Raw genomic sequence first — 288,358 nt, 5'->3', positions numbered from 1 at the left:
TATGGAAGAGTTGTTTCATTGCAGGGTTTAGACATCACATAGCTGCAGTTGCCCTTGAAGCTGTAGCTTTGTTTGTCAAAGGAGGTGTAGTGAGGATCACCATATGCTGTACACGTAGATGTGTCTAAGGGCACATGAAACAAGAAACTCTATATTAGCTGTTATTTGGTACAAATGTTTTTCTCATCTCAGAACCAATTCCCCTACCCCTAACCAACTTCACGAATAATCCGAAGGACGAAAAAACAGGAAAAATTCAATGAATAGTAAGATACAAAGACAAAAGAAAAACACAAAAACAAAACTATTTGAGTTACGTACCAATTTTAACTAACTGGTGGGAATTTTCACTTATCTGAGAACAATTTCAAAATCTTACAGTACCATCTTTGTCCAAACTAGATTGTTCTGAGCTGCTAGTGTAAGTACTTTTACAAATTCTTTGACAAGTGATCAAACATTATTACCTTTGAGATAACATCTTGGACCACCATTTACCTCTAGACACTCTTCCGTGGGGCGACAGTACTTATCGGCTACACATTCAATTGTGTAGTTGCCTTCACAGCGACACTGCTTTGTGCAGCTGTTAGATACATTCTGTCCAGGCTGTAGGAAAGTTGAACAAATGAGCAACAGTGTGCACAATATATCATTAAAGCTATTTATTCTTTATTGTCTTGTAATATCTATGTACTAAGCAGGAATTTCTACATGTGGTAATACTAACCTCATAATAGTTATTCTGGTCATCCAGACAGCCACATCGCTCCAGAGGCACACACCGATGTCCGTTGAAAACAAATCCGGGTTTGCACAAGCAGCCACTAATACAGAGGCCAGAACAGTTTGTGTGGGGTTCCTTACAAGTCGGGATACAGGTTGAACCACAGTCTATATAAACTGCATCAGGAGGACATCTTTCTGTAGAGATCATTCAGAAAATGATGGGAGAGTAAATAGAAGAGAAAATTAAAGAATGAAATCAAAATCAACTCCTCCTAGCCTGTTCATCCAATTCTCGCCAAACTTGGCATGTATCATTTATGGACAAAGACAATGAAAAGTTCTCAAATGAACTTTAGCAGGGTTATCAATTACAAATGGATCATTAATTTTTACAGCGTTGCACAATATAACTCCAAAGCTAATATTTTGTGAAGTATATATATCATTGATTATTATCAATGATATGAATCAACATTCATATCATTGATAATAATATGACTCTGTACAAGCACCCCAACTTTTGTGACCCTTGGTCTTTAGGAGGCACTACTGGTGACTTGTGCCTCTGCGTCCAGCTCAGGGACGACTACGCCATGGCATGGACCCCTTTATGATCGCTTGTGATCATCTAGTTTACATTGACTTTGTTGCAGAACTATTTTTTTTAAATAATTATTGCTTTAATAGACTTGCTCAAAAGAAAAATTAGGATAACTCAAGTAAAACTGTCAGTTTTCACTCCTGCTCTACTTGTCAACAGTGGTAAATGCCTGAGGGCCGAGCTTTACTTTTTGATACTGACTTTGTTTCAGGACTCATTTTTAGGGGTCAATGCAAACGAAGTTGCAGGATCCCTATTGATTTTGTCCGATTTTTATTCGGGCTATAGGGGGCGCTACAACCACTACATGTTTATATCTCACAAACCAGCACAGTCACCTGCTTGAAATTTGACAATTATAAGCTGTGAATGACTCCTTGCCTTTGGCCTTTGCAGTTTGTCCTGAGCAGACAGTTTTAGGTAAAAAGAAAAAACCGAAGGTGAAGGCGAAGAAGAACAATAAAAATCGCAACAAAATCAATAAGGATCCTGCAACTCCCCTAATAACAGTGCTGTTCTCTGCTGCTTTTGACTTTCACTGATACTTAATCAGTTTGGGATCTAGTGAATTTGGAGGCCAGCTCAACACCTTGTGCTGTTCTTCATGTTTTTTGAGTTGTTCCTAACAGGCTGCATCCTGCTAGGGATGGCTGCTGCCATCAAGGAGTGTCATTGCTATGGGGTTGGGGTGCCTGGTCTGGTTTAGGTGGTACAAGTAACACCCACACAAATGCCATGTCCAAACATTTCCTAGCAGAACATTGCATTGTCAAAGTGATTATTATTTTGATTGTGCAGGGGAAATGTTTATTTAGTTTGAATCAGATAATAAAGCATCTTTGGCAAATGTGTACTAATGAGAGGTATGCTGCTATGTGTGTATAATTCACATCCAGTTCAGTTGCCACTAGACTTGTACTGCCTTTGATGTAAACCTACCAGTGTAAACCTACCATAGCAGCCCAGGACTCCATTCTGGACTTTACACTCGTGCAGTGGGGGGCACTCAGAGTCCACACACGTGACAGAGTGATTTTCACACCTACATTTCATCTTACAGTCCTCCACATAAAACTCCTTTCCAGGCTGAGACACACAAATGACAACTGTCAAAATGTGTAGAGGACAAGCACAGTTTTCCCTTATCCATATCTAGGGTCTAAGTAAGAGAGTGTGCAAGTTGGATCATTTCCAGCTGGCTGTTAGACCCATTTCACTGTACCTCATAATATTGACCGTTGGTGTGTTTGCAGCCACAAGAAGTGTTCTTGACGCAGATGCCATTACTTAGGACATAGTTAGGGTCACACACACAGTCCTCAGAGCAGGGCCCACCACAGGATGGAGGTTTTCCAGCACACGTCTCTTGACAGGGGTTTGCACAGGACTCATAGTGGCTGTTGGGGGGGCATTTTAGGGCTAGAGAGAGGACAAGAGGTTAAAATTAGTGAAATGGCTCTGATAGAAGCGCGTACCTTACCTTATTTTACCATTTAGGAGTCTTCCTAACATTATATTACCTGACATTAAAGGTTTCTAGGCAAGTACTTCAAGTGGAGATGGTTAGGGACTGTTTTACTTAGGTAATGAGAACGAACTAAGAAACGTTTCAGGTCAAATTTGTTGCTGCAGATGACATCATCGCTCATGAACTGCATGCTTTATTGATAACTGGCCAGATTTCAGCGAATGTGAAATGAAGATTAACCAGTATATTAGATAGATGAATTTGTTACATACAAGAAAGTAAGATGCTGTAGTTCCACTGAACTCTGCAGTTATCCGCTAAATCTATTTAATCCAGTATCCTATGATACTGATTTGTGTAAAGTTCTTGATGACCTGATTTAAACTTATTCTAGGTGTCCCTTGAATATGTTATGCTTTCTCTGTTGCTGCTCCCAAATTATAGAACGATCTACCACTGCACGTCAGACAAGCCCCCCTCACTGTCCACTTTTTAAAACTTGTCTTAAAATGCATTTTCATTCATTGGCTTTCAACCCAGCATGAGACCCTGCTCTTGTTTAGTGCTTTTAGTGTTTTCTGTTTTATAAAACAATATTCCAAAAATAAAAACCTGTGGTCAGTTAATGGGTCTCACATAATGGCTTTGGTCGTTACAGACAAACAAGGGATTTATGTATGCCAGTTGAGCATAATATACATACGTACGTATAAAAAGCACATCAGTGCATTTCTACAGTTTTCATTTCAGCCAAGCTATTTTCAGCACTTTGTCGTACCATTGACTGGTTTAGAAACATCAGGTACCATAGTCACTGATGAACAGAATAAAAGAAAAACCCAGCAATGTCCCCTTGAAGAAGCACTGCACCTTGTACTGCCTTTGATGTAAACCTACCAGTGTAAACCTACCATAGCAGCCCAGGACTCCATTCTGGACTTTACACTCGTGCAGTGGGGGGCACTCAGAGTCCACACACGTGACAGAGTGATTTTCACACCTACATTTCATCTTACAGTCCTCCACATAAAACTCCTCTCCAGGCTGAGACACACAAAGCACAACTCAGTTCAGTTAAATAGCATGCTGGGCACAGTGTTTTTCCTGTGCAAATTTACATTATAAGGATTCAAAACGCCCTGCAAAATGTGTAGAGGACAAGCACGGTTTTCCCTTATCCATATCTAGGGTCTAAGTAAGAGAGTGTGCAAGGTGGATCATTTCCAGCTGGCTGTTAGACCCATTTCACCGTACCTCATAATATTGCCCGTTGGTGTGTTTGCAGCCACAAGAAGTGTTCTTGACACAGCTGCCATCACTTAGGACATAGTCAGGGTCACACACACAGGCCTCAGAGCAGAGCCAATCACAGGATGGAGGTTTTCCAGAACACGTCTCTTGACAGGGGTCTGCACATAACTCATAGTGGCTGTTGGGGGGGCATTCTAGGTCTAGAGGGAGGACAAGAGGTTAAAATTAGTGAAATGGTTCAGATAGAAGCATGTACCTTACCTTATTTTACCATTTAGGAGTCTTCCTAACATTATATTACCTGACATTAAAGGTTTCTAGGCAAGTAATTCAAGTGGAGATTTTTAGGGACTGTTTTACTTAGGTAATGAGAACGAACTAAGAAACGTTTCAGGTCAAATTTGTTGCAGCGGATGACATCATCGCTCATGAACTGAATGCTTTATTGATAACTGGCCAGATTTCAGCGAATGTGAAATGAAGATTAACAGTATATTAGATAGATAGATTCGTTACATACAAGAAAGTAAGACGCCATAGTTCCACTGAACTCTGCACTTATCCACTCCTACCTGAATGCATAAACCTATTTAATCCAGTATCCTATGATGCTGATTTGTGTAAAGTTCTTGATGACCTGATTTAAACTTATTCTAGGTGTCCCTTGAATATGTTATGCTTTCTCTGTTGCTGCTCCCAAATTATAGAACGATCTACCACTGCACGTCAGACAAGCCCCCCTCACTGTTCATTTTTAAAACTTGTCTTAAAACGCATTTTCATTCATTGGCTTTCAACCCAGCATGAGACCCTACTCTTGTTTAGTGCTTTTAGGGTTTTTAGTGTTTTTTTGTTTCATAAAAAAGTATTCCAAAAATAAAAACATGTGGTCAATTAACGGATCTCACATAATGGCTGTGGTCTTTACAGACAAACAAGGGATTTATGTATGCCAGTTGAGCATAATATACATACATGTATCAACAGCACATCAGTGCATTTCTACAGTTTTCATTTCAGCCAAGCTATTTTCAGCACTTTGTCGTACCAGTGACTGGTTTAGAAACATCAGGTACCATAGTCACTGATGAACAGAAAAAAATAAAAACCCAACAATGCCCCCTTGAAGAAGCACTGCTTGATGGTGAGGAGAAAAAAAAATGTCCTTCTTTAATCCCTTATGGCTGTTGTTGGCAGATGTTTCACAAAAACAGCAAGTTTAAGAAATGAGGGGTTATGGTCTACATACCATACTACTGCTAGAAGGTTTTTCAGTTTGAAACTGTCACAAAAAGGTTTGACTTTGTATTAAGAGCACAAGTCATTAATCAATATTACAGGCTGTGTACTAAACTAAATATGACAGACTATTATTGTAGTGAGAAAAGAGAAGGAATTAGAAATACAAACCTACATCTGATCTGAGGCAAATAAGAAAAAGATTGGTCATTAGGACTACTCCGGTGTATGAGGGAATACGGTGTATTACACATGCACACATCTGCACAACTCTGTGTGCTGCAGCTGCACCACTGGACTTTGTCATGTCAAAAGGTGCGATCTTGAGAGCCACCTCTTTTTCTGCTTCTGTCTTTTCCACCCCATCGTTCTCGTGGTATTATTTCTCTATTCATTCATTCACCCAACACTCACGGCAGAAAGTTTCATTCCTCCATGATCCAACGATGACCCCACGGCCCTGGCATTCATTGTTGTAGGCTTCAATGGCTTCACACAGAATGATCTTGGCTCCACCCATCTCACATAAGTCAAAGACGCAATTGCTGAAGAATTGCTGCAGACATACAGTTAATATGTTAAGTCAATATGCATCCTCTCCCTCTTTTTGCCCTCTTTCATGTTACTCATTCCTCTCATCTACAAACCACCTATTAAGGTTCTGTACCCATATCTAACTTGTCTAGTTACAAGGAAATTTTTACAAAGTTTTTTGCAGGAGAATCCTTTTTGTGTGTGTGTGTGCGTGAATGTGCATATATGTACATTGGGGGTGATTTCTGGGTGGCACGCAGCAAAAGGACCATTTTTATCCAGAAGGATGCCACAGTATCCAGAGCTCTGATACAGTTCCGTGTCATCTTCATCACACTGAGGGATAGTGGTGTTGGGGTTATAATTACACCTGTCAAGACAAACATTCATTCAAAGAAGCTTTGTGTTACTAAGGTAGTGTCCCTGGTAACTATCCTCATTAAAAATCTTGTTTAAAATACATATAGATAAATAACAATATGTAAAAACTTTTAAAGAAGAATTGTATTGTCTTTGTTTTCTGTGAATTTTTCTTCTGCAATTAACCCATCTATGACAACATGAGTTTAAATTTGAAACATAAATAGTGATAAAAATCTTTTAATTTATGTTGTTTTTTCCAAAAGGTTTATTCATTCTTGCACAGTATACATGCAATACTCACTCTGGATCAATGTTCCAGCTGTGCCCAAACTCATTAATATTGCTCGTCAAGGTTCCATCTGGTTTAAGGAAGTCATTGGCAGCGTTTCCATCATAGTCTCCACACAGTCCACACAGTATGTTCTGATAGCTGCACATTACAAGAAAATGAGAAATAGTTTTGCAGAAGGGAGAACAACAGTTGAGCCTGAGCTACATTTTGCTATTCTCTGCCACACCACCATGTCCAAGAGTTGGCGACTTGCTGTTATTCTTACAAAGCACTATTTCTCAGTGTAGTATTTTGACAAAACCTTCACCAAAAAGGAGTTTCTATGAGGTGGGGTGAGGACAATTGAGGTGACAGGCTGTATTTGGTCTTGACTTACTCTTTGATTATTTTGATATCCATGAAGTGATTTCCATCATAGCGAACAGTTACACCAAATTTCATGGACACAGTGTACTGCCTTCCTGCCCGGAACAAAGATACATCAGGATCCAGAGTCAGTGGCAGGTTGATGTTGATCCCATTCACCTGTAGAGTGCAAATAACATGAGTGATGAGTGATTACTGAGGACGTAGACTGTATAGTGTTCTTGCCAATTATCTGAGTGTGTTGTAGTTCCTCCCCTTATTTCTTACCTGCACAGTGCCACCTCTGAGAATGGAGATCTTCTTCATGTTCACATATACATGTACTGCTTTCACATAAGAGACGTTGGGATTGTCATACCGATATTCATTCTCGGCATAGACTTCAAAATATGGAAGAGCTGTTTCATAGCAGGGTTTAGACATCAAATAGCCGCAGTTGCCCTTGAAGCTGTAGCTTTGTTTGTCAAAGGAGGTGTAGTGAGGATCACTAGATGCTGTACACGTTGATGTATCTGAGGGCACATGAAACAAGAAACTCTATATTAGCTGTTATTTGGTACAAATGTTTTTCTTGTCTCAGAACCAATTCCCCTACCCCAAACCCACTTCACGAATAATCCGAAGGACGAAAAAATTAGAAAAATTCAATGACTAGTAAGATACAAAGACAAAAGAAAAACACAAAAAGAAAACTATTTGAGTTACGTACCAATTTTATGTCAAACTAACTGGTGGGAATTTTCACTTATCTGAGAACAACTTCAAAATCTTACAGTACCATCTTTGTCCAAACTAGATTGTTCTGAGCTGCTAGTGTAAGTACTTTTACAAATTCTTTGACAAGTGATCAAACATTATTACCTTTAGGATGACATCTTTCATCACCATTTACTTCTCGACACTCTTCAGTGGGGCCACAGGACTTATCGACACATTTAAATGTGTAGTTGCCTTCACAGCGACACAGCTTTGTGCAGCTGTCAGATACATTCTGTCCAGGCTGTAGGAAAGTTGAACAAATGAGCAACAGTGTGCACAATATATCATTAAAGCTATTTATTCTTTATTGTCTTGTAATATCTATGTACTAAACAGGAATTTCTGCATGCGGTAATACTAACATAATAATACTTATTCTGGTCATCCAGACAGCCACATTGCTCCAGAGGCACACACTGATGTCCGTTGAAAACAAACCCGGGTTTGCACAAGCAGCCACTAATACAGAAGCCAGAACAGTTTGTGTGGGGTTCCCAACAAGTCGGGATACAGGCTGAACCACAGTCTACATAAACTGCATCAGGAGGACATATTTCTGTAGAGATCATTCAGAAAATGATGGGAGAGTAAATGGCAGAGAAAATTAAAGAATGAAATCAAAATCAACTCCTCCTAGCCCGTTCATCCAATTCTCACCAAACTTGGCATGTATCATTGATGGACAAAGACAATGAAAAGCTCTCAAATGAACTTTAGCAGGTTATTGATTTCAAAGTTAATGGCTTGTTAATTTTTACAGCATTGCACAGTATAACTCCAGAGCTAATATTTTGTGAAGTATATACCCAACCTTAATCAAACTTCATATGATTGATAGTAATATGATTCTGTACAAGCACCCCTACTTTTGTGACCCTTGGTCTCGAGAGGGCACTACAGAAGTATCATTTCAATATCTCAAAAACTGCAATAGCTAACTTCATGAAATTTGGCATACACAATCTGTACCATATTGTGTAGATGCCCATCAAGTGGCAAAACATCACATCTACGGGGGGGGGGGGGGGGCAAATACAGTCATGGCAAGTTTGGTGAAATTCGGGCTATAGGGGGCGCTACAACCACTACATGTTTATATCTCACAAACCAGCACAGTCACCTGCTTGAAATTTGACAATAATAATCTGTGGATGACTCCTTGCCTTTGGCCTTTGCAGTTTGTCCTGAGCAGACAGTTTTAGGGAAAAAGAAAAAACCGAAGGCGAAGAAGAAGAATAAAAATCGCTACAAAATCAATAAGGATCCTGCAACTCCCCTAATAACAGTGCTGTTCTCTGCTGCTTTTGACGTTCACTGATACTTGATCAGTTTGGGATCTAGTGAATTTGGAGGCCAGCTCAACACCTTGTGCTGTTCTTCATGTTTTTTGAGCTGTTCCTAAAGCGCTTTTGTGTGTGTGTCTCTGTCAGGTTGCATCCTGCTGGGGATGGCTGCTGCCATCAAGGAGTGTCATTGCTATGGGGTGGGGGTGCCTGGTCTGGTTTAGGTGGTACAAGTAACACCCACACAAATGCCATGTCCAAACATTTCCTAGCAGAACATTGCATTGTCAAAGTGATTATTATTTTGATTGTGCAGGGAAAATGTTTATTTAGTTTGAATCAGATAATACAACATCTTTGGCAAATGTGTACTAATGAGAGGTATGCTGCTATGTGTGTATAATTCATATCCACTTCAGTTGCCACTCGACTTGTACTGCCTTTGATGTAAACCGACCAGTTTAAACCTACCATAGCAGCCCCGGACTCCATTCTGGACTGTACACTCGTGCAGTGGGGGGCACTCAGAGTCCACACATGTGACAGAGTGATTTTCACACCTACATTTCATCTTACAGTCCTCCACATAAAACTCCTCTCCAGGCTGAGACACACAAAGCACAACTCAGTTCAGTTAAATAGCATGCTGGGCACAGTGTTTTTCCTGTGCAAATTTACATTATAAAGATTCAAAATGCCCTGCAAAATGTGTAGAGGACAAGTACATTTTTCCCTTATCCATATCTAGGGTCTAAGTAAGAGAGTGTGCAAGGTGGATCATTTCCAGCTGGCTGTTAGACCCATTTCACTGTACCTCATAATATTGACCGTTGGTGTGTTTGCAGCCACAAGAAGTGTTCTTGACGCAGATGCCATTACTTAGGACATAGTCAGGGTCACACACACAGTCCTCAGAGCAGAGCCAATCACAGGATGGAGGTTTTCCAGCACACGTCTCTTGACAGGGGTTTGCACAGGACTCATAGTGGCTGTTGGGGGGGCATTCTAGGGCTAGAGAGAGGACAAGAGGTTAAAATTAGTGAAATGGCTCAGATAGAAGCGCGTACCTTACCTTATTTTACCATTTAGGAGTGTTCCTAACATTATATTACCTGATATTAAAGGTTTCTAGGCAAGTAATTCAAGTGGAGATGGTTAGGGACTGTTTTACTTAGGTAATGAGAACGAACTAAGAAACGTTTCAGGTCAAATTTGTTGCTGCGGATGACATCATCGCTCATGAACTGCATGTTTTATTGATAACCGGCCAGATTTCAGCGAATGTGAAATGAAGATTAACAGTATATTAGATAGATGGATTCGTTACATACAAGAAAGTAAGACGCCATAGTTCCACTGAACTCTGCACTTATCCACTCCTACCTGAATGCATAAACCTATTTAATCCAGTATCCTATGATACTGATTTGTGTAAAGTTCTTGATGACCTGATTTAAACTTATTCTAGGTGTTCCTTGAATATGTTATACTTTATACTTTCTAACGAGTCTCACCTAATGGCTGTGGTTGTTACAGACAAACAAGGGATTTATGTATGCCAGTTGAGCATAATATACATACGTATATAAACAGCACATCAGTGCATTTCTACAGTTTTCATTTCAGCCAAGCTATTTTCAGCACTTTGTTGTACCAGTGACTGGTTTAGAAACATCAGGTACCATAGTCACTGATGAACAGAAAAAAATAAAAACCCAACAATGCCCCCTTGAAGAAGCACTGCTTGATGGTGAGGAGAACAAAAAAAATGTCCTTCTTTAATCCCTTATGGCTGTTGTTGCTGGCAGATGTTTCACAAAAACAGCAAGTTTAAGAAATGAGGGGTTATGGTCTACATACCATACTACTGCTAGAAGGTTTTTCAGTTTGAAACTGTTAGAAAAAGGTTTGACTTTGTATTAAGAGCACAAGTCATTAATCAATATTACAGGCTGTGTACTAAACTAAATATGACAGACTATTATTATAGTGAGAAAAGAGAAGGAATTAGAAATACAAACCTACATCTGATCTGAGGCAAATAAGAAAAAGACTGGTCATTAGGACTAGTCTGGTGTATGAGGGAATACGGTGTATTACACATGCACACGTCTGCACAACTCTGTGTGCTGCACCACTGGACTTTGTCATGCCAAAAGGCACGATCTTGAGAGCCACCTCTTTTTCTGCTTCTGTCTTTTCCACCCCACCGTTCTCGTGGTATTATTTCTCTATTCATTCATTCACCCAACACTCACGGCAGAAAGTTTCACTCCTCCATGATCCAACGAAGACCCCATAGCCCCAGCATTCACTGATATAGGCTTCAATGGCTTCACACAGAATGGGCATGGCTCCATCCTTCTCACATAAGTCAGAGACGCAATCCCTGAAGAATTGCTGCAGACAAACAGTTAATATGTTGAGTCAATATGCATCCTCTCCCTCTTTTTGCCCTCTTTTATGTTACTCATTCCTCTTATCTACAAACCACCTATTGAGGTTCTTTACCCATATTTAACTTTATGCAGGAGCATGATTTTTGTGTGTGTGTGTGTGTGTGTGTGTGTGTGCGTGAATGTGCATATATGTACTTTGGGGTAGACTTTGGGGTGGCACACAGCAAAAGGACCATTTTTATCCAGAAGGATGCCACAGTATCCAGAGCTCTGATACAGTTCCGTGTCATCTTCATCACACTCAGAGATGGTGGTGTTGGGGTTATAATTACACCTGTCAAGACAAACATTCATTCAAAGAAGCTTTGTGTTACTAAGGTAGTGCCCCTGGTAACTATCCTTATTAAAAAATCTTGTTTAAAATGCATATAGATAAATAACAATATGTAAAAACTTTGAAAGAAGAATTGTATTGTCTTTGTTTTCTGGGAATTTGTCTTCCGCGATTAACCCATCTATAACAACATGACGTTAAATTTGAAACATAAATAGTGATAAAAATCTTTTAATGTATGTTGTTTTTTCCAAAAGGTTTATTCATTCTTGCACAGTATACATGCAATACTCACTCTGGATCAGTGTTCCAGCTGTGCCCAAACTCATTAATATTGCTAGTCAAAATTCCATCTGGTTTACGGAAGTCATCGTTAGCGTTTCCATCATAGTCTCCACACAGTCCACACAGTATGTTCTGATAGCTGCACATTACAAGAAAGTGGGAAATAGTTTTGCAGAAGGGAGAACAACAGTTGAGCCTGAGCTACATTTTGCTATTCTCTGCCACACCACCATGTCCAAGAGTTGGTGACTTGCTGTTATTCTTACAAAGCACTATTTCTCAGTGTAGTATTTTGACAAAAGCTTCACCAAAAAGGAGTTTCTGTGGGGTGGGGTGAGGACAATTGAGGTGACAGGCTGTATTTGGTCTTGACTTACTCTTTTATCATTCTGATATCCATGAAGTGGTTTCCATCATAGCGAACAGTTACACCAAATGTCATGGACACAGTGTAATGCATTCCTGACCGGAACAAAGATACATCAGAATCCAGAGTCAGTGGCAGGTTGATGTTGGTCCCATTCACCTGTAAAGTGCAAATAACATGAGTGATGAGTGATTACTGAGGACGTAGACTGTATAGTGTTCTTAACAATTATCTGAGTGTGTTGCAGTCCCTTCTCTTATTTCTTACCTGCACAGTGCCACCTCTGAGAATGGAGATCTTCTTCATGTTCACGTATACATGTACTGCTTTCAAATAAGAGATGGTGTGATTGTCATACCGATATTCATTCTCGGCATGGACTTCAAAATATGGAAGAGTTGTTTCACTGCAGGGTTTAGACATCACATAGCTGCAGTTGCCCTTGAAGCTGTAGCTTTGTTTGTCAAAGGAGGTGTAGTGAGGATCACCATATGCTGTACACGTAGATGTGGCTAAGGGCACATGAAACAAGAAACTCTATGTTAGCTGTTATTTGGTACAAATGTTTTTCTCGTCTCAGAACCAATTCCCCTACCCCTAACCCACTTCACGAATAATCTGAAGGACGAAAAAATAAGAAAAATTCAATTCAGTAAGATACAAAGACAAAAGAAAAACACAAAAAGAAAACTATTTGAGTTACGTACCAATTTTATGTCAAACTAACTGGTGAGAATTTTCACTTATCGAAGAACAATTTCAAAATCTTACAGTACCATCTTTGTCCAAACTAGATTGTTCTGAGCTGATAGTGAAAGTACTTTTACAAATTCTTTGATAAGTGATCAAACATTATTACCTTTGGGATAACATCTTGCATCACCATTTACCTCTAGACACTCTTCATTGGGGTCACAGAACTTATCAGCTACACATTCAATTGTGTAGTTGCCTTCACAGCGACACAGCTTTGTGCAGTTGCGAGATACAACCTGTCCAGGCTGTAGGAAAGTTGAACAAATGAGCAACAGTGTGCACAATATATCATTAAAGCTATTTATTCTTTATTGTCTTGTAATATCTATGTACTAAACAGGAATTTCTGCATACGGTAATACTAACATAATAATACTTATTCTGGTCGTCCAGACAGCCACATTGCTCCAGAGGCACACACTGATGTCCGTGGAAAACAAATCCGGGTTTGCACAAGCAGCCACTAATACAGAGGCCAGAACAGTTTGTGTGGGGTTCCCTACAAGTCGGGATACAGGCTGAACCACAGTCTATATAAACTGCATCAGGAGGACATCTTTCTGTAGAGATCATTCAGAAAATGATGGGAGAGTAAATAGAAGAGAAAATTAAAAAATGAAATCAAAATCAACTCCTCCTAGTCCGTTCATCCAATTCTCGCCAAACTTGGCATGTATCATTTATGGACTAAGATAATGAAAAGCTCTCAAAAGAAGTTTAGCAGGGTTATTGATTTCAAAGTAAATGGTTAGTTAAGTTTTACAGCGTTGCACAATATAACTCCAAAGCTAATATTTTGTGAAGTATATACCCAACCTTAATCAAACTTCATATCATTGATAATAATATGATTCTGTACAAGCACCCCTACTTTTGTGACTCTTGGTCTCCAGGGGGCGCTACACAAGCAACATTTCAATATTTCAAAAACTGCAATAGGTAACTTCATGAAATTTGGCATACACAATCAGTAACATATTGTGTAGACGCCCATCAAGTTGCGTGACATTATGTCAACAGGGGGCAAAACTTAGCGACCGTCATTGTAACATGTTTGCGTACAGTCATGTCAAGGATCGTGAAATTCGGGCTGTAGGGGGAGATACAACGACTACATGTTTATATCTCACAAACCACCACACTAAACTGCTTGAAATAATAATCTGTGGATCACTCTTTACAAGCCCGCCAAGTTTCGTGCAATAAGGTCTATAGGGGGAGCTACTGGTGACCTATACCTCTGCTTGGGGAGCGACTTTGCCACAGCGTGGACCCCTTTATGATCGCTTGTGATCATCTAGTTTACATTGACTTTGTTTCAGAACTAGTTTTTTAAAATCATTTTCATTTTCATACATTTGGTCAAACAAATATTTAAATACCTGTGGTTGTAGGGGGCGGTGTTGTTCCGGGGGAAGCTGAGAAAAAAAAATAAAAAAATCAAGAAAACAGAAGCAAAACTGTCAGTTTTCACTCCTGCTGTAATTCTCAACAGACGTAAAGGCCTGGGGGCAGAGCTTTACTTTTATACATTGACTTTGTTGCTACTGTTTTTTTTAACTCATTTTTGTTTTTATATACTTAGTAAAACAAATATTTAAATACCAGTGGTTCCAGTGGCCAGTGTTGTTGTTCTTGGGGCAGCTGAAAGAAAAATCAGGAAAAAAAACTAAAACTGTCAGTTTTCACTCTTGCTCTGCTTGTCAACAGTGGTAAAGACCTGAGAGCTCAAGTTTACTTTTTTACAATGACTTTGTTGCAGAACTAGTTTTTTAAAATAATTTTTATTGCAATAGATTTGGTCAAACAAATATTTAAATACCTGTGGTTGTAGGTACCGGTGTTGTTGTCCAAGGGGAAGCTGAAAAAAAATAAATAAATTATTAAAACATAAATCAAAGTGTTTTCACTCATGCTCTACTTGTCAACAGTGATAAACACCCGAGATCTGAACTTTACTTTTTTACAATGGCTTTGTTTCAGAACTATTTTTTATTTCTTTTTTATTTTTTAATTAGTTTAGTACGGGGCCTACGGAGCCCCTAAAGGGACATGGTAAAAAAAAAAAAAAATGAAACGTTTCTCGTGAGCACGCGAAAGTATCTCGTGCGCACGCGAAAGTATCTCGTGAGCACGAGAAAGTATCTCGTGAGCACGAGAAACCTTAGATTAAGCACAGGTAGTTGTGCTTCCTGTGCTTATGCCTCTCGGCTCATAATGAGCCGAGAGCACAACTGCCTGTGCTTAATCTAAGGTTTCGCGTGCGCACGAGATACTTTCTCGTGAGCACGAGATACTTTCTCGTGCGCACGAGAAACGTTTCATTTTTTTTTTTTTTACCATGTCCCTTTAGGGGCTCCGTAGTTTAGCTTTAATAAACATGGTCAAGAAAATGTTGTTGTCAGGCATCATGTAAGAAAAATCAGGAAAACAGAAATAAAATTGTTATTTTTCACTCCTGCTCTACTTGTCACAGTCATAAATATCAGAGGGGTTAACTTTTTTACATGAACTTTGTTGCAGAACGTCTTTTTTAAAATAAATGCTGCTTTAATAGACTTGGTCAAACAAATATTTAAATACTTGTGGTTGTAGGGGGCCATGTAGATGTTGTTGTTGGGGCAGCTGTATGAAAAATCAGGATAACAGAAGTAAAACTGTCAATTTTCAGTCCTAGTCTACTTGTCAACAGTGGTAAAGACCTGAGGAGTTTACTTTTTTACATTGATTTGTTGCAGAACCAACTTTTTAAAAATCACTTTTGCTTTAACAGACTTGGTCAAAAAAGTATTTAAATACCTGTTGTTGTAGGGGGCCATGTAGATGTTGTTGTTGGGGCAGCTGAAAGAAAAATCAGGATAACAGAAGTAAAACTGTCAATTTTCAGTCCTAGTCTACTTGGTACAGTGGTAAAGACCTGAGGGGTTTACTTTTTTACATGGACTTTGTTGCAGAACTATTTTTTTTTTTTAAAAGTCATGTTTGCTTTAATAGACTTGGTCCAAAAAATATTTAAATACGTGTTGTTGTAAGAGGCGGTGTTGTTGTCGGGGCAGCTGAAAGAAAAATCAGGATAACAGAAGTAAAACTGTCAATTTTCAGTCCTAGTCTACTTGTCAACAGTGGTAAAGACCTGCGGGCTGAGCTTTACTTTTATACATTGATTTGTTGCAGAATCAACTTTTTAAAAATCACTTTTGCTTTAACAGACTTGGTCAAACAAGTATTTAAATACCTGTTGTCGTAGGGGCTAGTGTTGTCGTTGGGGCAGCTGAAAGAAAAATCAGGATAACAGAAGTAAAACTGTCAATTTTCAGTCCTGGTCTACTTGGTACAGTGGTAAAGACCTGAGGGGTTTACTTTTTTACATGGACTTTGTTGCAGAACTATTTCTTTTTTAAAGTCATGTTTGCTTTAATAGACTTGGTCCAAAAAATATTTAAATACCTGTTGTTGCAGGAGGCGGTGTTGTTGTCGGGGCAGCTGAAAGAAAAATCAGGATAACAGAAGTAAAACTGTCAATTTTCAGTCCGAGTCTACTTGTCAACAGTGGTAAATACCTGAGTGCTGAGCTTTACTTTAATACATTGATTTGTTGCAGAACAAACTTTTTTAAAATAATTTTTGCTTTAATAGACTTGGTCAAACAAATTTTTAAATACTTGTAGTTGTAGGGGGCCATGGAGTTGTTGTTGGGGCAGCTGAAAGAAAAATCAGGAAAACAGAAGTAAAACTGTCAGTTTTCACTCCTGCTCTACTTGTAAAATGTGGTAATGTTCCGAGAGCTGAGCTTTACTTTTTTACATGGACTTTGTTGCAAAAGTATTTTTTTTAAATCAGTTTTGCTTTAATAGACTTGGTCAAACAAGTATTTAAATACCTGTGGTTGTAGTGGCCGGTGTTGTTGTCGGGGCGGCTGAAAGAAAAATCAGGAAAACATAAGTAAAACTGTCAGTTTTCCCTTGTTGCAGAAGTATTTTTTTTAAATCAGTTTAGCTTTAATAGACTTGGTCAAACAAGTATTTAAATACCTGTGGTTGTACTGGCCGGTGTTGTTGTTGTCGGGAAAGCTGAAAGAAAAATCAGGACAACAGAAATAAAACTGTCAGTTTTCACTCCTGCTCTACTTGTCAACAGTGGTAAAGACCTGAAGGCTGAACTTTACTTTTTTACATGGACTTTGTTGCAGAACTATTTTTTTTAAAGTCATTTTTGCTTTAATAGACTTGGTCAAACAAATATTTAAATACTTGTAGTTGTAGGGGGCCATGGAGTTGTTGTTGTCGGGGCAGCTGAAAGAAAAATCAGGAAAACAGAAGTAAAACTATCAGTTATCACTCTTGCTCTACTTGTCACAGCTATAAATACCTCAAGGGTTTACTTTTTTACGTGGACTTTGTTGCAAAACTTGTTTTTTTAAACAATTGCTGCTTTAACAGACTTGGTCAAACAAGCATTTAAATAAGTGCTTTTGTGTTCGGGAAAGCTGAAAGAAAAATCAGGACAACAGAAGTAAATCTGTTAGTTTTCACTCCTGCTCTTCTTGTCAACAGTGGTACAGACCTGAGGGCTGAGCTTTACTTTTATACATTGATTTGTTGCAGAACCAACTTTGGCTTTAACAGACTTGGTCAAACAAGTATTTAAATACCTGTGGCTGTAGGGGGCGGTGTTGTTGTTGTTGCAGCTGAAAGAAAAATCAGGAAAACAGAAGTAAAACTGTCAGTTTTCACTCCTGCTCTACTTGTTAGAGTTGTAAATACCTGAGTGCTGAGCTTTACTTTCATACATTGATTTGTTGCAGAACAAACTTTTTTAAAATAATTTTTGCTTTAATAGACGTGGTCAAACAAGTATTTAAATACCTGTGGTTGTAGTGGCCGGTGCTGTCGTTGCTGCAACTGAAAGAAAAATCAGGAAAACAGAAGGAAAACTGTCAGTAAAGACCTGAGGAGTTTACTTTTTTACATGGACTTTATTGCAGAACTATTTTTTTAAAATCATTTTTGTTTCAATAGACTTGGTCAAAAAGATATTTAAATACCTGTGGTTGTATGGGGCCATGTAGTTGTTGTTGTCGGGGCAGCTGAAAGAAAAATGAGGAAAACAGACGTGAAACTGTCACTTTTCACTCCTGCTCTACTTGTCAACAGTGGTAAAGACCTGACGGCTGAACTTTACTTTTTTACATGGACTTTATTGCAGAACTATTTTTTTAAAATCATTTTTGTTTCAATAGACTTGGTCAAACAAATATTTAAATACTTGTAGTTGTAGGGGGCCATGGAGTTGTTGTTGTCGGGGCAGCTGAAAGAAAAATCAGGAAAACAGAAGTAAAACTATCAGTTATCATTCTTGCTCTACTTGTCACAGTTATAAATACCTCAAGGGTTTACTTTTTTACGTGGACTTTGTTGCAAAACTTATTTTTTAAAACAATTGCTGCTTCAATAGACTTGGTCAAACAAGCATTTAAATAAGTGTTTTTGTGTTCGGGAAAGCTGAAAGAAAAATCAGGAAAACACAAGTAAATTTGTTAGTTTTCACTGCTGCTCTTCTTGTCAACAGTGGTACAGACCTGAGGGCTGAGCTTTACTTTCATACATTGATTTGTTGCAGAACAAACTTTTTTAAAATCACTTTGGCTTTAACAGACTTGGTCAAACAAGTATTTAAATACCTGTGGTTGTAGTGGCCGGTGTTGTTGTCGGGGCAGCTGAAAGAAAAATCAGGAAAACAGAAGTAAAACTGTCAGTTTTCACTCTTGGTCTACCTGTCAACAGTGGTAAAGACCTGAGGAGTTTACTTTTTTACATGGATGTTATTGCAGAACTATTTTTTTAAAATCATTTTTGTTTCAATAGACTTGGTCAAATTTTTTTTTAAATACTTGTAGTTGTAGGGGGCCATGGAGTTGTTGTTGGGGCAGCTGAAAGAAAAATCAGGAAAACAGAAGTAAAACTGTCAGTTTTCACTCCTGCTCTACTTGTAAAATGTGGTAATGTTCCGAGAGCTGAGCTTTACTTTTTTACATGGACTTTGTTGGTAAAAGTATTTTTTTTAAATCAGTTTTGCTTTAATAGACTTGGTCAAACAAGTATTTAAATACCTGTGGTTGGAGTGGCCGGTGTTGTTGTCGGGGCGGCTGAAAGAAAAATCAGGAAAACAGAAGTAAAACTGTCAGTTTTCCCTTGTTGCAGAAGTATTTTTTTTAAATCAGTTTAGCTTTAATAGACTTGGTTAAACAAGTATTTAAATACCTGTGGTTGTACTGGCCGGTGTTGTTGTTGTCGGGAAAGCTGAAAGAAAAATCAGGACAACAGAAATAAAACTGTCAGTTTTCACTCCTGCTCTACTTGTCAACAGTGGTAAAGACCTGAAGGCTGAACTTTACTTTTTTACATGGACTTTGTTGCAGAACTATTTTTTTTAAAGTCATTTTTGCTTTAATAGACTTGGTCAAACAAATATTTAAATACTTGTAGTTGTAGGGGGCCATGGAGTTGTTGTTGTCGGGGCAGCTGAAAGAAAAATCAGGAAAACAGAAGTAAAACTATCAGTTATCACTCTTGCTCTACTTGTCACAGCTATAAATACCTCAAGGGTTTACTTTTTTACGTGGACTTTGTTGCAAAACTTGTTTTTTTAAACAATTGCTGCTTTAACAGACTTGGTCAAACAAGCATTTAAATAAGTGCTTTTGTGTTCGGGAAAGCTGAAAGAAAAATCAGGACAACAGAAGTAAATCTGTTAGTTTTCACTCCTGCTCTTCTTGTCAACAGTGGTACAGACCTGAGGGCTGAGCTTTACTTTTATACATTGATTTGTTGCAGAACCAACTTTGGCTTTAACAGACTTGGTCAAACAAGTATTTAAATACCTGTGGCTGTAGGGGGCGGTGTTGTTGTTGTTGCAGCTGAAAGAAAAATCAGGAAAACAGAAGTAAAACTGTCAGTTTTCACTCCTGCTCTACTTGTTAGAGTTGTAAATACCTGAGTGCTGAGCTTTACTTTCATACATTGATTTGTTGCAGAACAAACTTTTTTAAAATAATTTTTGCTTTAATAGACGTGGTCAAACAAGTATTTAAATACCTGTGGTTGTAGTGGCCGGTGCTGTCGTTGCTGCAACTGAAAGAAAAATCAGGAAAACAGAAGGAAAACTGTCAGTAAAGACCTGAGGAGTTTACTTTTTTACATGGACTTTATTGCAGAACTATTTTTTTAAAATCATTTTTGTTTCAATAGACTTGGTCAAAAAGATATTTAAATACCTGTGGTTGTATGGGGCCATGTAGTTGTTGTTGTCGGGGCAGCTGAAAGAAAAATGAGGAAAACAGACGTGAAACTGTCACTTTTCACTCCTGCTCTACTTGTCAACAGTGGTAAAGACCTGACGGCTGAACTTTACTTTTTTACATGGACTTTATTGCAGAACTATTTTTTTAAAATCATTTTTGTTTCAATAGACTTGGTCAAACAAATATTTAAATACTTGTAGTTGTAGGGGGCCATGGAGTTGTTGTTGTCGGGGCAGCTGAAAGAAAAATCAGGAAAACAGAAGTAAAACTATCAGTTATCATTCTTGCTCTACTTGTCACAGTTATAAATACCTCAAGGGTTTACTTTTTTACGTGGACTTTGTTGCAAAACTTATTTTTTAAAACAATTGCTGCTTCAATAGACTTGGTCAAACAAGCATTTAAATAAGTGTTTTTGTGTTCGGGAAAGCTGAAAGAAAAATCAGGAAAACACAAGTAAATTTGTTAGTTTTCACTGCTGCTCTTCTTGTCAACAGTGGTACAGACCTGAGGGCTGAGCTTTACTTTCATACATTGATTTGTTGCAGAACAAACTTTTTTAAAATCACTTTGGCTTTAACAGACTTGGTCAAACAAGTATTTAAATACCTGTGGTTGTAGTGGCCGGTGTTGTTGTCGGGGCAGCTGAAAGAAAAATCAGGAAAACAGAAGTAAAACTGTCAGTTTTCACTCTTGGTCTACCTGTCAACAGTGGTAAAGACCTGAGGAGTTTACTTTTTTACATGGATGTTATTGCAGAACTATTTTTTTAAAATCATTTTTGTTTCAATAGACTTGGTCAAATTTTTTTTTAAATACTTGTAGTTGTAGGGGGCCATGGAGTTGTTGTTGGGGCAGCTGAAAGAAAAATCAGGAAAACAGAAGTAAAACTGTCAGTTTTCACTCCTGCTCTACTTGTAAAATGTGGTAATGTTCCGAGAGCTGAGCTTTACTTTTTTACATGGACTTTGTTGGTAAAAGTATTTTTTTTAAATCAGTTTTGCTTTAATAGACTTGGTCAAACAAGTATTTAAATACCTGTGGTTGGAGTGGCCGGTGTTGTTGTCGGGGCGGCTGAAAGAAAAATCAGGAAAACAGAAGTAAAACTGTCAGTTTTCCCTTGTTGCAGAAGTATTTTTTTTAAATCAGTTTAGCTTTAATAGACTTGGTTAAACAAGTATTTAAATACCTGTGGTTGTACTGGCCGGTGTTGTTGTTGTCGGGAAAGCTGAAAGAAAAATCAGGACAACAGAAATAAAACTGTCAGTTTTCACTCCTGCTCTACTTGTCAACAGTGGTAAAGACCTGAAGGCTGAACTTTACTTTTTTACATGGACTTTGTTGCAGAACTATTTTTTTTAAAGTCATTTTTGCTTTAATAGACTTGGTCAAACAAATATTTAAATACTTGTAGTTGTAGGGGGCCATGGAGTTGTTGTTGTCGGGGCAGCTGAAAGAAAAATCAGGAAAACAGAAGTAAAACTATCAGTTATCACTCTTGCTCTACTTGTCACAGCTATAAATACCTCAAGGGTTTACTTTTTTACGTGGACTTTGTTGCAAAACTTGTTTTTTTAAACAATTGCTGCTTTAACAGACTTGGTCAAACAAGCATTTAAATAAGTGCTTTTGTGTTCGGGAAAGCTGAAAGAAAAATCAGGACAACAGAAGTAAATCTGTTAGTTTTCACTCCTGCTCTTCTTGTCAACAGTGGTACAGACCTGAGGGCTGAGCTTTACTTTTATACATTGATTTGTTGCAGAACCAACTTTGGCTTTAACAGACTTGGTCAAACAAGTATTTAAATACCTGTGGCTGTAGGGGGCGGTGTTGTTGTTGTTGCAGCTGAAAGAAAAATCAGGAAAACAGAAGTAAAACTGTCAGTTTTCACTCCTGCTCTACTTGTTAGAGTTGTAAATACCTGAGTGCTGAGCTTTACTTTCATACATTGATTTGTTGCAGAACAAACTTTTTTAAAATAATTTTTGCTTTAATAGACGTGGTCAAACAAGTATTTAAATACCTGTGGTTGTAGTGGCCGGTGCTGTCGTTGCTGCAACTGAAAGAAAAATCAGGAAAACAGAAGGAAAACTGTCAGTAAAGACCTGAGGAGTTTACTTTTTTACATGGACTTTATTGCAGAACTATTTTTTTAAAATCATTTTTGTTTCAATAGACTTGGTCAAAAAAATATTTAAATACCTGTGGTTGTATGGGGCCATGTAGTTGTTGTTGTCGGGGCAGCTGAAAGAAAAATGAGGAAAACAGACGTGAAACTGTCACTTTTCACTCCTGCTCTACTTGTCAACAGTGGTAAAGACCTGACGGCTGAACTTTACTTTTTTACATGGACTTTATTGCAGAACTATTTTTTTAAAATCATTTTTGTTTCAATAGACTTGGTCAAACAAATATTTAAATACTTGTAGTTGTAGGGGGCCATGGAGTTGTTGTTGTCGGGGCAGCTGAAAGAAAAATCAGGAAAACAGAAGTAAAACTATCAGTTATCATTCTTGCTCTACTTGTCACAGTTATAAATACCTCAAGGGTTTACTTTTTTACGTGGACTTTGTTGCACAACTTATTTTTTAAAACAATTGCTGCTTTAACAGACTTGGTCAAACAAGCATTTAAATAAGTGTTTTTGTGTTCGGGAAAGCTGAAAGAAAAATCAGGAAAACACAAGTAAATTTGTTAGTTTTCACTGCTGCTCTTCTTGTCAACAGTGGTACAGACCTGAGGGCTGAGCTTTACTTTCATACATTGATTTGTTGCAGAACAAACTTTTTTAAAATCACTTTGGCTTTAACAGACTTGGTCAAACAAGTATTTAAATACCTGTGGTTGTAGTGGCCGGTGTTGTTGTCGGGGCAGCTGAAAGAAAAATCAGGAAAACAGAAGTAAAACTGTCAGTTTTCACTCTTGGTCTACCTGTCAACAGTGGTAAAGACCTGAGGAGTTTACTTTTTTACATGGATGTTATTGCAGAACTATTTTTTTAAAATCATTTTTGTTTCAATAGACTTGGTCAAATTTTTTTTTAAATACTTGTAGTTGTAGGGGGCCATGGAGTTGTTGTTGGGGCAGCTGAAAGAAAAATCAGGAAAACAGAAGTAAAACTGTCAGTTTTCACTCCTGCTCTACTTGTAAAATGTGGTAATGTTCCGAGAGCTGAGCTTTACTTTTTTACATGGACTTTGTTGGTAAAAGTATTTTTTTTAAATCAGTTTTGCTTTAATAGACTTGGTCAAACAAGTATTTAAATACCTGTGGTTGGAGTGGCCGGTGTTGTTGTCGGGGCGGCTGAAAGAAAAATCAGGAAAACAGAAGTAAAACTGTCAGTTTTCCCTTGTTGCAGAAGTATTTTTTTTAAATCAGTTTAGCTTTAATAGACTTGGTCAAACAAGTATTTAAATACCTGTGGTTGTACTGGCCGGTGTTGTTGTTGTCGGGAAAGCTGAAAGAAAAATCAGGACAACAGAAATAAAACTGTCAGTTTTCACTCCTGCTCTACTTGTCAACAGTGGTAAAGACCTGAAGGCTGAACTTTACTTTTTTACATGGACTTTGTTGCAGAACTATTTTTTTTAAAGTCATTTTTGCTTTAATAGACTTGGTCAAACAAATATTTAAATACTTGTAGTTGTAGGGGGCCATGGAGTTGTTGTTGTCGGGGCAGCTGAAAGAAAAATCAGGAAAACAGAAGTAAAACTATCAGTTATCACTCTTGCTCTACTTGTCACAGCTATAAATACCTCAAGGGTTTACTTTTTTACGTGGACTTTGTTGCAAAACTTGTTTTTTTAAACAATTGCTGCTTTAACAGACTTGGTCAAACAAGCATTTAAATAAGTGCTTTTGTGTTCGGGAAAGCTGAAAGAAAAATCAGGACAACAGAAGTAAATCTGTTAGTTTTCACTCCTGCTCTTCTTGTCAACAGTGGTACAGACCTGAGGGCTGAGCTTTACTTTTATACATTGATTTGTTGCAGAACCAACTTTGGCTTTAACAGACTTGGTCAAACAAGTATTTAAATACCTGTGGCTGTAGGGGGCGGTGTTGTTGTTGTTGCAGCTGAAAGAAAAATCAGGAAAACAGAAGTAAAACTGTCAGTTTTCACTCCTGCTCTACTTGTTAGAGTTGTAAATACCTGAGTGCTGAGCTTTACTTTCATACATTGATTTGTTGCAGAACAAACTTTTTTAAAATAATTTTTGCTTTAATAGACGTGGTCAAACAAGTATTTAAATACCTGTGGTTGTAGTGGCCGGTGCTGTCGTTGCTGCAACTGAAAGAAAAATCAGGAAAACAGAAGGAAAACTGTCAGTAAAGACCTGAGGAGTTTACTTTTTTACATGGACTTTATTGCAGAACTATTTTTTTAAAATCATTTTTGTTTCAATAGACTTGGTCAAAAAAATATTTAAATACCTGTGGTTGTACGGGGCCATGTAGTTGTTGTTGTCGGGGCAGCTGAAAGAAAAATGAGGAAAACAGACGTGAAACTGTCACTTTTCACTCCTGCTCTACTTGTCAACAGTGGTAAAGACCTGACGGCTGAACTTTACTTTTTTACATGGACTTTATTGCAGAACTATTTTTTTAAAATCATTTTTGTTTCAATAGACTTGGTCAAACAAATATTTAAATACTTGTAGTTGTAGGGGGCCATGGAGTTGTTGTTGTCGGGGCAGCTGAAAGAAAAATCAGGAAAACAGAAGTAAAACTATCAGTTATCATTCTTGCTCTACTTGTCACAGTTATAAATACCTCAAGGGTTTACTTTTTTACGTGGACTTTGTTGCACAACTTATTTTTTAAAACAATTGCTGCTTTAACAGACTTGGTCAAACAAGCATTTAAATAAGTGTTTTTGTGTTCGGGAAAGCTGAAAGAAAAATCAGGAAAACACAAGTAAATTTGTTAGTTTTCACTGCTGCTCTTCTTGTCAACAGTGGTACAGACCTGAGGGCTGAGCTTTACTTTCATACATTGATTTGTTGCAGAACAAACTTTTTTAAAATCACTTTGGCTTTAACAGACTTGGTCAAACAAGTATTTAAATACCTGTGGTTGTAGTGGCCGGTGTTGTTGTCGGGGCAGCTGAAAGAAAAATCAGGAAAACAGAAGTAAAACTGTCAGTTTTCACTCTTGGTCTACCTGTCAACAGTGGTAAAGACCTGAGGAGTTTACTTTTTTACATGGATGTTATTGCAGAACTATTTTTTTAAAATCATTTTTGTTTCAATAGACTTGGTCAAAAAATTTTTTAAATACTTGTAGTTGTAGGGGGCCATGGAGTTGTTGTTGGGGCAGCTGAAAGAAAAATCAGGAAAACAGAAGTAAAACTGTCAGTTTTCACTCCTGCTCTACTTGTAAAATGTGGTAATGTTCCGAGAGCTGAGCTTTACTTTTTTACATGGACTTTGTTGGTAAAAGTATTTTTTTTAAATCAGTTTTGCTTTAATAGACTTGGTCAAACAAGTATTTAAATACCTGTGGTTGGAGTGGCCGGTGTTGTTGTCGGGGCGGCTGAAAGAAAAATCAGGAAAACAGAAGTAAAACTGTCAGTTTTCCCTTGTTGCAGAAGTATTTTTTTTAAATCAGTTTAGCTTTAATAGACTTGGTCAAACAAGTATTTAAATACCTGTGGTTGTACTGGCCGGTGTTGTTGTTGTCGGGAAAGCTGAAAGAAAAATCAGGACAACAGAAATAAAACTGTCAGTTTTCACTCCTGCTCTACTTGTCAACAGTGGTAAAGACCTGAAGGCTGAACTTTACTTTTTTACATGGACTTTGTTGCAGAACTATTTTTTTTAAAGTCATTTTTGCTTTAATAGACTTGGTCAAACAAATATTTAAATACTTGTAGTTGTAGGGGGCCATGGAGTTGTTGTTGTCGGGGCAGCTGAAAGAAAAATCAGGAAAACAGAAGTAAAACTATCAGTTATCACTCTTGCTCTACTTGTCACAGCTATAAATACCTCAAGGGTTTACTTTTTTACGTGGACTTTGTTGCAAAACTTGTTTTTTTAAACAATTGCTGCTTTAACAGACTTGGTCAAACAAGCATTTAAATAAGTGCTTTTGTGTTCGGGAAAGCTGAAAGAAAAATCAGGACAACAGAAGTAAATCTGTTAGTTTTCACTCCTGCTCTTCTTGTCAACAGTGGTACAGACCTGAGGGCTGAGCTTTACTTTTATACATTGATTTGTTGCAGAACCAACTTTGGCTTTAACAGACTTGGTCAAACAAGTATTTAAATACCTGTGGCTGTAGGGGGCGGTGTTGTTGTTGTTGCAGCTGAAAGAAAAATCAGGAAAACAGAAGTAAAACTGTCAGTTTTCACTCCTGCTCTACTTGTTAGAGTTGTAAATACCTGAGTGCTGAGCTTTACTTTCATACATTGATTTGTTGCAGAACAAACTTTTTTAAAATAATTTTTGCTTTAATAGACGTGGTCAAACAAGTATTTAAATACCTGTGGTTGTAGTGGCCGGTGCTGTCGTTGCTGCAACTGAAAGAAAAATCAGGAAAACAGAAGGAAAACTGTCAGTAAAGACCTGAGGAGTTTACTTTTTTACATGGACTTTATTGCAGAACTATTTTTTTAAAATCATTTTTGTTTCAATAGACTTGGTCAAAAAAATATTTAAATACCTGTGGTTGTACGGGGCCATGTAGTTGTTGTTGTCGGGGCAGCTGAAAGAAAAATGAGGAAAACAGACGTGAAACTGTCACTTTTCACTCCTGCTCTACTTGTCAACAGTGGTAAAGACCTGACGGCTGAACTTTACTTTTTTACATGGACTTTATTGCAGAACTATTTTTTTAAAATCATTTTTGTTTCAATAGACTTGGTCAAACAAATATTTAAATACTTGTAGTTGTAGGGGGCCATGGAGTTGTTGTTGTCGGGGCAGCTGAAAGAAAAATCAGGAAAACAGAAGTAAAACTATCAGTTATCATTCTTGCTCTACTTGTCACAGTTATAAATACCTCAAGGGTTTACTTTTTTACGTGGACTTTGTTGCACAACTTATTTTTTAAAACAATTGCTGCTTTAACAGACTTGGTCAAACAAGCATTTAAATAAGTGTTTTTGTGTTCGGGAAAGCTGAAAGAAAAATCAGGAAAACACAAGTAAATTTGTTAGTTTTCACTGCTGCTCTTCTTGTCAACAGTGGTACAGACCTGAGGGCTGAGCTTTACTTTCATACATTGATTTGTTGCAGAACAAACTTTTTTAAAATCACTTTGGCTTTAACAGACTTGGTCAAACAAGTATTTAAATACCTGTGGTTGTAGTGGCCGGTGTTGTTGTCGGGGCAGCTGAAAGAAAAATCAGGAAAACAGAAGTAAAACTGTCAGTTTTCACTCTTGGTCTACCTGTCAACAGTGGTAAAGACCTGAGGAGTTTACTTTTTTACATGGATGTTATTGCAGAACTATTTTTTTAAAATCATTTTTGTTTCAATAGACTTGGTCAAAAAATTTTTTAAATACTTGTAGTTGTAGGGGGCCATGGAGTTGTTGTTGGGGCAGCTGAAAGAAAAATCAGGAAAACAGAAGTAAAACTGTCAGTTTTCACTCCTGCTCTACTTGTAAAATGTGGTAATGTTCCGAGAGCTGAGCTTTACTTTTTTACATGGACTTTGTTGGTAAAAGTATTTTTTTTAAATCAGTTTTGCTTTAATAGACTTGGTCAAACAAGTATTTAAATACCTGTGGTTGGAGTGGCCGGTGTTGTTGTCGGGGCGGCTGAAAGAAAAATCAGGAAAACAGAAGTAAAACTGTCAGTTTTCCCTTGTTGCAGAAGTATTTTTTTTAAATCAGTTTAGCTTTAATAGACTTGGTCAAACAAGTATTTAAATACCTGTGGTTGTACTGGCCGGTGTTGTTGTTGTCGGGAAAGCTGAAAGAAAAATCAGGACAACAGAAATAAAACTGTCAGTTTTCACTCCTGCTCTACTTGTCAACAGTGGTAAAGACCTGAAGGCTGAACTTTACTTTTTTACATGGACTTTGTTGCAGAAGTATTTTTTTTAAAGTCATTTTTGCTTTAATAGACTTGGTCAAACAAATATTTAAATACTTGTAGTTGTAGGGGGCCATGGAGTTGTTGTTGTCGGGGCAGCTGAAAGAAAAATCAGGAAAACAGAAGTAAAACTATCAGTTATCACTCTTGCTCTACTTGTCACAGCTATAAATACCTCAAGGGTTTACTTTTTTACGTGGACTTTGTTGCAAAACTTGTTTTTTTAAACAATTGCTGCTTTAACAGACTTGGTCAAACAAGCATTTAAATAAGTGCTTTTGTGTTCGGGAAAGCTGAAAGAAAAATCAGGACAACAGAAGTAAATCTGTTAGTTTTCACTCCTGCTCTTCTTGTCAACAGTGGTACAGACCTGAGGGCTGAGCTTTACTTTTATACATTGATTTGTTGCAGAACCAACTTTGGCTTTAACAGACTTGGTCAAACAAGTATTTAAATACCTGTGGCTGTAGGGGGCGGTGTTGTTGTTGTTGCAGCTGAAAGAAAAATCAGGAAAACAGAAGTAAAACTGTCAGTTTTCACTCCTGCTCTACTTGTTAGAGTTGTAAATACCTGAGTGCTGAGCTTTACTTTCATACATTGATTTGTTGCAGAACAAACTTTTTTAAAATAATTTTTGCTTTAATAGACGTGGTCAAACAAGTATTTAAATACCTGTGGTTGTAGTGGCCGGTGCTGTCGTTGCTGCAACTGAAAGAAAAATCAGGAAAACAGAAGGAAAACTGTCAGTAAAGACCTGAGGAGTTTACTTTTTTACATGGACTTTATTGCAGAACTATTTTTTTAAAATCATTTTTGTTTCAATAGACTTGGTCAAAAAGATATTTAAATACCTGTGGTTGTATGGGGCCATGTAGTTGTTGTTGTCGGGGCAGCTGAAAGAAAAATGAGGAAAACAGACGTGAAACTGTCACTTTTCACTCCTGCTCTACTTGTCAACAGTGGTAAAGACCTGACGGCTGAACTTTACTTTTTTACATGGACTTTATTGCAGAACTATTTTTTTAAAATCATTTTTGTTTCAATAGACTTGGTCAAACAAATATTTAAATACTTGTAGTTGTAGGGGGCCATGGAGTTGTTGTTGTCGGGGCAGCTGAAAGAAAAATCAGGAAAACAGAAGTAAAACTATCAGTTATCATTCTTGCTCTACTTGTCACAGTTATAAATACCTCAAGGGTTTACTTTTTTACGTGGACTTTGTTGCAAAACTTATTTTTTAAAACAATTGCTGCTTCAATAGACTTGGTCAAACAAGCATTTAAATAAGTGTTTTTGTGTTCGGGAAAGCTGAAAGAAAAATCAGGAAAACACAAGTAAATTTGTTAGTTTTCACTGCTGCTCTTCTTGTCAACAGTGGTACAGACCTGAGGGCTGAGCTTTACTTTCATACATTGATTTGTTGCAGAACAAACTTTTTTAAAATCACTTTGGCTTTAACAGACTTGGTCAAACAAGTATTTAAATACCTGTGGTTGTAGTGGCCGGTGTTGTTGTCGGGGCAGCTGAAAGAAAAATCAGGAAAACAGAAGTAAAACTGTCAGTTTTCACTCTTGGTCTACCTGTCAACAGTGGTAAAGACCTGAGGAGTTTACTTTTTTACATGGATGTTATTGCAGAACTATTTTTTTAAAATCATTTTTGTTTCAATAGACTTGGTCAAAAATTTTTTTAAATACTTGTAGTTGTAGGGGGCCATGGAGTTGTTGTTGGGGCAGCTGAAAGAAAAATCAGGAAAACAGAAGTAAAACTGTCAGTTTTCACTCCTGCTCTACTTGTAAAATGTGGTAATGTTCCGAGAGCTGAGCTTTACTTTTTTACATGGACTTTGTTGGTAAAAGTATTTTTTTTAAATCAGTTTTGCTTTAATAGACTTGGTCAAACAAGTATTTAAATACCTGTGGTTGGAGTGGCCGGTGTTGTTGTCGGGGCGGCTGAAAGAAAAATCAGGAAAACAGAAGTAAAACTGTCAGTTTTCCCTTGTTGCAGAAGTATTTTTTTTAAATCAGTTTAGCTTTAATAGACTTGGTTAAACAAGTATTTAAATACCTGTGGTTGTACTGGCCGGTGTTGTTGTTGTCGGGAAAGCTGAAAGAAAAATCAGGACAACAGAAATAAAACTGTCAGTTTTCACTCCTGCTCTACTTGTCAACAGTGGTAAAGACCTGAAGGCTGAACTTTACTTTTTTACATGGACTTTGTTGCAGAACTATTTTTTTTAAAGTCATTTTTGCTTTAATAGACTTGGTCAAACAAATATTTAAATACTTGTAGTTGTAGGGGGCCATGGAGTTGTTGTTGTCGGGGCAGCTGAAAGAAAAATCAGGAAAACAGAAGTAAAACTATCAGTTATCACTCTTGCTCTACTTGTCACAGCTATAAATACCTCAAGGGTTTACTTTTTTACGTGGACTTTGTTGCAAAACTTGTTTTTTTAAACAATTGCTGCTTTAACAGACTTGGTCAAACAAGCATTTAAATAAGTGCTTTTGTGTTCGGGAAAGCTGAAAGAAAAATCAGGACAACAGAAGTAAATCTGTTAGTTTTCACTCCTGCTCTTCTTGTCAACAGTGGTACAGACCTGAGGGCTGAGCTTTACTTTTATACATTGATTTGTTGCAGAACCAACTTTGGCTTTAACAGACTTGGTCAAACAAGTATTTAAATACCTGTGGCTGTAGGGGGCGGTGTTGTTGTTGTTGCAGCTGAAAGAAAAATCAGGAAAACAGAAGTAAAACTGTCAGTTTTCACTCCTGCTCTACTTGTTAGAGTTGTAAATACCTGAGTGCTGAGCTTTACTTTCATACATTGATTTGTTGCAGAACAAACTTTTTTAAAATAATTTTTGCTTTAATAGACGTGGTCAAACAAGTATTTAAATACCTGTGGTTGTAGTGGCCGGTGCTGTCGTTGCTGCAACTGAAAGAAAAATCAGGAAAACAGAAGGAAAACTGTCAGTAAAGACCTGAGGAGTTTACTTTTTTACATGGACTTTATTGCAGAACTATTTTTTTAAAATCATTTTTGTTTCAATAGACTTGGTCAAAAAAATATTTAAATACCTGTGGTTGTACGGGGCCATGTAGTTGTTGTTGTCGGGGCAGCTGAAAGAAAAATGAGGAAAACAGACGTGAAACTGTCACTTTTCACTCCTGCTCTACTTGTCAACAGTGGTAAAGACCTGACGGCTGAACTTTACTTTTTTACATGGACTTTATTGCAGAACTATTTTTTTAAAATCATTTTTGTTTCAATAGACTTGGTCAAACAAATATTTAAATACTTGTAGTTGTAGGGGGCCATGGAGTTGTTGTTGTCGGGGCAGCTGAAAGAAAAATCAGGAAAACAGAAGTAAAACTATCAGTTATCATTCTTGCTCTACTTGTCACAGTTATAAATACCTCAAGGGTTTACTTTTTTACGTGGACTTTGTTGCACAACTTATTTTTTAAAACAATTGCTGCTTTAACAGACTTGGTCAAACAAGCATTTAAATAAGTGTTTTTGTGTTCGGGAAAGCTGAAAGAAAAATCAGGAAAACACAAGTAAATTTGTTAGTTTTCACTGCTGCTCTTCTTGTCAACAGTGGTACAGACCTGAGGGCTGAGCTTTACTTTCATACATTGATTTGTTGCAGAACAAACTTTTTTAAAATCACTTTGGCTTTAACAGACTTGGTCAAACAAGTATTTAAATACCTGTGGTTGTAGTGGCCGGTGTTGTTGTCGGGGCAGCTGAAAGAAAAATCAGGAAAACAGAAGTAAAACTGTCAGTTTTCACTCTTGGTCTACCTGTCAACAGTGGTAAAGACCTGAGGAGTTTACTTTTTTACATGGATGTTATTGCAGAACTATTTTTTTAAAATCATTTTTGTTTCAATAGACTTGGTCAAAAAATTTTTTAAATACTTGTAGTTGTAGGGGGCCATGGAGTTGTTGTTGGGGCAGCTGAAAGAAAAATCAGGAAAACAGAAGTAAAACTGTCAGTTTTCACTCCTGCTCTACTTGTAAAATGTGGTAATGTTCCGAGAGCTGAGCTTTACTTTTTTACATGGACTTTGTTGGTAAAAGTATTTTTTTTAAATCAGTTTTGCTTTAATAGACTTGGTCAAACAAGTATTTAAATACCTGTGGTTGGAGTGGCCGGTGTTGTTGTCGGGGCGGCTGAAAGAAAAATCAGGAAAACAGAAGTAAAACTGTCAGTTTTCCCTTGTTGCAGAAGTATTTTTTTTAAATCAGTTTAGCTTTAATAGACTTGGTCAAACAAGTATTTAAATACCTGTGGTTGTACTGGCCGGTGTTGTTGTTGTCGGGAAAGCTGAAAGAAAAATCAGGACAACAGAAATAAAACTGTCAGTTTTCACTCCTGCTCTACTTGTCAACAGTGGTAAAGACCTGAAGGCTGAACTTTACTTTTTTACATGGACTTTGTTGCAGAAGTATTTTTTTTAAAGTCATTTTTGCTTTAATAGACTTGGTCAAACAAATATTTAAATACTTGTAGTTGTAGGGGGCCATGGAGTTGTTGTTGTCGGGGCAGCTGAAAGAAAAATCAGGAAAACAGAAGTAAAACTATCAGTTATCACTCTTGCTCTACTTGTCACAGCTATAAATACCTCAAGGGTTTACTTTTTTACGTGGACTTTGTTGCAAAACTTGTTTTTTTAAACAATTGCTGCTTTAACAGACTTGGTCAAACAAGCATTTAAATAAGTGCTTTTGTGTTCGGGAAAGCTGAAAGAAAAATCAGGACAACAGAAGTAAATCTGTTAGTTTTCACTCCTGCTCTTCTTGTCAACAGTGGTACAGACCTGAGGGCTGAGCTTTACTTTTATACATTGATTTGTTGCAGAACCAACTTTGGCTTTAACAGACTTGGTCAAACAAGTATTTAAATACCTGTGGCTGTAGGGGGCGGTGTTGTTGTTGTTGCAGCTGAAAGAAAAATCAGGAAAACAGAAGTAAAACTGTCAGTTTTCACTCCTGCTCTACTTGTTAGAGTTGTAAATACCTGAGTGCTGAGCTTTACTTTCATACATTGATTTGTTGCAGAACAAACTTTTTTAAAATAATTTTTGCTTTAATAGACGTGGTCAAACAAGTATTTAAATACCTGTGGTTGTAGTGGCCGGTGCTGTCGTTGCTGCAACTGAAAGAAAAATCAGGAAAACAGAAGGAAAACTGTCAGTAAAGACCTGAGGAGTTTACTTTTTTACATGGACTTTATTGCAGAACTATTTTTTTAAAATCATTTTTGTTTCAATAGACTTGGTCAAAAAGATATTTAAATACCTGTGGTTGTATGGGGCCATGTAGTTGTTGTTGTCGGGGCAGCTGAAAGAAAAATGAGGAAAACAGACGTGAAACTGTCACTTTTCACTCCTGCTCTACTTGTCAACAGTGGTAAAGACCTGACGGCTGAACTTTACTTTTTTACATGGACTTTATTGCAGAACTATTTTTTTAAAATCATTTTTGTTTCAATAGACTTGGTCAAACAAATATTTAAATACTTGTAGTTGTAGGGGGCCATGGAGTTGTTGTTGTCGGGGCAGCTGAAAGAAAAATCAGGAAAACAGAAGTAAAACTATCAGTTATCATTCTTGCTCTACTTGTCACAGTTATAAATACCTCAAGGGTTTACTTTTTTACGTGGACTTTGTTGCAAAACTTATTTTTTAAAACAATTGCTGCTTCAATAGACTTGGTCAAACAAGCATTTAAATAAGTGTTTTTGTGTTCGGGAAAGCTGAAAGAAAAATCAGGAAAACACAAGTAAATTTGTTAGTTTTCACTGCTGCTCTTCTTGTCAACAGTGGTACAGACCTGAGGGCTGAGCTTTACTTTCATACATTGATTTGTTGCAGAACAAACTTTTTTAAAATCACTTTGGCTTTAACAGACTTGGTCAAACAAGTATTTAAATACCTGTGGTTGTAGTGGCCGGTGTTGTTGTCGGGGCAGCTGAAAGAAAAATCAGGAAAACAGAAGTAAAACTGTCAGTTTTCACTCTTGGTCTACCTGTCAACAGTGGTAAAGACCTGAGGAGTTTACTTTTTTACATGGATGTTATTGCAGAACTATTTTTTTAAAATCATTTTTGTTTCAATAGACTTGGTCAAATTTTTTTTTAAATACTTGTAGTTGTAGGGGGCCATGGAGTTGTTGTTGGGGCAGCTGAAAGAAAAATCAGGAAAACAGAAGTAAAACTGTCAGTTTTCACTCCTGCTCTACTTGTAAAATGTGGTAATGTTCCGAGAGCTGAGCTTTACTTTTTTACATGGACTTTGTTGGTAAAAGTATTTTTTTTAAATCAGTTTTGCTTTAATAGACTTGGTCAAACAAGTATTTAAATACCTGTGGTTGGAGTGGCCGGTGTTGTTGTCGGGGCGGCTGAAAGAAAAATCAGGAAAACAGAAGTAAAACTGTCAGTTTTCCCTTGTTGCAGAAGTATTTTTTTTAAATCAGTTTAGCTTTAATAGACTTGGTTAAACAAGTATTTAAATACCTGTGGTTGTACTGGCCGGTGTTGTTGTTGTCGGGAAAGCTGAAAGAAAAATCAGGACAACAGAAATAAAACTGTCAGTTTTCACTCCTGCTCTACTTGTCAACAGTGGTAAAGACCTGAAGGCTGAACTTTACTTTTTTACATGGACTTTGTTGCAGAACTATTTTTTTTAAAGTCATTTTTGCTTTAATAGACTTGGTCAAACAAATATTTAAATACTTGTAGTTGTAGGGGGCCATGGAGTTGTTGTTGTCGGGGCAGCTGAAAGAAAAATCAGGAAAACAGAAGTAAAACTATCAGTTATCACTCTTGCTCTACTTGTCACAGCTATAAATACCTCAAGGGTTTACTTTTTTACGTGGACTTTGTTGCAAAACTTGTTTTTTTAAACAATTGCTGCTTTAACAGACTTGGTCAAACAAGCATTTAAATAAGTGCTTTTGTGTTCGGGAAAGCTGAAAGAAAAATCAGGACAACAGAAGTAAATCTGTTAGTTTTCACTCCTGCTCTTCTTGTCAACAGTGGTACAGACCTGAGGGCTGAGCTTTACTTTTATACATTGATTTGTTGCAGAACCAACTTTGGCTTTAACAGACTTGGTCAAACAAGTATTTAAATACCTGTGGCTGTAGGGGGCGGTGTTGTTGTTGTTGCAGCTGAAAGAAAAATCAGGAAAACAGAAGTAAAACTGTCAGTTTTCACTCCTGCCCTACTTGTTAGCGTTGTAAATACCTGAGTGCTGAGCTTTACTTTCATACATTGATTTGTTGCAGAACAAACTTTTTTAAAATAATTTTTGCTTTAATAGACGTGGTCAAACAAGTATTTAAATACCTGTGGTTGTAGTGGCCGGTGCTGTCGTTGCTGCAACTGAAAGAAAAATCAGGAAAACAGAAGGAAAACTGTCAGTAAAGACCTGAGGAGTTTACTTTTTTACATGGACTTTATTGCAGAACTATTTTTTTAAAATCATTTTTGTTTCAATAGACTTGGTCAAAAAAATATTTAAATACCTGTGGTTGTATGGGGCCATGTAGTTGTTGTTGTCGGGGCAGCTGAAAGAAAAATGAGGAAAACAGACGTGAAACTGTCACTTTTCACTCCTGCTCTACTTGTCAACAGTGGTAAAGACCTGACGGCTGAACTTTACTTTTTTACATGGACTTTATTGCAGAACTATTTTTTTAAAATCATTTTTGTTTCAATAGACTTGGTCAAACAAATATTTAAATACTTGTAGTTGTAGGGGGCCATGGAGTTGTTGTTGTCGGGGCAGCTGAAAGAAAAATCAGGAAAGCAGAAGTAAAACTATCAGTTATCATTCTTGCTCCACTTGTCACAGTTATAAATACCTCAAGGGTTTACTTTTTTACGTGGACTTTGTTGCACAACTTATTTTTTAAAACAATTGCTGCTTTAACAGACTTGGTCAAACAAGCATTTAAATAAGTGTTTTTGTGTTCGGGAAAGCTGAAAGAAAAATCAGGAAAACACAAGTAAATTTGTTAGTTTTCACTGCTGCTCTTCTTGTCAACAGTGGTACAGACCTGAGGGCTGAGCTTTACTTTCATACATTGATTTGTTGCAGAACAAACTTTTTTAAAATCACTTTGGCTTTAACAGACTTGGTCAAACAAGTATTTAAATACCTGTGGTTGTAGTGGCCGGTGTTGTTGTCGGGGCAGCTGAAAGAAAAATCAGGAAAACAGAAGTAAAACTGTCAGTTTTCACTCTTGGTCTACCTGTCAACAGTGGTAAAGACCTGAGGAGTTTACTTTTTTACATGGATGTTATTGCAGAACTATTTTTTTAAAATCATTTTTGTTTCAATAGACTTGGTCAAAAAATTTTTTAAATACTTGTAGTTGTAGGGGGCCATGGAGTTGTTGTTGGGGCAGCTGAAAGAAAAATCAGGAAAACAGAAGTAAAACTGTCAGTTTTCACTCCTGCTCTACTTGTAAAATGTGGTAATGTTCCGAGAGCTGAGCTTTACTTTTTTACATGGACTTTGTTGGTAAAAGTATTTTTTTTAAATCAGTTTTGCTTTAATAGACTTGGTCAAACAAGTATTTAAATACCTGTGGTTGGAGTGGCCGGTGTTGTTGTCGGGGCGGCTGAAAGAAAAATCAGGAAAACAGAAGTAAAACTGTCAGTTTTCCCTTGTTGCAGAAGTATTTTTTTTAAATCAGTTTAGCTTTAATAGACTTGGTCAAACAAGTATTTAAATACCTGTGGTTGTACTGGCCGGTGTTGTTGTTGTCGGGAAAGCTGAAAGAAAAATCAGGACAACAGAAATAAAACTGTCAGTTTTCACTCCTGCTCTACTTGTCAACAGTGGTAAAGACCTGAAGGCTGAACTTTACTTTTTTACATGGACTTTGTTGCAGAACTATTTTTTTTAAAGTCATTTTTGCTTTAATAGACTTGGTCAAACAAATATTTAAATACTTGTAGTTGTAGGGGGCCATGGAGTTGTTGTTGTCGGGGCAGCTGAAAGAAAAATCAGGAAAACAGAAGTAAAACTATCAGTTATCACTCTTGCTCTACTTGTCACAGCTATAAATACCTCAAAGGTTTACTTTTTTACGTGGACTTTGTTGCAAAACTTGTTTTTTTAAACAATTGCTGCTTTAACAGACTTGGTCAAACAAGCATTTAAATAAGTGCTTTTGTGTTCGGGAAAGCTGAAAGAAAAATCAGGACAACAGAAGTAAATCTGTTAGTTTTCACTCCTGCTCTTCTTGTCAACAGTGGTACAGACCTGAGGGCTGAGCTTTACTTTTATACATTGATTTGTTGCAGAACCAACTTTGGCTTTAACAGACTTGGTCAAACAAGTATTTAAATACCTGTGGCTGTAGGGGGCGGTGTTGTTGTTGTTGCAGCTGAAAGAAAAATCAGGAAAACAGAAGTAAAACTGTCAGTTTTCACTCCTGCTCTACTTGTTAGAGTTGTAAATACCTGAGTGCTGAGCTTTACTTTCATACATTGATTTGTTGCAGAACAAACTTTTTTAAAATAATTTTTGCTTTAATAGACGTGGTCAAACAAGTATTTAAATACCTGTGGTTGTAGTGGCCGGTGCTGTCGTTGCTGCAACTGAAAGAAAAATCAGGAAAACAGAAGGAAAACTGTCAGTAAAGACCTGAGGAGTTTACTTTTTTACATGGACTTTATTGCAGAACTATTTTTTTAAAATCATTTTTGTTTCAATAGACTTGGTCAAAAAAATATTTAAATACCTGTGGTTGTATGGGGCCATGTAGTTGTTGTTGTCGGGGCAGCTGAAAGAAAAATGAGGAAAACAGACGTGAAACTGTCACTTTTCACTCCTGCTCTACTTGTCAACAGTGGTAAAGACCTGACGGCTGAACTTTACTTTTTTACATGGACTTTATTGCAGAACTATTTTTTTAAAATCATTTTTGTTTCAATAGACTTGGTCAAACAAATATTTAAATACTTGTAGTTGTAGGGGGCCATGGAGTTGTTGTTGTCGGGGCAGCTGAAAGAAAAATCAGGAAAGCAGAAGTAAAACTATCAGTTATCATTCTTGCTCCACTTGTCACAGTTATAAATACCTCAAGGGTTTACTTTTTTACGTGGACTTTGTTGCACAACTTATTTTTTAAAACAATTGCTGCTTTAACAGACTTGGTCAAACAAGCATTTAAATAAGTGTTTTTGTGTTCGGGAAAGCTGAAAGAAAAATCAGGAAAACACAAGTAAATTTGTTAGTTTTCACTGCTGCTCTTCTTGTCAACAGTGGTACAGACCTGAGGGCTGAGCTTTACTTTCATACATTGATTTGTTGCAGAACAAACTTTTTTAAAATCACTTTGGCTTTAACAGACTTGGTCAAACAAGTATTTAAATACCTGTGGTTGTAGTGGCCGGTGTTGTTGTCGGGGCAGCTGAAAGAAAAATCAGGAAAACAGAAGTAAAACTGTCAGTTTTCACTCTTGGTCTACCTGTCAACAGTGGTAAAGACCTGAGGAGTTTACTTTTTTACATGGATGTTATTGCAGAACTATTTTTTTAAAATCATTTTTGTTTCAATAGACTTGGTCAAAAATTTTTTTAAATACTTGTAGTTGTAGGGGGCCATGGAGTTGTTGTTGGGGCAGCTGAAAGAAAAATTAGGAAAACAGAAGTAAAACTGTCAGTTTTCACTCCTGCTCTACTTGTAAAATGTGGTAATGTTCCGAGAGCTGAGCTTTACTTTTTTACATGGACTTTGTTGGTAAAAGTATTTTTTTTAAATCAGTTTTGCTTTAATAGACTTGGTCAAACAAGTATTTAAATACCTGTGGTTGGAGTGGCCGGTGTTGTTGTCGGGGCGGCTGAAAGAAAAATCAGGAAAACAGAAGTAAAACTGTCAGTTTTCCCTTGTTGCAGAAGTATTTTTTTTAAATCAGTTTAGCTTTAATAGACTTGGTCAAACAAGTATTTAAATACCTGTGGTTGTACTGGCCGGTGTTGTTGTTGTCGGGAAAGCTGAAAGAAAAATCAGGACAACAGAAATAAAACTGTCAGTTTTCACTCCTGCTCTACTTGTCAACAGTGGTAAAGACCTGAAGGCTGAACTTTACTTTTTTACATGTACTTTGTTGCAGAACTATTTTTTTTAAAGTCATTTTTGCTTTAATAGACTTGGTCAAACAAATATTTAAATACTTGTAGTTGTAGGGGGCCATGGAGTTGTTGTTGTCGGGGCAGCTGAAAGAAAAATCAGGAAAACAGAAGTAAAACTATCAGTTATCACTCTTGCTCTACTTGTCACAGCTATAAATACCTCAAGGGTTTACTTTTTTACGTGGACTTTGTTGCAAAACTTGTTTTTTTAAACAATTGCTGCTTTAACAGACTTGGTCAAACAAGCATTTAAATAAGTGCTTTTGTGTTCGGGAAAGCTGAAAGAAAAATCAGGACAACAGAAGTAAATCTGTTAGTTTTCACTCCTGCTCTTCTTGTCAACAGTGGTACAGACCTGAGGGCTGAGCTTTACTTTTATACATTGATTTGTTGCAGAACCAACTTTGGCTTTAACAGACTTGGTCAAACAAGTATTTAAATACCTGTGGCTGTAGGGGGCGGTGTTGTTGTTGTTGCAGCTGAAAGAAAAATAAGGAAAACAGAAGTAAAACTGTCAGTTTTCACTCCTGCCCTACTTGTTAGAGTTGTAAATACCTGAGTGCTGAGCTTTACTTTCATACATTGATTTGTTGCAGAACAAACTTTTTTAAAATAATTTTTGCTTTAATAGACGTGGTCAAACAAGTATTTAAATACCTGTGGTTGTAGTGGCCGGTGCTGTCGTTGCTGCAACTGAAAGAAAAATCAGGAAAACAGAAGGAAAACTGTCAGTAAAGACCTGAGGAGTTTACTTTTTTACATGGACTTTATTGCAGAACTATTTTTTTAAAATCATTTTTGTTTCAATAGACTTGGTCAAAAAAATATTTAAATACCTGTGGTTGTATGGGGCCATGTAGTTGTTGTTGTCGGGGCAGCTGAAAGAAAAATGAGGAAAACAGACGTGAAACTGTCACTTTTCACTCCTGCTCTACTTGTCAACAGTGGTAAAGACCTGAAGGGTGAACTTTACTTTTTTACATGGACTTTATTGCAGAACTATTTTTTTAAAATCATTTTTGTTTCAATAGACTTGGTCAAACAAATATTTAAATACTTGTAGTTGTAGGGGGCCATGGAGTTGTTGTTGTCGGGGCAGCTGAAAGAAAAATCAGGAAAGCAGAAGTAAAACTATCAGTTATCATTCTTGCTCCACTTGTCACAGTTATAAATACCTCAAGGGTTTACTTTTTTACGTGGACTTTGTTGCACAACTTATTTTTTAAAACAATTGCTGCTTTAACAGACTTGGTCAAACAAGCATTTAAATAAGTGTTTTTGTGTTCGGGAAAGCTGAAAGAAAAATCAGGAAAACACAAGTAAATTTGTTAGTTTTCACTGCTGCTCTTCTTGTCAACAGTGGTACAGACCTGAGGGCTGAGCTTTACTTTCATACATTGATTTGTTGCAGAACAAACTTTTTTAAAATCACTTTGGCTTTAACAGACTTGGTCAAACAAGTATTTAAATACCTGTGGTTGTAGTGGCCGGTGTTGTTGTCGGGGCAGCTGAAAGAAAAATCAGGAAAACAGAAGTAAAACTGTCAGTTTTCACTCTTGGTCTACCTGTCAACAGTGGTAAAGACCTGAGGAGTTTACTTTTTTACATGGATGTTATTGCAGAACTATTTTTTTAAAATCATTTTTGTTTCAATAGACTTGGTCAAAAATTTTTTTAAATACTTGTAGTTGTAGGGGGCCATGGAGTTGTTGTTGGGGCAGCTGAAAGAAAAATCAGGAAAACAGAAGTAAAACTGTCAGTTTTCACTCCTGCTCTACTTGTAAAATGTGGTAATGTTCCGAGAGCTGAGCTTTACTTTTTTACATGGACTTTGTTGGTAAAAGTATTTTTTTTAAATCAGTTTTGCTTTAATAGACTTGGTCAAACAAGTATTTAAATACCTGTGGTTGGAGTGGCCGGTGTTGTTGTCGGGGCGGCTGAAAGAAAAATCAGGAAAACAGAAGTAAAACTGTCAGTTTTCCCTTGTTGCAGAAGTATTTTTTTTAAATCAGTTTAGCTTTAATAGACTTGGTCAAACAAGTATTTAAATACCTGTGGTTGTACTGGCCGGTGTTGTTGTTGTCGGGAAAGCTGAAAGAAAAATCAGGACAACAGAAATAAAACTGTCAGTTTTCACTCCTGCTCTACTTGTCAACAGTGGTAAAGACCTGAAGGCTGAACTTTACTTTTTTACATGGACTTTGTTGCAGAAGTATTTTTTTTAAAGTCATTTTTGCTTTAATAGACTTGGTCAAACAAATATTTAAATACTTGTAGTTGTAGGGGGCCATGGAGTTGTTGTTGTCGGGGCAGCTGAAAGAAAAATCAGGAAAACAGAAGTAAAACTATCAGTTATCACTCTTGCTCTACTTGTCACAGCTATAAATACCTCAAGGGTTTACTTTTTTACGTGGACTTTGTTGCAAAACTTGTTTTTTTAAACAATTGCTGCTTTAACAGACTTGGTCAAACAAGCATTTAAATAAGTGCTTTTGTGTTCGGGAAAGCTGAAAGAAAAATCAGGACAACAGAAGTAAATCTGTTAGTTTTCACTCCTGCTCTTCTTGTCAACAGTGGTACAGACCTGAGGGCTGAGCTTTACTTTTATACATTGATTTGTTGCAGAACCAACTTTGGCTTTAACAGACTTGGTCAAACAAGTATTTAAATACCTGTGGCTGTAGGGGGCGGTGTTGTTGTTGTTGCAGCTGAAAGAAAAATCAGGAAAACAGAAGTAAAACTGTCAGTTTTCACTCCTGCCCTACTTGTTAGCGTTGTAAATACCTGAGTGCTGAGCTTTACTTTCATACATTGATTTGTTGCAGAACAAACTTTTTTAAAATAATTTTTGCTTTAATAGACGTGGTCAAACAAGTATTTAAATACCTGTGGTTGTAGTGGCCGGTGCTGTCGTTGCTGCAACTGAAAGAAAAATCAGGAAAACAGAAGGAAAACTGTCAGTAAAGACCTGAGGAGTTTACTTTTTTACATGGACTTTATTGCAGAACTATTTTTTTAAAATCATTTTTGTTTCAATAGACTTGGTCAAAAAAATATTTAAATACCTGTGGTTGTATGGGGCCATGTAGTTGTTGTTGTCGGGGCAGCTGAAAGAAAAATGAGGAAAACAGACGTGAAACTGTCACTTTTCACTCCTGCTCTACTTGTCAACAGTGGTAAAGACCTGACGGCTGAACTTTACTTTTTACATGGACTTTATTGCAGAACTATTTTTTTAAAATCATTTTTGCTTTAATAGACTTGGTCAAACAAATATTTAAATACTTGTAGTTGTAGGGGGCCATGGAGTTGTTGTTGTCGGGGCAGCTGAAAGAAAAATCAGGAAAACAGAAGTAAAACTATCAGTTATCACTCTTGCTCTACTTGTCACAGCTATAAATACCTCAAGGGTTTACTTTTTTACGTGGACTTTGTTGCAAAACTTGTTTTTTTAAACAATTGCTGCTTTAACAGACTTGGTCAAACAAGCATTTAAATAAGTGCTTTTGTGTTCGGGAAAGCTGAAAGAAAAATCAGGACAACAGAAGTAAATCTGTTAGTTTTCACTCCTGCTCTTCTTGTCAACAGTGGTACAGACCTGAGGGCTGAGCTTTACTTTTATACATTGATTTGTTGCAGAACCAACTTTGGCTTTAACAGACTTGGTCAAACAAGTATTTAAATACCTGTGGCTGTAGGGGGCGGTGTTGTTGTTGTTGCAGCTGAAAGAAAAATAAGGAAAACAGAAGTAAAACTGTCAGTTTTCACTCCTGCCCTACTTGTTAGAGTTGTAAATACCTGAGTGCTGAGCTTTACTTTCATACATTGATTTGTTGCAGAACAAACTTTTTTAAAATAATTTTTGCTTTAATAGACGTGGTCAAACAAGTATTTAAATACCTGTGGTTGTAGTGGCCGGTGCTGTCGTTGCTGCAACTGAAAGAAAAATCAGGAAAACAGAAGGAAAACTGTCAGTAAAGACCTGAGGAGTTTACTTTTTTACATGGACTTTATTGCAGAACTATTTTTTTAAAATCATTTTTGTTTCAATAGACTTGGTCAAAAAAATATTTAAATACCTGTGGTTGTATGGGGCCATGTAGTTGTTGTTGTCGGGGCAGCTGAAAGAAAAATGAGGAAAACAGACGTGAAACTGTCACTTTTCACTCCTGCTCTACTTGTCAACAGTGGTAAAGACCTGAAGGGTGAACTTTACTTTTTTACATGGACTTTATTGCAGAACTATTTTTTTAAAATCATTTTTGTTTCAATAGACTTGGTCAAACAAATATTTAAATACTTGTAGTTGTAGGGGGCCATGGAGTTGTTGTTGTCGGGGCAGCTGAAAGAAAAATCAGGAAAGCAGAAGTAAAACTATCAGTTATCATTCTTGCTCCACTTGTCACAGTTATAAATACCTCAAGGGTTTACTTTTTTACGTGGACTTTGTTGCACAACTTATTTTTTAAAACAATTGCTGCTTTAACAGACTTGGTCAAACAAGCATTTAAATAAGTGTTTTTGTGTTCGGGAAAGCTGAAAGAAAAATCAGGAAAACACAAGTAAATTTGTTAGTTTTCACTGCTGCTCTTCTTGTCAACAGTGGTACAGACCTGAGGGCTGAGCTTTACTTTCATACATTGATTTGTTGCAGAACAAACTTTTTTAAAATCACTTTGGCTTTAACAGACTTGGTCAAACAAGTATTTAAATACCTGTGGTTGTAGTGGCCGGTGTTGTTGTCGGGGCAGCTGAAAGAAAAATCAGGAAAACAGAAGTAAAACTGTCAGTTTTCACTCTTGGTCTACCTGTCAACAGTGGTAAAGACCTGAGGAGTTTACTTTTTTACATGGATGTTATTGCAGAACTATTTTTTTAAAATCATTTTTGTTTCAATAGACTTGGTCAAAAAATGTTTTAAATACTTGTAGTTGTAGGGGGCCATGGAGTTGTTGTTGGGGCAGCTGAAAGAAAAATCAGGAAAACAGAAGTAAAACTGTCAGTTTTCACTCCTGCTCTACTTGTAAAATGTGGTAATGTTCCGAGAGCTGAGCTTTACTTTTTTACATGGACTTTGTTGGTAAAAGTATTTTTTTTAAATCAGTTTTGCTTTAATAGACTTGGTCAAACAAGTATTTAAATACCTGTGGTTGGAGTGGCCGGTGTTGTTGTTGGGGCGGCTGAAAGAAAAATCAGGAAAACAGAAGTAAAACTGTCAGTTTTCCCTTGTTGCAGAAGTATTTTTTTTAAATCAGTTTAGCTTTAATAGACTTGGTCAAACAAGTATTTAAATACCTGTGGTTGTACTGGCCGGTGTTGTTGTTGTCGGGAAAGCTGAAAGAAAAATCAGGACAACAGAAATAAAACTGTCAGTTTTCACTCCTGCTCTACTTGTCAACAGTGGTAAAGACCTGAAGGCTGAACTTTACTTTTTTACATGGACTTTGTTGCAGAACTATTTTTTTTTAAAGTCATTTTTGCTTTAATAGACTTGGTCAAACAAATATTTAAATACTTGTAGTTGTAGGGGGCCATGGAGTTGTTGTTGGGGCAGCTGAAAGAAAAATCAGGAAAACAGAAGTAAAACTGTCAGTTTTCACTCCTGCTCTACTTGTAAAATGTGGTAATGTTCCGAGAGCTGAGCTTTACTTTTTTACATGGACTTTGTTGGTAAAAGTATTTTTTTTAAATCAGTTTTGCTTTAATAGACTTGGTCAAACAAGTATTTAAATACCTGTGGTTGGAGTGGCCGGTGTTGTTGTCGGGGCGGCTGAAAGAAAAATCAGGAAAACAGAAGTAAAACTGTCAGTTTTCCCTTGTTGCAGAAGTATTTTTTTTAAATCAGTTTAGCTTTAATAGACTTGGTCAAACAAGTATTTAAATACCTGTGGTTGTACTGGCCGGTGTTGTTGTTGTCGGGAAAGCTGAAAGAAAAATCAGGACAACAGAAATAAAACTGTCAGTTTTCACTCCTGCTCTACTTGTCAACAGTGGTAAAGACCTGAAGGCTGAACTTTACTTTTTTACATGGACTTTGTTGCAGAACTATTTTTTTTAAAGTCATTTTTGCTTTAATAGACTTGGTCAAACAAATATTTAAATACTTGTAGTTGTAGGGGGCCATGGAGTTGTTGTTGTCGGGGCAGCTGAAAGAAAAATCAGGAAAACAGAAGTAAAACTATCAGTTATCACTCTTGCTCTACTTGTCACAGCTATAAATACCTCAAGGGTTTACTTTTTTACGTGGACTTTGTTGCAAAACTTGTTTTTTTAAACAATTGCTGCTTTAACAGACTTGGTCAAACAAGCATTTAAATAAGTGCTTTTGTGTTCGGGAAAGCTGAAAGAAAAATCAGGACAACAGAAGTAAATCTGTTAGTTTTCACTCCTGCTCTTCTTGTCAACAGTGGTACAGACCTGAGGGCTGAGCTTTACTTTTATACATTGATTTGTTGCAGAACCAACTTTGGCTTTAACAGACTTGGTCAAACAAGTATTTAAATACCTGTGGCTGTAGGGGGCGGTGTTGTTGTTGTTGCAGCTGAAAGAAAAATAAGGAAAACAGAAGTAAAACTGTCAGTTTTCACTCCTGCTCTACTTGTAAAATGTGGTAATGTTCCGAGAGCTGAGCTTTACTTTTTTACATGGACTTTGTTGGTAAAAGTATTTTTTTTAAATCAGTTTTGCTTTAATAGACTTGGTCAAACAAGTATTTAAATACCTGTGGTTGGAGTGGCCGGTGTTGTTGTTGGGGCGGCTGAAAGAAAAATCAGGAAAACAGAAGTAAAACTGTCAGTTTTCCCTTGTTGCAGAAGTATTTTTTTTAAATCAGTTTAGCTTTAATAGACTTGGTCAAACAAGTATTTAAATACCTGTGGTTGTACTGGCCGGTGTTGTTGTTGTCGGGAAAGCTGAAAGAAAAATCAGGACAACAGAAATAAAACTGTCAGTTTTCACTCCTGCTCTACTTGTCAACAGTGGTAAAGACCTGAAGGCTGAACTTTACTTTTTTACATGGACTTTGTTGCAGAACTATTTTTTTTTAAAGTCATTTTTGCTTTAATAGACTTGGTCAAACAAATATTTAAATACTTGTAGTTGTAGGGGGCCATGGAGTTGTTGTTGGGGCAGCTGAAAGAAAAATCAGGAAAACAGAAGTAAAACTGTCAGTTTTCACTCCTGCTCTACTTGTAAAATGTGGTAATGTTCCGAGAGCTGAGCTTTACTTTTTTACATGGACTTTGTTGGTAAAAGTATTTTTTTTAAATCAGTTTTGCTTTAATAGACTTGGTCAAACAAGTATTTAAATACCTGTGGTTGGAGTGGCCGGTGTTGTTGTCGGGGCGGCTGAAAGAAAAATCAGGAAAACAGAAGTAAAACTGTCAGTTTTCCCTTGTTGCAGAAGTATTTTTTTTAAATCAGTTTAGCTTTAATAGACTTGGTCAAACAAGTATTTAAATACCTGTGGTTGTACTGGCCGGTGTTGTTGTTGTCGGGAAAGCTGAAAGAAAAATCAGGACAACAGAAATAAAACTGTCAGTTTTCACTCCTGCTCTACTTGTCAACAGTGGTAAAGACCTGAAGGCTGAACTTTACTTTTTTACATGGACTTTGTTGCAGAAGTATTTTTTTTAAAGTCATTTTTGCTTTAATAGACTTGGTCAAACAAATATTTAAATACTTGTAGTTGTAGGGGGCCATGGAGTTGTTGTTGTCGGGGCAGCTGAAAGAAAAATCAGGAAAACAGAAGTAAAACTATCAGTTATCACTCTTGCTCTACTTGTCACAGCTATAAATACCTCAAGGGTTTACTTTTTTACGTGGACTTTGTTGCAAAACTTGTTTTTTTAAACAATTGCTGCTTTAACAGACTTGGTCAAACAAGCATTTAAATAAGTGCTTTTGTGTTCGGGAAAGCTGAAAGAAAAATCAGGACAACAGAAGTAAATCTGTTAGTTTTCACTCCTGCTCTTCTTGTCAACAGTGGTACAGACCTGAGGGCTGAGCTTTACTTTTATACATTGATTTGTTGCAGAACCAACTTTGGCTTTAACAGACTTGGTCAAACAAGTATTTAAATACCTGTGGCTGTAGGGGGCGGTGTTGTTGTTGTTGCAGCTGAAAGAAAAATCAGGAAAACAGAAGTAAAACTGTCAGTTTTCACTCCTGCCCTACTTGTTAGCGTTGTAAATACCTGAGTGCTGAGCTTTACTTTCATACATTGATTTGTTGCAGAACAAACTTTTTTAAAATAATTTTTGCTTTAATAGACGTGGTCAAACAAGTATTTAAATACCTGTGGTTGTAGTGGCCGGTGCTGTCGTTGCTGCAACTGAAAGAAAAATCAGGAAAACAGAAGGAAAACTGTCAGTAAAGACCTGAGGAGTTTACTTTTTTACATGGACTTTATTGCAGAACTATTTTTTTAAAATCATTTTTGTTTCAATAGACTTGGTCAAAAAAATATTTAAATACCTGTGGTTGTATGGGGCCATGTAGTTGTTGTTGTCGGGGCAGCTGAAAGAAAAATGAGGAAAACAGACGTGAAACTGTCACTTTTCACTCCTGCTCTACTTGTCAACAGTGGTAAAGACCTGACGGCTGAACTTTACTTTTTACATGGACTTTATTGCAGAACTATTTTTTTAAAATCATTTTTGTTTCAATAGACTTGGTCAAACAAATATTTAAATACTTGTAGTTGTAGGGGGCCATGGAGTTGTTGTTGTCGGGGCAGCTGAAAGAAAAATCAGGAAAGCAGAAGTAAAACTATCAGTTATCATTCTTGCTCCACTTGTCACAGTTATAAATACCTCAAGGGTTTACTTTTTTACGTGGACTTTGTTGCACAACTTATTTTTTAAAACAATTGCTGCTTTAACAGACTTGGTCAAACAAGCATTTAAATAAGTGTTTTTGTGTTCGGGAAAGCTGAAAGAAAAATCAGGAAAACACAAGTAAATTTGTTAGTTTTCACTGCTGCTCTTCTTGTCAACAGTGGTACAGACCTGAGGGCTGAGCTTTACTTTCATACATTGATTTGTTGCAGAACAAACTTTTTTAAAATCACTTTGGCTTTAACAGACTTGGTCAAACAAGTATTTAAATACCTGTGGTTGTAGTGGCCGGTGTTGTTGTCGGGGCAGCTGAAAGAAAAATCAGGAAAACAGAAGTAAAACTGTCAGTTTTCACTCTTGGTCTACCTGTCAACAGTGGTAAAGACCTGAGGAGTTTACTTTTTTACATGGATGTTATTGCAGAACTATTTTTTTAAAATCATTTTTGTTTCAATAGACTTGGTCAAAAAATTTTTTAAATACTTGTAGTTGTAGGGGGCCATGGAGTTGTTGTTGGGGCAGCTGAAAGAAAAATCAGGAAAACAGAAGTAAAACTGTCAGTTTTCACTCCTGCTCTACTTGTAAAATGTGGTAATGTTCCGAGAGCTGAGCTTTACTTTTTTACATGGACTTTGTTGGTAAAAGTATTTTTTTTAAATCAGTTTTGCTTTAATAGACTTGGTCAAACAAGTATTTAAATACCTGTGGTTGGAGTGGCCGGTGTTGTTGTCGGGGCGGCTGAAAGAAAAATCAGGAAAACAGAAGTAAAACTGTCAGTTTTCCCTTGTTGCAGAAGTATTTTTTTTAAATCAGTTTAGCTTTAATAGACTTGGTCAAACAAGTATTTAAATACCTGTGGTTGTACTGGCCGGTGTTGTTGTTGTCGGGAAAGCTGAAAGAAAAATCAGGACAACAGAAATAAAACTGTCAGTTTTCACTCCTGCTCTACTTGTCAACAGTGGTAAAGACCTGAAGGCTGAACTTTACTTTTTTACATGGACTTTGTTGCAGAACTATTTTTTTTTAAAGTCATTTTTGCTTTAATAGACTTGGTCAAACAAATATTTAAATACTTGTAGTTGTAGGGGGCCATGGAGTTGTTGTTGTCAGGGCAGCTGAAAGAAAAATCAGGAAAACAGAAGTAAAACTATCAGTTATCACTCTTGCTCTACTTGTCACAGCTATAAATACCTCAAGGGTTTACTTTTTTACGTGGACTTTGTTGCAAAACTTGTTTTTTTAAACAATTGCTGCTTTAACAGACTTGGTCAAACAAGCATTTAAATAAGTGTTTTTGTGTTCGGGAAAGCTGAAAGAAAAATCAGGACAACAGAAGTAAATCTGTTAGTTTTCACTCCTGCTCTTCTTGTCAACAGTGGTACAGACCTGAGGGCTGAGCTTTACTTTTATACATTGATTTGTTGCAGAACCAACTTTGGCTTTAACAGACTTGGTCAAACAAGTATTTAAATACCTGTGGCTGTAGGGGGCGGTGTTGTTGTTGTTGCAGCTGAAAGAAAAATCAGGAAAACAGAAGTAAAACTGTCAGTTTTCACTCCTGCTCTACTTGTTAGAGTTGTAAATACCTGAGTGCTGAGCTTTACTTTCATACATTGATTTGTTGCAGAACAAACTTTTTTAAAATAATTTTTGCTTTAATAGACGTGGTCAAACAAGTATTTAAATACCTGTGGTTGTAGTGGCCGGTGCTGTCGTTGCTGCAACTGAAAGAAAAATCAGGAAAACAGAAGGAAAACTGTCAGTAAAGACCTGAGGAGTTTACTTTTTTACATGGACTTTATTGCAGAACTATTTTTTTAAAATCATTTTTGTTTCAATAGACTTGGTCAAAAAAATATTTAAATACCTGTGGTTGTATGGGGCCATGTAGTTGTTGTTGTCGGGGCAGCTGAAAGAAAAATGAGGAAAACAGACGTGAAACTGTCACTTTTCACTCCTGCTCTACTTGTCAACAGTGGTAAAGACCTGACGGCTGAACTTTACTTTTTTACATGGACTTTATTGCAGAACTATTTTTTTAAAATCATTTTTGTTTCAATAGACTTGGTCAAACAAATATTTAAATACTTGTAGTTGTAGGGGGCCATGGAGTTGTTGTTGTCGGGGCAGCTGAAAGAAAAATCAGGAAAACAGAAGTAAAACTATCAGTTATCATTCTTGCTCTACTTGTCACAGTTATAAATACCTCAAGGGTTTACTTTTTTACGTGGACTTTGTTGCACAACTTATTTTTTAAAACAATTGCTGCTTTAACAGACTTGGTCAAACAAGCATTTAAATAAGTGTTTTTGTGTTCGGGAAAGCTGAAAGAAAAATCAGGAAAACACAAGTAAATTTGTTAGTTTTCACTGCTGCTCTTCTTGTCAACAGTGGTACAGACCTGAGGGCTGAGCTTTACTTTCATACATTGATTTGTTGCAGAACAAACTTTTTTAAAATCACTTTGGCTTTAACAGACTTGGTCAAACAAGTATTTAAATACCTGTGGTTGTAGTGGCCGGTGTTGTTGTCGGGGCAGCTGAAAGAAAAATCAGGAAAACAGAAGTAAAACTGTCAGTTTTCACTCTTGGTCTACCTGTCAACAGTGGTAAAGACCTGAGGAGTTTATTTTTTTACATGGATGTTATTGCAGAACTATTTTTTTAAAATCATTTTTGTTTCAATAGACTTGGTCAAAAAAATATTTAAATACTTGTAGTTGTAGGGGGCCATGGAGTTGTTGTTGTCGGGGCAGCTGAATGAAAAATCAGGAAAACGGAAGTAAAACTATCAGTTATCACTCTTGCTCTACTTGTCACAGTTATAAATACCTCAAGGGTTTACTTTTTTACGTGGACTTTTTTGCAAAAGTATTTTTTTTAAATCAGTTTTGCTTTAATAGACTTGGTCAAACAAGCATTTAAATACCTGTGGTTGTAGTGGCCGGTGTTGTTGTTGCAGGGAAAGCTGAAAGAAAAATCAGGACAACAGAAAAAAAACTGTCAGTTTTCACTCCTGCTCTTCTTGTCAACAGTGGTACAGACCTGAGGGCTGAGCTTTACTTTTATACATTGATTTGTTGCAGAACCAACTTTTTTAAAATCACTTTGGCTTTAACAGACTTGGTCAAACAAGTATTTAAATACCTGTGGTTGTAGGGGGCGGTGTTGTTGTTGTTGCAGCTGAAAGAAAAATCAGGAAAACAGAAGTAAAACTGTCAGTTTTCGCTCCTGCTCTTCTTGTTACAGTTGTAAATACCTGAGTGCTGAGCTTTACTTTCATACATTGATTTGTTGCAGAACAAAATTTTTTAAAATCATTTTTGCTTTAATAGACTTGGTCAAACAAGTATTTAAATACCTGTGGTTGTAGTGGCCGGTGTTGTTCTCGGGGCAGCTGAAAGAAAAATCAGGAAAACAGAAATAAAACTGTCAGTTTTCACTCCTGCTCTCCTTGTCAAGAGTGGTAAAGACCTGACAGCAGAACTTTACTTTTTTACATGGACTTTGTTGCAGAACTATGTTTTTTTAAAGTCATTTTTGCTTTAATAGACTTGGTCAAACAAATATTTAAATACTTGTAGTTGTAGGGGGCCATGGAGTTGTTGTTGTCGGGGCAGCTGAAAGAAAAATCAGGAAAACAGAAGTAAAACTATCAGTTATCATTCTTGCTCTACTTGTCACAGTTATAAATACCTCAAGGGTTTACTTTTTTACGTGGACTTTGTTGCAAAACTTATTTTTTAAAACAATTGCTGCTTCAATAGACTTGGTCAAACAAGCATTTAAATAAGTGTTTTTGTGTTCGGGAAAGCTGAAAGAAATATCAGGACAACACAAGTAAATCTGTTAGTTTTCACTGCTGCTCTTCTTGTTACAGTTGAAAATACCTGAGTGCTGAGCTTTACTTTCATACATTGATTTGTTGCAGAACAAACTTTTTTAAAATCACTTTGGCTTTAACAAACTTGGTCAAACAAGTATTTAAATACCTGTGGTTGTAGGGGGCGGTGTTGTTGTTGTTGCAGCTGAAAGAAAAATCAGGAAAACAGAAGTAAAACTGTCAGTTTTCGCTCCTGCTCTTCTTGTTACAGTTGTAAATACCTGAGTGCTGAGCTTTACTTTCATACATTGATTTGTTGCAGAACAAAATTTTTTAAAATCATTTTTGCTTTAATAGACTTGGTCAAACAAGTATTTAAATACCTGTGGTTGTAGTGGCCGGTGTTGTTGTCGGGGCAACTGAAAGAAAAATCAGGAAAACAGAAGTAAAACTGTCAGTTTTCACTCCTGCTCTGTAAAACTGTCAGTTTTCACTCCTGCTCTACTTGTAAAATGTGGTAATGTTCCGAGAACTGAGCTTTACTTTTTTAAATGGACTTTTTTGCAAAAGTATTTTTTTTAAATCAGTTTTGCTTTAATAGACTTGGTCAAACATGCATTTAAATACCTGTGGTTGTAGTGGCCGGTGTTGTCTTTGTCGCAACTGAAAGAAAAATCAGGAAAACAGAAGTAAAACTGTCAGTTTTCACTCTTGGTCTACTTGTCAACAGTGGTAAAGACCTGAGGAGTTTACTTTTTTACATGGACTTTACTGCAGAACTATGTTTTTAAAATCATTTTTGTTTCAATAGACTTGGTCAAAAAAATATTTAAATACCTATGGTTGTATGGGGCCATGTAGTTGTTGTTGTCGGGGCAGCTGAAAGAAAAATCAGGAAAACAGAAGTAAAACAGTCAGTTTTCACTCCTGCTCTACTTGTCCACACTGGTAAAGACCTAACGGCTGAACTTTACTTTTTTACATGGACTTTGTTGCAGAACTATTTTTTAAAAAATAATTTTTGCTTTTATAGACTTGGTCAAACAAGTATTTAAATACCTGTGGTTGTAGGGGGCAGTGTTGTTGTCGGGGCAGCTGAAAGAAAAATCAGGAAAACAGAAGTAAAACTGTCAGTTTTCCCTTGTTGCAGAAGTATTTTTTTTAAATCAGTTTAGCTTTAATAGACTTGGTCAAACAAGTATTTAAATACCTGTGGTTGTAGTGGCCGGTGTTGTTGTTGTCGGGAAAGCTGAAAGAAAAATCAGGACAACAGAAATAAAACTGTCAGTTTTCACTCCTGCTCTACTTGTCAACAGTGGTAAAGACCTGAAGGCTGAACTTTACTTTTTTACATGGACTTTGTTGCAGAACTATTTTTTTTTAAAAATTTTTTGCTTTAATAGACTTGGTCAAACAAATATTTAAATACTTGTAGTTGTAGGGGGCCATGGAGTTGTTGTTGTCGGGGCAGCTGAAAGAAAAATCAGGGAAACGGAAGTAAAACTATCAGTTATCACTCTTGCTCTACTTGTCACGGTTATAAATACCTCAAGGGTTTACCTTTTTCCGTGGACTTGGTTTCAAAACTTATTTTTTAAAACAATTGCTGCTTTAATAGACTTGATCAAACAAGCATTTAAATAAGTGTTTTTGCGTACGGGAGAGCTGAAAGAAAAATCTGGACAACAGAAGTAAAACTGTCAGTTTTCACTCCTGCTCTACTTGTTACAGTTATAAATACCTGAGTGCTGAGCTTTACTTTCATACATTGATTTGTTGCAGAACAAAATTTTTTAAAATCATTTTTGCTTTAATAGACTTGGTCAAACAAGTATTTAAATACCTGTGGCTGTAGGGGGCGGTGTTGTTGTTGTTGCAGCTGAAAGAAAAATCAGGAAAACAGAAGTAAAACTGTCAGTTTTCACTCCTGCTCTACTTGTTAGTGTTGTAAATACCTGAGTGCTGAGCTTTACTTTCATACATTGATTTGTTGCAGAACAAACTTTTTTAAAATAATTTTTGCTTTAATAGACGTGGTCAAACAAGTATTTAAATACCTGTGGTTGTAGTGGCCGGTGCTGTCGTTGCTGCAACTGAAAGAAAAATCAGGAAAACAGAAGGAAAACTGTCAGTAAAGACCTGAGGAGTTTACTTTTTTACATGGACTTTATTGCAGAACTATTTTTTTAAAATCATTTTTGTTTCAATAGACTTGGTCAAACAAATATTTAAATACTTGTAGTTGTAGGGGGCCATGGAGTTGTTGTTGTCGGGGCAGCTGAAAGAAAAATCAGGAAAACAGAAGTAAAACTATCAGTTATCATTCTTGCTCTACTTGTCACAGTTATAAATACCTCAAGGGTTTACTTTTTTACGTGGACTTTGTTGCAAAACTTATTTTTTAAAAACAATTGCTGCTTCAATAGACTTGGTCAAACAAGCATTTAAATAAGTGTTTTTGTGTTCGGGAAAGCTGAAAGAAATATCAGGACAACACAAGTAAATCTGTTAGTTTTCACTCCTTCTCTTCTTGTTACAGTTGTAAATACCTGAGTGCTGAGCTTTACTTTCATACATTGATTTGTTGCAGAACAAACTTTTTTAAAATCACTCTGGCTTTAACAAACTTGGTCAAACAAGTATTTAAATACCTGTGGTTGTAGGGGGCGGTGTTGTTGTTGTTGCAGCTGAAAGAAAAATCAGGAAAACAGAAGTAAAACTGTCAGTTTTCGCTCCTGCTCTTCTTGTTACAGTTGTAAATACCTGAGTGCTGAGCTTTACTTTCATACATTGATTTGTTGCAGAACAAAATTTTTTAAAATCATTTTTGCTTTAATAGACTTGGTCAAACAAGTATTTAAATACCTGTGGTTGTAGTGGCCGGTGTTGTTGTCGGGGCAACTGAAAGAAAAATCAGGAAAACAGAAGTAAAACTGTCAGTTTTCACTCCTGCTCTGTAAAACTGTCAGTTTTCACTCCTGCTCTACTTGTAAAATGTGGTAATGTTCCGAGAACTGAGCTTTACTTTTTTAAATGGACTTTTTTGCAAAAGTATTTTTTTTAAATCAGTTTTGCTTTAATAGACTTGGTCAAACATGTATTTAAATACCTGTGGTTGTAGTGGCCGGTGTTGTCTTTGTCGCAACTGAAAGAAAAATCAGGAAAACAGAAGTAAAACTGTCAGTTTTCACTCTTGGTCTACTTGTCAACAGTGGTAAAGACCTGAGGAGTTTACTTTTTTACATGGACTTTACTGCAGAACTATGTTTTTAAAATCATTTTTGTTTCAATAGACTTGGTCAAAAAAATATTTAAATACCTATGGTTGTATGGGGCCATGTAGTTGTTGTTGTCGGGGCAGCTGAAAGAAAAATCAGGAAAACAGAAGTAAAACAGTCAGTTTTCACTCCTGCTCTACTTGTCCACACTGGTAAAGACCTGACGGCTGAACTTTACTTTTTTACATGGACTTTGTTGCAGAACTATTTTTTAAAAAATAATTTTTGCTTTTATAGACTTGGTCAAACAAGTATTTAAATACCTGTGGTTGTAGGGGGCAGTGTTGTTGTCGGGGCAGCTGAAAGAAAAATCAGGAAAACAGAAGTAAAACTGTCAGTTTTCCCTTGTTGCAGAAGTATTTTTTTTAAATCAGTTTAGCTTTAATAGACTTGGTCAAACAAGTATTTAAATACCTGTGGTTGTAGTGGCCGGTGTTGTTGTTGTCGGGAAAGCTGAAAGAAAAATCAGGACAACAGAAATAAAACTGTCAGTTTTCACTCCTGCTCTACTTGTCAACAGTGGTAAAGACCTGAAGGCTGAACTTTACTTTTTTACATGGACTTTGTTGCAGAACTATTTTTTTTTTAAATTTTTTTGCTTTAATAGACTTGGTCAAACAAATATTTAAATACTTGTAGTTGTAGGGGGCCATGGAGTTGTTGTTGTCGGGGCAGCTGAAAGAAAAATCAGGGAAACGGAAGTAAAACTATCAGTTATCACTCTTGCTCTACTTGTCACGGTTATAAATACCTCAACGGTTTACCTTTTTCCGTGGACTTGGTTTCAAAACTTATTTTTTAAAACAATTGCTGCTTTAATAGACTTGATCAAACAAGCATTTAAATAAGTGTTTTTGCGTACGGGAGAGCTGAAAGAAAAATCTGGACAACAGAAGTAAAACTGTCAGTTTTCACTCCTGCTCTACTTGTTACAGTTATAAATACCTGAGTGCTGAGCTTTACTTTCATACATTGATTTGTTGCAGAACAAAATTTTTTAAAATCATTTTTGCTTTAATAGACTTGGTCAAACAAGTATTTAAATACCTGTGGCTGTAGGGGGCGGTGTTGTTGTTGTTGCAGCTGAAAGAAAAATCAGGAAAACAGAAGTAAAACTGTCAGTTTTCACTCCTGCTCTACTTGTTAGCGTTGTAAATACCTGAGTGCTGAGCTTTACTTTCATACATTGATTTGTTGCAGAACAAACTTTTTTAAAATAATTTTTGCTTTAATAGACGTGGTCAAACAAGTATTTAAATACCTGTGGTTGTAGTGGCCGGTGCTGTCGTTGCTGCAACTGAAAGAAAAATCAGGAAAACAGAAGGAAAACTGTCAGTAAAGACCTGAGGAGTTTACTTTTTTACATGGACTTTATTGCAGAACTATTTTTTTAAAATCATTTTTGTTTCAATAGACTTGGTCAAAAAAATATTTAAATACCTGTGGTTGTATGGGGCCATGTAGTTGTTGTTGTCGGGGCAGCTGAAAGAAAAATGAGGAAAACAGACGTGAAACTGTCACTTTTCACTCCTGCTCTACTTGTCAACAGTGGTAAAGACCTGACGGCTGAACTTTACTTTTTTACATGGACTTTATTGCAGAACTATTTTTTTAAAATCATTTTTGTTTCAATAGACTTGGTCAAACAAATATTTAAATACTTGTAGTTGTAGGGGGCCATGGAGTTGTTGTTGTCGGGGCAGCTGAAAGAAAAATCAGGAAAACAGAAGTAAAACTATCAGTTATCATTCTTGCTCTACTTGTCACAGTTATAAATACCTCAAGGGTTTACTTTTTTACGTGGACTTTGTTGCAAAACTTATTTTTTAAAACAATTGCTGCTTCAATAGACTTGGTCAAACAAGCATTTAAATAAGTGTTTTTGTGTTCGGGAAAGCTGAAAGAAATATCAGGACAACACAAGTAAATCTGTTAGTTTTCACTCCTGCTCTTCTTGTTACAGTTGTAAATACCTGAGTGCTGAGCTTTACTTTCATACATTGATTTGTTGCAGAACAAACTTTTTTAAAATCACTTTGGCTTTAACAAACTTGGTCAAACAAGTATTTAAATACCTGTGGTTGTAGGGGGCGGTGTTGTTGTTGTTGCAGCTGAAAGAAAAATCAGGAAAACAGAAGTAAAACTGTCAGTTTTCGCCCCTGCTCTTCTTGTTACAGTTGTAAATACCTGAGTGCTGAGCTTTACTTTCATACATTGATTTGTTGCAGAACAAAATTTTTTAAAATCATTTTTGCTTTAATAGACTTGGTCAAACAAGTATTTAAATACCTGTGGTTGTAGTGGCCGGTGTTGTTGTCGGGGCAACTGAAAGAAAAATCAGGAAAACAGAAGTAAAACTGTCAGTTTTCACTCCTGCTCTGTAAAACTGTCAGTTTTCACTCCTGCTCTACTTGTAAAATGTGGTAATGTTCCGAGAACTGAGCTTTACTTTTTTAAATGGACTTTTTTGCAAAAGTATTTTTTTTAAATCAGTTTTGCTTTAATAGACTTGGTCAAACATGTATTTAAATACCTGTGGTTGTAGTGGCCGGTGTTGTCATTGTCGCAACTGAAAGAAAAATCAGGAAAACAGAAGTAAAACTGTCAGTTTTCACTCTTGGTCTACTTGTCAACAGTGGTAAAGACCTGAGGAGTTTACTTTTTTACATGGACTTTACTGCAGAACTATGTTTTTAAAATCATTTTTGTTTCAATAGACTTGGTCAAAAAAATATTTAAATACCTATGGTTGTATGGGGCCATGTAGTTGTTGTTGTCGGGGCAGCTGAAAGAAAAATCAGGAAAACAGAAGTAAAACAGTCAGTTTTCACTCCTGCTCTACTTGTCCACACTGGTAAAGACCTGACGGCTGAACTTTACTTTTTTACATGGACTTTGTTGCAGAACTATTTTTTAAAAAATAATTTTTGCTTTTATAGACTTGGTCAAACAAGTATTTAAATACCTGTGGTTGTAGGGGGCAGTGTTGTTGTCGGGGCAGCTGAAAGAAAAATCAGGAAAACAGAAGTAAAACTGTCAGTTTTCCCTTGTTGCAGAAGTATTTGTTTTAAATCAGTTTAGCTTTAATAGACTTGGTCAAACAAGTATTTAAATACCTGTGGTTGTAGTGGCCGGTGTTGTTGTTGTCGGGAAAGCTGAAAGAAAAATCAGGAAAAACAGAAATAAAACTGTCAGTTTTCACTCCTGCTCTACTTGTCAACAGTGGTAAAGACCTGAAGGCTGAACTTTACTTTTTTACATGGACTTTGTTGCAGAACTATTTTTTTAAAAAAAATGTTTGCTTTAATAGACTTGGTCAAACAAATATTTAAATACTTGTAGTTGTAGGGGGCCATGGAGTTGTTGTTGTCGGGGCAGCTGAAAGAAAAATCAGGGAAACGGAAGTAAAACTATCAGTTATCACTCTTGCTCTACTTGTCACGGTTATAAATACCTCAAGGGTTTACTTTTTTCCGTGGACTTGGTTTCAAAACTTATTTTTTAAAACAATTGCTGCTTTAATAGACTTGATCAAACAAGCATTTAAATAAGTGTTTTTGCGTACGGGAGAGCTGAAAGAAAAATCTGGACAACAGAAGTAAAACTGTCAGTTTTCACTCCTGCTCTACTTGTTACAGTTATAAATACCTGAGTGCTGAGCTTTACTTTCATACATTGATTTGTTGCAGAACAAAATTTTTTAAAATAATTTTTGCTTTAATAGACTTGGTCAAACAAGTATTTAAATACCTGTGGTTGTAGGGGGCGGTGTTGTTGTTGTTGCAGCTGAAAGAAAAATCAGGAAAACAGAAGTAAAACTGTCAGTTTTCACTCCTGCTCTGTAAAACTGTCAGTTTTCACTCCTGCTCTACTTGTCAACAGTGGTAAAGACCTGACGGCTGAACTTTACTTTTTTACATGGACTTTGTTGCAGAACTATTTTTTTTTTTTTTAAATTTGCTTTAATAGACTTGGTCAAACAAATATTTAAATACTTGTAGTTGTAGGGGGCCATGTAGTTGTTGTCGGGACAGCTGAAAGAAAAATCAGGAAAACAGAAGTAAAACTGTCAGTTTTCACTCCTGCTCTGTAAAACTGTCAGTTTTCACTCCTGCTCTACTTGTAAAATGTGGTAATGTTCCGAGAACTGAGCTTTACTTTTTTAAATGGACTTTTTTGCAAAAGTATTTTTTTTAAATCAGTTTTGCTTTAATAGACTTGGTCAAACAAGTATTTAAATACCTGTGGTTGTAGTGGCCGGTGTTGTCGTTGTCGCAACTGAAAGAAAAATCAGGAAAACAGAAGTAAAACTGTCAGTTTTCACTCTTGGTCTACTTGTCAACAGTGGTAAAGACCTGAGGAGTTTACTTTTTTACATGGACTTTATTGCAGAACTATGTTTTTTTAAAGTCATTTTTGTTTCAATAGACTTGGTCAAAAAAATATTTAAATACCTATGGTTGTATGGGGCCATGTAGTTGTTGTTGTCGGGGCAGCTGAAAGAAAAATCAGGAAAACAGAAGTAAAACAGTCAGTTTTCACTCCTGCTGTACTTGTCACAGTTATAAATACCTCAAGGGTTTACTTTTTTCCGTGGACTTGGTTTCAAAACTTATTTTTTAAAACAATTGCTGCTTTAATAGACTTGATCAAACAAGCATTTAAATAAGTGTTTTTGCGTACGGGAGAGCTGAAAGAAAAATCTGGACAACAGAAGTAAAACTGTCAGTTTTCACTCCTGCTCTACTTGTTACAGTTATAAATACCTGAGGGCTGAACTTTACTTTCATACATTGATTTGTTGCAGAACAAACTTTTTTAAAATCAGTTTTGCTTTACAGTTTTTCTCAGTTGCTAAAACACTAAAATCCATTGGCTGAAGAAAGTTCTCAGTTGCTTGAACTCATTAAGCTAACTGTTCAGTCTGTTGTCAATACCTTAAACCATTTCACATGGTTTAGCAAAACTCTAAACACATTCTCATTCTTAAAACACATTCTGCACTCTAATGCACATGTCATCCATACTGGTAAACACAAGTGGCAACAATTACATATAAAGAGAGCAGAAATGTCATTGATTGAACACAATCAGTCAAAATTGATTTCACTTCTTTCAAATGATGTGACAACCAATATAAGCCAGTTCAGAGAGCAAACAGGTTGTTGAAGGTGGGAATGAGAAAGTGTGAGAATGGACAGAAGAATTTATGTGAGAGGACGAGGACGAGTGCGTATGCGAGGTGGGGGACGAGGAGAAAGAGGAGGAGGGCAAGAAAGAGAAAGAGGAGGACGAAGAGGAAGAGGAAGAGGAAGACAAAGAGTGGAAATATCCGATGAAATTCGAGCAACAATCATAGACCATGTTGTTGGCTGTATATGGTACAATAAACAAATTGTATGGCCCTGAACATTCCTGAACATTGTGCTTTCCATTTGTTTTCAGTACTGACTGCTCAATAGATTTCGACTGGTTACAGGTTCATATCATCAAAGAACAAGAATTACAGTATCACAGAGATAAAGTTTTTGAGATGCAGGGTACAGCACTGTAAAAATAAGGGTACAAGAAGGAGGAAGAACAAAAAAAAGGCAAAGAGCAAAACACAGTAATTTCTGATCAATTTTGAGCTTTTTGTATAATGACAGAAACATATGAAATTTGTTTTGAGATTAAAAATGTACTTCTCCCTGAGAACTATATGTTTTGAACAATGTGTTTTCTATTTTTTGGTGTATTGTTTACTGACTGCTTGATAGTGTATGTCATTTTGAGCAATTTGTTTATTATTTGAGAGCAGTGTTTGATTTTGAGCACAGGTAAAACTGTTTTGAGGCGAAAGTTTCATTTTGGGCACACGTAAAACTGTTTTGAGGCGAAAGTTTCATTTTGGGCACACGTAAAACTGTTTTGAGGCGAAAGTTTGATTTTGCAAGAGGAGTCAGAGGTTTTGTAAATCGTGCTTGAAGCTGAGGTTTTGTGTTTAAGGTTTTGAGAAAATGGAGCAAGGTTTCAGAAATTGTGTTTTAGCAATTGAGAAAAACTGTAATAGACTTGGTCAAACAAGAATTGAAATACCTGTGGTTGTAGGGGGCAGTGTTGTTGTCGGGGCAGCTGAAAGAAAAATCAGGAAAACAGAAGTAAAACAGTCAGTTTTCACTGCTGCTCTACTTGTCAACAATGGTAAAGACCTGACGGCTGAACTTTACTTTTTTACATGGACTTTGTTGCAGAACTATTTTTTAAAAAATAATTTTTGCTTTTATAGACTTGGTCAAACAAGTATTTAAATACCTGTGGTTGTAGGGGGCAGTGTTGTTGTCGGGGCAGCTGAAAGAAAAATCAGGAAAAACAGAAATAAAACTGTCAGTTTTCACTCCTGCTCTACTTGTCAACAGTGGTAAAGACCTGAAGGCTGAACTTTACTTTTTTACATGGACTTTGTTGCAGAACTATTTTTTTAAAAAAAATGTTTGCTTTAATAGACTTGGTTAAACAAATATTTAAATACTTGTAGTTGTAGGGGGCCATGGAGTTGTTGTTGTCGGGGCAGCTGAAAGAAAAATCAGGGAAACGGAAGTAAAACTATCAGTTATCACTCTTGCTCTACTTGTCACAGTTATAAATACCTCAAGGGTTTACTTTTTTCCGTGGACTTGGTTTCAAAACTTATTTTTTAAAACAATTGTTGCTTTAATAGACTTGATCAAACAAGCATTTAAATAAGTGTTTTTGCGTACGGGAGAGCTGAAAGAAAAATCTGGACAACAGAAGTAAAACTGTCAGTTTTCACTCCTGCTCTACTTGTTACAGTTATAAATACCTGAGGGCTGAACTTTACTTTCATACATTGATTTGTTGCAGAACAAACTTTTTTAAAATCAGTTTTGCTTTAATAGACTTGGTCAAACAAGAATTTAAATACCTGTGGTTGTAGGGGGCAGTGTTGTTGTCGGGGCAGCTGAAAGAAAAATCAGGAAAACAGAAGTAAAACAGTCAGTTTTCACTCCTGCTCTACTTGTCAACAGTGGTAAAGACCTGACGGCTGAACTTTACTTTTTTACATGGACTTTGTTGCAGAACTATTTTTGAAAAAATAATTTTTGCTTTTATAGACTTGGTCAAACAAGTATTTAAATACCTGTGGTTGTAGGGGGCAGTGTTGTTGTCGGGGCAGCTGAAAGAAAAATCAGGAAAAACAGAAATAAAACTGTCAGTTTTCACTCCTGCTCTACTTGTCAACAGTGGTCATGACCTGACGGCTGAACTTTACGTTTTTACATGGACTTTGTTGCAGAACTATTTTTAAAAAAAAAAAATTGCTTTAATAGACTTGGTCAAACAAATATTTAAATACTTGTAGTTGTAGGGGGCCATGTAGTTGTTGTCGGGGCAGCTGAAAGAAAAATCAGGAAAACAGAAGTAAAACTGTCAGTTTTCACTCCTGCTCTGCAAAACTGTCAGTTTTCACTCCTGCTCTACTTGTAAAATGTGGTAATGTTCCGAGAACTGAGCTTTACTTTTTTAAATGGACTTTTTTGCAAAAGTATTTTTTTTTAAATCAGTTTTGCTTTAATAGACTTGGTCAAACATGTATTTAAATACCTGTGGTTGTAGTGGCCGGTGTTGTCGTTGTCGCAACTGAAAGAAAAATCAGGAAAACAGAAGTAAAACTGTCAGTTTTCACTCTTGGTCTACTTGTCAACAGTGGTAAAGAACTGAGGAGTTTACTTTTTTACATGGACTTTATTGCAGAACTATGTTTTTAAAATCATTTTTGTTTCAATAGACTTGGTCAAAAAAATATTTAAATACCTATGGTTGTATGGGGCCATGTAGTTGTTGTTGTCGGGGCAGCTGAAAGAAAAATCAGGAAAACAGAAGTAAAACAGTCAGTTTTCACTCCTGCTCTACTTGTCACAGTTATAAATACCTCAAGGGTTTACTTTTTTCCGTGGACTTGGTTTCAAAACTTATTTTTTAAAACAATTGCTGCTTTAATAGACTTGATCAAACAAGCATTTAAATAAGTGTTTTTGCGTACGGGAGAGCTGAAAGAAAAATCTGGACAACAGAAGTAAAACTGTCAGTTTTCACTCCTGCTCTACTTGTTACAGTTATAAATACCTGAGGGCTGAACTTTACTTTCATACATTGATTTGTTGCAGAACAAACTTTTTTAAAATCAGTTTTGCTTTAATAGACTTGGTCAAACAAGAATTGAAATACCTGTGGTTGTAGGGGGCAGTGTTGTTGTCGGGGCAGCTGAAAGAAAAATCAGGAAAACAGAAGTAAAACTATCAGTTATCACTCTTGCTCTACTTGTCACAGTTATAAATACCTCAAGGGTTTACTTTTTTCTGTGGACTTGGTTTCAAAACTTATTTTTTAAAACAATTGCTGCTTTAATAGACTTGATCAAACAAGCATTTAAATAAGTGTTTTTGCGTACGGGAGAGCTGAAAGAAAAATCTGGACAACAGAAGTAAAACTGTCAGTTTTCACTCCTGCTCTACTTGTTACAGTTATAAAATACCTGAGGGCTGAACTTTACTTTCATACATTGATTTGTTGCAGAACAAACTTTTTTAAAATCAGTTTTGCTTTAATAGACTTGGTCAAACAAGAATTTAAATACCTGTGGTTGTAGGGGGCAGTGTTGTTGTCTGGGCAGCTGAAAGAAAAATCAGGAAAAACAGAAAAATAAAACTGTCAGTTTTCACTCCTGCTCTACTTGTCAACAGTGGTAAAGACCTGACGGCTGAACTTTACTTTTTTACATGGACTTTGTTGCAGAACAATTTTTTTAAAAAAAAATGTTTGCTTTAATAGACTTGGTCAAACAAATATTTAAATACTTGTAGTTGTAGGGGGCCATGTAGTTGTTGTCGGGGCAGCTGAAAGAAAAATCAGGAAAACAGAAGTAAAACTGTCAGTTTTCACTCCTGCTCTACTTGTCAACAGTGGTAAAGACCTGACAGCTGAACTTTACTTTTTTACATGGACTTTGTTGCAGAACTATTTTTTCGAAAATAATTTTTGCTTTTATACACTTGGTCAAACAAGTATTTAAATACCTGTGGTTGTAGGGGGCAGTGTTGTTGTCGGGGCAGCTGAAAGAAAAATCAGGAAAAACAGAAATAAAACTGTCAGTTTTCACTCCTGCTCTACTTGTCAACAGTGGTAAAGACCTGACGGCTGAACTTTACTTTTTTACATGGACTTTGTTGCAGAACTATTTAAAAAAAAAAAAATTTTGCTTTAATAGACTTGGTCAAACAAATATTTAAATACTTGTAGTTGTAGGGGGCCATGTAGTTGTTGTCGGGGCAGCTGAAAGAAAAATCAGGAAAACAGAAGTAAAACTGTCAGTTTTCACTCCTGCTCTACTTGTCAACAGTGGTAAAGACCTGACGGCTGAACTTTACTTTTTTACATGGACTTTGTTGCAGAACTATTTTTTAGAAAATAATTTTTGCTTTTATAGACTTGGTCAAACAAGTATTTAAATACCTGTGGTTGTAGGGGGCAGTGTTGTTGTCGGGGCAGCTGAAAGAAAAATCAGGAAAAACAGAAATAAAACTGTCAGTTTTCACTCCTGCTCTACTTGTCAACAGTGGTAAAGACCTGAAGGCTGAACTTTACTTTTTTACATGGACTTTGTTGCAGAACTATTTAAAAAAAAAAAAAATGTTTGCTTTAATAGACTTGGTCAAACAAATATTTAAATACTTGTAGTTGTAGGGGGCCATGGAGTTGTTGTTGTCGGGGCAGCTGAAAGAAAAATCAGGGAAACGGAAGTAAAACTATCAGTTATCACTCTTGCTCTACTTGTCACAGTTATAAATACCTCAAGGGTTTACTTTTTTCCGTGGACTTGGTTTCAAAACTTATTTTTTAAAACAATTGCTGCTTTAATAGACTTGATCAAACAAGCATTTAAATAAGTGTTTTTGCGTACGGGAGAGCTGAAAGAAAAATCTGGACAACAGAAGTAAAACTGTCAGTTTTCACTCCTGCTCTACTTGTTACAGTTATAAATACCTGAGGGCTGAACTTTACTTTCATACATTGATTTCTTGTAGAACAAACTTTTTTAAAATCAGTTTTGCTTTACAGTTTTTCTCAGTTGCTAAAACACTAAAATCCATTGGTTGAGGAAAGTTCTCAGTTGCTTGAACTCATTAAGCTAACTGTTCAGTCTGTTGTCAATACCTTAAACCATTTCACATGGTTTAGCAAAACTCTAAACACATTCTCATTCTTAAAACACATTCTGCACTCTAATGCACATGTCATCCATACTGGTAAACACAAGTGGCAACAATTACATATAAAGAGAGCAGAAATGTCATTGATTGAACACAATCAGTCAAAACTGATTTCACTTGTTTCAAATGATGTGACAACCAATATAAGTCAGTTCAGAGAGCAAACAGGTTGTTGAAAGTGGGAATGAGAAAGTGTGAGAATGGACAGAAGAATTTATGTGAGAGGACGAGGACGAGTGCGTATGCGAGATGGGGGACGAGGAGAAAGAGGAGGAGGGCAAGAGAGAGAAAGAGGAGGACGAAGAGGAAGAGGAAGAGGAAGACAAAGAGAGGAAATATCCGATGAAATTCGAGCAACAATCGTAAACCATGTTGTTGGCTGCATATGGTACAATAAACAAATTGTATGGCCCTGAACATTGTGCTTTCCATTTGTTTTCAGCACTGACCGCTCAATAGCTTTCGACTGGTTACAGGTTCATATCATCAAAGAACAAGAATTACAGTATCACAGAGATGAAGTTTATGAGATGCAGAGTACAGCACTGTAAAAATAAGGGTACAAGAAGGAGGAAGAACAAAAAAAATGCAAAGAGCAAAACACAGTACTTTCTGATCAATTTTGAGCTTTTTGTATAATGACAGAAACATATGAAATTTGTTTTGAGATTAAAAATGTACTTCTCCCTGAGAACTATATGTTTTGAACAATGTGTTTTCTATTTTTTGGTGTATTGTTAACTGACTGCTTGATAGTGTATGTCATTTTGAGCAATTTGTTTATTATTTGAGAGCAGTGTTTGATTTTGAGCACACGTAAAACTGTTTTGAGGCGAAAGTTTCATTTTGGGCACACGTAAAACTGTTTTGAGGCGAAAGTTTCATTTTGGGCACACGTAAAACTGTTTTGAGGCGAAAGTTTGATTTTGGGCACACGTAAAACTGTTTTGAGGCGAAAGTTTGATTTTGCAAGAGGAGTCAGAGGTTTTGTAAATCGTGCTTGAAGCTGAGGTTTTGTGTTTAAGGTTTTGAGAAAATGGAGCAAGGTTTCAGAAATTGTGTTTTAGCAATTGAGAAAAACTGTAATAGACATGGTCAAACAAGAATTTAAATACCTGTGGTTGTAGGGGGCAGTGTTGTTGTCGGGGCAGTTGAAAGAAAAATCAGGAAAAACAGAAATAAAACAGTCAGTTTTCACTCCTGCTCTACTTGTCAACAGTGGTAAAGACCTGACGGCTGAACTTTACTTTTTTACATGGACTTTGTTGCAGAACTATTTTTAAAAAAATAATTTTTGCTTTTATAGACTTGGTCAAACAAGTATTTAAATACCTGTGGTTGTAGGGGGCAGTGTTGTTGTTGTTGCAGCTGAAAGAAAAATCAGGAAAAACAGAAATAAAACTATCAGTTATCACTCTTGCTGTACTTGTCACAGTTATAAATACCTCAAGGGTTTACTTTTTTCCGTGGACTTGGTTTCAAAACTTATTTTTTAAAACAATTGCTGCTTTAATAGACTTGATCAAACAAGCATTTAAATAAGTGTTTTTGCGTATCGGAGAGCTGAAAGAAAAATCTGGACAACAGAAGTAAAACTGTCAGTTTTCACTCCTGCTCTACTTGTTACAGTTATAAATACCTGAGGGCTGAACTTTACTTTCATACATTGATTTGTTGCAGAACAAACTTTTTTAAAATCAGTTTTGCTTTAATAGACTTGGTCAAACAAGAATTGAAATACCTGTGGTTGTAGGGGGCAGTGTTGTTGTGGGGGCAGCTGGAAGAAAAATCAGGAAAACAGAAGTCAAACTGTCAGTTTTCACTCCTGCTCTACTTGTCAACAGTGGTAAAGACCTGACGGCTGAACTTTACTTTTTTACATGGACTTTGTTGCAGAACTATTTTTTAAAAAATAATTTATGCTTTTATAGACTTGGTCAAACAAATATTTAAATACTTGTAGTTGTAGGGGGCAGTGTTGTTGTCGGGGCAGCTGAAAGAAAAATCAGGAAAACAGAAGTAAAACTGTCAGTTTTCACTCCTGCTCTGTAAAACTGTCAGTTTTCACTCCTGCTCTACTTGTAAAATGTGGTAATGTTCCGAGAACTGAGCTTTACTTTTTTACATGGACTTTTTTGCAAATGTATTTTTTTTAAATCAGTTTTGCTTTAATAGACTTGGTCAAACATGTATTTAAATACCTGTGGTTGTAGTGGCCGGTGTTGTCGTTGTCGCAACTGAAAGAAAAATCAGGAAAACAGAAGTAAAACTGTCAGTTTTCACTCTTGGTCTACTTGTCAACAGTGGTAAAGACCTGAGGAGTTTACTTTTTTACATGGACTTTATTGCAGAACTATGTTTTTAAAATCATTTTTGTTTCAATAGACTTGGTCAAAAAAATATTTAAATACCTATGGTAGTATGGGGCCATGTAGTTGTTGTTGTCGGGGCAGCTGAAAGAAAAATCAGGAAAACAGAAGTAAAACAGTCAGTTTTCACTCCTGCTCTACTTGTCAACAGTGGTAAAGACCTGACGGCTGAACTTTACTTTTTTACATGGACTTTGTTGCAGAACTATTATTTTTAAAGTCATTTTTGCTTTAATAGACTTGGTCAAACAAATATTTAAATACTTGTAGTTGTAGGGGGCCATGGAGTTGTTGTTGTCGGGGCAGCTGAAAGACAAATCAGGAAAACGGAAGTAAAACTATCAGTTATCACTCCTGCTCTGTAAAACTGTCAGTTTTCACTCCTGCTCTACTTGTCACAGTTTTAAATACCTCAAGGGTTTACTTTTTTTTCGTGGACTTTGTTGCCAAACTTATTTTTTAAAACAATTGCTGCTTTAATAGACTTGGTCAAACAAGCACTTAAATATGTGTTTTTGTGTACGGGAAAGCTGAAAGAAAAATCAGGACAACAGGAGTAAATCTGTTAGTTTTCACTCCTGCTCTTCTTGTCAACAGTGGTACAGACCTGAGGGCTGAGCTTTACTTTTATACATCGATTTGTTGCAGAACCAACTTTTTTAAAATCACTTTGGCTTTAACAGACTTGGTCAAACAAGTATTTAAGTATCTGTGGTTGTAGGGGGCGGTGTTGTTGTTGTTGCAGCTGAAAGGAAAATCAGGAAAACAGAAGTCAAACTGTCAGTTTTCACTCCTGCTCTACTTGTTACAGTTATAAATACCTGAGGGCTGAGCTTTACTTTCATACATTGATTTGTTGCAGAACAAAGTTTTTTAAAATCATTGTTGCTTTAATAGACTTGGTCAAACAAGTATTTAAATACCTGTGGTTCTAGGGGACAGTGTTGTTGTCGGGGCAGCTGAAAGAAAAATCAGGATGACAGACGTAAAACTGTCAGTTTTCACTCTTGCTCTACTTTTCAACAGTGGTAAAGACCTGAGGGCTGAGCTTTACTTTTTTACACTGACAAAACTAATTTTTTTAAATCATTTTTGCTTTAACAGATTTGGTCAAACAAATATTTAAATCTTAAAGATTTTGCATACTTGTGTTTTTAATGGAGCTATTGCTTTAAATGATTTGTTAAACAAACATCTAAAGATTCGTGGATGTGTACACTTCCAAAAAGAAGAAAAAACAGAAGTAAAACTGAAATTTTAAGAATTCAGAAATAATGACATTTGACAAAAAGTTTCTTAATTTCTCACATGCATTGATACTTTTAGGTGGAAGACAACTGTCAGACCAAGGTTATTGCTAATCTCTACTTAGAAATGATACGTGTTTGCAAGAATATTAAGGCCTACACACAGGCAGCATAAATAGACATATACTGTATGTATCAACACTTGTGGCCACTTGAGTTACATATACCTTAGATCAAATACAGACATTAGCTATCCTAATAATCTTTTATACTTTTATATGCTTAGTTCATGGAGCCATTTAGTCTCAAACTGCTTGCTAAAATGAACAGAAAGAAACACACAGACGCTGCTAAGGCAACCAATAGGCAATAGTATTATATCAATTATGTTTTTACCTGTGGTATATGATAGTGAAACAGCACCTAAAGGATGATGGGACAAACAGGTAAGAAGACAGAAATGTTAACATGAGGACTAAATATAAAAACAATACTTTACATTACAACAGAAGATAGTGTACAGTACCTTGGGGCCCATGTGTAATGAGCACACTCCAAAGAAACAAGAGAGTCCACATGGTGAATTCGTTCACCTACCAACCTGCTGAAGGTGCTGAACATGGCAGCTTATATACTCAGCAGCCAACATAGAGATGCTGTAATAGCACCCATAAAGGTATTGATATCACAGAATGCCAAATTGACCAATTACACAGTGTGCATGAGAAACACACACTTGGATAACTATCATAAAATACATGCAAAGACTGTCCACCTCTGGCTTCAGGATGTGTTTTTAAGGTGTTTGCTCACACACTAGCGTAATGGAGGGGGGTGGGGCGGTGGGAACTTGTGCAGATTATGAAATACATACTGATGATCTTACGAGTGGTGAACTAATAGTGCACACACAGTTAAGAAAACCAGTAGATTTGGTTTTGGAAAAAGCCTAGGAAAATATAAAATAAAATCTCACTACTCGCCTACTTAAACCTCACCAATGCTAAAATCAAATTATTTATTTTATAATTTTGTAATTCATTATTATTTTTATGACACGCTGTGTGCTTTACCTTTAAAACAAATGTTCTGATGTCTTGATGAATAATCCCATTATGAGCAGATTAAATGACAGAATTATTGACATTGTATTCAGTGCAATGGTTTAAATTGACTGTCAGTTAGTCAACATTAAACTAGAATGAAATATATCTATATAAATGGATCATTCATTGTAGTTTAATTTATCCAGTATTTTGGTTTATGTGACCAAATAACTTAAAAGCTACTCCCATTCCCATTCAGCCACAACTATGATTAGCCAAAGTTAGTGTACTAACATGTCAGGCTAAGACGCTAAACGATGCAGTAAACAGATCTGCTGATATCAGCGTGCTAGCATGCCAGTTAGCATATCATATATGAATGATTATTACCAATAACGATGAACAGTATGACTGTCATCAAATGTGCTTTCTTAGTATATAACTTTGAAATATGATCATAATCAAAAAATGTTTGTTAGTTTTTCTGTAATATTAGACAATAGCCAATAATGAAAAAACTTGTTTACACCTAAATAATGATATTAATATTTACATAAAATATTTTATATTTATAGTGGTGTCAACAGTAAGACCTGATAAGTATATATTACTCAGGTGATACACAGGGATTGACAAACAAACAAAAAAAAAGTGGTTTCAGTGTTCAGATCAGTTTCACCATGAACATACTAAAACCCAAATCATGATGAATTCATTGATAGGAGGACAGAGAAGATGGATAAATGTAGTTGTAATACCTAAATAACAGTAGGCTATCAATACGAAAGCTAAATTAAAGTTCCACTTTTTTATTAGTGACCCTCTGCTTTCCGTTATCAGCTATTGTTACTGTAATAATGTTTGTTAAAGATAAAATCGGGACTGTAAAACACGCCACATTCTTTTACTGGTGAGAAAATCCAACGAAGCCTGCCCTGTTGAATCAGGTGTGACAGCAGGATTTTCCTCATTATAATCACAGATGTATAGTTTAATATAGCTACAGGACCAGAGTACATTGCTTTATTAATATGAACATTTGAAAAGTGTTTGCTCTTTTCTCACGACACGCTGGCTTGTTTGTACATCTGAACCTATTCATAACACCCCCATTAAGATGTAAAACTGTTATTGTTCAGACGCATTTGGATGCCATTATTGTAAATTTATATTAAACGTAGAATGAATAATGTTAATAATATAATGATCTGATGGATCTGGATCTATGTCAGAAAAAAAAATGGTTAATTGAATGAAAATAATAATAGTAGCAGAATAATGAGGGGAAAAACTCATCAGACACTTCCTTTGTTTTTTAATCTTGCATCGATTGAATCTGCTTTGATGCTGATTTGACATGTTTGTTTACTTGATAGTTGTTTGACCCCTGGGTTGAGCAAAACCACAAAGAACATGTGTAATTTACGACATTAGAATCTACTCCATTCCGGAGGGGTCGTCAGAACGAGTCTTCATCAATGATAGTGACTGCTGAGACATGGCTTGTCTCTGTCGGAAGACGTGTATCTCCACGTTGAAAGGGCACACCGGGAACTTGGACCCGTGCCGAAAGAAGGAGCACCTCCGAGATCCATCATTAGTCTAAGTTTCTGAGACAAGACAAAATCCTTCGAACAGCGTGGCAGAAAATGGGCTTTATGTGGAAAAATACACAAATTACTCTGGACAATGACTACGCTCCGAGTGTGTTGAAGAAAAGGCAACAGTACATGGAAGCTAAGAGGGTTCTGAAGGGAAAGGGATCCGCTTTCAGACTCCCTTCCCGGCTAGACGAGTTTTCTGCGCGGATGGGACGCGCACCTACAACGCGGCCGAGGAAGCAACGAAGAAGATGGCAGAAAGGGAGCTGCGGGTCACAGTGCTTCAACCACCTGAGACGCTGCTTGAGCAGATCCGGAGACTATCATGGCCGGTGAGCGGCAGACGAGGACGAACACGGGCTCATGCACGTCGAGGACCGACAATCAGAGACAAGCTCCAGAGATTCAGTTGGGTTCCGACACAGAGAGGTCATACGGCTGAGTACGCAAGTATTGTTTAAAAGGAGTTCAAATATAGAATTGGACATCTTTGATTTATACTCGGGTGTTACTCAGCCGTTTCTGAAAAGCAGCTGGAGATCCTCACTTACGTGTTGTTTAATTAATGAGTGAGTGTTAGACTTTTAAAGATGACGTAAAACCCATCCACTGCGAAAGCAGTAAGCCACACATTCTGATATTTATGTTTGGAAGTCTCTATCACATGGAAAATAATTCTATTATTTCAAAGTGGCGGCTGGTGAATTTTATGTTGGGGGGGCACAAAGTTTGTAAATCAAACCCCTGTAGGGGAGTCTGGGGGCATCCTCCCCCAGTAGATTTTTTTTGTGATTTTCACATACAAACTAAGCATTCTGGTGCATTCTGACAAAATAATAAAGACAAAATAGAACATTTCCTTACAAAGACAAATGGGGCCATGGAACTAAGTTTTAACTTAATTTATTTGCCTTGTAAAATCAGCAAGTTTAAAAGTGCTAATACATCAATAAAAATAGGAATTATACACAAGTTAACATTCTCTCTCTGTTTGTATGTGTGTTTGAGAGTGAGAGAGAGAGTAAGAGAGTGTGTGAGACAGAGAGAGTGTGTGAGACAGAGAGAGTGTGTGTGTGAGAGAGTGTGTGAGAGAGAGTGTGGGGGGGGGGGGGGGGGGGGGGGGGGGCGCTGAAACCAGTGTCCATCCTCACAGGAAGGGGATTGTTGAATTAATCAATAAAATCAAGGGGGGGGGGGGGGGGGGGGAGACTTGTCTGGTCAAGAGGGAGACCAGACAGTAGTGTCCACTACTTGTAGAGAAATCTAGCCCTCCTGTCTTTCAGGCTTGCAAATTTGTCAGTCACTCTCTCTCTGGTTAAAATCTGCCATCTCAGTCACCAGCTTCTTCTCCATGGACAGGATGGCTAAGGCATTCAGCCTGTCCTGAGTCATGGTGCTCCTGAGGAAAGTTTTTGACCCTCTTCAACGTTGAAAAACACCTCTCAGCCTCTGCAGTGGACATGGGTGTGGTGATAATAATCTTCAGCAGTGTGACTGTCTCTGAAAATACGTTTGACAAGTTGTTGTCCACAAATAACTGAAAAAGGTCAACAGCACCACAACAGGACCTGAATTCATCCTTGCCGTAGATGAGACTCAGCTCCGTCCTCAGCTTACTTCCATTCAGCATTGGATATGCCTTCAAGGTGGATTTGAGTGCAACTTCAGGGAACGAGTTATGGTACTCTTCAAACCTGTTGGCCTGCAGCAAGGCAGCACTGATGAGGTGGTCTGTGAAGGCGAAACGTTCCTTTGTGTGTCCCATTATGGTATCACATACCTACACAGAGACAGAGATATAGACAGACACAGAGAGAGATTTTATTTTAAGAAAAATACTTTGACATGTCCCATCACATACATTAGCCTACTGCATTCAACGGTTACCTTTCTAAATAGGACACTTAGTCATTATTTTAAGTGAAAAGCCTTCACCCAAATTAATAATATACACATATTATTAATTACTTCAAACTACTTCATAAATCTGCTGCGATAATAGAAGAAATCAATTAATGTTTTATAGCTACTATTAATGGCCACTAGATGGCAGCTGTGTATGATAAATTAAAGTGAACTGCTAAACTTGGGAATATAATAAATACACAGGTAACAAAACATCACTGGTAATTTCTGTTATTTTAACTACATAATAGTAGTGATGGTGGTTCTGAATGCCCAATTCTATTACAAAATGTACAGATATTCAGAAAAAAAAACAAAGACCCATTAACAGGTAGGTGACATCTAATGTTTTGAGGACTGCACTGAAACATTGACAACAACTAATTTCTACAACAGTGACTACAACAGTCTTCTTCCTCGAGAGCCCGGCGCTTCCTCGGTTGGTCCAAGCAACTGCTGTGTTCCACCACCATGGCGTTGATCGAATCTCTGTGAATAAGACTTATTTTGATTAGTCTTATGACTATTTATGGCTGATATAGATAATAATAATAATAATAATAAATAATAGAAATACTAGTAATACCTTGTTTTTTGTATGTCCTTCTGAAACTGCTGAATGCATCCATTGATGTGAACAGAATCAATGTTTCTCTTCTGGAGCTTGGCATAGAGAAAGTCCACATGTGGCATGATGTGATGGAACAGTTTAAGGAGAAAATTAAAGTCTGAATCCTCTAGTAGCCTGATGTAACCTCCTGCTTCTTTGATCGATTTGTCATCAAAGTCACTTGAAGAGCGAATTCTCCTGAAGCATTCAGTGAGGTCTTCTCTGTGCTCAAATACAGTATTGACGGCCCGGCTGTGAAAGTTCCATCTCACGTTGCTGGATGTTGGTAATCTGTGAGCCATTACTTCATCAAAGACACTGGTCCGCTTGGGAGATCTTGAAAAAAAAAAAAAAAACTTGAAAAACCACCAAGATCAGAAAAAAAAATTCTCACCTTACAAATGCGAGAGGTAGCCTGTTGCATTATCAGGTTTAACTGATGTGCATAGCAGTGGATGTAGTGAGCATTTGGGTACTCATCCTGTATTCTTCGCTGAACACCTGAAACGGCACCTCTCATAACACTGGCTCCATCATATGCCTGGCAGATGAGTTTACCTTTCTGTTCAGGAAGGATTCCACTAAGACGTTCACTCAATGCTGTAGCAATGGACTCGGCATTTGCTGACTTCAGCGGAATGAATTCAAAAAATCTTTCCTGCACGGTGTTCCTGTCATCAATGTAGCGAAGCACAATCACAAGTTGGTTCTGGGTGCTAATGTCCATCGTCTTATCTGCCTGGATTGACAGAAAATCGCTTTTCTGGGCTTCTTTGATGATCTGTTCCCTCACAACAGACAGTCAAGGAGCTCATTCTGGACCGTCTTTGAGGTCCCCTTAAACCACAGGTGTCAAACTGATCCGTGAAAGGGCCATGTGGCTGCAGGTTTTCATTCCAACCATGCAGCAGCACACCTGACTTGGCTCAATCAATCAGCTGAACTGCCTTCACGCAGTCAATTCAGGTGTCCTCTTGCTTGATTGGAACAAAAACTTGCCAGCCACACCCACTGCATGGGTGCTGCATGGTTGGAATGAAAACCTGCAGCCACATGGCCCTTTCACGGATCAGTTTGACACCCCTGCCTTAAACACAGTCGCGTTTTCCAAGTGCTCTTCCAAGGCATTGTCAAGTGAGGCAACAAAGTCAACCAAGCCACGAAATATCCCGGGATTATCAGAACTCTCACTCTCGTCATGACCACGCAAAGCCAACTCAAATGCGCCCCAGAATTTTATACAATCTATAATTCTGGAGAGGATGTGTCTGTTTTTTTGTCACCTCTTCGTTGTGCTTCCTGATGCCAATTCTGTAGCTTTCGTTGAGCTGCTCTGCAACTCTAAGCCTTCCAAAAAAATGTAGCTTCAAGCTATTATCAAGGTGGCTGCGGCTGCACTCGTGTTTCTTGGCTTTCTCGGTAAAATGTTTTAAGCCCTTCATCCCCGTTGTAGTCCATAACATCTCTGTCCCGGGACTGTGAAACAACACGCAGGGGAAACAAAAAAAAGCATTACCTACTGCACATCCAGCTAGCCAATTCCGTTTAGCACATTTGAGGTGAAGCTCCTTGTGTATGTCCTCCCACGATCAGTAGCCTGCTGCGAAATGTTTAAGTCCGGACAGTCGGGTCCCAACTCCTTCACCCTTTTCTTCTCCACAGCCGACCGACGAAAAAATGGAGTTTTCTTGAAATAATTGAGTTTTCCTTAAGCATCATTGAGTCTCCGCTATTAACGTTAGCCATCTTGTCTCTTAGAACGAGTTACAGCTGTGGCGCGAATGCTTGCTGATGGACGTGATTGATTGATGAATTGTCCAATCATGCTAAGATTAAAAAAATAGAAGACGAACTAGAATCGAATTTTCATGCGCCAATGAAAAGCTGTTTCTGCTCGTAAACAGTAAAAAAGTTTGCTAGCTCTCATAGACTCCAGCCAGAGAATAGGCGCGTTCGACTTCATGCAGATCTGTGTGCAGATCTGACTTGACGTGATGCATGCTGGGTAGAACAAGTTCATTTAACCAATCATATTCGAGATCTATGAGCATGACAACCCAGCATGCATCACGTCAAGTCAGATCTGCACAGATCTGCATGAAGTCGAACCATTGAGTCGAACGCGCCTATTGTCTAATACCGGCGCCCTTGACCTGGAGGAGGGCTTTATATCGAATGGCAAATCGCAAGCTTAGCCTAAAGTCAGACGCATTTAATGGTTGCTGGCAGTGTGGCGGGTACCACTACACCATTGCACAAGTAAAAACGCGATGTATTTTTGTGTATTTATTTCGTATTTTTTAGGTTTGATTGATTCATGGTTGATCTTGGTAGATATATAAACAGTCAATATTTCACAGGAGGGGCGGCGCCCTAGCGCCCTCTATTGACCAGCCGCCACCTTTATACTTCACTTAGTGAAGTATAAAGGTGGGACAGTATTCCGCTAAGGGAGGAATTTTTTTTTTTTTCTTTTTTTAAATTTAATTTCATTATCAAAGAGCTGAGGATGATCAATATGTCAGGGGCACATTTTTGACTCTATGGATGAGATTCCTGCTGAATCCATTACAGAGGGCCCTCTCAAAGAAGAGAGGCTTTCCCTCTCTAAGGCTGCATTTAAACACCTACTACGGGGTTTTTCTTTTAACCACCTTTGGAAACCCTGATGAACATTGTCAGGTTATAAGAGTCCCAAACCTCATTGGTTGTTGTTTTGTTCATGTATTCACTGCAGTTCAATGCAGAAACAGTCACACAAACTCCATCTAAAAGCTGGGAAATAAATCTTAGAATAAAATAATAGTCAGAAAGTGGTCTCCTTCAATGTAAATGGAATACTCCATCCAAGGCAAGATATTGTCAAAACTGAGAAGGGATGGGGCTCAGGTAGCATTCCTTCAGGAAACACATTTATCTGAAACTGATCATGCAAAACTGAGAAGAGGAGGCTTTAGATATGTATTTCACTCATCCTATAAATCAGGACATAGAAGAGGGTCTGCCATCCTTATTTCAAATCAAGTCCAATACAAACAGGCAGGACTATGCGTGTAAGCCTTGGTCGTTCTGAGTCCTGCTCTGCTCCGCTGTCATACGGGGTTGCACAGGGTTCAATTTTAGGACCCCTGCTTTTTTTCATTGCATCTACTGCCTCTGGGTTCCATCCTAAGAAAGCATGGCATTTTCTTTCACTGTTATGCTGACAATTGTCAGATATATGTAAAGAAGAAGGATGCCTTCTCACTCGAACTACTCCTGTTGTGTCTTGAAGACATTAAAATGTGGATGGCCTGAAACTTTTTAAATTTTAATGAAAATAAAACAGAAGTGATGGTGTTTGGTCCCAGTGGGATCTGTGAACCCTACCCTGTTGATTCGGTCCCCTTGTCATCTTATGTAAAGCCAGTAGTCTCAAATTTGTGCTTCAGGATGGACAGTAATTTTAAATTGGATCGGTAAATTGGTGCAGTGGTTTTTTCACCTTAGGCGGTTGGCAAATGTTACATCCTTACACATCAGTACTTTGAGATAGTAATCCATGCCTTAATCACATCTTGGCTGGATTACTGTAATGCACTTTATCTCCAGTTAGTCCCAAATGCGTCTGCTCATCTCTTAACTGGAGCATGTAAGAGGGAGCACATAACTCCCCTTCTGGCCTCCCTCCACTACATAACTCCCCTTCTGGCCTCCCTCCACTGGCTGCCTGTGCATTTTAGAGTTCATTCATCCATTCATTCATTCATCTTCTATACCCGCTTAGTCCAGTTAAGGGTTGTGGGGGTCTGCTGGAGCCTATCCCAGCTGTCATCAGGGGAGAGGCGGGGGTACACCCTGGACAGGTCGCCAGTCCATTGCAGGGCTAACACAGAGACAGACAACCATTCACACTCACACCTACGGCCAATTTAGAATCACCAATTAACCTAACAAGATGGTGGGAGGAAGCCGGAGTACCCGGAGAGAACCCACGCAGACACAGGGAGAACATGGAAACTCCACACACAAAGGATGGATTCGAACCGGTGACCTTCTCGCTGTGAAGCATCAGTGCTAACCACCTCGCCACTGTGCCGCTGTGTTGGAGTTTAAGATAATTTTATTTGCCTTTAAACCATTGTAGTTTTCTATGGTAGCCATGTTTTTTTGACAAAAATATTTTCCATGAATGCTGCTAAGAAACTTAAGATAAAATGCCAGCTCTACTGTATGGATGGCATTTACAGTGAAGCCTGGGTAAACTTTGTGTAAGTGGTCCTTTGTATAAGTTGTTGAACTAGATTTTGTTGAAGTTGTGTTGTTTTGGAGTTCCTCTGGAGTGCCTTTCTTTGAGTACAATCATAGTACCTTCATTCACTTTGTTAAAAGGGTTTTTCCATATCCTTTTAACGATATTATGTCACATTCCGATCTTTTGATATTGTATGAGGTCAATTTGAATATCCAGTTGTTGGGATCTGAACCTGGTGGTGAGCTAGGGAAGCTCACTATGCATATCCAAGTTAACCACATGTTTTGCCTTTGTCTTGGAAACAAAGGGAAGCACCAGGGGGGTATTCCAGAAAGCAGGTTTACCGCTAACTCTGGGTATGTAAACCCAGAGTTAGCGGTAAACCTGGGATTTCGGTTCCAGAACGCTCAAATATGATCAGGCTATGTAAGTAACTATGGTAACATAGGCTCTGAACTTAACTGGGTATGTAAACCCTGAGTTAGCGGTAAACCTGGGATTTCGGTTCCAGAACGCTCAAAAATGATCAGGCTATGTAAGTAACTATAGTAACATAGGCTCTGAACTTAACCTGGTAGGGGTAGGTTTTGTTCAGGTTATGTTCGGGTATTTAAGTGCACGTTCAGCCAGACCGCTGTTTCCACACTTGTCACACAATGACGTTTCCTTTTGAGGAAGATCCAATAGACATTGAAGCACAAATCATTCGGGCTATTCACCGTGAGAGGGTGATAAGACCACGACTTAATATCCTTTCTTTTCCTAAGGAGTTTTTGCCAGAGCGCTACTGTTTTTCTGCGGAATCTTTAATTTATTTAAACAACATTCTCCATCCCCACATTACGAACGTTACGCATCGTGGATTCGCTCATCGTAATTGTTGCGCGTGCGATAACCTATTGCACAACATTGCAACGTTGCGCAATGAATTAGTTCCTGCTATTGAGGAGCAGATAGGAACACATTCAGCAACTTGACATCAGAGATGGTCAAAGAATGCGTGATGAAATCTGTCACAATCACTTCAACCAAAAAATAAATAAATAAATAAATGCACGTAAGACTGTTTCACACATTTATTTGCCCATTGCGTGTTTCATGGCCTGAAAAGAGAAAACACTTCATTATAGAGCAAATGTTCTGATCCAGTGTTCTCATGCACTGACAGAAAACATGAAGAAACTATGCTCTAGTCTCTGCACAGCATTTCTTTACCTCGATTCCTCCGTGACTGCTGATAATGTCTATTCATCCTCCTATTATTTATATGAACAGTAATATTGGCTATAAATTGGTCATTTTCGAACATGCAAGGCTACACAAATTAGACATAAGTGATTTAGGCGTAGGCCTATTAGGGTAAATACATTGCACTTGTTCATTTTGCTCCTCCTGGGAGGTTGAGGGCTCCGATGACGTGCCCCCAGGAATCCCCTCCATCATCGGACGCCCTCCATTGATACTGATCGCCAACTCCTCCACGGGGGGGGGGGGGGGGGGGGGGGGCACCGCTGGCCCAGAACCAGTCTTCCTCTCCTCTGCTTTCTTCCTATTGGCTTTGAAATGAATGTACCTTGTTGCAATATGGCAATTCAAGCATATAATACTGGATAAGTGATGTCTAAGATGATGCACCCAGATATATCTTACCAACTTGGACAATGTTTTTATATTTTGTTTTGACCTGCGGCCACGTTCTCTTAAGGGCGGTCGGGTTACATCTAATTAAAAATAATACAATATATGACAAGGTAGTCTATAGTCTAAGAAAGTCTCATACAAAGCAGTTAATATGTAGCCTAATATCTACTGAATTATTGTGCTTCTGACACATTAGTGTGCTATATCCTACTAAACTTACGCATTTACGCGGTCGGCAATTCTCTGCCAAGCAAGATCTCGTTCCTTGGCAGACGCGCAAGTAGCCTATTGCTTTTTTCGTGATTATCGCTCTTTCCTCCTCGTACGCCTCGAGCAGAACTTGCTGCTCCGCTTCAGAAGAATAGGCTGCTCTGCGCTTTGCCATTTTTACTCATGGTTTCGACTCTCAATAGATGATGCCTTTATAACTTCGCCGTGATCGCGCACAACTCTGGGTTAAACAATCCGGGGTTGATTGAACTGATTGCTAACCGGTGTTTTGGAACCGACAGCTCGGGTTTAGTCGCCTCAGGTTCAGACAACCCAGAGGTTAAGTTTTATCTCAGTGTTTGTGTGGTATCGCAGCTAGCCGTTTACAGTCCTTATTTGCAGGGTTACATACGTTTTGGGTTATGCCCACGTCTCATTTTAACACCTACAATACAGTCTGGTTGATTATGTTTGGTATCTGGTGTTGTATACTTAAGAATCCAGCAGGGGGCGTATTGGGACAGTGTTGAAGGTCAAGTTTTGTATTAAAGAGGTAGAAGAAGTGATAAGTGGGGAGTTCGCTGATGTCCGTATTGTTATGCTGCAAGTGTTGAGTAAACCAAAAGAAAACCCCTTCATAATGTGTGGACCTCAATCATTTTATTGAAGATGCAACATCTTTTTGGCGACGAGGATTATTCTGGGGGAAGGAAGATGTCAAACGGACTTTGAAAAAAAAAAACAACGTGACGGGAGCCGGCTACAGGTGGGCTAGCCTTCAGTGTATGCAGTTAGCATTCGGCTGGGAAGAGAAGACAGCAATTTAAGTGAAAAAATGGCTACAATAGGCACGCTAGCAGCGTTTGATCCAAAGAATCAGACGTGGGATGAGTATACTGAAATACTCGAGCAGTTTTTCGCGGCTAATGGGATCGACCAGGCGGAAAAACAAAGAGCAATACTGATAAGTGTCGTCGGAGCAGCGACCTACAGCCTGATGCGAAACCTTCTCAGCCCGGCCAAGCCCAAAGACAAAACCTTCCAAGAGCTGGTAGTCCTGATGAAAAATCACTTCGATCCAAAGCCCAGTGAAATTGTGCAAAGGTACAAATTTGACTCTCGCTCCCGCAAGCCCAATGAAACTGTCATGGAATACGTAGCTGAGCTGCGTCGCTTGGCGCAGGATTGTAACTATGGCAACACGTTGCAACAGATGTTGAGAGACAGAATCGTCTGTGGGATTAATGATGACAGAATCCAGAGGCGTCTTTTGTCAGAAACCGACCTCACATTTGACAAGGCTCTGTCAATCGCGGTATCACTGGAAACTGCAAATAAAAATGCGCAGGATCTGCAGACCTCAGGGGCTACAGCAAAATGTTTCAGCCTCACCAAAGGACAGCAGGAGACTCGTACCTTTAAAGGAGAAGGTAGAGAGTGTTACCGATGCAAAGGAACCAAACACACAGCAGCAGACTGTAAGTACAAACAAGAAAAATGTCATGCTTGTGGTAAAGTGGGACACCTAGCAAGAGCTTGTAGAAACAAAGCTAAAATGAACCAGAAAAAGTATGGATCTGCAAATGTAAAGAATGACAGAAAACAGAGTTCAGAATCAGAATCAGCTTTATTGGCCAAGTATGACACATACAAGGAATTTGACTCCGGCACCTTCCTCTCTAGTACTCAAGCATCATAAATAAGATAAAAATAAAAAAAATAAAATAAAAAAAATAAGATAAATAAGATAAAAATAAAATAAATCTTCAAATTGTACACATAAAAACAGGATAATATATACACCGAACTGGGGTTATTGTACAGTGAGTATATACAAAAATAGTTTATTGATCATGTGTATGGACTCACACTCTGTGACTACTCAGAGTTCAACAGAGCGACAGCCCGGGGGAAGAAACTGTCCTTGTGTCGGGTGGTTTTGGCGTACACCGCTCTGTAACGCCGACCTGAGGGGAGGAGTCTGAACAGATTGTGGCCAGGGTGTGAGGGGTCTGTGGTGATTTTTCTGGCCCGCTTCCTGACCCTGGACCGGTACAGGTCCTGAATGGAGGGAAGATCGGTACCAATGATCCTCTCTGCAGACCTGACTGTTCTCTGCAGTCTGTCCCTGTCTTGCCTGGTGGCGGATCCAAACCAGACAGTGATGGATGTGGTCAGGACAGACTGGACTATAGCTGTGTAGAAGATGGTCAGCAGCTCCTGAGGCAGGTTGAACTTCCTGAGCTGACGCAGAAAGAACAACCTCTGCTGGGCCTTCTTCCTAATGGAGTCAATGTGGGAGGTCCACTTCAGGTCTCGTGAAATTGTGGACCCGAGGAACCTGTATGAGTCTGCAGTTGGAACTGTCCTGTTTAGAATGGTGAGAGGAGATGTTGATGTGGGTCTCTTCCTAAAGTCCACTGTCATCTCCACAGTCTTGAGCGGGTTTAGCTCCAGGTGGTTCTGACTGCACCAGAGGACCAGCTGTTCCACTTCCCTTCTGTATGCAGACTCGTCACCGTCCCGGATGAGTCCAATGACGGTGGTGTCGTCTGCAAACTTCAGGAGTTTCACAGAGGGGTCCCTTGAGGTGCAGTCAGTAGTGTAAAGGGAGAAGAGCAGTGGGGAGAGAACACATCCCTGGGGGGCGCCAGTGCTGAGGGAACGGGTGCTGGAAGTGAAGTTACCCAGTTTCACCTGCTGCCTCCTGTCAGTCAGGAAACTGGTAATCCACTGACAGGTGGAGGGGGGCACGGTGAGCTGGGACAGTTTTTGGTGGAGGATCTCCGGGACGATGGTGTTGAACGCAGAGCTGAAATCCACAAACAGGACCCGTACGTAGGTCCCTGCAGAGTCTAGGTGGTGCAGGATGTAGTGAAGAGCCATGTTGACTGCATCATCTACTGACCTGTTTGCTCTATAGGCAAACTGCAGGGGGTCTAGCAGGGGATCCGTGATGTCCTTCAGATGGGTCAGCACCAGTCGTTCAAAGGATTTCATGACCACAGATGTCAGGGCGACTGGTCTGTAGTCGTTTAATCCTGTGACAGGGGACTTCTTGGGAACCGGGATGATGGTGGAGCGTTTGAGGCAGGAGGGAACCTCGCACAGCTCCAGGGAGTTGTTGAAGATCTGAGTGAAGATGGGAGCCAGCTGGTCAGCACAGACTTTCAGGCAGGACGGAGACACACCATCGGGTCCCGGGGCCTTCCTAATCCTCTGTCTCTGAAAGAGTTGACGCACATCCTGTTCGCAGATCCTCAGCGCAGGCAGGGGGTCGGGTACGGGGGTGGTTTGGGGTACGGCTAGTCCTTTTGTAATGGAGATGGTGGGGGAAGTGAAAGGTGTGAAAGTCCTTTCAAACCTGGAGTAAAAGTCACTGAGGTCCTCAGCCAGGCGGGGGCTCCCCACAGGGTGGGGGGATGGTCTCCTGTAGTTGGTAATGGTCTGCAGGCCTTTCCAAACTGCAGAAGAGTCGTTGGCAGAAAAACGGTCCTTCAGCTTTTCAGTGTAGTTCCTCTTTGCTGCCTTGATCTCCTTTGTCAGCTTGTTCCTGGCCTGCTTGTACAGGTCCCGATCTCCACTCCTGTAGGCCTCCTCCTTGTCCTGGCGTAGCCGTCTCAGTTCTGCAGTGAACCATGGTTTGTTGTTGTTGAACGTGCAGAAGGTTTTGGTCTGCACGCACATGTCCTCACAAAAACCGATGTAAGATGTCACAGTGTCAGTCAGTTCATCCAGATCTGAGGCTGCTGCTTCAAAGACGCTCCAATCAGTGCAGTCAAAGCAGGCCTGTAACTGCATCTTTGACTCGTCTGTCCATCTCTTCACAGTTCTTACTACAGGCTTAGCAGATTTCAGCTTTTGCCTGTAAACTGGGATGAGGTGGACCAGGCAGTGGTCAGAAAGTCCCAAAGCAGCGCGGGGAACAGAGCGATATGCGTCCTTTATTGTAGTGTAGCAGTGGTCTAAAGTGTTCATGTCCCTGGTGGGACACGTCACGTGCTGTCTATATTTAGGCATTTCAAGTTTGAGATTTGCTCTGTTAAAATCCCCGAGAATGATTAGCAGAGAGTCCGGATGTGTTTTCTCCACGTCTGTAATCTGGTCGGCGAGGTGATGCAACGCCTCCGTTTCGCACGCCTGCGGTGGAATGTACACACCGACCAGCACAAACGAGGCGAACTCCCGCGGTGAATAAAATGGTCTACAGTTTATGAAAAAAGACTCCAAGTGAGGGCTGCATGTCTTCTTTAACACTGTGACATCTGTACACCAACCTTCGTTAATGTAAAAGCACGTTCCTCCTCCCTTTGACTTCCCAGACAGTTCCGCGCAGCGGTCCGCACGGAACAGCTGGAAGCCCGGCAGCCGTAGTGCGCTGTCCGGGATGTGTTCACTGAGCCAGGTTTCAGTGAAGCACAGGGCGGCTGAACGGCGAAAGTCTGAGTTCTTGGTTAGGAGAAGGAGCAATTCATCCATTTTGTTAGGCAGAGAGCGGACGTTCCCCAGGTGTATGGACGGGAGAGCGGTGCGTAATCCCCGCTGCCGCAACTTGACGAGCGCTCCAGCTCGTTTCCCGCGTCGGCGTCTCCGTCTAAATCCACAGAGCGCTGCTGCTCCTCCGACCAGAATCTCCAAAAAGCAGTCTGGTTGAGTAAAAACCGGTGAAAAAAGTCCGGCACTGGATAGTCCTATTTCCAAGAGTTCCTCTCTGCTAATTTTAATAGCAGAGGGATTGCAGAAAATTACACTAAAAAGTAAAACAGCAACAAGTACTAGAGAGCGAAGTACCGAGGCGTCCGTCCGCGGCGCCATCTTGGATCGAGCTCCACACTACCATTCTCACAAAGTATGCGAGACAGAGGATAAAAGCAAAAGTGATAGCTCTGAAGAGGACTCTTTCACATTGAACTGTGTTAAGTGCAGACAAGAGCACAAGAGCAAACTGTACAGATTGGGGCGTCGGAGTGTGGTTCATCTGAGGAAAGTAGACCCCTACACTGTGGATATGCAACTTGATGGAGAAAATGTAAACTTTGAAATAGACACTGGGTGTTGCCTGACTGTCATGAATGAAGAGACATTCAAAGCAACATGGAGACACACCAAACTCCCTAGTCTGCGGCCCATCAAAATCAAGCTGGAAACTTATACAGGGGATCCTGTTAAGGTGATTGGTGCAACGCTTGTCAGCGTTAGATACAAACAGCAGAAAAGAAATCTGCCCCTTGTGGTGGTCGAAGGAGACGGCCCCAGCTTGCTAGGGCGAGGCTGGTTGGAGGAGATAAATCTGGACTGGAGAGAAATAAAAAACAGTCGTAAAGACAGAAAACTGCACCAGGTCAGGACAACAGAAAATACACTACAGCATGTGCTAAGCAAACATGAGAATGTATTCAAAGAGGAGTTGGGCACCCTGAAAGGCATGAAAGCTACGATTCATGTGAAATCTGATGCCACCCCACGCTTCTTCCGTCCCAGGTCTGTTCCTTTTGCCATGAAAGCAAAAGTCGACAAGGAAATAGACCGACTGCTGCAAGAAGGCATCATCTCGCCAGTGAAATATGCTGAATGGGCGGCACCAGTTGTGCCACTCCTGAAACCAACAGGGACTATAAGGCTGTGTGGAGATTACAAGCTTACTGTAAATACAGTGGCCTCTCTGGAACAGTATCCAATACCCAAAATGGAGGACCTGTTTGCAGCGCTTTCAGGAGGAAAGCAGTTCTCCAAATTGGATATGAGCCATGCTTACCAGCAAATTCTCCTCGATGACGAATCAAAAAAGTATGTGACAGTGAACACACCACGAGGACTGTTCACGTACAACAGACTGCCTTTTGGAGTGGCATCTGCACCAGCCATATTCCAGAGGACCATGGAAGGCCTCTTGAAGGGGATACCTCATGTATCAGTGTATTTAGACGACATCTTGGTGAGCGGGGTGGATGAGGCAAACCACCTGCAGAACCTGGATGAGGTGTTGACGAGGTTGGAGGAGGAGGGGTTGCGGCTCAAAAGAAGCAAGTGCGCCTTCATGCAAGAACAGGTGGAGTATTTAGGGCACCGAGTAGATGCTCAGGGGCTCCACCCAGTGGAGAAGAAAGTTAAAGCCATCATGGATGCTCCCACTCCCACAAATGTGACTGAACTTAAAGCATACTTAGGTTTGTTGAATTACTACAACAAATTCCTTCCAAACCTGTCAACCGTGCTGGCACCCCTGCATGAACTTTTGAGACATGAGGTGCGGTGGTCGTGGCAAAAGAAACAAGAGGAAGCCTTCCAAGAATCAAAGAATCTGTTGCACTCAGCACAGGTGTTAGTCCACTACTCAGCGGACCGAGAGTTAGTTCTGTCATGTAATGCGTCACCATACGGCGTAGGCGCCGTATTGTCACACAAGATGGAGGATGGCAGCGAAAGACCCCTGGGGTTCATGTCACGCACACTGTCCCCTGCTGAGAAGAGGTATTCTCAGCTTGACAAAGAAGGCTTAGCTGTCATATTTGGCATCAAGAAATTCCACAAATACTTGTATGGCCGGGTTTTCACTATTTACACAGATCACAAACCGCTGATTTCACTCTTCAATAACAAAAACCGATACCTCAGATGGGCTCACCGAGAGTGCAAAGATGGGCTGTGACATTGAGCGCCTATGAGTACAACATCATGTACAAGCCAGGGAAACACCATGCAAACGCAGATGCGCTCAGCAGGTTGCCTGTGCCTGAAACAGCGCCTGAAAAAGAGATGACTGAGCAAGTTTTGATGATGGACGTACTGGATGACACCCTAGTTGACACCACACAAATCAAACGCTGGACAGCTAAAGATGTCATCTTGTCTCAAGTCCACGAGTACACCTTAAAAGGCTGGCCTACTCAGACAGATGCTTGCTTCAAGCCATATCAACAGAGGAAACTGGAACTGAGTGTGAGGGATGGTTGTGTGCTCTGGGGAGCCCGAGTAATTATCCCCACCAAAGGAAGAGACAAAATACTGAAACTCCTGCACCAGACTCATACAGGCATGTCAAAGATGAAAGGTTTGGCAAGGTCATATGTATGGTGGCCAGGTATGGATGAGAACATTGAAAGAGAAGTGCAGTCATGTGAGGAGTGTCAGAAACACCACAAGTCACCACCCACTGCACCATTACATCCTTGGGAATGGCCAGAGTCACCATGGTCCAGGATTCATGTGGACTACGCGGGGCCTTTCCTTGGTGAGATGTTTCTGATTGTTGTGGATGCTCATTCCAAATGGATGGACATTTACCCTGTGAAATCACCTACATCACAGGCTACCATTGAGAAATTGCGACAGAGTTTCAGTGTGTTTGGCCTACCTAAAATGTTGGTGTCAGACAACGGAACATGTTTCACAAGTGCTGACTTTGAGTCCTTCATGAAGCAAAATGGCATTGATCATGTGAGGTCAGCACCTTTTCACCCTTCTTCCAATGGATTGGCAGAGAGGGAGGTTCAGACCTTCAAGGAGGGGATGAAGAAGGTAAAAGGTGACACACTGCAAACCAGACTGTCAAGATTTCTGTTCAGTTATCGCATCACGCCGCATGCAACAACAGGCTTGTCACCTGCAGAGTTGATGATGTCAAGGAGACTCAGATCAGCTTTAGACTTGCTCATGCCTGACGTGAAAACAAAAGTGCTGAAAAAACAACTGAAACAGAAAGAGAATCATGACACCAAGAAAAGACTGCGAAGTTTCGCACCAGGGGACAACGTGTTCATCAGAAACTACTCCTACGGTTCAAAGTGGATCCCAGCAGTCATCGTGAGCTCATCAGGTCCAGTGTCATACATCGTTACCATCGGAAATGGTCAAACTCTGAAGCGACACGTGGATCAGGTGAGAGCAGGATTGGCCAACACTGTTCTTGACGAACCGGACAGAGAGCTGGAGCCACTGCCGGACACAGAAGCAGGCTCCGAGAGCTGCTTGCCTTCAGTGAAGGACATAACACCTCAGCCTCCATCATCTGAGCCACAGGAACTGCAACCTGCTCCAGAGACTCAAGCTCAAGTAGGTTCCACAGTTACACCAGTGTTGCGACGTTCCCAGAGAGAGAGACGTTCGCCTGAGTGTCTCAAGGACTTTGTTAGATAGAGTGAGATCTCTCCAGGAATAGAGCAACAATGCGCTCTGATCTCACAGGAAGGATGTACCTTCCTAGTTAGCAAAAAGAAAAAAAAAAAAAATTTTTCTGTTGACATATGTTGATGTTGTGATGCATTATGGAGTGTAAGCATTTACCTTTTCAGATGAGTTGGAGTTGTGAAGTTAAGGGGGGAGGAGATGTGGTATCGCAGCTAGCCGTTTACAGTCCTTATTTGCAGGGTTACATACGTTTTGGGTTATGCCCACGTCTCATTTTAACACCTACAATACAGTCTGGTTGATTATGTTTGGTATCTGGTGTTGTATACTTAAGAATCCAGCAGGGGGCGTATTGGGACAGTGTTGAAGGTCAAGTTTTGTATTAAAGAGGTAGAAGAAGTGATAAGTGGGGAGTTCGCTGATGTCCGTATTGTTATGCTGCAAGTGTTGAGTAAACCAAAAGAAAACCCCTTCATAATGTGTGGACCTCAATCATTTTATTGAAGATGCAACAGTTTGTTAAACCTGCTTTCTGGAATACCCCCCAGAACTCTAAATCCCACAATCCTCCAGGTGTGAAAAACTGACCAAGCAGTTCACTGGCTGACAGTGGCATGTGACCTCTGAGGTCATCAGGTCATATAAAATGCACCGTTTGGCCTTTGTTCTCTCGCTTATTCTCTTATCCTCCTACCCTCTACAACCCCACACCTCCACGTGGAGACCCCCAGCCGCTCGGCTGCAGCTGGGTGCCAGGCCTGTTCTCCTTACAGCAGCGAAGCGAGATCCTGCTGAGGAATCTACACCTGAGGGGTATTGCACAAAACTAGAATAAAGAAATCCAGGATAATTGAGCAAGCGCGGCTTGACTTAGCCTGCTCGGCGCATCCTGGCTTAATTGGTTGCACGTTTGCCGAGCCAGGATTAAAAGGCGCGGCTATGTTAAACCAGATGAAGATAGCTGGGATAAATGCGCGTTCACGGGATACTTAAACAGACCTCGCGATCGCTCACAGAATCACTGATGAGAACATAGATAAAAGTCGCGCGTCATATTTCACAGCCGCGGAACAACAGCTCCTGATGCAGTTTTACGAAGAGGTGAAAGATTCAATATGAAAAAAGGCAATACTATTGCTATAATTAAACAACGCGAGAAAGCCTGGCAGACAATAGCGAACCGGCTTAATGCATAAGTAGTCCAAAACTGTACAATTAATAAACAGTGCTCCATTGGAATCGTCATAATTAGGCTACAATTGAAAAGGACTAAAGGAGTTACTTTTCAAGTTACTCAGGAAATGTAGAGTATGATTAAGTGCAAACAAGTATCCACAATGTGTGTGTTTAATCTATTTTTCTCATGTTACGTTTTTATCTATTTTATCTTTAATAAAGAACAAACTTGTCTGGCCATAAAAGGGCCTGGCAGCAAGTTAAAATTAAATATAAGAACATTTTGCAGGCTGGTAAGTGACTTTAAATAAAGGGAGGCCAGTGATGGAGGGGATCAGGGAGGGACAGTAACCGACTCTGTCCCAGCCACAGAAGCTGTCCGCTTCATACAAGGTACATATTGTAGCACTACTGCACATGGAACACAATCAAATCAATAAATCAATCAATAATTTGTTTTAGTTTTTTTTAAAAACTAGAAAACATTGTGGTGTCCTCCCTCTTTCATGAATGTAAAGTAGAATTTAAAAGAGAACCACCAATGCTAAGCAAAATGCACACAACAAAAAGTGACATTTAAGATCTTTTATTAACTAAAGAGAGGCTAAATCCAAAAATTAAGTGAAAAAACTTGCAATATATTGCTCCCTCACAAGTCTGCCATTAGTGTTGTCTGGGAAGATGGGAGCATTTTCCCAGTCAACATCAACAGCCACTCGGGGGGCCTGCAATGTTATGCAGTACTACACATGCAGCCATAACGTCACAGGCCGTGTCCGGGGGAACCCTCAGGTAGTGCAGGCACTGAAACCGAGATTTCAGAAGGCCGAATGTCATCTCGATTCGAGCCCTTGTTTTATTGTGTGCATGGTTGTAGGCCTACTGTGGTGGGGTTTGGGGGTCCGCAAGGGGAGTCGAGAGGAATGACTCGCAGGCGTATCCTTTGTCTCCCAGCAGCACACCAGAGAATTCACCTGACAATACAAGATATCATTTAGAAAACAGTTACACACACAATGTCCAAGGTGCTTACAGTACAAATAAAAAAAAAACGTGTGGCTTACCTTGTGAAAGCCACTCATAAATTGGACTAGCCCGAAAGACTCTGGAGTCGTGCACTGAGCCAGGCCACTTTGCCTCTAAATTGGTCACAAGGCAGTCAGCATCACAGATCATCTGAAATGTTAAGTTGTAACGTATTAAGGTCATTAAATGCAAAGAATTAATTTCTGTAGGCCATAACCACAAATCAATCTTACCTGAACATTGATGCTGTGGAAGGATTTCCTGTTAATGTAATCTCCCTCATGTTCTCCTGAGGGGCGTTTGATCCTTACATGTGTGCAATCCACTGCATCAATGACGTTAGGGGAGGCTGTAACAAAGAATAGTGAGTATCCAACTGTGACTGATCAAATTAGAAACTAATGGTTGCACATTGAAATTGAGGTTACCTGCAATCTTGTAAAACTCCTCCTTGATGTAGAGGGGTCTTCTGTGGCCAGGGAAGGTGATGAATATGTTGCTAAATGATTTCAGCACCAGACAAACACGTCTTATTGTGCGGCAAATGGTTCCTTAATTGAGGTTCTTCTGCATCCCCAACAGAATAAAGGAAGCTCCCACTTGCAAACCATCTCAATGTAACACAGACCATCTGTGGTACAGTGAGAGCATGGCTTCACGCAGTCTGGTGCTGTATTTTTGGACCCAGCAGCCTACATAAATATCTTAGTCCATCACCTGAGAATCTATATCTTTCAATGAGATAGTCATCTCCAAAGGCCAACGGGTCTGACCTGTCCCGGAAGACTCTTTCACGCCTAAATGCTAGTCTGAGGATGAGGGCTTCCTCATCCAGCACATCCTACAAAAAAGGGCAAGCCATTATGAAGAAGGAACAGGTGAATGGGAGTTGGACCTATATATACACTATATTGCCCTTGTCACAGATTTCATTGAAAACACCTTTGCAACTTCATCAGTTGTGTTTTGTAATCTCAATTACTGCAATAAAACACATATTTATGAAACCTCTGACAGCAATTTGACAAGCAGTCTTCATTAGCATAGCAATATAACACTTGGCCTGAGTAATAATACTACCACTTAAATCAATATAAAAAGACTATTGAAATTACAAACAGCCAACAGATTTAAATGAAATGAGAAATGACTATATATATATATGTCCTATTTTTTAATACAGGATAATTAAAATGATGCAACATACTTAGATAGACCATGGACATGCTGTAAAACACATTAATTCCTCACAGGATTGACGGTGGAAATACAGGTGGATCACCAGGATTAATCTTAGCCTGGCTGTTAGCCTGGTCTGGAGCAGGCTAGCTGCAGAGAATAAATCACCATAGTAACTTGGCCGGGTTAAGTTTGAGCTGCTTTCATGCAACCGACTTGAGGCTAAATTAAGCCGGGATAACCAACATATCCCGGCTTAATCCCTTATCTTGGTTTTGTGCAATACCCCTCAGGTCTTTTAGCCAACAAACAGAAGGTTTGCAGGCTAAACTCCCAAACAACAGGAGCCACACGGCCAGTTAGCACCGAGCTGCTAACAAGCCACTTTAAAGGACTTCAAGGAGCGGCCAGTTTCCCTCCAACATCTGCCATCAGGAAAACACAGCAAGGACTACAACTTTTCCCAGTTTGGCCTTCCATCAGGAACTGCCAGCTAAAGGAGCAACACACCAGAAATTGACTTTCCACCAACTGGTAGTATGACCTGGGCCTAGTTAAGCTAAGCAAAGCATAGAACTTAAACTTTGATTGAATGTGATATTTGTGTTTATTGAGTTGTTTATAGTATAGTGGTTTGATGTTAGTTTAGATTATGCTACACATAGACTCAGGGTCTTGCATGCTTAACTAACCACTCTTCCTCTAACCTGGCACCTCATAAAACCCTTATCACATTCCACATATCTACTGGCCAGCACATGGTCTGAGTGTCCCCACTCAGCAGCCATTGTTTCCTTTGTGTTCAAGACCTCAAGGCCCAGCGGCCATCTTGACACGCCCACAACCGGCGGCCATCTTGGCACGCCCACAACCGGCGGCCATCTTGGCACACCCACAACCAGCGGCCATTTTGGCTCACACACACACACACACCTGTGTTGAGTACTGTAGTTAGCTTGTATGTTTAATGTTATTCTTGTTAATAAATGTCTTTTAACATACCTGTCTGTTTAATGTTGCACAAGAGTGAATATTGCCAACCTCTACACTGCCAAGAACTCCAAATTCCTTCAACCTTAACTAGTTGTTAACGTGGTAATTTTGGTTATAGTTATTAAGTTAATTATTAATCCGAACTCCAAATTGACAATTTAGTATAATTTATGAGACTGTTTTGATTAATTGGCTATCTTTTCCCTTCCTAGAAGGGTGGTGCCCCGAGGTGATCTAGTAATTCAGATCCAATTATTTAATAATAAATAATTATTTTTGATAATTATTAATTATTCATGATAGCCAAACCCCAATACTGAGTGCCTTAGTACCCAGGCCCAACACAGTATCTCTGTTTTTAGGACAGACGTCTCATGTCTTATGTGTACACTTTACCTGAATCGCCACGTTTTAGCCTTTGTGATAACCCACACACAGATTTCCCATTCATCATATGGATCCCAGTGCTTTTCTGAATATTTACTGAGTATTGTATTCTGAATGGTTGGATAGATGTTCAATGTCAAAAAGCAAAATCGTGTCGCAGCAAGACTGCTACTTTTTTGCTACTTTGCTACGGTTGTCCTGTGTCTTGGGTGCTGTTGTCTGTTGCTTAGCGACATGTGTGGAGAACATAGTTAACTGTTTTAGGACCACCTGTTCACCAGTAACAGGGACATCCAGTAACGACTGCCTTATGTTCTCTCGGTGTGTTGTAGGTTCATAGGTAATGGTGAATGTTAAAGCCTTTGGGCGATCACTTTCTCCCTCTGGGATAGTGAATCATTTTATTGTGAGATGGATTAATTGAACTAATTTGTAAGTAAAGTGTTTTCTAACAGAATGTTTTCCGAGTGTTGTCTTTTCCTCCACATTTGTTTATTCAAGAACACTAATCTTAGATATATTATTATTATGGGATGTTACTATTTCATGCTCATTAGGTTTGACCAGGGCCGGCGCTAGTCATTTGGGTGCCCTAAGCACAAATGCTTGGTGGTGCCCCCGCCCAAACCAACCAACCAACCACCCACCACCAAAGGAATAACAACCATTCAGAATTTCTTAGTTAGGTTCTCTTTACTTCCAAAATAACTGCTGCAAATAAATAATTTTACATTAACAATGGCACCAAACATGAAAAGAAATATATATATATATATATATATATATATTCTACTGAAATGCATTTTTGATTCAACCATCATACAAAAATATTGCACACATTAGTCTTTTATATAGGCCTATGTGTCACTGGAACATTTAAAATTCAAAACTCTATTTTACCTTTAAAAGAGGTCTGATGAGGCACAATATAATAATTCTGTACATAATTTGACAACTCTGTGAATATTAAAATATGCAAACACTGAGATTGTGTGTTTGTTTTTGTTTTTCTAATTGCAGTTTCACCAACAGATGTCGCCCTTGGCCTATGAACCTCTTGAAAATGACCGCATAGAACAACAACGAAACTTATCTAAAGCGGTCTAATTTGGCAAAATCACATCACGTTCAGTTGCAGGGTTTTTATAAAGTTCACCTTACCAAGAGCCGTTTCCCACTCATCATTTACGTTGTGAAAGTGTCACTTGTAGCGTTACCTTTTCACAACACATCGTTTGATCATAATTGATAACAAACGCCAAAAAAGCGTCCTGAAATGCAAAGCAAACTAGGCTAATAGGCTAATGTTACTTACCTGACTATATCTCTGATGGCTAAAAGAAATAGCAAGCCCAGTTTAAGCATAATCAAACATAGCATTGGTAGCTGACTAACTGATAAGTGTACCGTGCAAAAACGCAACACAGGTTCTTTTTTATTTATTTATTTATTTATAAATAAATACAGTCATAGACATAGTCATTTGATGATGCTTTTAATGAGGTAATGTGAGTAAGACAGAATGAAAGGTGAGTATAATAAGACAATAAGAATGAAGAAAGAGTTGTTAAAAGTTGATTGGAGTAGGTTACTGCAGTGTCACGTTAGGCCTTGCTCTGCTCGTTAGTCCCTTCTTGCCGTTTCTCAGGGTCTGTGAAAAAGAATAGTAAAAAGTCTTATTGCGGTGACTTCTTTCTTGTAGCCTAAACATTTTTCACAGGTGCAAATTCATACAAACCTTTGAGTTTAATGGGACCCAGAACCAGAGTTTGGCTTTCGTGTTGTGACCCCAGGTCTCTGGCAACACGATTGTTGCAGCCACGGCGGCAGCGGGAGCGGGTGCCAGTAATGTAGGAATAGTAGGTTATCTCTATTTGTTTATTTAAAAAGGATCCCCATTAGCTGACACCAAGGTGACAGCTAGTCTTCCTGGGGTCCAGTCAGTAATATTTAATAAAGCACAACAGGCATTACAATCTCAAGTAATTATAAAATATATAAAAATTAAAAAACAAATCAACACAAAACAAAACAATATACAGTCATGTATCACGTAACCCAACCACACAAAATGAAAAAACAAAAAAAACAAAAGCAATATACAGTCATGTATCACATAACCCAACCACACGCAAGTAGGATGATGATATAATTATTCCTATCCCAGCTGTCATCGGGCGAGAAGCAGGGGACAGGGCTAACACAGAGACGGACAACCATTCACACTCACACACACACCTACGGCAAATTTAGAATCACCAATTAACCTAATAAGCATGTCTTTGGATGGTGGGAGGAAGCCGGAGTACCCGGAGAGAACCCACGCAGACACAGGGAGAACATGCAAACTCCACACAGAAAGGCCAGCCGGCCCATGGACCGGCCCTGTGACCTTCTTGCTGTGAGGCATCAGTGCTAACCACCTCGCCACTGTGCCGCCCGATATAATTAAGGTATTGATATCAAATACATTCTTAATCTTCTTTTAAAACCAGCCTTTCCCTTAATTTCACGAACCTCACCTGGAAGACTGTTCCAAAACGCAATTGACCTATAAAATACTGACAACTTCATAGAGTCAGACTTAGGTAGTGGTAGAGTAATCAGTCCACTATTCGCCCCTCGAGTGTTATAAGAATGAGTATTTGAGCAGTAAATTATATTATTATAAAAAATTTAGGAGTCTGGGTATTAATTATTCTATGCAAGTACATTAGTACATTAGCAGATAGTCTATCCTTGACTCTCAACCAGTTGAGACATTCATGCATTTCTACAACACTAGTTCTTGGAGAACAACCGAGAACTAGTCTTGCTGCCTTGTTTTGAGCCACTTGTAATTTGTTTAAAAGACTGTTAGATGCAGCAGACCATACAACTGAACAGTAATCAAGATGACATGAAACCAATGAACAAACTACTTGATGAAACAAATGTGAGTTGAGAAACAGAGCACATTTACGCGTTATGGCAACAGCACTGCCCATTTTGGCAACAACTCTGTTGATGTGATCAGACCATGACAATGTGCAATCAAGCCAGAGCCGAAGGAGCTTCACAGTTTTTACTTGCTGTATTGTTTGACCATCTATTTGTAGATTCATTTTAGGATTATTTAGTAATCTGTATTTAGAACCAAACATTATACTTTTTGTTTTTGATATATTAAGGATAAGTTTATTTGTTTTGATCCAGTTGAATAATATGCCAATCTCACAAGACAGAACCTGATTAAGCTCTGAACATGTGGGAACATAGTCACCCTAGCTTTACTGAGTACATACGGCATATCATTAGTAAAAATTGAAAATAAAAGAGGTCCTAGACAGCTTCCTTGGAGGACTCCACAGTTCAGGGACTTACAGCAAGAAAACGCACCATTAAAATATACTCTCTGTGACCTATCAGACAAGTAGCTCCTAAACCACTGAACTGCAGAGGAATTAAAACCATAACTAATAGGCCTACTATTCGGACCACAGAAAGCTGATTTTATATCTTTAGGTAGATGAATGATCTTGCCTTCCTTCCAAAGTTTTGGACACACACCACTAATTAGACATCTGTTGATATATATATGACAAATAGGTTTGATGTTGCTCAACAGCCTACTATCCAAGTTGTCCATACCAGATGACCCACCAACAGTCAAAGATCTTAGCATCATTTCCACCTGCCAAGCATCAACCTGATGAAATTTAAAATTACACAGCTTATCCTTCATAATGCATTGTTTTATTATCACGCTGAGCTTGAATCAACAGTGGAATCCATATTCTCTCTAAGTTTAGAAACCTTATTAACAAAATAATCATTAAAATAATTGGCAATCTGCGTTGGCTTAGTCAAATAAACTCCATTCAATTCGACAAAAGAACTACAGGTTGATTTATTTCCCATGATTTCATTAAGTATATTCCATATCTTTTTACCATCCTTACCACTGTCTGAGATTCTCTTTTGATAATATTGTCTCTTTTTTCCTCTAGTAATTTTTGTCACATGATTCCTTAGAGTACAATAAAGTCTACAGGAGAACCAGAAAGCACAGCAACCTTTTTAGCCTCGTCCCTTTTAGACATCAAGCGCTTTAATTCAGTATCAATCCAAGGAGCACTTTTTGCTTTAACTGTAAATTTTTTTAACGGGGCATGATCGTTAACAGTTCTCATAAAAAGATCCATAAATAAATTAAGAGAGGTATCCACATCATTAATAGCACATACTTCATCCCATTGAATGTTGCCCAATTCATTAAGAAAATTCTCCTCATTGAATCTTTTATAAGTTCTTTTCATTATAATTTTGGGACAGGCTCTAGGTAGCTTTGTTTTCCTGGAAAAAGCAACAGAGTTGTGATCACTGAAGCCTACAGGTACAGAAACAGGTGTAGAGCACAAATCAGGAATACTAGTGTAAATATGATCAATACATTTTGATGTTACAGATCCTTTACTGTTACTGATATTCTTGTAGGTTGATACATTAATTAAGATAAACCACAGGTATCACTCATAGATTTAAGCTTATTCTTCAGAGGGCAGTTATCAGATAGCCAATCAATATTTAAATCTCCCAGCCAGTATAGCTCTCTGTTTTCCTCAGTCACTTTGTCCAGCATATTACATAATACATTTAAATACTCTATCCTGGCACTCGGTGGCCTGTAACAACAGCCAACAAGTATTGGTTTTAAGTATGGGAGTTGTACCTGTAGCCATAACACTTCAACATCATTAACCATCAGATCTTGTCTCAATTTCACAGGAAAATGATCACATATGACAATGGCCACACCTCCTCCAAACCTATTTCGATCATGTCTATAAATTGAGAAACCTCCTATATAAACCTCTGAATTGTCTATAAAACTGTCCAGATGGGTTTCAGATATCGCAAGTATGTCTACTTTGTTAAATTGCAAAAATAGAGAAAGGTCGTGAATTTTATTAGAGGCTACATATATTAATATGTGCAAGGACTACAACTTTAGGTAGTTTATTTATACTAGACATTTTAGCTGATAACAAGTATATCAGATATTGTAATAATAAATATTATCTATTTGATCTTCTTATACCTTAAGTTGTTATTTCATCATCAAGTGCATCAGACATATTGGTCCAGCTCTGAAAGTTCACTAATAAGCAGTGTCTTTGCCTCCTGTGGAGTACCATTAAGCTTGATGTATATCTTGCAGTTTGTTGTCCAGGTGGCTTGTATTTTGTTCTCTTTTCTCAGGACACATTCCTGGCGGGCAATGTTGGCATTTTTCCTCGTCAGATGTTCATTTAGGTATACATTTGAGCCCTTCAGCTTACGACCCTGCTTCAGGACGTCTACCTTTCGCTTTCTGTTTACAAAACGTAGTATTATGTCTGGGTTTTCTTTTTTGTTCTTCCTTGTTAAGGGGTGACATGCCTCTATAACTTCGGTTTGTATCTGTATTCCTTTTTTTCCTAGATAGCTAATGACTTGTTGTTCTAACGACTCAATGTCACTAACCGTGGGCACAGCGTCCATAGTTGCAGCCCTGGCGTAGGACCTAGGTTTAGTTTGCAGTCCACTGACTATTAAGTCATTGATTCTGCTGTATTGTTCCAAGTCATCAAGTCTCTTTTCAAGGACAGAGATCCTTTGGTCTTTCTCCATATTCTGTCTTTTGAGCTCCTTAATCTCACCCATTAAATCCATCAATACTTTGGTTACAGTGGTGAGCTCACCTGACATGAAATTGAGGGATTGTTTGATATCCTCAATCTCCTGCTTTTGCTTGGCCATGACTGCTGAAATCTGATGATGGCTGCAGCTGAGGCTTGGTGTTTGCTGTTGCTGCTAAGGCCCTGGTGGTGGCCACTGCTGAGGCTGTGTAGGTGGCTGCTGCTGTGGCCTGGTGGTGGTTTTATCTTACCCGTTACAGTCCAAGTAGTAACGTCTGGTCTCGAAATAATAGGGTGATGGTGAAGCCACACAGGTATCAAGAAAGATGACCATGGAGCTGTCTCCCATCCTCAGGTTCACTTGGACATACAAGTTCTGATTGGGTGCTACCTCGTAAGGATCTTGAGTCACCTGATAGACATTGAAAGCAAAATATCAGCATCATATGTTTCCAGCAGGAATTTCCTTCACAGTCATTCCTTAACTAACAAAACATACCCTATAGTAGTAGCTGCTGGATGTGTAGAAGGCCATGCTGGTGTTGAATCTGTCTGCGCCTATAATGCTGCTGTTGCCAGGATGTTGGACAACATACATAATCTGAGAAACCGAGTCCTGATCCATTAGACAGCTGACGTTCAGCTGTCTAATGGATCAGGACACAGAGTGTCGTGTGATCTCTCCAGAGGTGTCGCCGGCATGGATAGCGTTTGTGTACACGACTCTGCCGTTGTGAAACGTTTAAAAAGGAGAAGACATTGGAAAATAAAAATCTTGCTAAACTTGTGGGAGAATTATTAGAAACAAAAAAGCATAATGTTAGTGTTCTTCAGAAGGTGATGCATTTCTTTTAACATTGCTACAACTGTAGATGGAAAATTTGAAGACCACCTGGTAACTGGAAATCTGAGGTCTGCAGGACGGGTCATTCAGATAGAAACTGTTGCCATTATAGCCCAGATAGTCCAGGTAACTGTTCTTAATCACAATGATCATGTAGTCTGAGGAGCAGTCCACTTGACCTGACATAAGGCGATGTTCACACAACAATTACAACAGCTTCAATTACTATTAGGATAGCTAGTAAAATGACACAGTGTGTACATTTTTAGCCACTCTAGTGATGTGGCTCTCGGGTCAACTGGTCGTCAACTTGCTCCAGACGGAGATATTTCAAAAAGCCTTTAATGGATAACCAAAGAATTTTTTGACAGGCATTTGAAGCCATCCGACTTTGGTTATTCGCTGAATTTTCCTGTAGTGCCTCTGTGAGGCTTGTATCCTTGTTTTCAGTGAAACAACTGAATGAAGTGGCATAAGAACTGGTACAGATATTCACAACACCCCAAAGATGAACTGTGGTAACTGGTAACTTTTCAATTTGCTAGAAATGAAACCGACTTTGACCAGTCTACAACCAACCTCTAACACACACATATTAAAATTTGAATATTATTTCTACCGTAACTGTACCTGAGCTCGGTCTCAGAGTGCTGAAGAACTCAGCGTTGAACCCTCGAGCGACAATAGATCCATCAGTGCGGTAGACCACCGTCAAGTAGTTGGAAGAGGAGTGGAAAGAGTTCAGGCTGCTGTTGCAAACCTTCCCCAAATATGGTGAATTAACAGACGCCCCATAGTAGACTGCAGAGAGAGGAAAAGAAGAAAAAAAAAAGCAGTAAAAGCCGTTAATTATTATGATTGTTGACTTGATTGTTGAGCGATAGCTGAAAAATGATTACAGATTTAGAGACAAATTAGTTTTGTTTTGTTTTTTTTACATGTAATGTCTGTTCCTCACTTGTGATAGAATAACTGCTCTTTCATGCTATCCTTTACTTACTGCAGGTATGTGAATGCCAGTAAGATTCTGTGGTCATACAAAGTCCTTAGCTGCCAGACACAGTAGGTGTTGTCCTGGTAGTGGTTGGGATGATTGGGGCTGGAGAAAGTGCCAGAGCTAAACAACGAGCCTCCACAAGAGCCCACTGAAGGTGGATATGGTAGACACATAATTGCAGCAGGCTGTTTTTACACACTGAGGGTCTTACCTATGGTTGGTGGGACAGTTGTCACCGGGCAATAGTCTATTTGAAGAAAAGAAAATGTTTCAGAAATCCTGGGGGAAAAACACTGATGGAAGTGTGTTGTGCTTTGCTTGACATGATACCTACCATAGAAGTCATAGCAACAGTTGCCATTGTACTGACAAGAGCTTGAGCAGGAGCAACTTCCCAGGTGTCTGCCACAGTTGTAACGACACGAAAGCCGAGCTAAGAGACTCAGGAAAGATTTCAGTGAGCTTTCCTGCTGACCCAATACATGATGCGGTATGTGTAATTTACATATTTCTTTAGGATGTTGAGATTTTCATACCTGTGGTCGTTGGACTGACAGTAGTTGAGCCGCAGTAATCTAAGAGGAGTACAAAATGATTCCAGTCTTTTTTATTGAACTGAACAAAAATATCCTGTCCATATTGTCATCCAGTCAGGAGGACACTGCAGTAGTTGTAAACAGGCCCTTGGACACATTCTGTGAGATCCAATAACTCAGTCCACATTTGGCGTTCTGGGCCACTTGTAACCACATTGTGTGAATGCACATGTGTCCTGGCCACCCAACTGACGTCCTCTATGTAAGTGTAGCTTTGCATCATTCATTCAGGGAAAGCACAGCCGCTATTTTGAATGTTTGTCCTTGCAGTATGTATAAAATAACTATTATATAATACATCCAAACAACAATAAATCAACAAATGACATTATTAAATATTAGTATGCTGTGTGTAATATTTATACTGTATATTTTAATAACATGCAGTTAATTTCATATGAACTTTAGAGTGAATACCTTCATGAAGGTCTTGCTTGCAGAATAATGCTGGAGTAGGGCATTTTAGTGTGATGCAAGCTGCTTTTCCAAAGAAGCTGTGATCATACAGTGTCCTCTGCTGTGCTTTGGACAAAATACTTACAGTAGTAGTCAGAGCAACAGTTGCCATTGTACTGACAAGAGGTTGAACAGGAGCAACTTCACAGGTAACCGCCATAGTTGTAACGACATTAAGGTGCTGGAAAACACAGGATAATGTCTCACCAGAGTATTGAAAATCCTCAATAAGGAAAGATGAATTTAATAGAGTTGTTACTTTAAAAAGGTTGGTCAAACAAACATTTGAATACCAGGTGGTGTTATTTCCGGGGAAGCTGAAAGAAAAATCAGGAAAACAGAAGTAAAACTGTCAGTTTTCACTCCTGCTCAACTTCTCAACAGTGGTAAAGACCTGAGGGCTGAGCTTTACTTTTGACTTTGTTGCAGAACACTTTTTTAAAATCATTTTTGCTTTAATAGACTTGGTCACACAAATATTTAAATACCAGTGGTTCCAGTGGCCAGTATTGTTGTTTCTGGGGCAGCTGGAAGAAAAATCAAGATAACAGTAAACTGTCAGTTTTCACTCCTACTGTACTTGTCAACAGTGATAAAACCTGAGGGCTGAAGTTTCCTTTCTTTATACTGACATTGCTGCAGAACTCATTTTTTAAAATCTTTTTTATTTTAATAGACTTAGTCAAACAAATGTTTAAATACCAGTGGTTGTAGGGTCCCAGGTTGTTGTTTCCGGATAACCTGAAAGAAAAATCAGGAAAATAGAAGTAAAACTGTGAGTTTTCACTCCCACTCTACTTATCAACAGTAGTAATGACCATAAGGCCGAGCTTTACTTTTTTATTCTGACTTTGTTGCAAAACTTATTTGTTTTATTAGACTTGGTCAAAAAAATATTTAAATACCTGTAGTTGTTGTTGTTTCTGGGTTAGCGGAAAGAAAAATCAGGAAAACAGAAATAAAACTGTCAGTTTGCAGAACTTATTTGTTTCATTAGACTTGGTCAAACAAATATTTAAATACCTGTAGTTGTTGTTGTTTCCGGGTAAGCGGAAAGAAAAAACAGGAAAACAAAAGTAAAACTGTCAGTTTTCACTCCTGCTCTACTTCTCAACAGTGGTAAAGACCTGAGAGCTGAACGTTGCTTTTTTTATACTGACATTGCTGCAGAACTCATTTTTTGAAGTGTTTTTTTTTCTTTAATAAATTTGGTCAAACAAATATTTAAATACCTGTAGTTGTTATTGTTTCCGGGTGAGCGGAAAGAAAAAACAGGAAAACAGTAGTAAAACTGTCAGTTTTCACTCCTATTCTACTTGTCAACAATGGTAAAGACCTTAGGGCTGAACTTTACTTTTTTATACTGACTTTCTTGCAGAACTTATTTGTTTCATTAGACTTAGTCAAACAAATATTTAAATATCTGTAGTTGTTGTTTCCAGGTAACATGGAAAAACAATCAGGAAAACAGAAGTAAAACTGTCAGTTTTCACTCCTGCTCTACTTGTCAACAATGGTAAAGACCTGCGGGCTGAGCTTTGCGTGTTTATATTGACTTTGTTCCAGAACTCATTTTTTAAAACCTTTTTTATTTTAATAGACTTGGTCAAAAAAATGTTTAAATACCAGTGGTTGTTTGGTCCCAGGTTGTTGTATTTGGATAACCTGAAAGAAAAATCAGGAAAACAGAAATAAAACTGTCACTTTTCACTCCTGCTCTACTTGTCAACTGTGGTGATGACCTGAGGGGTTTACTTTTTTATACTGACTTGTTGCAGAACTTATTTTTTTAAAATGTTTTTACTTTTATTATGCTTTGTCAAACAAATATTAAAATACCTGTAGTTGTGTAGTTGTAGTAGTTTACGGGTAAGCGGAAAGGAAAATCAAAAAAACAAAAGTAAAACTTCCAGTTTTCACTCCTGCTCGACTTGTCACATTGGTGAAGACCTGAGGGCTGAGCTTTCCTTTTATACATTGATTTGTTGTAGAACCAACTACTTCATTTTTGTTTTAATAGACTTTGTCAAACAAATATTTAAATACCTGTAGTTGTTGTTATTTCCGGGTAACCTGAAAGAAAAATCAGGAAAACAGAAGTAAAACTGTCAGTTTTCACTCCTGCTCTACTTCTCAACAGTGGTAAAGACCTGAGGGCTGAGCTTTACTTTTTTTATACTGACTTTGTTGCAGAACTTATTTGTTTTATTAGACTTGGTCAAACAAATATGTAAATACCTGTAGTTGTTGTTGTTGCTGGGTAATTTGAAACAACAATCAGGAAAACACAAGTAAAACTGTCAGTTTTCACTCCTGCTCTACTCGTCAACAATGGTAAAGACCTGAGGGCTGAGCTTTACTTTTTTTATACTGACTTTGTTGCAGAACTTATTTGTTTTATTAGACTTGGTCAAACAAATATGTAAATACCTGTAGTTGTTGTTGTTGCTGGGTAATTTGAAACAACAATCAGGAAAACACAAGTAAAACTGTCAGTTTTCACTCCTGCTCTATTTGTCAACAGTGGTAAAGACCTGACGGGTGAGCTTTGCGTGTTTATATTGACTTTGTTCCAGAACTCATTTTATACAACCTTTTTATTTTAATAGACTTGGTCAAACAAATGTTTAAATACCAGTGGTTGTAGGGTTCCAGGTTGTTCTTTCTGGATAACCTGAAAGAAAAATCAGGAAAACAGAAGTAAAACTGTCACTTTTCACTCCTGCTCTACTTGTCAACAGTGGTAAAGACCTTAGGGCTGAACTTTCCTTTTTTATATTGACATTGTTGCGGAACTTTTTTTTTTTTTTTTAAATCTTTTTTATTTTATGAGGCATGGTCAAACAAATATTTATATATTCGTAGTTGTTATTATTTATTCAAGGTAAGCGGATAGAAAAATCAGGAAAACAAAAGTAAAACTGTCAGTTTTCACTCCTGCTCTACTTGACAAGGCTGAACTTTACTTTTTATACTGACATTGTTTCAGAACTCAGTATTTAAAATATTTTTTCTTTTATTATGCTTGGTCAAACAAATATTTAAATACCTGTAGTTGTTGTTGTTTCCAGGTAAGCGGAAAGAAAAATCAGGAAAACAGATGTAAAACTGTCAGTTTTCACTCCTACTCTGCTTGTCAACAGTGGTAAGGACCTGAGGGCTGAACTTTACTTTTTTATACTGACTTTGTTGCAGAACTTATTTGTTTCATTAGACTTGGTCAAACAAATATTTAAATACCTGTAGTTGTTGTTGTTTCCAGGTAACATGGAACACAATCAGGAAAACAGAAGTAAAACTGTCAGTTTTCACTCCTACTCTGCTTGTCAACAGTGGCAAAAACCTGATGGCTGAGCTTTACTTTTTTATACTGACTTTGTTTCAGAACTTATTTTTTTAAAATCTTTTTAATTTTATTAGGCATGGTCAAACAAATATTTAAATACCTGTAGTTATTATTTCGGGATAACCTGAAAGAAAAATCAGGAAAACAGAAATAAAACTGTCACTTTTCACTCCTGCTCCACTTGTCAACCGTGGTGATGACCTGAGGTGTTTACTTTTTTATACTGACTTGTTACAGAACATATTTTTTTTAAAATGTTTTTACTTTTATTATACTTTGTCAAACAAATATTTAAATACCTGTAGTTGTTGTTGTTTACGAGTAAGCGGAAAGGAAAATCAGGAAAACAAAAGTAAAACATCCAGTTTTCACTCCTGCTCTACTTGTCACAGTGGTGAAGACCTGAGGGTTGAGCTTTCCTTTTATACATTGATTTGTTGTAGAACCAACTATTTCATTTTTGTTTTAATAAACTTTGTCAAACAAATATTTAAATACCTGTAGTTGTTGTTATTTCGAGGTAACCTGAAAGAAAAATCAAGAAAATTGAAAAAAACTGTCAGTTTTCACACCTGCTTTACTTCTCAACAGTGGTTAAGACCTGAGGGCTGAGCTTTACTTTTTTATACTGACTTTGTTGCAGAACTTATTTGTTTTATTAGACTTGGTCAAACAAATATGTAAATACTAGGGCCGGGACTTTAACGCGTTAATTAAGATTAATTAATTACACAAAAATAACGCGTTAAACATTTTTTACGCATTTTAATCACACTTATTTTTGCACCGCGGAACGTTTCTCACTGGATGAGTTTCGGCAGACCGATTATACTGGAGCACCAACTAGCGTTCATTATTTCAGACAACAACAAACCACAGTGAACATGAATGAAGAAGCTGATGAGACCGCTTTGGTTGGCCCCGTGGATGGGAAATTTCAGTCATTATTCAATGGTATACTAAAAATCCATATGAAAAAAATTACTTCTCACTGTTCTCAGGTCAAATATTTATATGCGATTAAAATGTGATTAATTTCGATTAATTAATTACAAAGCCTCTAATTAATTAGATTAATTTTTTTAATGGAGTCCCGGCCCTAGTAAATACCTGTAGTTGTTGTTGTTTCTGGGTAATTTGAAACAACAATCAGGAAAACAGAAGTAAAACTGTCAGTTTTCACTCCTGCTCTACTAGTCAACAATGATAAAGACCTGAGGGGTGAGCTTTGCGTGTTTATATTGACTTTGTTCCATAACTCATTTTATACAACCTTTTTATTTTAATAGACTTGGTCAAACAAATGTTTAAATACCAGTGGTTGTTTGGTCCCAGGTTGTTGTATTCGGATAACCTGAAAGAAAAATCAGGAAAACAGAAATAAAACTGTCAGTTTTCACTCCTGCTCTATTTGTCAACCGTGGTAAAGAACTTAGGCCTGAACCTTACTTTTTTTTAATACTGACTTTGTTGCAGAACTCATTATTTAAAATATTTTTTGTTTTAATAGATTTGGTCAAACAAGTATTTAAATACCTGTGGTTGTAGGAGTCTGTGTTGTTGTTCTTGGGACAGCTGAAAGAAAAATCAGGAAAACAGAAATAAAACTCAGTTTTCACTCCTGCTCTACTTGTCACAGTGGTAAAGACCTGAGGGCTGAGCTTTCCCTTTATACACTGATTTGTTGTAGAACCAACTATTTCATTTTTGTTTTAATAGACTTTGTCAAACAAATATTTAAATACCTGTAGTTGTTGCTATTTCCGGGAAACCTGAAACAACAATCAGAAAAACAGAAGTAAAACTGTCAGTTTTCACTCCTGCTGTACTAGTCAACAATGGTAAAGACCTGAGGGCTGAGCTTTGCGTGTTTATATTGACTTTGTTCCAGAACTCATTTTATACAACCTTTTTATTTTAATAGACTTGGTCAAACAAATGTTTAAATACCAGTTGTAGGGTCCCAGGTTGTTGTGTCTGGATAACCTGAAAGAAAAATCAGGAAAACAGAAACAAAACTGTCAGTTTTCACTCCTGCTCTACTTGTCAACCATGGTAAAGACCTGAGAGCTGAGCTTTACTTTTTTATACTGACTTTGTTGCAGAAGTTATTATTTTTTTTTAATATTTTTTATTTTATGAGGCATGGTCAAACAAATATTTAAATATTCGTAGTTGTTATTATTGATTCCAGGTAAGCGGAAAGAAAAATCAGGAAAACAGAAGTAAAACTGTCAGTTTTCACTCCTGCTCTACTAGTCAAGACCTGAGAGTTGAGCTTTGTGTGTTTATATTGACTTTATTCCAGAACTAATTTTTTTGATCTTTTCTATTTTAATAGACTTGGTCAAACAAATGTTTAAATACCAGTGGTTGTAGGGTCCCAGCTTGTCGTGTCTGGATAACCTGAAAGAAAAAACAGGAAAACAGAAGTAAAACTGTCAGTTTTCACTAAAGCTCTATCAACAATGGTAAAGACCATAGGCCGAGCTTTACTTTTCCATACTGACTTTGTTGCAGAACTCATTTTTTAAAATATTTTTTCTTTTATTATGCTTGGTCAAACAAATACTTAAATACCTGTAGTTGTTGTTGTTTCCAGGTAAGCGGGAAGAAAAATCAGGAAAACAGAAATAAAACATTGAGTTTTCACTCCTGCTCTAATTGTCACAGTAGTAAAGACCTTAGGGCTAAGCTTTACTTTTTTATGCTGATTGTGTTGCAGAACTTATGTTTTTAAAATCTTTTTTCTTTTATTATGCTTTGTCAAACAAATATTTAAACACCTGTAGGTGTTGTTGTTTACGGGAAGGCGGAAAGGAAAATCAGGGAAACAAAAGTAAATCTTTCAGTTTTCACTCCTACTCTGCTTGTCACAGTGGTAAAGACCTGAGGGCTGAGCTTTTTTTTATACATTGAATTGTTATAGAATCAACTATTTCATTTTTGTTTTAATAGACTTTGTCAAACAAATATTTAAATACCTGTAGTTGTTGTTGTTGTTTCTGGGTAAGCGGAAAGAAAAATCAGGAAAACAGAAGTAAAACTGTCAGTTTTCACTCCTGCTCTACTTGTCAACAGTGGTAAAGACCTGAGAGCTGAGCTTTACTTTTTTATACTGACTGTGGGGAAGCCTGGCCAGAGCGGTAGGAATCGGTAGGAGACAGACTCAAACATTGTTCCAGTCCAAAAAAAAGGTGTTTATTTCTCCAAGCCAAGGTGTCACCAAAACATACATATAATAGAAAAAAGGAATATCTACAAAATTTACAAAAATTAAACAGTTAACAAAGCTAAACTGAATAAAACTAAACGTATAGCAACTTAGATAAACTTAACATAATGTAACGTGCACCCAGCTACACAGACATGGTTGTTCTCTCCCTGAGGGCTGACAAGCAACTCCTTTTATAGTGCTACTCATTAGCACTTCACCGACATCATATTGGTGCATACCATTAAACAGGTACGTTCACCTTTTCCAGAATGGAAAAGGTAAGTGACAAGTTGTAAATATACTTTCTTTACTCAAACAGACCAGCACCTTCCTATTGGCCTTTAACTGCCATTGCTCTTTATCCTCTCTACCTAATCTTAAACAAACAAATAAACTATAACCTCCTTGCAAAATACCCCCATTGATGGACCCGTCTGTGATCCTCGGTGATGAGGTCACAGAGACCTTAAAAGCAGGAAGAAATCCAAATTTCCCTCCTTTTGTCTCTGGAACACATGGTGGGTATGGTAAGTAAATCCACAATTAACTTAAATAATGCACATTTGAAATAAACTAATTTTAACTTAACACTTGTCTGAGTCTGATTTTCTATGGAAATGTTGGAGTATGATTTGTAACCAAATACAATGCAAACACAAACAAACCCGGGATAGTAAGTGTAGGCATATTCAGAAAAAGGTGAAATTTGACAAACAAATATTAAATAAACATGATTATGCAGAAACGGTAAATGAGACAAATGGTGTGGTTCTCACCCACTTTGTCACACTGACTTTGTTGCGGAACTTTTTTTTTTTTTTTTTTAATCTTTTTTATTTTATGAGGCATGGTCAAACAAATATTTATATATTCGTAGTTGTTATTATTGATTCCAGGTAAGCAGATAGAAAAATCAGGAAAACAAAAGTAAAACTGTCAGTTTTCACTCCTGTTCTACTTGTCAACAGTGTTACCACTGTGTTACCACTGTTGACAAGGCTGAACTTTACTTTTTATACTGACATTGTTGCAGAACTCAGTATTTAAAATATTTTTTCTTTTATTATGCTTGGTCAAACAAACATTTAAATACCTGTAGTTGTTGTTGTTTGCGGGTAAGCTGAAATAAAAATCAGGAAAACACAAGTAAAACTGTCAGTTTTCACTCCTGCTCTATTTGTCAACAGTGGTAAAGACCTGAGGGGTGAGCTTTGCGTGTTTATATTGACTTTGTTCCAGAACTCATTTTGTACAACCTTTTTATTTTAATAGACTTGGTCAAACAAATGTTTAAATACCAGTGGTTGTTTGGTCCCAGGTTGTTGTATTCGGATAACCTGAAAGAAAAATCAGGAAAACAGAAATAAAACTGTCAGTTTTCACTCCTGCTCTATTTGTCAACCGTGGTAAAGAACTTAGGCCTGAACCTTACTTTTTTTTAATACTGACTTTGTTGCAGAACTCATTATTTAAAATATTTTTTGTTTTAATGGATTTGGTCAAACAAGTATTTAAATACCTATGGTTGTAGGAGTCTGTGTTGTTGTTCTTGGGACAGCTGAAAGAAAAATCAGGAAAACAGAAATAAAACTCAGTTTTCACTCCTGCTCTAATTGTCACAGTGGTAAAGACCTGAGGGCTGAGCTTTCCCTTTATACACTGATTTGTTGTAGAACCAACTATTTCATTTTTGTTTTAATAGACTTTGTCAAACAAATATTTAAATACCTGTAGTTGTTGCTATTTCCGGGAAACCTGAAACAACAATCAGAAAAACAGAAGTAAAACTGTCAGTTTTCACTCCTGCTGTACTAGTCAACAATGGTAAAGACCTGAGGGCTGAGCTTTGCGTGTTTATATTGACTTTGTTCCAGAACTCATTTTATACAACCTTTTTATTTTAATAGACTTGGTCAAACAAATGTTTAAATACCAGTTGTGGGGTCCCAGGTTGTTGTGTCTGGATAACCTGAAAGAAAAATCAGGAAAACAGAAACAAAACTGTCAGTTTTCACTCCTGCTCTACTTGTCAACCATGGTAAAGACCTGAAAGCTGAGCTTTACTTTTTTATACTGACTTTGTTGCAGAAGTTATTATTTTTTTTTAATATTTTTTATTTTATGAGGCATGGTCAAACAAATATTTAAATATTCGTAGTTGTTATTATTGATTCCAGGTAAGCGGAAAGAAAAATCAGGAAAACAGAAGTAAAACTGTCAGTTTTCACTCCTGCTCTACTAGTCAAGACCTGAGAGTTGAGCTTTGTGTGTTTATATTGACTTTATTCCAGAACTAATTTTTTTGATCTTTTCTATTTTAATAGACTTGGTCAAACAAATGTTTAAATACCAGTGGTTGTAGGGTCCCAGCTTGTCGTGTCTGGATAACCTGAAAGAAAAAACAGGAAAACAGAAGTAAAACTGTCAGTTTTCACTAAAGCTCTATCAACAATGGTAAAGACCATAGGCCGAGCTTTACTTTTCCATACTGACTTTGTTGCAGAACTCATTTTTTAAAATATTTTTTCTTTTATTATGCTTGGTCAAACAAATACTTAAATACCTGTAGTTGTTGTTGTTTCCAGGTAAGCGGGAAGAAAAATCAGGAAAACAGAAATAAAACATTGAGTTTTCACTCCTGCTCTAATTGTCACAGTAGTAAAGACCTTAGGGCTAAGCTTTACTTTTTTATGCTGATTGTGTTGCAGAACTTATGTTTTTAAAATCTTTTTTCTTTTATTATGCTTTGTCAAACAAATATTTAAATACCTGTAGGTGTTGTTGTTTACAGGAAGGCGGAAAGGAAAATCAGGGAAACAAAAGTAAATCTTTCAGTTTTCACTCCTACTCTGCTTGTCACAGTGGTAAAGACCTGAGGGCTGAGCTTTCCTTTTATACATTGAATTGTTATAGAACCAACTATTTCATTTTTGTTTTAATAGACTTTGTCAAACAAATATTTAAATACCTGTAGTTGTTGTTGTTTCTGGGTAAGCGGAAAGAAAAATCAGGAAAACAGAAGTAAAACTGTCAGTTTTCACTCCTGCTCTACTTGTCAACAGTGGTAAAGACCTGAGAGCTGAGCTTTACTTTTTTATACTGACTTTGTTGCGGAACTTTTTTTTTTTTTTTAAATCTTTTTTATTTTATGAGGCATGGTCAAACAAATATTTATATATTCGTAGTTGTTATTATTTATTCAAGGTAAGCGGATAGAAAAATCAGGAAAACAAAAGTAAAACTGTCAGTTTTCACTCCTGCTCTACTTGACAAGGCTGAACTTTACTTTTTATACTGACATTGTTTCAGAACTCAGTATTTAAAATATTTTTTCTTTTATTATGCTTGGTCAAACAAATATTTAAATACCTGTAGTTGTTGTTGTTTGCGGGTAAGCTGAAAGAAAAATCAGGAAAACAGAAATAAAACTGTCAGTTTTCACTCCTGCTCTCCTTGTCAACCATGGTAAAGACCTGAGGGCTAAGCTTTACTTTTTAATACTGACTTTGTTGCAGAATTTAATTTTTAAAATCTTTTTTTCTTTTATTGGACTTGGTCAAACAAATATTTCAATACCTGCAGTTGTTGTTATTTCCAGGTAAGCTGAAACAACAATCAGGAAAACAGAAGTAAAACTGTCAGTTTTAATTCCTGCTCTACTTGTCAACAGTGATAAAGTCCTGAGGACTTAGCTTTACTGTTACACATTGATTTGTTGCAGAACTCATTTTTTAAAATCTTTTTTTGTTTTAATAGACTTGGCCAATCAAATATTTAAATACCTGTAGTTGTTGTTGTTGTTTCTGGGTAACCTGAAAGAAAAATCAGGAAAACAGAAGTAAAACTGTCAGCTTTCACTCCTGCTCTACTTTTCAACAGTGGTAAAGAGCTGAGTGCTGAGCTTTAATTTTTTATACTGATGTTGTAGCAGAACTTATTTGTTTTATTAGACTTGGTCAAACAAATATTTAAATAGGGCCTACCTGTCGTTGCTGTTATTTCTGGGTAAGCTGAAACAACAATCAGGAAAATAGAAGTAAAACTGTCAGTTTTCACTCCTGCTCTACTAGTCAACAGTGGTAAAGAACTTCGGACCTAGCTTTACTTTTATACACTGATTTGTTGCAGAACCAAATGCGGAAAGAAAAATCGGGAAAACAGAAGCCCCAGTTAGCATAGCTCCTGTTAGCTGTCCTTCACTTTTCTAACCAATTTTTCCCACTCAACGACACACCCGCTGAGAAACCAACTCTGGTAATTGGCGACTCTATTTTGTGAAGATAGAGAAGCCAGCGACCATTGTTAGATGCATTCCAGGGGCCAGAGCAGGCGACACTGAATCTTATCTTAAACTGCTGGCTAAGGCTAAGGTTAAATATGCTAAACTTATTAACCCCCAAAATCAGGGATGGGCAACCTAAATGATAGAGGGGGCCACAATTTTTCATTGACACTACCTGAGGGCCACATAGGACCGAGCACTTAACCAGATATGATAAAACTGCCATTTTAATTATGTGTGTGTGTGTGTGTGTGTGTAGAAGCAAACAAAATATAACCACTTACTGTGATTTTTTAAAAATAATTTGTGCATTTTTACACTAATAAAGAGTTAAACATTTGTATACCCACTCTACCTCACAACTACCAGCAGTGGGCACTGGTAAAAAGTCGCTGTTTGCGTACTTTGTGCAACGTGTTGTAGCGGAGACTTAAATTGAAATCTTTCATGGCAGATAGTGTCTCTAAGCAGACTAAGCACATAGGTTTGCCTTTACATTCTGTGAACAGATAATCTTCTTTCACCTGAAAGACACGATTTTCTCGATCAAGTTTTCGCTTTCCTCCGCTCTTAGCCATGGCTCAGCGTCTCTTCTTCAGTGGTAGAGAACAGAAGACCCGGTGGAAGCGTGAGCGAGGCGGCGTCTGCATTGGAGGCGCCATCTAGTGGCCAACTGTGTCATTACAATTGATTCAGTGCCGCAGAGGACACAGTTTTATAATTTTCAAAAATTAATCTAAGGGCCACTTCTAGTGAGGTCTCAGGCCGTGTGCCAGTTGCCCATCCCTGCCCAAAACCATGACAACCCAGAGTTCAGACCAGGAGGTGGAGTTGTAGTCTTACACACTTCTCTGCCACTTCTCCAGGACTGTCTGTCTCAGACCCAAAACTCTCTAAACTCCATAAATGTTCTGTCTGCTCCCAAATTATTTAAACCAAAAAACAACAAAAGAGGAGTTACTCATATACAAATCAGTACAAATTCACTGGTAGAACAGGAGAATAGGAAAATTAAATGTGGTCTTTTAAATGTCAGATCTCTCTCGTCTATATCTCTTTTGAATGATTTGATAAGTGATCATCAGATTGATCTATTTAGTTTGACTGAAACGTGGCTGCAGGATAATGAATATGTTAGTTTAAATGAGTGTACGCCACTCAGTCATAGCAATTAGCACATTCCTAGAAGCACAGGTAGAGGGGGTGGAGTGGCAGCAATTTTCCTGATTTATCTATTAATCCTTGACCTAAGCAGAGCTTTAATTCATTTGAATTTGAATTCTTAGTCTTGCTCATCCAGACTGGAAAACACAAAAAACAATTCTTTTTGTTGTGGTGAATCGCCCACCTTCCCTTACTCTGATTTTTTAGCTGAATTATCTGAGTTGTTATGTGATTTAGTACTTAGAAAAGATAAAGTCATTATAGTAGGTGACTTTAACATCTATGCTGATGTTGTCAGTGACAACCTTAGCTCTTCATTCACATCATTATTAGATTCAACTGGCTTTTCTCAGAATGTAAACAGATCAACTCACTGTTTTAATCACACCTTGGATCCTGTACTAACATACGGCAAAGAAACTGAAGGTTTAACAGTATTTACAAACTGTCAGTTTTCACTCCTGCTTTACTAGTCAACAGTGGTAAAGACCTGAGGGCTGAGCTTTACTTTTATACACTGACTTTGTTGCAGAACTTTTTTAAAAATCATTTTATCTTCTATATCTTTATCTATTTATAGAACTGGTTAAACAAATGTTGAAATACCGGTCGCTGAAGAGTCCCATGTTGTTGTTTCCAGGGCAGCTGAAAGAAAAATCAGGAAAACAGAAGTAAAACTGTCAGTTTTCACTCCTGCTCTACTTGTCACAGTTATAAATGCCTCAGTGGTTTATTTTTTTTACATTGACTTTTTTGTAGAACATCTTTTTAAAGTAATTGCTGCTTTAATAGACTTGGTCAAACAAGCATTTAAATACCTGTTGTGTACGGGTAAACTGAAAGAAAAATCAGGAAAACAGAAGTAACACTGTCAGTTTTCACTCCTGCTCTACTTTTCAACAGTGGTAAAGACCTGAGGGCTGAGCTTTACTTTTGAACACTGATTTTATTGCAGAAATAATTTATTACAATCATTTTTGTTTTTAAATGATTGGTCAAACAAATATTTAAATACCTGTGGTCCAATCAGTTGATTGGCAGTAATCTATTTGACAGAAAGAGAAGATTAAAGTGGTCATCACATGCTGCATAATCAATGATTAAAGAAAAATAAGAAAGAAAAATCAGGAAAACAGAAGAAAACACTGTCCGTTTTCACTACTCTGCTTGTCACAGTAGTAAAGACCTGTGGCCTCATGTACGGAGGGTGCGTGTGCACAAAAACGTTCCGTACGTACTCGCTCACGGAAAAGTTCAGATATATCAAGAGTGAAATGTCCGCGAACTTGTACGTGACTACGCCAACGTCATGGCTGGCGTACGCTGGCTTCTACAGCTGTTGATCCTTTTGCTACACTTAGAGGTGATGCTGGGAAACTGTCATAAATGTGAAAACTATTAGTCCTACCGATCGGGACTGTGCCGGTCGACCCTGAGCAGAGCCATGCCAGCCGTGTAGGATGGAATTATCCGCATGTCAGCCAAATTCCCATACAATGCATCTGAACAGGTCAACATTAAAGCGCAATTTGCAGCAAGAGCCGGTTTTCCGAATGTAATGTAAAAGCGCTATCACATGATGAATTTATTCATGTCAACAGGAAACATTTTCATTGATCAATGTACAGATCATATGTGATGCGCACTAAAACGTGGCGCACGCTCAGATCCAGAAGCACATTTCCGACCCCTCCCTATCCACGCCCCCTTTTAAATATGCAAATTATATTTAAATTAACCCTTCACCTGAGAGTCCCCTCTCTGCATGATCAGAAAATGAAAACATGAGAATGACTAAGACGGAAAAAAGAAGAACTTCACAGAAAGCGAACTGGATGCTACTCACTAGAGTGGAGGTGCACAAAAATGTACTCTTTGGCAGCTGTCCTCCACGCGCCACAATGTTGGTTAATTTTTGCGGCGCGCTTTACATTACCCACATAGCAAAACTGGTGTGGCCCACCTCTGGGCCACACCTCCCACTTGCACTCGGCCCACATGCCTGAAAGAATTCCGGCCCTTATGTGGGCCACATCCGGCATCCAACATGTGTGCCAGATAAGGCCCACATCTCAGCCACACTTCAACCAGAGCTGGCCCTAATGTGGCCCTAAGGTGGGCCAAACCATTTTCAGAAGTGGTTCCTGATGTCAGCTTTAACTCAGCCACTATATTTATGTGCCATATTTATTCATATATATATATATAAAAACAAGTACAGTATTATAAGCAAATGTTTATTTTTTTTAGTCATGTCAACACAGTACATTTAACAAATTTAAAAACTGTACATCTATGATTCTAGACATGTCCATAAAGGTTTAAGATTGTATTTGTCACATACACAGTTATAGTACAATGCACAGTGAAATGTATTCTTGTACCTGCAGCCAGTAGTAAAAAAAAATGAGTACTACAGTAAAACAGTAGTAATTGTAAATTCCTTAACACACAAGGTAAACAATACAAGTGTAAATGTACACCAATAAAAATAGAATAAAATATAGACTGTAATACAGAATAAAATATAGATGGTAAAACTCAAGTGTAAACTTAGGGGGGGTAGTTTGTATATATACACATATTTACGGTATTGAGCAGAGATGTGAGTAAAGTGCAGTGGTATAAGTCTGGTTAAGGTTCAGAGTTGAGCAGGCGGATGGCATGTGGATAGAAACTGTTCTTCAGCCTTTCAGTCTTTGTCCTCAGGCATCGGAAACGCCGACCTGATGGCAATAGAGAGAAAACTGGATTCTCCCCACTCTCAGCACGAGTTTAAGATATGGTGCTGTCCATTTCCTGCTTTCTCTTCATCCTCTTCAGTCTGCCACCATCTCTACCTTGATGTAACCAACTTTTGATGGTGGAGTCTATTTCCTGGTATGTGGCCCCAGATGTTAGTCAGTTACGCCAACAGCAGCTGAAACATACACACAAAGCACAAATGATTGGAAATTAACATTTATGTATCATTAGGTAATATGGCTACAGTAATTATATTAAAACTGATAGTGATGACAATATTCAGATAAGTGTTTTCCCTACATCTGCTTGGTTTAATTTATGTACAAAACAAGGACTTACAGTGTTACACAAACTGTAAGTAGTCAGTATCAGTATGTAATCAATAAAAATAACTCTTAAGATTCTTGAAAATAGAGTCTGTAGGTTTGTAAACACAACATTCAAACTGACCCGTTTTATGGTCGTTTACAAACAATAGTTTCAGTATAAGTTCCTAAACCTCAGACTTCCCACCAGTCCCCTCGAACTGAAGAAGCTACTCGGATGAGTTGTGAAGCGTCTTCTCAAAAAAATAAAATAAAAACACATAACACATACATAAATAAAACTCTACAAGTCCACAGTTGCCTTTTTAAACGCTATTTTTGTGTTGAAGCACGATATATCTGCAATTGCCAGCGGAAAAAAAAAGCCAACGGTCAGCTAGCAGAAGCTATGGTAGTAGCACTAATGTTTAACTAGCCGGAAAAAACGTGAAAAAAAAGAGAAAACGACCCCTTCGGCAAAACATCTGCTGTGTTAAGTTCGTCTATATAATTTATTCAAAACAAATATGATAGTTTAACAGCAAAACAGTGCAGCCCATCCTTTCCTGAACCGCATTTTAGGCTAACGGTAATCGTTAGCTAACGCTAACCACGCGTTAGCCACATAGCTAAACGTTAGCGCCCCTTGTTAACATTCAGGCTAGACTCTAGACAGACATTGTCTTTGTATACCAACGGCTAGCGCACTGTCTCAAAAACAAATGTTATCGTAAACATAAAACTGATGTATTTCACTCACCACGTCTTTGTTGTCCGTCTCACCGGAGTGCACGAGCAGCCATCAGCTCCGTCCACAGTGACGTCGGTCGCGTCAGTCACCTGGACGGTTACGTTACTTCCGTTGAGTGGCTGATGAATTTAAAAAGTGGATAGCTGGCTGACCGTTGAAAGTCCGCTGTTGCAAAGTTTAAACTTTAAATTTTCAGATCAACTGAGACATCTGTCCTGTTTCGACAAGAACGATATTGTGATAGTTGACATTGATTGACATCGACAATATATCAATAATATTTAATTTACTTATTTATTTTTATTAAATCTGTGATGTTAAACAACAACTCACTCAAAAATATCGAAAAATAACTTTAAGGGTGGCATGAGTCCGGCCTCACATATGTGGCCCAGAGGTCTAAGCTGGTATGTGGGCCGAATTCGGCACTCCACAAGTGGCCCACATCTGTCTGCCGGAGTCAAGACAGTGCCGCCTTTGCCGCATCTGGGCCATGTCCGGCTCACATGCCGTATACCAGTGCCGAGTGAACGCCACCTGTGCCGGCTTCAAGCCAGATCTGGCCCACATGTCTCTGCTATGTGGGTACATTCCGAAAAGCGGCTCTCGCTGCAAATTGTGCTTTAATGTTGAACTGTTCAGATGCATTGGGAATTTGATATACCTGGCTGACATGCGGATTCCGTTCCATATGGCTGGCATGGCTCTGCTCAGGGTCAACCGGCACAGTCCCGATCGGTCGGACTAATTGTTTTCACATTTATGACATGTTTCCCAGCATCACCTCTAAGTGTCGCCAAAGGATCAACAGCTGTAGAAGCCAGCGTACGTCAGTTATGACGTTGGCGTGAGTACAAGTTCGCGGACATTTCACTCTTGATACATCTGAACTTTTCCGTGAGCGAGTACGTACGGAACGTTTGCACACACCCTTCATACATGGTGCCCCTGAGGGCTGAGCTTTACTTTTTTACAATGACATTGTTGCAACATTATTTTTTTTTTAAATCGTTTTTGCTTTGATAGACTTGGTCAAATAAATATTTAAATACCGGTGGTTGGAGGGACCCATGGTGACGTTGTTGCTGGGGTACCTTAAAGAAAAATCAGGATAACAAAAGTAACACAGTTTTCACTCCTGCTCTACTTGTCACAGTGGTAAAGACCTGAGGGGCTGAACTTTACTTTTATACATTGACTTTGTTGCAAAACAAATTTTTTTAATTCATTTTTGCTTTGATAGACTTGGTCAAACAAATGTCTGAGGGGGCCATGTTGGTGTTGGTGCTTCCAGGTAAGCTGAAAGAAAATTCAGGATAACAGAAGTAACACTATCAGTTTTAACAACTGCTCTATTTGTCAACAGTGGTAAAGACCTGAGGGCTGAACTTTACTTTTATACACTGAGTTTTTTAAAATCATTTTTCCTTCAATAGACTAGGTCGAAGAAATGTTTAAAGCTTAAAGAGTTTGTATACCTCTGGTTTTAATGGAGCTATTTCTTTAAATGATTTGTCAAGCAATTATTTAAATACTTGTGGATGCATGCACTTCCAACAAGAAGAGAAAACAGAAGTAAAACTGAAATTCTGAAAGAATTCAGAAATAATTAATGACAATAGACATATAAAAAGTTTCTTCATTGATACTTTTAGGTGGAGGACTACTGGAGACATATACTGTATGTATCAACACTTGTGGCCACTTGAGTTATATATACCTTTGATCAAATACAGACATTAGTTATCCTAATAATCTTTTATACTTTTATATGCTTAGTTGATGGATCCATTTAGTCTCAAACTGCTTGCTAAAATGAACTGAAAGCAACACACAGCCACTGCTAAGGCATCCAATAGGCAATAGTATTATATCAATTATGTTTGTACCTGTGGTATACGATAGTGAAACAGCACCTAAGGGATAATGGGACAAACAGGTAAGAAGACAGAAATGTTAACATGAGGACCAAATATAAAAACAATACTTTACATTACAACAGAAGATAGTGTACAGTACCTTGGGGCCCATGTGTGATGAGCACACTCCAAAGAAACAAGAGAGTCCACATGGTGAATTTGTTCACCTACCAACCTGCTGAAGGTTCTGAACATGGCAGCTTATATACTCAGCAGCCAACATAGAGATGCTGTAATAGCACCCATAAAGGTATTGATATCACAGAATGCCAAATTGACCACACAGTGTGCATGAGAAACACACACTTGGATAACTATCATAAAATACATGCAAAGACTGTCCACCTCTGGCGTCAGGATGTGTTTTTAAGGTGTTTGCTCACACACTAGCTTAATGGAGGGGGGTGGGGGTCGGTGGGAATTTGTGCAGATTATGAAATACATACTGATGATCTTACGAGTGGTGAACTAATAGTGCACACACAGTTAAGAAAACCAGTAGATTTGGTTTTGGAAAAAGCCTAGGAAAATATAAAATAAAATCTCACTACTCGCCTACTTAAACCTCACCAATGCTAAAATCAAATTATTTATTTTATAATTTTGTAATGCATTATTATTTTTATGATACGCTGTGTGCTTTACCTTTAAAACAAATGTTCTGATGTCTTGATGAATAATCCCATTATGAGCAGATTAAATGACAGAATTATTGACATTGTATTCAGTGCAACAGTTTAAATTGATTGTCAGTTAGTCAACATTAAACTAGAGTGAAATATATCTATATAAATGGATCATTCATTGTAGTTTAATTTATCCAGTATTTTGGTTTATGTGACCAAATAACTTAAAAGCTACTCCCATTCCCATTCAGCCACAACTATGATTAGCCAAAGTTAGTGTACTAACATGTCAGGCTAAGACGCTAAACGATGCAGTAAACAGATCTGCTGATATCAGCGTGCTAGCATGCCAGTTAGCATATAATATATGAATGATTATTACCAATAATGATGAACAGTATGACTGTCATCAAATGTGCTTTCTTAGTATATAACTCTGAAATATGATCATAATCAAAAAATGTTTGTTAGGTAGTTTTTCTGCAATATTAGACAATAGCCAATAATGAAAAAAAAAAACAGTTTACACTTAATAATGATATTAATATTTACATCAAATATTTTATATGAATAGTGGTGTCAACAGTAAGACCTGATAAGTAGATATTACTCAGGTGATACACAGGAATTGACCAAAAAAAAAAAAAAAAAAGATTTGTTCAGTGGTTTCAGTGTTCAGATCAGGTTCACCATGAACATACTAAAACCCAAATCATGATCAATTGATTGATAGGAGGACAGAGAAGATGGATAAATGTAGTTGTAATACCTAAATAACAGTAGGCTATCGGTACAAAAACTAAATTAAAGTTCCAGTTTTTTATTAGTGACCCTCTGCTTTCTGTTATCAGCTATTGTTACTGTAATAATGTTTGTTAAAGATAAAATCGGGACTGTAAAACTCGCCACATTCCTTTACTGGTGAGAAAATCCAACGAAGCCTGTCCTGTTAAATCAGGTGTGACAGCAGGATGTTCCACTTTATAATTACAGATGTAGTTTAATATGGCTACAGGACCAGAGTACATTGCTTTATTAATATGAACATTTGAAAAGTGTTTGCTCTTTTCTCATGACACACTGGGTTGTTTGTACATCTGAACCTATTCATGACACATGAAGATATAAAACTGTTATTGTTCAGACGCCTTTGGAACATTATTGTAAATTTATATTAAACGTAGAATAAATAATGTTAATAATATAATGATCTGATGGATCTGATGTCAGAAAAAAAGTGGGAAATTGAATGAATTAAGAATAACAGTAGCAGAATAATGAAGTGAAATCTCCTTATCAGACACTTAAGGAGATTTAATCTTGCATCGATTGAAGTGAATCTGCTTTGATGCTGATTTGACATGTTTGTTTACTTGATAGTTGTTTGACCCCTGGGTTGAGAAAAACCACAAAGAACATGTGTAATTTACAACATTAGAATCTACTCCATTCTGGAGGGGTCAGAGAACGAGTCTTCATCAATGATAGTGACTGCTGAGACATGGCTTGTCTCTGTCGGAAGACGTGTATCTCCACATTGAAAGGGCACACCGGGAACTTGGACCCATGCCGAAAGAAGGAGCACCTCCGAGATCCATCATTACCAAGTTTCTGAGACAAGACAAAAGAGAAAATCCTTCGAACAGCGTGGCAGAAAATGGGCTTTATGTGGAAAAATAAACAAATTAATCTGGACAATGACTACGCTCCAAGTGTGTTGAAGAAAAGGCAACAGTACATGGAAGCTAAGAGGGTCCTGAAGGGAAAGGGATGGAACGAAGGGAAGCAACGAAGAAGATGGCAGAAAGGGGGCTGCAGGTCACAGTGCTTCAACCACCTGAGACGCTGCTTGAGCAGATCCGGAGACTATCATGGCCGGCGAGCGGCAGACAAGGACGAACACAGGCTCATGCACGTCGAGGACCGACGATCAGAGACAAGCTCCAGAGATTCAGTTGGGTTCCGACACAGAAAGGTCAAAAATGACTACGCAAGTATTGTTTAAAAGGAGTTCAAATATAGAATTGGACATCTTTGATTTATACTCGGGTGTTCCTCAGCTGTTTCTGAGAAGCAGCTGGAGATCCTCACTTACGTGTTGTTTAATTAATAATGAGTGAGTGTTAGACTTTTAAAGATGATGTAAAACCCATCCACTGCGAAAGCAGTAAGCCACACATTCTGATATTCCAGGTTTATGTTTGTGTCAGGGACCAAGCAAAAAGGCAAAAGGACAACGGTGTAAAAAGAAGAATTATTTTTAATGTCTTGAACTAAATAACAAAATAAAGTAATTCAAATAACTTAAACAACTAGGAAAAAAATAAGCTATCAAAAATTTGGGCCCGAAATCAAAATGAGGTCAACTAAGCAATAAAGAACTAAGGCTTCAACCTACACAACATAACTAAACCAGACCTATCCTCAAATGACACACAAGGGGATTATATAGACAAAGACTAAACCTAGACAGAAACATGGGGAGCTTAACAGACAACAACAACAATAAACCTTCAACAAACTTAAAGATACCTAAATATAACCAACCATCAAAAGCAACTATATACTGAAAAATAATTATCTTTACAGGAAACAAAATCAAAAAACCCAAACAAAGATTTCTCTTAGAATTTCAAATCAAGTCCCCCCTGTTCCACTCTCCCTCCTGGCTCCTTCCACTTCCTGTGGGCTGTCCTTAAAAGGCCCTCTTGACCAGGTCTCCAGCCTTTTGCCCGTGGAGCTCGGAGAAACAACAAGGTAAGTATTAATTAGTGCCGAGTGCCTATGACACGAGGCCACTCCTCCCATAGCAAGCTATGGGAGGAGTGTTGTATCAAGTGTATCAAGTGTTGATACATACAGTATATGTCTCCATAGGCACGAGGCCACTATTGATCTTCTGCGTGTTTCTTTGCAGTTTTATTAGTGCCGAGTGCCTATGACACGAGGCCACTCCTCCCATAGCAAGCTATGGGAGGAGTGGCCTCGTGCCATAGGCACGAGGCCACTATTGATCTTCTGCGTGTTTCTTTGCAGTTTTATTTTTACTTATTATTCATTTTCCGCCCTTTTTCGCCGATTAATGCGGCCCGAACCGGCGAGAGGACCCCAACACATGATATATCAAAACGTGTGTTTTGATCCCGAATCCCGTGCTATTACTTTTATAAGGGATTCGTGAGTTTTTCGCGAATTTATTCGCGAAAAACCGCGATAAATTTCCCATTGAAATGAATGGAGAAGCCCGAAAAAATAAATAAATCAACAGACATTTTCAACAATGAACTGCTCTGGCATACTTTAACCGAGAGACTTCATTTGAACTTTAAAACGTAGGTACTCTTGCCTTCTCTTCAGAGATTCACTTCACTTATCGACAACTTTTACCGTTTTTAAACTATGAAGCCTCAGAGTTGTGTAGGTTTTTACTCAAATTTCAGGGTTTATAATGGGTGTGTATTGCGCGGAATGTTTGTGCTAGAGTGGATGACATCATCAGCTAGAGTGAGGAGGAGAGAAGAAAATTAGTCAAAAAACTGTACAGAAACTGCTCCCATGGCCACAAATTTCACACGACAGACATAATTTATACATAGAAACGTAGGAAAATTTGTCTTCTCACTCATATCCGTCTGCTAAAGCTGTAAGTCTTATAGTTTTGGCGTCAGACACAAAGATGCGCCAGCAACACCCATCCACAGCTCCATAGACTGCCATGTTAAAAAGGCAGGGAAATTTCTGGAGGAAAGCAGAAGTAACCTTTTTTGAATCGCTTTAAATAGGTCACATTTCTTCATTTTACCCACAAATTGCATATGTAGACGTTCAGGAAAGCCTCAAGATGCCCAAAGTTAAGTCGGTTCAATGATTGGAAATACGGTTTGGCCACAAGTCCTTCCTGTTCGAGGCGTTTTTTCAGCATTTTCTCTCTCTCTCCCCGTCTTCCAACTGACATTCTGACAGGAGCAGTTGACCCTGGTAGCCATGACAACCAGACCCCAACCAGCTTACACACGTTCACACACGCAGCTGCTGGAAAACATGATCTGCCAAAACATTAAAACCCCCTCAAACCATTACTGCAGTACTGTAGGGGGCCAGAACCTGACATTATGACCCCCCCACTCCAACCCCCCCCCCACCCCCCCTCCCACTATAGCATTACAGACACAGACTGCCAAAACATTATGACCACTTAAGCCATTACAGGACTATAGTTGGGCTGCAGAATCTGACACTATGACCCCCCTCCACTCCATTTAAGCATTACAGTAATAGACTGCCAAAACATTATGACCCCCTAAACCCATTACAGGACTATAGTAGGGAGCCAGAACCTGACACTATGACCCCCCCACTCCAACCCCCCCACCTCCCCTCCCACTATAGCATTACAGACACAGACTGACAAAACATTAGGGACTCTCAGACTGTTACAATGGGGAGACTAAACCGCGGAGTTAGCCTCGAGCTAACCGCGAGCTAGCCTCGAGCTAACGGCAAGCTAACCGGGATTTAACCGCGAGCTAACCGGGACTTAACCGCGAGCTAACCGGGATTTAACCGCAGACCCGCGGGAGTTTGCCGCGAGCTAACGTGGAGGCTAGTGGGGTTAGCCACTAAAACTGTGTCAAACTGAAAAATATATTATTCCATCACATAAAGTACGAAACGTTTATGGCTTGTAACAACATTAATGATAGTATATATATATAATTGGAGTAATTTAATATAATATGATGTTTTTAATGAAATAAATAATGAGCTGTTGAACACTCATAAGAGTTATATTCAGTATGTTACATAACATTATTTGACATGTCTATTTGTCTGCATATAGTTTTCCTCCAGCTTATCCAGACAGACTGCAGTGACGTCCAACATGAGACAAAGAGCTGGACTCACAGGACAATTTGAAGGTCTTCACTTCATCGCTGATTCCTTGTTACAGCCTGGATGTGTTAAGTTTAATATTGATGTTTTTCTAACTGTAAGACTGTGCCGTAAACTGTTAAACTATTGCTCAGGTAGGAGTAATGAGTTTTATTGTTGAAATTATTATGATTAACGATCAATTGTTACGATTTGCTCGTTCTTTGTCTGGGGATCCTAGTGAGGATGCCCCTCTTAAAGGTGGGGGTGTGACGATCCCTCCCACTCTCTTCCTTATTTGATGCTGGCTTTCAGGTGGAGCTGGGAGGGCTCTGCTGCCTGTACCTGCCCTTCAGTTTGTAGAAGGGCATAAAGGACGACCCTTCTCAGTGTCTCGCTCTCTCAGCCAGGCCTACTGCATCCTCCTCATCCTGTTTGGTTTGTTGTACCCTGCATGACATCAAACTCACACCCATCCAGTCAGAAGGAACCAGGCCTTAAATGACTATTTGAGTTGTGCTTTTTGTTATAGCTGCTGCTCATGGGAGTAAAGACATGCTAATTGCTAACATTAGTGGCTAATGCTTTACTACCAAGAGCAGCCAGCGTGCTAGCTGCTCATGGTAGTAAAGACATGCTAATTGCTAACATTTGTGGTTAACGCTTTACTGCCATGAGTAGCTAGCGTGCTAGCCGCTCGTGGTAGTAAAGACATGCTAATTGCTAACATTTGCGGCTAATGCTTGACTGCATGTAAAGACATGCTATTTGCTAACATTTGTGGCTAATGCTAGAATTAGTGGCTCATGTGTGTAAATATACATGTTAAAAATTACTATTTGAGGGTATTGTGAAGCTATACCACACGAAGCCAATGCTAAAATTAGTGGCTAGCGAATCATGCTAATTGCTAACATTTGTGGTTAATGCTTTACTGCCATGAGTAGCTAGCGTGCCAGCCGCTCGTGGTAGTAAAGACATGCTAATTGCTAACATTTGTGGTTAATGCTTTACTGCCATGAGTAGCTAGCGTGCGAGCCAGGCGAACCAGGCCTTAAATGACTATTTGAGTTGTGCTTTTTGTTATAGCTGCTGCTCATGGTAGTAAAGACATGCTACTTAGTAAAGACATGCTAATTGCTAACATTAGTGGCTAATGCTTTACTACCAAGAGCGGCCAGCGTGCTAGCTGCTCATGGTCGTAAAGACATGCTAATTGCTAACATTAGCAGCTAATGCTTGACTGCATCTAAAGACATGCTAATTGCTAACAATTGTGGCTAATGGTAGAATTAGTGGCTCATGTGTGTAAATATACATGTTAAAAATTACCATTTGAGGTGTGCTTTTTCAATACACAACCCCGGCAACAGCCCACTCGGCACTTCAAAAATTTCCGCGGGAATTTTCTAGTTTTTACTTATTATTCATTTTCCGCCCTTTTTCGCCGATTAATGCGGCCCGAACCGGCGAGAGGACCCCAACACATGATATATCAAAACGTGTGTTTTGATCCCGAATCCCGTGCTATTACTTTTATAAGGGATTCGTGAGTTTTTCGCGAATTTATTCGCGAAAAACCGCAATAAATTTCCCATTGAAATGAATGGAGAAGCCCGAAAAAATAAATAAATCAACAGACATTTTCAACAATGAACTGCTCTGGCATACTTTAACCGAGAGACTTCATTTGAACTTTAAAACGTAGGTACTCTTGCCTTCTCTTCAGAGATTCACTTCACTTGTCGACAACTTTTACCGTTTTTAAACTATGAAGCCTCAGAGTTGTGTAGGTTTTTACTCAAATTTCAGGGTTTATAATGGGTGTGTATTGCGCGGAATGTTTGTGCTAGAGTGGATGACATCATCAGCTAGAGTGAGGAGGAGAGAAGAAAATTAGTCAAAAAACTGTACAGAAACTGCTCCCATGGCCACAAATTTCACACGACAGACATAATTTATACATAGAAACGTAGGAAAATTTGTCTTCTCACTCATATCCGTCTGCTAAAGCTGTAAGTCTTATAGTTTTGGCGTCAGACACAAAGATGCGCCAGCAACACCCATCCACAGCTCCATAGACTGCCATGTTAAAAAGGCAGGGAAATTTCTGGAGGAAAGCAGAAGTAACCTTTTTTGAATCGCTTTAAATAGGTCACATTTCTTCATTTTACCCACAAATTGCATATGTAGACGTTCAGGAAAGCCTCAAGATGCCCAAAGTTAAGTCGGTTCAATGATTGGAAATACGGTTTGGCCACAAGTCCTTCCTGTTCGAGGCGTTTTTTCAGCATTTTCTCTCTCTCTCCCCGTCTTCCAACTGACATTCTGACAGGAGCAGTTGACCCTGGTAGCCATGACAACCAGACCCCAACCAGCTTACACACGTTCACACACGCAGCTGCTGGAAAACATGATCTGCCAAAACATTAAAACCCCCTCAAACCATTACTGCAGTACTGTAGGGGGCCAGAACCTGACATTATGACCCCCCCACTCCAACCCCCCCCACCCCCCCTCCCACTATAGCATTACAGACACAGACTGCCAAAACATTATGACCACTTAAGCCATTACAGGACTATAGTTGGGCTGCAGAATCTGACACTATGACCCCCCTCCACTCCATTTAAGCATTACAGTAATAGACTGCCAAAACATTATGACCCCCTAAACCCATTACAGGACTATAGTAGGGAGCCAGAACCTGACACTATGACCCCCCCACTCCAACCCCCCCACCTCCCCTCCCACTATAGCATTACAGACACAGACTGACAAAACATTAGGGACTCTCAGACTGTTACAATGGGGAGACTAAACCGCGGAGTTAGCCTCGAGCTAACCGCGAGCTAGCCTCGAGCTAACGGCAAGCTAACCGGGATTTAACCGCAAGCTAACCGGGACTTAACCGCGAGCTAACCGGGATTTAACCGCAGACCCGCGGGAGTTTGCCGCGAGCTAACGTGGAGGCTAGTGGGGTTAGCCACTAAAACTGTGTCAAACTGAAAAATATATTATTCCATCACATAAAGTACGAAACGTTTATGGCTTGTAACAACATTAATGATAGTATATATATATAATTGGAGTAATTTAATATAATATGATGTTTTTAATGAAATAAATAATGAGCTGTTGAACACTCATAAGAGTTATATTCAGTATGTTACATAACATTATTTGACATGTCTATTTGTCTGCATATAGTTTTCCTCCAGCTGATCCAGACAGACTGCAGTGACGTCCAACATGAGACAAAGAGCTGGACTAACAGGACAATTTGAAGGTCTTCACTTCATCGCTGATTCCTTGTTACAGCCTGGATGTGTTAAGTTTAATATTGATGTTTTTCTAACTGTAAGACTGTGCCGTAAACTGTTAAACTATTGCTCAGGTAGGAGTAATGAGTTTTATTGTTGAAATTATTATGATTAACGATCAATTGTTACGATTTGCTCGTTCTTTGTCTGGGGATCCTAGTGAGGATGCCCCTCTTAAAGGTGGGGGTGTGACGATCCCTCCCACTCTCTTCCTTATTTGATGCTGGCTTTCAGGTGGAGCTGGGAGGGCTCTGCTGCCTGTACCTGCCCTTCAGTTTGTAGAAGGGCATAAAGGACGACCCTTCTCAGTGTCTCGCTCTCTCAGCCAGGCCTACTGCATCCTCCTCATCCTGTTTGGTTTGTTGTACCCTGCATGACATCAAACTCACACCCATCCAGTCAGAAGGAACCAGGCCTTAAATGACTATTTGAGTTGTGCTTTTTGTTATAGCTGCTGCTCATGGGAGTAAAGACATGCTAATTGCTAACATTAGTGGCTAATGCTTTACTACCAAGAGCAGCCAGCGTGCTAGCTGCTCATGGTAGTAAAGACATGCTAATTGCTAACATTTGTGGTTAACGCTTTACTGCCATGAGTAGCTAGCGTGCTAGCCGCTCGTGGTAGTAAAGACATGCTAATTGCTAACATTTGCGGCTAATGCTTGACTGCATGTAAAGACATGCTATTTGCTAACATTTGTGGCTAATGCTAGAATTAGTGGCTCATGTGTGTAAATATACATGTTAAAAATTACTATTTGAGGGTATTGTGAAGCTATACCACACGAAGCCAATGCTAAAATTAGTGGCTAGCGAATCATGCTAATTGCTAACATTTGTGGTTAATGCTTTACTGCCATGAGTAGCTAGCGTGCCAGCCGCTCGTGGTAGTAAAGACATGCTAATTGCTAACATTTGTGGTTAATGCTTTACTGCCATGAGTAGCTAGCGTGCGAGCCGCTCGTGGTAGTAAAGACATGCTAATTGCTAACATTTATGGCTAATGCTAGAATTAGTGGCTCATGTGTGTAAATATACATGTTAAAAATTACTATTTGAGGGTATTGTGAAGCTATACCACACTAAGCCAATGCTAAAATTAGTGGCTAGCGCATCATGCTAATTGCTAACATTAGCAGCTTATGCTAGAATTAGTGACTCATGTGTGTAAATATACATGTTAAAAATTACTATTTGAGGGTATTGTGAAGCTATACCACACTAAGCCAATGCTAAAATTAGTGGCTAGCTCATCATGCTAATTGCTAACGTTTGTGGTTAATGCTTTACTGCCATGAGTAGCTAGCGTGCTAACATTTGTGGCTAATGCTAGAATTAGTGGCTCATGTGTGTAAATATACATGTTAAAAAATACTATTTGAGGTGTGCTTTTTCAATACAGAACCCCGGCAACAGCCCACTCGGCACTCTCAAAATTTCCTGCGGGAATTTTCTAGTTGCAACTTAAAACCCATGTGACAGAATGTTAACTAAATTGTGTGCACCCAAATTAGACAACAAACTGTCAAAATGAATAAAGTGTGTGGTATGAACATAAACGTGCAATGTCATTATTTGATGAAATGTCTGAGTGTAAAAAGTGTAAAAGTGTAAAAGAAATACTAACACTAGCGTGCAGCAGCTGATGCAGCCGCCACAGTTTGGAAGAGATAGTTATGAGTCTCTGTTACATGGAAAATAGTTCTATTATTTCAAAGTGAAGTATAAAGGTGGGAGAGTATAGATTCCGCTAAGGGAGTCTTGCTCTGCTCCGCTGTCATACAGGGTTGCACAGGGTTCAATTCTACTGCCTCTGGGTTCCATCCTAAGAAAGCATGGCATTTTCTTTCACTGTTTCACTGACGATTGTCAGATATATGTAAAGAAGAAGGATGCCTGCTCGCTCAAACCTCTCCTGTTGTGTCTTGAAGACATTAGAACATGGATGGCCTGAAACTTTTAAATTTTAATGAAAATAAAACAGAAGTGATGGTGTTTGGTCCCAGTGGGATCTGTGAACCCTACCCTGTTGATTTAGTCCCCTTGTCATCTTATGTAAATCCAGTAGTCTCAAATTTGGGCTTCAGGATGGACAGTGATTTTAAATTGGATAGGTAAATTGGTGCAGTGGTTAAGTCCAGCTTTTTTCACCTTAGGCGGTTGGCAAAGGTTACATCCTTACACATCAGTACTTTGAGACAGTAATCCATGCCTTAATCACATCTTGGCTGGATTACTGTAACGCACTTTATCTCCCAAATCGTCTCTTAACGGGAGCACATAACTCCCCTTCTGGCCTCCCTCCACTGGCTGCCTGTGCATTTTAGAGTTCATTCATCCATTCATCTTCTGTACCGTCTTCACTCTACTATACCCGCTAAGTCCGGTTAAGGGTCATGGGGTCTGCTGGAACCTATCCCCGAGAGGCGGAGGTACACCCTGGACAGGTCGTCCATTGCAGGGCTAACACAGAGACAGACAACCATTCACACTCACACCTACGGCCAACTTAGAATCACCAATTAACCTAACAAGATGGTGGGAGGAAGCCGGAGTACCTGGAGAGAACCCACGCAGACACTGGAAGAACATACAAACTCCACACGGAAAGGCCTAGCCGGCCCATGGATTCAAACCAGGTGACCTTCTCGCTGTGAAGCATCAGTGCTAACCACCTCGCCACTGTGCCGGAGTTCATTTTAAGATAATTTTATTTGCCTTCACACCATTGTAGTTTTCTATGGTAGCCATGTTTTTTTGACAAAAATATTTTCCATGAATGCTGCTAAGAAACTTAAGATAAAATGCCAGCTCTACTGTATGGATGGCATTTACAGTGAAACCTGGGTAAACTTTGCATAAGTGTATAAGTTGTTGAACTAGATTTTGTTGAAGTTGTGTTGTTTTGGAGTTCCTCAATACAGTGCCCTTCTTTGAGTACAATCATAGTACCTTCACTCACTTTGTTAAAAGGGTTTTACATATCCTTTTAACGGGCAGTGGCGAGGTGGTTAGCACTGATGCCTCACAGCAAGAAGGTCACCGGTTCGAATCCATGGGCCGGCTGGCCTTTCTGTGTGGAGTTTGCATGTTCTCCCTGTGTCTGCGTGGGTTCTCTCCGGGTACTCCGGCTTCCTCCCACCATCCAAAGACATGCTCATTAGGTTAATTGGTGATTCTAAATTGGCCGTAGGTGTGCATGTGAGTGTGAATGGTTGTCTGTCTCTGTGTGTGGCCCTGCGATGGACTGGCGACCTGTCCAGGGTGTACCCCTGCCTCTCGCCCGATGACAGCTGGGATAGGCTCCAGCAGACCCCCGTGACCCTTAACAGGACTAAACGGGTATAGAAAATGAATGAATATCCTTTTAACGACATCATGTCACATTCCGATCTTTTGATATTGTATGAGGTCAATTTGAATATCCAGTATCTCTGTTTTTAGGACAGACGTCTTGTGTCTTATGTATACACTTTACCTGAATCGCCACGTTTTAGCCTTTGTGATAACGCACACACAGATTTCCCATTCCTCATACGGATCCCAGTGCTTTTCTGAATATTTACTGAGTATTGTATTCTGAATGGTTGGATAGATGTTCAGTGTCAAAAAGCAAAATCGTGTTGCAGCAAGACTGCTACTTCAGCAAGCTGTGTCTTGGGTACTGTTGTCAGTTGCTTAGCAACGTGTGGAGAACATAGTTAACTGTTTTAGGACCACCTGTTCACCAGTAACGGGGACATCCAGTAACGACTGCCTTATGTTCTCTCGGTGTGTTGTAGGTTCATAGGTAATGGTGAATGTTAAAGCCTTTGGGCGATCACTTTCTCCCTCTGGGATAGCGAATCATTTTATTGTGAGATGGATTTATCTAACTAATTTATAAGTAAAGTGTTTTCTGACTGAATGTTTTCCGAGTCTTGTCTTTTCATTTGTTTAATCAAGAACACTAATATTAGATATATTATTATTATGGGATGTTACTATTTCATGCTCATTAGGTTTGACATAATGAAATACATAGACTGTCTTTTGATGATGCTTTTAATCAGGTAATGTGAGTAAGAGAGAATGAAAGGTGAGTATAATAATGCAATAAGAATGAACAAAGAGTTGTTAAAAGTTGATTGGAGTAGGTTACTGCAGTGTCAAGTTAGGCCTTGCGCTGCTCGTTAGTCCCCTCTTGCTGTTTTTCAGGGTCTGTGAAAAAGAATAGTAAAAAGTTCTTATTGCGGTGACTTCTTTCTTGTATCCTAAACATTTTTCACAGGTGCCATTCCACACAAACCTTTGAGTTTAATGGGACCCAGAACCAGAGTTTGGCTTTCGTGTTGTGACCCCAGGTCTCTGGCAACACGATTGTTGCAGCCACGACGGCAGCGGGAGTTGCTGTCAGAGGCTTGGCATATCAGGACTTTGCACTGGAGGAAGACTGACTCACTAGCTCGGAGGAACTGGAAGGCCTTAAATGTGAAACGGGCATAGGTGCAGTTGCCAGAAATGTAGGATTTGTAGGTGTTATCTATAGGACATCTAAAAGTGAAACAAAGACAGTGTTACTGGAAAGTCCAGATATTTAGTATTTTAAAAAATGTACGTAGGAAGTCACAAGCCCAAAAAAGACTGAATCATTGGTGTAATTATAATCATAATTATAATTATAAAAGCACGCTTTTATCTTACCCGTTACGGACCAAGTAGTAACGTCTGGTCTCAAAATCATAGGGTGATGGTGAAGCCACGCAAGTATCAAGAAAGATGACCATGGAGCTGTCTCCCATCCTCAGGTCCACTTGGACATACAAGTCCTGATTGGGTGCTACCTCGTAAGGACTTTGAGTCACCTGATAGACATTGAAAGCAAAATATCAGCATCATGTGTTTCCAGCAGGGATTTCCTTTACAGTCATTCCTTAACTACCAAAACACACCCTATCGTTGTAGCTGCTGGATGTGTAGAAGGCCATGCTGGTGTTGAATCTGCCCTCGCCTATAATGCTGCTGTTGCCAGGATGTTGGACAGCATACATAATCTGGGAAACCGAGTCCTGATCCATTAGACAGCTGACGTTCAGCTTGAACTGAGATCGTCGTGTGATCTCTCCAGAGGTGTCGCCGGCATGGATAGCATTTGTGTACACGACTCTGCCGTTGTGAAACTTTTAAAAAGGAGAAGACATTGGAAAATAAAAATCTTGTGAAACTTGTGGGAGAAATATAAGAAACAAAAAAGCATAATGTTAGTGTTCTTCAGAAGGTGATGCTTTCCTTACCATCTTAACATTGCCACAACTGTTGATGGGAAATTTGAAGACCACCTGGTAACTGGAAATCTGAGGTCTGCAGGACGGGTCATTCAGATAGAGACTGTTGCCATCATAGCCCAGATAGTCCAGGTAACTGTCCTTAATCACAATGGTCATGTAGTCTGAGGAGCAGTCCACTTGACCTGACATAAGGCAATGTTCACACGACAATTACAACAGCTTCAATTACTTTTAAAATAGCTAGTAAAATGACACAGTGTGTACATTTTTAGCCATTAGTGATGAGGCTCTTGGGTCAACTGGTTGTCAACTTACTACCGCCGGAGATTTTTCAAAAAGCCTTTAATGGATAACCAAAGAATATTTTGACCGACTTTGACCAGTCTACAACCAACCTCTAACACACACATATTAAGATTTGAATCATCCATTATTATTTCCACTGTAAGTGTACCTGAGCTCAGTGTCAGAGTGCTGAAGAACTCAGCGTTGAACCCTCGAGTGGCAACAGATCCATCAGTGCGGAAGACCACAGTCAAGTAGTTGGAAGAGGAGTGGAAAGAGTTCAGACTGCTGTTGCAAACCTTCCCTAAATATGGTGAATTAACAGACGCCCCATCGTAGACTGCAACGTAGTCACAGTTGCAGCAATTATCCAGTCTTTAAGAAGAAAAAACAGTAAAAGTCATAAATTATTATGATTGTTGACTTGATTGTTGAGCAATAGCTGAAAAATGATTACAGATTTAGAGACAAATTAGTTTTTTTTACATGTAATGTCTGTTCCTCACTTGTGACAGAATAATAATACTGCTCTTTCATGCTATCCTTTACTCACTGCAGGTATGTGAATGCCAGTAAGATTCTCTGGTCATGCAAAGTCCTTAGCTGCCAGACACAGTAGGTGTTGTCCTCGTAGTGGGAGGGATGGTTGGGGCTGGAGAAAGTGCCAGAGCTAAACAACGAGCCTCCGCAAGAGCCCACTGAAGGTGGATATGGTAGACGTCATTGCAGTGAACTATAATTGCAGCAAGCTATTTTTACACACTGAGGGTCTTACCTGTGGTTGGTGGGACAGTTGTCACTGGGCAATAGTCTATTTGAAGAAAAGAAAATGTTTCAGAAATCCTGGGGGGAAAAACACTGATGGAAGTGTGTTGTGCTTTGCCTGACATGAAACATCCTTTCCATATTGTCGTCCAGTCAGGAGGACACTGCAGTCGTTGTAAACAGGGCCTTGGACACATTTTGTGAGATCCAATAACTCAGACCACATTTGGCGTTCTGGGCCACTTGTAACCACATTGTGTGTATGCACATGTGTCCTGGACACTCAACTGACGTCCTCTGTGTAAGTGTAGCTTTGCCTCATTCATTCAGGGAAAACACAGTCGCTAATTTGAATGTTTGTCCTTGTAGTATGTATAAAATAACCATTATATAATACATCCAAACAACAATAAATCAACAAATGACATTATTAGTGCCGAGTGCCTATGACACGAGGCCACTATTGATCTTCTGCGTGTTTCTTTGCAGTTTTATTTTTACTTATTCATTTTCCGCCCTTTTTCGCCGATTAATGCGGCCCGAACCGGCGAGAGGACCCCAACACATGATATATCAAAACGTGTGTTTTGATCCCGAATCCCGTGCTATTACTTTTATAAGGGATTGACAAGTTTTTCGCGAATTTATTCGCGAAAAACCGCGAGAAATTTCCCATTGAAATGAATGGAGAAGCCCGAAAAAAAAAAAAAAAATCAACAGACATTTTCAACAATGAACTGCTCTGGCATACTTTCACCGAGAGACTCCATTTAAATTTTAAAACGTAGGTACTCTTGCCTTCTCTTCAGCGATTCACTTCACTTATCGACAACTTTTACCGTTTTTAAACTATGAAGCCTCAGAGTTGTGTAGGTTTTTACTCAAATTTCAGGGTTTATAATGGGTGTGTATTGCGCGGAATGTTGGTGCTAGAGTGGCAGGTAGAGTGAGGAGGAGAGAAGAAAATAGGCAAAAAATAAAACAGAAACTGCTCCCGTGGCCACAAATTTCACACCTCAGACATAATTTATACATAGAAACGTAGGAAAATTTGTCTTCTCGCTCAAATTCGTCTGCTAAAGCTGTAAAGTCTTATAGTTTTGGCGTGAGACGCAAAGATGCGCCAGCAACACCCATCCACAGCTTCATAGACTGCCATGTTAAATTTCTGGAGCAAAGCAGAAGCAATCCTTTCTTTGAATCGCTCTTTATAGCTCACATTTCTTCATTTTACCCACAAACTGCATATCTAGACGTTCAGGAAAGACTCAAGATGCCCAAAGTGAAGTCGGTTCAATGATTGGAAACACGGTTTGGCCACAAGGCCTTCCTGTTCGAGGAGGTTTGTTTCAGCATTTTCTCTCCCTCTAGCCATCTTCTAACTGAAATTCAAACTGGTAACCGTGACAACAAGGCCCCAACGGGCATACACACGCTCACACGCAGCAGAAGAGGAGGGTCTCCACAGAAAGAGGCGGGAAACTTCCAACTGACATAAGTAACTGGTATGTGGGGCAGCCATTTTGGCTTTTGGCACCTAAGTTGAACAATGACAGGTGTCTGTCTGTCATTGGCTAGCGCGTCATGTTAATTGCTAACGTTAGCGGCTAATGCTACTTTTTAGTGGCAAGAAATTGGTGGTAGCATTAGTGGCAGCATTAGCATGTTAGCGAATAGCATATTAGCAATTAGCATGTTAGCAATTAGCATGTATTTAATTTTTAGTGGCTTAAAAGACATGCTAACACTAAACCAATGTTAAAATTAGTGGCTAGCGCGTCATGTTAATTGTTACCATTAGCGGCTAATGCTACTTTTTAGTGGCAAGAAATTGGTGGTAGCATTAGTGGCAGCATTAGCATGTTAGCGAATAGCATATTAGCAATTAGCATGTTAGCAATTAGCATGTATTTAATTTTTAGTGGCTTAAAAGACATGCTAACACTAAACCAATGTTAAAATTAGTGGCTAGCGCGTCATGTTAATTGTTACCATTAGCGGCTAATGCTAATTTTTAGTGGTAGAAATTGGTGGTAGCATTAGTGGCACCATTAGCATGTTAGCGAATAGCTAGCCACTAATTTCTTGCCACTAAAAATTAAAGACATGCATTAACCTAATGCTAACATTAGGCAGCCATTTTAGTAGTTCTTAGCACTTAATTTGAATCTGCGTGTGTAAAATGACAGACAGAGAAAGCAGAGCAGCTAGCGCGTCAGCGCTAGCCACTATTTAAGCTCCCAGTGGAAAACAGGATCTGCCAAAACATTAAAACCCCCCAAACCATCCCTGTCTCCCTTGGTGCTTTCACACAGCTGCTGGGCCTCTTAGCTATTGCTCTTCTCATTGACTGAATGACAACTTCTCAGTCATGTTTGACCTTTTTTCTTTATTTTAAACACAAATTATATCTGGCTGCTTTGCTGAAACTCCTGACACAACATCCCTGACCCGTTTCCTTCATCTTATTAGGTCAGTGAATAGCTAAACTGCTAACAGACGCTAACGACTAGCCGTCCACCATAGCTCATGTATGTTAGCGAGCTAGCGGAGCTAACGGAGCTAGCTAGCCGCTACCTTAACGCCGCGGACTCAACCGCGGAGTTAGCCTCGAGCTAACCGCTAGCTAACCGCTAGCTAACCGGGATTTAACCGCAGACCCGCGGGAGTTAAACACGAATTAGCCGCGGTGGTTAGCCGTGAGCTAATGCGGAGGCTAGTGGGGTTAGCCGCCGGCTAATTCGCCGCGTTGCTCGCGGGAGCTTATCACAGTAATAATGTTGACGTTTTACAATTTAAAGGGAAGATATTTTTAAATTAAACTGTGTCAAACTGAAAAATATATTATTCCACCACATAAAGTAGGAAACATTTATGGCTTGCAACAACATTAATGACAGTATATATATATATAATTGGAGTAATTTAATATATGATGTTTTTAATTAAATAAATAATGAGCTGTTGAACACTCATAAGAGTTATATTAAGTATGTTACATAACATTATTTGACAGGTCTATTTGTCTGCGTATAGTATTCCTCCAGCTGATCCAGACAGACTGCAGTGACGTCCAACGTGAGACGAAGAGCTGGACTCACAGGACAATTTGAAGGTCTTCACTTCATCGCTGATTCCTTGTTACAGCCTGGATGTGTTAAGTTTAATATTGATGTTTTTCTAACTGTAAGACTGTGCCGTGAACTGTTAAACTATTGCTCAGGCAGGAGTAATGAGTTTTATTGTTAAAATTATTATGATTAACGATCAATTATCACGATTTGCTGTTCTTTGTCTGGGGATCCTAGTGAGGACACCCCTCTTAAAGGTGGGGGTGTGACGATCCGTCTCGCTCTCTTCCTTATTTGATGCTGGCTTTCAGGTGGAGCTGGGAGGGGTCTGCTGCCTGTACCTGTCCTTCAGTGTGTAGAAGGCGAAGCATAAAGGACGACCCTTCTCAGTGTCTCTCTCTCTCAGCCAGGCCTACTGCATCCTCCTCATCCTGTTTGGTTTGTTGTACCCTGCATGACATCAAACTCACACCCATCCTGTCAGTAGGAACCAGGCCTTAAATGACTATTTGAGTTGTGCTTTTTGTTATAGCTGCTGCTCATGGTAGTAAAGACATGCTACTTAGTAAAGACATGCTAATTGCTAACATTAGTGGCTAATGCTTTACTACCAAGAGCATCCAGCGTGCCAGCTGCTCATGGTAGTAAAGACATGCTAATTGCTAACATTAGCGGCTAATGCTTGACTGCATGTAAAGACATGCTAATTGCTAACATTTGTGGCTATTTGAGGTGTGCTTTTTCAATACAGAACCCCGGCAACAGCCCACTCGGCACTTCAAAAATTTCCGCGGGAATTTTCTAGTTGAATATTAGTATGCTGTGCGTAATATTTATACTGTATATTTTAATAACAAGCAGTTAATTTCATGTGAACTTTAGGATGAATTCTTTTATGAAGGTCTTGCTTGCAGAATAATGCTGGAGTAGTGCATTTTAGTGTGATGCAAGCTGCTTTTCCACAGAAGCTGTGATCATACTGTGTCCTCTGCTGTGCTTTGGACAAAATACTTACAGTAGTAGTCAGAGCAACAGTTGCCATCGGACTGACAAGAGCTTGAGCAGGAGCAGCTTCCCAGGTAACTGCCACATTTGGAGCGACATGAGGGTACTGGAAAACACAGGAGGATAATGTCTCACCAGAGTATTGAAAATCCTCAATAAGGAAAGATGAATTTAATAGAGTTGTTGCTTTAAAAATGTTGGTCAAACAAACATTTAATTAAATGGTGGTGTTATTCCCAGGGAAGCCGAAGTTAAAATCAGGAAAACAGGAGTAAAACTGTCCTTTTTAGGGGTCCATGCAAACAAAGGTGCATGATCCCTATTGATTTCGTTGCGATTTTTATTCTTCTTATAACAATAATTTACCCTTTTCTGCGTAGTTAAAGTGCAGTGATGGGAATATTCATTCATTCATTCATTCATTCATCTTCTATACTCGCTTATTCCCGTTAAGGGACGCGGGGGTCTGCTGGAGCCTATCCCAGCTGTCATCGGGCGAGAGGCGAGGGTACACCCTGGACAAGTCGCCAGTCCATCGCAGGTGATGGGAATAACGGCGTTAAACGGCGTTAAAATAAATGGCGTTACAAATGGCGTTATTTTTTTCAGTGACGAGTAATCTAACTAATTACTATTTTCTCCGTTACAACGCCGTTGCCGTTACCGACAGTTAGGTGTCTTGTTGCGCTGTCAGCCGGCGTAGGGTAAGATTTCATGGTAAGCCAATCAGCAGCTTACAGTTTACACACAAACGCGTGCATAGCAGTATCCAGTGTTTGGAATAACGCCGTTTAAAGTAACGGCGTTAGGTAACGCCGTCATTTTTTCAGTAACGGGGTAATCTAACTAATTACTTTTCTCGTCGTTACAACGCCGTTAACGTTACTGGACGTTAAATGCGGTGCGTTACTATACATCGATTGAATAAACTGTGTAATCCGAACGCACCCCTGGCTCACCGCTAGTGAGGAGGTGGGTTAATAACGAGGTAAGCGATTATGATTGGCTAAGGCAGAGTCATGTTTCATGGTAGCCAATCAGAGCCAGTGGTTTTACACACATGACAGCACACGCGCCACACACACACACACACAACAGCTCAACAGAGATTCGATGAAGCAGCAGAGATGGCGAGTCAGGAGCAATCCGATGAAAAGTTGGCATTTTCAAGGTGGAGATATAAGCACTACTTCAATAAATAAAAAAATTCATTGTGGTCAAAGGGAGGAACGTGCATGTAATGTGTACATTATGTCCAGGAGCAAAGACTTTCTCGACATCCGCTGTAAGCAACTCTAATTTAATGAAGCATCTCACAACGACACACGCATCTACAAAGCTAGTGGCCAAAAACACCGATACCTCCACCACAGACGATAGCTCGCCGTCTAAACCCTACCGAAATATAAATATTATAAAAATAAATTTAATATAAATATAATTATAAAATATATATATAAATATCAAAAGTTATGTACAAACACCTGTCTGTTCTACTCATTTCAACTGACTTGTGAAAACTGCTCAAAAAAATCCAAATTCTTTGACATATAGCAACTTTTTTTTTTTAACACTAACGCAAATAGTAACTTTCCCTGGTAATGAGTTACTTTTATTATAGAGTAATTCAGTTACTAACTCAGTTACTTTTTGGAACAAGTAGTACCTATAACTAATTACTTTTTTAAAGTAACGTTCCCAACACTGGCAGTATCACACAAGTGATCAGAGATAGCCTACAGCAATGGAGAGTTCGGAGCATTCAGAGGTAAAGTTGCCGTTTTCAAGGTGGATGTATAGGCACTCCTTTAACCTCATTGAGGTAAAAGGCAAGAACGTACACATAAAGTGTACGTTACGGTCAGAAAAAAAAATCTAATTCTTAGACGTATTTAAACATATGTTTTTTTTTTTTTTTTAAAGTAATGCAATAGTTTCTTTCCCAGGAAACCAGTTACCTTTACAGTGGAGTAATTCAGTTACTAACTCAGTTACTTTTTGGGAGAAGTAACTAATAACTATAATTACTTTTTAAAAGTAACGTGCCCAACACTGCTAAAATGTGTGCCCAGGACAAACTGCAAGGGCGAAAGGCATCAAACCTGGTAACTTGGTAGAAGTCCTAGCATGTCACTTTGCCAAGGTCTCAATACACATTTGTTTATTTGTTTATTTAAAAAGGATCCCCATTAGCTGATGCCAAGGCGACAGCTAGTCTTCCTGGGGTCCAGTCAGTAATATTTAATAGAGCACAACATTACAATCTCAAATAATTATAAAATATATAAAAATGAAAAAACAAATCAAAACAAAACAATATACAGTCATGTATCACATAACCCAACCACACGCAAGTAGGATGATGATATAATTAAGGTGTTGATATCAAATACATTCTTAATCTTCTTTTAAAATCAGCCTTTCCCTTAATTTCACGAACCTCACCTGGAAGACTGTTCCAAAACGCAATTGGCCTGTAAAATACTGACAACTTCATAGAGTCAGACTTAGGTAGTGGTAGAGTAATCAGTCCACTATTCGCCCCTCGAGTGTTATAAGAATGAGTATTTGAGCAGTAAATTATTTTATTATAAAAAAATTTAGGAGTCTGGGTATTAATTATTCTATGCAAGTACATTAGTACATTAGTAGATAATCTATCCTTGACTCTCAACCAGTTGAGAAGTTCATGCATTTCTGCAACACTAGTTCTTGGAGAACAACCGAGAACTAGTCTTGCAGCCTTGTTTTGAGCCACTTGTAATTTGTTTAAAAGACTGCAAGATGCAGCAGACCATACAACTGAACAGTAATCAAGATGACATAAAACCAATGAACAAACTACTTGATGAAACAACTGTGAGTTGAGAAACGGAGCACATTTACGTGTTATGGCAACAGCACTGCCCATTTTGGCAACAACTCTGTTGATGTGATCAGACCATGACAATGTGCAATCAAGCCAGAGCCCAAGGAGCTTCACAGTTTTTACTTGCTGTATTGCTTGACCATCTATTTGTAGATTAATTAAACATGCATGCAGCTAGGTGGAACTCCTGCTCTACTTGTCAACAGTGGTAAAGACCTGAGGGCTGAGCTTTACCTTTTTACATTGACTTTGTTGCAGAACTAGTTATTTAAATTAATTGCTGCTTTAATAGACTTGGTCAAACAAATATTCAAATGCCTGTTGTTGTTGTCAGGGCACCTGAAAGAAATATCAGGATAACAGCAGCAAAACTGTCAGTTTTCACTCCTGCTCTACTGGGACGACTAGTCGACGTAATCGACGTCATAAATTCGTCGACATGAATAATTTACGTCTACGGGCTTTTTTTTTTTGGTTGAAGTCCCCGTTCCAAACAACAACCTACTAGATGAACTCTCACTCCAGTCCAGTGGTGGCAGTAAATATGCACCAGAATAGTCGCCAATCGCTGGAGACGCCTGGTTTAAAACGGAAGAAGAAGAAGAACATAACAATGGCGGCGGCAAGCAGTAGCCTAGTATTTCAGTATTGGTGAAACAGTATTTCACCATCTCTAATCACAGTCAGTCAGCCCATCCCGGTGTACTCGGTCTCTCCAGCCCGCGAGTGAGCGCACTCGCACTCGCACTCGCACTCACACACACACATACACACGCATAGGTCGCGCTGCATTGTCTGAGCTTTCCTGGCTGCACCTGGCGCTATCCACTCATAGCCTACATCTGAGGACAGCAGGACGGCATTTGAAGAGAATTTGAGATTTTTTTTAGAAGAGAAACGACGAGATGATCTGTGAAGGGGTGCTCATTACGTCGATCGCGATCGACCGTTAGATCGCGAAGGTAGTGCGGGTAGATCGCGTGCCGCCGATTTATTTTATTTTTTTTTAGATGTTAGTCTAAAACATTTATCTGTTGCAACTCCAAAACAAACAGCAAGTCAAACGTTCATCTTTTTTTATTTTTACTTTATATTTGCGACATGCCCACAGTTCAGCGGCACACATCCACAGCCACGAACAACTTCAACAACTCAAGACTAATCGTATAATTAGTCGTTAGATTAGTGGACTATTCGAAAAAATAATCGCTAGATTAATCGTTTGAAAAATAATCGTTTGGGACAGCTCAACTTGTCAGTAATAAATGTCTGAGGGCTGAGCTTTACTTTTTTAAATTGACTTAGTTGCAGAACTATTTTTTTTTTAAATAATTGCTGCTTCAATAGACTTGGTCAAACAAATATGTAAATACCTGTTGTTGTTTTTGTCGGGACAGCTGAAAGAAAACTCAAGAAAACAGAAATAAAACTGACAGTTTTCACTCCTGCTCCACTTGTCAACAGTGGTAAATACCTGAGGGCTGAGCTTTACTTTTTTAGATTGACTTTGTTGCAGAACTATTTTTATTTATTTTTTAATAATTGCTGCTTTAATAAACTTGTTCAAACAAATATGTAAATACCTGTTGTTGTTGTTGGGGCCACTGAAAGAAAAATAAAAAAAAATAAAATAAATAAAACTGTCAGTTTTCACTCCTGCTCTACTTGTCACAGTCATATATACCCTAGAGGTTAACTTTTTTTACATGGACTTTGTTGCAGAAGTTTTTTTTTTTTAAATAATTGCTGCTTTATTAGACTTGGTCAAACAAATATGTAAATATATGTTGTTGTTGTTGTCGGGACAGCTGAAAGAAAAATCAAGAAAACAGTAATAAAACTGTCACTTCTCACTCCTGCTCTACTTGTCACAGGTATGAATACTGGAGGGGTTTACTTTTTTTCATTGACTTTGTTGCAGAACTATTTTTTTAAAAAGTAATTGCTGCTTTAATAGACTTGGTCAAACAAATATTTAAATACCTGTTGTTGTCAATCCCGGGTAAGCTGAAAGAAAAATCAGGAAAACAGAAACAAAACTGTCAGTTGTCACTCCTGCTTACTTGTCACAGTTCTAAATACCTGAGGGCTGAGCTTTACTTTTTTACATTGACTTTGTTGCAGAACTAGTTATGTAAAATAATTGCTGCTTTAACAGACTTGGTCAAACAAATATTTAAATACTTGTGGTTGTAGGGGCCGGTGTTGTTGTTGTTGTCGGGACAGCTGAAAGAACAATCACGAAAATAGAAATAAAACTGTCAGTTTTCACTCCTGCTCTACTTGTCACAGTTATAAATACCTGCGGGCTGAGCTTTACATTTTTAAATTGACTTTGTTACAGAACTATTTTTTTTTTTAAATAATTGCTGCTTTAATAGACTTGGCCAAACAAATATGTAAATACCTGATGTTGTTGTTGTTGTTGTTGGGGCAGCTGAAAGAAAAATCAGAAAAACTGAAAAAAAACTGCCAGTTTTCACTCCTGCTCTACTTGTCACAGTTATAAATACTGGAGGGGTTTACTTTTCCACATGGACTTTGTTGCAGAAGTATTTTTTTGAAATAACTGCTGCTTTAATGGACTTGGTCAAACATATATGTAAATACCTGTTGTTGTCAATCCTGGGTAAGCTGAAAGAAAAATCAGGAAAACAGAAACAAAACTGTCAGTTGTCACTCCTGCTTACTTTTCACAGTTCTAAATACCTGAGGGCTGAGCTTTACTTTTTGACATTGACTTTGTTGCAGAACTATTTTTAAAAAAAAATAATTGCTGCTTTAATAGACTTGGTCAAACAAATTGTAAATACCTGTTGTTGTTGTTGTCGGGGCAGCTGAAAGAAAAATCAGAAAAACAGAAATAAAACTGTTAGTTTTCACTCCTGCTCTACTTGTCACAGTCATATATACCCTATGGGTTTACTTTTTTTACATGGACTTTGTTGAAGAATGTCTTTTTTAAAATAATTGCTGCTTTAATAGACTTGGTCAAACAAATATTTAAATACCTGTTGTTGTCAATCCCGGGTAAGCTAAAAGAAAAATCAGGAAAACAGAAACAAAAAAGTCAGTTGTCACTCCTGCTTACTTGTCACAGTTATAGACACCTGAGGGCTGAGCTTTACTTTTTTGAATTGACTTTGTTGGAGAACTATTTTTAAAACAAAAAAAAAAAATTGCTACTTTAATAGACTTGGTCAAACAACTATGTAAATACCTGTTGTTGGTACAGCTGAAAGAAAAATCAGAAAAACTGAAAAAAAACTGCCAGTTTTCACTCCTGCTCTACTTGTCACAGTTATAAATACTGGAGGGGTTTACTTTTCTACATGGACTTTGTTGCAGAGGTATTTTTTTGAAATAACTGCTGCTTTAATGGACTTGGTCAAACATATATGTAAATACCTGTTGTTGTCAATCCCGGGTAAGCTGAAAGAAAAATCAGGAAAACAGAAACAAAACTGTCAGTTGTCACTCCTGCTTACTTCTCACAGTTCTAAATACCTGAGGGCTGAGCTTTACTTTTTGACATTGACTTTGTTGCAGAACTAGTTATGTAAAATAATTGCTGCTTTGACAGACTTGGTCAAACAAATATTTAAATACTTGTGGTTGTAGGGGCCGGTGTTTTTGTTGTTGTCGGGACAGCTGAAAGAACAATCAGGAAAATGGAAATAAAACTGTCAGTTTTCACTCCTGCTCTACTTGTCACAGTTATAAATACCTGCGGGCTGAGCTTTGCTTTTTTACATTAACTTTGTTGCAGAACTATTTTTTTTAAAAATAATTGCTGCGTCAATAGACTTGGTCAAACAAATATTTAAATACCTGTTGTTGTTGTTTTTGTCGGGACAGCTGAAAGAAAAATCAGAAAAACAGAAATAAAACTGTCAGTTTTTACTCCTACTCTACTTGTCACAGGTATGAATACTGGAGGGGTTTACTTTTCTACATGGACTTTGTTGCAGAAGTATTTTTTGAAATAACTGCTGCTTTAATGGACTTGGTCAAACATATATGTAAATACCTGTTGTTGTCAGTCCCGGGTAAGCTGAAAAAAAATCAGGAAAACAGAAACAAAACTGTCAGTTGTCACTCCTGCTTACTTGTCACAGTTATAAATACATGAGGGCTGAGCTTTACTTTTTGACATTGACTTTGTTGCAGAACTATTTTTTAAAAAAAAATAATTGCTGCTTTAATAGACTTGGTCAAACAAATATGTAAATACCTGTTGTTGTCGGGGCAGCTGAAAGAAAAATCAGAAAAACAGAAATAAAACTGTTAGTTTTCACTCCTGCTCTACTTGTCACAGTCATATATACCCTAGGGGTTTACTTTCTTTACGCGGACTTTGTTGAAGAATGTCTTTTTAAAAATAATTGCTGCTTTAATAGACTTGGTCAAACAAATATTTAAATACCTGTTGTTGTCAATCCCGGGTAAGCTGAAAGAAAAATCGGGAAAACAGAAACAAAACTGTCAGTTGTCACTCCTGCTTACTTGTCACAGTTCTAAATACCTGAGGGCTGAGCTTTAGTTTTTTACATTGACTTTGTTGCAGAATGTCTTTTTTAAAATAATTGCTGCGCAAAAGACTTGGTCAAACAACTATGTAAATACCTGTTGTTGTTGTTGTCGGGGCAGCTGAAAGAAAAATCAGAAAAACAGAAATAAAACTGTTAGTTTTCACTCCTGCTCTACTTGTCACAGTTATAAATATCTGCGGGCTGAGCTTTGCTTTTTTACATTGACTTTGTTGCAGAACTATTTTTTTTTTTAAATAATTGCTGCTTTAATAGACTTGGTCAAACAAATATTTAAATACCTGTTGTTGTCAATCCTGGGTAAGTTGAAAGAAAAATCAGGAAAACAGAAATAAAACTGTTAGTTTTCACTCCTGCTCTACTTGTCACAGTTATAAATATCTGCGGGCTGAGCTTTGCTTTTTTACATTGACTTTGTTGCAGAACTATTTTTTTTTTTAAATAATTGCTGCTTTAATAGACTTGGTCAAACAAATATTTAAATACCTGTTGTTGTCAATCCTGGGTAAGTTGAAAGAAAAATCAGGAAAACAGAAATAAAACTGTTAGTTTTCACTCCTGCTCTACTTGTCACAGTTATAAATATCTGCGGGCTGAGCTTTGCTTTTTTACATTGACTTTGTTGCAGAACTATTTTTTTTTTAAATAATTGCTGCTTTAATAGACTTGGTCAAACAAATATTTAAATACCTGTTGTTGTCAATCCCGGGTAAGCTGAAAGAAAAATCAGGAAAACAGAAACAAAACTGTCAGTTGTCACTCCTGCTTACTTGTCACAGTTCTAAATACCTGAGGGCTGAGCTTTACTTTTTGATATTGACTTTGTTGCAGAACTAGTTATGTAAAATAATTGCTGCTTTGACAGACTTGGTCAAACAAATATTTAAATACTTGTGGTCGTAGGGGCCGGTGTTGTTGTTGTTGTCGGGACAGCTGAAAGAAAAATCGGGAAAACAGAAACAAAACTGTCAGTTGTCACTCTTGCTTACTTGTCACAGTTATAAATACCTGAGGGCTGAGCTTTACTTTTTGATATTGACTTTGTTGCAGAACTATTTTTTTAAAAAAAACAATTGCTACTTTAATAGACTTGGTCAGACAAATATGTAACCTGTTGTTGTTGTTGTCGGAGCAGCTGAAAGAAAAATCAGAAAAACAGAAACAAAACTGTCAGTTGTCACTCCTGCTTACTTGTCACAGTTCTAAATACCTGAGGGCTGAGCTTTACTTTTTGATATTGACTTTGTCGCAGAACTAGTTATGTAAAATAATTGCTGCTTTGACAGACTTGGTCAAACAAATATTTAAATACTTGTGGTCGTAGGGGCCGGTGTTGTTGTTGTTGTCGGGACAGCTGAAAGAAAAATCGGGAAAACAGAAACAAAACTGTCAGTTGTCACTCTTGCTTACTTGTCACAGTTATAAATACCTGAGGGCAGAGCTTTACTTTTTGATATTGACTTTGTTGCAGAACTATTTTTTTAAAAAAAACAATTGCTACTTTAATAGACTTGGTCAGACAAATATGTAACCTGTTGTTGTTGTTGTCGGAGCAGCTGAAAGAAAAATCAGAAAAACAGAAATAAAACTGTTAGTTTTCACTCCTGCTCTACTTGTCACAGTCATATATACCCTGGGGTTTTACTTTCTTTACATGGACTTTGTTGAAGAATGTCTTTTTAAAAATAATTGCTGCTTTAATAGACTTGGTCAAACAAATATTTAAATACCTGTTGTTGTTGTTGTCGGGGAAGCTGAAACAAAAATCAGAAAAACTGAAATAAAACTGTCAGTTTTTACCTCTGCTCCACTTGTCACAGTTATAAATACCTGAGGGCTGAGCTTTACTTTTTTAAATTGACGTTGTTGCAGAACTATTTTTAAAAAAAATAATTGCTACTTTAATAAATTGAATAGACTTGGTCAAACAAATATGTAAATACCTGTTGTTGTTGTTGTCGGTACAGCTGAAAGAAAAATCAGAAAAACAGAAATAAAACTGTCAGTTTTCACTCCTGCTTACTTGTCACAGTTCTAAATACCTGAGGGCTGAGCTTTACTTTTTTACATTGACTTTGTTGCAGAATGTCTTTTTTAAAATAATTGCTGCGCAAAAGACTTGGTCAAACAACTGTGTAAATACCTGTTGTTGTCGGGGCAGCTGAAAGAAAAATCAGAAAAACAGAAATAAAACTGTTAGTTTTCACTCCTGCTCTACTTGTGACAGTTATAAATATCTGCGGGCTGAGCTTTACTTTTTTACATTGACTTTGTTGCAGAACTATTTTTATTAAAAATAATTGCTGCTTTAATAGACTTGGTCAAACAAATATGTAAATACCTGTTGTTGTCGGGGCAGCTGAAAGAAAAATCAGAAAAACAGAAATAAAACTGTTAGTTTTCACTCCTGCTCTACTTGTCACAGTCATATATACCCTAGGGGTTTACTTTCTTTACATGGACTTTGTTGAAGAATGTCTTTTTAAAAATAATTGCTGCTTTAATAGACTTGGTCAAACAAATATTTAAATACCTGTTGTTGTCAATCCCGGGTAAGCTGAAAGAAAAATCGGGAAAACAGAAACAAAACTGTCAGTTTTCACTCCTGCTTACTTGTCACAGTTCTAAATACCTGAGGGCTGAGCTTTACTTTTTTACATTGACTTTGTTGCAGAATGTCTTTTTTAAAATAATTGCTGTGCAAAAGACTTGGTCAAACAACTATGTAAATACCTGTTGTTGTTGTTGTCGGGGCAGCTGAAAGAAAAATCAGAAAAACAGAAATAAAACTGTTAGTTTTCACTCCTGCTCTACTTGTCACAGTTATAAATATCTGCGGGCTGAGCTTTGCTTTTTTACATTGACTTTGTTGCAGAACTATTTTTTTTTTAAATAATTGCTGCTTTAATAGACTTGGTCAAACAAATATTTAAATACCTGTTGTTGTCAATCCCGGGTAAGCTGAAAGAAAAATCAGGAAAACAGAAACAAAACTGTCAGTTGTCACTCCTGCTTACTTGTCACAGTTCTAAATACCTGAGGGCTGAGCTTTACTTTTTGATATTGACTTTGTTGCAGAACTAGTTATGTAAAATAATTGCTGCTTTGACAGACTTGGTCAAACAAATATTTAAATACTTGTGGTCGTAGGGGCCGGTGTTGTTGTTGTTGTCGGGACAGCTGAAAGAAAAATCGGGAAAACAGAAACAAAACTGTCAGTTGTCACTCTTGCTTACTTGTCACAGTTATAAATACCTGAGGGCTGAGCTTTACTTTTTGATATTGACTTTGTTGCAGAACTATTTTTTAAAAAAAAACAATTGCTACTTTAATAGACTTGGTCAGACAAATATGTAACCTGTTGTTGTTGTTGTCGGGGCAGCTGAAAGAAAAATCAGAAAAACAGAAATAAAACTGTTAGTTTTCACTCCTGCTCTACTTGTCACAGTCATATATACCCTGGGGTTTTACTTTCTTTACATGGACTTTGTTGAAGAATGTCTTTTTAAAAATAATTGCTGCTTTAATAGACTTGGTCAAACAAATATTTAAATACCTGTTGTTGTTGTTGTCGGGGAAGCTGAAACAAAAATCAGAAAAACTGAAATAAAACTGTCAGTTTTTACCTCTGCTCCACTTGTCACAGTTATAAATACCTGAAGGCTGAGCTTTACTTTTTTAAATTGACGTTGTTGCAGAACTATTTTTAAAAAAAATAATTGCTACTTTAATAAATTGAATAGACTTGGTCAAACAAATATGTAAATACCTGTTGTTGTTGTTGTCGGTACAGCTGAAAGAAAAATCAGAAAAACAGAAATAAAACTGTCAGTTTTCACTCCTGCTTACTTGTCACAGTTCTAAATACCTGAGGGCTGAGCTTTACTTTTTTACATTGACTTTGTTGCAGAATGTCTTTTTTAAAATAATTGCTGCGCAAAAGACTTGGTCAAACAACTGTGTAAATACCTGTTGTTGTTGTTGTCGGGGCAGCTGAAAGAAAAATCAGAAAAACAGAAACAAAACTGTTAGTTTTCACTCCTGCTCTACTTGTGACAGTTATAAATATCTGTGGGCTGAGCTTTGCTTTTTTACATTGACTTTGTTGCAGAACTATTTTTTAAAAAAATAATTGCTGCTTTAATAGACTTGGTCAAACAAATATGTAAATACCTGTTGTTGTCGGGGCAGCTGAAAGAAAAATCAGAAAAACAGAAATAAAACTGTTAGTTTTCACTCCTGCTCTACTTGTCACAGTTAAAAATATCTGCGGGCTGAGCTTTGCTTTTTTACATTGACTTTGTTGCAGAACTATGTTTTTTAAAAATAATTGCTGCTTTAATAGACTTGGTCAAACAAATATTTAAATACCTGTTGTTGTCAATCCTGGGTAAGTTGAAAGAAAAATCAGGAAAACAGAAATAAAACTGTTAGTTTTCACTCCTGCTCTACTTGTCACAGTTATAAATATCTGAGGGCTGAGCTTTGCTTTTTTACATTGACTTTGTTGCAGAACTATTTTTTTTTTTAAATAATTGCTGCTTTAATAGACTTGGTCAAACAAATATTTAAATACCTGTTGTTGTCAATCCCGGGTAAGCTGAAAGAAAAATCAGGAAAACAGAAACAAAACTGTCAGTTGTCACTCCTGCTTACTTGTCACAGTTCTAAATACCTGAGGGCTGAGCTTTACTTTTTGATATTGACTTTGTTGCAGAACTAGTTATGTAAAATAATTGCTGCTTTGACAGACTTGGTCAAACAAATATTTAAATACTTGTGGTCGTAGGGGCCGGTGTTGTTGTTGTTGTCGGGACAGCTGAAAGAAAAATCGGGAAAACAGAAACAAAACTGTCAGTTGTCACTCTTGCTTACTTGTCACAGTTATAAATACCTGAGGGCTGAGCTTTACTTTTTGATATTGACTTTGTTGCAGAACTATTTTTTTTAAAAAAACAATTGCTACTTTAATAGACTTGGTCAGACAAATATGTAACCTGTTGTTGTTGTTGTCGGGGCAGCTGAAAGAAAAATCAGAAAAACAGAAATAAAACTGTTAGTTTTCACTCCTGCTCTACTTGTCACAGTCATATATACCCTGGGGTTTTACTTTCTTTACATGGACTTTGTTGAAGAATGTCTTTTTAAAAATAATTGCTGCTTTAATAGACTTGGTCAAACAAATATTTAAATACCTGTTGTTGTTGTTGTCGGGGAAGCTGAAAGAAAAATCAGAAAAACTGAAATAAAACTGTCAGTTTTTACCTCTGCTCCACTTGTCACAGTTATAAATACCTGAGGGCTGAGCTTTACTTTTTTAAATTGACTTTGTTGCAGAACTATTTTTAAAAAAAATAATTGCTACTTTAATAGACTTGGTCAAACAAATATGTAAATACCTGTTGTTGTTGTTGTCGGTACAGCTGAAAGAAAAATCAGAAAAACAGAAATAAAACTGTCAGTTTTCACTCCTGCTTACTTGTCACAGTTCTAAATACCTGAGGGCTGAGCTTTACTTTTTTATATTGACTTTGTTGCAGAATGTCTTTTTTAAAATAATTGCTGCGCAAAAGACTTGGTCAAACAACTATGTAAATACCTGTTGTTGTTGTTGTCGGGGCAGCTGAAAGAAAAATCAGAAAAACAGAAATAAAACTGTTAGTTTTCACTCCTGCTCTACTTGTCACAGTTATAAATATCTGCGGGCTGAGCTTTGCTTTTTTACATTGACTTTGTTGCAGAACTATTTTTTTTAAAAATAATTGCTGCTTTAATAGACTTGGTCAAACAAATATTTAAATACCTGTTGTTGTCAATCCCGGGTAAGCTGAAAGAAAAATCAGGAAAACAGAAACAAAACTGTCAGTTGTCACTCCTGCTTACTTGTCACAGTTCTAAATACCTGAGGGCTGAGCTTTACTTTTTTACATTGACTTTGTTGCAGAACTAGTTATGTAAAATAATTGCTGCTTTGACAGACTTGGTCAAACAAATATTTAAATACTTGTGGTCGTAGGGGCCGGTGTTGTTGTTGTTGTCGGGACAGCTGAAAGAACAATCAGGAAAATAGAAATAAAACTGTCAGTTTTCGCTCCTGCTCTACTTGTCACAGTTATAAATACCTGCGGGCTGAGCTTTGCTTTTTTACATTGACTTTGTTGCAGAACTATTTTTTTTAAAAATAATTGCTGCATTAATAGACTTGGTCAAACAAATATTTAAATACCTGTTGTTGTCAATCCCGGGTAAGCTGAAAGAAAAATCGGGAAAACAGAAATAAAACTGTCAGTTGTCACTCTTGCTCTACTTGTCACAGTCATATATACCCTAGGGGTTTACTTTCTTTACATGGACTTTGTTGAAGAATGTCTTTTTAAAAATAATTGCTGCTTTAATAGACTTGGTCAAACAAATATTTAAATACCTGTTGTTGTTGTTGTCGGGGAAGCTGAAACAAAAATCAGAAAAACAGAAATAAAACTGTCAGTTTTTACCTCTGCTCTACTTGTCACAGTTACCTGAGGGCTGAGCTTTACTTTTTTAAATTGACTTTGTTGCAGAACTATTTTTAAAAAACAATAATTGCTGTTTTAATAGACTTGGTCAAACAAATATGTAAATACCTGTTGTTGTTGTTGTCTGGGAAGCTGAAAGAAAAATCAGAAAAACTGAAATAAAACTGTCAGTTTTTACCTCTGCTCCACTTGTCACAGTTATAAATACCTGAGGGCTGAGCTTTACTTTTTTAAATTGACTTTGTTGCAGAACTATTTTTAAAAAAAATAATTGCTACTTTAATAGACTTGGTCAAACAAATATGTAAATACCTGTTGTTGTTGTTGTCGGTACAGCTGAAAGAAAAATCAGAAAAACAGAAATAAAACTGTCAGTTTTCACTCCTGCTTACTTGTCACAGTTCTAAATACCTGAGGGCTGAGCTTTACTTTTTTATATTGACTTTGTTGCAGAATGTCTTTTTTAAAATAATTGCTGCGCAAAAGACTTGGTCAAACAACTATGTAAATACCTGTTGTTGTTGTTGTCGGGGCAGCTGAAAGAAAAATCAGAAAAACAGAAATAAAACTGTTAGTTTTCACTCCTGCTCTACTTGTCACAGTTATAAATATCTGCGGGCTGAGCTTTGCTTTTTTACATTGACTTTGTTGCAGAACTATTTTTTTTAAAAATAATTGCTGCTTTAATAGACTTGGTCAAACAAATATTTAAATACCTGTTGTTGTCAATCCCGGGTAAGCTGAAAGAAAAATCAGGAAAACAGAAACAAAACTGTCAGTTGTCACTCCTGCTTACTTGTCACAGTTCTAAATACCTGAGGGCTGAGCTTTACTTTTTTACATTGACTTTGTTGCAGAACTAGTTATGTAAAATAATTGCTGCTTTGACAGACTTGGTCAAACAAATATTTAAATACTTGTGGTCGTAGGGGCCGGTGTTGTTGTTGTTGTCGGGACAGCTGAAAGAACAATCAGGAAAATAGAAATAAAACTGTCAGTTTTCGCTCCTGCTCTACTTGTCACAGTTATAAATACCTGCGGGCTGAGCTTTGCTTTTTTACATTGACTTTGTTGCAGAACTATTTTTTTTAAAAATAATTGCTGCATTAATAGACTTGGTCAAACAAATATTTAAATACCTGTTGTTGTCAATCCCGGGTAAGCTGAAAGAAAAATCGGGAAAACAGAAATAAAACTGTCAGTTGTCACTCTTGCTCTACTTGTCACAGTCATATATACCCTAGGGGTTTACTTTCTTTACATGGACTTTGTTGAAGAATGTCTTTTTAAAAATAATTGCTGCTTTAATAGACTTGGTCAAACAAATATTTAAATACCTGTTGTTGTTGTTGTCGGGGAAGCTGAAACAAAAATCAGAAAAACAGAAATAAAACTGTCAGTTTTTACCTCTGCTCTACTTGTCACAGTTACCTGAGGGCTGAGCTTTACTTTTTTAAATTGACTTTGTTGCAGAACTATTTTTAAAAAACAATAATTGCTGTTTTAATAGACTTGGTCAAACAAATATGTAAATACCTGTTGTTGTTGTTGTCGGTACAGCTGAAAGAAAAATCAAGAAAACAGAAAAAAACTATCAGTTTTCACTCCTACTCCACTTGCCACAGGTATGACTACTGGAGGGCATAGTTCGAATTACGGGCGGTACTGGGGGGTACTGTATCCCCCATTGAAGACCCAGTACCCCCCAAAGAGACAGAAATATCACTTCTGGGGGGGGTCAAGTAATTTTTTCTGATGTTGTGAAAATAATAATAATAAAAATAACAATAGCCTACAAGTTAACTCCCATTTTCACTGTAGGGATATTTTAATGTTGCTATTTCGGAACCCCCGTTTTGGACCATACCATTTTTCACCTCTGTGGCGTTATAAGCTTCCGACGCAGATGCCGCAACTTTCTCAAGTGCAGGAGGTAGGTATCATAAAACGCGATAAAAACGCCGGGTAAATTCCTGCAGTTGGTTGATTTCACTGCTGAGCCTGATGTGCATGGGTAAATGTAAGTTGCCAGCAGAAGTTTGGCTTGTTGAAAACGCGTGATTTTACATTTATTAAAGTGTTTTGTTCTTTCATAGCTCATGTCACGTCTTGGCTAGTAAAGTGCACTCCGACGTTAGAAGAACGTTAATTACCAACGTTAGTTAGCAAGCTAAGTCTCTATTTCAAGCAAGCTTAGCTTATAGCTGTATGGTGAGGTAGGCAGGTAAAAACTCTATAGGTTTCCATTCTCATTTCATTATGAATCAATTGTGCCCTGAGAAATGAATTTGACACATGTCCTGTGTTGTTTGTTATTAGAAGTACTGATGTAGCTAAGCCTACATAAAATTACAATCTCAGCCAGAGCCAAGAGCAGCTGAATACCATGCTAGTATTTGAATTTGTTTTTAATTGGTTAATATAGTTTTCTATTTTTTCTATTTCTATTATTTAATATCTTTTTTTTTACGTGTTGATTTACTGACACTAACTACCACCATAGAAAATACACTATATTACCAAAAGTATTCGCTCACCCATTCAAATGATCAGAATCAGGTGTTCTAATCACTTGGCCTGGCCCCAGGTGTATAAATTCAAGCACTCAGGCATGCAGACTGTGAAACAAGACATTTGTGAAAGAATGGGCCGCTCTCAGGAGCTCAGTGAATTCCAGCGTGGAACTGTCATAGGATGCCACTTGTGCAACAAATCCAGTCGTGAAATTTCCTCGCTCCTAAATATTCCACAGTCAACTGTCAGCTCTATTATAACAAAATGGAAGCGTTTGGGAAAAACAGCAACTCAGCCACGAAGTGGTAGGCCACGTAAAGTGACGGAGAGGGGTCAGCGGATGCTGAAGCGCATAGTGCAAAGAGGTCGCCGACTTTCTGCACAGTCAATTGCTACAGAGCTACAAACTTCATGTGACCTTCAGATTAGCCCAAGTACAGTACGCAGAGAGCTTCATGGAATGGGTTTCCATGGCCGAGCAGCTGCAGCCAAGCCACACATCACCAAGTGCAATGCAAGGCGTCGGATGCAATGGTGTAAAGCACGCCGCCACTGGCCTCTAGAGCAGTGGAGACGCGTTCTCTGGAGTGATGAATCACGCTTTACCATTTGGCAATCTGATGGACGAGTCTGGGTTTGGAGGTTGCCAGGAGAACGGTACATTTCAGATTGCATTGTGCCAACTGTGAAATTTGGTGGAGGAGGAATTATGGTATGGGGTTGTTTTTCAGGAGCTGGGCTTGGCCCCTTAGTTCCAGTGAAAGGAACATTGAATGCTTCAGGATACCAAAACATTTTGGACAATTCCATGCTCCCAACCTTGTGGGAACAGTTTGGAGCGGGCCCCTTCCTCTTCCAACATGACTGTGCACCAGTGCACAAAGCAAGGTCCATAAAGACGTGGATGACAGAGTCTGGTGTGGATGAACTTGACTGGCCTGCACAGAGTCCTGACCTGAACCCGATAGAACACCTTTGGGATGAATTAGAGCGGAGACTGAGAGCCAGGCCTTCTCGACCAACATCAGTGTGTGACCTCACCAATGCGCTTTTGGAAGAATGGTCAAAAATTCCTATAAACACTCTCCTCAACCTTGTGGACAGTCTTCCCAGAAGAGTTGAAGCTGTAATAGCTGCAAAAGGTGGACCGACATCATATTGAATTCTATGAGTTAGGAATGGGATGGCACTTCAGTTCATAGAATGAGTAAAGGCAGGTGAGCGAATACTTTTGGTAATATAGTGTATAATAGAAATGTAATAGATATAATAGAAAATTGGTTTCAGTTTATCCCAGCATATGAGAAAGTTCTGCCTTACCTCCAGGTCTAATGATAGCCTATCTAAAAATGAACCAAATCAAGATTTCATGAAATAGGCAGTATTATACTCGTTAGAATAGTATTTCAGTGTATTCAACTATTCTAACTTTTGGAAGTTGATCAAACAGATCTCTTTGGATCTATAATAGCAATAATGAGATACTGATGATCAATTTGTCGCATGTTTAGACCTTGGATGTGTTTTTGCGATCATGGTGGGGGTTGATACAGTAGTAGACCATGATGGTCATAGAAGTGAAGGAGCAGTACCCCCCAAATATGGTGGGGTAATTCGCACAGTGCTGGAGGGGTTTACTTTTCCACATGGACTTTGTTGCAGAACTATTTTTTTGAAATAACTGCTGCTTGGTCAAACATATATGTAATGTAATTACTGTAATGTATTGCTTTTTGCTGTAACGCGGTAATGTAATGGGAGGTGCGCGTCTGGCCCTTGCGTAGGACGCACTGGGGTCCGCAAGGACGCAATAGGTCCGTAATAGGTCCGTACGCACGGACGCGCTGTGTCAACGCGGAAGCATAATTTCGGCTTAACCTTAAGGCATTCCAAAAAATAATTGGGTAATATTTTACTCGGTACAAAGGTCAGTAATGCGCGTTACAATGCATTTTCACCCGAAATTAATTGGTGTTTTGTTTTTATACTATCGCCAAAAACACCGCGAGATCAGCAGAGGAGAAAAATTCAGCGCAAATTGTAAAACGTTTCTTCCTGTACGGCTGAAGCAGGCTCGACGTCGGATAGTAGTCTGTTTATAGGGGTGCTCAAGCACCCCTAAACTTTGTCCCAGCACCCCTAAAAATAAGAGTTAAAAAAAAGGTTGTTTTATTTTAAAAGGGTTTGTATGGAAGCCCATTTCCGCCACTTGATGAAAAAAAATTATGAGTTACTAAGTCATAATTATGAGTTACTAAGTCATAATTATGACATACTAAGTCATAATTATGAGATACTAAGTCAAAATTATGAGATACTAAGTCATAATTATGAGATAGCTAAGTCATAATTATGAGATAGCTACGTAAGTCAAAATTATGAGATACACTCTTGCTGTGTCTTAAAGTCATACTACATTTTGATGTGATGGGGTTTGTGTGAATCGGTCCAGCTCCTGTCATAATAAGTAAGTGGCCTAAGTGATAAATCAGTGGATCACACAATGTTGTTCGGGATGATTCACACAAACCCCATCACATCAAAATGTAGTATGACTTTAAGACACAGCAAGAGTGTATCTCATAATTTTGACTTAGCTATCTCATAATTATGACTTAGCTATCTCATAATTTTGACTTAGTATCTCATAATTATGACTTAGTATCTCATAATTATGACTTAGCTATCTCATAATTTTGACTTAGTATCTCATAATTATGACTTAGCTATCTCATAATTTTGACTTAGTATCTCATAATTATGACTTAGTATCTCATAATTATGACTTAGCTATCTCATAATTTTGACTTAGTATCTCATAATTATGACTTAGTATCTCATAATTTTTTTTCATCAAGTGGCGGAAAGGGGTTTCCATAGGTTTGTCTATGATAAGATGACAAAAAAAATAGCACAATCGAAGAAAGTATGTGGTTTAAAAATAATATTTTAACGAGGAAATGCAGTACTACCCCCTCAGTGGTATGATCCACCTCTCTCGGCAGTATTAGTCTTAAACCTTGGCTTTAAGACTAATACTGCCTATCTACAGAGGACATTTACAGCTTTTGTAATGATAACAAATGTAAAGGGGTGGGGCTTTGGTACCTTTCTATGTCGTCCATCAGTTATATGAAATCTTAAAAAACTTATTTAATTTTTTTTTTTTCAGCTTTCTAATTACCTTAAAAAGATTGGGGAATTAACAAAAAAATGTGATTGGATAATATTTTTTTTCCTGGTAGTCAGGAGGTTAGCTTGCAAGGGGTTGCTTTTTTGACGTTTATTGACCTTAAGCTAGTTTTGCACTTATTGTTCTTACCTCATCTTCTCATTTAAATGCAATTTCTTTCTTTATTTTTTAAACTGTGCCTATTACATTCTTCTGTTGTTAGCCTTAAGCCTAGGAGCATAATAAGATACATTTAGAATAAGTATATATATATTTCCAGTTATGTTGGTGAAAGTAACTTAAAAGTAATGCAGTTGTAGTGTAATGCCTTACAATTCAGAGACAGTAATATTAATTACTTTGAAATGACAGTAACAAGTAATACATAATGTATTACGTTTTTGAAGTAACTTGCCCAACACTGTGTAAATACCTGTTGTTGTTGCTATCAGGATAGGTGAAAGAAAAACCAGGAAAACAGAATCTAAATACCTGAGGGCTGAGCTTTACTTTTTTACATTGACTTTGTTGCAGAACTAGTTATTTAAAATAATTGCTGCTTTAACAGACTTGGTCAAACAAATATTTAAATACTTGTGGTTGTAGGGGCCGGTGATGTTGTTGTTTTCGGGGCAGCTGAAAGAACAATCAGGAAAATAGAAATAAAACTGTCAGTTTTCACTCCTGTTCTACTTGTCACAGTTATAAATACCCGAGGGCCGAGCTTTACTTTTTTAAATTGATTTTGCTGCAGAGCTATTTTTTTTTTTTAAAAATAATTGCTGCTTTAATAGACTTGGTCAAACAAATATGTAAATACCTGTTGTTGTTGTTGTTGTCGGTATAGCTGAAAGAAAAATCAGGAAAACATAAAAAAAACTGTCCGTTTTTACTCCTGCTCTACTTGTCACATTCATAAATACCTGAGGGGTTTACGTTTCTACATGGACTTTGTTGCAGAATGTCTTTTTTAAAATAACTGCTGCTTTAATAGACTTGGTCAAACAAATATTTAAATACCTGTTGTTGTTGCTGTTGTTGTCGGGGCAGCTGAAAGAAAATTCAGGAAAACAGAAATAAAAGTGACAGTTTTTACTCCTGCTCTACTCGTCAACAGTGGTAAGGACCTGAGGGCTGAGCTTTACTTTTTTACATTGACTTTGTTGCAAAATTAATTTTTATTTTTTTTTAAATGAATGCTGCTTTAATAGACTTGGTCAAACAGATATTTAATCACCTGTTGCTGTTGTTGTCAGGGCAGCTGACAGAAAATTAGGAAAACAGAAATAATTAGCTTTACTTGTTAGGGGTCCATGCAAACGAAGTTGCAGGAACCTTATTGATTTTGTTGCGATTTTTATTCTTCTTATTATTAATCAAACTTCATATCATTGATAGTAATATGATTCTGTACAAGCACCCAACTTTTGTGACCCTTGGTCTTTAGGGGGCGCTACACGAGCAACATTTCAATATTTCAAAAACTGCAATAGGTAACTTCATGAACTTTGGCATACACAATCAGTAACATATTGTGTAGACGCCCATCAAGTTGCGTGACATTACGTCTACAGGGGATTCTACAAGTGAAACGGAAACATTTCATAAGACTTTAAGGCCTATAACTTTTGAAGTATCTTCTCATTTAAATGCAATTTCTTTTCTTTATTTTTTAAACTGCGCCTATTACATTCTTCTGTTGTTAGCCTTAAGCCTAGGAGCATAATAAGATACATTTAGAATAAGTATATATATATTTCCAGTTATTTTGGTGAAAGTAACTTAAAAGTAATGCAGTTGTAGTGTAATGCCTTACAATTCAGAGACAGTAATATTATGATGTAACGAATTACTTTGAAATGACAGTAACAAGTAATACATAATGTATTACGTTTTTGAAGTAACTTGCCCAACACTGTGTAAATACCTGTTGTTGTTGCTATCGGGATAGGTGAAAGAAAAACCAGGAAAACAGAAACAAAACTGTCAGTTGTCACTCCTGCTCTACTTGTCACAGTTATATATACCTGAGGGCTGAGCTTTACTTTTTTACATTGACTTTGTGCAGAACTATTTTTTTTTTTTTTTTTAAATAATTGCTGCTTTAATAGACTTGGTCAAACAAATTGTAAATACCTGTTGTTGTTGTTGTCGGGGCAGCTGAAAGAAAAATCAGAAAAACAGAAATAAAACTGTTAGTTTTCACTCCTGCTCTACTTGTCACAGTCATATATACCCTATGGGTTTACTTTTTTTACATGGACTTTGTTGCAGAATGTCTTTTTTAAAATAATTGCTGCTTTAATAGACTTGGTCAAACAACTATTTAAATACCTGTTGTTGTCAATCCCGGGTAAGCTGAAAGAAAAATCAGGAAAACAGAAACAAAACTGTCAGTTGTCACTCCTGCTTACTTTTTGACATTGACTTTGTTGCAGAACTAGTAATTTAAAATAATTGCTGCTTTAACAGACTTGGTCAAACAAATATTTAAATACTTGTGGTTGTAGGGGCCGGTGATGTTGTGGGTATAGCTGAAAGAACAATCAGCAAAACAGAAACAAAACTGTCAGTTGTCACTCCTGCTCTACTTGTCACAGTTATAAATACCTTAGGGCTGAGCTTTACTTTTTTACATTGACTTTGTTGTAGAACTAGTTATTTTAAAATAATTGCTGCTTTAACAGACTTGGTCAAACAAATATTTAAGTACCTGTTGTTGTTGCTGTTGTTGTCGGGGCAGCTGAAAGAAAATTCAGGAAAACAGAAATAAAAGTGACAGTTTTTACTCCTGCTCTACTCGTCAACAGTGGTAAGGACCTGAGGGCTGAGCTTTACTTTTTTACATTGACTTTGTTGCAAAATTAATTTTTATTTTTTTTAAATGAATGCTGCTTTAATAGACTTGGTCAAACAAATATTTAATCACCTGTTGCTGTTGTTGTCAGGGCAGCTGACAGAAAATTAGGAAAACAGAAATAATTAGCTTTACTTGTTAGGGGTCCATGCAAACGAAGTTGCAGGATTTTGTTGCGATTTTTATTCTTATTATTAATAAAACTTCATATCATTGATAGTAATATGATTCTGTACAAGCACCCCAACTTTTGTGACCCTTGGTCTTTAGGGGGCGCTACACGAGCAACATTTCAATATTTCAAAAACTGCAATAGGTAACTTCATGAACTTTGGCATACACAATCAGTAACATATTGTGTAGACGCCCATCAAGTTGCGTGACATTACGTCTACAGGGGATTCTACAAGTGACACGGAAACATTTCATAAGACTTTAAGGCCTATAACTTTTGAAGTATTCACCCATTCCTTATACAACTTAGTGACCGTCATTGTAATATGCTTGCTTACAATCATGCCAATGTTTGTGAAATTCGGGCTATAGGGGGCGCTACAACCACTACATCAGTGGTTCCCAAACTTTTTATGCTGGGACCCCCTTTGGTACATAAGACAATCTTCACGCCCCCCCAGTAAAGTTAACTTTACTGTGTAATTTGTTCAGTGTAACAGGTTTGCATTTGCGTGGGAGCCCTTCAAAAACCAAACCTGTGCATCTCATCGCTCCCATCCCATACCGAGCTCACAAAAATACTCTCGTCATATCCCCAATATCCTGTCCCGCAAAATCCCGAGAGAAAGACTCCTAAATCCCATCCCGCTCCCTATGTTGTTGTCTAATGCTGGGCTTACTCACCGCATTGCAGCGTCACTTTTTAATTTAATCTCCGGCTCCGTCCTCCGTCCCGGTCCCGCCCGCTCCCATTGATTATTTGCTCTATCACGGTACCAACAGTGAAATTGGCTCTCGCGGGACTCCCGCGGGAATACCGTGACTCGACAAAAATTGTCTCCCTCTAATTCGATCAGCGCCCAGCGCCCCCCCTGCAATGGCTCTGCGACCCCCCAGGGGGCGCGCCCCCCACTTTGGGAACCACTTCACCACGGCATGGACACCTCTATGATCGCTTGCGATCATCTAGTTATTATCTATCTATCTATCTAATAATGCAAGGAGCGTCTGTCTGTGTGTCACTCTGTTGGTTTGTTTGTTTGTCTGTGGCACGCATATCTCGCGAACCGTTGGCCCGGTTGATTTGAAACTGGGCAGGTGTCTCGCTACGGGCACGAAGATGTGCACTGCTAAGTTTGACGTTGTTTGGATAAGAAATGTAAAATATATCGGTAAAATAGGTTTTCTCCGCTCTAACTGATGACAGTTCTAAATTATTGCGCTGGCTCAAACGCTAGATGGTAACCATGGCAACGGAGACTCAACGTTATTTTACAGTTTATTCATCGCAACAGCAAGACAGACAAAACATGAGTGATTTTATCATCTATCTATTAATCAAGAATTTCTTTTAACTTATTTGGTGAGTTTGTGTGTGTGTGTGTGTGTCTGTGGCACGCATATCTCGCGAACCGTTGGCCCGATTGATTTGAAACTGGGCATGTGTCTCGCTACGGGCACGAAGATGTTTACCAAAACCAGCCAACACAAAGACAGCTTCTTTCCCCAAGCAGTCACTCTGTTGAACACTATTTATTTATTTGTAAATGTACATAGGCTACTGTATTTCTGATTCTGATTCTACATTTGTATTTTGTATGTTACTATGTGTATAGTAAAAACACTACAATTAATGTCTTTGTGGGGAGGAGACATGGGTCACGACAATGGTCACAACTGAAAAATCTTCTTCAGCTCCCACTATAGGAATACATACTTCCGACGGGCACTGCACTAGTATCTATCTATCTGATAATGCAAGGAGCGTCTGTCTGTGTGTCACTCTGTTGGTTTGTTTGTTTGTCTGTTCCACGCATAACTCTCGAACCACTTATCCGATCCACCTCAAATTTGCTATGTATCTTCCCAATGGTTCGCGGGAGTGCAGTGCAAAGTTTCGTGGTTTTTGGACCATAAACACTAAAGATATCGTTAAAACAAGCATTTACTCATTTACCGTTCTTCTGCTCCGTCTGACTGTAGCCACTCCCCCTGTCACTGTTGCCTAGAGACAGACACCACACACAGCGCTGCTCACATAACCCGCGCCTTTTAAAAATGTCCTCTACATCCCGATACTCCTCAAAAAACGTTCTTCATCCCCAATCATCTTCTGAGACTGATACGGTATGGGACATTATGTTATGACTGATTTCCTATCGGGTTGTGCTTTTACCAGAAGATGTCAGTTCATGGGCATAGCCTATTTTATTAGACTATTGTGGTTTGATTGGTTGTTTAGGACAGTGGTGTCAAACTCAATCAGCTACATCTTATACGCTGTACCAGTAAACATATTTTAGTATTTAGTGCTCTAATGGTTGTGTCTTGAGCTTTTATTGGTCACCCGTATGAATGTCAGAGCGCCGCGCTGCCGTACCGATACGCTGAGCGGTTGCCAAGGCAACCATGAGACACGGACGAGTTTGTCAGTAAAGTTGGGAGGAGGAGCTAATTGACGTACCTGTCTGATGCACGTAAAATACCTGCGGACCTGTTCTGATACATAAAATATTATATTGCCTGATACAGTTATGGGCCTTAAGTTTGTATTTGCCCAAATAGCAATACTGCAGTTAATATTTTTAATTGGGCAAACATTTGACAAATTATTCTAACACCCTCTCATTCACTCTATTGATATAGCTACACATTCAATATCACTTCAAAGCAACATACCTACTCAAAAACAATGTACAAATAAGGCGACATGTACACTGAAAAAACTTTTTCTAAAATGAATGCATTAACATTGTTCACTTGCCAATATTTGGTGTCTCATGCCTGTATGCCTGTTGTTCTAATAACAGTCATAACAGTACTTATTGTTATTTCCTGCTCCTTTCACCAGATAAGCTATTAGACTCTTAAACAATACGAAAAACACAATACTCTGGCACATCTACTACGGGCTCTGCACTAGTAACTTATGATAATAATAACTAGATGATCTGTGGATCACTCCTTACAAGACCACCAAGTTTCATGCAATACAGTCTACAGGGGGCGGTACTGGTGGCTTATAACTCTGCGTTCCGCTCGGGGATGACTTTGCCACGACATGGACCCCTTGATCGCTTGCAATAATCTTAGGCATTACTGCCCCCTATAGACTGTATTGCACGAAACTTGGAGGGCTTGTAAGGAGTCATCCACAGATTATTATTGTCAAATTTCAAGCAGTTTACTGTGCTGATATGTGAGATATAAACATGTAGTCGTTATTGCGCCCCCTACAGCCCGAATTTCACGAAACTTGGCATGATTGTACGCAAACATAATGATGGTTGCTAAGTTTCATAAGGATAAGTTATGGGCCTTAAAGTCATATGAAATGTTTCTGTGTTGCCTGTAGCGCCCCCTGGCGGAAATGGGTGTGGCCTAGTCCATTAGAACCAGTGCTATATAAGGAATCAGAGGGAGAAAGAATTTTGTTTATAGGGCACACGGTTCTTGAGATATGAGCCAAAATGTAAATTGGCTTATTATAGCGCCACCTAGCTTCAGGAATGTGTATTGACACTATGGCAAAGTGACATGCGAGGACTTCTACCAAGTTACCAACTGATGCCTTTGGCCTTTGCAGTTTCTCCTGAGCAGACACTTTTAGGGAAAAAGAAAAAACCGAAGGCGAAGAAGAATACTAAAAATCGCAACAAAATCAAAGGGGATCCTGCAACTTCGTTTGCATGGACCCCTAATAACAGTGCTGTTCTCTGCTGCTTTTGACTTTCGCTGATACTTAATCAGTTTGGGATTTAGTGAATTTGGAGGCCAGCTCAACACCTTGTGCTGTTCTTAATGTTTTTTTAGTTGTTCCTGAAGCGCTTTTGTGTGTGTGTCTGTGTTGGGCTGCATCGTGCTGGGGATGCTGCTATGTGTGTATAATTCATATCCAGTTCAGTTGCCACTCGACTTGTACTGCCTTTGATGTAAACCCAGCAGTGTAAACCTACCATAGCAGCCGAGGACTCCATTCTGGAGTTTACACTCGAGCAGTGGGGGGCACTTAGAGTCCACACACGTGACAGAGTGATTTTCACACCTACATTTCATCTTACAGTCCTCCACATAAAACTCCTCTCCAGGCTGAGAAACACAAAGCACAACTGTCAGTTCAGTTAAGTAGCATGCTGGGCACAGTGTTTTTCCTGTGCAAATTTACATTATAAGGATTCAAAACGCCCTGCAAAATGTGTAGAGGACAAGCAAAGTTTTCCCTTATCCATATCTAGGGTCTAAGTAAGAGAGTGTGCAAGTTGGATCATTTCCAGCTGGCTGTTAGACCCATTTCACTGTACCTCATAATATTGCCCGTTGGTGTGTTTGCAGCCACAAGAAGTGTTCTTGACGCAGTTACCATCACTTAGGACATAGTTAGGGTCACACACACAGGCCTCAGAGCAGGGCCCACCACAGAATGGAGGTTTTCCAGAACACGTCTCTTGACAGGGGTTTGCACAGGACTCATAGTGGCTGTTGGGGGGGCATTTTAGGGCTAGAGGGAGGACAAGAGGTTAAAATTAGTGAAATGGCTCAGATAGAAGCATGTACCTTACCTTATTTTACCATTTAGGAGTCTTCCTAACATTATATTACCTGACATTAAAGGTTTCTAGGCAAGTAATTCAAGTGGAGATGGTTAGGGACTGTTTTACTTAGGTAATGAGAACGAACTAAGAAACGTTTCAGGTCAAATTTGTTGCTGCGGATGACATCATCGCTCATGAACTGAATGCTTTATTGATAACTGGCCAGATTTCAGCGAATGTGAAATGAAGATTGACCAGTATATTAGATAGATGGATTCGTTACATACAAGAAAGTAAGACGCCATAGTTCCACTGAGCAATGCAGTTATCTACTCCCACCTGAATGCATAAACCTATTTAATCCAGTACTGATATACTGATTTGTGTAAAGTTCTTGATGACCTGATTTAAACTTATTCTAGGTGTTCCTTGAATATGTTATGCTTTCTCTGTTGCTGCTCCCAAATTATGGAACAATCTACCACTGCATGTCAGACAAGGCCCCCTCACGGTCCATTTTTAAAACTTGTCTTAAAACGCATTTTTATTCATTGGCTTTCAACCCAGCATGAGACCCTGCTCTTGTTTAGTGCTTTTAGTGCTTTTTGTGTTTTTTGTTTTATAAAACAATATTCCAAAAATAAAAACCTGTGGTCAATTAATGGGTCTCACCTAATGGCTGTGGTCTTTATAGACAAACAAGGGATTTATGTATGCCAGTTGAGCATAATATACATACGTATGTATAAACAGCACATCAGTGCATTTCTACAGTTTTTATTTCAGCCAAGCTATTTTCAGCACTTTGTCGTACCAGTGACTCTGGTTTAGAAACATCAGGTACAATAGTCACTGATGAACAGAAAAAAAGAAAAACCCACAATGCCCCCTTGAAGAAGCACTGCTTGATGGTGAGGAGAACAAAAAAAATGTCTTTAATCCCTTATGGCTGTTGTTGCTGGCAGATGTTTCACAAAAACAGCAAGTTTAAGAAATGACGGGTTATGGTCTACAAACATGCTAGAAGGTTTTTCAGTTTGAAATTGTTACAAAAAGGTTTGAGTTTGTATTAAGAGCACAAGTCATTAATCATTATTACAGGCTGTGTACTAAACTAAATATGACAGACTATTATTATAGTGAGAAAAGAGAAGGAATTAGAAATACAAACCCACATCTGATCTGAGGCAAATAGGGAAAAGACTGGTCATTAGGACTACTCTGGTGTATGAGGGAATATGGTGTATTACACATGCACACGTCTGCACAACTCTGTGTGCTGCACCACTAGACTTTGTCATGCCAAAAGGCACGATCTTGAGAGCCACCTCTTTTTCTGTTTCTGTCTTTTCCACCCCACCATATTTCTCTATTCATTCATTCACCCAACACTCACGGCAGAAGGTTTCATTCCTCCATGATCCAACGATGACCCCATAGCCCTGGCATTCATTGTTATAGGCTTCAATGGCTTCACACAGAATGATCTTGGCTCCATCCATCTCACATAAGTCAAAGACGCAATCCCTGAAGTATTGCTGCAGACATACAGTTAATATGTTGAGTCAATATGCATCCTCTCCCTCTTTTTGCCCTCTTTCATGTTACTCATTCCTCTTATCTCCAAACCACCTATTGAGGTTCTTTACCCATATCTAACTTGTCTAGCTGCAAGGAAATTTTTACAAAATTTTATGCAGGAGCATCCTTTTTGTGTGTGTGTGTGTGTGTGCGTGCGTGAATGTGCATATATGTACATTGGGGGTGACTTCTGGGTGGCACGCAGCAAAAGGACCATTTTTATCCAGAAGGATGCCACAGTATCCAGAGCTCTCATACAGTTCCATGTCATCTTCATCACACTCAGGGATTGTGGTGTTGGGGTTATAATTACACCTGTCAAGACAAACATTCATTCAAAAAAGCTTTGTGTTACTAAGGTAGTGTCCCTGGTAACTATCCTTATTAAAATCTTGTTTAAAATGCACATAGATAAATAACAATAAGTAAAAACTTTGAAAGAAGAATTGTATTGTCTTTGTTTTCTGGGAATTTTTCTTCTGCAATTAACCCATCTATGACAACATTCTTCCTGCCTATATTCACAATGAGTTTAAATATGAAACATAAATAATGATATGTCTGTGAAGGTTCTCAGTCATCCAGGTCATGGTATATCCGACAAAGGTTCAAAAAAGGCAACTGGACTTTAGCTGCACCAGTTTCTGGTTGTTAGCATAACAAGCAAGTTTTCAGGAGTTCCTATTTAAACCTCAAACTTCCCACCAGTCCCCTAGAACTGAAGAAACTACTCGGATGGGTGGTGAAACATCTTCTCAAAAAAACTCTACAAGTGCAGTTGCCTTTTTTAAACCTTTGTTGCATATAAATAGTGATAAAAATCTTTTAATGTATGTTTGTTTTTTCCAAAAGGTTTATTCATTCTTGCACAGTATACATGCAATACTCACTCTGGATCAGTGTTCCAGCTGTGCCCAAACTCATTAATATTGCTAGTCAAGGTTCCATCTGGTTTACGGAGGTCATTGGTAGCGTTTCCGTCATAGTCTCCACACAGTCCACACAGTATGTTCTGATAGCTGCACATAACAAGAATATGAGAAATAGTTTTGCAGAAAGGAGAACAACAGTTGAGCCTGAGCTACATTTTGCTTTTCTCTGCCACACCACAATGTCCAAGAGTTTGCAACTTGCTGTTATTCTTACAAAGCACTATTTCTCAGTGTAGTATTTTGACAAAACCTTCACCAAAAAGGATTTTCTATAAGGGTGGGGTGAGGACAATTGAGGTGACAGGTTGTATTTGGTCTTGACTTACTCTTTGATTATTCTGATATCCATGAAGTGGTTTCCATCATAGCGAACAGTTACACCAAATTTCATGGACACAGTGTAATGCATTCCTGACCGGAACAAAGATACATCAGGAATCGTATACAGTGGTAGGTTGATGTTGCTCCCATTCACCTGTACAGTGCAAATAACATGAGTGATGAGTGATTACTGAGGACGTAGACTGTATAGTGTTCTTGCCAATTATCTGAGTGTGTTGCAGTTCCTCCTCTTATTTCTTACCTGCACAGTGCCACCTTTGAGAATGGAGATCTTCTTCATGCTCACATATACATGTACTGCTTTCACATAAGAGATGAGATTGTTATACCGATTTTCATTCTCGGCATGGACTTCAAAATATGGAAGAGTTGTTTCATTGCAGGGTTTAGACATCAAATAGCTGCAGTTGCCCATGAAGCTGTAGCTTTGTTTGTCAAAGGAGGTGTAGTGAGGATCACTAGATGCTTTACACATAGATGTGTCTAATGGTACATGAAACAAGAAACTCTATATTAGCTGTTATTTGGTACAAATGTTTTTCTCGTCTCAGAACCAATTCCCCTACCCCTAACCCACTTCACGAATAATCCGAAGGACGAAAAAATAAGAAAGATTCAATGAATAGTAAGATACAAAGACAAGAGAAAAATACAAAAACAGAACTATTTGAGTTACGTACCAATTTTATGTCAAACTAACTGGTGAGAATTGTCACTTATCTGAGAACAATTTCAAAATCTTACAGTACCATCTTTGTCCAAACTAGATTGTTCTGAGCTGCTAGTGTAAGTACTTTTACAAATTCTTTGACAAGTGATCAAACATTATTACCTTTGAGATAACATCCTTCAACACCATTTACCTCTCGACACTCTTCAGTGGGGCCACAGGACTTATCGACACACTCAATTGTGTAGTTGCCGTGACAGCGACACAGCTTTGTGCAGCTGTCAGATACAATCTCTCCAGGCTGTAGGAAAGTTGAACAAATGAGCAACAGTGTGCACAATATATCATTAAATCTATTTATTCTTTATTATCTTGTAATATCTGTACTAAACAGGAATTTCTGCATGCGGTAATACTAACCTCATAATAGTTATTCTGGTCGTCCAGACAGCCACATTGCTCCAGAGGCACACACCTTTGTCTCTTGAAAACAAACCCGGGTTTGCAGAAGCAGCCATTAATACAGTGGCCAGAACAGTTTGTGTGGGGCTCCATACAAGTTGGGATACAGGCTGGACCACAGTTTATATAAACTGCATCAGGAGGACATGTGTCTGTAGAGATCATTAAGAAAATGATGGGAGAGTAAATAGCAGAGAAAATTAAAGAATGAAATCAAAATCAACTCCTCCTAGCCCATTCATCCAATTCTCACCAAACTTGGCATGTATCATTTATGGACAAAGACAATGAAAAGCTCTCAAAAGAACTTTAGCAGGGTTATTGATTACAAAGTTAATGGCTAATTAATTTTTACAGCGTTGCACAATATAACTCCAAAGCTAATATTTTAAGTAGTATGAAGTATATACCCAACCTTAATGAACCTTCATATCATTGATAATAATATGATTCGGTAAAAGCACCCCAACTTTTGTGGCCCTTGGTCTCTAGGGGGCGCTACACAAGCAACATTTCAATATCTCAAAAACTGCAATAGCTAACTTCCTGAAATTTGGCATACACAATCTGTACCATATTGTGTCGACGCCCATCAAGCTGCGTGACATCACGTCTCCAGTGATGTCACGCAGCTATTCACGCAATCCTTATGAAACTTAGCAACCATCATTATGTTTGCGTGCAGTCATGGCAAGTTTCGTGAAGTTGGGGCTATAGGTGGCGCTACAAGCACTCATGTTTATATCTCACAAACCAGCACAGTCACCTGCTTAAAATTTGACAATAATAATCTGTGGATGACTCCTTACAAGCCCACCAAGTTTGGTGCAATACGGTCTGTAGGGGGCGGTACTGGTGGATTATAACTCTGCGTCCCGCTTGGGGACGACTTCGCCATGACATGGACCCCTTTGCAATCATCTAGTTGTTAATAATAACAAGATGACTTAGGCATTACCGCCCTCTATAGACCGTATTGCACGAAACCTGGTGGGTTTGTAAGGAGCAGTGTTGGGTATAGTTACTTTGGAAAGTAGTTCGTTAGGTTACAACGTTACCATCAATTAAAAGTAATCCGTTACATGCAGCGTTACCTATGAATAAAAGTAACGCGTTAGAGTACTCATGCGTTACCAAAAATTGAAAGCCGTTTGCAGCGCCTCGCACATGCTGCAACTCAGGGACACACCTCCTTTAAATGCATCGAGAAGTCCTGAAAATGAATAACGTCATTCATCCAACCAAATTAACTCTGCAGGATAACAATACCAGGGTGATAGTGGTGCTTGGATACAAGATGTTTTTTTTAAATTGGAAGTGGATTTTTTTGCAGTCGACAGAAGCTTTTCACCAACGCAGAGTGTGCATTTTACCGTATTGTTGTTCTTGTCCTTTTCGCTGGCGATTTGAAAATAATGTGCATACTTCCACGATTCAAAAGCTGTCCTTTCTGACATCTTGCCGGCGGTTCGAAAACACACACACCCCCACCCCCACCCACACCCACACACACACACACACACACACACACACACACAGGTAACGTAGGTCAGCAGGGGACAGACGCATCATCACAGCGCTGCGCCTCCGCTGACACATCCGCAGGTGGCCCAGTACTGTCTGACAAAAAGCAGGCTGGAGTCGGAATTTTTCTTTCCTTATCCGGAGAAATTCTTAAAGTAACGGATTACTCTTTAAAAAAAACTAACGAAGTTACTGATTACTTAACGCACGAAACTAACGCGTTACAAGTTACACGAAAAAAGTAATTAGAGTACTGTAACGAGTTACCCACAACACTGGTAAGGAGTGATGCACAGATTATCATTGTCAAATTTCAAGCAGTTTACTGTGCTGGTTTGTCAGATATAAACATGTCGTGGTTGTAGCGCCCCCTACAGCCCGAATTTCACGAAACTTGGCATGATTGTACGCAAACATAATGATGGTTGCTAAGTTTCATAAGAATTGGGTGAATAGCCTACTTCAAAAGTTATAGGCCTTAAAGCCATATGAAATGTTTCCGTGTCACCTGTAGCACCCCCTGTAGACGTGATGTCACGCAACTTGATGGGTTACAGATTGTGTATACCAAATTTCATGAAGTTACCTATTGCAGTTTTTGAGATATTGAAATGTTGCCTTTGTAGTGCCCCCTAGAGACCAAGGGTCACAAAAGTAGGGGTGCTTGTACAGAATCATATTATTATCAATGTTCTGAAGTTTGATTAAGTTTTGGTATATACGTCACAAAATATTATCTTTTGAGGTATACTGTTGCACGCCATAAAAATTAACCCTGCTAAAGTTCTTTTGAGAAATCCTTTGTTCATAAATGATACATGCCAAGTTTGGTGAGAATTGGATGAATATGCTAGGAGGAGTTGATTTAGCTTTGAGGTGCAATTTTTTCAAAACGGTAGAAAATAAATGGCTGGTGGAAATGGGTGTGGCCTAGCCCATTAGAACCAGTGCTATGTAAGGAATCAGAGGGAAGGGGAATTTTGTTTTGAGGGCACACGGTTCTCGAGATATGAGCCAAAACGTAAATTGGCTTATTATAGTGCCACCTAAGTTCAGGCATGTGTATTGACACCTTGGTAAAGTGACATGCTTGGGCTCTGTAGTTTGTCCTGAGCAGGCACTTTTAGGGAAAAAGAAAAAAACGAAGGCGAAGAAGAAGAATAAAAATTTGGCAAATGTGTACTAATGAGAGGCATGTGTGAGGCAAATGTGTACTAATGAGAGGCATGCTGATATGTGTGTATAATTCATATGCCACTCGACTTGTACTGCCTTTGATGTAAACCTACCAGTGTAAACCTACCATAGCAGCCCAGGACTCCATTCTGGACTTTACACTCCAGCAGTGGGGGGCATTCAGAGGCCACACATGTGACAGAGTGATTTTCACACCTACATTTCATCTTACAGTCCTCCGCATAAAACTCCTCTCCAAGCTGAGACACACAAAGCACAACTGTCAGTTCAGTTAAGTAGCATGGTAAATGGTAAATGGCCTTGCTTTTATATAGCGCTTTTCTACCTATTGGTACTCAAAGCGCTTTACAGTCATAGACACATCTACCCATTCGCTCACACAAGCACTCACACATTCACACACCAGTGCCACGCACTGGGAGCAACTGGGGGTTCAGTGTCTTGCTCAAGGACACTTCGGCATGTGGCACATTCCGGGGATCGAACCGCTAACCCTCTGGTTCGTGGACAACCCGCTCTACCTACTGAGCCACAGCCGGGCACAGTGTTTTCCCTGTGCAAATTTACATTATAAGGATTTCAAAATGGCCTGCAAAATGTGTAAAGGACAAGCACAGTTTTCCCTTATCCATATCTAGGGTCTAAGTAAGAGAGTGTGCAAGTTGGATCATTTCCAGCTGGCTGTTAGACCCATTTCACTGTACCTCATAATATTGCCCGTTGGTGTGTTTGCAGCCACAAGAAGTGTTCGTGATGCACTTGCCATCACTTAGGACAAAGTTAGGGTCACATACACAGGCCTCAGAGCAGGACCCACCACAGAATGGAGGTTTTCCAGAACACGTCTCTTGACAGGGGTTTGCACAGGACTCATAGTGGCTGTTGGGGGGGCATTTAAGGGCTAGAGGGAGGACAAGAGGTTAAAATGTGTGAAATGGCTCAGATAGAAGCATGTACCTTACCTTATTTTACCATTTAGGAGTCTTCCTAACATTATATTACCTGACATTAAAGGTTTCTAGGCAAGTAATTCAAGTGGAAATGGTTAGGGACTGTTTTACTTAGGTAATGAGAACGAACTAAAAACGTTTTTAGGTCAATTTTGTTGCTGCGGATGACATCATCGCTCATGGACTGAATGCTTTATTGATAACTGGCCAGATTTCAGTGAATGTGACATGAAAATTAACCAGTATATTACATAGATGTATTCGTTACATACAAGAAAGTAAGATGCTGTAGTTCCACTGAACTCCGCAGTTATCCGCTAAACCTATTTAATCGATTTGTGTAAAGTTCTTGATGACCTGATTTAAACGTATTCTACATGTTCCTTGAATATGTTATGCTTTCTCTGTTGCTGCTCCCAAATTATGGAACGATCTACCACTGCACGTCAGACAAGCCCCCTCACTGTCCATTTTTAAAACTTGTCTTAAAACTCATTTTCATTCATTGGCTTTCAACCCAGCATGAGACCCTGCTCTTGTTTAGTGCTTTTAGTGTTTTTAGTTTTATAAAACAGTATTCCAAAAATAAAAACCTTCAATTAACGGGTCTCACATAATGGCTGTGGTCTTTACAGACAAACAAGGGATTTACAGTCATGGAAAAAATTATTAGACCACCCTTGTTTTCTTCAATTTCTTGTTAATTTTAATGCCTGGTACAACTAAAGGTGTATTACCTGAAGAATACAATGAATACGACAAAAAATGCAGCTGATTACATAATAATTTATGTCGTATTTGACATGCTTAAACTTAATTGTATTTCTAGGGTCTATGAGAGGCCATTTCATGTCATAAGCAACACTGCACACGCAAAGGTCGAGAGTGGTTTCCTGCACAACTCAGAAGTTGTCGGGTCTCGCATAATGCCTAAAACAAAAGGATTATGTGAAGCCACAAAGGCAGCCATCTTGGCACTGCTGGAAATTGGCATGAGTGAGAGACAGGAGCCAAAAAAGTGAAGATCTCCAAGTCAGCCATTCATTACACCAAGAAAAAACAAGGCGAACATGGTACTACCAAATTGCTAGCTGGTCGAGGCAGGAAACGTCTTTCTACCCCACGAGATGACCGTTCAATCATCCGTTCCTGTGTCAGGAACCGTCGTCAGACCTCAAAAATGAGTGGGCACTGTCGACAAATGTGACTTGTTCGGCAAGGACAGTTTGAAACCGACTTCTTGAAGCTGGTCTGAAGTCACACAGGGCATGGAAGACGGCCTTCATCAACGAAAGGCAGAGGAAGGCCCAGTTACTCTTTGCTGGGGATCTCAAGGATTGCACCGTTGATGACTGGGCTAAGGTTCTCTTCAGTGATGAATCCAATTTTGAGTTGATGCCAACTTACTGGTTAGGAAGCCTGGCGAAGCCTACAAACCAGACTGTCTTGCCCCTACAGTAAAACATGGGGGTGGGTCAGTGATGATCTGGGGTTGTTTCAGTATGGGTGGAACAGGGCAAAGGCAATTGTGTGAAGGGCGAATGAACCAGGTCACATACAGGGCTACTCTTGAAAACAATCTTCTTCCATCAGCTGGAAAACTCTTTTCTGCCTCGAATGACTGGATTTTCCAACAAGACAATGTCCCTTGCCACACAGCAAGGTCAGTTAAGGCCTGGATGGAGAACTAGAACATTCGAACCATGCCTTGGCCTGCTCAATCACCAGATCTAAATCTAATTGAAAACCTGTGGAAAATCATCAAACTCAAAATGGACAACCACAAAAACATTCCTGTTGCACACAATTTGTGCAACAGGAATGGGCTGCTGTGTCAGAAGCTGGTGGAGAGCATGCCAAGACGCATGGCTGCAGTCATCATAAGCAGTGGTTATAAGTACTAACTCCTGTGTGTATCATGTTACTAAAACATAAAGAAAAGAAAACATGAAGTGCCTAAAAGCACTGTTTTTGGCAGTACAATGCCATAGCTATTGATGTAAGAATTTCAGTGATTTTGGTTATTCTCAAGAAAACCATGGAAAATGGCTAGATATCAGCTCTTAAACTCTTATGAGCTATTTTTGTTGTTATCATTATATTTGTCCAAACAAATGTACCTTTAGTTGTACCAGGCATTAACATGACCAAGAAATTGAAGAAAACAAGGATGGTCTAATAATTTTTTCCATGAGTGTATGTATGCCAGTTGAGCATAATATACATACGTAAACAGCACATCAGTGCATTTCCAGAAAAAAAGAACAAAAAAACTGTCCTTCTTTAATCCCTTATGGCTGTTGTTGCTGGCAGATGTTTCACAAAAACAGCATGTTTAAGAAATGAGGGGTTATGGTCTACATACATGCTAGAAGGTTTTTCAGTTTGAAACTGTTACAAAAAGGTTTGAGTTTACATTAAGAGCACAAGTCATTAATCATTATTACAGGCTGTGTACTAAACTAAATATGACAGACTATTATCGTTAAAAAAGAGAAGGAATTAGAAATACAAACCTACATCTGATCTGAGGCAAATTAGAAAAACACTGGTCATTAGGACTACTCTGGTGTATGAAGCAATGCGGTGTATTACACATGCACACCTCTGCACAACTCTGTGTGCTGCACCACTGGACTTTGTCATGCCAAAAGGCACGATCTTGAGAGCCACCTCTTTTTCTGCTTCTGTCTTTTCCACCCCACTGTTCTCGTGGTATTATTTCTTCATTCATTCATTCACCCAACACTCACGGCAGAAGGTTTCATTCCTCCATGATCCAACGATGACCCCATAGCCCTGGCATTCATTGATATAGGCTTCAATGGCTTCACACAGAATGGGCTTGGCTCCATCCTTCTCACATAAGTCAAAGATGCAATCTCTGAAGTATTGCTGCAGACATACAGTTAATATGTTGAGTCAATATGCATCCTCTCCCTCTTTTTGCCCTCTTTTATGTTACTCATTCCTCTTATCTCCAAACCACCTATTGAGGTTCTTTACCAATATCTAACTTGTCCAGCTACAAGGAAATTTTTGTAAAATTTTATACAGGAGTATCCTTTTTCTCTGTGTGTGTGTGTGTGTGTGTGTGTGTGTGTGTGTGTGTGTGGATGTGCATATATGTACTTTGGGGTAGACTTTGGGGTGGCACACAGCAAAAGGACCATTTTTATCCAGAAGGATGCCACAGTATCCAGAGCTCTGATACAGTTCCGTGTCATCTTCATCACACTCCGAGATGGTGGTGTTGGGGTTATAATTACACCTGTCAAGACAAACATTCATTCAAAAAAGAAGAAGAAGTTAGTTCCCCTGGTAACTATCCTTATTAAAAATCTTGTTTAAAATACACAAAAATAAAATAAATAACAATATGTAAAAACTTTGAAAGAAGAATTGTATTGTCTTTATTTTCTGGGAATTTGTCTTCTGCAATTAACCCATCTATGACAACATTCTTCCTGCCTATATTCACAATGAGTTTAAATTTGAAACATAAATAGTGATAAAAATCTTTTAATGTATGTTTGAGTTTTCCAAAAGGTTTATTCATTCTTGCACAGTATACATGCAATACTCACTCTGGATCAGTGTTCCAGCTGTGCCCAAACTCATTAATATTGCTAGTCAAGGTTCCATCTGGTTTACGGAAGTCATCGTTAGCGTTTCCATCATAGTCTCCACACAGTCCACACAGTATGTTCTGATAGCTGCACATAACAAGAAAATGAGAAATAGTTTTGCAGAAGGGAGAACAACAGTTGAGCCTGAGCTACATTTTGCTATTTTCTGCCACACCACAATGTCCAAGAGTTTGCAACTTGCTGTTATTCTTACAAAGCACTATTTCTCAGTGTAGTATTTTGACAAAACCTTCACCAAAAAGGAGTTTCTATGGGGTGGGGTGAGGACAATTGATGTGACAGGTTGTATTTGGTCTTAACTTACTCTTTGATTATTCTGATATCCATGAAGTGGTTTCCATCATAGCGAACAGTTACACCAAATTTCATGGACACAGTGTAATGCATTCCTGACTTGTACAAAGATACATCAGGAATCGTATACAGTGGTAGGTTGATGTTGGTCCCATTCACCTGTACAGTGCAAATAACATGAGTGATGAGTGATTACTGAGGACGTAGACTGTATAGTGTTCTTGCCAATCATATGAGTGTGTTGCAGTTCCTCCACTTATTTCTTACCTGCACAGTGCCACCTTTGAGAATGGAGATCTTCTTCATGCTCACATATACATGTACTGCTTTCACATAAGAGATGCGATTGTTATACCGATTTTCATTCTTGGCATGGACTTCAAAATATGGAAGAGTTGTTTCATTGCAGGGTTTAGACATCAAATAGCTGCAGTTGCCCGTGAAGCTGTAGCTTTGTTTGTCAAAGGAGGTGTAGTGAGGATCACCATATGCTTGACACATAGATGTATCTAAGGGTACATGAAACAAGAAACTCTATGTTAGCTGTTATTTGGTACAAATCTTTTTCTCGTCTCAGAACCAATTCCCCTACTCATAACCCACTTCACGAATAATCCAAAGGACAAAGAAACAGGAAAAATTCAATGAATAGTAAGATACAAAGACAAGAGAAAGACACAAAAACAAAACTATTTGAGTCACGTACCAATTTTATGTCAAACTAACTGGTGAGAATTTTCACTTATCTGAGAACAATTTCAAAATCTCACAGTACCATCTTTGTCCAAACTAGATTTTTCTGAGCTGCTATTATAAGTACTTTTACAAATTCTTTGACAAGTGACAACATTATTACCTTTGGGATAACATCTTGCAACACCATTTACCTCTCGACACTCTTGAGTGGGACCACAGTACTTATCGGCACATTCAATTGTGTAGTTGCTTTCACAGCGACACAGCTTTGTGCAGCTGTGAGATACAATTTCTCCAGGCTGTAAGAAAGTTGAACAAATGAGCAACAGTGTGCACAATATATCATTAAAGCTATTTATTCTTTATTGTCTTGTAATATCTATGTACTAAACAGGAATTTCTGCATGCGGTAATACTAACCTCATAAGAGTTATTCTGGTCATCCAGACAGCCACATTGCTCCAGAGGCACACACGTTTGTCCCTGGAAAACAAACCCGGGTTTGCAGAAGCAGCCACTAATACAGGGGCCAGAACAGTTGGTGTGGGGCTCCATACAAGTCGGGATACAGGCTGGACCACAGACTATATAAACTGCATCAGGAGGACATGTGTCTGTAGAGATCATTCAGAAAATGATGGGAGAGTAAATAGCAGAGAAAATTAAAGAATGAAATCAAAATCAACTCCTCCTAGCCCGTTCATCCAATTTTCGCCAAACTTGGCATGTATCATTTATGGACAAAGACAATGAAAAGCTCCCAAAAGAACTTTAGCAGGGTTATTGATTACAAAGTTAATAGCTAATTAATTTTTACAGCCATGCACAATATAACTCCAAAACTAATATTTTGTGAAGTATATACCCAACCTTAATCAAACTTCATATCATTGATAATATAATGCAATAGGTAACTTTATGAAAATTGCAATACACAATCAGTAACATATTGTGCAGATGCCCATCAAGTGGCGTGACATCACGTCAACAGGGGGCGCTACAGGTGACACGGAAACATTTCATATGACTTTAAGGCCTGTAACTTTTGAAGTATTCACACAATGAAACTTCGCGACCGTCTTTGTAATATGCTTGGATACAATCATGCCAAGTTTTGTGAAATTCGGGCTGTAGGGGGCGCTACAACGACAACATGTTTATATCTCACAAACCACCACAGTAAACTGCTTGACATTTGACAATAATAATCTGTGGATAACTCCTTACAAGCCCACCAACTTTCATGCAATACGGTCTATAGGGTGCGCTACTGGCGACTTATGCCTCTGCGTCCTTATTCTCCTTCTTCGTCTTCTTCTTGTTATAATAATAGCTAGATGATCGCAAGCGATCATAAAGGGGTCCATGCCTTGGCGAAGTCGTCCCCGAGCGGGACGCAGAGGCATAAGTCATCAGTAGTGCCCCTTATAGACCGTATTGCAGTTTGTCCTGGGCAGACACTTTAGCTATGCATAGGCAGAAAAAGAGAAATCATTATAATAATGAGAATAATAATAAAAAAAATCGCTACAAAATCAATAGGGTTCCTGCAACATCGTTTGCATGGACCCCAATAATAAGAAAAATCACAACAAAATCAATAGGGATCCTGCAACTCATTGCATGGACCCCTAATAATAACTAGATGATCGCAAGCGATCATAAAGGGGTCCATGCCGTGGCGAAGTCGTCCGCGACCGGGACCCAGAGGCATAAGTCGCCAGTAGCGCCCCTCTACAGACCGTATTGCATGAAACTTGGTGGGCTTGTAAGGAGTCATCCACAGATTATTATTGTCAAATGTCAAGCAGTTTACTGTGGTGGTTTGTGAGATATAAACATGTAGTTGTTGTAGCGCCCCCTACAGCTTGGTATGATTGTACGCAAGCATATTACAAAGACGATTGTTAAATTTCATAAGGATTGGGTTAATACTTCAAAGGTTATAGGCCTTAAAGGGGAACTACTGTTTTTTACAACCTGGACCTTTTTTCTAGCATGAAATACCATCGTTTACTCACCAATATCACTTTTGTTTCATTTGCACTCGTTCAGGAGATAATTAGATCAGCGTATATCCATTTAGCGAGAGTGATCAGGGCAGTGAGACGCAGCTTCTAAATAATGCATTATCTGCCGCGAAACTCGTTAATTTTGCCAATGTTTTGTTATGATATACTAGTGCAATTTTAGGGGAAAAGAAAAAACCGAAGGCAAAGAAGAATACTAAAAATTGCAACTAAAAATCAATAGGGATCCTGACACTTCGTTTGTATGGACCCCTAATAACAGTGCAGTTCTCTGCTGCTTTTGACTTTCACTGATACTTGATCTGTTTGGGATCCAGTGAATTTGGAGGCCAGCTCAACACCTTGTGCTGTTCTTCATGTTTTTTGAGTTGTTCCTAAAGCGCTTTTGAGTGTGTGCCTATGTCGGGCTGCATCCTGCTGGGGATGGCTACTGCCATCAAGGAGTGTCATTGCTATGGGGTGGAGATGCCTGGTCTGGTTTAGGTAGTACAAGTAACACCCACACAAATGCCATGTCCAGACATTTCCGAGCAGAACATTGCATTGTCAAAGTGATTATTACTTTCATTGTGCAGGGAAAATGTTTATTTATTTTGAATCAGATAATACAACATCTTTGGCAAATGTGTACGAATGAGAGGTATGCTGCTATGTGTGTATAATTCATATCCAGTTCAGTTGCCACTCGACTTGTACTGCCTTTGATGTAAACCTACCATAGCAGCCCAGGACTCCATTCTGGACTTTACACTCGTGCAGTGGGGGGCAGTCAGAGGGCACACATGTGACAGAGTGATTTTCACATCTACATTTCATCTTACAGTCCTCCACATAAAACTCCTCTCCAGGCTGAGACACACAAAGCACAACTGTCAGTTCAGTTAAGTAGCATGCTGGGCACAGTGTTTTTCCTGTGCAAATTTACATTATAAGGATTCAAAACGGCCTGCAAAATGTGTCGAGGACACACAAGCACAGTTTTCCCTTATCCATATTTAGGGTCGAAGTAAGAGAGTGTGAAAGGTGGATCATTTCCAGCTGGCTGTTAGACCCATTTCACTGTACCTCATAATATTGCCCGTTGGTGTGTTTGCAGCCACAAGAAGTGTTCTTGACGCAGATGCCAGCACTTAGGACATAGTTAGGGTCACACACACAGGCCTCAGAGCAGGACCCACCACAGAATGGAGGTTTTCCAGAACACGTCTCTTGACAGGGGTTTGCACAAGACTCATAATGGCTGTTGGGGGGGCATTCTAGGTCTAGAGGGAGGACAAGAGGTTACAATTAGTGAAATGGCTCAGATAGAAGCATGTACCTTACCTTATTTTACCATTTAGGAGTCTTCCTAACATTATATTACCTGACATTAAAGGTTTCTAGGCAAGTAATTCAAGTGGAGATGGTTAGGGACTGTTTTACTTAGGTAATGAGAACGAACTCAGAAACATTTCAGGTCAAATTTGTTGCTGCGGATGAAATCATCGCTCATGAACTGCATGCTTTATTGATAACTGGCCAGATTTCAGCGAATGTGACATGAAAATGAACCAGTATATTAGATAGATGGATTCGTTACATTCAAGAAAGTAAGATGTTGTAGTTCCACTGAACTCTGCAGTTATCCGCTAAACCTATTTCATCCAGTATCCTATGATACTGATTTGTGTAAAGTTCTTGATGACCTGATTTAAAAGTATTCTAGGTGTTCCTTGAATATGTTATGCTTTCTCTGTTGCTGCTCCCAAATTATGGAACGATCTACCACTGCATGTAGCACCGCATTATGTAATAACACCGCATTATGTGACAATGTAATACATTTGCACGCCATTATGTAATAACTGCCGCATTTTGTAATGATTTGTCACATTATGTAATAAACTTCTTGAACGCAATACGTAATACATTTTGCCGCATTATGTAATACGTTATTACATATTGCGGTTGTTACTGCATAATGCGGGTGTTGCGGGTTTTTTTTTGCAAAATGTAACAATTGGTGCATTATGTAATAACCAAGCAAAATTGACATTAAAATAGCAAAACAATGTAGCCTGGGTGTTCCCATACTGCTTTGCGCGCGATTTCATTCTCGCTGCAAAAGCAGTCTGGAAACCATCGCCCATATTGTCGCCTGAGATAGGGAACCAATCACAGAACGGGGGGGGCAGCAAGACGATGACGACGTCTATGCGCGACACCGAAGCTTGTAGTGTGTTAATCCAACATGGCAGCGGACCTAACGTTACCGTTCGATGCAGCCTTAGACAGTGTTTTAAGTAGCTTAGAACGCAAGTTTATTTTAAAAAAGAGCAACGTTTGGCGTTGAAAGACTTCATTGCCAAGAAGGATGTGTTTGCTCTGCTACCAACAGGCTTTGGCTATGAATCGCGCGCACGGCAGCATGGGAATTACCAGGCGCATTTGATAGACATTCGTAGCGCCCAATAAACGGCTCTAGGCATTTGTAAAACCACGCCTCAAATACGAGAAAATAAACACGTAGTTTCCAGACCAGCATCTCATTGAGATGTGCAGTCGCGTCAGCCAGGCTAAAAACAATGTGTATTTTACTCAAAATTAATGCTTACAAATAAGTATTAATTTAACGAGGCAATTAAGTATTTAATCAACTAAATGAAAAACTATTACTACTAACACACTGATCACACAATGGAACTGCAGAATAATAAAGTGAATTTTAACAATGTTCTTTACCTACAGTAAAACAGGCCATGACTCACATTTCGCACACATATAGCCAAACTAGCAGTATATGGAGGGAACTGCCTATCAGAATTCTGTTTGATTTATGCTGTTCAGGCACTTAGCCTAAGCCACTACTTGACATTGCTCCTCCTGCAAGGTACTGATTGGGACTCATGGTGTCTATTCTGGCTAGGCTAGGCCTGCTAGTGGAAAGGCAATGTTTAAACGTAAGTTATTATCTATGATTTTTTTATTTATTTATTGTACTACAAACTAAGCAGGATTTAGACTGAGATACTGTGTCCTCAATGAACTTGAAAAGAAAACCTTTTATGCTGGTACTGTATGTGTTAGCTTAGCTTATGGTTGGCTATGTCAACACCAGCTAACTAATATAATATAATATCTGACAGTCTCTGTTTCCTTCTCTCTCACACATTTGAATCTATTGATAGGAATAATGCAAAAATATTTTTAAAAGGTCCATGTTTATTGAGTTTATTGAGTCATTTATGCGTAAGTTGACAGGATGCTACGCTACCTTTTTGAATATTTGAGCATTTTAAAGAATTAGCAGTAGGCTAACAGACTAGTAGCCTAGACTAAAGCATCAGTATTACTATAGACATTCATAGTGCTCCACTTTGCTCAAAATGGCTGGTTTTGTTAGCTGTATATAAATCCATATAATCACAACAAATCCTAAGAACATACTAAGGCTAACTTGCTGTGTTAGCCTCAAAATATATTATCGTTAGTATTATTAATAATAATAATAATAATAATAATAATAATATTATTATTGTTATGTTCGTCTACTATTGTTATTTTCTTCTATTATTGTGATAAATGTTCCAAATGTAAAGCACTTTGAGCTGCATTCTATGCATTATTATTATTATTATTATTATTATTATTAACAAAACAGAAATCATAAGTTAATAGGGCACATTCCCACATTGGTAATGCCATATTAGAGTTTATTAAGAATTAGCATTACCATGGAATATACTGAATATTCAGTAGAACATTCCCTATTTAATTATGACTTCCTCCCCCCACAGATCTTCTATTTACCACTCTGCTGACCTGCACCCTTTGGGTCTCATCTGATGGGTACGGGCAGCAGCAGACTATGAGTGAGGATGTCTACAAGGTCATTGTTAGTAAGCTAAGGGGAGAGTTCAATGTACCTGTAGCTGAACGGACAAGAGCTCAAAAAAATGCTTTAGTGAGGCTGTGTAATAGTTCTAGAACACTGTTAAATTTTACGTTTCCACTTTATTATCCACTACAGTTCCATTGTGTGTGTGACGTGTTAGGCTGTATGCTGTGGCTGGATTGTTTTTCATTTAGTTGATTGAGATATTAGGCCTATTATCAAAGATTGCCATAATATTTGCTGTTCATTACACATTGTTCATCCATGATGTCTGTACCTCTACAGGATGGTATCTGTTCTTTGTCTAAACAAGGCATTATTGGGCATTTAGAGAATAAATCATTTGAAATAATGAACTGTTCGACATCAGTCATTTGTTCTGCAACTATTTTTTGTCTCTTACTCTGGGTTTGCATAATATAGGCTATCCTACATTTTTGTGTCAGAATAATACTTAGTACCATTTTGTGACACTGCCAGTGCTACATTAATGCAGGTACTATTACTGTAGGTGGAAATATGCATTATGAAGGAATGTTAAGGTTACATGGAACATGACATTTATTGAATAGGCTAGACTACATGGTGCTGCTGTGCACAGCCCATGTTTAATTATTTGGTGCTGTATGTCTTTTCTTTACTGCTGCTTGAGCATAGACAGAGATTTAGTTGACAATTTTATAAATTGGTTAACTATCAGAAGCACTTACCTCCAAACTTGATCTCATGACTAATCTGACTGCAAATATTAATTGAAAAGAACCCCTTGTGCATTTAAATGAGCACAACCAAAGTTAAAAGGTGGATTGTTACAATGTAAGCTGAGCAATAGTTGACATACTGTCCTCTTAATTTTCATTTTTGAGTAAAATACACATTATCATGCTGTTTTTAATCAATGAAAATGTCAATTTCGGTTGGTTATTACATAATACACCAATTGTTACATTTTGCTAAAAAAAAAATGGCAACACCCGCATTATGTAGTAACAACCGCAATATGTAATAACTTATTACATAATGCAGCAAAATGTATTACATATTGCGTTCAAGAAGTTTATTACATAATGCGGCAGATTATTACAAAATGCGGCAATTATTACATAATGGTGTGCAAATTTATTACATTATTACATAATGCGGTGTTATTACATAATGCGGTGTTACACCCCCTCACTATCCATCTTTAAAACTTGTCTTAAAACACATTTTCATTCATTGGCTTTCAATCCAGCACGAGACTATGCTCTTGTTTAGTGCTTTTAGTGTTTTTAGTGTTTTTTGTTTTATAAACCCGTATTCCAAAAATAAAAACCTGTGGTCAATTAACGGGTCTCACATAATGGCTGTGGTCTTTACAGACAAACAAGGGATTTATGTATGCCAGTTGAGCATAATATACATACGTACGTATAAACAGTACATCAGTGCATTTCTACAGTTTTCACTTCAGCCCAGCTATTTTCAGCAGTTTGTCGTACCAGTGACTCTGGTTTAGAAACATCAGGTACCACAGTCACTGATGAACAGAAAAAAAGAAAAATCCAACAATGCCCCCTTGAAGAAGCACTGCTTGATGGTGAGGAGAACAAAAAAAATGTCCTTCTTTAATCCCTTATGGCTGTTGTTGCTGGCAGATGTTTCACAAAAACATCATGTTTAAGAAATGAGGGGTTATGGTCTACATACATGCTAGAAGGTTTTTCAGTTTGAAACTGTTACAAAAAGGTTTGAGTTTACATTAAGAGCACAAGTCATTAATCATTATTACAGGCTGTGTACTAAACTAAATATGACAGACTATTATTATAGTTAGAAAAGAGAAGGAATTAGAAATACAAACCTACATCTGATCTGAGGCAAATAAGAAAAAGACTGGTCATTAGAACTACTCTGGTGTATGAGGGAATACGGTGTATTACACATGCACACGTCTGCACAACTCTGTGTGCTGCACCACTGGACTTTGTCATGACAAAAGGCACGATCTTGAGAGCCACCTCTTTTTCTGCTTCTGTCTTTTCCACCCCACCATTCTCGTGGTATTATTTCTTCATTCATTCATTCACCCAACACTCACGGCAGAAGGTTTCATTCCTCCATGATCCAACGATGACCCCACGGCCCTGGCATTCATTGTTGTAGGCTGCAATGGCTTCACACAGAATGATCTCAGCTCCATCCATCTCACATAGTCCAAAGACGCAATACCTGAAGTATTGCTGCAGACATACAGTTAATATGTTGAGTCAATATGCATCCTCTCCCTCTTTTTGCCCTCTTTTATGTTACTCATTCCTCTTATCTCCAAACCACCTATTTAGGTTCTTTACCAATATCTAACTTGTCTAGCTACAAGGAAAAAATTACAAAATTTTATGCAGGAGCATCCTTTTTGTGTGTGTGCGTGCGTGTATGTGCATATATGTACATTGGGGGTGACTTCTGGGTGGCACACAGCAAAAGGACCATTTTTATCCAGAAGGAAGCCACAGTATCCAGAGCTCTCATACAGTTCTGTGTCATCTTCATCACACTCAGGGATGGTGGTGTTGGGGTTATAATTACACCTGTCAAGACAAACATTCATTCAAAGAAGCTTTGGGTTACTAAGTTAGTTCCCCTGGTAACTGTCCTTACTAAAAATCTTGTTTAAAACACATATAGATCAATAACAATATGTAAAAACTTTGAAAGAAGAATTGTATTGTCTTTGTTTTCTAGGAATTTTTCTTCCGCAATTAACCCATCTATGACAATATTCTTCCTGCCTATATTCACAATGAGTTTAAATTTGAAACATAAATAGTAATAAAAATCTTTTAATGTATGTTGTTTTTTCCAAAAGGTTTATTCATTCTTGCACAGTATACATGCAATACTCACTCTGGATCAGTGTTCCAGCTGTGCCCAAACTCATTAATATTGCTAGTCAAGGTTCCATCTGGTTTACGGAAGTCATCGTTAGCGTTTCCATCATAGTCTCCACACAGTCCACACAGTATGTTCTGATAGCTGCACATAACAAGAATATGAGAAATAGTTTTGCAGAAGGGAGAACAACAGTTGAGCCTGAGCTACATTTTGCTATTTTCTGCCACACCACAATGTCCAAGAGTTTGCGACTTGCTGTTATTCTTACAAAGCACTATTTCTCAGTGTAGTATTTTGACAAAACCTTCACCAAAAAGGAGTTTCTATGGGGTGGGGTGAGGACAATTGATGTGACAGGTTGTATTTGGTCTTGACTTACTCTTTGATTATTCTGATATCCATGAAGTGGTTTCCATCATAGCGAACAGTTACACCAAATTTCATGGACACAGTGTAATTCATTCCTGACTTGTACAAAGATACATCAGGAATCGTATACAGTGGTAGGTTGATGTTGGTCCCATTCACCTGTACAGTGCAAATAACATGAGTGATGAGTGATTACTGAGGACGTAGTACAGTGTTCTTGCCAATTATCTGAGTGTGTTGCAGTTCCTCCACTTATTTCTTACCTGCACAGTGCCACCATTGAGAATGGAGATTTTCATCATGCTCACATATACATGTACTGCTTTCACATAATAGAAGGTGGGATTGTAATACGAATTTTCATTCTCGACATGGACTTCAAAATATGGAAGAGTTGTTTCATTGCAGGGTTTAGACATCAAATAGCTGCAGTTGCCCGTGAAGCTGTAGCTTTGTTTGTCAAAGGAGGTGTAGTAAGTATAACTAGATAATTTACACGTAGATGTATCTAAGGGCACATGAAACAAGAAACTCTATGTTAGCTGTTATTTGGTACAAATGTTTTTCTCGTCTCAGAACCAATTCCCCTACCCCTAACCCACTTCACGAATAATCCGAAGGAGGAAAAAATAATTAAGATTCAATGAATAGTAAGATACAAAGACAAGAGAAAAACACAAAAACAGAACTATTTGAGTTACGTATCACTTTTAAGTCAAACTAACTGGTGAGAATTTTCACTTATCTGAGAACAATTTCAAAATCTTACAGTACCATCTTTGTCCAAACTAGATTGTTCTGAGCTGATAGTGAAAGTACTTTTACAAATTCTTTGACAAGTGATCAAACATTATTACCTTTGAGATAACATCCTTCAACACCATTTACCTCTCGACACTCTTCAGTGGGGTGACAGGACTTATTGACACATTGAAATGTGTTGTTGCCGAGACAGTAACACAGCTTTGTGCAGCTGTCAGATACAGTCTCTCCAGGCTGTAGGAAAGTTGAAAAAATGAGCAACTGTGTGCACAATATATCATTAAAGCTATTTATTCTTTATTGTCTTGTAATATCTATGTACTAAACAGGAATTTCTGCATACGGTAATACTAACATAATAATACTTATTCTGGTCGTCCAGACAGCCACATTGCTCCAGAGGCACACACCAATGTCCCTCGAAAACAAACCCGGGTTTGCAGAAGCAGCCACTAATACAGGGGCCAGAACAGTTGGTGTGGGGCTCCATACAAGTCGGGATACAGGCTGGACCACAGACTATATAAACTGCATCAGGAGGACATGTGTCTGTAGAGATCATTCAGAAAATGATGGGAGAGTAAATAGCAGAGAAAATTAAAGAATGAAATCAAAATCAACTCCTCCTAGCCCGTTCATCCAATTTTCGCCAAACTTGGCATGTATCATTTATGGACAAAGACAATGAAAAGCTCCCAAAAGAACTTTAGCAGGGTTATTGATTACAAAGTTAATAGCTAATTAATTTTTACAGCCATGCACAATATAACTCCAAAACTAATATTTTGTGAAGTATATACCCAACCTTAATCAAACTTCATATCATTGATAATATAATGCAATAGGTAACTTTATGAAAATTGCAATACACAATCAGTAACATATTGTGCAGATGCCCATCAAGTGGCGTGACATCACGTCAACAGGGGGCGCTACAGGTGACACGGAAACATTTCATATGACTTTAAGGCCTGTAACTTTTGAAGTATTCACACAATGAAACTTCGCGACCGTCTTTGTAATATGCTTGGATACAATCATGCCAAGTTTTGTGAAATTCGGGCTGTAGGGGGCGCTACAACGACAACATGTTTATATCTCACAAACCACCACAGTAAACTGCTTGACATTTGACAATAATAATCTGTGGATAACTCCTTACAAGCCCACCAACTTTCATGCAATACGGTCTATAGGGTGCGCTACTGGCGACTTATGCCTCTGCGTCCTTATTCTCCTTCTTCGTCTTCTTCTTGTTATAATAATAGCTAGATGATCGCAAGCGATCATAAAGGGGTCCATGCCTTGGCGAAGTCGTCCCCGAGCGGGACGCAGAGGCATAAGTCATCAGTAGTGCCCCTTATAGACCGTATTGCAGTTTGTCCTGGGCAGACACTTTAGCTATGCATAGGCAGAAAAAGAGAAATCATTATAATAATGAGAATAATAATAAAAAAAATCGCTACAAAATCAATAGGGTTCCTGCAACATCGTTTGCATGGACCCCAATAATAAGAAAAATCACAACAAAATCAATAGGGATCCTGCAACTCATTGCATGGACCCCTAATAATAACTAGATGATCGCAAGCGATCATAAAGGGGTCCATGCCGTGGCGAAGTCGTCCGCGACCGGGACCCAGAGGCATAAGTATATGATGATAATAATATGATTCTGTACAAGCACCCCAACTTTTGTGACCGTTGGTCTCTAGGGGGCGCTACACAAGCAACATTTCAATATCTCAAAAACTGCAATAGCTAACTTCCTGAAATTTGGGATACACAAACTGTACCATATTGTGTAGACGTCCATCAAGTTGCATGACATCACATCTTCAGGGGCCGCTACAGGTGGCATGGAAACATTTCATGAGACTTTAAGGCCTATAACTTTTGAAGTATTCACACAATCCTTGTGAAACTTATTGTCAAATTTCAAGCAGTTTACTGTGCTGGTTTGTCAGATATAAACATGTCGTGGTTGTAGCACCCCCTACAGCCCGAATTTCACGAAACTTGGCATGATTGTATGCAAACATAATGATGGTTGCTAAGTTTCATAAGGACTGGGTGAATACTTCAAAAGTTATAGGCCTTAAAGTCATATGAAATGTTTCCGTGTCACCTATAGCGCCCCCTGTAGACATGATGTCACGCAACTTGAAGGGTTACAGATTGTGTATACCAAATTTCATGAAGTTACCTTTTGCAGTTTTTGAGATATTGAAATGTTGCCTTTGTAGTGCCCCCCAGAGACCAAGGTTCACAAAAGTTGGGGTGCTTGTACAGAATCATATTATTATCAATGATTTGAAGTTTGATTAAGTTTTGGTATATACTTCACAAAATATTATCTTTTGAGGTATACTGTTACACGCCATAAAAATTAAGTAGACATTAACTTTGTAATCAGTAACCCTGCTAAAGTTCTTTTGAGAAATTTTCATTATCTTTGTCCATAAATGATACATGCCAAGTTTGGTGAGAATTGGATGAATATGCTAGGAGGAGTTGATTTAGCTTTGAGGTGCAATTTTTTCAAAATGGCGGAAAAGAAATGGCAGGTGGAAATGGGTGTGGCCTAGTCCATTAGAACCAGTGCTATGTAAGGATTCAGAGGGGAAACAAATTTTGTTTCTAGGGCACACGATTCTCAAGATATGAGCCAAAACGTAAATTGGCTTATTATAGCGCCACCTAAGTTCAGGCATGTGTATTGACACCTTGGCAAAGTGACGTGCTAGGAATTCTACCAAGTTACCAACTTTGATGCCTTTCGCCTTTGTCGTTTGTCCTGAGCAGACACTTTTTGGGAATAAGAAAAAACCGAAGGCGAAGAAGAATAATAAAAATCGCAACAAAATCAATAAGGATCCTGACACTTCGTTTGCATGGACCCCGAATAACAGTGCTGTTGTCTGCTGCTTTTGACTTTCACTGATACTTGATCAGTTTGGGATCTAGTGAATTTCAACACCTTGTGCTGCTCTTCATATTTTTTGAGTTGTTCCTGAAGCGCTTTTGTGTGTGTGTCTGTGTCAGGCTGCATCCTGCAGGGGATGGCTGCTGCCATCAAGGAGTGTCATTGCTATGGGGTGGAGATGCCTGGTCTGGTTTAGGTGGTACAAGTAACACCCACACAAATGCCATGTCCAAACATTTCCTAGCAGAACATTGCATTGTCAAAGTGATTATTATTTTGATTGTGCAGGGAAAATGTTTATTTATTTCAAATCAGACAATACAACATCTTTGGCAAATGTGTACTAATGAGAGGTATGCTGATATGTGTGTATAATTCATATCCACTAATTGTACTGCCTTTGATGTAAACCTACCAGTGTAAACCTACCATAGCAGCCGAGGACTCCATTCTGGACTTTACACTCGTGCAGTGGGGGGCAGTCAGAGGCCACACATGCGACAGAGTGACTTTCACACCTACATTTCATCTTACAGTCCTCCACATAAAACTGCTCTCCAGGCTGAGACATACAAAGGACAACTGTCAGTTCAGTTAAGTAGCATACTGGGCACAGTGTTTTCCCTGTGCAAATTTACATTATAAGGATTTCAAAATGGCCTGCAAAATGTGTAAAGGACAGGCACAGTTTTCCTTTATCCATATCTAGGGTCTAATCAAGAGAGTGTGCAAGTTGGATCATTTCCAGCTGGTTGTTAGACCCATTTCACTGTACCTCATAATATTGCCCGTTGGTGTGTTTGCAGCCACAAGAAGTGTTCTTGATGCAGTTGCCATCACTTAGGACATAGTTATGGTCACACACACAGGCCTCAGAGCAGGGCCCACCACAGAATGGAGGTTTTCCAGCACATGTCTCTTGACAGGGGTTTGCACAGGACTCATAGTGGCTGTTGGGGTCACATTTTAGGGCTAGAGGGAGGACAAGAGGTTAAAATTAGTGAAATGGCTCAGATAGAAGCACGTTCCTTATCTTAGTTTACCATTTAGGAGTCTTCCTAACATTATATTACCTGACATTAAAGGTTTCTAGACGAGTAATTCAATTGGAGATGGTTCGGGACTGTTTTACTTCGGTAATGAGAGCGAACTAAAAAACGTTTCAGGTCAAATTTGTTGCTGCGGATGACATCATTGCTCATGAACTGCATGCTTTATTGATAACTGGCCAGATTTCAGCGAATCTGACATGAAAATTAACCAGTATATTACATAGATGTATTCGTTACATACAATACTGTAAGATGCTGCAGTTCCACTGAACTCCGCAGTTATCCGCTAAACCTATTTCATTGATTTCTGTAAAGTTCTTGATGACCTGATTTAAACGTATTCTACATGTTCCTTGAATATGTTATGCTTTCTCTGTTGCTGCTCCCAAATTATGGAACGATCTACCACTGCATGTCAGACAAGCCCCCTCATAGACCCTAGGAATACAATTAAGTTTAAGCATGTCAAATAGGATATAAATTATTATGTAATTGGTTGAAAGCCAATGAATGAAAATGCGTTTTAAGACAAGTTTTAAAAATGGACAGTGAGAGGCCATTTCATGTCATAAGCAGCACTGCACACGCAAAGGCCGAGAGTGGTTTCCTGCTTACATTCAAGCCGTAGCACAACTCAGAAGTTGTCGGGTCTCGCATAATGCCTAAAACAAAAGGATTATGTGAAGCCACAAAGGCAGCCATCTTGGCACTGCTGGAAACTGGCATGAGTGAGAGACAGGAGCCAAAAAAGTGAAGATCTCCAAGTCAGCCATTCATTACACCAAGACTGTCGACAAATGTGACTTGTTCGGCAAGGACAGTTTGAAACCGACTTCTTGAAGCTGGTCTGAAGTCACACAGGGCGTGGAAGAAGGCCTTCCTCAATGAAAGGCAGAGGAAGGCCCAGTTACTCTTTGCTGGGGATCTCAAGTATTGCACCGTTGATGACTGGGCTAAGGTTCTCTTCAGTGATGAATCCAATTTTGAGTTGATGCCAACTTACTGGTTAGGAAGCCTGGCGAAGCCTACAAACCAGACTGTCTTGCCCCTACAGTAAAACATGGGGGTGGGTCAGTGATGATCTGGGGTTGTTTCAGTATGGGTGGAACAGGGCAAAGGCAATTGTGTGAAGGGCGAATGAACCAGGTCACATACAGGGCTACTCTTGAAAACAGTCTTCTTCCATCAGCTGGAAAACTCTTTTCTGCCTCGAATGACTGGATTTTCCAACAAGACAATGTCCCTTGCCACACAGCAAGGTCAGTTAAGGCCTGGATGGAGAACTAGAACATTCGAACCATGCCTTGGCCTGCTCAATCAACAGATCTAAATCCAATTGAAAACCTGTGGAAAATCATCAAACTCAAAATGGACAACCACAAAAACATTCCTGTTGCACACAATTTGTGCTACAGGAATGGGCTGCTGTGTCAGAAGCTGGTGGAGAGCATGCCAAGACGCATGGCTGCAGTCATCATAAGCAGTGGTTATAAGTACTAACTCCTGTGTGTATTATGTGACTAAAACATACAGAAAAGAAAACATGAAGTGCCTAAAAGCACTGTTTTTGGCAGTACAATGCCATAGCTATTGATGTAAGAACTTCAGTGAATTTGGTTATTATCAAGGAAACCATGGAAAATGGCTAGATATCAGCTCTTAAACTCTTATGAGCTATTTTTGTTGTTATCATTATATTTGTCCAAACAAATGTACCTTTAGTTGTACCAGGCATTAACATGACCAAGAAATTGAAGAAAACAAGGATGCTCTAATAATTTTTTCCATGAATGTATGTATGCCAGTTGAGCATAATATACATACGTACGTATAAACAGCAGATCAGTGCATTTCTACAGTTTTCATTTCAGCCCAGCTATTTTCAGCACTTTGTCGTACCAGTGACTCTGGTTTAGAAACATCAGGTACCATAGTCACTGATGAACAGAAAAAAAGAAAAACCCAACAATGCCCCCTTGAAGAAGCACTGCTTGATGGTGAGGAGAACAAAAAAAATGTCCTTCTTTAATCCCTTATGGCTGTTGTTGCTGGCAGATGTTTCACAAAAACATCATGTTTAAGAAATGAGGGGTTATGGTCTACATACATGCTAGAAGGTTTTTCAGTTTGAAACTGTTACAAAAAGGTTTGAGTTTACATTAAGAGCACAAGTCATTAATCATTATTACAGGCTGTGTACTAAACTAAATATGACAGACTATTATTATAGTTAGAAAAGAGAAGGAATTAGAAATACAAACCTACATCTGATCTGAGGCAAATAAGAAAAAGACTGGTCATTAGGACTACTCTGGTGTATGAGGGAATACGGTGTATTACACATGCACACCTCTGCACAACTCTGTGTGCTGCACCACTGGACTTTGTCATGACAAAAGGCACGGTCTTGAGAGCCACCTCTTTTTCTGCTTCTGTCTTTTCCACCCCACCGTTTTCGTGGTATTATTTCTCCATTCATTCATTCACCCAACACTCACGGCAGAAGGTTTCATTCCTCCATGATCCAACGATGACCCCACGGCCCTGGCATTCATTGATATAGGCTTCAATGGCTTCACACAGAATGGGCTTGGCTCCATCCTTCTCACATAAGTCAAAGATGCAATCTCTGAAGTATTGCTGCAGACATACAGTTAATATGTTGAGTCAATATGCATCCTCTCCCTCTTTTTGCCCTCTTTTATGTTACTCATTCCTCTTATCTCCACACCACCTACTGAGGTTCTTTACCCATATCTAACTTGTCTAGCTGCAAGGAAATTTTTACAAAATTTTATGCAAGAGCATCCTTTTTGTGTGTGTGCGTGCGTGTATGTGCATATATGTACATTGGGGGTGACTTCTGGGTGGCACACAGCAAAAGGACCAATTTTATCCGTAAGGATGCCACAGTATCCAGAGCTCTCATACAGTTCTGTGTCATCTTCATCACACTCAGGGATGGTGGAGTTAGGTTTATAATTACACCTGTCAAGACAAACATTCATTCAAAGAAGCTTTGTGTTACTAAGTTAGATCCCCTGGTAACTATCCTTATTAAAAATCAAATCAACAATATGAAAAATAAACTTTGAAAGATAATTTGTATTGTCTTTGTTTTCTGGGAATTTGTCTTCTGCAATTAACCCATCTATGACAACATTCTTCCTGCCTATATTCACAATGAGTTTAAATTTGAAACAGAAGTAGTAATAAAAATCTTTTAATGTATGTTGTTTTTTCCAAAAGATTTATTCATTCTTGCACAGTATACATGCAATACTCACTCTGGATCAGTGTTCCAGCTGTGCCCAAACTCATTAATATTGCTAGTCAAGGTTCCATCTGGTTTACGGAAGTCATCGGTAGCATTTCCATCATAGTCTCCACACAGTCCACACAGTATGTTCTGATAGCTGCACATAACAAGAAAATGAGAAACAGTTTTGCAGAAGGGAGAACAACAGTTGCGCCTGAGCTACACTTTGCTATTTTCTGCCACAACACAATGTCCAAGAGTTTGCGACTTGCTGTTATTCTTACAAAGCACTATTTCTCAGTGTAGTATTTTGACAAAACCTTCACCAAAAAGGAGTTTCTGTGGGGTGGGGTGAGGACAATTGAGGTGACAGGTTGTATTTGGTCTTGACTTACTCTTTGATTATTCTGATATCCATGAAGTGGTTTCCATTATAGCGAACAGTTACACCAAATTTCATGGACACAGTGTAATGCATTCCTGACTTGTACAAAGATACATCAGGAATCGTATACAGTGGTAGGTTGATGTTGGTCCCATTCACCTGTACAGTGCAAAGAGTGATGAGTGATTACTGAGGACGTAGACTGTATAGTGTTCTTGCCAATTATATGAGTGTGTTGCAGTTCCTCCACTTATTTCTTACCTGCACAGTGCCACCTTTGAGAATGGAGATTTTCTTCATGCTCACATATACATGTACTGCTTTCACATAAGAGATGGTGGGATTGTTATACCAATTTTCATTGTCGGCATGGACTTCAAAATATGGAAGAGTTGTTTCATTGCAGGGTTTAGACATCAAATAGCTGCAGTTGCCCGTGAAGCTGTAGCTTTGTTTGTCAAAGGAGGTGTAGTGAGGATCACCATATGCTTGACACGTAGATGTATCTAAGGGCACAAGAAACAAGAAACTCTATATTAGCTGTGTTTTTTTGGTACAAATGTTTTTCTCGTCTCAGAACCAATTCCCCTACCCATAACCCACTTCACGAATAATCCAAAGGACAAAGAAACAGGAAAAATTCAATGAATAGTAAGATACAAAGACAAGAGAAAGACACAAAAACAAAACTATTTGAGTTACATACCAATTTTATGTCAAACTAACTGGTGAGAATTTTCACTTATCTGAGAACAATTTCAAGTCTTACAGTACCATCTTTGTCCAAACTAGATTGTTCTGAGCTGCTAGTATAAGTGCTTTTACAAATTCTTTGACAAGTGACAACATTATTACCTTTGGGATAACATCTTGCAACACCATACACCTCTCGACACTCTTGAGTGGGGCCACAGTACTTATCGGCAACTACACATTCAATTGTGTAGTTGCAGTGACAGCGACACTGCTTTGTGCAGCTGTCAGATACAGTCTCTCCAGGCTGTAGGAAAGTTGAACAAATGAGCAACTGTGTGCACAATATATCATTAAAGCTATTTATTCTTTATTGTCTTGTAATATCTATGTACTAAACAGGAATTTCTGCATGCGGTAACACTAACCTCATAATAGTTATTCTGGTCATCCAAACAGCCACATTGCTCCAGAGGCACACATGTTTGTCCCTGGAAAACAAACCCGGGTTTGCAGAAGCAGCCACTAATACAGTGGCCAGAACAGTTTGTGTGGGGCTCCATACAAGTCGGGATACAGGCTGGACCACAGTCTATATAAACTGCATCAGGAGGACATGTGTCTGTAGAAATCATTCAGAAAATGATGGGAGAGTAAATAGCAGAGAAAATTAAAGAATGAAATCAAAATCAACTCCTCCTAGCCCCTTCATCCAATTCTTGCCACACTTGGCATGTCTCATTTATGGACAAAGATAATGAAAAGTTCTGAAAAGAACTTTAGCAGGGTTATTGATTACAAAGTTAATGGCTACTTAATTTTTAACTTAATTTTAATAACAGTATAACTCAAAAACTAATATTTTGTGAAGTATATACCCAACCTTAATCAAACTTCAGATCACTGATAATAATACGATTCTGTACAAGCACCCCAAATTTTGTGACCCTTGGTTTCTAGTGGGCGCTACAAAAGCAACATTTCAATATTTCAAAAACTGCAATAGCTAACATCATGAAATTTGGCCTACACAATCTGTACCATATTGTGTACGCGCCCATCAAGTTGCGTGACATCACGTCTACAGGGGGCGCTACAGGTGACACGGAAACATTTCATGAGACTTTAAGGTTTATAACTTTTGAAGTATTCACCCAGCCCTTATAAAACTTAGCAACCTTCATTATAATCTGCTTGCTTACAATCATGCCTACATGGCTGTAGGGGTCACTACAACGACTACATCTTTATATCTCACAAACCACCACAGTCACCTGATTGAAAATTGACAATAATAATCTGTGGATAACTCCTTACAAGCCCACCAAGTTTTGTGCAATACGGATTATGGGGGGGGGGGGGGCTACTGGTGGCTTATGCCTCTGCATCCCGCTCGGGGAAGACTTCACCATAGCATGGAACCCTTTATGATCGCTTGCAATCATCTAGTTTGTATTGACTTTGTTGCAGAACTGATTGTGTAAAATAATTTTTGCTTTAATAGACTTGGTCAAACAAGTATTTAAATACCTGCGGTTGTAGGGGCCGGTATTGGTGTTGTTGTCGGGACAGCTGAAAGAATAATCACGAAAATAGAAATAAAACTGTCAGTTTTCACTCCTACTCTACTTGTAAAATGTGGAAAAGTTCCGAGAGCTGAGCTTTACTTTTTTACATGGACTTTTTAGCAAAAGTATTTTTTTTAAAATGATTTTTGCTTTAATAGACTTGGTCGAACAAATATTTAAATACTTGTGGTTCCAGTGGCCGGTGTTGTCGTTCCCGGGGTAGCTGAAAGAAAAATCAGGAAAACAGAAGTAAAACTGTTAGTTTTCACTCCTGCTCTACTTGTAAAATGTGGTAAAGTTCCGAGAGCTGAGCTTTTACTGTTTTAGATTTTTTTTAAATCATTTTTGCTTTAATAGACTTGGTCAAACATATATTTACATACCTGTGGTTCCAGTGGCCGGTGTTGTCGTTCCCGGGGTAGCTAAAAGAAAAATGAGGAAAGCAGATGTAAAACTGTCAGTTTTCACTCCTGCTATACTTGTCAACAGTGTTTATGACCTGACGGCTGAACTTTACATTTATACATTGACGTTGTTTCAAAACTCATTTTTTTAAATAATTGCTGCATTAATAGAGTTGGTCAAACAAATATTTAAATACCAGTGGTTGTATGGGCCGGTGTTGTTGTTGTTCCCAGGGGAGCTGAAAGAAAAATCAGGATAACAGAAGTAAAACTGTCAGTTTTCACTCCTGCTGTACTTATTAACAGTGGTAAAGAACTTAGAGTTGAGCTTTGCTTTTATATATATAAATTAGGGCCGGGACTCGATTAAAAAAATTAATCTAATTAATTAGAGGCTTTGTAATTAATTAATCGAAATTAATCGCATTTTAATCGCATATAAATATTTGACCTGAGAACAGTGAGAAGTAATTTTTTTCATGTGGATTTTTAGTATACCATTGAATAATGACTAAATTTCCCATCCACGGGGCCAACCAAAGCGGTCTCATCAGCTTCTTCTTTCATGTTCACTGTGGTTTGTTGTTGTCTGAAGTAATGAACAGTGTTGCCAACTCCTCAGGAAAGGAAAGTAGCTATTGGCTGTCCTAAAAGTCGCTAGAAGTCGCTAAATGACGTCATCGGCTAATTTGCATAATTTACCTTTTGGATGTAATTGTGATGGACGCTGTATTATTAACGCGCCTCCTTTATCCGGGCTTGGTATTGGCAAAATGACTCTAAAGAGACACTCTGGCACAGTAACTTACGTTTTTTTTTTTTTTTTTTTTTTTAGTTTTCTTAAGTTTGGTTTAGTTTCTAGCCTACAAGTCACAGGCACAGAAGAACATGAGCATTTTTTGCCATAACTAGAATATTTTTAACATTTTTTGTACAAACGGTTTTTACTTGACAAAATTAACAATCTAAATGGATTATTATTTTATTATTTATTTTAGTGTGACAGTGAAGAAACATTTACATCCCGCTCTGTAAACCAGGGCGCGATCAGCGGCAGCTTTGCGCATGCGTCATTCGTTTGCAGTCTGGACGCGGTGGCGTGGTTCTCTCTCTCTGCTCTGACCGCTGCTGCGCGGGGCTACTGTGAGACTGACCGCCTGTGAGTGCTTTGGGACGGGAGAGGGGCTCACGGCAGCACCCGCTGCTTGTTGAGGACACTGGTAATGAACGCTAGTTGGTGCTCCAGTATAATCGGTCCGCCGAAACTCATCCAGTGAGAAACGTTCCGCGGTGCAAAAATAAGTGTGATTAAAATGCGTTAAAAAAAATTAACGCGTTATTTTTGTGTAATTAATTAATCTTAATTAACGCGTTAAAGTCCCGGCCCTAATATAAATATATCTATATATATACGGACTTTGTTGCACAACGTCATGTTTAAAATAACTGGTCAAACATATATTTAAATACCTGTGGTTCCAGTGGCCGGTGTTGTTGTTCTTGGGGAAGCTGAAAGAAAAATCAGGAAAACAGAAGTAAAACTGTTACTTTTCACTCCTGCTCTAATTGTCAGAGGTATAAATACCTCAGGGGTTTAGTCTTTTACATGGACTTTGTTGCAAAAACAATTTTTTTTAAATCATTTTTGCTTGAATAGACTTGGTCAAACAAATATTTAAATACCTGTGGTTGTATGGGCCTGTGTTGTTGTTACCGGGGAAGCTGTAAGAAAAATAAGGAAAACAGAAGTAAAACTGTCAGTTTTCACTCCTGCTCTGTAAAACTGTCAATTTTCACTCCTGCTCTACTTGTAAAATGTGGTGAAGTTCCGAGAGCTGAGCTTTGACTTTTTTACATTTTTTTAAAATAATTTTTGCTTTAATAGACTTGGTCAAACATATATTCATATACCTGTGGTTCCAGTGGCCGGTGTTGTCGTTCCCGGTGTAGCTGAAAGAAAAATGAGGAAAGCAGATGTAAAACTGACAGTTTTCACTGCTGCTATACTTGTCAACAGTGTTAATGACCTGACGGCTGAACTTTACATTTATACGTTGACGTTGTTGCAAAACTCATTTTTTAAAATAATTGCTGCATTAATAGAGTTGGTCAAACATGTATTGAAATACCTGTGGTTGTAGGGACCGGTGTTGTTGTTGGCGCGATAGCTGAAACAAAAATCAGGAAAACAGAAATAAAACTGTCAGTTTTCACTCCTGCCGTACTTGTTACAGATATAAATACCTGAGGGCTGAGCTTTACTTTCATACATTGATTTGTTGCAGAACAAACTTTTTTAAAATCATTTTTGCTTTAATAGACTTGGTCAAACAAGTATTTAAATACCTGTGGTTGTAGTGGCCGGTGTTGTTGTCGGGGCAGCTGAAAGAGAAATCAGGAAAACGGAAGTAAAACTATCAGTTATCACTACTGCTCTGTAAAACTGTCAGTTTTCACTACTGCTCTACTAGTCACAGTTATAAATACCTTAAGGGTTTTCTTTTTTTACGTGGACTTTATTGCAAAACTTATTTTTTAAAACAATTGCTGCTTTAATAGACTTGGTCAAACAAGCACTTAAATATGTGTTTTTGAGTACGGGAAAGCTGAAAGAAAAATCAGGACAACAGAAGTAAATCTGTTAGTTTTCACTCCTGCTCTTCTTGTCAACAGTGGTACAGACCTGAGGGCTGAGCTTTACTTTTATACATTAATTTGTTGCAGAACCAACTTTTTTAAAATCACTTTGGCTTTAACAGACTTGGTCAAACAAGTATTTAAATACCTGTGGTTGTTGGGGTTGGTGTTGTTGTTGTTGCAGCTGATAAGAAAATCAGGAAAACAGAAGTAAAACTGTCAGTTTTCACTCCCGCTCTGTAAAACTGTCAGTTTTCACTCCTGCTCTACTTGTCACAGTGATAAGTACCTCAAGGGTTTATTTTTTTTACGTGGACTTTGTTTCAAAACTTATTTTTTAAAACAATTGCTGCTTTAATAGACTTGGTCAAACAAGCACTTAAATATGTGTTTTTGTGTACGGGAAAGCTGAAAGAAAAATCAGGACAACAGAAGTAAAACTGTCAGTTTTCACTCCTGCTCTACTTGTTACAGTTATAAATACCTGAGGGCTGAACTTTACTTTCATACATTGATTTGTTGCAGAACAAAGTTTTTTAAAATCAGTTTTGCTTTAATAGACTTGGTCAAACAAGAATTTAAATACCTGTGGTTGTAGGGGGCAGTGTTGTTGTCGGGGCAGCTGAACGGAAAATCAGGAAAACAGAAGTAAAACAGTCAGTTTTCACTCCTGCTCTACTTGTCAACAGTGGTAAAGACCTGACGGCTGAACTTTACTTTTTTACATGGACTTTGTTGCAGAACTATTATTTTTAAAGTCATTTTTGCTTTAATAGACTTGGTCAAACAAATATTTAAATACTTGTAGTTGTAGGGGGCCATGGAGTAGTTGTTGTCGGGGCAGCTGAAAGAAAAATCAGGAAAACGGAAGTAAACCTGTCAGTTTTCACTACTGCTCTGTAAAACTGTCAGTTTTCACTCCTGTTCTACTTGTAAAATGTGGTAATGTTCCGAGAGCTGAGCTTTACTTTTTTACATGGACTTTTTTGCAAAAGTATTTTTTTTAAATCAGTTTTGCTTTAATAGACTTGGTCAAACATGTATTTAAATACCTGTGTTTGTAGTGGCCGGTGTTGTCGTTGTCGCAACTGAAAGAAAAATCAAGAAAACAGAAGTAAAACTGTCAGTTTTCACTCTTGGTCTACTTGTCAACAGTGGTAAAGACCTGAGGAGTTTAATTTTTTACATGGACTTTGTTGCAGAACTATTATTTTTAAAGCCATTATTGCTTTAATAGACTTGGTTAAAAAAATATTCAAATACCTATGGTTGTAGGGGGCCATGGAGTTGTTGTTGTCGGGGCAGCTGAAAGAAAAATCAGGAAAACGGAAGTAAAACTATCAGTTATCACTCCTGCTCTGTAAAACTGTCAGTTTTCACTCCTGCTCTACTTGTCACAGTGATAAGTACCTCAAGGGTTTACTTTTTTTACGTGGACTTTGTTTCAAAACTTATTTTTTAAAACAATTGCTGCTTTAATAGACTTGGTCAAACAAGCACTTAAATATGTGTTTTTGTGTACGGGAAAGCTGAAAGACAAATCAGGACAACAGAATTAAAACTGTCAGTTTTCACTCCTGCTCTACTTGTTACAGTTATAAATACCTGAGGGCTGAGCTTTACTTTCATACGTTGATTTGTTGCAGAACAAAGTTTTTTAAAATCATTGTTGCTTTAATAGACTTGGTCAAACAAGTATTTAAATACCTGTGGTTGTAGTGGCCGGTGTTGTCGTTGTCGCAACTGAAAGCAAAATCAGGAAAACAGAAGTAAAACTGTCAGTTTTCACTCTTGGTCTACTTGTCAACAGTGGTAAAGACCTGAGGAGTTTACTTTATTACATGGACTTTGTTTCAAAACTTATTTTTTAAAACAATTGCTGCTTTAATAGACTTGATCAAACAAGCATTTAAATAAGTGTTTTTGCGTACGGGAGAGCTGAAAGAAAAATCTGGACAACAGAAGTAAAACTGTCAGTTTTCACTCCTGCTCTACTTGTTACAGTTATAAATACCTGAGGGCTGAATTTTACTTTCATACATTGATTTGTTGCAGAACAAACTTTTTTAAAATCAGTTTTGCTTTAATAGACTTGGTCAAACAAGAATTTAAATACCTGTGGTTGTAGGGGGCAGTGTTGTTGTCGGGGCAGCTGAAAGAAAAATCAGGAAAAACTGAAATAAAACTGTCAGTTTTCACTCCTGCTCTACTTGTCAACACTGGTAAAGACCTGAAGGCTGAACTTTACTTTTTTACATGGACTTTGTTGCAGAACTATTTTTTAAAAAAATAATAATTTTGCTTTAATAGACTTGGTCAAACAAATATTTAAATACTTGTAGTTGTAGTGGGCCATGTAGTTGTTGTCGGGGCAGCTGAAAGAAAAATCAGGAAAACAGAAGTAAAACTGTCAGTTTTCACTCCTGCTCTACTTGTAAAATTTGGTAATGTTCCGAGAACTGAGCTTTACTTTTTTACATGGACTTTTTTGCAAAAGTATTTTTTTTAAATCAGTTTTGCTTTAATAGACTTGGTCAAACATGTATTTAAATACCTGTGGTTGTAGTGGCCGGTGTTGTCGTTGTCGCAACTGAAAGAAAAATCAGGAAAACAGAAGTAAAACTGTCAGTTTTCACTCTTGGTCTACTTGTCAACAGTGGTGAGACCTGAGGAGTTTACTTTTTTACATGGACTTTATTGCAGAACTATTTTTTTAAAATCATTTTTCTTTCAATAGACTCGGTCAAAAAAAATATTTAAATACCTGTGGTTGTATGGGGCCATGTCGTTGTTGTTGTCGGGGCAACTGAAAGAAAAATCAGGAAAACAGAAGTAAAACAGTCAGTTTTCACTCCTGCTCTACTTGTCAACAGTGGTAAAGACCTGACGGCTGAACTTTACTTTTTTACATGGACTTTGTTGCAGAACTATTATTTTTAAAGTCATTTTTGCTTTAATAGACTTGGTCAAACAAATATTTAAATACTTGTAGTTGTAGGGGGCCATGGAGTTGTTGTTGTCGGGGCAGCTGAAAGAAAAATCAGGGAAACGGAAGTAAAACTATCAGTTATCGCTCTTGCTCTACTTGTCACGGTTATAAATATCTCAAGGGTTTACTTTTTTACGTGGACTTTGTTTCAAAACTTATTTTTTAAAACAATTGCTGCTTTAATAGACTTGATCAAACAAGCATTTAAATAAGTGTTTTTGCGTACGGGAGAGCTGAAAGAAAAATCTGGACAACAGAAGTAAAACTGTCAGTTTTCACTCCTGCTCTACTTGTTACAGTTATAAATACCTGAGGGCTGAACTTTACTTTCATACATTGATTTGTTGCAGAACAAACTTTTTTAAAATCAGTTTTGCTTTAATAGACTTGGTCAAACAAGAATTTAAATACCTGTGGTTGTAGGGGGCAGTGTTGTTGTCGGGGCAGCTGAAAGAAAAATCAGGAAAAACTGAAATAAAACTGTCAGTTTTCACTCCTGCTCTACTTGTCAACACTGGTAAAGACCTGAAGGCTGAACTTTACTTTTTTACATGGACTTTGTTGCAGAACTATTTTTTAAAAAAATAATAATTTTGCTTTAATAGACTTGGTCAAAAAAATATTTAAATACTTGTAGTTGTAGTGGGCCATGTAGTTGTTGTCGGGGCAGCTGAAAGAAAAATCAGGAAAACAGAAGTAAAACTGTCAGTTTTCACTCCTGCTCTACTTGTAAAATTTGGTAATGTTCCGAGAACTGAGCTTTACTTTTTTACATGGACTTTTTTGCAAAAGTATTTTTTTTAAATCAGTTTTGCTTTAATAGACTTGGTCAAACATGTATTTAAATACCTGTGGTTGTAGTGGCCGGTGTTGTCGTCGTCGCAACTGAAAGAAAAATCAGGAAAACAGAAGTAAAACTGTCAGTTTTCACTCTTGGTCTACTTGTCAACAGTGGTAAAGACCTGAGGAGTTTAATTTTTTACATGGACTTTATTGCAGAACTATGTTTTTAAAGTCATTATTGCTTTAATAGACTTGGTCAAACAAATATTTAAATACTTGTAGTTGTAGGGGGCCATGGAGTTGTTGTCGGGGCAGCTGAAAGAAAAAATCAGGAAAACGGAAGTAAAACTATCAGTTATCACTCCTGCTCTGTAAAACTGTCAGTTTTCACTCCTGCTCTACTTGTCAGTGATAAGTACCTCAAGGGTTTACTTTTTTACATGGACTTTATTGCAGAACTATTTTTTTAAAATCATTTTTCTTTCAATAGACTCGGTCAAAAAAAATATTTAAATACCTGTGGTTGTATGGGGCCATGTCGTTGTTGTTGTCGGGGCAGCTGAAAGAAAAATCAGGAAAACAGAAGTAAAACAGTCAGTTTTCACTCCTGCTCTACTTGTCAACAGTGGTAAAGACCTGACGGCTGAACTTTACTTTTTTACATGGACTTTGTTGCAGAACTATTATTTTTAAAGTCATTTTTGCTTTAATAGACTTGGTCAAACAAATATTTAAATACTTGTAGTTGTAGGGGGCCATGGAGTTGTTGTTGTCGGGGCAGCTGAAAGAAAAATCAGGGAAACGGAAGTAAAACTATCAGTTATCGCTCTTGCTCTACTTGTCACAGTTGTAAATATCTCAAGGGTTTACTTTTTTACGTGGACTTTGTTTCAAAACCTATTTTTTAAAACAATTGCTGCTTTAATAGACTTGATCAAACAAGCATTTAAATAAATGTTTTTGCGTACGGGAAAGCTGAAAGAAAAATCAGGACAACAGAAGTAAAACTGTCAGTTTTCACTCCTGCTCTACTTGTTACAGTTATAAATACCTGAGGGCTGAACTTTACTTTCATACATTGATTTGTTGCAGAACAAACTTTTTTGAAATCAGTTTTGCTTTAATAGACTTGGTCAAACAAGTATTTAAATACCTGTGGTTGTAGGGGGCCATGTAGTTGTTGTTGTCGGGGCAGCTGAAAGAAAAATCAGGAAAACAGAAGTAAAACAGTCAGTTTTCACTCCTGCTCTACTTGTCAACAGTGGTAAAGACCTGACGGCTGAACTTTACTTTTTTACATGGACTTTGTTGCAGAACTATTATTTTTAAAGTCATTATTGCTTTAATAGACTTGGTCAAACAAATATTTAAATACTTGTAGTTGTAGGGGGCCATGGAGTTGTTGTCGGGGCAGCTGAAAGAAAAATCAGGGAAACGGAAGTAAAACTATCAGTTATCACTCCTGCTCTGTAAAACTGTCAGTTTTCACTCCTGCTCTACTTGTCACAGTGATAAGTACCTCAAGGGTTTACTTTTTTTACGTGGACTTTGTTTCAAAACTTATTTTTTAAAACAATTGCTGCTTTAATAGACTTGGTCAAACAAGCACTTAAATATGTGTTTTTGTGTACGGGAAAGCTGAAAGACAAATCAGGACAACAGAATTAAAACTGTCAGTTTTCACTCCTGCTCTACTTGTTACAGTTATAAATACCTGAGGGCTGAGCTTTACTTTCATACGTTGATTTGTTGCAGAACAAAGTTTTTTAAAATCACTGTTGCTTTAATAGACTTGGTCAAACAAGTATTTAAATACCTGTGGTTGTAGTGGCCGGTGTTGTCGTTGTCGCAACTGAAAGCAAAATCAGGAAAACAGAAGTAAAACTGTCAGTTTTCACTCTTGGTCTACTTGTCAACAGTGGTAAAGACCTGAGGAGTTTACTTTATTACATGGACTTTGTTTCAAAACTTATTTTTTAAAACAATTGCTGCTTTAATAGACTTGATCAAACAAGCATTTAAATAAGTGTTTTTGCGTACGGGAGAGCTGAAAGAAAAATCTGGACAACAGAAGTAAAACTGTCAGTTTTCACTCCTGCTCTACTTGTTACAGTTATAAATACCTGAGGGCTGAACTTTACTTTCATACATTGATTTGTTGCAGAACAAACTTTTTTAAAATCAGTTTTGCTTTAATAGACTTGGTCAAACAAGAATTTAAATACCTGTGGTTGTAGGGGGCAGTGTTGTTGTCGGGGCAGCTGAAAGAAAAATCAGGAAAAACTGAAATAAAACTGTCAGTTTTCACTCCTGCTCTACTTGTCAACACTGGTAAAGACCTGAAGGCTGAACTTTACTTTTTTACATGGACTTTGTTGCAGAACTATTTTTTAAAAAAATAATAATTTTGCTTTAATAGACTTGGTCAAACAAATATTTAAATACTTGTAGTTGTAGTGGGCCATGTAGTTGTTGTCGGGGCAGCTGAAAGAAAAATCAGGAAAACAGAAGTAAAACTGTCAGTTTTCACTCCTGCTCTACTTGTAAAATTTGGTAATGTTCCGAGAACTGAGCTTTACTTTTTTACATGGACTTTTTTGCAAAAGTATTTTTTTTAAATCAGTTTTGCTTTAATAGACTTGGTCAAACATGTATTTAAATACCTGTGGTTGTAGTGGCCGGTGTTGTCGTTGTCGCAACTGAAAGAAAAATCAGGAAAACAGAAGTAAAACTGTCAGTTTTCACTCTTGGTCTACTTGTCAACAGTGGTGAGACCTGAGGAGTTTACTTTTTTACATGGACTTTATTGCAGAACTATTTTTTTAAAATCATTTTTCTTTCAATAGACTCGGTCAAAAAAAATATTTAAATACCTGTGGTTGTATGGGGCCATGTCGTTGTTGTTGTCGGGGCAACTGAAAGAAAAATCAGGAAAACAGAAGTAAAACAGTCAGTTTTCACTCCTGCTCTACTTGTCAACAGTGGTAAAGACCTGACGGCTGAACTTTACTTTTTTACATGGACTTTGTTGCAGAACTATTATTTTTAAAGTCATTTTTGCTTTAATAGACTTGGTCAAACAAATATTTAAATACTTGTAGTTGTAGGGGGCCATGGAGTTGTTGTTGTCGGGGCAGCTGAAAGAAAAATCAGGGAAACGGAAGTAAAACTATCAGTTATCGCTCTTGCTCTACTTGTCACAGTTATAAATATCTCAAGGGTTTACTTTTTTACGTGGACTTTGTTTCAAAACTTATTTTTTAAAACAATTGCTGCTTTAATAGACTTGATCAAACAAGCATTTAAATAAGTGTTTTTGCGTACGGGAAAGCTGAAAGAAAAATCAGGACAACAGAAGTAAAACTGTCAGTTTTCACTCCTGCTCTACTTGTTACAGTTATAAATACCTGAGGGCTGAACTTTACTTTCATACATTGATTTGTTGCAGAACAAACTTTTTTGAAATCAGTTTTGCTTTAATAGACTTGGTCAAACAAGTATTTAAATACCTGTGGTTGTAGGGGGCAGTGTTGTTGTCGGGGCAGCTGAAAGAAAAATCAGGAAAAACTGAAATAAAACTGTCAGTTTTCACTCCTGCTCTACTTGTCAACACTGGTAAAGACCTGAAGGCTGAACTTTACTTTTTTACATGGACTTTGTTGCAGAACTATTTTTTAAAAAAATAATAATTTTGCTTTAATAGACTTGGTCAAACAAATATTTAAATACTTGTAGTTGTAGTGGGCCATGTAGTTGTTGTCGGGGCAGCTGAAAGAAAAATCAGGAAAACAGAAGTAAAACTGTCAGTTTTCACTCCTGCTCTACTTGTAAAATTTGGTAATGTTCCGAGAACTGAGCTTTACTTTTTTACATGGACTTTTTTGCAAAAGTATTTTTTTTAAATCAGTTTTGCTTTAATAGACTTGGTCAAACATGTATTTAAATACCTGTGGTTGTAGTGGCCGGTGTTGTCGTTGTCGCAACTGAAAGAAAAATCAGGAAAACAGAAGTAAAACTGTCAGTTTTCACTCTTGGTCTACTTGTCAACAGTGGTGAGACCTGAGGAGTTTACTTTTTTACATGGACTTTATTGCAGAACTATTTTTTTAAAATCATTTTTCTTTCAATAGACTCGGTCAAAAAAAATATTTAAATACCTGTGGTTGTATGGGGCCATGTCGTTGTTGTTGTCGGGGCAACTGAAAGAAAAATCAGGAAAACAGAAGTAAAACAGTCAGTTTTCACTCCTGCTCTACTTGTCAACAGTGGTAAAGACCTGACGGCTGAACTTTACTTTTTTACATGGACTTTGTTGCAGAACTATTATTTTTAAAGTCATTTTTGCTTTAATAGACTTGGTCAAACAAATATTTAAATACTTGTAGTTGTAGGGGGCCATGGAGTTGTTGTTGTCGGGGCAGCTGAAAGAAAAATCAGGGAAACGGAAGTAAAACTATCAGTTATCGCTCTTGCTCTACTTGTCACAGTTATAAATATCTCAAGGGTTTACTTTTTTACGTGGACTTTGTTTCAAAACTTATTTTTTAAAACAATTGCTGCTTTAATAGACTTGATCAAACAAGCATTTAAATAAGTGTTTTTGCGTACGGGAAAGCTGAAAGAAAAATCAGGACAACAGAAGTAAAACTGTCAGTTTTCACTCCTGCTCTACTTGTTACAGTTATAAATACCTGAGGGCTGAACTTTACTTTCATACATTGATTTGTTGCAGAACAAACTTTTTTGAAATCAGTTTTGCTTTAATAGACTTGGTCAAACAAGTATTTAAATACCTGTGGTTGTAGGGGGCAGTGTTGTTGTCGGGGCAGCTGAAAGAAAAATCAGGAAAAACTGAAATAAAACTGTCAGTTTTCACTCCTGCTCTACTTGTCAACACTGGTAAAGACCTGAAGGCTGAACTTTACTTTTTTACATGGACTTTGTTGCAGAACTATTTTTTAAAAAAATAATAATTTTGCTTTAATAGACTTGGTCAAACAAATATTTAAATACTTGTAGTTGTAGTGGGCCATGTAGTTGTTGTCGGGGCAGCTGAAAGAAAAATCAGGAAAACAGAAGTAAAACTGTCAGTTTTCACTCCTGCTCTACTTGTAAAATTTGGTAATGTTCCGAGAACTGAGCTTTACTTTTTTACATGGACTTTTTTGCAAAAGTATTTTTTTTAAATCAGTTTTGCTTTAATAGACTTGGTCAAACATGTATTTAAATACCTGTGGTTGTAGTGGCCGGTGTTGTCGTTGTCGCAACTGAAAGAAAAATCAGGAAAACAGAAGTAAAACTGTCAGTTTTCACTCTTGGTCTACTTGTCAACAGTGGTGACACCTGAGGAGTTTACTTTTTTACATGGACTTTATTGCAGAACTATTTTTTTAAAATCATTTTTCTTTCAATAGACTCGGTCAAAAAAAATATTTAAATACCTGTGGTTGTATGGGGCCATGTCGTTGTTGTTGTCGGGGCAACTGAAAGAAAAATCAGGAAAACAGAAGTAAAACAGTCAGTTTTCACTCCTGCTCTACTTGTCAACAGTGGTAAAGACCTGACGGCTGAACTTTACTTTTTTACATGGACTTTGTTGCAGAACTATTATTTTTAAAGTCATTTTTGCTTTAATAGACTTGGTCAAACAAATATTTAAATACTTGTAGTTGTAGGGGGCCATGGAGTTGTTGTTGTCGGGGCAGCTGAAAGAAAAATCAGGGAAACGGAAGTAAAACTATCAGTTATCGCTCTTGCTCTACTTGTCACAGTTATAAATATCTCAAGGGTTTACTTTTTTACGTGGACTTTGTTTCAAAACTTATTTTTTAAAACAATTGCTGCTTTAATAGACTTGATCAAACAAGCATTTAAATAAGTGTTTTTGCGTACGGGAAAGCTGAAAGAAAAATCAGGACAACAGAAGTAAAACTGTCAGTTTTCACTCCTGCTCTACTTGTTACAGTTATAAATACCTGAGGGCTGAACTTTACTTTCATACATTGATTTGTTGCAGAACAAACTTTTTTGAAATCAGTTTTGCTTTAATAGACTTGGTCAAACAAGTATTTAAATACCTGTGGTTGTAGGGGGCCATGTAGTTGTTGTTGTCGGGGCAGCTGAAAGAAAAATCAGGAAAACAGAAGTAAAACAGTCAGTTTTCACTCCTGCTCTACTTGTCAACAGTGGTAAAGACCTGACGGCTGAACTTTACTTTTTTACATGGACTTTGTTGCAGAACTATTATTTTTAAAGTCATTTTTGCTTTAATAGACTTAGTCAAACAAATATTCAAATACTTGTAGTTGTAGGGGGCCATGGAGTAGTTGTTGTCGGGGCAGCTGAAAGAAAAATCAGGAAAACGGAAGTAAAACTATCAGTTATCACTACTGCTCTGTAAAACTGTCAGTTTTCACTACTGCTCTACTAGTCACAGTTATAAATACCTTAAGGGTTTTCTTTTTTTACGTGGACTTTATTGCAAAACTTATTTTTTAAAACAATTGCTGCTTTAATAGACTTGGTCAAACAAGCACTTAAATATGTGTTTTTGAGTACGGGAAAGCTGAAAGAAAAATCAGGACAACAGAAGTAAATCTGTTAGTTTTCACTCCTGCTCTTCTTGTCAACAGTGGTACAGACCTGAGGGCTGAACTTTACTTTTTTACATGGACTTTGTTGCAGAACTATTTTTTAAAAAAATAATAATTTTGCTTTAATAGACTTGGTCAAACAAATATTTAAATACTTGTAGTTGTAGTGGGCCATGTAGTTGTTGTCGGGGCAGCTGAAAGAAAAATCAGGAAAACAGAAGTAAAACTGTCAGTTTTCACTCCTGCTCTACTTGTAAAATTTGGTAATGTTCCGAGAACTGAGCTTTACTTTTTTACATGGACTTTTTTGCAAAAGTATTTTTTTTAAATCTGTTTTGCTTTAATAGACTTGGTCAAACATGTATTTAAATACCTGTGGTTGTAGTGGCCGGTGTTGTCGTTGTCGCAACTGAAAGAAAAATCAGGAAAACAGAAGTAAAACTGTCAGTTTTCACTCTTGGTCTACTTGTCAACAGTGGTGACACCTGAGGAGTTTACTTTTTTACATGGACTTTATTGCAGAACTATTTTTTTAAAATCATTTTTCTTTCAATAGACTCGGTCAAAAAAAATATTTAAATACCTGTGGTTGTATGGGGCCATGTCGTTGTTGTTGTCGGGGCAACTGAAAGAAAAATCAGGAAAACAGAAGTAAAACAGTCAGTTTTCACTCCTGCTCTACTTGTCAACAGTGGTAAAGACCTGACGGCTGAACTTTACTTTTTTACATGGACTTTGTTGCAGAACTATTATTTTTAAAGTCATTTTTGCTTTAATAGACTTGGTCAAACAAATATTTAAATACTTGTAGTTGTAGGGGGCCATGGAGTTGTTGTTGTCGGGGCAGCTGAAAGAAAAATCAGGGAAACGGAAGTAAAACTATCAGTTATCGCTCTTGCTCTACTTGTCACAGTTATAAATATCTCAAGGGTTTACTTTTTTACGTGGACTTTGTTTCAAAACTTATTTTTTAAAACAATTGCTGCTTTAATAGACTTGATCAAACAAGCATTTAAATAAGTGTTTTTGCGTACGGGAAAGCTGAAAGAAAAATCAGGACAACAGAAGTAAAACTGTCAGTTTTCACTCCTGCTCTACTTGTTACAGTTATAAATACCTGAGGGCTGAACTTTACTTTCATACATTGATTTGTTGCAGAACAAACTTTTTTGAAATCAGTTTTGCTTTAATAGACTTGGTCAAACAAGTATTTAAATACCTGTGGTTGTAGGGGGCCATGTAGTTGTTGTTGTCGGGGCAGCTGAAAGAAAAATCAGGAAAACAGAAGTAAAACAGTCAGTTTTCACTCCTGCTCTACTTGTCAACAGTGGTAAAGACCTGACGGCTGAACTTTACTTTTTTACATGGACTTTGTTGCAGAACTATTATTTTTAAAGTCATTTTTGCTTTAATAGACTTAGTCAAACAAATATTCAAATACTTGTAGTTGTAGGGGGCCATGGAGTAGTTGTTGTCGGGGCAGCTGAAAGAAAAATCAGGAAAACGGAAGTAAAACTATCAGTTATCACTACTGCTCTGTAAAACTGTCAGTTTTCACTACTGCTCTACTAGTCACAGTTATAAATACCTTAAGGGTTTTCTTTTTTTACGTGGACTTTATTGCAAAACTTATTTTTTAAAACAATTGCTGCTTTAATAGACTTGGTCAAACAAGCACTTAAATATGTGTTTTTGAGTACGGGAAAGCTGAAAGAAAAATCAGGACAACAGAAGTAAATCTGTTAGTTTTCACTCCTGCTCTTCTTGTCAACAGTGGTACAGACCTGAGGGCTGAGCTTTACTTTTATACATTAATTTGTTGCAGAACCAACTTTTTTAAAATCACTTTGGCTTTAACAGACTTGGTCAAACAAGTATTTAAATACCTGTGGTTGTTGGGGTTGGTGTTGTTGTTGTTGCAGCTGATAAGAAAATCAGGAAAACAGAAGTAAAACTGTCAGTTTTCACTCCCGCTCTGTAAAACTGTCAGTTTTCACTCCTGCTCTACTTGTCACAGTGATAAGTACCTCAAGGGTTTATTTTTTTTACGTGGACTTTGTTTCAAAACTTATTTTTTAAAACAATTGCTGCTTTAATAGACTTGGTCAAACAAGCACTTAAATATGTGTTTTTGTGTACGGGAAAGCTGAAAGAAAAATCAGGACAACAGAAGTAAAACTGTCAGTTTTCACTCCTGCTCTACTTGTTACAGTTATAAATACCTGAGGGCTGAACTTTACTTTCATACATTGATTTGTTGCAGAACAAACTTTTTTAAAATCAGTTTTGCTTTAATAGACTTGGTCAAACAAGAATTTAAATACCTGTGGTTGTAGGGGGCAGTGTTGTTGTCGGGGCAGCTGAACGGAAAATCAGGAAAACAGAAGTAAAACAGTCAGTTTTCACTCCTGCTCTACTTGTCAACAGTGGTAAAGACCTGACGGCTGAACTTTACTTTTTTACATGGACTTTGTTGCAGAACTATTTTTTAAAAATGAATTTATGCTTTAATAGACTTGGTCAAACAAGTATTTAAATACCTGTGGTTGTAGGGGGCAGTGTTGTTGTCGGGGCAGCTGAAAGAAAAATCAGGAAAACGGAAGTAAAACTATCACTTATCACTCCTGCTTTGTAAAACTGTCAGTTTTCACTCCTGCTCTGTAAAACTGTCAGTTTTCACTCCTGCTCTACTTGTAAAATGTGGTGATGTTCGGAGAGCTGAGCTTTACTTTTTTACATGGACTTTTTTGCAAAAGTATTTTTTTTAAATCAGTTTTGCTTTAATAGACTTGGTCAAACATGTATTTAAATACCTGTGTTTGTAGTGGCCGGTGTTGTCGTTGTCGCAACTGAAAGAAAAATCAGGAAAACAGAAGTAAAACTGTCAGTTTTCACTCTTGGTCTACTTGTCAACAGTGGTAAAGACCTGAGGAGTTTACTTTTTTACATGGACTTTATTGCAGAACTATGTTTTTAAAATCAATTTTGTTTCAATAGACTTGGTCAACAAAATATTTAAATACCTGTGGTTGTATGGGGCCATGTAGTTGTTGTTGTCGGGGCAGCTGAAAGAAAAATCAGGAAAACAGAAGTAAAACCGTCAGTTTTCACTCCTGCTCTACTTGTCAACAGTGGTAAAGACCTGACGGCTGAACTTTACTTTTTTACATGGACTTTGTTGCAGAACTATTATTTTTAAAGTCATTTTTGCTTTAATAGACTTGGTCAAACAAATATTTTAATACTTGTAGTTGTAGGGGGCCATGGAGTTGTTGTTGTCGGGGCAGCTGAAAGAAAAATTGGGAAAACGGAAGTAAAACTATCAGTTATCACTCTTGCTCTACTTGTCACAGTTATAAATACCTCAAGGGTTTACTTTTTTCCGTGGACTTTGTTTCAAAACTTATTTTTTAAAACAATTGCTGCTTTGATAGACTTGATCAAACAAGCATTTAAATAAGTGTTTTTGCGTACGGGAGAGCTGAAAGAAAATCTGGACAACAGAAGTAAAACTGTCAGTTTTCCCTCCTGCTCTACTTGTCAACAGTGGTAAAGACCTGACGGCTGAACTTTACTTTTTTACATGGACTTTGTTGCAGAACTATTTTTTAAAAAATAATTTATGCTTTTATAGACTTGGTCAAACAGGTATTTAAATACCTGTGGTTGTAGGGGGCAGTGTTGTTGTCGGGGCAGCTGAAAGAAAAATCAGGAAAAACAGAAATAAAACTGTCATTTTTCACTCCTGCTCTACTTGTCAACAGTGGTAAAGACCTGAAGGCTGAACTTTACTTTTTTACATGGACTTTGTTGCAGAACTATTATTTTTAAAGTCATTTTTGCTTTAATAGACTTGGTCAAACAAATATTTAAATACTTGTAGTTGTAGGGGGCCATGGAGTAGTTGTTGTCGGGGCAGCTGAAAGAAAAATCAGGAAAACGGAAGTAAACCTGTCAGTTTTCACTACTGCTCTGTAAAACTGTCAGTTTTCACTCCTGTTCTACTTGTAAAATGTGGTAATGTTCCGAGAGCTGAGCTTTACTTTTTTACATGGACTTTATTGGAAAAGTATTTTTTTTAAATCAGTTTTGCTTTAATAGACTTGGTCAAACATGTATTTAAATACCTGTGTTTGTAGTGGCCGGTGTTGTCGTTGTCGCAACTGAAAGAAAAATCAAGAAAACAGAAGTAAAACTGTCAGTTTTCACTCTTGGTCTACTTGTCAACAGTGGTAAAGACCTGAGGAGTTTAATTTTTTACATGGACTTTATTGCAGAACTATGTTTTTAAAATCATTTTTGTTTCAATAGACTTGGTTAAAAAAATATTCAAATACCTATGGTTGTATGGGGCCATGTAGTTGTTGTTGTCGGGGCAGCTGAAAGAAAAATCAGGAAAACGGAAGTAAAACTATCACTTATCAATCCTGCTCTGTAAAACTGTCAGTTTTCACTCCTGCTCTACTTGTAAAATGTGGTAATGTTCCGAGAGCTGAGCTTTACTTTTTTACATGGACTTTTTTGCAAAAGTATTTTTTTTTAAATCAGTTTTGCTTTAATAGACTTGGTCAAACATGTATTTAAATACCTGTGGTTGTAGTGGCCGGTGTTGTCGTTGTCGCAACTGAAAGAAAAATCAGGAAAACAGAAGTAAAACTGTCAGTTTTCACTCTTGGTCTACTTGTCAACAGTGGTAAAGACCTGACGGCTGAACTTTACTTTTTTACATGGACTTTGTTGCAGAACTATTATTTTTAAAGCCATTATTGCTTTAATAGACTTGGTCAAACAAATATTTAAATACTTGTAGTTGTAGGGGGCCATGGAGTTGTTGTCGGGGCAGCTGAAAGAAAAATCAGGAAAACGGAAGTAAAACTATCAGTTATCACTCCTGCTCTGTAAAACTGTCAGTTTTCACTCCTGCTCTACTTGTCACAGTGATAAGTACCTCAAGGGTTTACTTTTTTTACGTGGACTTTGTTTCAAAACTTATTTTTTAAAACAATTGCTGCTTTAATAGACTTGGTCAAACAAGCACTTAAATATGTGTTTTTGTGTACGGGAAAGCTGAAAGACAAATCAGGACAACAGAATTAAAACTGTCAGTTTTCACTCCTGCTCTACTTGTTACAGTTATAAATACCTGAGGGCTGAGCTTTACTTTCATACGTTGATTTGTTGCAGAACAAAGTTTTTTAAAATCATTGTTGCTTTAATAGACTTGGTCAAACAAGTATTTAAATACCTGTGGTTGTAGTGGCCGGTGTTGTCGTTGTCGCAACTGAAAGCAAAATCAGGAAAACAGAAGTAAAACTGTCAGTTTTCACTCTTGGTCTACTTGTCAACAGTGGTAAAGACCTGAGGAGTTTACTTTATTACATGGACTTTGTTTCAAAACTTATTTTTTAAAACAATTGCTGCTTTAATAGACTTGATCAAACAAGCATTTAAATAAGTGTTTTTGCGTACGGGAGAGCTGAAAGAAAAATCTGGACAACAGAAGTAAAACTGTCAGTTTTCACTCCTGCTCTACTTGTTACAGTTATAAATACCTGAGGGCTGAATTTTACTTTCATACATTGATTTGTTGCAGAACAAACTTTTTTAAAATCAGTTTTGCTTTAATAGACTTGGTCAAACAAGAATTTAAATACCTGTGGTTGTAGGGGGCAGTGTTGTTGTCGGGGCAGCTGAAAGAAAAATCAGGAAAAACTGAAATAAAACTGTCAGTTTTCACTCCTGCTCTACTTGTCAACACTGGTAAAGACCTGAAGGCTGAACTTTACTTTTTTACATGGACTTTGTTGCAGAACTATTTTTTAAAAAAATAATAATTTTGCTTTAATAGACTTGGTCAAACAAATATTTAAATACTTGTAGTTGTAGTGGGCCATGTAGTTGTTGTCGGGGCAGCTGAAAGAAAAATCAGGAAAACAGAAGTAAAACTGTCAGTTTTCACTCCTGCTCTACTTGTAAAATTTGGTAATGTTCCGAGAACTGAGCTTTACTTTTTTACATGGACTTTTTTGCAAAAGTATTTTTTTTAAATCAGTTTTGCTTTAATAGACTTGGTCAAACATGTATTTAAATACCTGTGGTTGTAGTGGCCGGTGTTGTCGTTGTCGCAACTGAAAGAAAAATCAGGAAAACAGAAGTAAAACTGTCAGTTTTCACTCTTGGTCTACTTGTCAACAGTGGTGAGACCTGAGGAGTTTACTTTTTTACATGGACTTTATTGCAGAACTATTTTTTTAAAATCATTTTTCTTTCAATAGACTCGGTCAAAAAAAATATTTAAATACCTGTGGTTGTATGGGGCCATGTCGTTGTTGTTGTCGGGGCAACTGAAAGAAAAATCAGGAAAACAGAAGTAAAACAGTCAGTTTTCACTCCTGCTCTACTTGTCAGTGATAAGTACCTCAAGGGTTTACTTTTTTACATGGACTTTATTGCAGAACTATTTTTTTAAAATCATTTTTCTTTCAATAGACTCGGTCAAAAAAAATATTTAAATACCTGTGGTTGTATGGGGCCATGTCGTTGTTGTTGTCGGGGCAACTGAAAGCAAAATCAGGAAAACAGAAGTAAAACTGTCAGTTTTCACTCTTGGTCTACTTGTCAACAGTGGTAAAGACCTGAGGAGTTTACTTTATTACATGGACTTTGTTTCAAAACTTATTTTTTAAAACAATTGCTGCTTTAATAGACTTGATCAAACAAGCATTTAAATAAGTGTTTTTGCGTACGGGAGAGCTGAAAGAAAAATCTGGACAACAGAAGTAAAACTGTCAGTTTTCACTCCTGCTCTACTTGTTACAGTTATAAATACCTGAGGGCTGAATTTTACTTTCATACATTGATTTGTTGCAGAACAAACTTTTTTAAAATCAGTTTTGCTTTAATAGACTTGGTCAAACAAGAATTTAAATACCTGTGGTTGTAGGGGGCAGTGTTGTTGTCGGGGCAGCTGAAAGAAAAATCAGGAAAAACTGAAATAAAACTGTCAGTTTTCACTCCTGCTCTACTTGTCAACACTGGTAAAGACCTGAAGGCTGAACTTTACTTTTTTACATGGACTTTGTTGCAGAACTATTTTTTAAAAAAATAATAATTTTGCTTTAATAGACTTGGTCAAACAAATATTTAAATACTTGTAGTTGTAGTGGGCCATGTAGTTGTTGTCGGGGCAGCTGAAAGAAAAATCAGGAAAACAGAAGTAAAACTGTCAGTTTTCACTCCTGCTCTACTTGTAAAATTTGGTAATGTTCCGAGAACTGAGCTTTACTTTTTTACATGGACTTTTTTGCAAAAGTATTTTTTTTAAATCAGTTTTGCTTTAATAGACTTGGTCAAACATGTATTTAAATACCTGTGGTTGTAGTGGCCGGTGTTGTCGTTGTCGCAACTGAAAGAAAAATCAGGAAAACAGAAGTAAAACTGTCAGTTTTCACTCTTGGTCTACTTGTCAACAGTGGTGAGACCTGAGGAGTTTACTTTTTTACATGGACTTTATTGCAGAACTATTTTTTTAAAATCATTTTTCTTTCAATAGACTCGGTCAAAAAAAATATTTAAATACCTGTGGTTGTATGGGGCCATGTCGTTGTTGTTGTCGGGGCAACTGAAAGAAAAATCAGGAAAACAGAAGTAAAACAGTCAGTTTTCACTCCTGCTCTACTTGTCAACAGTGGTAAAGACCTGACGGCTGAACTTTACTTTTTTACATGGACTTTGTTGCAGAACTATTATTTTTAAAGTCATTTTTGCTTTAATAGACTTGGTCAAACAAATATTTAAATACTTGTAGTTGTAGGGGGCCATGGAGTTGTTGTTGTCGGGGCAGCTGAAAGAAAAATCAGGGAAACGGAAGTAAAACTATCAGTTATCGCTCTTGCTCTACTTGTCACGGTTATAAATATCTCAAGGGTTTACTTTTTTACGTGGACTTTGTTTCAAAACTTATTTTTTAAAACAATTGCTGCTTTAATAGACTTGATCAAACAAGCATTTAAATAAGTGTTTTTGCGTACGGGAGAGCTGAAAGAAAAATCTGGACAACAGAAGTAAAACTGTCAGTTTTCACTCCTGCTCTACTTGTTACAGTTATAAATACCTGAGGGCTGAACTTTACTTTCATACATTGATTTGTTGCAGAACAAACTTTTTTAAAATCAGTTTTGCTTTAATAGACTTGGTCAAACAAGAATTTAAATACCTGTGGTTGTAGGGGGCAGTGTTGTTGTCGGGGCAGCTGAAAGAAAAATCAGGAAAAACTGAAATAAAACTGTCAGTTTTCACTCCTGCTCTACTTGTCAACACTGGTAAAGACCTGAAGGCTGAACTTTACTTTTTTACATGGACTTTGTTGCAGAACTATTTTTTAAAAAAATAATAATTTTGCTTTAATAGACTTGGTCAAAAAAATATTTAAATACTTGTAGTTGTAGTGGGCCATGTAGTTGTTGTCGGGGCAGCTGAAAGAAAAATCAGGAAAACAGAAGTAAAACTGTCAGTTTTCACTCCTGCTCTACTTGTAAAATTTGGTAATGTTCCGAGAACTGAGCTTTACTTTTTTACATGGACTTTTTTGCAAAAGTATTTTTTTTAAATCAGTTTTGCTTTAATAGACTTGGTCAAACATGTATTTAAATACCTGTGGTTGTAGTGGCCGGTGTTGTCGTCGTCGCAACTGAAAGAAAAATCAGGAAAACAGAAGTAAAACTGTCAGTTTTCACTCTTGGTCTACTTGTCAACAGTGGTAAAGACCTGAGGAGTTTAATTTTTTACATGGACTTTATTGCAGAACTATGTTTTTAAAGTCATTATTGCTTTAATAGACTTGGTCAAACAAATATTTAAATACTTGTAGTTGTAGGGGGCCATGGAGTTGTTGTCGGGGCAGCTGAAAGAAAAAATCAGGAAAACGGAAGTAAAACTATCAGTTATCACTCCTGCTCTGTAAAACTGTCAGTTTTCACTCCTGCTCTACTTGTCAGTGATAAGTACCTCAAGGGTTTACTTTTTTACATGGACTTTATTGCAGAACTATTTTTTTAAAATCATTTTTCTTTCAATAGACTCGGTCAAAAAAAATATTTAAATACCTGTGGTTGTATGGGGCCATGTCGTTGTTGTTGTCGGGGCAGCTGAAAGAAAAATCAGGAAAACAGAAGTAAAACAGTCAGTTTTCACTCCTGCTCTACTTGTCAACAGTGGTAAAGACCTGACGGCTGAACTTTACTTTTTTACATGGACTTTGTTGCAGAACTATTATTTTTAAAGTCATTTTTGCTTTAATAGACTTGGTCAAACAAATATTTAAATACTTGTAGTTGTAGGGGGCCATGGAGTTGTTGTTGTCGGGGCAGCTGAAAGAAAAATCAGGGAAACGGAAGTAAAACTATCAGTTATCGCTCTTGCTCTACTTGTCACAGTTGTAAATATCTCAAGGGTTTACTTTTTTACGTGGACTTTGTTTCAAAACCTATTTTTTAAAACAATTGCTGCTTTAATAGACTTGATCAAACAAGCATTTAAATAAATGTTTTTGCGTACGGGAAAGCTGAAAGAAAAATCAGGACAACAGAAGTAAAACTGTCAGTTTTCACTCCTGCTCTACTTGTTACAGTTATAAATACCTGAGGGCTGAACTTTACTTTCATACATTGATTTGTTGCAGAACAAACTTTTTTGAAATCAGTTTTGCTTTAATAGACTTGGTCAAACAAGTATTTAAATACCTGTGGTTGTAGGGGGCCATGTAGTTGTTGTTGTCGGGGCAGCTGAAAGAAAAATCAGGAAAACAGAAGTAAAACAGTCAGTTTTCACTCCTGCTCTACTTGTCAACAGTGGTAAAGACCTGACGGCTGAACTTTACTTTTTTACATGGACTTTGTTGCAGAACTATTATTTTTAAAGTCATTATTGCTTTAATAGACTTGGTCAAACAAATATTTAAATACTTGTAGTTGTAGGGGGCCATGGAGTTGTTGTCGGGGCAGCTGAAAGAAAAATCAGGGAAACGGAAGTAAAACTATCAGTTATCACTCCTGCTCTGTAAAACTGTCAGTTTTCACTCCTGCTCTACTTGTCACAGTGATAAGTACCTCAAGGGTTTACTTTTTTTACGTGGACTTTGTTTCAAAACTTATTTTTTAAAACAATTGCTGCTTTAATAGACTTGGTCAAACAAGCACTTAAATATGTGTTTTTGTGTACGGGAAAGCTGAAAGACAAATCAGGACAACAGAATTAAAACTGTCAGTTTTCACTCCTGCTCTACTTGTTACAGTTATAAATACCTGAGGGCTGAGCTTTACTTTCATACGTTGATTTGTTGCAGAACAAAGTTTTTTAAAATCACTGTTGCTTTAATAGACTTGGTCAAACAAGTATTTAAATACCTGTGGTTGTAGTGGCCGGTGTTGTCGTTGTCGCAACTGAAAGCAAAATCAGGAAAACAGAAGTAAAACTGTCAGTTTTCACTCTTGGTCTACTTGTCAACAGTGGTAAAGACCTGAGGAGTTTACTTTATTACATGGACTTTGTTTCAAAACTTATTTTTTAAAACAATTGCTGCTTTAATAGACTTGATCAAACAAGCATTTAAATAAGTGTTTTTGCGTACGGGAGAGCTGAAAGAAAAATCTGGACAACAGAAGTAAAACTGTCAGTTTTCACTCCTGCTCTACTTGTTACAGTTATAAATACCTGAGGGCTGAACTTTACTTTCATACATTGATTTGTTGCAGAACAAACTTTTTTAAAATCAGTTTTGCTTTAATAGACTTGGTCAAACAAGAATTTAAATACCTGTGGTTGTAGGGGGCAGTGTTGTTGTCGGGGCAGCTGAAAGAAAAATCAGGAAAAACTGAAATAAAACTGTCAGTTTTCACTCCTGCTCTACTTGTCAACACTGGTAAAGACCTGAAGGCTGAACTTTACTTTTTTACATGGACTTTGTTGCAGAACTATTTTTTAAAAAAATAATAATTTTGCTTTAATAGACTTGGTCAAACAAATATTTAAATACTTGTAGTTGTAGTGGGCCATGTAGTTGTTGTCGGGGCAGCTGAAAGAAAAATCAGGAAAACAGAAGTAAAACTGTCAGTTTTCACTCCTGCTCTACTTGTAAAATTTGGTAATGTTCCGAGAACTGAGCTTTACTTTTTTACATGGACTTTTTTGCAAAAGTATTTTTTTTAAATCAGTTTTGCTTTAATAGACTTGGTCAAACATGTATTTAAATACCTGTGGTTGTAGTGGCCGGTGTTGTCGTTGTCGCAACTGAAAGAAAAATCAGGAAAACAGAAGTAAAACTGTCAGTTTTCACTCTTGGTCTACTTGTCAACAGTGGTGAGACCTGAGGAGTTTACTTTTTTACATGGACTTTATTGCAGAACTATTTTTTTAAAATCATTTTTCTTTCAATAGACTCGGTCAAAAAAAATATTTAAATACCTGTGGTTGTATGGGGCCATGTCGTTGTTGTTGTCGGGGCAACTGAAAGAAAAATCAGGAAAACAGAAGTAAAACAGTCAGTTTTCACTCCTGCTCTACTTGTCAACAGTGGTAAAGACCTGACGGCTGAACTTTACTTTTTTACATGGACTTTGTTGCAGAACTATTATTTTTAAAGTCATTTTTGCTTTAATAGACTTGGTCAAACAAATATTTAAATACTTGTAGTTGTAGGGGGCCATGGAGTTGTTGTTGTCGGGGCAGCTGAAAGAAAAATCAGGGAAACGGAAGTAAAACTATCAGTTATCGCTCTTGCTCTACTTGTCACAGTTATAAATATCTCAAGGGTTTACTTTTTTACGTGGACTTTGTTTCAAAACTTATTTTTTAAAACAATTGCTGCTTTAATAGACTTGATCAAACAAGCATTTAAATAAGTGTTTTTGCGTACGGGAAAGCTGAAAGAAAAATCAGGACAACAGAAGTAAAACTGTCAGTTTTCACTCCTGCTCTACTTGTTACAGTTATAAATACCTGAGGGCTGAACTTTACTTTCATACATTGATTTGTTGCAGAACAAACTTTTTTGAAATCAGTTTTGCTTTAATAGACTTGGTCAAACAAGTATTTAAATACCTGTGGTTGTAGGGGGCAGTGTTGTTGTCGGGGCAGCTGAAAGAAAAATCAGGAAAAACTGAAATAAAACTGTCAGTTTTCACTCCTGCTCTACTTGTCAACACTGGTAAAGACCTGAAGGCTGAACTTTACTTTTTTACATGGACTTTGTTGCAGAACTATTTTTTAAAAAAATAATAATTTTGCTTTAATAGACTTGGTCAAACAAATATTTAAATACTTGTAGTTGTAGTGGGCCATGTAGTTGTTGTCGGGGCAGCTGAAAGAAAAATCAGGAAAACAGAAGTAAAACTGTCAGTTTTCACTCCTGCTCTACTTGTAAAATTTGGTAATGTTCCGAGAACTGAGCTTTACTTTTTTACATGGACTTTTTTGCAAAAGTATTTTTTTTAAATCAGTTTTGCTTTAATAGACTTGGTCAAACATGTATTTAAATACCTGTGGTTGTAGTGGCCGGTGTTGTCGTTGTCGCAACTGAAAGAAAAATCAGGAAAACAGAAGTAAAACTGTCAGTTTTCACTCTTGGTCTACTTGTCAACAGTGGTGAGACCTGAGGAGTTTACTTTTTTACATGGACTTTATTGCAGAACTATTTTTTTAAAATCATTTTTCTTTCAATAGACTCGGTCAAAAAAAATATTTAAATACCTGTGGTTGTATGGGGCCATGTCGTTGTTGTTGTCGGGGCAACTGAAAGAAAAATCAGGAAAACAGAAGTAAAACAGTCAGTTTTCACTCCTGCTCTACTTGTCAACAGTGGTAAAGACCTGACGGCTGAACTTTACTTTTTTACATGGACTTTGTTGCAGAACTATTATTTTTAAAGTCATTTTTGCTTTAATAGACTTGGTCAAACAAATATTTAAATACTTGTAGTTGTAGGGGGCCATGGAGTTGTTGTTGTCGGGGCAGCTGAAAGAAAAATCAGGGAAACGGAAGTAAAACTATCAGTTATCGCTCTTGCTCTACTTGTCACAGTTATAAATATCTCAAGGGTTTACTTTTTTACGTGGACTTTGTTTCAAAACTTATTTTTTAAAACAATTGCTGCTTTAATAGACTTGATCAAACAAGCATTTAAATAAGTGTTTTTGCGTACGGGAAAGCTGAAAGAAAAATCAGGACAACAGAAGTAAAACTGTCAGTTTTCACTCCTGCTCTACTTGTTACAGTTATAAATACCTGAGGGCTGAACTTTACTTTCATACATTGATTTGTTGCAGAACAAACTTTTTTGAAATCAGTTTTGCTTTAATAGACTTGGTCAAACAAGTATTTAAATACCTGTGGTTGTAGGGGGCAGTGTTGTTGTCGGGGCAGCTGAAAGAAAAATCAGGAAAAACTGAAATAAAACTGTCAGTTTTCACTCCTGCTCTACTTGTCAACACTGGTAAAGACCTGAAGGCTGAACTTTACTTTTTTACATGGACTTTGTTGCAGAACTATTTTTTAAAAAAATAATAATTTTGCTTTAATAGACTTGGTCAAACAAATATTTAAATACTTGTAGTTGTAGTGGGCCATGTAGTTGTTGTCGGGGCAGCTGAAAGAAAAATCAGGAAAACAGAAGTAAAACTGTCAGTTTTCACTCCTGCTCTACTTGTAAAATTTGGTAATGTTCCGAGAACTGAGCTTTACTTTTTTACATGGACTTTTTTGCAAAAGTATTTTTTTTAAATCAGTTTTGCTTTAATAGACTTGGTCAAACATGTATTTAAATACCTGTGGTTGTAGTGGCCGGTGTTGTCGTTGTCGCAACTGAAAGAAAAATCAGGAAAACAGAAGTAAAACTGTCAGTTTTCACTCTTGGTCTACTTGTCAACAGTGGTGACACCTGAGGAGTTTACTTTTTTACATGGACTTTATTGCAGAACTATTTTTTTAAAATCATTTTTCTTTCAATAGACTCGGTCAAAAAAAATATTTAAATACCTGTGGTTGTATGGGGCCATGTCGTTGTTGTTGTCGGGGCAACTGAAAGAAAAATCAGGAAAACAGAAGTAAAACAGTCAGTTTTCACTCCTGCTCTACTTGTCAACAGTGGTAAAGACCTGACGGCTGAACTTTACTTTTTTACATGGACTTTGTTGCAGAACTATTATTTTTAAAGTCATTTTTGCTTTAATAGACTTGGTCAAACAAATATTTAAATACTTGTAGTTGTAGGGGGCCATGGAGTTGTTGTTGTCGGGGCAGCTGAAAGAAAAATCAGGGAAACGGAAGTAAAACTATCAGTTATCGCTCTTGCTCTACTTGTCACAGTTATAAATATCTCAAGGGTTTACTTTTTTACGTGGACTTTGTTTCAAAACTTATTTTTTAAAACAATTGCTGCTTTAATAGACTTGATCAAACAAGCATTTAAATAAGTGTTTTTGCGTACGGGAAAGCTGAAAGAAAAATCAGGACAACAGAAGTAAAACTGTCAGTTTTCACTCCTGCTCTACTTGTTACAGTTATAAATACCTGAGGGCTGAACTTTACTTTCATACATTGATTTGTTGCAGAACAAACTTTTTTGAAATCAGTTTTGCTTTAATAGACTTGGTCAAACAAGTATTTAAATACCTGTGGTTGTAGGGGGCCATGTAGTTGTTGTTGTCGGGGCAGCTGAAAGAAAAATCAGGAAAACAGAAGTAAAACAGTCAGTTTTCACTCCTGCTCTACTTGTCAACAGTGGTAAAGACCTGACGGCTGAACTTTACTTTTTTACATGGACTTTGTTGCAGAACTATTATTTTTAAAGTCATTTTTGCTTTAATAGACTTAGTCAAACAAATATTCAAATACTTGTAGTTGTAGGGGGCCATGGAGTAGTTGTTGTCGGGGCAGCTGAAAGAAAAATCAGGAAAACGGAAGTAAAACTATCAGTTATCACTACTGCTCTGTAAAACTGTCAGTTTTCACTACTGCTCTACTAGTCACAGTTATAAATACCTTAAGGGTTTTCTTTTTTTACGTGGACTTTATTGCAAAACTTATTTTTTAAAACAATTGCTGCTTTAATAGACTTGGTCAAACAAGCACTTAAATATGTGTTTTTGAGTACGGGAAAGCTGAAAGAAAAATCAGGACAACAGAAGTAAATCTGTTAGTTTTCACTCCTGCTCTTCTTGTCAACAGTGGTACAGACCTGAGGGCTGAACTTTACTTTTTTACATGGACTTTGTTGCAGAACTATTTTTTAAAAAAATAATAATTTTGCTTTAATAGACTTGGTCAAACAAATATTTAAATACTTGTAGTTGTAGTGGGCCATGTAGTTGTTGTCGGGGCAGCTGAAAGAAAAATCAGGAAAACAGAAGTAAAACTGTCAGTTTTCACTCCTGCTCTACTTGTAAAATTTGGTAATGTTCCGAGAACTGAGCTTTACTTTTTTACATGGACTTTTTTGCAAAAGTATTTTTTTTAAATCAGTTTTGCTTTAATAGACTTGGTCAAACATGTATTTAAATACCTGTGGTTGTAGTGGCCGGTGTTGTCGTTGTCGCAACTGAAAGAAAAATCAGGAAAACAGAAGTAAAACTGTCAGTTTTCACTCTTGGTCTACTTGTCAACAGTGGTGACACCTGAGGAGTTTACTTTTTTACATGGACTTTATTGCAGAACTATTTTTTTAAAATCATTTTTCTTTCAATAGACTCGGTCAACAAAATATTTAAATACCTATGGTTGTATGGGGCCATGTAGTTGTTGTTGTCGGGGCAACTGAAAGAAAAATCAGGAAAACAGAAGTAAAACAGTCAGTTTTCACTCCTGCTCTACTTGTCAACAGTGGTAAAGACCTGACGGCTGAACTTTACTTTTTTACATGGACTTTGTTGCAGAACTATTATTTTTAAAGTCATTTTTGCTTTAATAGACTTGGTCAAACAAATATTTAAATACTTGTAGTTGTAGGGGGCCATGGAGTTGTTGTTGTCGGGGCAGCTGAAAGAAAAATCAGGGAAACGGAAGTAAAACTATCAGTTATCGCTCTTGCTCTACTTGTCACAGTTATAAATATCTCAAGGGTTTACTTTTTTACGTGGACTTTGTTTCAAAACTTATTTTTTAAAACAATTGCTGCTTTAATAGACTTGATCAAACAAGCATTTAAATAAGTGTTTTTGCGTACGGGAAAGCTGAAAGAAAAATCAGGACAACAGAAGTAAAACTGTCAGTTTTCACTCCTGCTCTACTTGTTACAGTTATAAATACCTGAGGGCTGAACTTTACTTTCATACATTGATTTGTTGCAGAACAAACTTTTTTGAAATCAGTTTTGCTTTAATAGACTTGGTCAAACAAGTATTTAAATACCTGTGGTTGTAGGGGGCCATGTAGTTGTTGTTGTCGGGGCAGCTGAAAGAAAAATCAGGAAAACAGAAGTAAAACAGTCAGTTTTCACTCCTGCTCTACTTGTCAACAGTGGTAAAGACCTGACGGCTGAACTTTACTTTTTTACATGGACTTTGTTGCAGAACTATTATTTTTAAAGTCATTTTTGCTTTAATAGACTTAGTCAAACAAATATTCAAATACTTGTAGTTGTAGGGGGCCATGGAGTAGTTGTTGTCGGGGCAGCTGAAAGAAAAATCAGGAAAACGGAAGTAAAACTATCAGTTATCACTACTGCTCTGTAAAACTGTCAGTTTTCACTACTGCTCTACTAGTCACAGTTATAAATACCTTAAGGGTTTTCTTTTTTTACGTGGACTTTATTGCAAAACTTATTTTTTAAAACAATTGCTGCTTTAATAGACTTGGTCAAACAAGCACTTAAATATGTGTTTTTGAGTACGGGAAAGCTGAAAGAAAAATCAGGACAACAGAAGTAAATCTGTTAGTTTTCACTCCTGCTCTTCTTGTCAACAGTGGTACAGACCTGAGGGCTGAGCTTTACTTTTATACATTAATTTGTTGCAGAACCAACTTTTTTAAAATCACTTTGGCTTTAACAGACTTGGTCAAACAAGTATTTAAATACCTGTGGTTGTTGGGGTTGGTGTTGTTGTTGTTGCAGCTGATAAGAAAATCAGGAAAACAGAAGTAAAACTGTCAGTTTTCACTCCCGCTCTGTAAAACTGTCAGTTTTCACTCCTGCTCTACTTGTCACAGTGATAAGTACCTCAAGGGTTTATTTTTTTTACGTGGACTTTGTTTCAAAACTTATTTTTTAAAACAATTGCTGCTTTAATAGACTTGGTCAAACAAGCACTTAAATATGTGTTTTTGTGTACGGGAAAGCTGAAAGAAAAATCAGGACAACAGAAGTAAAACTGTCAGTTTTCACTCCTGCTCTACTTGTTACAGTTATAAATACCTGAGGGCTGAACTTTACTTTCATACATTGATTTGTTGCAGAACAAACTTTTTTAAAATCAGTTTTGCTTTAATAGACTTGGTCAAACAAGAATTTAAATACCTGTGGTTGTAGGGGGCAGTGTTGTTGTCGGGGCAGCTGAACGGAAAATCAGGAAAACAGAAGTAAAACAGTCAGTTTTCACTCCTGCTCTACTTGTCAACAGTGGTAAAGACCTGACGGCTGAACTTTACTTTTTTACATGGACTTTGTTGCAGAACTATTTTTTAAAAATGAATTTATGCTTTAATAGACTTGGTCAAACAAGTATTTAAATACCTGTGGTTGTAGGGGGCAGTGTTGTTGTCGGGGCAGCTGAAAGAAAAATCAGGAAAACGGAAGTAAAACTATCACTTATCACTCCTGCTTTGTAAAACTGTCAGTTTTCACTCCTGCTCTGTAAAACTGTCAGTTTTCACTCCTGCTCTACTTGTAAAATGTGGTGATGTTCGGAGAGCTGAGCTTTACTTTTTTACATGGACTTTTTTGCAAAAGTATTTTTTTTAAATCAGTTTTGCTTTAATAGACTTGGTCAAACATGTATTTAAATACCTGTGTTTGTAGTGGCCGGTGTTGTCGTTGTCGCAACTGAAAGAAAAATCAGGAAAACAGAAGTAAAACTGTCAGTTTTCACTCTTGGTCTACTTGTCAACAGTGGTAAAGACCTGAGGAGTTTACTTTTTTACATGGACTTTATTGCAGAACTATGTTTTTAAAATCATTTTTGTTTCAATAGACTTGGTCAACAAAATATTTAAATACCTATGGTTGTATGGGGCCATGTAGTTGTTGTTGTCGGGGCAGCTGAAAGAAAAATCAGGAAAACAGAAGTAAAATCGTCAGTTTTCACTCCTGCTCTACTTGTCAACAGTGGTAAAGACCTGACGGCTGAACTTTACTTTTTTACATGGACTTTGTTGCAGAACTATTATTTTTAAAGTCATTTTTGCTTTAATAGACTTGGTCAAACAAATATTTAAATACTTGTAGTTGTAGGGGGCCATGGAGTTGTTGTTGTCGGGGCAGCTGAAAGAAAAATCGGGAAAACGGAAGTAAAACTATCAGTTATCACTCTTGCTCTACTTGTCACAGTTATAAATACCTCAAGGGTTTACTTTTTTCCGTGGACTTTGTTTCAAAACTTATTTTTTAAAACAATTGCTGCTTTGATAGACTTGATCAAACAAGCATTTAAATAAGTGTTTTTGCGTACGGGAGAGCTGAAAGAAAAATCTGGACAACAGAAGTAAAACTGTCAGTTTTCCCTCCTGCTCTACTTGTCAACAGTGGTAAAGACCTGACGGCTGAACTTTACTTTTTTACATGGACTTTGTTGCAGAACTATTTTTTAAAAAATAATTTATGCTTTTATAGACTTGGTCAAACAGGTATTTAAATACCTGTGGTTGTAGGGGGCAGTGTTGTTGTCGGGGCAGCTGAAAGAAAAATCAGGAAAAACAGAAATAAAACTGTCATTTTTCACTCCTGCTCTACTTGTCAACAGTGGTAAAGACCTGAAGGCTGAACTTTACTTTTTTACATGGACTTTGTTGCAGAACTATTATTTTTAAAGTCATTTTTGCTTTAACAGACTTGGTAAAACAAATATTTAAATACTTGTAGTTGTAGGGGGCCATGGAGTAGTTGTTGTCGGGGCAGCTGAAAGAAAAATCAGGAAAACGGAAGTAAACCTGTCAGTTTTCACTACTGCTCTGTAAAACTGTCAGTTTTCACTCCTGTTCTACTTGTAAAATGTGGTAATGTTCCGAGAGCTGAGCTTTACTTTTTTACATGGACTTTTTTGGAAAAGTATTTTTTTTTAATCAGTTTTGCTTTAATAGACTTGGTCAAACATGTATTTAAATACCTGTGTTTGTAGTGGCCGGTGTTGTCGTTGTCGCAACTGAAAGAAAAATCAAGAAAACAGAAGTAAAACTGTCAGTTTTCACTCTTGGTCTACTTGTCAACAGTGGTAAAGACCTGAGGAGTTTACTTTTTTACATGGACTTTATTGCAGAACTATGTTTTTAAAATCATTTTTGTTTCAATAGACTTGGTTAAAAAAATATTCAAATACCTATGGTTGTATGGGGCCATGTAGTTGTTGTTGTCGGGGCAGCTGAAAGAAAAATCAGGAAAACGGAAGTAAAACTATCACTTATCAATCCTGCTCTGTAAAACTGTCAGTTTTCACTCCTGCTCTACTTGTAAAATGTGGTAATGTTACGAGAGCTGAGCTTTACTTTTTTACATGCACTTTTTTGCAAAAGTATTTTTTTTAAATCAGTTTTGCTTTAATAGACTTGGTCAAACATGTATTTAAATACCTGTGGTTGTAGTGGCCGGTGTTGTCGTTGTCGCAACTGAAAGAAAAATCAGGAAAACAGAAGTAAAACTGTCAGTTTTCACTCTTGGTCTACTTGTCAACAGTGGTAAAGACCTGACGGCTGAACTTTACTTTTTTACATGGACTTTGTTGCAGAACTATTATTTTTAAAGTCATTTTTGCTTTAATAGACTTGGTCAAACAAATATTTAAATACTTGTAGTTGTAGGGGGCCATGGAGTTGTTGTTGTCGGGGCAGCTGAAAGAAAAATCAGGGAAACGGAAGTAAAACTATCAGTTATCGCTCCTGCTCTGTAAAAGTGTCAGTTTTCACTCCTGCTCTACTTGTCACAGTGATAAGTACCTCAAGGGTTTACTTTTTTTACGTGGACTTTGTTTCAAAACTTATTTTTTAAAACAATTGCTGCTTTAATAGACTTGGTCAAACAAGCACTTAAATATGTGTTTTTGTGTACGGGAAAGCTGAAAGACAAATCAGGACAACAGAATTAAAACTGTCAGTTTTCACTCCTGCTCTACTTGTTACAGTTATAAATACCTGAGGGCTGAGCTTTACTTTCATACGTTGATTTGTTGCAGAACAAAGTTTTTTAAAATCATTGTTGCTTTAATAGACTTGGTCAAACAAGTATTTAAATACCTGTGGTTGTAGTGGCCGGTGTTGTCGTTGTCGCAACTGAAAGCAAAATCAGGAAAACAGAAGTAAAACTGTCAGTTTTCACTCTTGGTCTACTTGTCAACAGTGGTAAAGACCTGAGGAGTTTACTTTATTACATGGACTTTGTTTCAAAACTTATTTTTTAAAACAATTGCTGCTTTAATAGACTTGATCAAACAAGCATTTAAATAAGTGTTTTTGCGTACGGGAGAGCTGAAAGAAAAATCTGGACAACAGAAGTAAAACTGTCAGTTTTCACTCCTGCTCTACTTGTTACAGTTATAAATACCTGAGGGCTGAACTTTACTTTCATACATTGATTTGTTGCAGAACAAACTTTTTTAAAATCAGTTTTGCTTTAATAGACTTGGTCAAACAAAAATTTAAATACCTGTGGTTGTAGGGGGCCATGGAGTTGTTGTTGTCGGGGCAGCTGAAAGAAAAATCAGGGAAACGGAAGTAAAACTATCAGTTATCGCTCTTGCTCTACTTGTCACAGTTATAAATATCTCAAGGGTTTACTTTTTTACGTGGACTTTGTTTCAAAACTTATTTTTTAAAACAATTGCTGCTTTAATAGACTTGATCAAACAAGCATTTAAATAAGTGTTTTTGCGTACGGGAAAGCTGAAAGAAAAATCAGGACAACAGAAGTAAAACTGTCAGTTTTCACTCCTGCTCTACTTGTTACAGTTATAAATACCTGAGGGCTGAACTTTACTTTCATACATTGATTTGTTGCAGAACAAACTTTTTTGAAATCAGTTTTGCTTTAATAGACTTGGTCAAACAAGTATTTAAATACCTGTGGTTGTAGGGGGCCATGTAGTTGTTGTTGTCGGGGCAGCTGAAAGAAAAATCAGGAAAACAGAAGTAAAACAGTCAGTTTTCACTCCTGCTCTACTTGTCAACAGTGGTAAAGACCTGACGGCTGAACTTTACTTTTTTACATGGACTTTGTTGCAGAACTATTATTTTTAAAGTCATTATTGCTTTAATAGACTTGGTCAAACAAATATTTAAATACTTGTAGTTGTAGGGGGCCATGGAGTTGTTGTCGGGGCAGCTGAAAGAAAAATCAGGAAAACGGAAGTAAAACTATCAGTTATCACTCCTGCTCTGTAAAACTGTCAGTTTTCACTCCTGCTCTACTTGTCACAGTGATAAGTACCTCAAGGGTTTACTTTTTTTACGTGGACTTTGTTTCAAAACTTATTTTTTAAAACAATTGCTGCTTTAATAGACTTGGTCAAACAAGCACTTAAATATGTGTTTTTGTGTACGGGAAAGCTGAAAGAAAAATCAGGACAACAGAATTAAAACTGTCAGTTTTCACTCCTGCTCTACTTGTTACAGTTATAAATACCTGAGGGCTGAGCTTTACTTTCATACGTTGATTTGTTGCAGAACAAAGTTTTTTAAAATCACTGTTGCTTTAATAGACTTGGTCAAACAAGTATTTAAATACCTGTGGTTGTAGTGGCCGGTGTTGTCGTTGTCGCAACTGAAAGCAAAATCAGGAAAACAGAAGTAAAACTGTCAGTTTTCACTCTTGGTCTACTTGTCAACAGTGGTAAAGACCTGAGGAGTTTACTTTATTACATGGACTTTGTTTCAAAACTTATTTTTTAAAACAATTGCTGCTTTAATAGACTTGATCAAACAAGCATTTAAATAAGTGTTTTTGCGTACGGGAGAGCTGAAAGAAAAATCTGGACAACAGAAGTAAAACTGTCAGTTTTCACTCCTGCTCTACTTGTTACAGTTATAAATACCTGAGGGCTGAACTTTACTTTCATACATTGATTTGTTGCAGAACAAACTTTTTTAAAATCAGTTTTGCTTTAATAGACTTGGTCAAACAAGAATTTAAATACCTGTGGTTGTAGGGGGCAGTGTTGTTGTCGGGGCAGCTGAAAGAAAAATCAGGAAAAACTGAAATAAAACTGTCAGTTTTCACTCCTGCTCTACTTGTCAACACTGGTAAAGACCTGAAGGCTGAACTTTACTTTTTTACATGGACTTTGTTGCAGAACTATTTTTTAAAAAAATAATAATTTTGCTTTAATAGACTTGGTCAAACAAATATTTAAATACTTGTAGTTGTAGTGGGCCATGTAGTTGTTGTCGGGGCAGCTGAAAGAAAAATCAGGAAAACAGAAGTAAAACTGTCAGTTTTCACTCCTGCTCTACTTGTAAAATTTGGTAATGTTCCGAGAACTGAGCTTTACTTTTTTACATGGACTTTTTTGCAAAAGTATTTTTTTTAAATCAGTTTTGCTTTAATAGACTTGGTCAAACATGTATTTAAATACCTGTGGTTGTAGTGGCCGGTGTTGTCGTCGTCGCAACTGAAAGAAAAATCAGGAAAACAGAAGTAAAACTGTCAGTTTTCACTCTTGGTCTACTTGTCAACAGTGGTAAAGACCTGAGGAGTTTAATTTTTTACATGGACTTTATTGCAGAACTATGTTTTTAAAGTCATTATTGCTTTAATAGACTTGGTCAAACAAATATTTAAATACTTGTAGTTGTAGGGGGCCATGGTGTTGTTGTCGGGGCAGCTGAAAGAAAAATCAGGAAAACGGAAGTAAAACTATCAGTTATCACTCCTGCTCTGTAAAACTGTCAGTTTTCACTCCTGCTCTACTTGTCAGTGATAAGTACCTCAAGGGTTTACTTTTTTACATGGACTTTATTGCAGAACTATTTTTTTAAAATCATTTTTCTTTCAATAGACTCGGTCAAAAAAAATATTTAAATACCTGTGGTTGTATGGGGCCATGTCGTTGTTGTTGTCGGGGCAGCTGAAAGAAAAATCAGGAAAACAGAAGTAAAACAGTCAGTTTTCACTCCTGCTCTACTTGTCAACAGTGGTAAAGACCTGACGGCTGAACTTTACTTTTTTACATGGACTTTGTTGCAGAACTATTATTTTTAAAGTCATTTTTGCTTTAATAGACTTGGTCAAACAAATATTTAAATACTTGTAGTTGTAGGGGGCCATGGAGTTGTTGTTGTCGGGGCAGCTGAAAGAAAAATCAGGGAAACGGAAGTAAAACTATCAGTTATCGCTCTTGCTCTACTTGTCACAGTTGTAAATATCTCAAGGGTTTACTTTTTTACGTGGACTTTGTTTCAAAACCTATTTTTTAAAACAATTGCTGCTTTAATAGACTTGATCAAACAAGCATTTAAATAAATGTTTTTGCGTACGGGAAAGCTGAAAGAAAAATCAGGACAACAGAAGTAAAACTGTCAGTTTTCACTCCTGCTCTACTTGTTACAGTTATAAATACCTGAGGGCTGAACTTTACTTTCATACATTGATTTGTTGCAGAACAAACTTTTTTGAAATCAGTTTTGCTTTAATAGACTTGGTCAAACAAGTATTTAAATACCTGTGGTTGTAGGGGGCCATGTAGTTGTTGTTGTCGGGGCAGCTGAAAGAAAAATCAGGAAAACAGAAGTAAAACAGTCAGTTTTCACTCCTGCTCTACTTGTCAACAGTGGTAAAGACCTGACGGCTGAACTTTACTTTTTTACATGGACTTTGTTGCAGAACTATTATTTTTAAAGTCATTATTGCTTTAATAGACTTGGTCAAACAAATATTTAAATACTTGTAGTTGTAGGGGGCCATGGAGTTGTTGTCGGGGCAGCTGAAAGAAAAATCAGGGAAACGGAAGTAAAACTATCAGTTATCACTCCTGCTCTGTAAAACTGTCAGTTTTCACTCCTGCTCTACTTGTCACAGTGATAAGTACCTCAAGGGTTTACTTTTTTTACGTGGACTTTGTTTCAAAACTTATTTTTTAAAACAATTGCTGCTTTAATAGACTTGGTCAAACAAGCACTTAAATATGTGTTTTTGTGTACGGGAAAGCTGAAAGACAAATCAGGACAACAGAATTAAAACTGTCAGTTTTCACTCCTGCTCTACTTGTTACAGTTATAAATACCTGAGGGCTGAGCTTTACTTTCATACGTTGATTTGTTGCAGAACAAAGTTTTTTAAAATCACTGTTGCTTTAATAGACTTGGTCAAACAAATATTTAAATACTTGTAGTTGTAGGGGGCCATGGTGTTGTTGTCGGGGCAGCTGAAAGAAAAATCAGGAAAACGGAAGTAAAACTATCAGTTATCACTCCTGCTCTGTAAAACTGTCAGTTTTCACTCCTGCTCTACTTGTCAGTGATAAGTACCTCAAGGGTTTACTTTTTTACATGGACTTTATTGCAGAACTATTTTTTTAAAATCATTTTTCTTTCAATAGACTCGGTCAAAAAAAATATTTAAATACCTGTGGTTGTATGGGGCCATGTCGTTGTTGTTGTCGGGGCAGCTGAAAGAAAAATCAGGAAAACAGAAGTAAAACAGTCAGTTTTCACTCCTGCTCTACTTGTCAACAGTGGTAAAGACCTGACGGCTGAACTTTACTTTTTTACATGGACTTTGTTGCAGAACTATTATTTTTAAAGTCATTTTTGCTTTAATAGACTTGGTCAAACAAATATTTAAATACTTGTAGTTGTAGGGGGCCATGGAGTTGTTGTTGTCGGGGCAGCTGAAAGAAAAATCAGGGAAACGGAAGTAAAACTATCAGTTATCGCTCTTGCTCTACTTGTCACAGTTGTAAATATCTCAAGGGTTTACTTTTTTACGTGGACTTTGTTTCAAAACCTATTTTTTAAAACAATTGCTGCTTTAATAGACTTGATCAAACAAGCATTTAAATAAATGTTTTTGCGTACGGGAAAGCTGAAAGAAAAATCAGGACAACAGAAGTAAAACTGTCAGTTTTCACTCCTGCTCTACTTGTTACAGTTATAAATACCTGAGGGCTGAACTTTACTTTCATACATTGATTTGTTGCAGAACAAACTTTTTTGAAATCAGTTTTGCTTTAATAGACTTGGTCAAACAAGTATTTAAATACCTGTGGTTGTAGGGGGCCATGTAGTTGTTGTTGTCGGGGCAGCTGAAAGAAAAATCAGGAAAACAGAAGTAAAACAGTCAGTTTTCACTCCTGCTCTACTTGTCAACAGTGGTAAAGACCTGACGGCTGAACTTTACTTTTTTACATGGACTTTGTTGCAGAACTATTATTTTTAAAGTCATTATTGCTTTAATAGACTTGGTCAAACAAATATTTAAATACTTGTAGTTGTAGGGGGCCATGGAGTTGTTGTCGGGGCAGCTGAAAGAAAAATCAGGGAAACGGAAGTAAAACTATCAGTTATCACTCCTGCTCTGTAAAACTGTCAGTTTTCACTCCTGCTCTACTTGTCACAGTGATAAGTACCTCAAGGGTTTACTTTTTTTACGTGGACTTTGTTTCAAAACTTATTTTTTAAAACAATTGCTGCTTTAATAGACTTGGTCAAACAAGCACTTAAATATGTGTTTTTGTGTACGGGAAAGCTGAAAGACAAATCAGGACAACAGAATTAAAACTGTCAGTTTTCACTCCTGCTCTACTTGTTACAGTTATAAATACCTGAGGGCTGAGCTTTACTTTCATACGTTGATTTGTTGCAGAACAAAGTTTTTTAAAATCACTGTTGCTTTAATAGACTTGGTCAAACAAGTATTTAAATACCTGTGGTTGTAGTGGCCGGTGTTGTCGTTGTCGCAACTGAAAGCAAAATCAGGAAAACAGAAGTAAAACTGTCAGTTTTCACTCTTGGTCTACTTGTCAACAGTGGTAAAGACCTGAGGAGTTTACTTTATTACATGGACTTTGTTTCAAAACTTATTTTTTAAAACAATTGCTGCTTTAATAGACTTGATCAAACAAGCATTTAAATAAGTGTTTTTGCGTACGGGAGAGCTGAAAGAAAAATCTGGACAACAGAAGTAAAACTGTCAGTTTTCACTCCTGCTCTACTTGTTACAGTTATAAATACCTGAGGGCTGAACTTTACTTTCATACATTGATTTGTTGCAGAACAAACTTTTTTAAAATCAGTTTTGCTTTAATAGACTTGGTCAAACAAGAATTTAAATACCTGTGGTTGTAGGGGGCAGTGTTGTTGTCGGGGCAGCTGAAAGAAAAATCAGGAAAAACTGAAATAAAACTGTCAGTTTTCACTCCTGCTCTACTTGTCAACACTGGTAAAGACCTGAAGGCTGAACTTTACTTTTTTACATGGACTTTGTTGCAGAACTATTTTTTAAAAAAATAATAATTTTGCTTTAATAGACTTGGTCAAACAAATACTTAAATACTTGTAGTTGTAGTGGGCCATGTAGTTGTTGTCGGGGCAGCTGAAAGAAAAATCAGGAAAACAGAAGTAAAACTGTCAGTTTTCACTCCTGCTCTACTTGTAAAATTTGGTAATGTTCCGAGAACTGAGCTTTACTTTTTTACATGGACTTTTTTGCAAAAGTATTTTTTTTAAATCAGTTTTGCTTTAATAGACTTGGTCAAACATGTATTTAAATACCTGTGGTTGTAGTGGCCGGTGTTGTCGTTGTCGCAACTGAAAGAAAAATCAGGAAAACAGAAGTAAAACTGTCAGTTTTCACTCTTGGTCTACTTGTCAACAGTGGTAAAGACCTGAGGAGTTTAATTTTTTACATGGACTTTATTGCAGAACTATGTTTTTAAAGTCATTATTGCTTTAATAGACTTGGTCAAACAAATATTTAAATACTTGTAGTTGTAGGGGGCCATGGAGTTGTTGTCGGGGCAGCTGAAAGAAAAAATCAGGAAAACGGAAGTAAAACTATCAGTTATCACTCCTGCTCTGTAAAACTGTCAGTTTTCACTCCTGCTCTACTTGTCAGTGATAAGTACCTCAAGGGTTTACTTTTTTACATGGACTTTATTGCAGAACTATTTTTTTAAAATCATTTTTCTTTCAATAGACTCGGTCAAAAAAAATATTTAAATACCTGTGGTTGTATGGGGCCATGTCGTTGTTGTTGTCGGGGCAGCTGAAAGAAAAATCAGGAAAACAGAAGTAAAACAGTCAGTTTTCACTCCTGCTCTACTTGTCAACAGTGGTAAAGACCTGACGGCTGAACTTTACTTTTTTACATGGACTTTGTTGCAGAACTATTATTTTTAAAGTCATTTTTGCTTTAATAGACTTGGTCAAACAAATATTTAAATACTTGTAGTTGTAGGGGGCCATGGAGTTGTTGTTGTCGGGGCAGCTGAAAGAAAAATCAGGGAAACGGAAGTAAAACTATCAGTTATCGCTCTTGCTCTACTTGTCACAGTTGTAAATATCTCAAGGGTTTACTTTTTTACGTGGACTTTGTTTCAAAACCTATTTTTTAAAACAATTGCTGCTTTAATAGACTTGATCAAACAAGCATTTAAATAAATGTTTTTGCGTACGGGAAAGCTGAAAGAAAAATCAGGACAACAGAAGTAAAACTGTCAGTTTTCACTCCTGCTCTACTTGTTACAGTTATAAATACCTGAGGGCTGAACTTTACTTTCATACATTGATTTGTTGCAGAACAAACTTTTTTGAAATCAGTTTTGCTTTAATAGACTTGGTCAAACAAGTATTTAAATACCTGTGGTTGTAGGGGGCCATGTAGTTGTTGTTGTCGGGGCAGCTGAAAGAAAAATCAGGAAAACAGAAGTAAAACAGTCAGTTTTCACTCCTGCTCTACTTGTCAACAGTGGTAAAGACCTGACGGCTGAACTTTACTTTTTTACATGGACTTTGTTGCAGAACTATTATTTTTAAAGTCATTATTGCTTTAATAGACTTGGTCAAACAAATATTTAAATACTTGTAGTTGTAGGGGGCCATGGAGTTGTTGTCGGGGCAGCTGAAAGAAAAATCAGGGAAACGGAAGTAAAACTATCAGTTATCACTCCTGCTCTGTAAAACTGTCAGTTTTCACTCCTGCTCTACTTGTCACAGTGATAAGTACCTCAAGGGTTTACTTTTTTTACGTGGACTTTGTTTCAAAACTTATTTTTTAAAACAATTGCTGCTTTAATAGACTTGGTCAAACAAGCACTTAAATATGTGTTTTTGTGTACGGGAAAGCTGAAAGACAAATCAGGACAACAGAATTAAAACTGTCAGTTTTCACTCCTGCTCTACTTGTTACAGTTATAAATACCTGAGGGCTGAGCTTTACTTTCATACGTTGATTTGTTGCAGAACAAAGTTTTTTAAAATCACTGTTGCTTTAATAGACTTGGTCAAACAAGTATTTAAATACCTGTGGTTGTAGTGGCCGGTGTTGTCGTTGTCGCAACTGAAAGCAAAATCAGGAAAACAGAAGTAAAACTGTCAGTTTTCACTCTTGGTCTACTTGTCAACAGTGGTAAAGACCTGAGGAGTTTACTTTATTACATGGACTTTGTTTCAAAACTTATTTTTTAAAACAATTGCTGCTTTAATAGACTTGATCAAACAAGCATTTAAATAAGTGTTTTTGCGTACGGGAGAGCTGAAAGAAAAATCTGGACAACAGAAGTAAAACTGTCAGTTTTCACTCCTGCTCTACTTGTTACAGTTATAAATACCTGAGGGCTGAACTTTACTTTCATACATTGATTTGTTGCAGAACAAACTTTTTTAAAATCAGTTTTGCTTTAATAGACTTGGTCAAACAAGAATTTAAATACCTGTGGTTGTAGGGGGCAGTGTTGTTGTCGGGGCAGCTGAAAGAAAAATCAGGAAAAACTGAAATAAAACTGTCAGTTTTCACTCCTGCTCTACTTGTCAACACTGGTAAAGACCTGAAGGCTGAACTTTACTTTTTTACATGGACTTTGTTGCAGAACTATTTTTTAAAAAAATAATAATTTTGCTTTAATAGACTTGGTCAAACAAATATTTAAATACTTGTAGTTGTAGTGGGCCATGTAGTTGTTGTCGGGGCAGCTGAAAGAAAAATCAGGAAAACAGAAGTAAAACTGTCAGTTTTCACTCCTGCTCTACTTGTAAAATTTGGTAATGTTCCGAGAACTGAGCTTTACTTTTTTACATGGACTTTTTTGCAAAAGTATTTTTTTAAAATCAGTTTTGCTTTAATAGACTTGGTCAAACATGTATTTAAATACCTGTGGTTGTAGTGGCCGGTGTTGTCGTCGTCGCAACTGAAAGAAAAATCAGGAAAACAGAAGTAAAACTGTCAGTTTTCACTCTTGGTCTACTTGTCAACAGTGGTAAAGACCTGAGGAGTTTAATTTTTTACATGGACTTTATTGCAGAACTATGTTTTTAAAGTCATTATTGCTTTAATAGACTTGGTCAAACAAATATTTAAATACTTGTAGTTGTAGGGGGCCATGGAGTTGTTGTCGGGGCAGCTGAAAGAAAAATCAGGAAAACGGAAGTAAAACTATCAGTTATCACTCCTGCTCTGTAAAACTGTCAGTTTTCACTCCTGCTCTACTTGTCACAGTGATAAGTACCTCAAGGGTTTACTTTTTTACATGGACTTTATTGCAGAACTATTTTTTTAAAATCATTTTTCTTTCAATAGACTCGGTCAAAAAAAATATTTAAATACCTGTGGTTGTATGGGGCCATGTCGTTGTTGTTGTCGGGGCAGCTGAAAGAAAAATCAGGAAAACAGAAGTAAAACAGTCAGTTTTCACTCCTGCTCTACTTGTCAACAGTGGTAAAGACCTGACGGCTGAACTTTACTTTTTTACATGGACTTTGTTGCAGAACTATTATTTTTAAAGTCATTTTTGCTTTAATAGACTTGGTCAAACAAATATTTAAATACTTGTAGTTGTAGGGGGCCATGGAGTTGTTGTTGTCGGGGCAGCTGAAAGAAAAATCAGGGAAACGGAAGTAAAACTATCAGTTATCGCTCTTGCTCTACTTGTCACAGTTGTAAATATCTCAAGGGTTTACTTTTTTACGTGGACTTTGTTTCAAAACCTATTTTTTAAAACAATTGCTGCTTTAATAGACTTGATCAAACAAGCATTTAAATAAATGTTTTCGCGTACGGGAAAGCTGAAAGAAAAATCAGGACAACAGAAGTAAAACTGTCAGTTTTCACTCCTGCTCTACTTGTTACAGTTATAAATACCTGAGGGCTGAACTTTACTTTCATACATTGATTTGTTGCAGAACAAACTTTTTTGAAATCAGTTTTGCTTTAATAGACTTGGTCAAACAAGTATTTAAATACCTGTGGTTGTAGGGGGCCATGTAGTTGTTGTTGTCGGGGCAGCTGAAAGAAAAATCAGGAAAACAGAAGTAAAACAGTCAGTTTTCACTCCTGCTCTACTTGTCAACAGTGGTAAAGACCTGACGGCTGAACTTTACTTTTTTACATGGACTTTGTTGCAGAACTATTATTTTTAAAGTCATTATTGCTTTAATAGACTTGGTCAAACAAATATTTAAATACTTGTAGTTGTAGGGGGCCATGGAGTTGTTGTCGGGGCAGCTGAAAGAAAAATCAGGGAAACGGAAGTAAAACTATCAGTTATCACTCCTGCTCTGTAAAACTGTCAGTTTTCACTCCTGCTCTACTTGTCACAGTGATAAGTACCTCAAGGGTTTACTTTTTTTACGTGGACTTTATTGCAGAACTATTTTTTTAAAATCATTTTTCTTTCAATAGACTCGGTCAAAAAAAATATTTAAATACCTGTGGTTGTATGGGGCCATGTCGTTGTTGTTGTCGGGGCAGCTGAAAGAAAAATCAGGAAAACAGAAGTAAAACAGTCAGTTTTCACTCCTGCTCTACTTGTCAACAGTGGTAAAGACCTGACGGCTGAACTTTACTTTTTTACATGGACTTTGTTGCAGAACTATTATTTTTAAAGTCATTTTTGCTTTAATAGACTTGGTCAAACAAATATTTAAATACTTGTAGTTGTAGGGGGCCATGGAGTTGTTGTTGTCGGGGCAGCTGAAAGAAAAATCAGGGAAACGGAAGTAAAACTATCAGTTATCGCTCTTGCTCTACTTGTCACAGTTGTAAATATCTCAAGGGTTTACTTTTTTACGTGGACTTTGTTTCAAAACCTATTTTTTAAAACAATTGCTGCTTTAATAGACTTGATCAAACAAGCATTTAAATAAATGTTTTCGCGTACGGGAAAGCTGAAAGAAAAATCAGGACAACAGAAGTAAAACTGTCAGTTTTCACTCCTGCTCTACTTGTTACAGTTATAAATACCTGAGGGCTGAACTTTACTTTCATACATTGATTTGTTGCAGAACAAACTTTTTTGAAATCAGTTTTGCTTTAATAGACTTGGTCAAACAAGTATTTAAATACCTGTGGTTGTAGGGGGCCATGTAGTTGTTGTTGTCGGGGCAGCTGAAAGAAAAATCAGGAAAACAGAAGTAAAACAGTCAGTTTTCACTCCTGCTCTACTTGTCAACAGTGGTAAAGACCTGACGGCTGAACTTTACTTTTTTACATGGACTTTGTTGCAGAACTATTATTTTTAAAGTCATTATTGCTTTAATAGACTTGGTCAAACAAATATTTAAATACTTGTAGTTGTAGGGGGCCATGGAGTTGTTGTCGGGGCAGCTGAAAGAAAAATCAGGGAAACGGAAGTAAAACTATCAGTTATCACTCCTGCTCTGTAAAACTGTCAGTTTTCACTCCTGCTCTACTTGTCACAGTGATAAGTACCTCAAGGGTTTACTTTTTTTACGTGGACTTTATTGCAGAACTATTTTTTTAAAATCATTTTTCTTTCAATAGACTCGGTCAAAAAAAATATTTAAATACCTGTGGTTGTATGGGGCCATGTCGTTGTTGTTGTCGGGGCAGCTGAAAGAAAAATCAGGAAAACAGAAGTAAAACAGTCAGTTTTCACTCCTGCTCTACTTGTCAACAGTGGTAAAGACCTGACGGCTGAACTTTACTTTTTTACATGGACTTTGTTGCAGAACTATTATTTTTAAAGTCATTTTTGCTTTAATAGACTTGGTCAAACAAATATTTAAATACTTGTAGTTGTAGGGGGCCATGGAGTTGTTGTTGTCGGGGCAGCTGAAAGAAAAATCAGGGAAACGGAAGTAAAACTATCAGTTATCGCTCTTACTCTAATTGTCACAGTTGTAAATATCTCAAGGGTTTACTTTTTTACGTGGACGTTGTTTCAAAACCTATTTTTTAAAACAATTGCTGCTTTAATAGACTTGATCAAACAAGCATTTAAATAAATGTTTTTGCGTACGGGAAAGCTGAAAGAAAAATCAGGACAACAGAAGTAAAACTGTCAGTTTTCACTCCTGCTCTACTTGTTACAGTTATAAATACCTGAGGGCTGAACTTTACTTTCATACATTGATTTGTTGCAGAACAAACTTTTTTGAAATCAGTTTTGCTTTAATAGACTTGGTCAAACAAGTATTTAAATACCTGTGGTTGTAGGGGGCCATGTAGTTGTTGTTGTCGGGGCAGCTGAAAGAAAAATCAGGAAAACAGAAGTAAAACAGTCAGTTTTCACTCCTGCTCTACTTGTCAACAGTGGTAAAGACCTGACGGCTGAACTTTACTTTTTTACATGGACTTTGTTGCAGAACTATTATTTTTAAAGTCATTATTGCTTTAATAGACTTGGTCAAACAAATATTTAAATACTTGTAGTTGTAGGGGGCCATGGAGTTGTTGTCGGGGCAGCTGAAAGAAAAATCAGGGAAACGGAAGTAAAACTATCAGTTATCACTCCTGCTCTGTAAAACTGTCAGTTTTCACTCCTGCTCTACTTGTCACAGTGATAAGTACCTCAAGGGTTTACTTTTTTTACGTGGACTTTGTTTCAAAACTTATTTTTTAAAACAATTGCTGCTTTAATAGACTTGGTCAAACAAGCACTTAAATATGTGTTTTTGTGTACGGGAAAGCTGAAAGACAAATCAGGACAACAGAATTAAAACTGTCAGTTTTCACTCCTGCTCTACTTGTTACAGTTATAAATACCTGAGGGCTGAGCTTTACTTTCATACGTTGATTTGTTGCAGAACAAAGTTTTTTAAAATCACTGTTGCTTTAATAGACTTGGTCAAACAAGTATTTAAATACCTGTGGTTGTAGTGGCCGGTGTTGTCGTTGTCGCAACTGAAAGCAAAATCAGGAAAACAGAAGTAAAACTGTCAGTTTTCACTCTTGGTCTACTTGTCAACAGTGGTAAAGACCTGAGGAGTTTACTTTATTACATGGACTTTGTTTCAAAACTTATTTTTTAAAACAATTGCTGCTTTAATAGACTTGATCAAACAAGCATTTAAATAAGTGTTTTTGCGTACGGGAGAGCTGAAAGAAAAATCTGGACAACAGAAGTAAAACTGTCAGTTTTCACTCCTGCTCTACTTGTTACAGTTATAAATACCTGAGGGCTGAACTTTACTTTCATACATTGATTTGTTGCAGAACAAACTTTTTTAAAATCAGTTTTGCTTTAATAGACTTGGTCAAACAAGAATTTAAATACCTGTGGTTGTAGGGGGCAGTGTTGTTGTCGGGGCAGCTGAAAGAAAAATCAGGAAAAACTGAAATAAAACTGTCAGTTTTCACTCCTGCTCTACTTGTCAACACTGGTAAAGACCTGAAGGCTGAACTTTACTTTTTTACATGGACTTTGTTGCAGAACTATTTTTTAAAAAAATAATAATTTTGCTTTAATAGACTTGGTCAAACAAATATTTAAATACTTGTAGTTGTAGTGGGCCATGTAGTTGTTGTCGGGGCAGCTGAAAGAAAAATCAGGAAAACAGAAGTAAAACTGTCAGTTTTCACTCCTGCTCTACTTGTAAAATTTGGTAATGTTCCGAGAACTGAGCTTTACTTTTTTACATGGACTTTTTTGCAAAAGTATTTTTTTTAAATCAGTTTTGCTTTAATAGACTTGGTCAAACATGTATTTAAATACCTGTGGTTGTAGTGGCCGGTGTTGTCGTCGTCGCAACTGAAAGAAAAATCAGGAAAACAGAAGTAAAACTGTCAGTTTTCACTCTTGGTCTACTTGTCAACAGTGGTAAAGACCTGAGGAGTTTAATTTTTTACATGGACTTTATTGCAGAACTATGTTTTTAAAGTCATTATTGCTTTAATAGACTTGGTCAAACAAATATTTAAATACTTGTAGTTGTAGGGGGCCATGGAGTTGTTGTCGGGGCAGCTGAAAGAAAAATCAGGAAAACGGAAGTAAAACTATCAGTTATCACTCCTGCTCTGTAAAACTGTCAGTTTTCACTCCTGCTCTACTTGTCACAGTGATAAGTACCTCAAGGGTTTACTTTTTTACATGGACTTTATTGCAGAACTATTTTTTTAAAATCATTTTTCTTTCAATAGACTCGGTCAAAAAAAATATTTAAATACCTGTGGTTGTATGGGGCCATGTCGTTGTTGTTGTCGGGGCAGCTGAAAGAAAAATCAGGAAAACAGAAGTAAAACAGTCAGTTTTCACTCCTGCTCTACTTGTCAACAGTGGTAAAGACCTGACGGCTGAACTTTACTTTTTTACATGGACTTTGTTGCAGAACTATTATTTTTAAAGTCATTTTTGCTTTAATAGACTTGGTCAAACAAATATTTAAATACTTGTAGTTGTAGGGGGCCATGGAGTTGTTGTTGTCGGGGCAGCTGAAAGAAAAATCAGGGAAACGGAAGTAAAACTATCAGTTATCGCTCTTGCTCTACTTGTCACAGTTGTAAATATCTCAAGGGTTTACTTTTTTACGTGGACTTTGTTTCAAAACCTATTTTTTAAAACAATTGCTGCTTTAATAGACTTGATCAAACAAGCATTTAAATAAATGTTTTCGCGTACGGGAAAGCTGAAAGAAAAATCAGGACAACAGAAGTAAAACTGTCAGTTTTCACTCCTGCTCTACTTGTTACAGTTATAAATACCTGAGGGCTGAACTTTACTTTCATACATTGATTTGTTGCAGAACAAACTTTTTTGAAATCAGTTTTGCTTTAATAGACTTGGTCAAACAAGTATTTAAATACCTGTGGTTGTAGGGGGCCATGTAGTTGTTGTTGTCGGGGCAGCTGAAAGAAAAATCAGGAAAACAGAAGTAAAACAGTCAGTTTTCACTCCTGCTCTACTTGTCAACAGTGGTAAAGACCTGACGGCTGAACTTTACTTTTTTACATGGACTTTGTTGCAGAACTATTATTTTTAAAGTCATTATTGCTTTAATAGACTTGGTCAAACAAATATTTAAATACTTGTAGTTGTAGGGGGCCATGGAGTTGTTGTCGGGGCAGCTGAAAGAAAAATCAGGAAAACGGAAGTAAAACTATCAGTTATCACTCCTGCTCTGTAAAACTGTCAGTTTTCACTCCTGCTCTACTTGTCACAGTGATAAGTACCTCAAGGGTTTACTTTTTTTACGTGGACTTTGTTTCAAAACTTATTTTTTAAAACAATTGCTGCTTTAATAGACTTGGTCAAACAAGCACTTAAATATGTGTTTTTGTGTACGGGAGAGCTGAAAGAAAAATCTGGACAACAGAAGTAAAACTGTCAGTTTTCACTCCTGCTCTACTTGTTACAGTTATAAATACCTGAGGGCTGAGCTTTACTTTCATACGTTGATTTGTTGCAGAACAAAGTTTTTTAAAATCACTGTTGCTTTAATAGACTTGGTCAAACAAGTATTTAAATACCTGTGGTTGTAGTGGCCGGTGTTGTCGTTGTCGCAACTGAAAGCAAAATCAGGAAAACAGAAGTAAAACTGTCAGTTTTCACTCTTGGTCTACTTGTCAACAGTGGTAAAGACCTGAGGAGTTTACTTTATTACATGGACTTTGTTTCAAAACTTATTTTTTAAAACAATTGCTGCTTTAATAGACTTGATCAAACAAGCATTTAAATAAGTGTTTTTGCGTACGGGAGAGCTGAAAGAAAAATCTGGACAACAGAAGTAAAACTGTCAGTTTTCACTCCTGCTCTACTTGTTACAGTTATAAATACCTGAGGGCTGAACTTTACTTTCATACATTGATTTGTTGCAGAACAAACTTTTTTAAAATCAGTTTTGCTTTAATAGACTTGGTCAAACAAGAATTTAAATACCTGTGGTTGTAGGGGGCAGTGTTGTTGTCGGGGCAGCTGAAAGAAAAATCAGGAAAAACTGAAATAAAACTGTCAGTTTTCACTCCTGCTCTACTTGTCAACACTGGTAAAGACCTGAAGGCTGAACTTTACTTTTTTACATGGACTTTGTTGCAGAACTATTTTTTAAAAAAATAATAATTTTGCTTTAATAGACTTGGTCAAACAAATATTTAAATACTTGTAGTTGTAGTGGGCCATGTAGTTGTTGTCGGGGCAGCTGAAAGAAAAATCAGGAAAACAGAAGTAAAACTGTCAGTTTTCACTCCTGCTCTGTAAAACTGTCAGTTTTCACTCCTGCTCTACTTGTAAAATTTGGTAATGTTCCGAGAACTGAGCTTTACTTTTTTACATGGACTTTTTTGCAAAAGTATTTTTTTTAAATCAGTTTTGCTTTAATAGACTTGGTCAAACATGTATTTAAATACCTGTGGTTGTAGTGGCCGGTGTTGTCGTTGTCGCAACTGAAAGAAAAATCAGGAAAACAGAAGTAAAACTGTCAGTTTTCACTCTTGGTCTACTTGTCAACAGTGGTAAAGACCTGAGGAGTTTAATTTTTTACATGGACTTTATTGCAGAACTATGTTTTTAAAGTCATTATTGCTTTAATAGACTTGGTCAAACAAATATTTAAATACTTGTAGTTGTAGGGGGCCATGGAGTTGTTGTCGGGGCAGCTGAAAGAAAAATCAGGAAAACGGAAGTAAAACTATCAGTTATCACTCCTGCTCTGTAAAACTGTCAGTTTTCACTCCTGCTCTACTTGTCACAGTGATAAGTACCTCAAGGGTTTACTTTTTTACATGGACTTTATTGCAGAACTATTTTTTTTAAATCATTTTTCTTTCAATAGACTCGGTCAAAAAAAATATTTAAATACCTGTGGTTGTATGGGGCCATGTCGTTGTTGTTGTCGGGGCAGCTGAAAGAAAAATCAGGAAAACAGAAGTAAAACAGTCAGTTTTCACTCCTGCTCTACTTGTCAACAGTGGTAAAGACCTGACGGCTGAACTTTACTTTTTTACATGGACTTTGTTGCAGAACTATTATTTTTAAAGTCATTATTGCTTTAATAGACTTGGTCAAACAAATATTTAAATACTTGTAGTTGTAGGGGGCCATGGAGTTGTTGTCGGGGCAGCTGAAAGAAAAATCAGGAAAACGGAAGTAAAACTATCAGTTATCACTCCTGCTCTGTAAAACTGTCAGTTTTCACTCCTGCTCTACTTCTCACAGTGATAAGTACCTCAAGGGTTTACTTTTTTTTACGTGGACTTTGTTTCAAAACTTATTTTTTAAAACAATTGCTGCTTTAATAGACTTGGTCAAACAAGCACTTAAATATGTGTTTTTGTGTACGGGAAAGCTGAAAGACAAATCAGGACAACAGAATTAAAACTGTCAGTTTTCACTCCTGCTCTACTTGTTACAGTTATAAATACCTGAGGGCTGAGCTTTACTTTCATACGTTGATTTGTTGCAGAACAAAGTTTTTTAAAATCACTGTTGCTTTAATAGACTTGGTCAAACAAGTATTTAAATACCTGTGGTTGTAGTGGCCGGTGTTGTCGTTGTCGCAACTGAAAGCAAAATCAGGAAAACAGAAGTAAAACTGTCAGTTTTCACTCTTGGTCTACTTGTCAACAGTGGTAAAGACCTGAGGAGTTTACTTTATTACATGGACTTTGTTTCAAAACTTATTTTTTAAAACAATTGCTGCTTTAATAGACTTGATCAAACAAGCATTTAAATAAGTGTTTTTGCGTACGGGAGAGCTGAAAGAAAAATCTGGACAACAGAAGTAAAACTGTCAGTTTTCACTCCTGCTCTACTTGTTACAGTTATAAATACCTGAGGGCTGAACTTTACTTTCATACATTGATTTGTTGCAGAACAAACTTTTTTAAAATCAGTTTTGCTTTAATAGACTTGGTCAAACAAGAATTTAAATACCTGTGGTTGTAGGGGGCAGTGTTGTTGTCGGGGCAGCTGAAAGAAAAATCAGGAAAAACTGAAATAAAACTGTCAGTTTTCACTCCTGCTCTACTTGTCAACACTGGTAAAGACCTGAAGGCTGAACTTTACTTTTTTACATGGACTTTGTTGCAGAACTATTTTTTAAAAAAATAATAATTTTGCTTTAATAGACTTGGTCAAACAAATATTTAAATACTTGTAGTTGTAGTGGGCCATGTAGTTGTTGTCGGGGCAGCTGAAAGAAAAATCAGGAAAACAGAAGTAAAACTGTCAGTTTTCACTCCTGCTCTGTAAAACTGTCAGTTTTCACTCCTGCTCTACTTGTAACATTTGGTAATGTTCCGAGAACTGAGCTTTACTTTTTTACATGGACTTTTTTGCAAAAGTATTTTTTTTAAATCAGTTTTGCTTTAATAGACTTGGTCAAACATGTATTTAAATACCTGTGGTTGTAGTGGCCGGTGTTGTCGTTGTCGCAACTGAAAGAAAAATCAGGAAAACAGAAGTAAAACTGTCAGTTTTCACTCTTGGTCTACTTGTCAACAGTGGTAAAGACCTGAGGAGTTTAATTTTTTACATGGACTTTATTGCAGAACTATGTTTTTAAAGTCATTATTGCTTTAATAGACTTGGTCAAACAAATATTTAAATACTTGTAGTTGTAGGGGGCCATGGAGTTGTTGTCGGGGCAGCTGAAAGAAAAATCAGGAAAACGGAAGTAAAACTATCAGTTATCACTCCTGCTCTGTAAAACTGTCAGTTTTCACTCCTGCTCTACTTGTCACAGTGATAAGTACCTCAAGGGTTTACTTTTTTACATGGACTTTATTGCAGAACTATTTTTTTTAAATCATTTTTCTTTCAATAGACTCGGTCAAAAAAAATATTTAAATACCTGTGGTTGTATGGGGCCATGTCGTTGTTGTTGTCGGGGCAGCTGAAAGAAAAATCAGGAAAACAGAAGTAAAACAGTCAGTTTTCACTCCTGCTCTACTTGTCAACAGTGGTAAAGACCTGACGGCTGAACTTTACTTTTTCACATGGACTTTGTTGCAGAACTATTATTTTTAAAGTCATTTTTGCTTTAATAGACTTGGTCAAACAAATATTTAAATACTTGTAGTTGTAGGGGGCCATGGAGTTGTTGTTGTCGGGGCAGCTGAAAGAAAAATCAGGGAAACGGAAGTAAAACTATCAGTTATCGCTCTTGCTCTACTTGTCACAGTTATAAATATCTCAAGGGTTTACTTTTTTACGTGGACTTTGTTTCAAAACTTATTTTTTAAAACAATTGCTGCTTTAATAGACTTGATCAAACAAGCATTTAAATAAGTGTTTTTGCGTACGGGAAAGCTGAAAGAAAAATCAGGACAACAGAAGTAAAACTGTCAGTTTTCACTCCTGCTCTACTTGTTACAGTTATAAATACCTGAGGGCTGAACTTTACTTTCATACATTGATTTGTTGCAGAACAAACTTTTTTGAAATCAGTTTTGCTTTAATAGACTTGGTCAAACAAGTATTTAAATACCTGTGGTTGTAGGGGGCCATGTAGTTGTTGTTGTCGGGGCAGCTGAAAGAAAAATCAGGAAAACAGAAGTAAAACAGTCAGTTTTCACTCCTGCTCTACTTGTCAACAGTGGTAAAGACCTGACGGCTGAACTTTACTTTTTTACATGGACTTTGTTGCAGAACTATTATTTTTAAAGTCATTATTGCTTTAATAGACTTGGTCAAACAAATATTTAAATACTTGTAGTTGTAGGGGGCCATGGAGTTGTTGTCGGGGCAGCTGAAAGAAAAATCAGGAAAACGGAAGTAAAACTATCAGTTATCACTCCTGCTCTGTAAAACTGTCAGTTTTCACTCCTGCTCTACTTGTCACAGTGATAAGTACCTCAAGGGTTTACTTTTTTTACGTGGACTTTGTTTCAAAACTTATTTTTTAAAACAATTGCTGCTTTAATAGACTTGGTCAAACAAGCACTTAAATATGTGTTTTTGTGTACGGGAGAGCTGAAAGAAAAATCTGGACAACAGAAGTAAAACTGTCAGTTTTCACTCCTGCTCTACTTGTTACAGTTATAAATACCTGAGGGCTGAGCTTTACTTTCATACGTTGATTTGTTGCAGAACAAAGTTTTTTAAAATCACTGTTGCTTTAATAGACTTGGTCAAACAAGTATTTAAATACCTGTGGTTGTAGTGGCCGGTGTTGTCGTTGTCGCAACTGAAAGCAAAATCAGGAAAACAGAAGTAAAACTGTCAGTTTTCACTCTTGGTCTACTTGTCAACAGTGGTAAAGACCTGAGGAGTTTACTTTATTACATGGACTTTGTTTCAAAACTTATTTTTTAAAACAATTGCTGCTTTAATAGACTTGATCAAACAAGCATTTAAATAAGTGTTTTTGCGTACGGGAGAGCTGAAAGAAAAATCTGGACAACAGAAGTAAAACTGTCAGTTTTCACTCCTGCTCTACTTGTTACAGTTATAAATACCTGAGGGCTGAACTTTACTTTCATACATTGATTTGTTGCAGAACAAACTTTTTTAAAATCAGTTTTGCTTTAATAGACTTGGTCAAACAAGAATTTAAATACCTGTGGTTGTAGGGGGCAGTGTTGTTGTCGGGGCAGCTGAAAGAAAAATCAGGAAAAACTGAAATAAAACTGTCAGTTTTCACTCCTGCTCTACTTGTCAACACTGGTAAAGACCTGAAGGCTGAACTTTACTTTTTTACATGGACTTTGTTGCAGAACTATTTTTTAAAAAAATAATAATTTTGCTTTAATAGACTTGGTCAAACAAATATTTAAATACTTGTAGTTGTAGTGGGCCATGTAGTTGTTGTCGGGGCAGCTGAAAGAAAAATCAGGAAAACAGAAGTAAAACTGTCAGTTTTCACTCCTGCTCTGTAAAACTGTCAGTTTTCACTCCTGCTCTACTTGTAAAATTTGGTAATGTTCCGAGAACTGAGCTTTACTTTTTTACATGGACTTTTTTGCAAAAGTATTTTTTTTAAATCAGTTTTGCTTTAATAGACTTGGTCAAACATGTATTTAAATACCTGTGGTTGTAGTGGCCGGTGTTGTCGTTGTCGCAACTGAAAGAAAAATCAGGAAAACAGAAGTAAAACTGTCAGTTTTCACTCTTGGTCTACTTGTCAACAGTGGTAAAGACCTGAGGAGTTTAATTTTTTACATGGACTTTATTGCAGAACTATGTTTTTAAAGTCATTATTGCTTTAATAGACTTGGTCAAACAAATATTTAAATACTTGTAGTTGTAGGGGGCCATGGAGTTGTTGTCGGGGCAGCTGAAAGAAAAATCAGGAAAACGGAAGTAAAACTATCAGTTATCACTCCTGCTCTGTAAAACTGTCAGTTTTCACTCCTGCTCTACTTGTCACAGTGATAAGTACCTCAAGGGTTTACTTTTTTACATGGACTTTATTGCAGAACTATTTTTTTAAAATCATTTTTCTTTCAATAGACTCGGTCAAAAAAAATATTTAAATACCTGTGGTTGTATGGGGCCATGTCGTTGTTGTTGTCGGGGCAGCTGAAAGAAAAATCAGGAAAACAGAAGTAAAACAGTCAGTTTTCACTCCTGCTCTACTTGTCAACAGTGGTAAAGACCTGACGGCTGAACTTTACTTTTTTACATGGACTTTGTTGCAGAACTATTATTTTTAAAGTCATTTTTGCTTTAATAGACTTGGTCAAACAAATATTTAAATACTTGTAGTTGTAGGGGGCCATGGAGTTGTTGTTGTCGGGGCAGCTGAAAGAAAAATCAGGGAAACGGAAGTAAAACTATCAGTTATCGCTCTTGCTCTACTTGTCACAGTTGTAAATATCTCAAGGGTTTACTTTTTTACGTGGACTTTGTTTCAAAACTTATTTTTTAAAACAATTGCTGCTTTAATAGACTTGATCAAACAAGCATTTAAATAAGTGTTTTTGCGTACGGGAAAGCTGAAAGAAAAATCAGGACAACAGAAGTAAAACTGTCAGTTTTCACTCCTGCTCTACTTGTTACAGTTATAAATACCTGAGGGCTGAACTTTACTTTCATACATTGATTTGTTGCAGAACAAACTTTTTTGAAATCAGTTTTGCTTTAATAGACTTGGTCAAACAAGTATTTAAATACCTGTGGTTGTAGGGGGCCATGTAGTTGTTGTTGTCGGGGCAGCTGAAAGAAAAATCAGGAAAACAGAAGTAAAACAGTCAGTTTTCACTCCTGCTCTACTTGTCAACAGTGGTAAAGACCTGACGGCTGAACTTTACTTTTTTACATGGACTTTGTTGCAGAACTATTATTTTTAAAGTCATTATTGCTTTAATAGACTTGGTCAAACAAATATTTAAATACTTGTAGTTGTAGGGGGCCATGGAGTTGTTGTCGGGGCAGCTGAAAGAAAAATCAGGAAAACGGAAGTAAAACTATCAGTTATCACTCCTGCTCTGTAAAACTGTCAGTTTTCACTCCTGCTCTACTTCTCACAGTGATAAGTACCTCAAGGGTTTACTTTTTTTACGTGGACTTTGTTTCAAAACTTATTTTTTAAAACAATTGCTGCTTTAATAGACTTGGTCAAACAAGCACTTAAATATGTGTTTTTGTGTACGGGAAAGCTGAAAGACAAATCAGGACAACAGAATTAAAACTGTCAGTTTTCACTCCTGCTCTACTTGTTACAGTTATAAATACCTGAGGGCTGAGCTTTACTTTCATACGTTGATTTGTTGCAGAACAAAGTTTTTTAAAATCACTGTTGCTTTAATAGACTTGGTCAAACAAGTATTTAAATACCTGTGGTTGTAGTGGCCGGTGTTGTCGTTGTCGCAACTGAAAGCAAAATCAGGAAAACAGAAGTAAAACTGTCAGTTTTCACTCTTGGTCTACTTGTCAACAGTGGTAAAGACCTGAGGAGTTTACTTTATTACATGGACTTTGTTTCAAAACTTATTTTTTAAAACAATTGCTGCTTTAATAGACTTGATCAAACAAGCATTTAAATAAGTGTTTTTGCGTACGGGAGAGCTGAAAGAAAAATCTGGACAACAGAAGTAAAACTGTCAGTTTTCACTCCTGCTCTACTTGTTACAGTTATAAATACCTGAGGGCTGAACTTTACTTTCATACATTGATTTGTTGCAGAACAAACTTTTTTAAAATCAGTTTTGCTTTAATAGACTTGGTCAAACAAGAATTTAAATACCTGTGGTTGTAGGGGGCAGTGTTGTTGTCGGGGCAGCTGAAAGAAAAATCAGGAAAAACTGAAATAAAACTGTCAGTTTTCACTCCTGCTCTACTTGTCAACACTGGTAAAGACCTGAAGGCTGAACTTTACTTTTTTACATGGACTTTGTTGCAGAACTATTTTTTAAAAAAATAATAATTTTGCTTTAATAGACTTGGTCAAACAAATATTTAAATACTTGTAGTTGTAGTGGGCCATGTAGTTGTTGTCGGGGCAGCTGAAAGAAAAATCAGGAAAACAGAAGTAAAACTGTCAGTTTTCACTCCTGCTCTGTAAAACTGTCAGTTTTCACTCCTGCTCTACTTGTAAAATTTGGTAATGTTCCGAGAACTGAGCTTTACTTTTTTACATGGACTTTTTTGCAAAAGTATTTTTTTTAAATCAGTTTTGCTTTAATAGACTTGGTCAAACATGTATTTAAATACCTGTGGTTGTAGTGGCCGGTGTTGTCGTTGTCGCAACTGAAAGAAAAATCAGGAAAACAGAAGTAAAACTGTCAGTTTTCACTCTTGGTCTACTTGTCAACAGTGGTGAGACCTGAGGAGTTTACTTTTTTACATGGACTTTATTGCAGAACTATTTTTTTAAAATCATTTTTCTTTCAATAGGGTTAGGGTTAGGGTTAAACTATCAGTTATCACTCCTGCTCTGTAAAATTGTCAGTTTTCCCTCCTGCTCTACTTGTCACAGTGATAAGTACCTCAAGGGTTTACTTTTTTTACGTGGACTTTGTTTCAAAACTTATTTTTTAAAACAATTGCTGCTTTAATAGACTTGGTCAAACAAGCACTTAAATATGTGTTTTTGTGTACGGGAAAGCTGAAAGACAAATCAGGACAACAGAATTAAAACTGTCAGTTTTCACTCCTGCTCTACTTGTTACAGTTATAAATACCTGAGGGCTGAGCTTTACTTTCATACGTTGATTTGTTGCAGAACAAAGTTTTTTAAAATCATTCTTGCTTTAATAGACTTGGTCAAACAAGTATTTAAATACCTGTGGTTGTAGTGGCCGGTGTTGTCGTTGTCGCAACTGAAAGCAAAATCAGGAAAACAGAAGTAAAACTGTCAGTTTTCACTCTTGGTCTACTTGTCAACAGTGGTAAAGACCTGAGGAGTTTACTTTATTACATGGACTTTGTTTCAAAACTTATTTTTTAAAACAATTGCTGCTTTAATAGACTTGATCAAACAAGCATTTAAATAAGTGTTTTTGCGTACGGGAGAGCTGAAAGAAAAATCTGGACAACAGAAGTAAAACTGTCTGTTTTCACTCCTGCTCTACTTGTTACAGTTATAAATACCTGAGGGCTGAACTTTACTTTCATACATTGATTTGTTGTAGAACAAACTTTTTTAAAATCAGTTTTGCTTTACAGTTTTTCTCAATTGCTAAAACACAATTTCTGAAACCTTGCTCCATTTTCTCAAAACCTTAAACACAAAACCTCAGCTTCAAGCATGATTTACAAAACCTCTGACTCCTCTTGCAAAATCAAACTTTCGCCTCAAAACAGTTTTACGTGTGCCCAAAATGAAACTTTCGCCTCAAAACAGTTTTACGTGTGCCCAAAATGAAACTTTCGCCTCAAAACAGTTTTACGTGTGCCCAAAATGAAACTTTCGCCTCAAAACAGTTTTACCTGTGCTCAAAATCAAACACTGCTCTCAAGTAATAAACAAATTGCTCAAAATTACATACACTATCAAGCAGTCAGTAAACAATACACCAAAAAATAGAAAACACATTGTTCAAAACATATAGTTCTCAGGGAGAAGTACATTTTTAATCTCAAAACAAATTTCATATGTTTCTGTCATTATACAAAAAGCTCAAAACTGATCAGAAATTACTGTTTTGCTCTTTGCATTTTTTTTGTTCTTCCTCCTTCTTGTACCCTTATTTTTACAGTGCTGTACCCTGCATCTCAAAAACTTTATCTCTGTGATACTGTAATTCTTGTTCTTTGATGATATGAACCTGTAACCAGTCGAAATCTATTGAGCAGTCAGTACTGAAAACAAATGGAAAGCACAATGTTCAGAGCCATACAATTTGTTTATTGTACCATATACAGCCAACAACATGGTCTATGATTGTTGCTCGAATTTCATCGGATATTTCCACTCTTTGTCTTCCTCTTCCTCTTCGTCCTCCTCTTTCTCTTTCTTGCCCTCCTCCTCTTTCTCCTCGTCCCCCACCTCGCATATGCACTCGTCCTCGTCCTCTCACATAAATTCTTCTGTCCATTCTCACACTTTCTCATTCCCACCTTCAACAACCTGTTTGCTCTCTGAACTGGCTTATATTGGTTGTCACATCATTTGAAACAAGTGAAATCAATTTTGACTGACTGTGTTCAATCAATGACATTTCTGCTCTCTTTATATGTAATTGTTGCCACTTGTGTTTGCCAGTATGGATGACATGTGCATTAGAGTGCAGAATGTGTTTTAAGAATGAGAATGTGTTTAGAGTTTTGCTAAACCATGTGAAATGGTTTAAGGTATTGACAACAGACTGAACAGTTAGCTTAATGAGTTCAAGCAACTGAGAACTTTCTTCAGCCAATGGATTTTTAGTGTTTTAGCAACTGAGAAAAACTGTAATAGACTTGGTCAAACAAGAATTTAAATACCTGTGGTTGAAGGGGGCAGTGTTGTTGTCGGGGCAGCTGAAAGAAAAATCAGGAAAAACTGAAATAAAACTGTCAGTTTTCACTCCTGCTCTACTTGTCAACACTGGTAAAGACCTGAAGGCTGAACTTTACTTTTTTACATGGACTTTGTTGCAGAACTATTTTTAAAAAAAATAATAATTTTGCTTTAATAGACTTGGTCAAACAAATATTTAAATACTTGTAGTTGTAGTGGGCCATGTAGTTGTTGTCGGGGCAGCTGAAAGAAAAATCAGGAAAACAGAAGTAAAACTGTCAGTTTTCACTCCTGCTCTGTAAAACTGTCAGTTTTCACTCCTGCTCTACTTGTAAAATTTGGTAATGTTCCGAGAACTGAGCTTTACTTTTTTACATGGACTTTTTTGCAAAAGTATTTTTTTTAAATCAGTTTTGCTTTAATAGACTTGGTCAAACATGTATTTAAATACCTGTGGTTGTAGTGGCCGGTGTTGTCGTTGTCGCAACTGAAAGAAAAATCAGGAAAACAGAAGTAAAACAGTCAGTTTTCACTCCTGCTCTACTTGTCAACAGTGGTAAAGACCTGAGGAGTTTACTTTTTTACATGGACTTTGTTGCAGAACTATTTTTTTAAAATCATTTTTCTTTCAATAGACTCGGTCAAAAAAAATATTTAAATACTTGTAGTTGTAGGGGGCCATGGAGTTGTTGTTGTCGGGGCAGCTGAAAGAAAAATCAGGGAAACGGAAGTAAAACTATCAGTTATCGCTCTTGCTCTACTTGTCACAGTTATAAATATCTCAAGGGTTTACTTTTTTACGTGGACTTTGTTTCAAAACTTATTTTTTAAAACAATTGCTGCTTTAATAGACTTGATCAAACAAGCATTTAAATAAGTGTTTTTGCGTACGGGAAAGCTGAAAGAAAAATCTGGACAACAGAAGTAAAACTGTCAGTTTTCACTCCTGCTCTACTTGTTACAGTTATAAATACCTGAGGGCTGAACTTTACTTTCATACATTGATTTGTTGCAGAACAAACTTTTTTGAAATCAGTTTTGCTTTAATAGACTTGGTCAAACAAGTATTTAAATACCTGTGGTTGTAGGGGGCCATGTAGTTGTTGTTGTCGGGGCAGCTGAAAGAAAAATCAGGAAAACAGAAGTAAAACAGTCAGTTTTCACTCCTGCTCTACTTGTCAACAGTGGTAAAGACCTGACGGCTGAACTTTACTTTTTTACATGGACTTTGTTGCAGAACTATTATTTTTAAAGTCATTTTTGCTTTAATAGACTTGGTCAAACAAATATTTAAATACTTGTAGTTGTAGGGGGCCATGGAGTAGTTGTTGTCGGGGCAGCTGAAAGAAAAATCAGGAAAACGGAAGTAAAACTATAAGTTATCACTCCTGCTCTGTAAAACTGTCAGTTTTCACTCCTGCTCTACTAGTCACAGTTATAAATACCTTAAGGGTTTACTTTTTTTACGTGGACTTTGTTTCAAAACTTATTTTTTAAAACAATTGCTGCTTTAATAGACATGGTCAAACAAGCACTTAAATATGTGTTTTTGAGTACGGGAAAGCTGAAAGAAAAATCAGGACAACAGAAGTAAATCTGTTAGTTTTCACTCCTGCTCTTCTTGTCAACAGTGGTACAGACCTGAGGGCTGAGCTTTACTTTTATACATTAATTTGTTGCAGAACCAACTTTTTTAAAATCACTTTGGCTTTAACAGACTTGGTCAAACAAGTATTTAAATACCTGTGGTTGTAGGGGGTGGTGTTGTTGTTGTTGCAGCTGATAAGAAAATCAGGAAAACACAAGTAAAACTGTCAGTTTTCACTCCCGCTCTGTAAAACTGTCAGTTTTCACTCCTGCTCTACTTGTCACAGTGATAAGTACCTCAAGGGTTTACTTTTTTTACGTGGACTTTGTTTCAAAACTTATTTTTTAAAACAATTGCTGCTTTAATAGACTTGGTCAAACAAGCACTTAAATATGTGTTTTTGTGTACGGGAAAGCTGAAAGAAAAATCAGGACAACAGAAGTAAATCTGTTAGTTTTCACTCCTGCTCTTCTTGTCAACAGTGGTACAGACCTGAGGGCTGAGCTTTACTTTTATACATTGATTTGTTGCAGAACCAACTTTTTTAAAATCACTTTGGCTTTAACAGACTTGGTCAAACAAGTATTTAAATACCTGTGGTTGTAAGGGGCGATGTTGTTGTTGTTGCAGCTGAAAGGAAAATCAGGAAAACAGAATTAAAACTGTCAGTTTTCACTCCTGCTCTACTTGTTACAGTTATAAATACCTGAGGGCTGAGCTTTACTTTCATACATTGATTTGTTGCAGAACAAAGGTTTTTTAAAATCATTGTTGCTTTAATAGATTTGGTCAAACAAGTATTTAAATACCTGTGGTTGTAGTGGCCGGTGTTGTCGTTGTCGCAACTGAAAGAAAAATCAGGAAAACAGAAGTAAAACTGTCAGTTTTCACTCTTGGTCTACTTGTCAACAGTGGTAAAGACCTGAGGAGTTTACTTTTTTACATGGACTTTATTGCAGAACTATGTTTTTAAAATCATTTTTGTTTCAATAGACTTGGTCAAAAAAATATTTAAATACCTATGGTTGTATGGGGCCATGTAGTTGTTGTTGTCGGGGCAGCTGAAAGAAAAATCAGGAAAACAGAAGTAAAACAGTCAGTTTTCACTCCTGCTCTACTTGTCAACAGTGGTGAAGACCTGAAGACTGAACTTCACTTTTTTACATGGACTTTGTTGCAGAACTATTATTTTTAAAGTCATTTTTGCTTTTATAGACTTGGTCAAACAAATATTTAAATACTTGTAGTTGTAGGGGGCCATGGAGTTGTTGTTGTCGGGGCAGCTGAAAGAAAAATCAGGAAAATGGAAGTAAAACTATCAGTTATCACTCTTGCTCTACTTGTCACAGTTATAAATACCTCAAGGGTTTACTTTTTTCCTTGGACTTTTTTTCGAAACTTATTTTTTAAAACAATTGCTGCTTTAATAGACTTGATCAAACAAGCATTTAAATAAGTGTTTTTGCGTACGGGAAAGCTGAAAGAAAAATCTGGACAACAGAAGTAAAACTGTCAGTTTTCACTCCTGCTCTACTTGTTACAGTTATAAATACCTGAGGGCTGAACTTTACTTTCATACATTGATTTGTTGCAGAACAAACTTTTTTAAAATCAGTTTTGCTTTAATAGACTTGGTCAAACAAGAATTTAAATACCTGTGGTTGTAGGGGGCAGTGTTGTTGTCGGGGCAGCTGAACGAAAAATCAGGAAAACAGAAGTAAAACAGTCAGTTTTCACTCCTGCTCTACTTGTCAACAGTGGTAAAGACCTGACGGCTGAACTTTACTTTTTTACATGGACTTTGTTGCAGAACTATTTTTTAAAAAAGAATTTATGCTTTAATAGACTTGGTCAAACAAGTATTTAAATACCTGTGGTTGTAGGGGGCAGTGTTGTTGTCGGGGCAGCTGAAAGAAAAATCAGGAAAACGGAAGTAAAACTATCACTTATCACTCCTGCTTTGTAAAACTGTCAGTTTTCACTCCTGCTCTGTAAAACTGTCAGTTTTCACTCCTGCTCTACTTGTAAAATGTGGTGATGTTCCGAGAGCTGAGCTTTACTTTTTTACATGGACTTTTTTGCAAAAGTATTTTTTTTAAATCAGTTTTGCTTTAATAGACTTGGTCAAACATGTATTTAAATACCTGTGTTTGTAGTGGCCGGTGTTGTCGTTGTCGCAACTGAAAGAAAAATCAGGAAAACAGAAGTAAAACTGTCAGTTTTCACTCTTGGTCTACTTGTCAACAGTGGTAAAGACCTGAGGAGTTTACTTTTTTACATGGACTTTATTGCAGAACTATGTTTTTAAAATCATTTTTGTTTCAATAGACTTGGTCAACAAAATATTTAAATACCTATGGTTGTATGGGGCCATGTAGTTGTTGTTGTCGGGGCAGCTGAAAGAAAAATCAGGAAAACAGAAGTAAAACAGTCAGTTTTCACTCCTGCTCTACTTGTCAACAGTGGTAAAGACCTGACGGCTGAACTTTACTTTTTTACATGGACTTTGTTGCAGAACTATTATTTTTAAAGTCATTTTTGCTTTAATAGACTTGGTCAAACAAATATTTAAATACTTGTAGTTGTAGGGGGCCATGGAGTTGTTGTTGGGGCAGCTGAAAGAAAAATCGGGAAAACGGAAGTAAAACTATCAGTTATCACTCTTGCTCTACTTGTCACAGTTATAAATACCTCAAGGGTTTACTTTTTTCCGTGGACTTTGTTTCAAAACTTATTTTTTAAAACAATTGCTGCTTTGATAGACTTGATCAAACAAGCATTTAAATAAGTGTTTTTGCGTACGGGAGAGCTGAAAGAAAAATCTGGACAACAGAAGTAAAACTGTCAGTTTTCCCTCCTGCTCTACTTGTCAACAGTGGTAAAGACCTGACGGCTGAACTTTACTTTTTTACATGGACTTTGTTGCAGAACTATTTTTTAAAAAATAATTTATGCTTTTATAGACTTGGTCAAACAAGTATTTAAATACCTGTGGTTGTAGGGGGCAGTGTTGTTGTCGGGGCAGCTGAAAGAAAAATCAGGAAAAACTGAAATAAAACTGTCAGTTTTCACTCCTGCTCTACTTGTCAACACTGGTAAAGACCTGAAGGCTGAACTTTACTTTTTTACATGGACTTTGTTGCAGAACTATTTTTTAAAAAAATAATAATTTTGCTTTAATAGACTTGGTCAAACAAATATTTAAATACTTGTGGTTGTAGTGGGCCATGTAGTTGTTGTCGGGGCAGCTGAAAGAAAAATCAGGAAAACAGAAGTAAAACTGTCAGTTTTCACTCCTGCTCTGTAAAACTGTCAGTTTTCACTCCTGCTCTACTTGTAAAATTTGGTAATGTTCCGAGAACTGAGCTTTACTTTTTTACATGGACTTTTTTGCAAAAGTATTTTTTTTAAATCAGTTTTGCTTTAATAGACTTGGTCAAACATGTATTTAAATACCTGTGGTTGTAGTGGCCGGTGTTGTCGTTGTCGCAACTGAAAGAAAAATCAGGAAAACAGAAGTAAAACTGTCAGTTTTCACTCTTGGTCTACTTGTCAACAGTGGTGAGACCTGAGGAGTTTACTTTTTTACATGGACTTTATTGCAGAACTATTTTTTTAAAATCATTTTTCTTTCAATAGACTCGGTCAAAAAAAATATTTAAATACCTGTGGTTGTATGGGGCCATGTCGTTGTTGTTGTCGGGGCAGCTGAAAGAAAAATCAGGAAAACAGAAGTAAAACAGTCAGTTTTCACTCCTGCTCTACTTGTCAACAGTGGTAAAGACCTGACGGCTGAACTTTACTTTTTTACATGGACTTTGTTGCAGAACTATTATTTTTAAAGTCATTTTTGCTTTAATAGACTTGGTCAAACAAATATTTAAATACTTGTAGTTGTAGGGGGCCATGGAGTTGTTGTTGTCGGGGCAGCTGAAAGAAAAATCAGGGAAACGGAAGTAAAACTATCAGTTATCGCTCTTGCTCTACTTGTCACAGTTATAAATATCTCAAGGGTTTACTTTTTTACGTGGACTTTGTTTCAAAACTTATTTTTTAAAACAATTGCTGCTTTAATAGACTTGATCAAACAAGCATTTAAATAAGTGTTTTTGCGTACGGGAAAGCTGAAAGAAAAATCTGGACAACAGAAGTAAAACTGTCAGTTTTCACTCCTGCTCTACTTGTTACAGTTATAAATACCTGAGGGCTGAACTTTACTTTCATACATTGATTTGTTGCAGAACAAACTTTTTTGAAATCAGTTTTGCTTTAATAGACTTGGTCAAACAAGTATTTAAATACCTGTGGTTGTAGGGGGCCATGTAGTTGTTGTTGTCGGGGCAGCTGAAAGAAAAATCAGGAAAACAGAAGTAAAACAGTCAGTTTTCACTCCTGCTCTACTTGTCAACAGTGGTAAAGACCTGACGGCTGAACTTTACTTTTTTACATGGACTTTGTTGCAGAACTATTATTTTTAAAGTCATTTTTGCTTTAATAGACTTGGTCAAACAAATATTTAAATACTTGTAGTTGTAGGGGGCCATGGAGTAGTTGTTGTCGGGGCAGCTGAAAGAAAAATCAGGAAAACGGAAGTAAAACTATAAGTTATCACTCCTGCTCTGTAAAACTGTCAGTTTTCACTCCTGCTCTACTAGTCACAGTTATAAATACCTTAAGGGTTTACTTTTTTTACGTGGACTTTGTTTCAAAACTTATTTTTTAAAACAATTGCTGCTTTAATAGACTTGGTCAAACAAGCACTTAAATATGTGTTTTTGAGTACGGGAAAGCTGAAAGAAAAATCAGGACAACAGAAGTAAATCTGTTAGTTTTCACTCCTGCTCTTCTTGTCAACAGTGGTACAGACCTGAGGGCTGAGCTTTACTTTTATACATTAATTTGTTGCAGAACCAACTTTTTTAAAATCACTTTGGCTTTAACAGACTTGGTCCTACAAGTATTTAAATACCTGTGGTTGTAGGGGGTGGTGTTGTTGTTGTTGCAGCTGATAAGAAAATCAGGAAAACAGAAGTAAAACTGTCAGTTTTCACTCCCGCTCTGTAAAACTGTCAGTTTTCACTCCTGCTCTACTTGTCACAGTGATAAGTACCTCAAGGGTTTACTTTTTTTACGTGGACTTTGTTTCAAAACTTATTTTTTAAAACAATTGCTGCTTTAATAGACTTGGTCAAACAAGCACTTAAATATGTGTTTTTGTGTACGGGAAAGCTGAAAGAAAAATCAGGACAACAGAAGTAAATCTGTTAGTTTTCACTCCTGCTCTTCTTGTCAACAGTGGTACAGACCTGAGGGCTGAGCTTTACTTTTATACATTGATTTGTTGCAGAACCAACTTTTTTAAAATCACTTTGGCTTTAACAGACTTGGTCAAACAAGTATTTAAATACCTGTGGTTGTAAGGGGCGATGTTGTTGTTGTTGCAGCTGAAAGGAAAATCAGGAAAACAGAATTAAAACTGTCAGTTTTCACTCCTGCTCTACTTGTTACAGTTATAAATACCTGAGGGCTGAGCTTTACTTTCATACATTGATTTGTTGCAGAACAAAGGTTTTTTAAAATAATTGTTGCTTTAATAGATTTGGTCAAACAAGTATTTAAATACCTGTGGTTGTAGTGGCCGGTGTTGTCGTTGTCGCAACTGAAAGAAAAATCAGGAAAACAGAAGTAAAACTGTCAGTTTTCACTCTTGGTCTACTTGTCAACAGTGGTAAAGACCTGAGGAGTTTACTTTTTTACATGGACTTTATTGCAGAACTATGTTTTTAAAATCATTTTTGTTTCAATAGACTTGGTCAAAAAAATATTTAAATACCTATGGTTGTATGGGGCCATGTAGTTGTTGTTGTCGGGGCAGCTGAAAGAAAAATCAGGAAAACAGAAGTAAAACAGTCAGTTTTCACTCCTGCTCTACTTGTCAACAGTGGTAAAGACCTGAAGACTGAACTTTACTTTTTTACATGGACTTTGTTGCAGAACTATTATTTTTAAAGTCATTTTTGCTTTAATAGACTTGGTCAAACAAATATTTAAATACTTGTAGTTGTAGGGGGCCATGGAGTTGTTGTTGTCGCAACTGAAAGAAAAATCAGGAAAACACAAGTAAAACTGTCAGTTTTCACTCCTGCTCTGTAAAACTGTCAGTTTTCACTCCTGCTCTACTTGTAAAATGTGGTAATGTTCCGAGAGCTGAGCTTTACTTTTTTACATGGACTTTTTTGCAAAAGTATTTTTTTTAAATCAGTTTTGCTTTAATCGACTTGGTCAAACAAGTATTTAAATACCTGTGGTTGTAGTGGCCGGTGTTGTTGTTGTCGCAACTGAAAGAAAAATCAGGAAAACAGAAGTAAAATTGTCAGTTTTCACTCTTGGTCTACTTGTCAAAAGTGGTAAAGACCTGAGGAGTTTACTTTTTTACATGGACTTTATTGCAGAACTATTTTTTAAAAATCATTTTTGTTTCAATAGACTTGGTCAAAGAAATATTTAAATACCTGTGGTTGTAAGGGGCCATGTAATTGTTGTTGTCGGGGCAGCTGAAAGAAAAATCAGGAAAACAGAAATAAAACTGTTCGTTTTCACTCCTGCTCTACTTGTCAACAGTGGTAAAGACCTGACGGCTGAACATTACTTTTTTACATGGACTTTGTTGCAGAACTATTTTTTTTAAAGTCATTTTTGCTTTAATAGACTTGGTCAAACAAATATTTAAATACTTGTAGTTGTAGGGGGCCATGGAGTTGTTGTTGTCGGGGCAGCTGAAAGAAAAATCAGGAAAACGGAAGCAAAACTATCAGTTATCACTCTTGCTCTACTTGTCACAGTTATAAATACCTGAGGGCTGAGCTTTACTTTCATACATTGATTTGTTGCAGAACAAACTTTTTTAAAATCATTTTTGCCTCAATAGACTTGGTCAAACAAGTATTTAAATACCTGTGGTTGTCGTGGCCGGTGTTGTTGTCGGGGCAGCTGAAAGAAAAATCAGGAAAACAGAAGTAAAACTGTCAGTTTTCACTCCTGCTCTGTAAAGCTGTTAGTTTTCACTCCTGCTCTACTTGTAAAATGTGGTAATGTTCCGAGAGCTGAGCTTTACTTTTTTACATGGAATTTTTTGCAAAAGTATTTTTTTTTTAAATCAGTTTTGCTTTAATAGACTTGGTCAAACAAGTATTTAAATACCTGTGGTTGTAGTGGCCGGTGTTGTTGTTGTCGCAACTGAAAGAAAAATCAGGAAAACACAAGTAAAACTGTCAGTTTTCACTCCTGCTCTGTAAAACTGTCAGTTTTCACTCCTGCTCTACTTGTAAAATGTGGTAATGTTCCGAGAGCTGAGCTTTACTTTTTTACATGGACTTTTTTGCAAAAGTATTTTTTTTTAAATCAGTTTTGCTTTAATAGACTTGGTCAAACAAGTATTTAAATACCTGTGGTTGTAGTGGCCGGTGTTGTTGTTGTCGCAACTGAAAGAAAAATCAGGAAAACACAAGAAACTGTCAGTTTTCACTCCTGCTCTGTAAAACTGTCAGTTTTCACTCCTGCTCTACTTGTAAAATGTGGTAATGTTCCGAGAGCTGAGCTTTACTTTTTTACATGGACTTTTTTGCAAAAGTATTTTTTTTAAATCAGTTTTGCTTTAATAGACTTGGTCAAACAAGTATTTAAATACCTGTGGTTGTAGTGGCCGGTGTTGTTGTTGTCGCAACTGAAAGAAAAATCAGGAAAACAGAAGTAAAACTGTCAGTTTTCACTCTTGGTCTACTTGTCAAAAGTGGTAAAGACCTGAGGAGTTTACTTTTTTACATGGACTTTATTGCAGAACTATTTTTTAAAAATCATTTTTGTTTCAATAGACTTGGTCAAAGAAATATTTAAATACCTGTGGTTGTAAGGGGCCATGTAGTTGTTGTTGTCGCGGCAGCTGAAAGAAAAATCAGGAAAACAGAAATAAAACTGTCCATTTTCACTCCTGCTCTACTTGTCAACAGTGGTAAAGACCTGACGGCTGAACATTACTTTTTTACATGGACTTTGTTGCAGAACTATTTTTTTTAAAGTCATTTTTGCTTTAATAGACTTGGTCAAACAAATATTTAAATACTTGTAGTTGTAGGGGGCCATGGAGTTGTTGTTGTCGGGGCAGCTGAAAGAAAAATCAGGAAAACGGAAGTAAAACTATCAGTTATCACTCTTGCTCTACTTGTCACAGTTATAAATACCTCAAGGGTTTACTTTTTTACGTGGACTTTGTTGCAAAATTTATTTTTTAAAACATTTGCTGCTCTAAATAAGTGTTTTTGTGTACGGGAAAGCTGAAAGAAAAATCAGGACAACAGAATTAAATCTGTTAGGTTTCACTCCTGCTCTTCTTGTCAACAGTGGTACAGACCTGAGGGCTGAGCTTTACTTTTATACATTGATTTGTTGCAGAACCAACTTTTTTTAAAATCACTTTGGCTTTAACAGACTTGGTCAAAAAAGTATTTAAATACCTGTGGTTATAGGGGGTGGTGTTGCTGTCGGGGCAGCTGAAAGAAAAATCAGGAAAACAGGAAGTAAAACTGTCAGTTTTCACTCCTGCTCTACTTGTTACAGTTATAAATACCTGAGGGCTGAGCTTTACTTTTATACATTGATTTGTTGCAGAACAAATTTTTTTAAAATCATTTTTGCTTTAATAGACTTGGTCAAACAAGTATTTAAATACCTGTGGTTGTAGTGGCCGGTGTTGTCGTTGTCGCAACTGAAAGAAAAATCAGGAAAACAGAAGTAAAACTGTCAGTTTTCACTCTTGGTCTACTTGTCAACAGTGGTAAAGACCTGAGGAGTTTACTTTTTTACATGGACTTTATTGCAGAACTATTTTTTTTAAATCATTTTTGTTTCAATAGACTTGGTCAAAAAAATATTTAAATACCTGTGGTTGTATGGGGCCATGTAGTTCTTGTTGTCGGGGCAGCTGAAAGAAAAATCATGAAAACAGAAATAAAACTGTCAGTTTTCACTCCTGCTCTACTTGTCAACAGTGGTAAAGACCTGAGGGCTGAGCTTTACTTTTTTACACTGACAGAACTAATTTTTTAAAATCATTTTTGCTTCAACAGATTTGGTCAAACAAATATTTAAATCTTAAAGATTTTACATACGTGTGTTTTTAATGGAGCTATTGCTTTAAATGATTTGTCAAACAAACATCTAAAGATTCGTGGATGTGTACACTTCCAAGAAGAAGAAAAAACAGAAGTAAAACTGAAATTTTAAGAATTCAGAAATAATTAATGACATTATTTAGGCCTACACACAGGCAGCATAAATAGACATATACTGTATGTATCAACACTTGTGGCCACTTGACTTACATATACCTTAAATCAAATACAGACATTAGTTATCCTAATAATCTTTTATACTTTTGTATGCTTAGTTGATGGATCCATTTAGTCTCAAACTGCTTGCTAAAATGAACTGAAGGCAACACACAGTCACTGCTAAGGCAACCAATAGGCAATAGTATTATATCAATCATGTTTGTACCTGTGGTATATGAAACAGCACCTAAAGGATGATGGGACAAACAGGTAAGAAGACAGAAATGTTAACATGAAGACAAAATATAAAAACGATACTTTACATTACAACAGAATCACACATATATATGGTAGATGTAATTGCAGTGAACTATAATTGCAGCAGGCTGTTTTTCCACACTGAGGGTCTTACCTGTGGTTGTTCGATATGGGTAAGCTGAAAGAAAAATCAGGAAAACAGGAAAAAAAACTGTCAGTTTTCACTCCTGCTCTACTTATCAACAGTGGTAAAGACCTTAGGGCTGGGCTTTACTTTTTCACACTGACTTTGTTACAGAACTAATTTTTTAAAATCATTTTTGCTTTAACAGATTTGGTCAAACAAATATTTAAAGATTTTGCATACTTGTGTTTTTAACGGAGCTATTGCTTTAAATGATTTGTCAAACAAACATTTAAAGATTCGTGGATGTGTACACTTCCAAAAAGAAGAAAAAACAGAAGTAAAACTGAAATTTTAAGAATTCAGAAATAATTAATGACATTAGACAAAAAGTTTCTTAATTTCTCACATGCATTGATACTTTTAGGTGGAAGACAACTGTCAGACCAAGGTTATTGCTAATCTCTATTTACAAATTACTCGTGTTTGCAAGAATATTAAGGCCTACACACAGGCAGCATAAATAGAGATATACTGTATGTATCAACACTTATGGCCACTTGAGTTACATATACCTTAAATCAAATACAGACATTAGTTATCCTAATAATCTTTTATACTTTTATATGCTTAGTTGATGGATCCATTTAGTCTCAAACTGCTTTCTAAAACGAACTGAAAGAAACACACAGCCACTGCTAAGGCAACCAATAGGCAATAGTATTATATCAATTATGTTTGTACCTGTGGTATATGAAACAGCACCTAAAGGATGATGGGACAAACAGGTAAGAAGACAGAAATGTTAACATGAGGACAAAATATAAAAACGATACTTTACATTACAACAGAAGATAGTGTACAGTACCTTGGGGCCCATGTGTGATGAGCACACTCCAAAGAAACAAGAGAGTCCACATGGTGAATTCGTTCACCTACCAACCTGCTGTAGGTGCTGAACATGGCAGCTTATATACTCAGCAGCCAACATAGAGATGCTGTAATAGCACCCATAAAGGTATTGATATCACAGGATGCCAAATTGACAGATTACACAGTGTGCATGAGAAAAACACACTTGGTTAACTATCATAAAATACATGCAAAGACTGTCCACCTCTGGTTTCAGGATGTGTTTTTAAGGTGTTTGCTCACACACTAGCTTAATTGGGGGGTGGGGGGGGGGGGGGGGGGGCAATGTCAGTAGTGGGTGTTTCCACCATTTGCTGCAATGACAGCTTGACAGCGACGTCTCATGCTCCTCACTAGCCTCATGATGTTGTTCTGAGGCAATGCGTTGCACTCTTCCACAAGTACTACACGCAGTTCTGCCAGGTCACGTGGGGGTGGTGTACGATCATCCAGTCTCTGCTTCAGCTGGTCCCAGACGTGCTCTATGGGGTTCAGGTCAGGGGACATTGCTGGCCATACCATATGAGGCACTCCGAATTCCTGAAGTCGAGCTGTGACAATTCTGGCACGATGTGGTGGAGCATTATCATCCATGAACAGAAAGTTGGGGGTGTGCTGGCGGAATTGGGGGATGATGATGGGTTCTATGATGTCTCTGAGGTAAGAATGTGCAGTGACTGAGCCATCTACAATAACCAAATCTGTTTTGCGCTGACTGGTGATGCCTGCCCAGACTGTTGCACCTCCTCCACCAAAGCGAACCCTGGGGACCATGTTGACCTCGGCATATCGCTCACCTCGCCTTCTCCAGCAACGCTGACGACCATCATTTCTGTGCAAGGTGACCCGACACTCATCAGTGAACAGGACGGTAGACCACTGCTGCACTGTCCAGGTCACATGATCTTGTGCCCACTGCAAACGTTCACGGCGGTGTCTTGGTGTCTTGGTGTCAGTGGAATCACCTGCAACGGTCGTCTGGCATTCAAGCCAAAGCGGTGGAGACGGTTGCGAATGGTTTGTCTGGAAACCCTAGTACCTCTCACATCTCGTAAACGGGCCTGCAGCTGTGTGGCAGTTGCATAACGATGTCTGAGTGCATAGGTCCTTAGGTACTGGTCATCGTTGCGGTCTGTCACTCGTGGGGCTCCACTCCTGGGTCTGTCACAAACTCTGCCAGTAGTTCTGTGTCTTGATGCAAGTCTGCTGATGACACTTTGAGACACACCAAGTTCACGAGCAACATCTGACTGCCTGCCACCGACCCGAAGGCGCGCTATGGCCAGGTGGCGCTGCTCGTCCGTTAAGTGACGTTGTGTGTTCATGGCTGTTTGAATGATGAACTTGGAATGACTTACTGACAATACCAGCTTTTTATACCCACAGAATGTTGAAATTGATGCCACATTGAAAAGGGTTGTCTTTTAGTATTTTTTGGTATTGGCCCCAATATGTACGTCACACTGTACACAGTGAGACCATTAAGTGGAAAACACAAAATGAGGTGTGTCTATCACCCCAATACAATTGCCTCCCTATCCCAAAAATCTCTGAAGTGAAACAAACACCGTATGTATGACATCCACTGAGTCTCTCACAATATCCCTAACTTATTGTGAGTAGTGTATATCTATATAAATGGATCATTCATTGTAGTTTTATTTATCCAGTATTTTTGTTTATGTGACCAAATACCTTACAAGCTACTCCCATCCCCATTCAGCCACATCTGTGATTAGCCAAAGTTAGTGTACTAACATGTCAAGCTAATATCAGCATGCTAGCATGCCAGTTAGCATATCATATATGAATGATTATTACCAATAATGATGAACAGTATGACTGTCATCTGGCATAAAATGTGCTTTCTTAGCACATAACTTTGAAACATGATCATAATCAAAAAATGTTTGTTAGGTAATTTTTCTGTAATATTAGACAATAGCCAATAATAAAAAACCTAAAACCTAAAAAACCTAAATAATGATATTAATATTTACATAAAATATTTTATATGAATAGTGGCGTCAATAAGAGCTGATAAGTAGATATTACTCAGGTACTACAGAGGGATTGACAAAAAAAAAAAAAAAAAAGATTTGTTCAGTGGTTTCAGTTTTCAGATTGGTTGCACCGTGAACATACTAAAACCCAAATCATGATCAATTAATTGATAGAACAGAGAAGATGGATAAATGTAGTTGCAATACCTAAAGAACAGTATGCTATCGGTACAATAACTAAATAAAAGTTCCACTTTTTTTATTAGTGACCCTTTGCTTTGTGTTATCAGTTATTATTACTGTAATAATGTTTGTTAAAGATAAAATCGGGACTGTAAAACACACCACATTCTTTTTCTGGTGAGAAAATCCAACGTAGCATGTCCTGTTGAATCAGGTGTGACAGCAGGATTGTCCTCATTATAATTACAGATGTATAGTTTATATGGCTACAGGACCAGAGTACATTGCTTTATTAATATGAGTGTTTGCTCTTTTCCCACGACACGCTGGCTTGTTTGTACATCTGAACCTATTCATAACACCCCCATTAAGATATAAAACTGTTGTTGTTCAGACGCCTTTGGAACATTATTGTAAATTTATATCAAACGTACAATGAATATTGGTAATAATAGAATGATCTGATGGATCTGGATCTATGTCAGAAAAAAATGGGAAATTGAAAAAAAAAAACTTTCTCTCTTTGATTTTTAATCTTGCATCGATTGAAGTGAATCTCCTCTGCTGCTGATTTGACATTTTTGTTAACTTGATAGTTGTTTGACCCCTGGGTTGAGCAAGATCACAAAGAACATGTGTAATTTCCAACATTAATAACGAAATATCATGTACTCAATAAATAAATAATAAATGTTTAATCTCAAATCAACAATGAATATAAATTATTAATAATTCATATTAATGAATCATGTTGATAACAATTTTGATATTTGTCTTAAATAAAAAAAAAATACATTTACATTTCCTGCACCTGTCTTAGACGTCCATATGACCTCCAAAAAAGTTATCTCGTCTGACGATCAAATGTTGAACCGCATATTGACGTCTAAGTGGGGTCATCGTTAGACGTCGAAATAGCGGACATAGTTTGCACGTCGTGTAGACGTCCAGAATTGGTCATGGACCGACGGACGCAATATAGACATGATCTGCCGCGACGGTCGGCTTGTTTACCTGTAATTTGCTACTGCTAGTTTTTTGCAACATGGCTGAATATTTGTCCGACTCTGAGGTTGTGGATGAACCATAGCAGTAGCATATTACTGGTAAACAAGCCGACCGTAGCGGGTGCGCACGCCGCTCAGAGGTCAGAAGACATCATCTGGGGTCTGCAGGTCAATCTACAGACCCCGGATGACGTTAACACGTAACTCCGGACTCAATAGCACTAGCGTATCATGACAAAATATTGGCAGAATCAACGAGTTTCGCTGCAGATAATGCGTTATTTAGAGGCTGCGTTTCGATGCCCTGACCACTCCTGCTATATGAATATATGCTGATCTAATTATCTCCTGAACAAGTGCAAATGAAACAAAAGTGATATTGGTGAGTAAACGATGATATTTTATGCTAGAAATAAGGTCCAGGTTGTAAAAAACAGTAGTTTCCCTTTAAATGCACAGTGGCAAAGCCACAGATGTTTCTGTAATGAGCCGTTAAATAAAAATGTAATTTTTCAAGTCATACATCTTTCTTCTTTGGTGGTCGGTTCTATGAGCTGGATCCCAAATCTTTTTTTCCACCGGGCTGCAGCAGATGTTTAAGTGCAGTGTATTATAACAGAGAACAAAGTTCCTTTATCTTTGTAATAAAGAAATCACATCTGCTTGTCATCTTGTTCCCATTTACAGTGCCAGCGTCAGTCCTTAAAACCATCTGTACAGCCAAGCTTGTCCTTTCTGGGCGAAATGGCTGCTTTACATAGCTATCAACTACGCTCGAGAGATTTAGCAAAATGTCCGAGGTCCACACAATTGTCCATCCTTTCCTATACACGTTAAATAATTTTAACGCCATAAAATAAAACATATTGAGCATGGCAACCAGACGACTAACGTTAGCACAGTCGTGTCAGAGCTTTAGCACGTTTGAAACTCATTTCAGTTTGTTCAAACTGTACTTGTTTTTATCAATGTTTACAAACCACACTTGTTTACTCTTTTCCATCACTGACACACGCAGAGAAATTGTCTGCTCATGTAATTGCATCAAACTTTTGAGTTGAGTTTGCACCTGTGAAACATTATCATTATTCTCCATGAGCTCCTTTAAAGCAATGATGACCTCTTTCATTTTATTCACTCTTGTTTGGTGTTCTTTTTGAAGTTTGTCCATTTTACACCTTAAGGCCCTTTCAGTGAGAATGATTTTTCGTCTGATGTTGCGCCCCTGAAAACAGGGGAGAAATAATGATGCAATCTTTCCTCAGTAAGACTTTTTACTAGGCTGACGAGCCAGACCCACATTAAATGTAGGGTCTGGGCACTCTCCGTAGACAGGGCTCAACCGGAGGGGTGGGATAAACGGTTGTCTTTCAAACTCCCACTCCACGCAATAGGATAGCGCTACAACCAATCAGAGCAACGAAGGTGACGTAGTCAGAGCGACGGAAAAGAGAGTTCCTTGCATGTGTTGTGGAAAAAAACTTATCCTAATAGATATTAAATAGTTCTTGTTGCATCCTGTTTTTTTTAATTTTTTTTATGAGTTCGCCTACAGGTTGAGTTTCTCCTGCATTAATCATTTTTAAGCTGTGGATCAAACTTTTGCCGTATCCGGTTGGCAAAACTCCAAATACATCCTTCTTTTGTAAGAAAGACCTCAGTGCAGTTTCTTGTTCTTTTCTCAGAGAAAAGCTTAACTTCAAGTCTTTCAGAGTGGCAGCCAAAGCCGATTCGAAAGAAAGTTGTTCGCTAGCAGCAGCCATCGCTCTGGTAGTTCTAGCAGGATGGGGAATTCACGCGTAATTCACGGAATTTATGGTCGCAGGTCAGTCGTCATCATGTTAAGCCCGCCCACCGACTCGTGATTGGCCTGGTCCATCTTGGATTTTTCGAAATCTCAAGTCAACGGAGAGTAACTAGACTGCCCCTGGAAGCAAATGTAATTTGCTGCCGCTAGGGGCGCGTCTAGATTCTAGGCTAACTTTTTACTGGAATGAATTCAGCAAACATACAAAATTAATAAGAGGCAATCTACAGGAATTATCTCAGAATGTGCACACTTGTGTTACAGAAAGAAAATGATAATTTCATTTAGTTTTTAGCTATCACTACAAAACCATGAAATATTCCTTACTCAGCAAAATTCCTGTTAGCTAACTCAAAGTGCATAAGCATATTATACAAACACAAAACATATCAAGTACACATCGACACGAACCAAATAGTAGGCACACGGAGGGTCACTAACCACATCTTTACGATAAAGTGGAGACTCGCTCAAAAGCATCTTTTAACAATGGGTAAACTTAATATGAGCTTACGAAAACGTTTCTAAAGCATTCTTGCTGCACTTCAAACAAGTTAATAACATACACACTGTTTTATAACTACTAACATACCTGAAAACAGGGGAGAAATAATGATGCAATCTTTCCTCAGTAAGACTTTTTACTGGAATGAGGAAAATATCGCGAGTTCCCCAGGTACGCGGGCACGAGACAAAAGCAATCGATCACAGATCGTTCAAGCAAGATTACTGTGTTGATCACAGATGGATTAGGAATCAGATCAATTGAGAAACAATTAAGTATACACTATAAAATAACACTTAACAGTTTAACCATCTTAACCAATTTGATTATTTTAGACGTTTTAATCAATCTCATTAAATACTATTATTACCTTTTTAACCTTCTAATCCTACAGATTTTTAATATTATCACCCATGAAATTACTTCTCTGTCTTAGACAGAAATGTTATTCTTTTAATGTGTCACACTCTTCCCTGCAAAATAAATGTTGTCCCGACATCAAACCATTCAAAGATTTCTCTTCGTTAAACAGTCTTATGAATTCAACACAGGAGATCCTCTACTGTAAGCTGATGCTTGACAAAGAAAGGGTCAAAGGTCACAGTTCCAATACAGTCTATGATCCACATTCACAGTCCACGTCTGTTGACTGGCAACTGTATAAACAGTCCATAGCAGTCCGTTAATTGTCCATGGAAACAGTCTGTGTAAACAGTCCATGGTTATAGTCAAAAATGTTACCTCTGTAGGCTCACGTCTGTTGGAGTCCATATATACAGGGTGGCTGCAGGTAGTATGTTGGCAAAGGCGGCATCCAGTGGACCATTGCTGGTGCAGGGTAGACAGGTAACAGCTGGGGTGGTGGCTGGATGCTGTAGCAGGATGGAATACCAAGTTGATCGTAGGTGATGCGTCTCGGCGGGTGTCTCTGTCTTTGTGGCAACTGATAGGTCAACTCCTCAGGTTCAGCAGCAGTTGATGAAGAAGAGGTATCTGGTGAGTGATCATCGGGCACATCTCCAGCAGGTAAGTTCATCTCCTCATCAAGTAGGTTGTTGACAGGTGTGTCCAAGAGGCAGTGTTGGCATTTCAACAGGAACTTCCACTTCAACTCGCCGAGTTACTGGTTGGGGCCTGTCTTCACGCTCTCGCTCTTGTTCAGCATGTCCCTCATTTACTGTAGTCAGCACAGGGACCTAAGGTGTTTCATAATGAAGGTCATACTCATCCTCGCTGTCTTCATCAGACTCTTGAGGCTGTGATGCAAACTGGTGTGTCCTTTTCTGTTTACTTTTGCCAACTCTAATTACCTCTGGTTGTGTCTCAAAAGGTAAGTGATCACAGGACATGAGCAAGTTTCTGTGCAGAATCCTTGAACGTCCCTTACCCTTTTCTGGTCTGACTTCATAAATGGGCAGGTCTGACCCCATTTGTCTCACTACTGTATGAACTGTCTCTTCCCAAAAGTTACGGAGTTTACCTGGTCCTCCTCTTGGTGTCAGGTTTTTGATCAGGACGTGCTCACCAGGCTGTAGCGCTGAACTCCTCAATTTTGCATCATAATACTTTTTACTCCTTTCAGCAGCTTTCTGAGCATTCTCATTGGCAGTTGCGTATGCTTCCTTCATACCTTGTTTCCATTTCTCCACATAGTCTCGTTGGTCTTTGGTATCTGACTCTGCACACAGTCCAACCAGCATATCAACTGGAAGCCTAGGTGACCTCCCACACAGAAGGTAAAATGGTGAATAACGAGTGTTTTTATAGGCGTACACCAGCTTGTTCAGAGACTCCTTCCAATTTGACTTCTGTGTCTCAGTGTCTTAAGCATCTGCAATAATGTTCTGTTCATACGCTCTACCTGACCGTTCCCCATCGGGTGGTAGAGTGTTGTTCTGGACCCAGCCATACCACTGAGGTTCGTTAGCTGTGCAAACAACTGATTTTCGAATTCTCCCCCTTGGTCATGATGGATGCTAGCCTAGAATCTAGACGCGCCCCTAGAGGCAGCAAATTACATTTGCTTCCCAGGGCAGTCTAGTTACTCTCCGTTGACTTGAGATGTCGAAAAATCCAAAATGGATCGGGCCAATCACGAGTCGGTGGGCGGGCTTAACATGATGACGACTGACCTGCGACCATAAGTTCCGTGAATTACGCGTGAATTCCCCATCCTGCTAGAACTACCAGAGCGATGGCTGCTGCTAGCGAACAACTTTCTTTCGAATCGGCTTTGGCTGCCACTCTGAAAGACTTGAAGTTAAGCTTTTCTCTGAGAAAGGAACTCTCTTTTCCGTCGCTCTGACTACGTCACCTTCTTCGTTGCTCTGATTGATTGTAGCGCTATCCTATTGCGTGGAGAGGGAGTTTGAAAGACAACCGTTCATCCCACCCCTCCGGTTGAGCCCTGTCTATGGAGAGTGCCCAGACCCTACATTTAATGTGGGTCTGGCTCGTCAGGCTAGATGGATGCGGGAGGGGAACCAAAACTTCAGGGCAAAATCATTGAATATGAGGTTAGCAGCAGTTTTTCCTGACTTTGATGTGGTGGGATACGCTTGGACAAAACGTGTGAAATGATCCACAATGACAAGGATGTATTCATATCCACCTTTGCATCTGTCGAGATGGAGAAAATCGATGCATATCAGTTCAAAGGGCTGTGTTGTCACAATATTTGTCGGGGGGCTCTCGTTTCATGGCATGTTTTTTTCTGCTTGAGACAAGTGCAGACTTGAGTCACATAATGTTCGATGTTAGAATGCATGTAGGGCCAAAAGAAGCGGTCACGTACTAGAGATACCGTGCGGTCAGCTCCTTGGTGTCCCATGTTATTGTGCAGTTCTTCCAGTACCTTTTCTTTATATTGTTCTGGTAGGACTAACTGCTTACGGGTTACAGTTGTTCTGTACAGAATCCCATCCCTGTCTGTTGTTAATCTGTCCCACTCCCTGAACAGGCATTTTGTCTTGGGGCTGAATTTCTTAAGCTCACCAGCTGGTGGTTTGGAACCCAACTGTTTGGATTCTAGCACAGGATCAGATGGACGGATCAGATTCTTGTGCTTTTCTTAACTGATCTTTTGGTATGGGATTGACTGCTGCAGTGGCTGTCTCATCTACAACTGAAACTGACATAGATACAGATGAAAACGGCAAATTTGCAAGGGGCTTTTCTCATACCTCGACAGCTTGGATCGTGGCGGCAATGGCATCAGGTGGCAGCTCCTCAGAACATCCCCTCATCAGTGACTCCACATCCAGCGGCATCCTTGATAAACCATCTGCATCACTGTTCTCTCTCCCTGGACTATACTTTACTGTGAAGTGAAAGTCCGCCAACTCTGCAACCCACCTAGAAGTGGTAGCGTTCAGTTTTGCAGTGGACAGGATGTAGGTGAGTGGGTTGTTATCACTATACACAGTGAAGGTTGGAGCATAGTACAGATAATCATGAAACTTGTCGGTAATTGCCCATTTTAAGGCCACGTCCACACACACGAAAACGATCTTTTTTAGGGCTATGCGTTTACAGGATACGTGTGGACGATCGGCCAAAACGATGCAAAACTTCTGCGTTTCCGCGTTTTTGCGTTTCTGTGTGGACAGGCCCTAAAGCTAGGAATTCTAGCTTGTCTGCATGGTAGTGATAGTTCTTCTCAGCTGCTGTCAATGTGCGGGAGCCATAGGCAATGACTCTCATCTTGCCACCTTGCCTTTGGTACAACACTGCCCCTAAGCCTTGGTGTGAAGCATCAGTGTGTACAATGAATGGCTGAGTGAAATCGGGGAAACCTAGTACTGGTGGTTGGAGCAAACAGTCAATCAGCTGCTCAAGTGCCTGCTGGCGCTGGTCAGTCCATATGATTAGCTTGTTTGATGGCACAACATGAATAATTTTTGTTTTCTTTGTTTTTGTTGTGTTGTCTCTGATCTCACTTGGGTCTGCTTTCAGCAGGTCATACAGACAACTGGCTTTCCTGGCGAAGTTTTTGATATATTGTCTGTAGTAGGTAAGCAGACCAAGCATTTTTCTGAGCTGTCCTACAGTCTGTGGTCTGATATCTTTCAATGCCCTAACAGCTTCAAAATCAGCCGGATCAACTCTACTGCCCTCTGCAGAGACTATTCTCCCTAAAGAGCGGACCTCAGGTTTAAAAAGATCACACTTACTTGGTTTGAGCTTGATGTCGTAGTCTCTGAGGCGTCTCAGCACTTGTTGCACATTGTCCACATGACTGTCAAAGGTTTTACTGAAAACCAGTATGTCATCCAGGTAAGGGACGCAAATGTTATCCCGGAGCCCTTCCAGACATTCCTCCAAACAACGTTGGAACACGGCAGGGGCGTTCATGAGGCCGAAAGGAATGTGAATGCATTCATAAAGACCCCATGGAGTAACAAAAGCTGTCAATGGTCTACTTTCTTCAGACATAAATCCCTGGTGGTAAGCTTTTCCCTGGTCCAGGAGGGAGAACCAGGAATTACCACCCAAGCTATCCATGATGTCTTGGACCCGAGGGATAGGCTGGCGATTGGGGTGAGTCTTTGTGTTCAGGTCTCTATAGTCTATACACAACCGAAGGGTGCCGTCTTTTTTTCTAACACATACAACTAGGGCTGCTCGATTTTGGAATAAATGAGAATCACGATTTTTTTGGTCAAGATTGAAATCACGATTCTTCAAACGATTCTTTTTGAGTTTGAAAATAAAATGCATTTATTCGGCATTTCGGCAAAAAAACTCATTGTAACTCAGAGTTTTCAAAATTCTTAAACTACACAAAATGTTCAAATGAAAAAATAGAAAATGTTCTTCAAATTGAAAATAATGTACAAATAAATATGTATCCAGCTGTTCTGTAATTTCTATAAAACTTTCAATGAATAAAATAAATATACTAGAAAATCAAATAAGACAACTTAAATTAACTTTCTTGTGTTTAGTGCACTGACACATTTTTAATCTATCGTTTTTTGTAAACAATACTCAACAAATTGCATTCTGTAAATTGATCCAGTAATGGATTAAGGCTGGAAGGACTGGCCTGGCCCATCATACTCAGAACTCACTGAAACAAACTTGTCTTGAACTTCAGAAAGACGTGGGTACATCATTTGGGTATCTCTCCACCACGTCAGAAGGTCCTCCTCAGGATCTAGTGTCTCCGTCTGGAAGTAAGACTGGATCTCAAGAGCAATGGCTTGGTTCTGTGGAAGAGTACCTGCAGCGTTGTCTGTGGTGACCCTGAAGAAGCTGCCCAGGCCCTTCTTCCTCTTCTTGCAAGCACCAGCATCCTCTGTATCAGCAGGCCTAGCTGCTGTTTCAAGAGGGGCTTCCTAGAAGCAAAAAAAGAAAATGGGAAACAATTGTGGTGTTAATATCACAATATTTGCTTACAATGCACTTCATCTGTTGTTATTATTATTATTATTATTATTACCCTGACACTGGCAGCCATCAAATCCTTCATCTCCACTTTCAGTTGGTCTACAATGGATTCACGGCGGTCTTCATCAACATATTTTAATTTGAACCTTTGGTCCAGGGCAGACGCCATGTCAAGTAGCTCTTGTGTTGCTTGGTCACTGTATTTCTCGTTGAGATACTCCAGTATCTTGTGTTTGATGGTTTTGGCAAGCTCTGTGTCATCCTCCTGGTCTTCCAAGATTGAATTGTTGAAGAGGTAAAGGGTTGGTTTCACAAAAGACACACTTACATATTCTCTCCAGAAAGTGCATCCGTGAATTCAACCAGGGGGCTAAGTGACTTATTGACGGCTTCTAGCACATCAACATCCTGGCAGGAGAGGATGAGATGTCTGCGTTTCCGGTCATTAGAGAGCACCTGGGCAATGGCCTTCTGCTGTTCAAGGATCCTCTCGATCATGGCCTGCCTAGAACCCCACCTGGTTTGACATTCTGTCTTCAGGGAGTGTTCAGGCAGATTCAACTGCTTCTGCACCACTTCAAGTTCCCTCTTTCTTTTCCAGCTACAGGTAAAACTGCTGACCAAACTCTTGCAGACCCCCATTGCACGCCCGATCCTGGGATCCTTCATTGAATTCTCTAAGATAACAAAAATGAAATAAAAATAAAAACACATTTAGTATCACATAGTATGACAGAAGAGCAATCGTGCTATTATTTGGCTAGTAATGGGAAGGCTACACTACCCCAGGAAGTCATTCTGTTTGAAACAGATCCCTTTTCATGAAAAACATGACAACTGCCATCATAGATAATTTGCTGAGAGATAATGAATGCAGTTCTGGGCTGTTCCACATCTCTGCCACACATTGATACAAAGCTAAGGTAATGTTTCCAAGCAATGTTTGTGAGTTAAGCTTGAGCTGAGATGAATAAAATATTATAGGCATATAACATAATATATTTAGTAGGCTATGGCATAGTATGAAAAAGGGGCAATGGCATGATATGGCTAATGATATTGTCATAATAATTTAATTATTTGGTTATCTGGTTCACTGAGCTGAGTATCATCACTTATCTAACCCTCATCGCTTTTCGTACACAAAAATAGCCTAATTGTAGCCTATACTCACCTATGGCCAGGTGCAGTCTATGCCCGAAGCATTGGAGCCTCAGCCATCCATTGACCTCCGCCGCCAACTTTATGTTAGCGGCATTGTCTGTGGTGATGCAGACGAGCTTTCCCTCGTTTAATCCCCATTCCACCAGAGGTTCCCTCAGTCCATGAGTGATGTTGCGTCCAGTATGGTCTTCGGGCATGAACGCCGTTTGGAGACATCTCACTCTCAAATTAAATTCGTTATCAATGAAGTGCACGGTCAGGCCAATATTGGGCTCCATCGTGCGGCTTGACCAAAGATTTGTCGTCGCTGCGAAGTTGTCCGCTGTAGACACTTCTTCTTCAACTTCTTTTCAACATTTGTCATACATATTTGGCAGAACCACTCTGCTGAAATGGTGCCGAGATGGCAACGCATACCGTTTGTCCAATGTTTGGATAAGGTTCTTGAAACCCTCGCCCTCGACTGTACTGATAGGGTGCATATCTTTAGCTAAAAAATACCCGATGGCAGCTGTGATTTGCTTGTTCCAATCTGAATTCAATGGATACGGAGTCGCATTATAAAGTGTTTTTGAAATCGATGTCTGTACTGATGTCGTCGGGGTTGTGGTCTTGTCTTTTTGTTTCTTTACTAATTCGTTGTAAGCGACTTTGTGGTTACGTCTGAGGTGATTGAACAAGTTTGTTGTGTTGCCAAGGGGTGCAGATATCACACTGTAGCACATTATGTGGGCCTGTGCTTCGTCGGATTCTTCGAATCCGAAGTGTTACCATACAAGAGAACTTGTTTTACCCTTTTTATCGACCAAACGGGACCGTCCTCCCTCTGCCATCTCGCTCGCGCTGTTTTCTGAATAAGATGAGTGTTGCAGGTCACCAACACATCGCGTTGAATGCTCTGGGGGAGCGACTGAATTGCGCATGCGCGTCTCTTTCAGAAAAACCTCACAGACAACGGAAAATGGCAAAAGACTCGTTCCAACTCGATTTTATTAATTTGGAGATCGTTTGAACAAAGAACCGAAATCGTGATCAAAATTCAATTAATTGCACAGCCCTACATACGACAGGTGATGAATAGGAGGAGTTTGACTTCCTCACCCAGCCCTGTGCTACTAGGTCATGGAGGTAACCCTTCATCTCTTGATACAATGGCCGAGGAACTGACATGTATGTGCGGTTGACTGGTTCAGTGTCTTTGAGAGAGATGGTCATTTGTAATCTATCAATACAGCCAATATCACTGTCTGACCTAGAGAAGTAATGACACTCTGAGCATTCGCTTGACTACCTGTCTCTGATCTTCATTCAGGTGACTTAAATCTACAGGTGGATCCCACTGATCGCTAGCATTACATGGAGTTTGAATGCTGGTGTGATTCACTGTAGCTGGCGTTTGGGCTTTTCCAAAAATCTGAGCAGGTAACACATTCATGACGGCTTGTACTGTTCCAGTTACTGTGCGTCCTGGCAAAACTATATCATGGTCAGTTGGATCAGAAACATCAATAATGATGACTGGAAAAACACCTTTTCTGACTCGGACCAGGGTGTCAAAGAACTCAAGACCATCAGGCCACTGGGGGTTCAGGTCGGGCTGAAACAGCATGGTCATGTCCTCTTTAAAAGGCTGGGCAGCTACACGACACTCAATCTGGATGCTAGTGTGCTTTGGTACTGCAACCCTCTCTTTCTTTGTTTTCACTGCATACTCATCAGTCTGCTCTGCACCAACAGCCTGTATAAAAGCTCTCACCTTATTTCTTCTGAGACTTGGGAAAGCTTTTCTCACAGTACTGTACTGTTGAGGTTTTTCAGTTTGTGCTAGGATGTGTTCAATAACATTGAAGCCTATAATGGGATGGGACAGGTGACAACCTTTCATCACAAGCAAGTTGTCTCAATCCATCCCAGGTAAGGCATTGCGGTCCCATTTGCTGCAGTCAATGTCAGATCATCAGGTGAGTCCAGAATTTCTGAAACATCTCTCAACTTTGTGTATGGTAAGTATTCCTCTTTCCATCTTTCATCAATGATTGACACCTGAGAGCCTGTGTCCCATAGGGCTTGGAGCTGGTGGCCACTCAGATAACATTTAACAAGACACTGCCTGCCAACTAGCGAGGTGACTTTATGGCGATAGCCCACTGAAGTTAGGGGTGGCAGATAGTGGACACTTTTGTCTTTGTTGAGGGACTTTTCACTTTCACTGTCAGTCTGTAGGTAAGTGCATTTTCCTTTATGTTCAGCCCAATGTTGTTTCTGACAAACTCTGGAACAATACAGTGTCTCTTTACAGGATGAGCATTGTTTTAATTTCTCCAATGAGCCTTCACTGCCACAATTTGCACATTCCTGGGACTTACTTCTGGTCGAGGCTAACACTTGTCCCGCAGGGCTAACCATTACCCGTTTAAAGGGGCCTCTCTTGATGGTCTCGCTCCTCTGACTTTACATCCAGCTTGGAAGTGTTCTCCACTCCCACATCGGTAGCAGTGCATACAGCGTTCATCCGTTCTAGTCTGCTGGCAAACAAAACATCTTCTGGGAGCATGAGCAGGGCGATTAGTGTACCAGTGGGGTGCGCGCATGGGCTGTGTTGGGGTAGGTGCTTGGGACTGATTGTAGTGATACTGCTGTTGTGCAACAGATGGCTCAGGGTCTCTAACTGGGCGGCTAATTGGAGGTGGAGCGTAGGGCTGAAACATAGGCTGCTGTAATGTCTCTTTAATCTGAGCTATTTCTGCACCGAGACCTTTAAGAGAAGCGACACCTGTCTTAAGTTCTGCTAACTCTGCTAACACTTCAGGGGGTACCTTTGTTTTTGGCTCTTTCGCAGGACACTTTGCAAGTGGTGGGTCTTCTGACTGGGCTACACTTACACTTGTAGCTGGTTGTGGTGTGCTTAACTTCTTTTTGTTTCTCCGTTCTGTCTCATTAGCACATGCAATATTTAACCTCTCTAGCAAAAGCTCATCTGACGTTTCAGTGTTTAACAGGAGGGGCTGCATGTCTATCCTGATACTGTCATTCTGAAGACCAGTAAGTACTGTGTGTAGGCACATGCGCTGAACTAGAGCTGGGTCGTACTGAAGGCCTGACTCTGACTCTTGAGATGCAAATAGCACTTTCTGCCTCAGGTCTAAAACTCTCATAAGGAAGCTTTGAGGACTCTCTTTGCTATGCTGTACCTCTGAAGCTAGCTGTTTGTAAAGTTCTGTGGCGCTCTTTTCTTGGAAGTGGGAGCGCAGGATGCATCTGAGGGTGGGAAGGGTTAGTTGGGGTTTTCCTTCTAAATAGCTACGTAGCTGCAAGCCTGGAGAGATAGCCCTGAGAACAGCACCAACTATTTCTATTTCAGGATAACCCCTGTTTAATCCATTTTCAATCTGATGAGCAAGGCTGGAAAATGTCAATTTATCCTTTTGGCCTGGTTCACCTATCTGACCAGAAATTTTGAAGTCTTTGCCCCAGTATGGGCTTGGTTGAGCACTGGCTGAGGGCGGTGTACTCACTTGAGGGGCAACTCTGTTTTGGGGCTGGTGCAGAGAGTCATTAACAGTGGCACTGACTGTAGTAACCTGCCCGATGCCCAATCCTTGTTGTATATTTGGGGCTTCACCCATTCCTCTCTGCATCTGTGATGTCTCAGCATCATGCTCAGTTTGTGCCATTTCATTACGGATGCCATGGATCATATCAGCAACTTTGTCTTTCAGTAGCAGTAACTCAGACATGCCATTATCTTCTAGCTCTTTTAGCTCTTCTCTGTCAAGATGTTTCAGGATATGAGTCACCAAAGATATGCGGGATTTCCTTTGAACACCTGCTCTCTGTTCGCCTGATATTTTGAGAAAGTCACATATTTCCATTAAATTGTCTCTGGACAGGGTGTGCAACATTCCGACTACCTCTTCCTGTAGCTCTTCCATGGTCGTCACGTCGACAGTGCAGGACAATAACTGTGCAGGAGTAGACTCTGAATTGGTAGGTCTTTACTGTCCCCTGATGATCTCTAACTGGCCTCAGGTGATGTGGACTCAACCACTAGCTTCTCGTTCTCCTTGAACAGCAAAACTCTCCTCACTGTAGTCTGCCTGGGTTATAGTGGGGGGATTTAGCTGGCTCAGAATTCAGTGGGCAGGTCGTGGACACTGGACATCTGAACAGCAATCCCAGCAGTGCCTCCAAAATGTTGCGCCCCTGAAAACGGGAGAAATAATGCGATCTTTCCTCAGTAAGACTTTTTACTGGAATGAATTCAGCAAACATACAAAATTAATAAGATGTAATCTACAGGAATTACTCAGAATGTGCACACTTGTGTTACAGAAAGAAAATGATAATTTCATTTAGTTTTTAGCTATCACTACAAAACCATGAAATATTCCTTACTCAGCAAAATTCCTGTTAGCTAATTCAAAGTGCATAAGCATATTATACAAACACAAAACATATCAAGTACACATCGGCATGAACCAAATAGTAGGCACACGGAGGGTCACTAACCACGTCTTTACGATAAAGTGGAGACTCGCTCACAGCCTCTTTTAACAATGGGTAAACTTAATATGAGCTTACGAAAACGTTTCTAAAGCATTCTTACTGCACTTCAAACAAGTTAATAACATACACACTGTTTTTATAACATCTAACATACCTGAAAACAGGGGAGAAATAATGATGCAATCTTTCCTCAGTAAGACTTTACTGGAATGAGGAAAATACAAATATCGCGAGTTCCCCAGGTACGCGGGCACGAGACAAAAGCAATCGATCACAGATCGTTCAAGCAAGATTACTGTGTTGATCACAGATAGATTAGGGATCAGATCAATTGAGAAACAATTAAGTATACACTATAAAATAACACTTTTAACAGTTTAACCATCTTTTAACCAATTTGATTATTTTAGACGTCTTAATCAATCTCATTAAACACTATTTATTACCTTTTTAACCTTTTAATCCTACAGATTTTTAATATTATCACCCATGAAATTACTTCTCTGTCTTAGAAAGAAATATGTTATTCTTTTAATGTGTCACACTGACAGTTTCATTGTTATCAGTTTCATTTGAATTTAAACCAGTTTTTGATATCCAACAGCGTGGGTACCACAAGAGTTCAAAAAGCATATGTCACAATCTGCCTCCGTATATGAACATTCCAACTTTGCTTCCAAATCCACTCTTTAATTCAAGCTTGATCATCAGCAGCATCCACTTTTTCCACCAGTTAATTCAGTCTTGAGCAATATAGGAATAATGACATCAAACAATGGCCACAGCATCCATGTGCATCCAATATGTAGCAATAAGGCAAGTATGAACTTCACAGTATGAATGGACTGAATTTCACATACCATGGGTTATGCTGCGCTCCTTCATTTCATTCAAATTTACTCACGATCACCATCCAAAGTGGTTGGGTGGTCCAAAGTGCACTGTGAGGTGAAAAAAGGAATCACCACTCTTGAAATGAGGATCTCAAAGTCAGCGTTTCTTTATTCAAGCAGTGCACTGAATCTCACACAACACAAGGTTATGGGAGAGGAGCTCCCCGAACAGAAGAGTGAAACAGTATTTATACACAATGCTAGATTATCTTCAGTACACGTCATACTGCCTAGCAAGAAACATGTTATCTATTCTACGGAAGGAGGGAGTATCTTCAGGTGGCACCAAGGCCTCAGGCCTCCTGAACTCTCCTTGAACTAACAGGCTTTCTACAAAACAAGGCACATAATCATACATGAATATAACCTGTTTACTAAATCTAGTACCTAAACCCAATACTTTTCTATCATGCACAAATCCAGTAAAGCATCAGAAGATAAGTGCTGGATCTGTAACCTGTTTCTGTTGACAATGCAATGTGACTATCAGAACTAAGTTAGTCACTGAGAAGGGAAAGCAGGGCTCTGTCTGACACGCTGCGTCCAAGGAGGAAACATGATACCATTACTGCAGTTTAAGGGTGTTTATTTTGATCCTTTTGATAACACATACTTTTGTTATATCGTTATGTAGATGG

General features: G+C 37.9%; 1 protein-coding gene across 1 annotated transcript; it reads right to left on the bottom strand.

The window, feature by feature from the left end:
* Nucleotides 1-132,739: 132,739 nt before the first annotated feature.
* Nucleotides 132,740-280,119, bottom strand: LOC311499921 (zonadhesin-like; the record flags this gene model as incomplete). The annotated part of the gene is made up of 51 exons (XM_084561061.1): nt 132,740-132,786; nt 132,875-133,119; nt 133,270-133,430; nt 133,518-133,745; nt 133,860-134,035; nt 134,308-134,513; nt 134,692-134,836; nt 165,587-165,719; nt 165,932-166,128; nt 167,559-167,700; nt 167,920-168,058; nt 168,634-168,762; nt 169,002-169,150; nt 169,259-169,500; nt 169,850-169,988; nt 170,108-170,301; nt 172,977-173,109; nt 173,575-173,771; nt 176,574-176,715; nt 176,953-177,091; nt 177,408-177,536; nt 177,775-177,923; nt 178,032-178,273; nt 181,207-181,339; nt 181,556-181,752; nt 186,445-186,586; nt 186,796-186,934; nt 187,251-187,379; nt 187,618-187,766; nt 187,871-187,983; nt 191,725-191,857; nt 192,071-192,267; nt 194,846-194,987; nt 195,197-195,335; nt 195,635-195,763; nt 196,002-196,150; nt 196,253-196,497; nt 196,847-196,991; nt 197,113-197,209; nt 198,215-198,256; nt 198,636-198,674; nt 200,340-200,378; nt 200,568-200,606; nt 200,786-200,824; nt 266,154-266,195; nt 268,152-268,187; nt 268,577-268,618; nt 269,380-269,403; nt 276,522-276,759; nt 277,247-277,444; nt 279,939-280,119. The coding sequence occupies 51 exons, from the start codon at nt 280,117-280,119 to the stop codon at nt 132,740-132,742; spliced, it is 7,140 nt and encodes a 2,379-aa protein (XP_084417187.1).
* Between the last annotated feature and the right edge of the window lie 8,239 nt (nt 280,120-288,358).

This window comes from Chelon labrosus, assembly GCF_963514085.1.
Source record: "Chelon labrosus genome assembly, chromosome: 15".
Taxonomy (NCBI): Eukaryota; Metazoa; Chordata; class Actinopteri; order Mugiliformes; family Mugilidae; genus Chelon; species Chelon labrosus.
Note: the sequence above shows the minus strand (reverse complement) of the source record. Positions and strands in the feature narration are given on the sequence as shown.